Below are 288358 nucleotides of genomic sequence, written 5' to 3' on the forward strand. Positions count from 1 at the left end.
TATTGGATTTTATTATATGTGATAATATAAGCAAAAACTTTTATAGACAAGGAGATTATACAGAAACCATTGTTCATTTTCTTTTAGTTGATTCTAAATACCCTGTAATACTGTCATTCTCTTGAATGGTTTTACATTGTCTAGACAATAAGATTCATTATGACGCCCATCCTGGTTGACTCTTATCTTCTTTTAAAATCCTGTAATGTCTCCAGTGTCTTGGTTTTATTCTTTACTGTTTTGTTAAATTTTATTATAACTGATGATGTAGGCAATTCTTTTTAAGATAGCAAGAGGCAGTATGGTAACCATTGTTGATCACCTTGTATTTTGTTTTTACATTATCTATTATGTCTATCCTTTTGATTTGACTGACTCTGATCTGATATGTCACATTTGGTTTTACTCTCTTCAAAAAAAGTAATAAGAACAGTGGGAGTAATAAAACCCAAAATGTGTAATTATCATTGTACAAAAGAAAGGAAAAGAAAGTGCTCTGAAGAATATAACTACATATATATTTAAGTGTATAACCATATTACTGAGTTTTGTTGGATCATTGAACAAAACTGTTTCCAGTCTCACTGTTTGAAAGTCCACTCTATATGCTTTAATTTTGTAACTTGAACAACTATTTCTAAGATAACAATATGTAATGTATTAACTAGTGATTTCCTACTGTTTATGTTTTCTGAAATTTTGTATAACTTGTATCCTTTTTCTATTTTTTTTTCTTTTTCTCCTTAAATAAAAGAAAAAAAAAGACCTTGCCTGGAGCATGCCTATAATCCCAGCATGCATGAGGCTGAGGAAGAAGGACAGAGTAAGTCAGGAGCCAGCCTGAGCTATATAGCAAGACTTTGTCTCAAAAGCAAACATAGAAGCCCTGCACCCCTCACCTCAGCTCCAGCTGTACAAAGTCTGCTCAAGTCTGGGGTCATTTCTGCAAAAACCATTGACACTCCTGGGAAGAAGCCTAAGGTGTTTTGTAAATTGAAAGGCTTAATAACCACGTATGTTTTTGTTTCTTAGTATTTAAATATTTTAAAACCCACTTGTCTTAACTTACTTTTTAATCATTGAGACAAAATACCTGATGCACCAAGTTGGGAAAGGAAAGGTTTATTTCTTACAGTTTTTGGAGGTTTCAGTCCATACTCAGTTGTCTCCAAGGCAGCGTGGTGGCTGCAAACAGCAAGGCAGAAACCAGCAAAAGAGCAAAACACGCCTTCTTCCTGCCATTAAATCATATCTTGCTCCACCTCTAGGCCAGGGTAGTACTCACACCCCCAATCCAAGGGCTAGACAGTGAACCAATCACAAATGCATAATGCAAACGTATGAGTCCTGGGGGCCATGGACATCAACCATGACCCCACTGAAAACCAGGCGTGGAACCACAGGTTTGTTATCACAGTCCTGAGGAGGCTGAGGCAGGAGGATGGCAAGCTCTTAGCCCCGTTCAGGTAAATTACTGACTCTGCAAGACTCTGTCTCAAAATAAAAAAGGGCTAGGATGCAGCTAAGTGTGAAAGCCCTGGGTTCAATCCCCAATACCACAAAATAAATATATAATATAATAATATAAGGAATATCCATCTGTCCCCTCAAATGGATTCACCGACCAGCAAAGTGCATGCAGTCCCAGCCTCACTTCACCCACTCCCTGTATTTACACACATTTCCCCTTTAGCTAACCCAGCCAAAAGCAGACTTTTCACATCATGCTATCTCATGCTTTAAAATGCCCGTGTCTAGCTGGTCATGGTGGTGCATGCCTGTAATCCCAGCACTCAGGAGGCTGAGACAGGAGGATGGTTTCAAGTTCAGGACCAACCTCAGCTACAAGGCCAGCACTCAAGGTCAGCCTGAACTGCACAGTGATATCTTGTTTCAAAAAGACAAAAAAAAAAAAAATGCCCGTGTCTTCCAGGGACAGGAACACTCTCTGCCGTGATCCCAGCACCACAACCAATCACATCTAAGCAAATGGAAATAAGTGTGACAGCATCTGATATCCAGTCCATATTCCAATTTCCCAAAGGAGGGGACCAAGAGATGGGGGGAGAGGAAGATGGGGAGGGGAGAAAGGGAATAAAAAGAAAGAAGATGAGTTATGCCCATGTACCAACTCCCCATGATGAAGGCAACTACAGACTAATAAATACTAATAAAAGTAAGAGTTTTCAAAAATCTCAGATACGTGATTAGACCTAGATGTGTCAGGAGTAAGGTAATGTGTGTGTGTGTGTGTGTGTGTGTGTGTGTGTGTGTGTGTGTTTCCCCCACAAGGTTCTGTTTCATTCGCAGTACTAGGGATTGAACCTTAGGCCTTCATACCAAGTCACATCCCCAGCCCTTCTTAAATTTTTTCTTTTTCTTTTTGATACAGGGGCATCAAACTCATGACTTCATGCTTGCCAGGCAGGTGTTTACACCACTGAGCTAAATTAAAAATTTTAATTATTTTTTTAATGTTTTAAATATTTTACTTTTTCGTTTTTGTTTTTGTGCCACTATGTAGTCTCACTATGTAATCCAGGCTGACCTCGAACTTGCAGTGATCCTCCTGCCTCAGCCTTATTTTTCATCTTTGAGACAAGGTTTTACTAAGTTGAGAAATTGCCCAGGCTGGACTCGAACCAGTCATTCTTCTGCATCAGCCTCCCAGAGCGTTGGGATCACAGGTATGCACACCATACCTGCCTTCATTTTGTTTTAGATTTAGAGTACAATCAGGTTTAAGCATCTCACTTGACTGTTAAGTCTGTCTAGTTTTCCCTAAAATAGAGCACTCTTTTATTTCCTTCTCACATTCATGATATGAAATCCTTTACAGGGATGCAGAATATCCCACATTCCGGATGAATGCATTTGCAGTCTTCCTGCCTCAGCCTCCTGAGTATCTAGGATTACAGGTGTGAGCCATCAGACTTGTCCCGGGTAACATTTCGACAAGACTAAGCTGGGCTGGGTTCTCCCCTACTCATCTTACCCCAGGAGTCACACATCACACCAACACGTAACTGGCAATTTGAAGCTCATATTCTTGGTTAGAGGTGGTGATTACCAGATGTCTGGATGGGGAAGGCATCTTCCCCTCTGTAATTAATAAATACTTTTTTTAAACAATGTGAGTATTCTATGCCCTGACCACCCTTCACCATTGGCTTTCATACACACTAGCTATTCCTAACTGAATCTTCCATCACATCACAGGTTACAACATGGTGTATTTTTCTAGATCGTATCATTGTTTCTATGCTTATCTGTTAGCACGCTTTGGTGAGGAACAGGTTTCCCCTTTTCCCTCTATCATTTAAGGTTTCACCATGAATTTTTTTCATTTGACTCTTACCACTCCAAAAATTCTTTCACAGCAGGGCACAAGGGGCACTCTTTACATCAGATTTGGCTTGGGAGCTCCTTTGGGCCGGTGCTCACGTCTTTTTGACACACTCCTACTAACCTTGGACCACTTCTGTACTTGTGGCGTAACATGTTATAAACCAACCTCGAGCTTTCCCTGTCACTGTCCTGGAATCAGCATCTCCTCAGGAAGTCCTGGCTCTTCTTGGTAAGAACTGCTACTTAGAAATCAAAATCCAGACCCTGAAATAAATCAAACTCACATGTATAAATACCATATAGTCTCCCTAGTGTAAGAAATAGTAAGAGTACGTAAGAGTTTATGGTAATCATGATTCCCCATGGCATTGTTTTGAAGCCTTATTATGATCACATTTATTAGTTGGAATGGGTTTGTTTGATTTTATTATCTGTGATGGTATGAACAGCTAATTTGAGGGAAACAAGTCATTGTAATAACCAGTACTGATATAATATCATCTTACTCTGAAGTTCTACCATGCTTTTGCTCTTCTGTTTCCATTGGCTCTACCATGCTGTACCTTATTGGAGTTTATTATGTATGATAGTATAAACAAATTTTCCTATGGAAAATGAGATAATATAGTAGCCATTGTTTGTTTTCTGTTATTTGGTTCTGAATACCCTGTAATACTCTCATTCTCTTGAATGTTTTTATACTATTTTGTTATGTTTGATACTATTGTATATGAAGTTATACTCAACTATTTCAAAGAAAGAGACATTGTGGTAGTTACTGTTAATTACGGGTTGTCTTCTGGTGAAATACTGTGTTGCTTACATTGTTCTGTTCTGAAAAAAAAATCCAGGTGCTGGAGTGCTCTCAACTGTTAGTTTTATTTTTTTTAATTTTTTAAATTAATTAATGAATTAATTAATTTTGTCTTTTTGAGACAGAGTCCCGCTAGGCTGTTCAGGCTGGCCTTTAGCTCAGTTTGTAGCCCAGGCTGGTCCCCTGCCTCACCCTCCAAATACTGGGATTACAGGCATGAGCCACCAAGCCCGGCTCTTCAACTGCTGATTTTAAATGAAACTGTGAATCAATAAATTTGGAGCCTCTGCTCTCCAGGCCTGGGATTGCTGTTAAACAATGAAGAAGTGTTAAATAACGCACCGTGAGTCCAAAGAATGGGCACACCCTCATTTTTTTAAAATTTTATTTAAAGAAAGACAAAATAAAATGGAAAATGGGTAGAGATAGTACATACTTTCAAAGAAAAAAAATAAACAGTAATAAGTCACTTGTTGATGTTTACATATTGTCCTCTTACAAATAATTGTTCAAGATCCAAAAGTGGAACATATAAATGGGAATTCAAACAGCGAGACTGCAAATAGTTCTGCTCAACTATCTAATAAAAACTTAGTAATATGGCGATCAATCCTATACACTTCATCCATATCTTCATTTATGTTGAGACCTAACAAAGCTTAGTAGATTAAAATCCTTCTGAACAAAGATTAATAATATTGCTGGATTTCACATCATAACACTCCGGAATCAGCACTGGGTACTGTGGTGCCCCTTTTTTCCTTCAAAGTATTTGTTCATTTCATCACGTGTCATAAGATCAGTTCTCATAAACTGTTTATAGGTTTTACTCAAGCGTAAGTCTTAACATGTATTTCTATCCTTTCTAAGTAGCAGTTCTTACCAAGAAGAGCCAGGGCTTCTTGAGGAGATGCTGATTCCAGGACAGTGACAGGGAAAGCTCGAGGTTGGGAGAAATAGAACAAAGCAGGACAGAACAAAACATATTCCTATAGACACCTAAAACTAAAAAGACATATAAAACTGTTGTACACTCTCATTTTGAGACAAGCTCTATGCAGACGGCTTTGAGAGGCTGAGGGTAAAATCCACTCTGTCACCCGGCCTCCCCAAGGATCTGTCTACACCACTGGAAGGAACTTGACCTTTCTGCACTAGAGTCATAAGACATGTTTGAGAAACCCAAGAAAAAAGGAGAACTTTACCAGTGTTACTTTGATTTCTGAAAACCTGAGGGTGTTTGTTTGTTTGTTTGTTTGTTTGTTTTGAGGCGGAGTTCCACTCTACAGTTCTGGCTGGCCTCAAACTCACTAAGAAGCCCAGACTGACCTCAACTTTCCACTACCCTCTGCCTCCCTGAGTGCTGGGATTACAAGCAGGCACTGTCACACCCCACTTTTCTTTTAAACACTGCTTTATGTTGGCATGGTGCATAAGTGCAATCCCAGCATTCTAGAAGGCTGAGGCAGAGGCATCTCAAGTTTGAGCCCAGACTGGGAAATTTAGCACCTTAGCAAGACCCTGTCTCAAAATTTAAAAAAAAAAAAATATTTTTAAAAGCTTAAAAACAAAAATTGGAGATGTAATTCAATGCCCGGGGCTTTAGTTCAGTCCCCAGTACAAAAACACAAAGAAATTAACTTCTTCTCCTTTATCACTGTAATATCATAGGGAAGCCAGGGATTCTTACTGATCCTTACACTATTTTGTTCTTTTAATAGACTTTTGTTTTATTTTGCTTTTGTCCTGAAAAAAATGTGTTTAAGTAACTTCCTTATATTTTTCTTTATCTTTTGGAGCAGAGTCTGGAAACCAGGACCTCGAGCTTGCTAGGAAACTGCTGTCCTCCTGAGTTCATCCTTAGTCCCTCATTTCTTATCTTAGGGGGACAATAAAGTATTCCTCCTGAAAGTGCTTGGAAATTGTATAGCACTATATCAACGTGGTTACTAAATGAGAACCAGTGAGTGACATTTTTAGACGGGTGGGTGACTCCATCGACAAGAACAGTTTCCGTCCCCAGCTCCTTAGTAAAAGCCTCTAAGGGACTCGGCTTCTCCTTTCAATAGCTGACTTCCCTTTACGGGGCACAGCAGAGATCCGGCCATGAGGAGGCTTCTAGGAGTGGCCTGGATGCAGAGGACACTCAGCCTGGGACGCCCACAGTCTGGTGAGTGACTAATGTACAGTCAGAGCCAAGCAGCGCGAGGAACAGCCTGTGACCATCTAGGGGGGTTTGTGTTTCAAAGCTCACTGCCCAGCAAACTATGGAGGTTTGCTTGCTTGCTAGTTCTCTCCCTGCTTCAAGCCAGTCCACTGTCGGGGGTCCTCTGCCTCCTGCCAACCCACTAGCAGTCCCCACAGCTCCTTTTTTAGACAGCTTTCCAGGGCAGGCCACAAGGAGATTTGCTTTGGGTTTACTCACGGCGTTGGGTCCAACAGAGGCATGAGCCAGGGACAAAAGTCCATCTCCTCCAGGTTCATGGAGAGGGAGAAAGTTTCATTCCAGGGCTCAGGCCAGTGCAGCCAGGGTGGGGGTACAGTTGGGTGAGTCTGCTGGTCTTGATCTTAAAAGCAGGGAAGAGTGGATGATCGCACCATTCTACCGAGATGGTTGCACCCAGCTTCAGTGCAGCCCCATCTAACCGACAGATGCTCAGTCAGCACCTGCCGAGGGCACGTCGACAGGTGAGATGCTCAGAGCCTTGGGGGTCAGCACGTTCTACCCCAGAGACAAGCACTGAAGTCACCACGGTGCCTCCCACTGTGCCAGATGGTGTGACCAGTCTACCCGGGCAGGGTGGGTGGGGAAGGGTGGTGAGGTCAAGCCTTCAGTGAGTCAGAAGACGAGTTCAAGGCCAAGGGGGCAACACAACTTGAGGAAAGAGTACCTCACTCCTACTCTAGCCCTCCCCAGCACTGCATCCTCCGCTCAGCCCAAGTCATGAGGTTGAAAAAGCCATCCCTGCACCCAGAAGTCCTTCCCAGATCAAAACGAGCTGCCCCAAAGGAGACCGGTATTGTGAATGAGCAGTGGTCACAGGAGGACCAGGTTCCCACCTCTGAATCTGTAAATGTTACCTTGCAGGGAAAGTAGGGGCGTGAAGATGTGATAAAACTAGAGTTTGGAGCAGATGTGGTGGTGCACAGCTGTCATCCCAGCACCCGGGAGGCTGACGCAAGAGAACTGTTACAAGTTCAAGACCAGCCTGGGCTACAAAGTGAGCTCAAGGTCAGCCTCAAAAGACAAAAAACAAACAAAAAAAACTAAGGAGTTTGGGATGGTAACTATTTAGATTATCTGGCTGGGTCTTAACTGCAAACGGGTACTCTTATAAGGGAAAGGCATGCACACAGACACAAACACACACATGTGCATGTGCACACGCACACACACACACACACACAGGAAGGCATTGTGAACACAGACCAGAAAGATCTGAAGATACTGCTTTAAAGTTAGATATGGCTGGGCACAGTGGTGTGTACCTGTAAGTTCCTGGAAAGCCCGAATCAGAAGGGTCGTGAGTTCGAGGCCAGCCTCGGTAGTCAGCAGGACTCTGACTTTGGAGAATGGACAGCATTTTAACTGCTTAGCCAGTGGTTTGGGATTGCTGACCCTCTCACTGGGAAGGGATGCATTTCTCAGTAGGCTGAGCAAAACTGGCCGGGCAGCAGCCAGCAAATTATTACCGGTAAAGAAGCCTGGCTCTGCAGCCACTGCCTGAAGCCCCTTCATTTCCCCATCCCCCAAGCTTCTGCAGAAGGTCTACAGTGATGATTTGGTCTCCCAAAGGTCTGGCCTCCACGTGTGACATTTCCTCTGCCTCCAGCTGACTGTCTTCTTTTGTTTCATTCATTCTCTTTTTCTCCCCCTTGTCTTTACTGAATATTAAACCTAAGGTCTTCGAGCTGGGGTTATAACTCAGTGGCACAGCACCTGCTTGGTCAGCGCAAAGGCAAGAGTTTGATTCCCACGACCAAGAAAAGCTATAAACTTATAAGTAAGAAAACCAAGATTTTCATACCAAACAACATTCTCATTCCTTTTTTAAAATTTTTTTTAAAAATTTCTGAGTCAGAATGTCACTGCATTGCTAAGTTATCCAAGCTGGAGTTGAATTCGGGATCCTCTTTCCTCCGTCTCCCATAGCGCTGGAATTACAGCGTGGACCACATGGCCAGCTGCTGGCTTTTTTTCTCTCCTTTCTACTCAGCTTGTCTCACCCCTACTCTCCCACTCCTACTCCAGTTACCTTCTGGGTCCAGCTGAGACATCAGCTCCCCTGGGGGAGTTTTCCTAGTCATCCTCCTGCCATTCTGCCTCCACAGCATTTTGGACAAACCACGACGTCTCTCAGACATCCTGTGCCTGTGCTGTCATGTCCTGGTCATTCCTGCCGCCTGCTATGCTTTGTCCTCCTTGAAGTCATCCCTATCTTTGAACCCAATACCCAGAGATTAGTGGGCATCCAATTACTATAGAAGGGCAGTAGGAAGGAGGAAGAATTCTATTTGTCACTTATTTGTTAGTCATCTGGGGGATCTGGAGAGTTTAGTAACAGTCACTTCAATGCCAGATTTGCTGAAGTCCCCTATATTCACATAGCTTCCTCAAACAGTTTTTGTTTGGGGGGCTCAGCAGTCCTTGGTTCATTTCACAGCAATCTAAACAAGGTAGCTACTAAAATAAGTCGCCTAGCTGAGTGTGGTGGCCCTTTCGTGTCATCCTGGCACTCTGGAAAGCTGAAGTAGGAGGTCACAATTTAGCCCTGGCCACTTTGTGACTTAGTGAAACTCTTGACGCCAGAAGAATACAGGAGGACTGGGATCTAGCTCCGTGCAAAGACCTTAAGTTCAGTCCCTAGTACTACAGAAAAATTTGCCCATCAAAATATTTTAATGGATTTTAAGTAAGTTCCCCATTGCTAGTTCTACTGTGTAGGCACTTTGTGACTGTGGTCAATTTTCTTTAGGTCTTTGAGCTTCAGGAAGTTGCTTAGTAAGTGGCTCCTGTGGATGCCTTTGGGGCCCCTCGCCAATGGCTCGTCCTCCCTCCCTGGGTCTCCTCGAATAGATCAAAGCTGGGAAAGGGACGTAAAAACCTGGAGCACACTGTGCTGCCACCCCGCCCACCTCCTGGGTGGAGAGCTTCCCTGCAGGCCTGGGGCCACTTGGTGCTCACAGCCACTGCATCCCAATCCCCAGATCACATTCCAGGAGATTAGGTAACCACCTCACCTTCCAGCCGTGTCTGTGTATTGGTGTCGCCCATACTCTGGGCCAGAGAGGAGAGAGCCTGAGGAAAGCCTTTTCCATGAGGGAAATGTTCCGCCCACCACGACTGATTTCCAGCTCCTAACAGTGCAACAACTGGTGCTAGGGTGTGCTAGGCTTTTCTTTTTTGGATGGGGGAGCTGGGGATCCAACCTGGGGGTGCTCTACCACTGAGCTACTTTTCCAGTTCCTCTGTCCCCTTTGAAAAAAAAATCTGTTTTTTCAGACAGGATCTCGCTATATAGTTCTAACTGCCTTGAACTTATTCTGTGGCACAAGCTGACCTCTAACTCAAAATCATCCTTCTGCCTCAGCGCCCGAGTGCTGGGATTACAGGCGTGCACCACCATGCCTAGCCCTCTCCTTTAAAATAAAAGTTTTTAAATTTTGACTTTTAAGGTTTATATATTTATTTATTGAGACATTGTCTCACCAAGTAGTTCTGGTTTGTCCTGAACTCTCTATATGGCATAGACTGACCTCCAACTCATGGAGATCCTCCTGTCTCAGCCTCTTGAATAACTTAGGTTGTAGGTGTGTGCCTCTGCACCCTGCTCTAGATATTTTCAGAGCCCTTCAAGGCTCTCAGGAGCTCCCGGACTCCGCTCACAAATTCGCTGCCTCCCTGGCTCCCCTTCCTGCTGCAGCTCTACCAGCTTTTTGGGTGTTCCCTCCTGAGAACACTGCACTTTCTTCCCAGGATCCACAGAACACAAGTGAGCTCCTTGGGAACAAGGACTTTATTTTTGTGTTCTGGCACATAGTGGATGCTCATTAAATAAAAGTCATGAGAATGATTGCATGCATTCAAGGTCACTTGAGAAGTAAAAGTCAGACAGGCACTCATGTCTTGAACTCTGTCTGTGGCCCTCAGGTGGCCTCTAGAAGTGTCTAGAGTGTACAGCTATCACGAGGAGGGTGAAATAGATCTTTAAACATTAGGAATTTATCTGGCATGGTGGCACACACCTATAATCCCAGCACTTGGAAAGCTGAGACAGGAGGATCACTGGTTTAAGCCTAACCTGGGCAACACAGCAATTTGGTGAAACTGACTCAAAATAAAAAAGGGCTAGGGCTGTAGCTCAGTACCTGAGTTTGATCCCTAGTACTGCAAAGTAATAATAAAACTTACTTTTTTTTCTTTTAGACAAAGATGTTTCTCCAATTTTCTCATGCTGAAAGTGTAAACTGCCTTCCTTCGTCTCCATAACTCATGTGAACTCACCTTTGCCAGAGAAATAGGCTGCCTCCTCCTTGAGGAACACAGACAGGCCAGGAGGTTGAGGTTCATTTCCACAAGGGGAAGAGGGAGCTGAGAAGGGCAGGGTGCCAAAAAATCCCTTTTTTCATCTTATTGTATTTTTCCTCTCTTTTTCTTGCAATAAAAGCCCTTGCACACCCTAATAAGGGAAAATGGAGATTTGACGAAATCGAGGGCCCTCCGTCTCTTTCGGAGCTAGCTTTGAATAATTATCTATCTACCACAATTGCTAGCACTGCAGGTGTGCGTCACCACACCGCCTTTTCCTTTCTCACCAAGAATTATCTACTAAGCACATGGGAAGCGGAAAGCAGAGCCATCCTGAACCACGGTGATACAGCCACAGCACCTCCGATGAGAGACAACTCCTTCGTGCTGTTGGTGGGAATGGAAATTGGTATAACTTCAGTGGGAAATAATTCTCTTTGCAGAAAGAAAGAGATCTGGAGAGAAGAGAGAGGGGAGAAAGAAATTCTGCTTTTTTTTTTTTTCCTTTTGGCGTATCCAGGATTGGACCCAGGGCCTTTACACTGAGCTGTATCCCCAGCCCTTTAATTCTTACCTTTTATTTTTGAAACAGAGTCTCTCTAACTTTATGAGGGTCTCTCATCAATTTGTCCAGGATGGGTTTGAACTTGCAAACCTGACACCTCAGCGTCCCAGAGTGCCGGGATTCCAGTTGAACCCCCACCTCCTGAATTACCTTCTAAGATGAAAATGAACCAGCAGTTCTGTCCCTAGGGACAATCTTTGGAGTAACTCTTTGCACGTGTTCAGCCAGAGGCCTGTGCATAAAGTTTGCTACAGTGCAATTATAGAAGCAAAACCTTGGAAGTAACTCAGGCATGCATTAGCAGGAAAGTTGACCCCCGGACACCTAATACACCAATGAGCTTCCCGATATTCAGCAGTGTGGATAGATCTTGCAAAAAAATAGTGGCTCCCCAAAGACTGCAAACATTGTTGTATACTTCTATGATATTAAGTACATCTGAAACATTTAGGCATATTTTTAGGACAACTTTTGGATTCAGTAAAGTTATATAAAAGGAAAAACCAGAGTTCAGGAGCATGAGGTACTGCATGAGGTCCCCGGGTTCTGAGGGGCAGGGGTGGGCCAGAGGTTCCCCTGGATGCGTCCAGGTTATTATCGAGATCCTAACCTTGGTTTTAGGTGAAGAATTTGTGGTGCTTGCTGTATTCCTAAGAATGAACTAATGATACGTAAACAAAATATGATTCATCTAATTCTGTGGCCCTGGGTCTAACGAAACAAAGAAATGTACAAATATCAAGGAACTATGCAGACAAATGGTACATCCAGAAAACTCTGCAGCCAACAGGATGCTTGCTCCTTTTGTATCCATCCATGATTCATTTAATTATCACAAAAACTCTATGAGGTAAGTATCAGTTCCATTTTAAAGATGAGGAAACAAATCATTTGGCCTTCTTTTCCAAACCTGTAATCCAACCCTGGAATGAAACTTGCCTTAAAGCATGAGTGAACACTTTTTGGGGTGGTTTTTGAGATAAAGAGCGGGACAGGAAGTGGGTGGGAGAGATGGTAACTGACACTTTTTTGAGACAAGATCAAGATGTGACAGGGATTCTCCTACCTCAGCCTCCCAAGTGCTGGGACTACCTACCAGCCTGCGCCTGCATGTTATCTTTTGTTCTGCAAATAAAAAAGGTGTGTGAGAATCTCCCCTCCTCTTAAAGTTTTACCAGGCATGTATTATTTTGTGGAAAATCAGTGTCAGAGTCCCTGGGGCGGTGGCTTTGGGAAGAGGCCTAGAGGAAGACTGCGGCATATGGATGATAGTGAGTCTCCTACAAAAAGATTCCAAATTAGAGATGTTTGGGGTTTTGCTCAGAAACAAGGAACAAAATAAGCAGGTAATAGGAATAGCTTCCTTTCCCCTTTCTTTTGCATTTGAGAGAAATACATAATTTTTTTTCATAATGTGAGAAAAAATAACAGTGAGGTTTCTGTTGATTTGGGCACTGATGCTTCAAATATGCTTTCAGTCCTGGCCTTTCCTGCAGGGCAAGTTGGTTTCACAGGTTAAGGAGCGGAGGCTGATCAAGCACCTGCTCCCTGCAGACTCTGTAGCATCCAGCACTGCGCTGGTCGTAGGAGCAAACGCGACCGTGAAACAGCAGCCAGTCAACAGGCCTTAGACTTGGTCTAGTTGTGCTTAGGGGCAGCGGAGGACTGACAGGTCCTTGGAAGGCCACCTCTTCCACCCATGGCTAATGTCACTCCATTTCCCCTTGGCTTCCTTTCACTGAATTACGCTCTTCTAAAACACCTGAATCGAGATGTAGTGGTGCACACCTGTAATCCCAGCACTTCGGAGGCTGAGGCAGGAGGATTGTTGTGAGTTTGAGGCCAGCCTGGGCTACGAAGTGAGCTCAAGGCCAACCTGAACTGCATAGTGAGACCTTGTCTCAAAAAGACAAAAAACACCAAAAACGAAAACTAAACTGAGCGTTAAATCACTCCAGTTCATGGAACCAGCAAAGGTGCCTGTGCACACCTGTGATCCCAGCACTCAGAAGGCTGAGGCAGGAGGATTTCAGTAAATTCAAGGCCAGCCTGCATGTTGCAAGACCCTGAACCTAAAAGAAATAAAGTAGAGAGGATAATATTATTACATAAGAGGACAAGAAGAACTGTAAGGCTGGGCAGTAGGGGGCATGAATATGATAAAAACGTATCATGTGTACTGAAACATTTCCCTTAAAGCGTGTGAGACTAGGAGGATGGGGGGTTGATTACGGTATCTTCTGAGGCAGCGTCTTGCTAAGTCACTAAGTTGACCAGGCTGGGGTTGAACTTGTGATTGTCCTGCCTCAGCCTCCAGGAGTACTGGGGTTTAGGATTTGCACTTCCACATGGAGCAGTTCTGTGCTTTTTAGAGCTTAAAAACATTTTTTTTTTCCAAATCTGTTTCTCACAAAAAGTCTCACATAACGCGGTCAAGACGTGAAGCTAACTTAGTACTATACCTGCTCTGAAAGAGGAAGAGAGGATCTCACACTTTACCCGCCAGCTTACCTCTGGCTGGGTGACCCCACCCCGAGGGCTTCCTGAGTTCACAGTCCTGGGGATCACCAGCCTAAGCAGAGTCCTACATTTTGCAGGTGAGGGGACTTTGGGGCAGAGACTTGCAGCCTGGACTTCAAACTCTTCTGGTTGTAAAGAATCCCCTTGAAGTCTAGGACCCGAAACCATTTACAGAGGCTCGAAAGCCCCCCTTTCACCAGGCAAGGCAACACCCCAACCCTCAGAACCAGAAACGCAGCAGCTTGACTTCCTGTTCTCAATGTCACCACTTGACCTTTTCTCCAGGACCTCAAGAAGAAGAAAAACACGCAGCGTGCCCCTCAGAAGTGACAAGGACAGTCAGCTGGGCACCCTGTGGCCACTGCAGCTGTACCAGCTACCCAGGAAGCAGCGGGGCAACACCTGGATCTAAACAGCGCTCACACGGACAAAGAACCGCGTGGTCCAGGGCACAGGAAGGAGCGTTGCCTTCCCAGTCAGTGTTGATGTGTCAGCTCCTCTGTCGTTGTGCAAGGCCCTGCCTCCTCCCCCCACCCCACTGCTGCAAGGTTCACTGCCAGCTGAAGAGTCCTCCTTCTCCCTTTGTAATAGAACAATACAGATGTGGGTAAGGCGTCTCCTGGCTTTGCAGAGGCAATACAATCCAAGCGCAATGCACCTTAACCACCAGCCCTCTCCCTCAACCCTGTGCAGAACAAATGGCAGCCATGCCAACTAAGACAAGTGCTGGCACCAAGCTGAAGGAGGGCAAGGAGCAGTGGGTTTATGTTAAAATGCCCCAGACCAAACCGTTTGTGTCTAAGATGCATGGCCTTCCATAGTGCTTTTCCCAGGCTACCTGAAACTATTTTTATCCGCATCACTAACTCTATTGCAAGTCTGCCTAGAGGCAAGGAGAAGACAATTAATTCAGTCTTTCTGAAGAAACGCAGCTCCAGCAGTTCTGAGCCAAGGGGAACTGGAGGAGTCTACCGCTGTTTTTTTTTTCCTGGTGGTGGTGGTACTGGGGATCAAATCCACAGGGGCTTTGCCACTGAGCTATGTCCCCATTTTGTTTTGAGACAGGGTCTTACTAAATCACTTAATTTCTCAAGTCTTGATTTGAAGTTGGAGTCTTCCTGCCTCAGCTCACCCTCCTCTCCCAAGTCTTGGGATTATGTACAGCTACCATCAACTGTCTTGTTTTTTGTTTGTTTGAGACAGAGTCTCATTATGTTGTTCAGGCTGGCTGTGAACTCTTGATGACCAATCATCCTGCCTCAGCCTCTGCAGCCTCTGCAGGGCTGGGATTATAAGCTGTGCCACCACACCGAGCTTCTTCAGCTATTTTAAAGGTCACTGTCCTCTCTGTCACCCTAACAATGACAGGAAGTGTTTGGTCAAATGTTAACAGTTCAGCTGTCAGCTCCGCCATTTACTAGTCTTGGGACCTTGGACAAGAGGATTGATCTCTGCTTTAATGTCTTTGCTAATAATTAAACAGCAATGCCTATCACACAGCCTTATTAAGGACCTAGATGATTCCCTGTGTAAGCAGAGTACCAGCACTCAGTGCTGAGCACGGTGCTCTTATTATGTATAGCACTTGTGTATGCATCATTCTTTCTTGGTGAGGATCCTGAGCACTTAATTTTCACACGAGATTCTTGAAAACAATTTGGGATTGTGGTAATGTCCAGTGTGCTTTACTGAGCACATCCCAAGGAGATTAGATACCAGGTATGGGTTACCCAGCCCCATGCCCTGGGACACATTCTGCAAGGTCTCCTCTGCTCTGTAAAATGTACCACTGGTCCCACCCAGGAAGTACGCACTATCCCTCCTCCTCCACACAGCAGCAGGCAGAATTATGCACAGCGGTGCTGAGCCTCCAGCTGTCTTTATCTTCCCGCTTCCGAAGGCTGCTGGATATTTTGTAGAAAACCAACCGGGTATGGGTGTGGAGCTCAGGAATTTAAGCTGTATCATTTCCCATGAACAAACTCTAGATGCCTTATAAAGCAACATCATGAAGCTACTCATGAGGAGCTGTCTGTTCTGGAGAAGCCCGCAGGTGTAAGGCTCCATCCCAACGCCTGGGGGTCCCTGGGCAGAAGTAAGGAGTCTCAAGGCATGGCGGTGGGGGAAGCTCCAGCTCTGCCCTTCCCAGCTGTCTTCCTCAGGAGTGTCTGAGCGTTTTCTCTCCATAAAACTGAGATAATAAAGGCAGACATCCCATAAGGCATTGTACATTTCAGTTCATTCGCCCATTTGCTTACCACAAGCCCAGGAAATGTCAGGTTGTATTATTACCCACAAGAAGGCAGGCCGCTAGGGTTTATCCTGCACCTCTTTCTTTACACCCAGTAGCCCTGCCCCTGACTGAAGGTGATGATGGGTCCACACTTGCTCACACTTGGTTCGGGGTGTGATGCACGGGGCACGGAAGTCATGACTTTTGACCCTCTTGAAGGTGGTAGACGTTTTGTCTGACCATTTCAATTAGGGTTCCTGTGCAGGGTGATCCAGTCTTTCTTTGAATTCATTTATTTATTCACACATGAAAATCAGCCCATTCCATTTCCAATCCCTTATAATTAGGGTCCTTTCTCTGTTCTTTTCCTCTTTTCCTTCCTAGGTTTTCTTCTTCTCCTCCTTTCCACCCCAGTCCTCTCTTCTCTCAGATCCTGACGGTTCCCAGAATCTGAGATCCCACTGATTCCAGAGGTCCAGTCGCTGGTCACGGTTATGCAGGGATGTGGTGGGTCTTCCGCGTAGACCCTTGACCTCCACTGGTGGTGACGACGCTGGGCCTTCTGATCCATTAATACCATCATCCCTCACTGCACCGGATTCCCACTGTTAAACCCGGTAAGAATTGGGGTGAAAGGGGCTGTCTGAGTCTCGAGGCCCGCTTAGGCCGACATGCATGCCAAGGAGAGGGCCTGGGCGCTGCAGTGACCCTGGGGAACCCGAGTACACAGGCAGCCTTCCCGGGGTGCGTCGCTCCGCCTCCCAGCCGCCAGCCCCAGGCTCGAACCCGGCCCCAGCCGCCTGGGACAGCGCTGTGTCTTTAAGAAAGGGGCGGGCCCCGGGTACAGGCACAGCAGGGCCAGCCCACAAGGCTCCTTTTCCTTTTTGATCCATTCAAAAATTACTCATTGCAAATTCCCGAACTGCTCGGGGAGGCGAAGGCAGGGCCGGAGGAGCGGGGACTGCTGCGGGCGCGGCGCCGGAGGCGGCTGGTGGCGGCCGATCGCGCGGAAGCGGCCGGCGGACGCCAGGCTCGGGTGGCCTCACCAGGAAGCGCCGGAGTCCGGACCCGGGAGGCTCGCAGCGCCCGCCGCCCCCCCCCCCCGATCCCCGAGCCGCGCTGCGCCCCGAGCCCTGGGCGATGGCCGGGTGCTGAGCCGCGGCTCGGACGGCGCAGCCCCTCGGCATGGCCGCGCGCGAGGAGCTGTACAGCAAAGTCACCCCGCGGAGGAGCCGCCAGCAGCGCCCCGGCACCATCAAGCATGGCTCGGCGCTGGACGTGCTGCTCTCCATGGGGTTCCCCAGGGCCCGCGCGTGAGTGACCCCCGGCTTCGCCCCGGCTCGCCTCCCGCGCCCCGCCGCCCGCGCCCCGCAGGGGCCCGAGGCGCGCGCTCGCCGGCGGCCCCGACTCCTCTCCGCGCGCGGGCGCCGGGCCGGGGCTTGCTTTGGGATCCTTTGGTAAAGTGGGGGGGGGGGTGCGCTGCGGCCCGGGTTCGAGTCCGGGGCCCGCGGGTGCAGCTCAGCGGTCCCCTGCGCGGAGCCCGGGAGGCGGGGCGCTCGGAGCCTGGGGCACCCCTCCCCGGGACGCGCGCTGCGGGGTGCTGGGGGAGGGCGAGGGGCTGCGGGCTGGGACCCGGGCCCCTACTGCAGCAGCTCCCGCCCCGGGCTCCGGCTCCCTCCGGGTGGCGGGCGCGGGCGCGGGGGTGCTGCTGCGCGCTCCCTGATGGGGAGGAGGGGACGGAGAAGCGACTCCTCCGGCGCCCCGGCTTCTCGTCAGTGGTGACGGCGGCGTAGAAATCTGGGGGCGCCTGAAAGTAAGGAAGGGGAGCTGTCGTCCGTCCTCCTTCCTCCCGGAGGGTGGACGGCGCCAGGGCAGAGAGCGCAGGTGGCTGTGGGGCAGCCCGCTGGGAGGAGGCCTGGTGGCCAGCGCCGGGTGGCGCCGGCGGCCGGGCCCTCTCCTCCGCTTAACCCCTGACGCGCAGGTCTCCCAGGCAGGGACACGAGGCCTGGCATCCGGGACGGTGCTGCTCCTTTAAGTCACATCGTCACCTGGGAAAGAAAGCGGGGCAAACTTTTATCAGAACGCGCCGAATAAATGAAACTGCTTTCTGTTTGCCTCTTTTCGGATGGTAACGTTAGGTCTCGGTTAATCTTACTCATTCTTTACTTCCCAACTGGATTCACCTCGTCCCCCAGGAAGGCTCTTGAATGTGTCATTCTCCCCAGTCTGCTGGGACGCGTTAAAGCTGTGTGGACCACATTTGGGGGAAAGGCCACAAGGCCAGCAGGAGGTTTCTGCTCCCTGCTGACTTCTGAACTGGGAGCTCCGGGTCTGGTCACCAGAATCCTGGGGAGTTGTGGAGCTTCCCCTGGGCTGTGTCAGTAAAGATGACTGCGTGCTTAGCTCCCAAGATCTTCAGGTAGCCTGTGGAAACGCTGTGGTTCGAATGATCCCAGGCATCTCTGCCTTTTCTAAAGAGAGGCAGGCGATAAGGACTGAGTTGTCTAAGTCAAGGAAGAAGTAGCCGTTCCCGTTCCAGATTGGTGGGCTTTCCGGGAAGATCTTTGCCTGCATGGAGTCCCGGGGCCTTGCCCCCGGTCCTGGCAGCTTGGTGCCTGCTCTCAGTTAGGCTTGCTCAGCTCTCAAAGTCTTATACTAGGCAGCCTTCATGGAGGCTTTGCAACTGTCTCTGTCCTGCGCTGTTTGTTCCTCATTTTATTTTCCTGGCACCTTACTGAAGAAGATCCTGCCTGCCTATTTATGAATTGAAAATGTGAGGTTTAGACAGGTTATTTAATTTACTTAAGGTCCCAATAGTGAGCGTGGAAGCTGGGATTGTGTCTGCACGGCCAGACCTCTCCCCTAAGGCCAGGATGTCCTTGGTTCAGTGTGGGTCAAACTCTCAGAGCAGACCCCAGCACAAAGGGGCAGTCCCACAGTCAGCTACTACATGTTTCCCTTCGCTGCTGTAACAAAGGGTTATAGACCAGGTCGCTTAAATCAGCAGAAGTTTATTTTCACAGTTCTGGAGACCAGAAATCTACACTCTAACTCGGGGCACAAATGCAGGTGGCAGCCTGGCCTTGCTCCCTCTGGAGCTCCCATGAGAATCCCTTTCCGACTCTGGCTCATGGCCACCTCTTTCCAGTCTCTGCCTTTATCGTCATTTGTCTCCTCTTCGTCCCTGCCCTGTCTCCCTCTGCATGTCTCACAGAAGGGTGCCTGGAGTCTCTGTGAAGTTCAGGCTGGCCTTGAGCTCACCATAGTCCAGGCTGGCTTTGAATTCTAGATGGTTCTCCTCCTGCCTCAGCCTCTGGAGTGCTGGGATGACAGCCATGCATCACCACAGCTGACTCCAGTGCTTTATTTTTAAACTGATACATAAAACATACAAATTATGCATGCTTATTAACAATATTGGTGATTGAATTTAGGGCTTTACCACTGAGCTACTTCCTCAGCTTTTTTTTTTTTTTTTAAGGCAGGGTCTTGCTAAGTTGCCCAGGAGTCCTCCTGCCTCGGTCGGGCTCCTAGAGTGCTAGAAATACAGGTGTGCACAGCATGATGACTCACTTATCATTTCTTTATGGAGAAAAATGTCATAATCTTTCCTTCTAGCTTTTGGAAATGTACTGTACACTACCGGAATCCATAGTCACACCCCTGTGAAACAGCACACTAGAACTCTTTGCTCCTCACTCTAACTCGGCATCCATTGATCCCCACCCTTTCCCCATCCTTTCCTTGTGTCTGCTCTCTAGGAAGCTTTGGGTAACCACCATTCTATTCCCAACTTCTAGGAGATCACCTTTTTTAGATTCTCCAAGTGAGCGAGATCATGTGATACTTTTCTTTCTGTTCCTGGATTATTCTGCTTAGCACAGTAATCTCTTTTTCTATCCAGGTTGTCGAAAATGTCAGCATTTCATTCTTGTTTATGGCTGAATAGTATTCTGTTGTGAATAGAAGTGTATGTGTGTGCTGGGCACAGAAGTGCATGCCTATAGTTCAAGCCACTCAGAAGGTTTGAACTTGTGACCAGCCAGGGCAATTTTTGAAGATCTTGTCTCCAAATCAGTTAAAAAAAAAAAAAAAGTTAGCCATTAGCTCAGAGTAGAGCATTTGCTTAACACATGCAAGGTCTTAGGTTCAATCTCCAGGTCTGTAAAAAAAAATAGAGAAAAAGAGTATATATGACATGATAGCACTTTGGGTCCACTCTTCCTTTTTTGGGGGGTGCTAGAGATTGAACCCAGAACTATTCCACCACAGAGCTAAAGCCCTAACCCCTTTCAGAATTCTCATTTCAACTTCCAAGTGGAACTTGAAGTTGTGATCCTCCTGCCTCAGCCACCCTCAGAGGTGGGATCATAGGTGTGGGCCACTGTGCCTGGCTATGAAGTCTCATCTCATAGGGAACAGTCACAGGTTCTAGGGACTAAGATGTGGCCATCTTTTGGGGAGGCATCATTTAACTCATTGTAGGTACTGTGATTATTCCTAATGTGGCCTCTTTCTGCAGAAAAGGCCTGGGTAGAGGGAGCAGAGTTTCCTGTTTTTTAGTGTGCGTGCGTGCGTGCGTGTGTGTGTGTGTTTGTGTGTGTGTGGTATGTGTGTGGCAGGAACTGAATCCAGAACTCCACACTGAGCCACATCCTCAGGGCTTTTTAATGTTTTGAAAGAGCATATCCCTAAGTTGCTGAGGCTGGCTTCAAACTCGGGATCCTACTGCCTCCGGCTCCTGAGTGGCTGATATTACTACCCACCATGCTGCCTGGCTGGGTTTCCTGCTGTTCTTAAATTCTGCTCGAAAGGGTGAGAAGCTCTTGACAGTCACTTGGTCTAGCCTGACTCCTGGTGAAGGCTAGACCCTTCTCTGCCTCCATGCTGGAAGCTGTTGTGGTTGGCCTTCATCTTACTAACATAGCTTGGGTCAGGATAAAGCAAGGCCATCTGAGGTTCCAGAGAGCAGACTTTCACACTGTTGTGGGTTTCTTTTGTTCTTGAGACAGTCTACTATACACAGTAGCTCAGGCTGGCCTTGAACTCACTGTGATCCTCCTGCCTCAGCCTCCCAAGAGCTGGGATTGGTTATCAGCATTGTGGAGAACTGAGGAGAAAGACAGCAGAATGCCAGGCTGTGCTGATGAGAAACTTCTTCATGCAGCCTTAAACTGGGAGGGCGGAACAAGATGAGAAACCCACGCCAGGAAAGAGTGATGGCATCGCTGGGGCCTGGGAAGAAATAATTGTGACCCTTTGGTAGGAATGAGACTGCTGCCCCGAGCAGGACCTTCTGAGACACTGATAGCAGCCACCAGGGACAGCCCGGGTGTCAGCGGGTGTGGTGTCAGGCAGCAGCAAAAAGGGACACTTTCGCCCCAGCCTGGCTGGGCTGCCAGAGGACAGGGCTGCGAGACCAGAACCCCTTCCGACCTATGCTGTCCCAGGGCCTTGGGAAACCACTGTGCCCTGTCCGTGCTGCATGCTTGCTGAGTGCATGCTTGCTAAAATCTCCACAGAGCTGTAAGCTGGGACAGCGGGGCCAGACACCAGCAGGGTGACCTGCAGGCTCCTCTCTCTGCAGCTCCTTATACCTCCGGAGCTGGGCTGGTCTTTCTCTTCCACGTGAGCTTCCGGCCCGCACAGAGCTGCAGAAAAGCCTGCACGTGGGGAAGGGTGGAGAAGCCGCAGCTTCACGGGTGCACTTGTGTGAGTGGCAAGGGAAGCGGGTGACAGGGCCGCGGCAGGAAGGAAATCTTCAAGGGGACAAAATGGCCTGTCCCTTCCTTTTCTTTCTGTGTCCCTTAGCGCTTCCCCTTTCCGAAAGCTCTAAAAATAAAACTCCAGCTTCCTCAAGGCTGGAGAGGGTGGGAAGTGGGGCGGAGCGCTCTGCAAGAAGACCTCTGCCAGGGCGGAGCAGAGTGGCACGGTGCTCCGGAAGGCAGGACAGGATCCCCGGCATGACTGGCTTCGTGTCAGGGCAAGTGTCCCCCTCGGTGGCTTCTGTGGCCTCGCTTCTGTATCTCGGGGCCAACCACGGGCCTTTAAGTAAGTGACTACATAACTGAACCTAGGAGTCTGCTGATACAACCCTGGCCTGCGTTTTGTTTTTATTTTTTGAGGCCAACTGGGCTTGAACTTCCTTTGTTGGCGCCAAATGGGTTGCATATCCTAATGGTGGAGAGATAATAATAATAATAGGCCGGGGGGAGGGTTGTAGCTCAGTGCTTGCCTAGCATGTGGGAGGCCCTGGGTTCCATCCCCAGGGCTGCACTGTACAAATAAACAGAAATGAAATAATCTTGGGAGGAGGCCTGGGAGGGGTCAGAGACCGACGCTGCAGCTCAGCTTTGACTGTTATTTGAAACTTTTAACCCCTCTTCCTCATTTCCATGATGGGCCTCTGCGCTGGGCAGTATGTGTCCTGTGAACCCAGGAGGCTTTGCCAGTGCGGCGGAAAGACCCGGAACATTAGCCCTGTGTTCTGGACGCTGGGTATTAGGGGCTGTGGGGTTTCCTGGAAGCAAGTGAGAGGTGGTGAAGGTTTCTGGGAGGATCCAAACGTACTACTGTATTGGATTGTCTTCTTTTTTTTATTCCTGCTGAGACTATCTGAACAATATCGAGTTAAAGAAGAAGACCGTGGCAGAAGGACGGGGCGGGAATGTGCACCTTGGCCTTAGTTTTGGGCAGGAAATGGTGTTAGCTGCACCCCATCGTAGGAAGATAAAGGCAATGCAAACCTGGTGTAGATTGAGAAGCAACTCTCAGTGCTCCTAGATTAAAGGTTCTTTCATTCATTTGGCTTCTTGCAGTTTATCTGTTGGTTGCCGTTGAATCCTCTCAAAGCCTTGGCCAACCGGGCATCTCTGGACAGGTCGCTGGCTCTTGCCTGCTTTCCGTGCCTGCTTTCCCAGGAGTCTTGGGCAGAAAGAGGAGACAAATGGGGACCTCCTGGAGCCAAAGCATTCCTGTCAGTGGGCCAGCAAGGAAGCCTCTGGTACCTGCTGCATCTGTGCTCCCACGAGGCACTCCCGGACATTTGTGGGTAGTTATGTGGTGTAGCATTTGCTGTCACATGTGTTCACTGTCCCTCATGTTCCAAATGGCAGTCCCGTGAGGCAGAGCACACAGTACACACATTGTATGAAAGGTGAGGAGACCTGAAGCTCAGAGGAGCTCCCAGACTTCCCCACCGTCACAGAGTTGGTATGGGCGACCCTGTGGCCCTAACTGCAACTCAAGGCAAGTTTCTAGGCTACACAGGGGTGCTGGCTTATACACAAGGACCTTGGCGGGCTTTCTGTTGCAATTTATTGTGGTACAATTTATGTACAATAAACCTGCTTAATGATTGCATGGTTGTCATGGTGCATGCCTGTAATCCCAGAGGGGGATTGCAAGTTCAACCCAGGCTACTGACTTAGAGAGACCCTGTCTCAAAAAGAAATAAAGAACTAGAGATATAGTTCAGTATGAAGGCCCTGGGTTCAGTCTCCATCCAGTACTGGGGGTGGGGAGGAGTGTTGTATTTGAACAAATAAATGTACCTGCATGATCTATAGTGAGACACAGCACATCTATAGAAGTTTATTTTTGGAGTGGGTATCAAACTCAGGACCTCACACTTGCCAGGCAGGTGCTTATGCTGATGAGCCAAATCCCCAGCATTTTTTTTTTAATGTCCCTTTCCAGTCAGTCCCCTCTCTAACACTCGCCCTGGGAGCCTCATTATAGATAAGTATGCATTTTCTAGGCTGGCATATAGATGGAATCGGAGGATATACACACTTGCACCTGGCTGCTTTTCTTTAACATAGTATTTTTGTTCCATAATCTGCATGTATCAGTAGTTTGTCTATTTTGATTGACCTTGAGATATCTGAATGTGCTGTGCTGGTGGCATAATTATAACCCCTTAGCACGGCCTCTATGACAATTCCCTGTTATGCCCTAATTTCTAATAATACCTTACGTTTTTAGACCACTCTAGAGATGACAAAGCAGATTCATATACATAATCACTGTCAGGTTTCAGAATGACAGTTTGACGAGGACACGGGTTCCGAAGATTATGTGCGTAGACATTGAAGAACATCCTGCCTAGCTGCTTGCCTGCTTACTTTCTTCCTTCCTTCCTGTCCCTTTCTTCTGTCTCTGCGCCTCCCCCTCCCCTTCCCTTCCCTCTCCATCAGCACTGGGGGTTGAAGCCAGGGCCTTTGCACGGAGCTGTAGCCCCAGCCCTCCTTAAGATGCCCCTGTTGGGCTTGGCCTCCCGAGCTGCTGGGAGAGTAGGCATGCACCACCATACTATGCTGGCAGAATATTCTGCCTCACTGACTCTACCCCTGGTTTTTGTCACGACCTTGCCCTCATCCTCAGCCTTCTCTAATTCCAGCTGCCTTTCTTAAGCTGGAAGCTTTTTCCTTTTCAGAGAGGCTGCGAACCTAGGGAGCTCTGTGTCTCTTTGCAGGCTGCTCAGTGGCATGGTCTTCAACTATCCCAGCGAGCAACTGCACAGGAGGGCTGTCCTTACATGGACAGCCTCTGCCCCTGTGTCTCCCATCCTGGTGCACAGAAGTTTGAACACTGTGGAAGCTGCCCAGGGGGCCTGGTTTTGAGTGTTAGCTCTGCCCTTTACCCAGCTGGGTGAGCTGGGTCAAGTTGCTAAACACACCAAGCTTCAATTTTCATGTCTCTAAATTTTCTTTTATTTTTTTTAGACAAGATGTTGCTCTGTTGACCAGGCTGGTTATGAACTCCTGGTTCAAGGGATCCTCATGCGTCATCCTCCTGTGTACCTGGGGCTACCCCACCAGCATGCGTCACCATAGCTGGCTGTCTTTAGAGTTCTAACAGGGACAAAGTCTTGTCTTAAAGGATGGTTGTGAGGTTAACGGCCACTTGAGGCGAACGACTGGAGAGGCGGGAATGGGTATGACTCCACTGCCCCTCAGCTGGTGATGTGATTCGGCGGTCCCTCAGTTGCCCTCTTTGGGGCCAACGCCCGCGAATGCTTTTTCCCTCAGTTCTGCACTCTGCTCCTGTGTGCCTCTGTCTCTCCAAAGGCCCTTGAGCAGGTGCCAGGCCCAAGCAGAAGCAGACCCAGAGCAGAGCCAGCATTGCCCAAGCCACTGACTTTAATAAATGGCCAGGCTTAGGGACTCAAAGGCTACCATATGGCTGTCTTCTGACTACTCTCCAATGGAATCAGACTGGAGGCTTGGGAATTGAGAGAAAGAGACAGACAGAGAGACAGACACATAGACAGAGACACATTCAAGAAGAGATCCTCTCTGCCCTGTGCCGGGCATAGCCCCAAGCAAGACAAAGAATCAGTGCCAGGAGGACAGTGCCTGTGGTCCTCATCTGGTCTGAAAGCCCTGGCTTCTTGGCTGGAATATTCTCCCAGGGACACTGCGTATTTGCCCAAAAGCTTCTGGAAGAATCTGAATGTTATGGCTTGTGTCTAGATGTCCCCCCAAAACCTCATTTAGTCACAGGAGTGGTTTTTTTAGTGGTGGCTGTATCTAGAGTGTGTGGTGATGGGATTGATTCAGGGTACACTGCTAGGATCAAGGGTTCTGCGATTAAGGATGTGAGTGCTCCCCGCCCTAACTCGCTGGATAGAAAGAACTGTGGTCATCTCTTGCTTGTTTTGCTATCTTCTGCCCACGATGAACTGTTTCTCCTTTGCAATGCTCGTGTCCCATGCCTCTTTGTTTTGGAGCCAGCCGAGTATGGACTGAAACCTCTGCAAACTGTAAGACAAATAAACCTTCCCTCCTTTAACTTTGGGCATCAGATATTTTTGTCTCAGCAACAAGAACAGCAACTGAGACAGTGGTTGAGCACAGAGAGTCACAATGACCCTCTCAGGGGCTCTGGTATATGAGCTCATACATATGCGAGTATATCTTCTTCCATCTTGGCCACCTCCCCTTTTCCTTGTGACCTTATACACAGGCTCCTCATCATCTCTCTATAAGGGTGAGGAGTATGGTGCAGTGTATGAACTTTTACCATGGGCACGTCATCCTGCTACATTCTGAGCAGGATGTCAAGTGTCACCAGCTGGCACTCTGAAGACAGCTGCTTGCTGTAGCTGGCTGTGAATCTTCCCTGTGGCCCTCTGAGGAGCAGCCATAAGTTTTCTAACCCTTACAGAATGTTAAGGCTTCGGACTTTGCGGTCTGAAGGCTCTGCACTCTGCCACACTCTGATGGTTGTGCAAGATGAACGCTAGCTAGGTTTCCCTTTCAGCCGCTGGATCTGCACTCTGACTCTTTGGGCTGTTTGGGCGCACACCCCCTCCTTTTCCTTCCTAAGCCTCAGTGATCCCAACTGTAAAGTAGGTTGAAGTCAACACTCTCTACAATCTTGTGCAGCCACCACGGTGACTGCAGACTGAGCTGGTGAGTGGTTTTAAACAGAAGAATATTGTCAGTGCTTCACGGTTGCTTTTCTGTTCCACTGGGCTTTTTGCCTGTGTCTTTGTTTTGCTTTCCATGGTGCTTTATTGTCAGATTCTTCTCTTCTTCCTTTAAAGAAAACTCTCCAAGACTTTATATTCTGGAGAGTAAATAACCAGAAAGAAAAAGATAGGAGGCAGTTACAGCGGTGGGGAGTCTTCAAACTACATGCATTAGGATAATTTTCAAATTGGTACATAATGGGTTTTCTTTCAAAATATAACCAAAGTGCTGGTAAGTAAGAGGCAAAGTTGGAACCTTGAGTCCAACATGTCAGGTAAATACATTTGCTCATGGACACCTTCTTAATTAAAAGGACCTCTTCCCTCTGTGGAGCCACCCAGTGTTTGTGGAACACTTCCTGTCATGTTCCCTGGCCCCTGTGGAAGTGTAAACACCATTGTAGATAAACCAACCCTGGCAGTGAGCTGTCCAGGTCCAAGGCTCTTCCTCCACGGAGGGAAAGCTGAGAAACACCAGCAGGGAAGCTCGCAGCAACCCAGAAAATGCCAAGACGAAGCTGCTGAAGGCACAGATCGCCAGAGGCAGCCCAGGGTGCTGGTTTCTTTCAGGGTTTGTTGGAGGTTCCTACTCTGTAAGCCAGATAGCAGAGTTCTTTAGCATCCTATTTTGGTGTTGAGTGCACCCCATTCACAAATATTTACACATTGGCTCTGTAAATATTTATTCCTTCGGCCTGGTGGGCAGCTTTGTGAGAGTAGGCAAGGAAGGCTGCTCTTGTGCAGTCTACATAACCACAAACGAATGCACACTGAACCTTGCGGGTTCCTGGAGTCCCAGCCAGTGCCATCGGCAATGTCTGTCCCTAACCCACTTCTGGCACTCACTGCCTGCAAGCTCATTCTTTCTCTGTTGCCCCATGAGATTTTACCTGTCGTGGAGATCTAGTTCTTTGCTTTGCTTTGATTTGCTTTCCACTGGCCACTTTTCTCTTGTCTCATCTCATCTACTGCAAGCCGCATTAAGCTTCCCAGACAAAGAGATGGCCCCTGCATTACCTCTGACAACCCAAAGTGAGCTGCCCAAAATCCTTAGGCTCCTTCTTCCAGAGAAGTTCAGTATGCAATGCCACTTTTCTTTTTTAAGTATGTAAGGACCTCACTGCAAATTCACAGGCAACTTTTGTGGGTTGATATAAAGGAAAAGGGAGCACAAAACCAGTTAGATATAGTCTCTGCCTTGGGGAGCTACAATCTAGTATGGACATAGCAAATTCTGACCAAGTGTATCACTGTACTACAAGAGACAGAAGACGATCTTTGTGAGGATGAAGGATGTGACAAGGCGGGGAGTGGTAAATTAAATGTGAGCTGCAAATGTGACGGGAGCAGTGCTTTCCTTGAGTTTGAGAGGAATGTGTTTGGGAATGCCAGGTCAAATGACTTAGTAGTATATGCTGATTAATCTGAAATTCAGATTTCCGAATGTCCCTGTACATGGTAGATTTGTGTTTACTGTATTAACTATGGTCTTTGGCCTGAAACACGGCAAGTACAGTCGTAGAAGTTGGACTGACCACTGCTGCTGAGGAATTTGCAGGCTGTTATGTTTTACTAGTCATGAAGTATATGGAGCCTCAAGTAAAACAAATCTGCCTTCAATAATGACTGTTGTAGAGATGGATTTGAACCCAAAGTGACCAAACAAGAATCAGCAGCAATGCTAGGTGTCAGCCCTACTCCAATAAAGGAAACAGTAGAGAGGGTCATTGATGAATTGTGTTCTTAAATCATCTATGCAAGGAGGGTCCTCTTGTATAGCCACCCAAATCAGTGAAACTAAACATTACTAGGAGGTCAAGCTAAAGCATAAAGTAAATATGTGACAAATTTTAAGCTCCTATTAGCTTATGTACATGAGTACTAACTTTTTATAATAAAATGCCTCAGAGGTACAATTTCTAAAAATGAAAAAGAAACTTCAAAATGCCCCAAATCTGAAACTTTGATCACTAGCATGATGCTACAAATGGAAAAATCCTACATCTGACTCCTTGGGACAGGTTAAAAACTTAGGCCTAGTCAACACATGGAATACCTTATCTGCAGGATGAATTTTGTGTTTCAACTTAGGTCCTCTCTCTAAATACATTCATTATATAGACATGCAAATATTCCAAAATCCATAAAACTACTTCTGGTCCAAAGCATTTTTGGATAAAGGACACTTTATTACATCTACAGGTGTATGACATTGCTTAGAAAAGACCTCTAATGGTAGAATCTCAGGAATGTACAGCTAAAATCAGCAGTAGTTAGCTCAGTAGTTGGGAAGACAGGTTCATGCCATCTCAGGCTCCCTCTTTTTAAATGCAGATAAAATGAGAACAGCAAAGAAAGTGACCAACAGCTAGTCTGTGACAGAACAAAAGCGGAGGCCCAGTATTGACCACAATTTCTTTTTTTCCATGTTGTATTACTTCCCTGAGTTTAGCATCCAAGAAATAGATTTGTATCAGACCATGGCCCTGTTTACGGTGGACCTGGGCTGATTTATTGTCTGGAAAACCCATCCCTAATTGTTCTCTGTCTTTTCCTTTTCTTCTCTCCCTTTCTCAGTCACTCATCCACCAAGGGAAGAACAAGTTACAGTCAGTGATGGGAGAAAGAAAATTGGTTTTCAGGATGAAAAAGCCAGATTCAAGTCCTGGTTCTTACACTTTCTGAGGATGTAGTTTGAGCGTTATTTCTCTATAGGTTGGATGAATTAAAATGAGACGATGGATATGAGATTTTTAAAAATACAACAAATAATACATGTGTAATGGATAATATTAGTAGTTATCAGCAGTGGGCCGTGGCACTTTGGGGCTCCCCTAGAGGGTTCTGTATGGTGCCCAGTGGCCCTCACTAAGCTCTGCAGTTTCAGCCTCCTCACCCAGGACGGGTGAGGGCTTGCAGGGCCGTTGGAGAAGCCTGTTCACCAAACCTTCTGGAAGCTTAAATTTTCACTTCATCTCTTTTGGGAAGTAGGGACAGGAGTCCTCAGGAGCTAGCAAGCTTTGGTGAAATATGAGAGGTTTTGTGAATGTAGCAAAAATGGCCAGAGGCACGTGTGAGTTTTCTACTGGTGTTTAACAGATTATCCAAATTCATGACATAAAAAAGTTCAAACATTATGTTACAATTTGGGAATCAAAAATTTAACATGAATATCATAGGCTAATGTCCAGGCTTCAACAGAGTTGTGTCATCTGTGAGCACTAGCACAGACTCTGTTTCCTTGAATTTTCTGGTGCTTGAAGTCTGCCTGCATTCTTTGGCTAGTGGCCCCTTTCCTCCACCTTTGGAGCACGTTGCTCTGATCCTTGCCTCTATCATTACATCTCCTCTCTGTCTGATGCCTGCCTCACTCTTTCCTTTACTAGAATCCTTGTGATTGTATCTCCCCAGATCAAGAACCTGAGCTCAATCATATCTGCATACCCCTTCTGCCATATAGGACAATGTGCTCAGTGGGAATGAACATTTGGACAGCTTCTGGAGGCCATTATTCTGCAAACCGTAGCACATATTTGTAAACACTTGGTCTATGTCTCTCCCTAGTCTGTGACATTTCTTAAAGAGTCCTCCTGCTTAGGAAGACAATCACCTCATTTACCTTTCTCAGCATGAATGCCTTTGCTTTCTCCGCCTCACCCCTACCGTGCACAGCTCAAACACCTAACCTGTGCATTCCCTTCACGGCCTGCATGCCTACTAGACAGTATGTTAAACACTGGACATGTACTTTTTTTGTGTATCCCTTGTAACAGTCCCATGAAATATGAACAGCCTTATTTAACAGGTGAGAAAACTGAAGGACAAGAAATTTTAACATGCCCAACTTAGATCACACAGCAAGTTAGTAGTGGATGCAGGCTGCAGACCCCAGGCAGTCTTCTTCCAGAGTCTGGGTTCTGAACCTGCACCCACTCTCTAGACATGCAGCTAGTGTTCAGTGAAGTTTGATGATAACAGAAAGAACGTAACTTGAGATGCACAGAAATGATAGGCTATCCTTAGTTTACACCAAACTGGGGTCAAGAAGGTGATCTGATTTGCGCCTTGATCTGGCTTGATTTTAGACCCTTCCCCCCGACTGTGTATGGTTGCCTGCTTAGTGGTGTGGTGTGTTCTGCAGCAGTGTCATTTCCCATTCTGGGAGCATGTGATTCTATGTAGTGTCTCAGGGTGTGTGTGTCTATGTGGGCACCACCCATCAAAGCTCCCAACTATGGGAAGACAGTCATGGGGTTGTACTTGGAAGTCAGAGATCACTAGGTCCCTGGTTCTTATTCCAGCTTTCACTCACTGCCGGAGGTGAACTACCCTGGTAGAGGCTTCTATTCTGTGGCCTCAAAAAGGGGTTCCTTTAGCAGAATGTATAAAAGTTTGTCTGGCATGTGACTTTGTGGTCATTTGTATGCTCAAATTCCGTCTCCTCCTCAGGCAGGTTACAAAGCCTTTCTAAGCCTCCTCTATCTGATACATAAAATTGTTCAAAGGAACCCACAACATAATGCCCATAAAAATGGTCAGCTTGGTGTGTAAGTGCCTGATCACTGGCAGATCAGGTGGAGAAGATGATGATCTTTGGATTCCATTTTTGGTGAGTGCAGCGGAAACTCTGACTGTAAGTTAATAACCCTTCCAAGTCTTTGGCAAGAGTTTTTTTAAATTCCTTGCCAAATTCTTGAAGATCTAGGCCTGAGGATAATTAAACAGTGCTTACTTGATCTGATAGTCAGTCTGGGGAGGGGCCCGGAGATGAGGGGAGCTGGTTGAGGAATGTGGAATGGCTTGATTTCTCAGCGCCCAGCAGGAGCTACACCAGCGCTGCCTCTGCCTGGTCCCCTAAGTGCACAGAGCTGTTGTTGTCTGTATCAAGAAGAATCTGTGACAATGGCAAAAAGCCCTGTGGGAGCCAGCTTGTAGGTAAGTCTTAAAAATCAACTGATCCATCAAGATGAGCTTCCTGGAGCCCTGCAGCAGCTTTGATGCATCAGCACTAAAGAGAATGTGTGACATTCTTATCTGCTGCAGATGTGAGATCACAGGCTCACTGTGGAAGGCCGAAAGAGGGGAGACAGCCGCGTCCCCTTGCACTCTGACTGCTTCAGGCACTGCCACCCTCTTCGACATCACCTCATCCGTCAAGCCTTGGCAGGAGGTGCTGAGTGTGGCTGTCTCTTTCTGGCCTGCAGCTGCCAGCCCTGCTGACTGGTGGAGCAGGAGATGGGCGTGTGCGAGAGGAGGAGCTGGGCAGCAATAAAACTGCTTTCGCAAGATGGCCTGTGTCAGCCCCGAGTGGTAAAGACTTCCGAGTGGCTGGCTCCCGGAGGACCCTGAGTAAACAGAGAGGGTTGCTTTTTTGCTAGGCAGCTGGCTCTAAGGATGTGGAGGATGAAATCTCTGCATGCGAAGTTTGCTTTGCTTTTTGTTTGGTTTTTACACATTTTTGCTTTCTATCTTCTGCAGTCTGGGCAACTAACCCCTGCTTTTCTGAGTTGTCCTGGGAAACAGTCATGTGGGTCTGTGTATGTTTGGCTGGGGAGATATTGGAGATGTTGAAGAAGGGCAGAAGAAGGGTCCAGTTAATTCAACAAAAATTTACCAAGTGATGGCCATGCCAGATCCCCAGGAATGTGCTAAATTCTGGAGTTACAAAGAGGACTCAAACCCTGAGACTGATCACAGGGAGGTACCAGCCTTTGGGGAAGACAAAGTCAGGTGGATGATTGTCACACAGTGAGATCAAAGAGGATGGAGTGGATCTCCCCTTTAATATTTGAATGGCTGTCTTGAGTAAAGGGGATACTTATTTTGCGAACTTCAGCGGGCGGGTATATCTGCTGGAGGCAGAATCAGATTTCAGTTCACAAGGAAAAGCAGCTTGGAGACCAGCAGTCCAGTGACACGGCTCTGCTGCCTCCTGTGTTCTCGCTTGGGTTGCAGCCCAATGTGACTGAGCTTCCCAGCACCCTTCCCAGAACTCCAGAGCTCAGCTTTGGAGTCAGGAGCATGGCCAAGTGTCTGGGGACCCAGCTGAGCCAGCGTGGGGTCTGAGACCCGCAAGAAGACGCAATGATGTCTGACAGTGTCCTTTAAAGATATTCTTCTTCCACGTGCATGAATCCTGGGGCTGGTTAGGACTGGATTATCCATCCACATGCGGCTGGAGGAATGTGTGGGGGTGAAGCTCTGGGAACCAGTGATGACTTCAGGAGAGGCAGCATTTGCCCGTCGGACAGTTGGACAGGTCCTTGTCACTGTGTTCCAGGCTCTGGCTGAGCCCCGGACGCCAGGGCTGGTGGGTGGAGGGAGACTGAGTGAGACCAGCATTTCGGGGTGGGGTGCGGGATGAGTACAGGCTCATTGAGACAGCAGTGGAAAAGATGGCAAGCGATTCCTGGGTAACCGAGCCAGGGCACAGCAGCCACCCAAAGGAGGAAGAAAAGGAACTGTCAAGCTGGAGAAAAGAGGAATGCAGGCCCTTGAGGCTCCAAGGATGGCTTTGAATTTGTAATAAGTCAGAGCTGACATTTTCACCACTAAGAGGAATAGCTGTAGGTCCGTCTCTAGCTCTGTACAATAGAAATCCAGAAGGGTGGCAGTCCTTCTTTGTGTCACTGCGATGTCTGAGGATATGGAGAATGTATACCGTGTCAGTTTTTTGTTTTGCTTTGCTTTGTTTTGTTTTTGTTAAGGAGCCCAACGCTATGTCGTTGTTTGGTCTTGTTGGCTCTGGGATTGTTTTTCTATAGAGGGACTTTTCTTCTTTCAAAGGGAAAAATCGCATTTAAGAAGGCTGGATTCTGTGTCTTCAGCCGACTCAGTGTACGCTGCCCTCTTTACACTAGAGAGGACTATCATTTTAGAGCTGCATATCAAGGGCTCAGGTTGTCTGCTAGTAATTTCCTGCTGGTAAGGTTTTGTTTTTCAACACATTTATTCAGTGTGTACTGTACTCGGATTAAAAGAAACAAATGCAAATAAAGAAGCACCTTTGCTGCACTGGCGCTCCTAATCTGGTAGGAAAAACAAAAAAAAAAAAATGGGAGCAAAGAAAGAAAGAGTAAAAATATATGGAGAAACGAACAGGCAGGTATGTTGTATTCACCAGGTACCCAGACTGCAGGAATCGTACAGGAGCTAGTGAACAGTAACTTCCTGGGGGCCTTTCGTTCCTCCAAAGAGCAGCTAGGGAATTTTATGTGAGGTCCCCAAAGGTGTAGGAGGTAAATGCTATTCAATCCATCTTTTCTGTGTGTGGTGCTGGGCCTGAGCCCAGGGCCTTGTGCATGCTGAGCATCCCAGGCTACGTCCCCAGCCCCATTTAAATGTCTTATGTGACAGTCACTATCGTTTAGCACTTGACACACTCTGCCCCTCCTGCCCTTCACTGCAAACATAGGCAGTTAGGGTGAAAAAAACCATTATCCATTTACAAATCAGGAAAAGGGGCTTCCAAAGGCTATCACACAGGCACCACGAATTAGGCCCAACATTGGTTCCTTATCCAAGTTTTCCTGACTCGGAAGTCCTTTTCTGCAGACCTAGACCTGGGGCACCTGGGGTACCTTGGTTTCTCCTTCACAAGTTTATTTTTATTCCGTGATCACAGCTTTAAACTCACAGACTGAGCTCCAGCACCCCAACTGGCAAATAAACGTTCCCGGTAAGGCAGCCAGCTGCCGTTTCCTGTGTTTAGAGACCGCATAGCTGGGAAGCGTTTGAAGAGTTGTGCCGAGCGTTGTCTCCTCTTTGTGTGAAAGTGTGGATGGTGCTTCAGAGAAAGAGGAAGGCACCTCGATGCTCAGTGTTCGGTGTGGTTCCTCTTTGCTGGGAATCTGTCCTGGCATTGGTTCTCCCCGGGCTGAGCTCAGAGCCTTTGTTCTGTGTGTTCAGAGGCCATGTGGTCTGTGAAATTGATGGACTGTGAGGTCAGAGTTCTAGCACCAGCCCGGCGCTGCTTTGGCTTTGACCGTGGGGTGAGACAGTTTATGTCTGTCTCCGTCATCTGTGAGATTTACTTCTCCAGAGTGGCAAGGCACCCCTCTGACCAGGCAAGCACAGTGTAGGTCCTTACAGAGATAAGACAGGGTAGGTCCTGGCCCCACTCCTCCCTCGGATGGAAAAAAAGGCAGACGTGTAATGGTGGTCAGGTACCCTGCTGAAGGGGGAGGGGCGTTTCCCCCCACTTTTCAAATGACCATCTTGGGACAGCAAGGAATTTGGAACTTCTTAAAGAATTAGAGACAGACAACGAGAGCATGCATTTTTTTTTTTTTTTTTTTGTGGGCCTGTTATATGTTACTGTATATTTCTCAATCCTGAGAAAAGTCACAAGTAGTATTTCCATTATACAAATGAGAAAAGCAGGACAATTTGGAAGCAACTCACTAACTGAGCTTGGATTCTTGTGGCTTTAGAGTCCTCTGCTTTTCCCCTTAACCCCCGCAGCTCTTTGAATATTTCATTGTTTTTTAAACATTTAGTTAGTGTTTTTTGAGACAGGCTGGTCTTGAACTCACTTAACAGCCTACGTGGTCATGAACTTGCAGTGGTCTTCCTGCCTCGGCCTCCCGAGTACAGGGATTACAGGTTTGCACAAACACATCCCACTCGAAGATTTCATTTTAGTGTTAAAATAATCACATTTTAAATTTCCTTGCTATTGGATTGCTTTCCTTTTCTTTTTCTGAGACTCCCTTCTGGATTCTGGAGGGCAGTCCGCCCTCAGGGGTCCATCACAGGTTGGCTGACCCCGTGCCGCTCCAGCCCCTCTGCCCCCTTCCACCCCTTCCCCCAGACCCTCGGGGCAGCTTAGCTACCTTTGACATATCAGAGGCCCGCTTTTTCAGCACCTCCAATTGCTAATCAGTAAATATCTTCTTTCTGGCTGTATTTTTTTTTTTTCCTTAGGTGACATCTTGTCCATCGTTTTCAAACAATTCTCTCTTTGGAGACAGCTTCTCAGGCCACACCATCCGAGTCTCACACCTCTGCCTACCTCTCTCCATTCCCCTCTGCAGACAGAAGGTCTGCGCTTGTACCCGTGAGACCGGGCACCGTCCAGTGTCCTGGGTGCTCTCCAGGCAAAAGCATGGACCAGAGATCGCATTGTCACAGCTGGCCGACAGAAGTTTCCGGGACTAGGCTGCAACTCCTGAGTGATGTCTTAGAGATTTTTTTAATCTTCCTAGTATTTTACATGGTGCCTAGTACATAGTAAGCACCAACATGGCTCATTCATCATCCTGCTAACTTTTTTTAATGTTTATTACTCTTGTGCGCTGTACGAGGGAGACAATGGGAAGCCAAACTCTGCTTGCCTCTATGTTCATGAATTGAGGAAAAATTTCTTTCCTTTCTTTCTTTCTTTTTTTTTTTTTAACACAGTGCTAGGGTTTGAACCCAAGCCAAGAGCTCGCCCACTGAGTTACACGCCCAACCCTTAACAAAGTGTTGTTGGAGGAAATTGAAACAGATTCGTGTACCTGTGAAAGAAGGCCACTATCTTGGTCAGCTTGGGCTGCTAAAAAAAAATACCGCAGACGGAGGGCTTAATCAACAGCACACTATTTTCTAACGGTTGTGCAGACTGGAAAGTCTGAGATCAGCGTGTGACCGGCTTGTGCTTTCTTCCTGCCTCACAGATTGTCTGCCTCTCACTGTGTCTTCAGATGGAGGGTGCAGGGGCAAGCTCTGGTCACTTCTTTTTGTGTGTATGTGTGCGTGTGTGTGTGTGTGTGTGTGTGTGTGTGTGTGTGTTTTGGTATGAAGGATCGAACTCACAACCTCAGGCTTTCACAGGCAAGTGCTTGTGCCACTGAGCTAAATCCTCGGCCGCTCTGGCCTTTTCTTATGAGAGTACAGCACTAACCCTACCATGAGGACCCATCCCTCACTCATCTCACCGTCCAGACATAATTACCACCCAAAGGCCCTCTCCCCAAATGCCACTGCATTGCCATGACTTTGCAGGGGACACATTTCAGTTCAGTCCATACCTGCCGTCGGTGACCTAGGGAATACTTACATGCATTTAGTGGTGGGAATTTGAAGTCAGGAGGTAGAGACGTGGAGAGGTAGGGAGAAGGCCACATCGAACAAGGGGGCATAGGTCGGTGCCCTCTGTGGCTTCCTCCACACGCACTGTCTCGGGCCTGCCCTAGGCCTCTCACTAGCTGCAGGCGACCGGGGACACCTTGCTCTTACCAACTGGCCTTCTCTCCACACTGGCTGCACTCAGCTTGCATTTGCCTGGCTGACCTGCATTCCTCCGGACCCAGGTGACCATGAGGAAATGGAAACCACCGCAGCAGGAGGGAAGTGCTCAGCTCTGGGGAGTGGAGGTGGTGAAGGCGAAATCTGCTTCCCAGGTCCTTCTCACTGTCGGCTTCTCAGGACCTCTCTGTGTTCCGTGACTCACGACACGGTGATGGTTCTGCCGTCACCCGCTTGCAGGACTTGCTGTCTCTCAGGAATGGGCTGACCCCTGGACTCTGGAGTCACCTCCAAGTCCTGGCCAACAGTGGAAGGAGCTGCTGTTCGCAAACTCTGAGCTTCAGGGTTAAGGCCGATTAACCTAGTGTTAGAAGTGTAGTGGGATGGATTCCTCCATCAGGCAGGGCCGAGAGTATCCACTTCTGAGCGGTGGCAGGGCCTGGGGAAAAGAAACCACACGCCGAGATACAAAGTGTGGTTTCTATTCCTGGCATTTCGCTGGATTTGCTGGGAGATGCTGGACAATTCATTTGTTCCATGCCAAAGATTATACATTATCCCCCCATGGTATCCGAAAACTGTACTTGGTGATGAGCATGTGGGAACAAAGGCACCTCTGCATCTTACCCACACAGTTCAAGTGGTGAAGAGGGGCATACGAGACCTCAGGAGAGGCTGCTTAACCCATCTTGGGGACTCCAGGAAAGCTCCTTTCAAAGGGTCTGCCTTGGGAGCCGGGCTTGAAGAAGAGAAGAGGAGAGTCGGATGTGCCAGGGGTGGAAGGGTGGGCTGAAGAGGGGACGCCAAGTGGGGAGTCAGTATGCATAGGCCCAGTGGACAAGAAATCTGCACACAAGGGGGTATGTTTTTGGGGTGTGTACAGAGATGCATGGTGAGCAGCGAAGTGGGGAGACAATGGGGAACGAAGCCCCGCTGCCTCTGTGTTCATGAATTGAAAAAAGATTTCTTTCCTTTTCTTTAACAGTGTTAGGGTTTGAACCCAAGCCAAGAACACGTGCATTGAACTACACCCCCAACCCTTAACAAAGTGTTGTTTGAGGAAATTGAAACAAATTCATGTATCTGTGAAAAAAGGCCACTATCTTGGTCAGCTTGGGCTGCTAAAACAAAATACCACAGACGGAGGGCTTAGACGTTGTACTAAGGAGGCTTATTTATTTTGAAGGCTCTCTTTAGTCACCAAAGGATGCTGAGCAAGTTCATGGTATAACCACAGTCTGAGGTGCCCAGACTTGCCACTAAAGTAAGGTCCTCAGAGCAGCAGCGTGGGTGCCCGTACCGCCAAGGAGCTTGTGAGGAATTCGGAGTCTCATCTGCCTCCCGAATTTACTACATTAGAATTATCATTAATAAGCTCACTAGGTTGCCATGTATAGTGGCAACCACCTTTGTGTTAGAGTATTCTGGCACGATAGGAAAGCAAAAGTACAAAATGAACAGGTTTATTGAGTTGAGGGTGTGGAAAGGAGCACACAACCCATGGTGGCTGGGCTGTCTCCTTCGACCAGATACAGAGAGGCAGAGGGTTCTATGATCTCTGATTGAAGTGGCACATGGGGAGGACATTGATGATGTGTGAGGAACCGATTGGAATTCTCTGTGCGTGCAAACAGGAAAGGGAGTTGCAATTTGGGCTGGAGAAGAAGCAGGAAGTGGTAAGGGTTTCCGCTTTGGCCTTCCGCCACCTTAGACCACCGCCATAATTGTACAGTAACTTATACTAGGGCAAAAACCTTTCACTTTGTATCTGATGGTTCCTCACCAATGGATTCAGCCAACTGTGGACCAGAAATACTTGGTGGGGGGGCTTTTTTCTTCTCATTGTTTCCTAATCCAGAAATACAGCAGCTACTGACATCCATGTACATTGCATTATGTATTATAAGTAACAGAGATGATTTACAGTATCAGGGAGGATGTGTGTGGGCCATATGCAAGTATTAAAGCTACTTTATATCAGCACCTGTGGATTTTGATATCCTAGAACCTCCCCAGATATCAAGGGACAGCTAACTGTACATTAAAGTTTGAGACACTTTGGTCTTTAGTAAGGGTTAGCAAACTTTGCACAAAACCAGAGAAAAATATTTTAGGCTCTGTTGACCAGGTGGTCTCTGTGACGGGTAGCCAGCCCTGCTGTTGTAAATTAAAAGCAGAAGATGTGCACACAATGAGCGTGGCTGTGTTCCAGGGGAAGGCTATTTATAGACACTGCAGCTGAGTTATGATTTTCTTGTTGTTTTGAGACAACATCTTCCTTCCCAGCCCAGGCTGGCCTCGAACTTGTGGCTGTCTTCCGCCCTCAGCCTCCTGAGTGATGGGATTATAGGTGAGCACCATCACTCTTGGCTTAAAGTAGATTTCATGTGAGTTTTATGTCTGACCAACTTTTATGGTTCCTTTGATTTTGAAAAATCATTTAAGCCATTCTTAGCTCCTAGGTTGCTCAAAAGTGGGTGGTGGGATGGACTGGGACATGGACCACCCTTGATCTATAGGTTCCAGACCCTCAGCTTCTGAGTAATCCCTCTAGACCTATGTGCTTCAGCAAGTTACTGTGAAAAACACATGAGCTGGGTGCACACTCGGGCAAGCTTGTATTTTTCAGATGAGAAAATGGTAGCATAGAATGGGAACATGACTTGCTTGAAGTGATAGTTTGTTCCTGGTTGAGACTCAAAACAGACTTGTGGGATAGCAAGCAAGTTCTCTGTTCCACTCCCTGTAGAGCTGATTTGCAGGAAGCACGGCAGTTCTGTCCATCTCCGCCTGAACAAGAGTGGTAAAGGCAAACTCACTTCATTCCTGATCCTTTACATACGGTTAATTAAGGTTGGTGTGTGTGCACGCGTGTGTGTCAAAGTCGCTGTCAGTGCTGTGAATGGCTTGTTCTGGGAAAACATATCATGCCGTGTAGGACCCAAGGCATTTCAACACTTGAAACGAGCTATTAAAATTCTTTTACTTAGACAAATAAAAACTTAGGGAATGTGTTATTCCCACAGAAAATAAAACCTGGCTAGCAGTTATTTAATTTATGTCTTATTTATTTATTTTTAAACCTAAGGGAATTTTAAAAATAAAAACAAAACAAAACAAAAAAACCCTTAAGGTTGAGGGTTTGACTCAGTGGAAAAGCAACTGCCTGATATGCATGTGGCCCGGGATTCAATCCTGGTTTGTAGTAATCAATGAATTGTTCGTTAATTTAAAAGTATAAGAAAATGAATCGAATGTTCCATTTATTTTCTTACCCAAAAGTATAGAATGCCCCATCGATTCTTCTCACAGCATAATCCAAGACATTGTAGACTTGAAAAAATTCACCAAACATTCTCCACCCTCCATAAGTACGGATTCCCCCACTACCAGCCCTTTTTCCTCTTGTTCTAGCTCAACTCCCCAAAGAGAAATGTTTGCTTGAGGTGGATTTCACCTATTTGTACTTCTGTTTTGCTTTTCTGCACAGAGAAACAATCATGCAATTCAAGATATAAGTTTCCGGATGAGCCAAAGTGAATAATCCACTCTGAAAACACATGTGCAAGCAGGTCCCCACCTATAAACCCCCTGCAGATGCACGTGGGCCTTGGGAACCCCTCGTCGGGGTGTCCCATCTCTTGTTTTTCCACTGTGGCACTGGGATAGTGCGCTGCCTGTTGACGTTAGAGACCCAGATGCTTGTGCATCCTGCTGCGTGTGCACAGCATCCAGTCTCACGCATGCGCACGCCTTCTTTCTTGCTTGCTTGACTTGTATAGGGTTTGGAAAAAACCTGCTTCTACATGGAGGCAGGGAGGTGCCTGTGAGGTTAAAGTGCCCTTACAGAGCAGGCTTGAAGAGGCCACCCTTCAGTTGATGTCACAACAGCTCACCCAGCCGGGCATCGGCAATCCAGGGTGCTCTGCCTCTTGGCTGAGCAAGCCCACGTGTAGAGCCCGGCAGCGGCAGCTGATTCATCCCTGCCACCCGGGGTGGTCTGGCTGTCAGCGAGAGATCCGACCAGCGCCTCCTCTCCATTCTCCCTGCCTTGTCAAAAGAGCGACCACACGCGAGTCATCTGTCCGTATCAAGCCTCTCAGGAAGCTCAGGCCTTAGTAGCAAGAATGGTGGAGTGCAAAGTCTCCTTCTGAGTAGGACCTGCTGAGTCACTCTGAAGCCTGGAACAAATTGCTCCTTCCTAAATAATTAATTATAACACTTTTCATTTATTTAGCAGTTGCCTGTATGTTTGGTGCCCTGGAGATGCTATTCGGAATCCAGTCTCTGTTGCTGGCTCTCACTGCCTCTCCTCTTCGGCTCCGCATTTTTGTCCTGCTCCCAAAGCAGGTCTGACAGAGACGGTAGTAGTGTTCTCATTTTATAGATGACAAGATAGGGGTCAGAGAAGTTCTCTTGTCCTAGTGGAGGGGCAAGGAGTGAATCCAGACTTCCATCTCCAAATGCCATATTCTTTCCAGTGCCCTTTTCCTGAGCTTTATTTACTTTTTTCATGTGAAACCTTGAGAATCACTTTTCTCCATATCCTTTGATTCCCAGAGATTGACTTGCACATCGCTTTCAGACCTTCGGCCTCTTTAACCAGCACCTCAGGGACCTGCTTGCTCTGCTCTGGCAGATCTAGGGGAACAACCCAGCCCTAGGCTGCCTGCAGCCTGCCTGACCCTCCAACGGGGATCTGCGTCACGCTCAACCTTGTCATAGCCTGCTCTGTAGAATTCACCAAAGTTACCCTGCAGAGATTTAGAAACTTACTAAACTATTGCTGGGTATGATGGTGCATGCCTGTGATAGCAGCTACTCCGGAGGCTGAGGCAGGAGGATCGTGAGTTCCACACTAGCTTGGACAACTTAGTAAGACCCTTTCTCAAAATAAAAACTAATAAGGGCTGGGGATATAGCTTGGTTTGAGGCCCTGGATTCATTCCCCAGTACCAAAAACAAGCAAACAAACCAAGCAAAATTGATTTTATAAACTACTTACTTTTAAAAATGTAATGGAAAATTCCAAACATACAGTGATAGTGAGAATAGTACGATTCATGCCTGATTTATTTCCTCCTTACCACCCTCCTCCCCACCTACTCTAACACCTTCCTCCAGATTGTTTTGAATTAAATCTGAGACATCATTGCATTTGCAGACATTCTAGTATGTTTCTCTAGAAAATTAGAGCTCATTTAAAAATACAACCTCAAGATGATTATTATTACTTAACGTTGTCAAGTATGTATCTAGCCAGTGTTCACACACTCTCAGTTGCCTTATAATTTCAAAAAAATTTGTGTGTGTGTGAACTGCATTTTAAATGTCTATATTTGAGATGGATGGTTGTGTCTCTCAGTGTAGTTAGCCTTCCCCTCAACCGGTTCTTATATTTTATTTGCAATTTTTTTGTTGATAACTGCTGTAACTAGGGTGTGCAAGGGAATAGATTTAATACAGGATTTTAATACAGATTTAATACATAATTTGTAGGGTAATTTTATAATATTCACCCCAAGAGTCAAATGTAGAGTGCATATGTGTTCACACATTAGAGACCCAAAGAATCTGGCTGAGGGTCTGGATCTCATGGCAGTGTCCAGCGGAAGGCCTAGATGCAAAGACAATGTCCTCTATGACTCCACCTGGAGGCCTAGAGCCCACAGCAATGTCTCATGCAAGTCTGTAGCAAGGATCTGCACTGGGAAGGCCCTAAGGTCAGTGGTGGAAGCTAGAAAGTCTATGCCAGTGGGATGAAAGATCAGTGTCAGCCGCTAAGGGATCTGCATTGGACCCAGAAAGTGATTCTCAAGGTAAAGATCAGAGATCCCATAAAGAGGACCACAGCCATCCTCAGCAATAGTAAGGACCCGAGCTCCTGTGACAGTGAGCACAGTGGAGTTCACATCGGGAAAACCAGTACAACAAGCTTCTCCAGAACACCAACAGCACACCATCTTCCCCTCCAGTTCTCTTTTCATGCTGTTGGCAACAATCCTCAGGTGAACCTTACTGACTGAGTTAGAGTGGGCGTTACACGCTGACAATTAGTTAATCTACCACAATAACCAGGTCTCGCTGATTTTCCATCATCTGATATGTGCCGATTGCAGCCCCCGAGTCATGGAACATCAATTTCCTATAGTGCTTATAAGTGAGTAGTCAGATCAAGTGGAAACTAACAACTTTTAGTGTAGATTTGACATTGATCACAATCTCAACTGATCAGGAACTCTTGATAAGACATCAGACATAGCACACATCCTTGTAGGAGAAATGGAAAATTCACCAAAAAGCAGGCCGAGAGTATGCTTTAGAGTGTGTGTTCGCACTCAACCTGTTTAGTAAATTGGCTAGCAATACAAGATTGACCAATGACTCAAAGAATAAGCATGTATTGAGTACCTAATATGTTACTTGGTGGTGTTGGGGGTTTGAAATCAAAGAAGGCTTACTCCTGGCTTGGGGATGCTTAGCCTCTATTGAAGAACAAACCAGTAGATCAGGGGCGGAGATCTATTGTGAAAATGCTGTACACAGGGATTCACAGATGCGAAGGATACTCGAAAGATGGTGCCCTCACTCACTGGCACAGGTCAGGCTTCTTGGAGGAAGAGACATTTTATGAAGGGTGCAGTATCAACAGTTTTAGAACTGATTGTAATTAGTGCAAAGCTCTCTGCCTTTGCAGAAGTGGAGAGGAACTCAAAGTGATATAATCTTATATTCATTTTTTAAGATTTTTTTTTAAGACAGGGTCTGCCTGAGCCAAAGAAAGATTTTCAATAAGGATTCCAAGCAGAGGCTAGAAATCTCCACATAACTGGACAATCATTTGCCTAGAACGTCCATTCCTTTTACATTTCTGGTTCATCATGTGTCCCAGATCTGAAACTACATTTCTTGTCCTGGTGAGGAGGAAACAGTATCTTTTTTAAAACTGATTCTGAGTCTTCTCATTGGTCTAACACCAGGCTTGTAGCCAAGTTTTAAGTCCAGCCCTAGAATTAAAAAATAGAAGTGAAGGGGCTGGGGATTTAGCTCAGCGGCATAAGCACCTGCCTTGCAAGCAGGCGGTCGTGAGTTCGATCCCCGGTACCGGTAAAAAAAAAAAAAAAGAAAGAAAGAAAGAAAAATACAAAAAATAGAAGTGAAAGTCCCACCAAGGATGGACAACATAACCTTGTTTTAATTCTAATTTATTTACTTCCTTTTCCCTGTTCTCCATCCACACCCTAACGATGCAGCCTCCTGAGAGCAAGGACCTTGCCCGTTTCCTCCACCACTCAGATTTTGCTGCCCAAAAGTGTGCCACAGAGCAAGAACTGTGCAGCGAATCAACGCAGTCATCTTTGTCCATTCCCTGTCCTTCCTACCTCACGTGGGTTTCCTTCTGGAAGTTTCCATAGGGCAGTGTGTGTGTCAGGGTGCTAGACCTGGGTGTGCTTTGTGTTTGGAACCTTTGGGGGCCCACGTGTTCGTGCATCGGAAGCTTGGTCTCCAGCACAGTGATGTTAAGAGGTCATGGGACCTTCAGGAGGTAGTGTCCAGTGGAAGGTCCCTAGGGCACCGGGGTTGTAAGGGGTTAAGGTTGTTCTCATTGGACCTGAGTTGTTAGAAGAACAAGTGAAATCCCCTGTCTGCTCTGTGGCTTCTTGTCTAGTGATGTCATCTTTTATATCTGCACATGCTCCTGCCGCACTGGCGCCAGCTGCCAGGAGGTGGTGTACATAAGAGGATGCCCTGTTGGTGCTTTCTGTTTAGACCGAAGTCTCCAAATAAGCTAGTAAGTAAATCTTTTCTCTTTCTCTCTCTCTCTCTCTCTCTCTCTCTCTCTCTCTCTCTCTCTCTCTCTTTCTCTCTCTCTCTCTCTCTCTCTCTCTCTCTGAGACAGGGTCTCACTATGTAGTTTAGGCTAGACTCAAACTCATAACCCTCAGTCCCTAACCTCTTGAGTGCTGGAATTATAAGTGTACACAACCATGCCCTCTTTTCTAAGTAGCCTGCCTCAGATGTTTTATTATAGCAATGAAAAACTGACTAGTACACCCATTTTTTGGCAGCAGTGGGTTGATTTATTACAGTTATAATCAGACAGATCCCTACGATAATAACAATACCCCTTGTGTTTTTGATTACCACAGTTGACAAAACCTTTCCATTCCTAAGGTCTTAGTTGAACTTCGCATTAGCTTATTAGAGTGAAATCAAAACAGATATTGCTATCACTGTTGATCAAGCTGGAAAGCAAGGCTCACAGAGGGTCATGAGTTGCACAAGGTAACAGTGAGGCAGGAACAAAGCGGGCACTGAGACCACCACACACTAGAGCTTCCTCTTTCCTGTTTGCATGGAAAATTAAGATCAAAAAGGAGGTGGGTTCATCCCAGCTCAGTTGGAAAGCGCTCTGCAGAATTCCAGCCCCGGCCTCCGCCTTAAGTGGTCTGGCCTCCCTTGGGGAACAGAGTGTTTGGTGTTGCCTGAGCGCTCAGCAGAAAAATCTGCCAGGCAAATCCAAGAGGATCCCAGGGAGGTGGACTTGTTCTCTGGTAAGCTGAGTTAGGATAGGGAAGAGAAGAACTGAAGGAAAGTTTTCCCTGAAGGAAAAACTAGCACGCGTGGCCGGAAGTGCAAACAGCAGGCTCAGGTCCAGCTCTTTGGGGAGGGCGCCCGATGCTGGGCTCAGTCAGTTCTCCAGTGACACGGGAATGCTGTTGGCTGTGAAGGAGCGGATTTACAGATAGGTGGAAATGGCAGGGAGATGGCCTCCAATGTTAAGGAAACAGCCATAAAGCATGCTTGGGGCCGAATCTGTGCAGGGCGAGCAAGACTCTGGGCCACAGTGTACACGCTGTGTACAGAACAGGCCCGCAGCGGTGGGAATGGGTCTCTTCTCCATCCTGCCACCCACGCCTGAGTTAAGTAACCCGCCCTGCCTCTACTTCTCCCTTCCCTAGTTCCCGCTTCTCCCTCCACGCTCACGTGCCACCTGCTCTGAGACAAATCACCCAATCTCTGAGTCCTATTGCTTCTGTGTAACAGGAGACCATTTCTGTTTTTTTACGACCTGCCGAGAGGTGGGGTGAAACAAACATGAATCACTGTAGTTTATCATAAGCCACACTGAGGATAGATGGTTTGACGCCATCACCTTAGATACTTTAGAAATGTCTAATAAATACACTAAGTTCATTTTCAGATACGCAATAAAAGGTGGTAGATAGTTTGTCATCTTTTGGGGGGTCCTGCTTGATTGCTATTCAGCAGTGATGACTGATGCAGTCCTTGCCTCTTGATGCCAAACTGTCACTTGAGGTCACCCCTCACAGGGCTGGGCTTCTCAGGGGAGCTTTTGTGCAGAAGGAAGGTTGCAGAGCAAAGAAGGGAGGAGAGCAGCCGTGGAAAGCCGCCTGCCACCAGAGGCTGGGTGAGGAGGAGTCTCTCACTGTTCTGTGTTTATATGCAATTTGTTTCCTCTTTCAACTGCTTCTTTAGACTCGGTTCACAAACTAGAAAGCTAAGAATTTTCCCAGCGTCACTCAGTCAGTAGATGAGACCAGTGTGATACTGAGGTGCTTGTGGCTCCCCACACTCTTCCCCTACACTCAGTATCTAACCACTTTAGTAGTTCCCTGGTGCGCCGGCGTCTCCAAGCTGAATGTGCCAAGTTATGAAGCCGACTCCAGCTCTCTGGTCTCATTTAATTGCCTGGTGTAAACAATTAATAATGATGCATATTCATGAGTCTTATTTCATAGATGGTATGTTTGCCGGCTTATCACTATAACAAAATACCTGAGACAGTCAGCTGATAAAGAGAGAAAGGTTGTTTGGCTGATGATTTCCGACATGTCAGTGCATGATCCCTTAGCTATGTTGCTTTGCACCCCTGGTGGCATAGTACAACACAGTAGAGGCCATGTGCAGAGTAAGATGCTCACCTCACGGTGCCTGGGAAACTGGCAGAAGGGGGCCACAGTCCTAATATTCCCTTTAAAGGCACCATCCTGATGACCTAACTTCCTCCCACTAGCCTGAGTACTCAGAGGTTCCATTGCCTCACAATAGTGCCCATCTGCCATCAAGCCTTTAGCCTCTGGGGGACATTTCAGATCTGTGCTATACTAGGCGGTCTCACGTCGGATGTTATGCCTGTCTTCTGAAGAGCACAGACGTCTGGACCATAGCATGACAGGGCCACCTCACACAATTACCCATCTGCCTGTGAGAAAGTCTGCCTCTGTCACTCATGAGCTCTTGCTCTGGGTACAAGGTTAGCAGCTGAGGAGCCTCTGGTTCTGCCTGGGAGGTCAGCTTTGTAGACCCAAATGCATTAGAGCTGTCCCTGTGAGATCCAGATACCAGGAAGGCAAGGTGGTCTTCATGATTTCAGATGGGCCTTTAAGCAGCTCCACAACTTAAAAGCAGGGTGTGATTATTCTGAAAATTTTGGAAAAAATAGAAAAACAGAAGTTTGCAAGCACTACATTTTATATATATATATATATATATATATATATATATATATAAAATTATATATGGATTAAACAAAGTTGGGGTTATTTCTTAGCAATTTGTTAATACTTTTTCTATGTCATGTTATCCTCCTAACATGATTTCTTATGCACTTCTAGTATGCCATTATATGATAACACTTAATCGGCTCCTTATTTTTGGAAATATGGGCCATTTTATTGAGAGCAATATACTTACACATAAATTCCTGTGTCCAGAACAGCAGAATAGGATTAAAATACTTAGTGTCTTTTTCATTAAATGGAGACATAATATCCACCCCAAAGTCCTGGGAGGAGGATTTCAGATAATAATTCATACAAAGTACTTAGCACAGTACTCTGCACACAGCCAGCTCTGTATAAATGAAAGCTATTTCTATTAGCTTCTTTTACGTCTGATTTTTTTTTTATTTTCATGGTACTAGGGATTGAACCCAGATCTTTGCATAGGTGAAGTGTTCTACCAATGAACTATATCACTGGCATCTATCTATCTATCTATTACTTATTTATTGGCAGGGTCTTACTAAGTTGCCCAGGCTGGCTTTCAACTTGCAGTTACCCTACCCTGGCCTCCATGGTAGCTGGGATTCTAGTTGTGTGCCGCCATGCCTGACTTGTCTGATCATTTTCTCATGTGAGCTACTGAGAAGCAGAGTGACATTCTCATGGCCTGTGAAGGGCATGTGGTTTGTATGTATCAGCCTATCTGAAGGTCAAGTGAAACAGGAAGCTGCAGTGCTGTATCAGCTCGACCATCACTTATGCCTGCTAGATAAGGCAGCCACAGACCTAGAGGCGGGAAGCTCTGCTGTTGTCCTGAGCATCCCCAGGCAAGACCTTCCCAGGTCCAAATCTATTGCATCCCAGGCCCAGCAGCTGCTGAAGGTCACGTCCATATATTCCAAGAGCCAGGGAGAGACATAAACCTCCTCCTCTCTCCAAAATGCATGCCTTTCCCCCCGAGTCACATCTCTGTGCCTTGATGATGGCTGAGGGTAGTGTGCTGGGCTCCGTGTAGTCGTGGCTGCTGCTGGGAGAGGCTCGCCATGAGTGTAACACCTGGCAAGGTCATCTTGCTGTCTGCTATGTGCAACTACGATCACAGGACTCTAGAACTGGAAGGCAGCTCCACAGTCTCTGGCCTGAGGGATCTGAGCTGATCCCTCCTTTCTGTGAAAAGCTGAAGCTGAGCACATTTAAACGATTTAGCCAAAACCATAAATTATGAAGTGGCAAAGCCAGAACTGAACCCCAGGTCTTCCAGTTTCCCCCCCTGCAGGATTTCTCCCCCTGAACCAGGCTCATGGCCAGCAGAGGAAAGGTCACGGTTAACTTGTTGTTCAGATATATTTGCCTGTCTTTCTCCAAAATGAGGTGTTTCTCCTGTGAGGTTCATCAGTGGAAAAACAAAACCACATGGGTTCGTGTTCTGCCCTGGGCCTCTGCTGGGATTTTCCTGCAGAGCATTCTGGAAACATCATCAAGAGGGCCTGGGAGTGTGGCCCAGAGATGGAATGCTTGCTTAGCATGCACAAGGTCCCAGGTTCACACCTCAGCCTCAGCAAGACCCCAAGAAGGAAAGGAAGAAGAAGAAGCAGAAAGAAACCTTTACAAGATGGCTCTAGTTTCTCTTCTCGCCTTCCAAATTTCCTACTAGTGTTTAAAGCTGGGTTTGTACAGTAGTGTTGCTCTTCTAGACAGAAACTTGGACAGTCAAGGAAGCAGCATTTTTCTTACTTCCTTGGGTGCAGACTGGAGGAAGCTGGCCTTTGTTTCCACGCATGCTTTCAACACAGAGCTGAGAGTGAAGGAAGGGCAGCTGTGACTCCTTCCTCTCACAGGCCGCCCAGCCGGAACAGGCACGCCAGGATTCCTTCTCCCCTGGGTGCTGCTAGGCTCTCACAGAGCCCCGTAGTCAATTTAAGGCTCACAATCTTTATGTAAAAAGTGCTTTTACTCTGCTTTTAAAGACACCAGTTCATCTGCCATGGCTATAACCGCCCACCACTTGCAGGAAAATCCCCACTTGTCACATTGTGGATATTTTATAAATGAAAGTGATTTCTGGAATCCATGCGAAGTGAGCCTTGATTTGCCTTCTATGACTGAAGGCAGAGTTTGATATTGCCAGATGCCACATGGCTTAAGCGAGTCCATGATGGCCATTTGTAACTCTGGGAACAGTTTGCTTGGTGACTTAATTGTGTTCTCAGTGGGTGCAGTCAATCGAGGTATGTTGGTGTGTAATCAGGACACCTGCTGAGACAGGAGGATTCAAAGTTCAAGCCTAGTCACAAATTTAGTGACTGACAGATTCCACCTCAAGGGGAAAAAAATAGAAAGGACAGGGACTTGGTGTGAAGGTTCTGGGCTCAAGCCGGGTCACATCACATTACATCTCCCTCCCTCTCTCTCTCACACACACACACGCACACACACTGTACAATCAGTGCTACTCATATGTCTAAGACTTGGCTTCTCATCCTGAAGGAGGCCAGCAGATCAGACAGCAAAGGTCACAGAATAGGCCAGGAGGTGGGTAAGTATCCCAGGGATTTTCAAGGCCTGACCAAGGTCTTGTGATGTAACCCGTGTAACTTTGGCCTCACACCGTAATGTCCCTAAGCCCAGCTTGCCTCACCAGCACACTGACATCCGTAGTGCCGCCTTTCTTACAAAAGTTGGGGCAATTCAATGAGAAAATCTTCCCAGTACCCAGCAGATTCGACACTATAAATGTTAGCAACCAGTTTAATAGTTTTGTATTTTTACTGACCTCAATGCTAGGGGCTTTTGGAACTGATAAAATACGAAAAATATTTTCCTACTAAACATTTTCTTCCTGTAGTTTTCCTTTAGGCAATATTTGCTGGTTATTCACTGTGGTGCCCGGTACTCTCTAGACCTTGGAACACAAAAGAATATGTTCATCATAGTGTACTAAATCACAGCAACATAGATGAAGAGGACTGTGCTGATACGGGGTGAACCTTACAATAAAAATGATGAGAAAGTGAGGTGGCTTGGAAAATGAGCCCAAAAGGCTTCTCATCAGGAACATGGATGGGAGTTTGCATTTGGTCAAGGACATTTCCATAGAGATACAGAGTGTCCAACACTAAGAGAAGGGAAATACAGTAAGGCAGGGAGATAGCCAGAGGTACTTGCTCTCAACGTACATTCACGGAGTGGGAGCAAATGCCAGATACTGGTTCAGAGATGGAACTTTTCCTACCCTTGAGAAGCTTAGGGCCTGGGAGGAAGACAAAGGACAAATCGACTCACAGTTACCATGTGGTGAATGCTACAATCAAGGCACAAATGTTACAGGGACACTAGCATAGATCATTATTCTGGACGCAGAGTCATAAGGGGAAACCAGCAAGGGTAAAAGACACAACCCGAGAGTTGGAGAAATTAACCAGTTGCAAGATGGGGACTGAGAGAAAAGAGAAATACTTCATAGAGCGCACACAGGCAAGGAGGGGTGAGTGAGCAGGGTCATATGGGGGGAAGCAAGCCCGTAAGGGCAACTCGCAGGAAGAATGATCAGGCTGTGCTATGCATCCATCATTCGTGATGTCCTTGGATCTAAGGGTTGCAGGGTGGCCTGATCCGTAGGTGGACGAGGGAGCGCACTTGGTGTTCAGTGGAACACCAGTCTGACTTGGGTGACATGCAGAGGTGACATCAGGAAAAGAGTGAATCCCATAATGAATGATCATTCCTTTTCCAATTCTGACTATAAAACAGAGAGACTCTCACTTCAGAACTAGTGCCTCTACAGCTAATAGTTTTTCATCTCTCATTTTATCAAAAAGTGGTTGGTTTTAGGCTCAGAAGCCTGGCAGGCATGAGGATGTGCCAATAATTTTTATTTGAGTTTTCATTTGCAGGGTTTTTTGGTTTTATTTTCATAAACATAGAACTTGGTGCTTAGCGTATATTTACAGTGGGGCAGCCTCAGGCATGCTAGTCACAGCTGGTCTTTAAAACCCAAAACCTTACATTTATTCCTCGTGTCCACCCCTACTATCACTCGGTACAAGGATGCTTGGAAGGAGCTGGAAGCTGTGGCACTATCTGATGGGGCCCTGTAAGAATGGCTGAGTTTCTAGTCCAGAGCTAGTAGGCTGCTGAACGCGTGTTCCCAGGAGCCCCTCTGCAAACACAGAGTCCTCCCCGCTTTGGTTTGATAATGTTCCAGTGACTCCTGGGGATGGCTCTCTGGATCCTGCGTGGTCACTCCATTATTAAAGAGAAGGCAGGCTGAGGGGGTGGTCACTGATAAGTGCCAGATCCTACCATCATTTCAGGAGCTTCTTGAAATTATTAGCTTCTTTCCTCTTCTGTTTATTACTTTTATTCACTGTTCCCCAGCATTTGTGCATGTTGTGCTTTACAATCCCGGTAGTCCATTGCAATGATAAGCTGTTCGGACCCCCACTTACACTGTGCCTTACTCTTTGGAGGTCTGATGATGCTTGGAAAAGACAACAGAATAACGTGCAGGATTTTTGCATCAGCTCATTGTTCCTGCATCTCAGCCATTTTTTAAAAAATTTTATTTCATTTTATTGTTATTATTATTATTTTAGTTAGGTCTTTCCTTGAAAAGAAATTTCCAGTATTCCTTTAGAGAAGAGGATCATAGTGTAGAGCCATCGATGGGGTACCAAGTCACTAAAAATACACAAATGTTTTAGCTAAAGACCAGAATTTGAGGAAGTTCTGTGTTTGTCCAAGTTGCTGCCCAGCTTCTGGGGCCAGAGGTGGTGACATAGCCACGTGGGAGGAGCCTTTTAGGTGACCGTGGGGGCTCAAGTTTCCCATCTGTGCAAATACACAGAAAGCAGCCCAACTTTAGAGAGGCCCGATCCTATTAACAGACATTTCTTTTTATCTTGTTTTTACATCAGTAGCAGCATGATTTCTGTTCAGAACAAGCGTGGGTGGGGGTTCCTCCTGCCCTGCCCTATGCTAGCTGTTAAAACAGGAGAGTGGTTTATTGTTGTTTTTGAAGCAAAGATCAGGCCATCAGAAGTTGGAGCCTCCAGTGGGTCACTGGAGTAATTTGTTCATAGCAAAGAAAAACAAGCCCTGCTCTTTTAGGGGCTACATTAACAACTCACATTATAGTCATTCGATTTTGAAGATTAGAGTTTGGGGAAAGTTTGAAGTTTTGTTTGATTGCTAAAGAGCTTTCAGAATCGCTCCCAAAACATTTCCATCACATTTGCAAACTGAAATTGTCGGACTTTTCAAATCAAATACTAAGAATAGTAGCATGAAATGGACCACTCATTGCATTTTCCGATCCACAAAGTACTTTTACAGAATATTTTTCCCATGTGACAGATGAGAAAACTGAAGCTCAGGAACATTAAGAAGATTGTGACCAAAGTCATTTGTTTTGTGGCTCGGGTAGAAGAGGGCTAGAATTCAAACTCAGGCCCACTGCCTCCCAGTGCTGGCCCCTCCCTGTCTTCCCTCGCCCTGGTTCCTGTCTTGTTCAAGATGAGTTGTTCATTTGCCACCTCCAGACACAACCCTTCCAAGCTTTGATAGGTAATGTTCAGGCAGGCAGTGCAGCCGTGTAACATGTTTAGCAGTGCAGCCACTGGCTGCCCCACAAATGCATCTGCTTACATCTTAGAGAGAGAACGAAGGGTGAAGATGTGATTTATTGAGTGAGCAGCTCCTGGGCTGGAAGCTTCAGGATCTTTCTGTACGCATCCCTTAACCACCACACTGCCTCTGGAGACACATTTTCTCATCCACTGCCAGATGAGGCCCCCGGAGTTTGGGGACACAAGGCAGCCTCTCTGACATGGCATGTTGAGCGAGTGGTGGAGCCTGAATCTGAATCTGGCTTTGTCTGATTCCAGAGCTAGCTCAGTCCAAACCCCCACACTGTACTGAGCAGACCAGAATGACAGGATGGCTGCTCCGTCCATGTCAGGGCAAAGGCAGCGCTGGGTTTCAGCAGCAAGTGGGTGCTCTTGTGGGTGTACCTAGCCAACCCATCTCTTAGAGTTAGGTAAGAGACAGGGGTTTATGAGACTAGAGAAAAATAGAAGAGCACAACACTAAAGTAGAGAAAGATGCTGGGTATGGTGGTGCATGCCTGTAATCCCAGCACTTTGGGAGGCTGAGGCAGGGGCATCTCAGATTCAAACCCAGCCTGGGAAACTTAGTAATTTAGTGAGTTCTGGTGTCAAAATAAGTAATCATGATCATCATCATAATCAAAGGGCTGAGGATGTAACTCAGTGCAAAGGCCCTGGGTTCAATCCACAATGCTAACAACAACCAAAAAAAGTAGAGAAAAGGGTACACACGTTGCTTAGTGGAAGTTGCACTCACAGTCTGGGAGAGCGGGTGTTAAATGCAGGCACCACCCAGCCTCAGGTGCCAGAGCTGAGCAGAGGGGTTTAACATGGAGAGCCTTGTTTCCTCTTTGGTTTAGGCCCCAAGTTACAGTGGCAAGTACATTTTTCCAGTTCATTTTTGCTTTGTTTTGTTTTTTGGTACTGGAGTTTGAACTCATGACCTCGTAATTGCCAGGCTGGAGCTTATATTGCTGAGCTAAATCTCCAGCCCTTGCAAGAATATTTTTTAAACAGTTCTTCCATTTTTCAACTTAAAGTTTCACATCCTCATCTCATACTCGGAAGATACTTCTGATCCTGTGTTAACAGTTGGGAAGGTAATGTGGAGAGGAAAGGTACCACTGTCAGGTGAGAGATCAGGTCACCGGGGTAAGCAGTAAGTCACCCCAGACGCTGCTCTGTGACAGGGGCAAGCTCTGCACAGCTGTGTGTGCTCAGAACTCTGGCAGACCTTGGGCCACAGTTACTCAGACATGTTTCATAAAAAGAACACTAGTGCTGTGGGTTATAGCTTCTGTTTTGTATTAAAAATTCTCAGCACCCAACATTTTAATCCCATCAAGCCCATGGGCTGATGCTGATTTGCATATTGTGTGATCTGGCTCCATCTGCTTTGAATTTTATGGCTTTGGCCAAGAGCATTCACAGACCTAGTTGTTTCTTGGGAGGGTCCCAGTATGTTATTGATTGATTTTTGGATATCAAAGAAAAAGACAGTGGGAAATGTCCTAATTGGATCTTTTTATTTTGCAATGCCCGAAGTCCCCCAGGGTAATTAACATGAAGTGGAAATTGTTAAATATTCCAGTCTACAAGGCCGTGATAGCATGGAAATAATAAAATGAACTCATTAATGAAAACGAGGCGTTTGCAGCAGCAAGTCCTGCTGGTCAGTCTTCTCCAGCCTCTTTTCCTGTCGTACTCAGTAGCCAGCACCCGTGGGCTTTTCAGAAAGGAGCTTGGTGCTCCTCTGAGTCTTGAGCTCCATGGTAGTCAGAGGTCTGCCCAGGGTCGAAGGTCCTTATTTGCGTGGACACACAACATTGCAATGAAAAGCATCCCTCACCAACCACTGCTTCTCACAAGGAGCTAGAGGTGTTTGGGGGTAAAAGAGATGGGAGGTGGGGAACAGGACCACTCTTCATTTTGCCTTTCCCCTCGCATGTCTTTGCCTTGGTCTGAAGACTTCTGACAACTTTTGTTCAGGGCGAACGTTCTTGCTCCTCTGGACTCCTGGGGCAACTGTTGGTCTCCCCTTTTTTGAGCTGCTGCATTGCTGTGCCTTAATCTTGGCTCCCAGTGGAAACTACTCTTTCCGTGGAAGAAAACGTGTCCTTTACATTTCTGGGTCTATTAGTCCTAATACTATCGCATATGCTTCACAAAGAAAAAGGATTATTAAGCCACCCACCAGGAAGAATGGCATTTGTTCCTTGGCGAATGGCATCATTTGTTTTAGTAACAAATCTAAATCCAAGAAGTCATGTTCAAGGAAACATTTCACCCAAAATACTAATGACATCAGCGTGGAAAGCAGTGTAAGAGTCTAAAATAGAGATCTTTAAAAAGTGCTAAAGGAAGGCAGAGAATGTCACCACATAAAGTAGAATATAGCACTGTCCCCAAGATGCACAGAGATCCCTGGCCTTCATCATTCAAGGTCACCTTGGAGACTCCAGAGGACCCCGGAGATTCCAGAAACCAAAAATATATTTGGGGTTTGGGGAAGCAGACAAAGCATTAAACAGGAAGAAATCTCAGGAGATACTGAGGGGCAAAATAAAGATTGACCTCATTCTTTTTGGAATTAAGCGAAGGCGCAGAATTGCTATAAAATTTACCACAATCCTGAGGTTACATTCGCTGATTGCGTGTTTGTTTGGGTATTCACTCATTCTCCAAATACACTGCGTGCTGCCGCAGGTACTGTGTTGGCTTCACTTCTGGGGTGTTCTCTTCCCTTAGTCCCCCAAGCTTTGCCCATGGCCGGTGCTGTGTAAGTACTTATTGAGTGAGGTTGGTCGTAGTTATACCTCCTACATCTATGAAATTTCTCTTTCCTTTTCTAAACAAATAGCAGACAAATGATGTTCACCCCCTTGAAATACATGAGAAAAATTTGCCTGACTGAAAGTCACTTTAGGTTTAGGAACACAGGTGATTTATTGATTTCAAAAACAAGGTTCGGTCATGCCTTAATGGACACTTTTAGACACTGAGGACAGAAGAGTTTAATGCTCAAGGATTTAACAAAAAGTTCTTGGCATAAACATGACATCGTATTTTGTGGTTCTTTTGAGCCCCTTGTTGAAGACAAACATCACATCCCAGCTCCTGCGACACAGGAAATAACTGAGGTTCCAAAAGAAAGAAAATGGTGACTGGATATGGGTTTGGTGGTTGGTAGAAAAACACATTTTTCTAGGGAACAAAAGAGATTAATAATGACCCTGGAAATTTCCACTGGGAACTCAGCGTCCTGGGAATGTCCCCTATGGGCTCTGGAATGGTTGTCCCTTCTTAGTGTCCTGTGAAAATCTCTCGTCTCAGGGGCCACTGTCCCCTTATTGAACTTGTAAACCGACCTGACATGTACAAAGGGCCTGTGACATGTGCAGGCCTCATAGAGAGCAACACAATGTTTACCAACAGCAGAAAGCACTTTGTCAGATGTGTAAGAATTTAATGAAACCAGAGCTAGTTGACCGTTTATTAATGGGCCAAGTCCTCAGCCTACAGTTGAGTGGTGTAACGTGTTGTCATAGGGGGCATCTGAATCGCAACCTCCTTTGAGAAGGAGTCTGGGGGGACACGTTTCTCTGCTTTGAAAGCACCTTTTGGCTCTTTAGTTGGTTGAAGAAGTCCATGTGAAATGTCGCACAGACCAGGAATGAGAACGGTCAGTTTCCAGAGCACCAGGCACAGGGGCCTGAAGGGTGTTGTGAGAGAATCCCCATGTCTAGGGCTGTGAGATACTCAGTGTGGCTGTGGGTGGGAACAGGTAACAATCTTATGTTTTATTTTGGGAGTTAGAAGAAGAAAAGAGAAGGCCACCACTCCCCCACCCCAAACAAAAACAAAAACCAAAAAAACCCTCATGGTTAAAGAAGGGTTTGTTTTAGGGCTTCTTTTACCTATGGAAGGGCGCAGATATGAGCCTGGCCAAAATTACACATTTGGGCCAGATCACACCAGCGGCTGTTCTGCAGAGACAAAGACTGCTCTCATCCGTGCCGCCCAGACCCAGGAGCCCACAGGACACTCTCCACCAGCAGTGCCGTCCCTTGGCATAGCATGGGATGTCTCAAGATGTTGGAGCAAAGCCTGCTTCCTAAGCCCAGTGAGGGAGACTGTAGTTGAACAGCTAGCTGCCTGTGACTCCTGGGCTCCTTCACCAGGGACCTTGAATCCCACTGACCGTATGAGGCGTCCCCCACCAAGGACCTCCTTGTGTGGTTAATAGGGAGGATGTAGCCTCGGGAGTAGGCAAATGGCCAAAGAAAATGATTGCAGATGAATTCTTTTCCGACTGTCCCATCTTTGTCACCCAACTCAGCCCCAGGACTTTGTCTTGCCTTTGTTCTGCCTAACTCAGTCCTCAGAGACTGGTTTTCTGGCTTTGTGAGGAAAGCATTTGGCCAGCTTTGAATCCTGCATTCCCAGAGGTGGCATTAATCTCCACAGGTCACACTGAGGCACTGGGACACACATTTGCTGGCTATGTCCAGATCTCAGGTCATCTAATGTCCTCATGGCCATTCCTCAGGGGTCAAGATATTCAGGAAATGAATTCCATCTTTGTTTGCCAAAGCTTGAGTTCTCAATGCAACCCCAAGGCTTAGGACTTCAGAAAGTGTAGATTGTTTAAAAGAATCCATTTCCTTCTAGAACTTAGTTCTGAGAACCCTCCCCTCAGCCACGCTCTTTTTGAGGGATCCTTAATGTGAGTGAGTACTGAGAAGGGAGTTAGGGGTCTTGTTTGTGCATCTGGCTGGCTGTGAGAAGGTTCTGGAGAAGAAGCTTTAACAGCTCATCTTGTTAGGGTACAGGGTGTACATTCTGCATTTACTTAGGTAGCTGGACACATGAGTCCCCAAGGATGTTACTGATCCTTGTACCTGAGGACGGAGTGGGGAAAGGGCTTGAGGAGACCTTCTGAATAGTGAGGTTTAGGCTTGGGAAGCCCCTGATGTTGGAATCCAAAAAGAAGTGGAAAGTTGTCAGAAAAATTATGTAGATGATGGTTATAGAAAATCTTGCTTAAAGGAGCTTCAAGAAATCACATACATGTATACAAAAATAATAACTTACCGCTGGATTCATACACTTAAAAGGGAAGAGAGGTTGGAGAATTTCAGATGCACCTCTCTGTAGGGTGTCTCAGTGCACACCAGGCAGAGGACACCATCATTCTAAATGAGAGAACATCGTTTGCCTCTGCCTAAACCAATCTGCACCAATGTGCTGTATTCTTCAATCATGACTTCAATCTTAAAGTCTGCCACGCATGTCCTTACTCTGCCATCAAATGAGAAAAGCAAAAAAAAAAAAAAAAAAAAAATACTGATAGCCAAGTGTGGTGAGATATGCTTGAATCCCAGTACTCTGGGATGCTAAGGCAGGAGGATCACAAATTCAAACTCAGCCTGGACAACTTTCTCAAATTAAAAAAAATTTTTAAATAAACAAAAATGTACTGGTCCCAAATTGCAAGATCATCTTTCTTGCTCTTTATTTCTGAGATTGCATCTTTCCTACCTTTTAGGTATTTAAATGTCTTTAGTAGACTGGTAGTGATCATTGGTACTGGGAATTTCAGATTCTTGCTAGAGAAAGTTAAAAGTTTACAAATCCATATGATCTACTCCTAACCTCCTGCTTCCTGTTTCCAAAGTGTATCACTCCATGAGATCCAAATAACTGGGACCAACTGATCTGTGCACTCCTGTGAGCCCTCAGTAGCAATGAACAGCTAAGGTCACGGAGGAATTGAAGATGCATGGTGTGATATGCATGGGTGATGGTGATGGTGGAGTTCCTCTTTGGCCATCTTTTCCTTGAACATTAGATTTCACTAGTAAAGAAGCACTGTGTCCTTGTCTGAAAACTGGGCTCTGATTCTGACACTGCCCTCAAAGCTACTTTGGAGACTCAGCTTTCTATCTGGAAGAAAGTGATTGAGAGGGAAAAATCTCAAAAGCTCTTAGCATCCTGTGCAGGAAGGAGGGGAGACAGAGGGGACCTCAGAGCTGAGATACTGACTGGTCTCCAGGGAGTCTCGCTAAATCCTTTTGAACTTTCTTTTTTGTTTGGTTTTTGTAACTAGGGGTTGGGAGGGTGCTGAAGATTGGATCCAGGGCATGGCTCATAGTAAGCATGTACTCTTCCACTGGGCTGACCTCCGCAGCTACCTTTTTATTAATTCACTCTTCCCACAATTTGATTTCCAAATAGCATCATTCATTTTGGGGAACTCTAAGCCTATGTTAGGGTTTATGTGTTGATAGTATCTTAGTGGTGGCAAGTATCCATTCTGAGATTTAGTTTTCCTTATGAGCTCAATGTTTCTGATAATCGTTCTGTCACAGTTGTTGAGGAAACAAGAAGAGAAAATATATGTAATACATCGAACTCAGGGCATAGAAGTATTCAGCATGAGGCCATGTCTCATCATTCGTCTTTATGCCAGGGTCATTCTCGTGATCACCCACGACTCAGCCAACTTAAGCATGATAAACTCATTCATGCTGTAGATTTAGAGACTCAAAACTCTTCTCCTCCGGTTCCCAGCCCCATCTTTATGTCTACTTTGTAAAGAGACTGGAGAGAAAACAATCCCTATACATACGGCTCAGGAAGGATTTGGTAATGTTGGTTAACTTTCTATCACTGTAACAAATACCCAAGAAGATCAAATTGGAGGGAAAAAAGATTTATTTTGGCTCAGAATCTCATTTAGCCCATGGTCGCTTGGCTTCATTGCTTCTCCATCCATGGTGAAGCAGGACATCATGGCAGGAATCACGTGGTGAAGGAAAGTGGTTTACTTCAATGCAGACAGGACAGAGAGAGAAAGAGGCCAAAGACAAGATACTGTCCCCAAGGACACACCCCAAAGGTCTCACTCCCTTTAACCAATCCCTGCCTCCTCTGTTTTCATCACGTCCTGATGGCTCATCGGGTTATGGACACATTATGCACTAATCCACTCCATTATCCAGTCACTTCCGTTAAAGCCCGACCTCTAAACATGGCTGCTCTAGGGACAAAGTCTTACGTACACAAACCTTTGCAGAACATTCTAGAACAGAATCATAATGGTAATGGTGGGATTTGAGGAGATTTGGGAGATGAGGAGAAGTGTTATCACGTTTAGTTCAGCTCCATAGAAACCAGCCAAGTGTATTGTGTAATAAGTGAGCTTTGTCTAGTAAATCACAAGGGGAAGGAAAATGTGTGGGTGTTGAGGGTGATTAGGAATTCAATGTGTGTGTCCCGCTGCCTTGACTCCCATCCTGAAAAGGATGAAACCAGCTGCTGGTTAACTTGTTTCAGGTGTAGGCTTACCATCAGCAGAAATGTCTCAAGTCATCCAGGGATCCCACATCCTGTGTGGGATTGTCCGGGTCAGTGCTTTTGCAACTGGGGAATTTCAGTCCCCATCTAGCTGTCTCTTCTGGAGATGAGAAAGAGATTACCATTCCATCTCAGAAACCAGAGCTCTATGCTGGTTTTGTTGTTCTATTCCTTGGCTTATTCATTCATTCATTCCTTTATACGGGATTGAAACCACTGGATTTAAGGTAATGGACAGTAAACGACATGGCTTAGCTTCTGGGTCCCACAACAGAGGAAGATAAGGCCCACAAAAGCAAAGTTTGAAGCCACAAGGGAAAGCATTTGAGAGGAGGGGGCAGAGCAAGTCCCAGAGGATGCTAGTCTAGTCCTTAGGGAGATGGTAGAGCTACCCTTATTTGCTTACTTATCATGTGGTGTCCTCTGCATATATTATCTCCCTCTGCACCACAGTTATGTTCTAAGGCAGGTTCTAGAAAAGGACTCAGAGACCGTACTGCATGTCCCCACTCTGAAAAGTAGTGGAGTTAGAATCCAGATCCCCATCCACCTGGTCACAATATCCCCACCCTCTGCCACCAGAAACATGCGGTTTTAAGCTGCCCTTCAGTGGCAGGTGAGCCTGACAAGGCCAAACGTGGGAAAAGATGTCAAAGCAGAAGTGATAGTGGGGTGGAAACTGCTTGGGTGGGGCCTGCTGGGGAGCATTGAAGGGATAGAATTGGGGGGCTATGGGAGCAGGGGAAACATGTCCTGTGAATCACTTCCCTGGCGCTTTTTCACTTAATAGATGAGGAGAAAACTCCTAGGTGTGTAGGCTTTGGTGCAGGGTAGGCCATGAGGTGTCATGAGAGTTAGACATATGATCTGCATTTTCAGGGACAGTTTTTATTTGAAAATCATCCATTTCATTGACAACCCACAGGCTTAGCAAACTTCAGAAGATAAGGTCACCAGTAAAATTGTGGGCTTGGGAAGCATGGAAGCCCTGTTGCCTGAGGACTGTTCAAAGAGAGCTTCACAGAAAGACAGGGATCCCCTTGGCCAGTTCCCCTAAAGGTAGCCCCTTTAAACTTTCCGGCAAAGACGCATCTCAACCATGTAGCCCTGGCTCCCAAATCTCTGCAGAAGACAGTTTTGGAGGAGTCACATTCTCTATCGGACCCCCAAAATTCTTAAGCATTTTAGACTTAAAGAAGAGAGCAGAGGCAGTTGGACCACATTTAAAAATCTGTCTTCTTCCTTTTCTTTCTTTCCTTTGTCCCTAGTGAGGTGACATGATCACAAGTCATCAGTGGCAAAGTGGCCACCCCAGGGTCCTAGGAAGCTGGAAACGCTAGCTGAGCTCTACTCTGCAAGCCAGGATGGGGAGCTGGCCAATAGGTCTGAATAGAAGGAAAGAAAGATCCAACACTGCAACACTTAAGTGCCTCTGAAGGGCACGTCCTGGGGGTGGTGCCACCTGTGTGTCTTGAGTGTGCAGTCCTGGTACTCCAGCCTAACTTTGGTTTCATTACTGCCTCTGTACAGTGGGCACAGATGCATGTGGGAAAAGAACTCATGTTTCCTAATAGAACTAACATCCTGTGCTTAACATTGGCAAATCACCTGCTGTCCTTGGGTCTTCATTTTTCCATCTCTAAAATGGGAATACTAATCCTGCCTTTGATCTTTCCTGGACCACATATACCCCCTCCCATAAAGGTGCTGATAGATCAAAGGAATAAAAGCAGAGAATGTTAAGGCTGAGAGGAACACCAGGGTTCATTTTGCCCAACCCTCTACCTTTAGCCAGGTCCTCTACTAAACCAATAATACCTAGCTAGACGAGAGGATGTGCCAGGCTGCAAGCTGCACAGACCACCATGTAGGGGAACATGCAGCTTCCCCTTGGATGGAAGCCAGGTTGGAAGCTATCTTGCAGTTTTTCAGATTCTTTTTATTTTTTCTTCTTCATTGCTGTTCATCATGAAGTAATTCAGGCTCATGGAGGGGGGGGATGTCTCTGGAAATGAGGGAATGATTTGCAGCATGTGTTCCTTCCTTTTTAATTGAATCTGTTCTTCTCAGATAGCAAGCGCTTGTGCCAAAGTCAGCAGTGGAATTCAGCTGTGTACACTCAGAGGGAGCTGGGAGACCAATGTATGTGCGCTGTACGGATGCAGATTGCACAGACACCGGATGGCTGACCTGTCCTCCGAGTCCTCCAGAGGCGGGGCCTATGTGGACTTCTAGGATGTGGAGGTGGGGGGTCGGTTGACTTGCATAGGGAGCTGTGGGGGCAGATAGGAGCCCAGGGTAAGCTTGGACACCTCCTCCAGGGAGCATGGGGAGTCGCCTGAAGGGGGCTTTCTCAGAAGCCTGAAGGACCCTCAGGCTGTCCTGCTTCCTCCTTCCTGCTTCCAGGGACCTTGGGCACTACCAAGGTCTAGTTAGGTCTTTTCTCTCACATTCTCCAGCTTTGCTGAGTACCAGGAAGGCTACCAAGGGAGGACTGGTGTTTTCCTATCCTGGCCAGAAAGTGCCCAGACAACCCTGTCTAGAAGTGCTGGGGACAGGGAGAAGACTCAGTGAGCTTCACAGTTGACTTTCATCTCATTATGTTTTTTTAAAAAAATATTGAAACACACAAAACTCCAGTTGCTTAAATGCATCTTTTTAAAGGCAGGTACACTGCCTGGAGTGGCGGGATTTACTCTGGCGTGAGAGAACAGTGGTGCTTCTGAGGCAAGCCCCCGAAAGTGGCTGGATACTCATCTGGCCCCTCGGAGGACCTGCCTCTGAGCTTTCAGCCTTCCCTGGACAGAGGGACTCACCATTTTCCAGCCTCTAATCATGGTCTTCGTGCCCCACGTCCAGATAAAGCAGCTTAGGATTGATTCCTCATTTGCAGACAGGAGAGTGGAGGTTCTAAATGGAAACCAGACTCTGCTTAGGGCCCACAGACACTCAGAGCAGTGCCACGGGGGAGCCCTTAGGGCAGGACTGGGTGCCACCCCGTGGAGGAGGGAAGGTGTGTCAGCGATGGCTATGGCTTTGTCTGTGAAGCCCCTGGAAAGGACAGTGGAAGGCCGTGCAAGGAATGTCGTAGATTATCCTCTGAGCAGTGTCTGTGTCGTGTCCAAGGAAATAAGATTTTTGTCAGCATTTTTTTGAGGGCCAGTCCCAAATTCTTAGTTTTCAAAAAAATCATAGTATTTTGTTTTGTAGACCTTAACAGTTTATTTCTCCTAGTCATCCTCATATATGGGTACATTTCAGAATAACCTTAAAAAAATATAGTTGTTCAGCTTAAAAAAAAATAGTTGTTCAGGGGGCAGTACTGAAGGTTCTAACCCAGCACTTCCTGGGGAACCTGAGAATGTGTGTTTTCCTGAGCCTCCCTGGTAATTCAAGTACATGAACAGTTCCAGCCTTCCCTCAGAGGCTGAGTCCTGTGTTGGAAACCATCTCTGGCTAAGCTAAGCAAAGAAACACTTTAGGGAGCTCACAGAACTGACTGGAGCCTTGTTATGGCTGTGTCTAGATGTCCCCCCAAAGCCTCATGGGGTTGTAGGTGGGACTTTTACAGAAGTGGCTGGATCTAAAGTGCGTGATGCTGATTTGATTCATGGTGCACTGGTAGGATCAAGAGCACTAGGATTAAGGGCGTGAGTGCCACCCGCCCTGCGTAACCTGGATGACACATAAGGGACAGAAAGGCTGTGATCCGCTCTTTGCTTTGCCTCCTTCTGCTTGCCATGAACTATTTCTCCTCTGTGATGGCTGTCTGCCATGCCACCCTGCCTCAGAGCTGGCTGTTTACGGACTGCAATAAACCTTTCCTCTTTAACTTTGGGTGTTGGATAACTGTCTCAGCAAGGAGTGAAAAGTAACTAAGACAAGCATGGATGGCAAGACTTTGAAACAAGTGGAAATGAAGGACACTGCAGCCCACACTGGCACCCCTTCCGCACCTGTGGTCACATCCTTAAGATTCCACATCCTTACAGGGGCGGTTGGTTGGCTCAGTCCAGGTTGCGTGCCTGGGCTTTGTCTGCCAGGAAGTGTCAGGAAAACATCTTGCTGCCTCAGTGGGCACTCCTCCAGTGCACTCTGGGGTTGTGGAACATCCTCACCCACAGTCTCCCAATCCTGGAGAGCACAAACAACAGTTGCTCTCTACAGTGTTTCCACCAGGTGTTCATCAAGACCGTGCTCTAACTCCTCCCTTGTTAGGGAGCTCACCACCTTACACGGCAGCCCGTTGTCTCTTTTTGGAAATTCTTCACATGAAACTAAATCTGCCATCCTAAAATTGCTACTGGTTGCCCCTTAAAACTCAAGACTCTTTCAAAATTGCAAATAACAAATGCCTCCCCGGCAAGCACAAGGATGTGAGTTGGATCCCTGGTACAAAAATTTCCCAAATAAATGCACTTGTGGAACATTTGAGAAAATTCTCCGATCCTTCTCTTTAGCCTGTACTTTGAAATCTGAACCAATCAAAAAGGCAGATCCCTTCCTCTGGGAATTGGCAGAGGCAAAGTGATAAAGTGGAGAGAGGCCAAATCGTGGCTCTGAATCTTGGCTGTGCTACTAATCAGTTGTGCGACTTTTGACACATTGCTTAATAACTTGTGACCATCCATAAATGTAGAGATGCTCTTGTGAGTGGGAACTAAACCTCAACACTTTGCAAAGGCCTTCCCCTTTCCCTCTTTGCTTACAGTGAAGCAGGGTCAGCTGAGAACAGGGAGGCAGGGCAGGGTAGTGATTAAAGACAGGGATTTCAGGCAAACCTAGGTCCCATCTGCTGTCAGCATAAGCTCGTGTAACCTTTGCTCAGGTGTAGCACCCGCATCCCACAACTGTTCTAAATATGAAGTGAGTTACACGTTCAAGCCTTGCACAGTGCTTGGCACAGAAGTAATGCTCAAGCAAGGTTATTCTTGGTACTCACTGCTGCCTGGGGGCAGGACTTACAGTCTGAATAGCTGCCGTCAAAGGAGGTGGCTGGCTCCCTGAGAGCTCCCCATAGCACTACTGTTAGTCTCCAGTGAGGCTGGAGATATGCCACTTTACTGTGCTTCTACAGAGATCACCTGGAAAGCTCCAGACTCAGGACCTCAGAGACTGGTGTGGCCTCAGCAGCGCGCTCATCTTTCAGGACAGGGCTGAAGCTGCATGACAGAAAGTGCTGGAAAAAAGAATGAGAAAGTCCTTAGTAAGGACTGCGTCTCTTCTCCATGCTCTCCTCTCCACACCCATCTGTTTCTCCTTCCTGCCTTCGAGGCACACATTCCTCTTTTCCTTCTTTCAAAATGGAATAATTACAAAACCCACATCCTAAGGTCCAGCAGAAGCTTATACTGGAGTCTCAGAACACAGCATAGGGCCTCCTCGCCATTGCCAGTTCTATGAACCACAGAGAGGTCTTTAGCCTCCTTGGTGACCCCAGAGACTGGGACCCTTTGCTGACAGAGGAAGCTTTCCTCTCCCAAAACCAGCTGGTCATGGAGGTTGACCCCTTGAATTTTACTCAAAATTACATTTTCCTCTCTTGAAAGTGCTCCAGAAATTGGGAGGAGTCAAGTGCTCCTGTCCTCCTCCTCCCTACTCCAGGACCGTCCGGTTAGCAGTGGAGGCTGCAGAGAGGGAGTGGGGGGAGAACTTTCTATTCCTCCTGTGTTGTCCCACTGTAGGGGCCGAAAAGCGGTGGTGGCGGCAAGCTGAGACTGGTGAGAACCCTACAGGAGCAGGAATCATGGGACGGGAACAGGGCCTTTGACGTCCTGCATGGGGAAACCTCTGTCCACTCAGTGGTTGGGGCATCAGATGATTTTTCTGAGATCATTTGGCTTCTAGAATCCTTGCTCAGAGCTTTCAGTCTAGACTGCTTGATGGAAGGCTTGAGTTGCAATCTTGGACTTGCTCCATCCTGGACAGATAAATACTACCCACTTAGAAAAATTGCTGTGTGGGGCGGGGGGGGGGGGTGTTTCTGGTCAAGTCTTCCAAGTCATGAACATCAGAGAAGTTTGCTAGAAAAAGGAAAGAAGGGAAATCCCCTCTTCTCTGCAGTGGAGGATCCTGAGCACAGCCACCCTGGTCTTGCTCTCTGTAGATCATAAAAGAACTCATAGACTACAGCCTCAGCTCCCCATCTCCCTCCCACCCCACAAATGTCATAATTGAGAACCTAACCTTCCCCAGTACAGCTGAGTTCTAAGCAGAACAGGCTGACCAGGGCTTGGCCAGCAGCTATGAGCCAGGGCTACTCTTAGAGGAGCCCCTTCCCATGGGGTTCCTCAGAGCTGCCGCTGGGCCAAGGCTTGACTGCTCCACGTGGCAGATACCATCTCCTCTAGGTCTCATGGAAGTCCACACGTGAGTCAGGCATGGTAGTGCACATCTGTAACCCACCGCTCTTGGAGGCTGAGGCAGGAGGATCGTGAGTTCCAGCCCAACTTGAGCAATTTACCAATGTAGGAAGAGCCTGTCTCAGAATTAAAAAGTAAAACAGGCTGGGGAGGTAGCCTGATGTGAAGGCTCAGAGTTTAGTCCCTAGGACCACAGGAAAGAAATAAAGGAAAGGCCCCAAGTACGGCAGACACCTTGGAGTCTCATCTAAGAAAAGGAGACCCAGGGACAGTGGGATTCTCTGCTCCTGTTCTGTCTGATCCCTGTCCCAGGAGCTGCCATGACTGATGGACACTAAGCGTGCCAGATCCCCCTCTCCGCCCCTGGGGAAGGGGTCCTACCCTTCAGTCCTATCAGTACACAGAAAGAGATTTCCTAGCAGCAGGAAGGGTGGGGGAGGAGTGTCCTTGCCACGCCAAGGCCACCTGGACCCTGTGGTCTTCACCACCTGCATCAGGCAAGGCTACAGCTGCAGACCAGTGAAGGAGAAATGCAAGCAGTAAGCTCACACGTTTACATGGCAGTCACCCTCCGTGGGCACAGGGGCGGGGTGGGGACCCAGTGGCTATAATTAGCTCCTTGGGTTCCCCATGTTCAGTGTGGGGGAAACAGGCCCTGGAGGGTGTGCAGTTTCCACTGCGGTACTCCGTGATGTCATCGCAGGTGCTTTCTGGCTGACCAGAGCTGCTTCCGTTCTCCAGGAACTGTGTTGACTGTTGGTGGCAGTTCTGCGACTCTGGGAAGTCGCAGGGCGGTCTGACCAAGCATCAGAAAGGACTTCCTGTTTGCTTCCCCTGCTCTCTATGCTGACACGGGGCAGTGCTTGCATGGTGAGAAGGAACTCAGCTGTGAGCCACTTTCCCATCTGACTTTTAAACATATGCAAGAAAGGAGGCGTGGATATATTTTCTTTCAGGTTCAAAATGATTCCCATCAAGTTTTTCTTGTTCCCCGATGACCTAACACGAAACCCTAAAGCTGCATATTCTTGGCAGGGCCCTGAGACAGTATTGTGGCATCGGTGTTTAGGGCTGGGAAAGCCGAGGTGTCCAGAGCCCTGGGTTTAATCCCAGCTCCGCCATGGGTAGGTCTATCACCTTGCACAAGTCACTAACCTTGGAGGACCAGCCTTCTGATCTGTAAAATGTGATTGCTTACCCACTCACTGAGGGTCTGCTGCAGCAGTAATAGTAATTTCTAGATGAGCAGCAGTGGTAGGCCATTGCCATGCCAGTAGTATGCTGGCAGAGTTGTGTGGGTTTGTTTTTGCAGTGCTGAGTATTGAAGCCAGAGTCTTGTTCATGCTAGATAAATACTGTACCACTGAGCCACCCCTAAAGCTGTCAAATAAATAGTTTTGATAACAATAAAAGGCAAATAGAAGGACAGATAAAAAGCCAGCTCAGATCATGTATGGTTTGTGGATGAATGGAGGATAAGGTAGAATCAGCCTCTTTCTACTCCAGTCTGACAAATCCTCGTGGTGATCTGGGCAATAGAAATAGAAAACAACACTAACTGTGTACCATGCACTGTTATAGAATTAAGAATAAGTCTAATCCTCATTACAAATAAATTGGTGGATATTTTTACAACTTCCCATTTTACAGATACATTAACTAACCCTGGGGCTGAAAGTAACCTACCTAAAATGGTACAGCTAATAACAGAGAGCCAGATATTTAATTTCCCTCTCTGAGCTTCAGCTTCCTTAGCAGTGGGTTGGTTCAGATACTCACTAAGGTCCACGAATGCCCCATATTCTAGAACTATGCTCAATTTACTAGGATTTTTTCTGGCTTATGTGAAATTTTGAGAATTAATATTAATGCAACCAGTGACAAAAAAGAAATGGTTTAAGAAACGCAAAATGACCTGAAACTGTAAAGTCCTACATTGTCTCTTTTACTATTCTCTCTTCCATTTTCCACTTCTCCCTCCGGAGAGGAGACACTTCTTAGTACATCTTAGGCACACGTCAGAATCAGGCATCTGTCCCCTTGCATGAGCTGGGCAGCCTTCAGCTAAGTCGCAGCATTTGCTAGATCATCGCAGCTGTTTCTCCCCTTGCAAAACCTGAAGTGTTATTACATTCTTTAACAATAAAACTTCTCACTATAGCATTGTCTGTAATGGAGGCTCTTTCTATTTTTTATTTCCTTCTCTCTTGAACTTTTTCAGTGAGGCTTTCATCACGCCTCTCACCAAAAGAGTTGCCCTACCCATGGTCAATCCATCTTCCGTGATCATTAGCATTTGATTTAGGTGATCGTACCTGCTCCCTGTGGCTTCGAGGTGTCTCGTCTCTCTGGGTCCTCCATTCTCCTCATCTCCTCCCTGTAAATCTTGGAGACCCCAGGCTGAAGCCACATAACCCTTCTCTTCTGTCTAAGCTCACTCCCATGACCAGCTCATCCGCACTCTTGGCTTTAAACAGCATCCACGTGCCCACAGCTCCTGCACCGACATGCCGGCACGGTCCTCTCTCCTTTCCTGGATTCTGTAGTCAACAGCTCTCTGGATGTTGCACAGGCGTCTCAAACATAGCTCATCCCACAATCTCGCTTTTCTTCCTTTCATCCCAACAGCAAGTCAGTGGTGTCCTTGCCTCATCAAAATAGCCAGAGATCGTTTCAAAACCTGAGGCAGGTGGGATCCCTCCGATGCTCAGAAAGTTCTAGCAGTTTTCCTACTACGAAGTAAAATCTGAGGTCTTTGAGTCCCTACTAGTATGCGTCTGCTGTCTCTGTGGACCTCAATTCTTACCTCTCTCCTTGCTCATCCAGTTGAAGCCACTGAGCCTCTGCCTTGGTGCTCGTTGGTCCCTCTGCCAGGAGTAAATATCCACATAGACACCCACTTGGCTGCGCTCTCCAGATTCACGCATTAGCTTATCTGATCATTCTGTGTAAAACAGGAATCTCATTTCCCCTGACTTTTTCTTTTCCAAAACACTCATTGTAAGATGAATAAATTCCACCGTCTCCTATTAAGTACAAACTACAAGAGGCAAAGAGCTTCATGAATTTCATATAATCCCCCAAACTGGCACAATATCTGATAATGGTCAATGTTCAATTAATATTTGTTCAAAGGATGAATGACTGTACACTCCAGCTTTCAAATGACTAGCCAATTTCTTGATGGAATTTTGCTAACTCAGAGTAAGTGAATCTTCTGCACAATTAAAGTGCAACGTGGGAATGTGGTGATCAGCATACATTTACTTTGCATATGTTAGCTTTTGCCGTGCCAGGATCTCAGTGCTAGCTCAAAGCTTGCTGGACTTGCCTTCAAGTTCTTGATCCCCAAAAGCCCCTAAAGGATGCTTGTTGGAACACCATCCCTCTTGAAAGTCTTTAATCCAGACTGCCTGTTCTGCTGACATTCTCAGATGCATTATCTAAAGTTATTTCCAGTGGTGAGTGGGAGGGAAGTGGCAGCTACATTTCTTACTTGTGGTTTGGAAAAGCCTTCCAGGATTTCTTTCCTCTTTACCCCTGTCTGTTTGCTTACTTGTAACCCTTCTTTGCAAGTCGTCTAACATAGCCTCTTAGACTCAGTAGCTCATCTGCAAGAAGTGCATTTATCTGCTGCTGAGTGAAGCGTAGGAACATACTTCTTCCTTTTGGGGGGCTTTTTCTTAGGTTCCTTTTCCTTGAAGTGTTAAAGAATGGTATTCATAGATTATACCATTTAACGGATGAACAGCTGCACAGACTTTCCATTCTTAGGAGAATGCTCTTTTCTGCAATGCAATGCATTCATCTTTGCACTTTTAAAAATTAAAAGTATTACATTGTACTGTGTGGCCTTTCCGAGTGCCCTGTAGAGCTTTACAGCTGTTTCTATCTTTGATGCACTGAACATTTCCTGGAGCGGACAAGCTGTGTCCACTTGTTGCTGAAAACGAAGGGGCTGGGAAGGTAGTGAGTAGCTGAAGCCTGTCACCCGCTGGTGGTCCCATCAGATGCAGAGCTCAGCACGCCTGCTCTCACTTCCTGGCCTTGCAGGACTCTCACAAGCATTTTGCTTCCCCTAATGATTGGTAGACATCGCTGTGTCTGTCCCCTACAACCCGGGATTCCAAGGACCAGTCTCAAATGCTTTGTGATTGTCTTTTGCCGAGCAGTCCGTTCCTAACTTATATCTTGCTTCTGCCAGATTCAGAGACAGAGGGTAAATGTTAGTATGTTTCTGTGTTTTGAGGCAGTTCTTTCTCTAGAGTGTGTAGTAGTGGAAGGAGCCACGTGTACATCCATGGAAAGCTGTCCTCCAAATCGGTAGGGAACTGGGTAACTTATCTGTAATGAAGTCACATCCCTTACAAATTCTTCATTTATGAGTCAGGCAGCAATAGCGCTCAGGTGTAGTATTTTTGTCACCACATAATTATAATTATACCTTCTTTTTATATCACTTTAGAATGATGGCTGTACTGCTCGACAGGATGGCACATGTCTATAATCCTAGCATTTGGAAGGCTGAGGCAAGAAGATAGCAAATTCAAAGTCAGCCTAGGCTACATAACATCGCAAAAAATAAATAGAAATAAATTTAAAGATTACTATGCTTCAGAAGTGTCCAGGAAACTTCTACAAATATGATCCCTGGGCCCATCCTTGGGCAATTCTAATTCAGTAAGCTTAAGAAGGACCCAGAAATCTATAATTAAAAAAGAAATTTTTTTGTTATTTATGACAGTTAACCAAGCTTGGAAACCACTTTTTCAATTACAAAACACTTTGTCTCTAGAATTGTATTTATTCCTCACAGGAGGAAGCAATTAACTTCCTTTGCTGATGCGCCTCACACACCACGGTAAATAACTTAGTCTCTAAGTTAGGGAGCAGCAAAGCCAGGTCTCCCTCTTAGAGCCTGTCTCTAACCCTAGTTCTGGTTCCCCCTGGAGACTCACTCTCCCTCTCTCCATACCTAGGGGTGTTGGTACTTTCTCATATCTTGAATCTAGCAGAAGCAAGATATAAGTTAGGAATGGACTGCTGGGCAAAAGACAATCACAAATCAGCCAGAGGCCAAATGCAAACCCTTCTTGTCTCTGAGAGCCTCTCCCAGCCATGTGGAGAAGACAGTGTCCAAGAGGCCTCCAGGAAGGCATCCGAAACAGCCACTCGATCAGTTATCTGGACCATCAAGCATCAATGAGAGGCAGGCATGGCCTCCCCCTGGAGGAGGTGCAGGGTTCAGCTTCTCCCTGGTGGGCCAGGGCAGGGACTGCAGACAAGCTTTGTCCCAAACAGATGATTCAGCCAGCTTTCAGGGAAGCACTCCGAAGAGGGTAGAGCAGAAAGCCCTAGCCCCGGGCATGGAGCGCCAGTGGTAAATCTTCCCTCTTTCCATATGCATTGAGGTTTTGGAGCTGGATCATCAGAAGAAACCTCAACGTCTCAAGTTACATTGCAACAGGAAGGATGCAGGGTGGCCTTGGGGGTGGCTCTGGGAAACTTGGAGTAGATTTTCTGGGGCTTCTGGATGATTCTTTTGTTCTACCCAGGCTACTGTCAGGGAGAGCCATCAGGGCTTGGAGGGCTTATTGGGACCAGGAGTTGGGGGGGTGGTTCTTAGACCAGATTACTAGTGTGGCTGCTATTTGGGAATTTTAGACATCGGTACTTGGAGGATCTGTTTGTCTTAGTGATAGGCGTTTGATTTGTAGTTATTTTGTTTACTTATAGATATTATTACATTACTACACAGTGTTTAAAAACTTGGACTCTAGAGGCAGGCTACCTGGATTCAAAGACTGGCTCTGCTACTTAATAGTTTTGGAATTTATGTCACTGCCTGTGCTGTAAGGTGCCACTGCTTCCTAGTGATTTGACAAGGAGCCAATGAATTATGGGTGAAACACTGAGAACAGGGCAGAAGCTCAGCCTAAGTGCTAATGTTCACTACTGCTTGGCAGGCATCCAGTGCTGCCTCTGCCACTGTGACACAAAGGTAGCAACCAGGACTTTAATCACGTGGAGCACAGCTGGAAACAGACCATTGCCATGCAAAGCTGCAGTGTGCCAGGGAGACCCACTGTGACAGAGGAGCACTGAGCACAGACAGAGGGCTGGCCATGCATCACAGAGGGCCAGGGCTGCCTAAGCTGGCTTCCTGAACGAGGCGGTGCCATTTGATCCGACATCATCCATAGGAAAGCAGCAGATGGAGAAAGAGGCATTCAAGGGAGAGGCCACAGCAACACAGGACCACACAGGCGTGATCGTTCTGTCTTGTGCAGGACACAACATAAAGCGGAGAATCTGATGTCTGAAAGGGAGTTGAGAGGTGGGATACTAAAGATAGTGTCATCATAGGAACTATCATTGTCCAGGGACTTAGACTTAAACAGGGTGCGGACTTGAGACTTGTTCGTTTGCAGAACTGAGGATTTAACCCAGGACTTTTGCACTGAGACTCACCCACTGTCCTTTTTTATTTTATTTTATTTTTATTTTATTTTTTTATTTTGACAGTATCACACTAAGTTGCCCAGATTGTACTAAAACTTGCAATCCTCCTCCCTCATCTTCCCAAAGTCCAGCATTGTAAGTGTGTGCCACCACACTTGACTCATGATTAATAAAAAGTCACTGTGGTTGCTGTCAGGAGCGTAACGCCATAAAAGAGAAGAGGAAACAATTGTAGCTGATAACTTGAGTCTGTGGCCCTGGTTAAATGTGACTGTAGGTTGTCCACTGAGAACTCAGCACCAGTCGTGGTGGGACCTAAGGGTCTGGGGAAGCCGAATCTTGCCGTGGCATTCGGGGTGACAATGAGAGCTCCCTCAAATGACCAGATCCTCAATTCTGGGGGTGCAAGGGTAATTAAATGCTGCCTCTCTACATTCCATCTGTGGGTAGTGTAGGAGCCTCTCTACTCCATTTTTCAAATGCTGCCTTCTTAGAAAAATGGGCATTGGAAGAATATTTTTGCGTTTAATTTGATGACATAATATGGAATATTTCCAACATATCTTATGGAAAAAGTCCTACACTGATAGACAAAAGTGTCCTCCTATCCCCATGCTTATCCACGCTATCAAACCCAACCCTGCCACAAGAAACCACTCTCACTAGCTTCTTGTGTATACTTCCAGCATTCCTTTGTGCAAATACAGATTAACTATGACCCCTTATATAAGCATTGGCATTTTTGCAAACGTGTTAACAACCTCTTTGAAAAATGAAAATTACACTCATAAAGAATTTCTAACTATGTAGTCCAGTTACTACTTGTATGGTGAAATAAAGGAAATCAAAACCTTTGCCATGGCTTGGCCTCCCTGTTCTGTAAAAGGGACAGAATTCTTCTGTCTTCCTTGATTTCCACACGGGAAGCACGGGTAATTGCACATTTGTACACTGATTTGAGTTTTCGGAAGGAAGGAATTTTCAGAGTGGTGCCGACTTGGTGATTTCCTAGCCAAATATTTCCCTCTTGTTCACTGGTCCCTGGACTTATTTTTAAAAGAAGAATTTAGACTGCTAATTGTTAACAAGTTGTTGGGTTATTTTCCTCCCCTCCAGCTCTTCCTCTCGTCCTCTGAGCTTTAATTGGCCGCTCAGGTCCCTGCCAGGGCCATGTGTATCTCATTTTAAGCTGCATCCTGCCGGAGAGTCCTGCTGCAAACATGTGCCCGCCAGGAGGGCTTCCCCCAATATCTGTGCAAAGCCATTCATTCACTCATTCACTTATTCCGCCACATGCGCAGAGCCACATGGAAGCTTCAGGCTCCAGTGTGCAGCAGTGAGCTAGTGCTGGCTGTAATTAGCAGACTCCCTCTGATCATAAAGACATCGTGTCTTTGCTTACTGTGGAGAATTTCCTGCATTCTCCAAGGGTCACTGGAGAGGCTCGGAGGAAGGAAGGGAGGAAGGAAGTTATGCATGAAACAGAGGAGGGGTAGACTAGATGATCTTCAAATTCCTTCAGTTCTAAAATTACACTTTGGTAACATCTTCTTCAGGGACTCGTCCGCAGGAAGAGATTAAGCACAATAACTCATGAGGCACCATAGGTACCCACTAAGCCGTTGTGCACCGGAAGCTCTGTGAGGCTTCCAGGATGCGTGATCGGAAGGAAAAGACAGTGATGCTATTGTCCTGGAAACTGCAGGACCTGGTTAATGTTTTGGGAGGGGAGCAGGTTCTGTTTTATTGAAAAGCTTCCTGGTAGCCTTCTCTCCAGGCAGTGTGTTTATCTTTGTCTTTAGGTAGTGGCAAAAGGCCATTGTGAGATGCAGCTTGGCAATAAAGAGCTTTATTGTGGGCCAGGATTCAAAGCCTGGCCAGTTTTTGTGGACTCGAATCCTTACCTGACCCAAGGTCCCAAAGAGACTTTGAGTGGTCATTCATTCCTCTCTGTACTTCCCTGTCGCTTTAGCCCATGCTGTGGCAGATCTATGCGGTTGTCCTAGGGCAATGTGTGCTGCGTGTTCAGAAGGATGTGGAGTCACAGGGTTAAAGCAAGGAACAAGGAGCAGTCCGCATCATCCCCACGAGCTCCCTCCAGGGAACATGAACCTTGGAAAGATTCTGGGGGCTAGTTAGGAGACAGTCACAGACTCCCCTTTGTAAATCGGTACAGACACCTTCCTGTTACCTCTCCCCACTTTTCACTAGGACCAGTTTTTTTTTACGGTGCTACTCTGGAGTGGTTGGGGAGATGAGGAGTCAGGATTCACACTGAGGAACAGGAAACCCATGGACTGGGACCACCAGCACCATGTCTTTACCTGAAATCCGCACTGTTGAGACCCACAACCACGTCTTACACTCTAGAGAACTTTCTATCTGCACCACAGCTGCCTGATATTGGTTAGCCTTTCCTGGAGATGTTGTGACCTCAAGACTAGCTCTGTGTCTGGCACATCGTGGACAACATTTATGAGAACTGACTCTATGCTTCATACGGTGATGAAATTTGGTGGCTCCAAAATTAAAGGCAGTCTCTCTACATAAATCATTTGTAAGGAGTGAGAGGCATCTGTGGACTCCCAATGCCCAGCACAGGGGCAGAAAGCTATTTAGTGGCTTTTGAACTTAGAGTCATAAACTGTCAGAGCTGGACGTCTTAGGGGTCACTGAGTCCCACCCTCTCACTACAGAACTGAAGAATGTGGCTGGTGAGAGACTTGCTTAAGGCCACTCCATCAAACGAGGACAGAGAGTGTTCAGTCTGCAATTCCTGCTCCAGGCTCTTTGTGTCACCCCATGCTGGGCCCCATGTTGGGCCTTTAAGTAGAAAGATCAAATCGTGAAGGGTAGAAGCAGTACCAGAAAGACCAGGAGCCACTTTCATGGCAAGTCTGCTGTGGCTCAGTGACCTAAATCCTTCGAGGGCTGGGAAGGTCTGTGCCGTGGTTCTCAGACTTGCAGTGCAGAGTGAGCTACTGACAGCAGTGGAGGCCCAGCGGTCTGCACCTCCCACTGGGACTGTGTTTGCAAGAGACAGAGCTTCCAGAAGCTAAAACTTCTTCGCCTCTGACCTGCGACTCTGCTCACATCTAGGATGCAGTAGACGGGAGGCCCTGGTGAAGCTTTCCCATACCGCTCAGATCAGGCTAGCCCTTGTTTGATCCTCATTCCGACTAAAAATTTGTATTTTATTTATTTATTTTGTCTTTTGGAGACAAGGTTTAACGATGCAATTTAGGCTGGCCTTCAACTCACTTTGGAGCCAGGCTGGCCTCAAACTCAGCAATCCTGCTCCAGCCACCCATGTATTGGGATTGTAAGCACGCATTAACACATCTGGCAAAAACTTTTTTTCTTTTTTAAAAAGAAATCAAACAGGCCAGGCATGGTGGTGTGTGTCTGTAATCCCAGCACTTGGGAGGTTGAGGAAAGAGGATCGTTGCATGTTCGAGATCAGCTTGAGCTACAAAGTAAGCTCAGGACCCTGCACTGCACACGGAGACCCCAGAAGTAATTATGTTAGAAAATACACATTATCAGTCGAAGACGCACACTGATGTCTTGGTTGTTTTAAAATATTCCGGAAAGGAAACATATCATTTTAAGTGTTTTGGGATGAGGTGGCTGAGATTTGCTTAGAGTGTTCCTGAAAACATTTGAAGACTACATGAGCAATTCGATAAAATATTAATTGTAATTATTGATGCTGGGTGGTGGGTACAAGGAGTTTATTGTCTTGCACCATTTTTATGTAAGTGTGGAAAATTCCAGAAGGTTGAAGAGATAGGCCCTGAATGTCTCCCCTTGCCTTTGACAGCTACTGGAAACCCTTTCAGGGTGGAGACTGGGCCACTGGGGCTAGCAGGAGGACAGGGCTGCTGAGGCCCCACTGTCACAGGCTGGAGCCCAGTGATTGTGGAGGGCATGTGTGAGGTCTAGAAGGTTCTGTGTGAGCATGTTTGTTCAGGGCCCTGGATGACGTCCCCTAGCAGCCTGTATCCCATCGCTGGAAGGTCAGCAGTAGCCAGATGATCTCATGCCACCCCTGGTGTTTTTCATTCACGTCACTGTCCCACCTGTGTTGCAGGCCAATCTCTCTCGACACCCAGACATGCCTGCCCTAAGCCAGCCCCCCACATGTAGCTGGTTTCTCACTGTTGCCCACACTGTGTGCAATGGCACATCAGAGCTCATCTATTGTGATACGAATGTCACAGAGCACCCTCTGTCCACCTGTGTGTGTCCCTGTGGCCTTCCCCTCCTTTGTGGTGCGGCTATCATTACATCTACCCCTCGCTGTTCTGCAGGAGACCACAGTCAGCCGTGACCTCCACAGTGGAAGAAGTCTACTGTGGCTAGTTCCTAGTTCAGTTGACCTTTTTATTCCCACACTAAAGGTTCTGGTACCCAGCTCTGCACTTAGGCTACTGCGTTCCTTTCTCGTCTTCCTGGGGTCTTACCTTTCAAGTACACAGTGAAGAGTCCTCGTTCATTTTTTTTTCAGGCGGGGTTGCTGTGTTACCCAGGCTGCCTTTGAACTCCCAGGCTTTGGCAATTCTTCTGTCTTAGCCTCCCAAGTAGCTGGGACTACAGCCCTGTGCCCTCCTGCCTGGCTTAATGGAGAGTCCTTAGTTCCAAGGACATATGTCTATCTGCATGCCCTGGACATTAGATACCCAAATAACTAGGAATCTGCTTTCCCAAACAGTAACCCCACCCCTAAAATAACTAAGGAGCAGCCACTGTAGGAGTGTGGAGTGTGGACAGACTTGTGACACGCTCGCTGAGTGTCCATATACATACATGAGGCCTTACCACGCACCCAAAGGAACCTGGGGTGCACATAGCAGGTGGGCAGACCACACAGGCAGAGAGAGAGGTCAGGGGCTTAATGCTGCTGGCTCTTCCCGATGTTGCTTCTGGCACTGAAAGCCAAAGAGGCTGAGCGTTCTTACCAAGCCATTCTGAAGGTGGAGGCTGAGACATATTTCATTCACCAGGTGGTTCGCTTGATGATTGCTTTTAACCACTGAGATACAGGGCAGTGGTAGTGAACCTGTGGCACGTACGCCACAGCGGGCTGTTTGTATTGCTGAAAGTTCTAGAAGTCTCCCTCTCGCTGATAAAGAGTGTGTGGGGCTACCTGCACACTCCTGCTCAGGCCCCGTACATTTTAGGGATTCTCTTTTCTACCTGAGACTTAGGAATCTTGTTCTAGGCTAGACATCGCCTCTCCGTAGGAAAGGCTTGTGTTCTCCCATGGTATTTCCTGCAGCTTATGAAATACAACGTGTAAAGTCCTGTCGTAACACCGCTTGTTTCCTGTGTTTATAGTGAGGTGAAGTCATGGTTTGTCTTTCCATCTTCCCGGCAAGACCAGTTACATAAGCTCACAGGCTCCGATAAGCCAGCCTCGCATGAGGGACACTGGTGTGCACCAGGAGCTTCACCATGACGGATTCCTCGGAAACTTCCTGTGCTCTCCAGAACGTTCTGGCACAGGACTGGACTCTGTTCAATACATACTCACTGTAATAGCCAAAAAGTTGAACTGGTTTTTTTTTAAGTTATGTTTCCACAAAGTGACTCCTGCTGTTCGAATAGTGACAGAATCCCACCTCTCTTCCTCCTTCCAGGGACATGTTTTAATCTCTCAGTGAGATGCATTGAAATTCCTGGCGGCAGCCGACACACACCTGTAATCCCAACACTCTGGGCGGCTGAGGCAGGAGAAATGCAGGTTCACTCTGGGCAATCCATCGACTTAGTGAGACCCTGTCTCAAAATTTAAAAATGAATAAAAGGCACTGAGAATGTAGCTCAGTGCAAAGGCTCTAGTTCAATTCCTGGTATTACCAAAAAGAGAAAAACACAAGAAACACATTCTTTTATTATTATGGTACCTTCATCAACATGCACACAATAATCCAACAGAATGGTTTTGAAGATCTTTTGGAGTCTGAGAGCAAAAGTTATGTGCCTGGGCTTGATTTCTTCAAAGACCCAAAGCTCCCGTGATAAATAGAAGAGGCAAAAAGAGTGACCTTAGGGGGTGAAGACCAAGGGAGGTGAACACAGAGGTGGCTTCATGCTCAGCAAAAAAGTGTGCTCCTCCTTGGCAGATTAACCTCACAACTTCCCGTTTGCTCCATCTCAAACCCCAATTAAATTTTAATTCAGATGCTAAGTGCTCTCTTTCAGCTCCATTATTTCTGGAGCTCTCCCTGGTGCCTAGTTTAATAAATGCTTCAGGGAAGGATGTCTGGCAGCGACTGGATGAGAGTATTGACTTTGGGAAGGGAGCCTTAACATCAACAAGGACGTCAATGCTAAGTCACTAGAAACAAATCCCTGCCATCCAGCGTGCTTGTTTATGTGGTGTCAGTACCTTGCACCTGAGTTCGGCCTCTGTCCAGGTTTTCCCTTGGCAAGTCCTGCAGCTCAGTGCATTCGCTTGGCATCTCAATGGACGTTGACAGACAAAATCGACTTCCCACCATCCTCCTCCATTTGGAAGTACGTTCATTCCTCCATTAATTCCACAAACTCAGATTGAATAGTCCTGGAGTCCGGGCCTTCCAAGCACTCATGAATGTGTCCACAGATTAGACTAGTAATGACTGACTATGGGATACAAGAATTAGAAATAGGACTGTGCATTCAGAAGTGATATCTTGCTGCCTACGAGAACTGGATAAGTTACTTTAGACAGGTGACATTTGATACGGATCTTTAGTGAATCACAGGAGAAGGGACAGCTGAATTGGACAGTGGAAATACATCTTTCTCAATATTTGTACTTTAAAAGCTTTAGATTTACATGAGCATGGAGAGAGGGCCGGTGGCCTGGCAGTCAGCTGGAGCTTTGTCAACAGCTACAGGGAAGAGAGAAAATTGCAAAGGACTCGTTATGACTGGGCAAGAAGAAGGTGATTTTCTTGGGTAGATGGGGGTTTCAAAGGGAGAGAAACAGGCTCCATCGCTGTCCCGCTGTGCTCTGACCTGAACTTGTTCTGTCTTGGCAATGATCACAGATTTACTAGTCATTGATGGCTTCCAGTGTGCCCCCGGGGTGGGAACCAGTTGCTCAGAAAGGTCTGTAGGGACAGTTTTTAGCACACTGTTCATCTGTCTCAGCTCAGCATCCCGGAGACGTAGCTTGCTTCATATTCAAAACTCTCTGCTACCACAGCCTTGATTCACCTCTTGAAATAACTCCTCATCACTGGATGAGTATTTTAAGATGTAGTTTTCATCAAGAAGCTTCTATCAAAGCAATTCCCGTAGAGGGAATAATCATTCCCTCTCATCAGACACGCTTGTCTTAGAGAATTAGGATGGGTTCAGTTCTCACTTTTTTAGCCCTGTCATAAATAAACAAACAAACAAAATAAAATCCTCTGAGATAAATGATCTCCATCTGTGTCACAAAATTACCCTCTGCATTTTCAAATCTCTCTCTTTTGGGTCAGCATTTCTCGTTATGGTTTTCCTTTTCCTAGTTTTTTGGGTTTTTCTAACTTCCTGTTTCTTAGCAAACTTTATCTAAACTCATTTTGTTTTAAGTCATTCAAGATTGAACTTTTACCCTTTTTTGGAGGCCAAGATTTTTTTCTGTACCTTTTTATTCACTGTAAACACTAAGGTCACAGTTATTTCAAATCTTTTGACAACCATCAATTATGTACACTTAAAAGGTTGGACACATTACCAGCAAAATGACATTGGAGCAGTCACATGGATAATAGACAGTAGCCCATATATCTTTGTTTGTTTATTTGTCCTCGGAATGTATTATTTTTAGCACACTAAACTGCTCCATTTGCAAATAGTTTGCATATGATAAATGCACACCAAAAATAACAGTGGATAGCTCAGCAACATGTGGAGAGCAGAAAATCTGTACAGTGTATCTCTTCCTTAACAAGAATAGCTTGTCACAAAGAGACAGGCTGAACGTACAATCTGCCAGTTAAGGGAGGAAATGAAAAGCTACACAGAAGAGCTGATCCATCAACGTCACTCTACAGACTTAGACTTCATTGCTTTAGTTGTTCAACATTTATTGAGCCTCTAAGACATGATAAGTGCCAGAGATTCAAGAAAGCGAAAGACGTTGTCCTGTCTTCTATGAAACCAGTTAAGGAAAATGAACCTGACAAACAGACCTGAGGGTCTCTGATAGGAGCAGCTAATTCTACTGTATTTCAGAGAGGAATATGTGATATTGATACAGAAAAGCACAGATGAGGAAGGGAAAGCTCAGGATTGGGGAAATATAGACTTGTGGGGAAATGACGGGGTCCAGCACACCCAAATGGGCTCGGGCACCATCAATGAGCACATTGAATACCATGCGAAAGGGACTTTAGCCTGAAGATCATAAGAAGTCCTTAAAGATGCAGTAGAAGTAATGTGATTAAATCTAAGTTCAACAATAATAACTGATAGCAATGTGGACAGAATGTAAGAGGGAAGGAAAGACGGGAACCGGAGCAGAGCTGCCAGACGAAAGATGGAGATATTCCGGTGCCAGGCAGTGGGGCACCTGTGGGGCAGAGGGGTGTGGCTCAGTTCTCCACTTAGAACACTTAGTGCCCTGTAGAGGAATGGCGTGAAGCTGATGAGGTCAAGAACACTGTCTAAGTTCTGGTTATTTCACCACCGCAGCCATCAGGTACAAACATCTGCTGACTCTCAGTGTCTATCTCCATAAGAAATGTGCAATTCATCCCTAGCGAGTTTTCAGAATACAACCTCATGCTACAACCCAGTGCTGTTCGGTCTGAGGTTTTTGTCATGTGCAAGATCTGGACTCTCTCCTCTTTAATCCAATAAGCACCACTAGCTTCATCCTGGAAGACAACGCATGTGAAATGAAGAGCTGATCTTTTAAGATAATGGAGGAGAAAGACAGATAAACACTGAACACGCAGGCAGAATGGAAACACAAGGACCACGGACTGTCAAAGGCTAGAGAGAACCCAGGGAGGTTTCACAATGAAGTACTTGAGTGAGGCTGTTCCGTGCCAGTGCCCCATTCTAGCTTGGCACTGAAAATAAGTCTCATTGGTACACACAATGAGGATGAAGGTGAAAGTTAAGCAAGTAACTAATTGTAAGCATAGTGGATGCTGGGGAAGAGACGCACGGGGATCCTGAGACAGCCTAACTGGGAAATTAATGTGAAGACTCAGAACGCAGCCGAGGAGATTTAAGCTGAGCCAGGTAAAGTGGGTAGAGGAAGAGTGTTCCTAAAGAGAGGACTGCACGGTCACTTGTTCAGTGTAAGGAAAGTGGCCTGTTCAAGAAACGGAAAGAGAGCTAATGTAGTTGGAGGACACAGAAAAGGGGGAGTAGCTACAGAAGTGCAGGGGGAGCCAGAAAGTAGATGATACAGACATGTTAGCCATGTCAGAGCTCCGGAGGTTTATTCTGGGGGAAAGAGAGAGCTCCACTGTGTATGCAGCAGGAAAGGGTGTGGTCATTGCCTAGCTGGGGAACAAATTGAAAAGGACAAAACTGAGAGCCGGGACCTGTCAGGAAACATTGGGACCATCAGTGAGAGGTGAGCGTGGATCAGCACAGAGACAACAGAACCTTGTCTGGGAAACTGAGGTGCAGTGTGGACAGGGCTTGGTGCATGATAGATGTAAGGGAAGGGAAGGATGGACCCAGGTTTTACCTTGATGGATGGCATGCCATCAACCAGGACAATCAGGAGAGAGAGCACTTGGGAGGGAAAAGGACAAGTGTAGGTCTTGTACTGTGAGGTATATAGTGCAAGCAAAATACTTAGGTGGAGATGTCCAGTAAGGAGCAGGTGATGGAAACCTAATGTCTGAGAGAAAGAAACTCCACAGGACGTAAATATGGAGATGTCGTCAGGGCACGGAAAGAAAGATGGACAAGTGCCTGGGAATGCCAGCAATTAAGGGGCCTGTGGAGAAGGTGTGTGTCTCAGTGGAATCGGAGAAGGAACAGTTAGCAGACGAAAATTCAAAACACACAAGGGCAGGGCAAAGTGGAGCGCCAAGGACCGTCATACGGAGAGGTGCTGCTGGGAGGTTAGGGGAGCGTTCAGTGACACTCTGTGCTCCTCAGGTAGAGGGGTGCTCTGAATTCTGCATTTTACCCAGTGATCTTCAGCTATTTAGTATTTTATGCTGTGACATCTATAAGTCAGGATGATTTTACCGTATGCAGATCAGCATCTAAACACTCAGTAAGTGTTAACCAATGTTATCCAGTGACTGCTGGGGAGTTTAGGGGAGGCAGTGTCAGTGAAGTGTTGGATTGGAGTCATTTAGCCCGAGGGAAAAGGAGGCTGAGGATTTGGGTGAGCGATTATGTGCCAAGGAGAAATTCTCAGGAAGGAAGAGAGAAGATACAAAAGAATGTTCTCAGTGGGAATAAAGCAAAATGTCACCAAAGGACAGGAAGGGCCAAGGGGCCTTAGATGTGAGATTACGCTGACCAGCAAGGGCCACGGCAAGTGTACTGGTCTGAAAGAGGAAAACCTAAAGTAGGAGATGCACGTCACAAGAATGTGACATTAGAGCCGGGCGTGGTGGTGCACGCCTGTAATCCTGGCCCTCAGGAGGCTGAGGCTGGAGGATCCTGCAAATTGAGGCTAGCCTGGGCTACAAAATGAGTTCAAAGCCAACCAGCCTGTGCTGCATAGTGAAACTGTCTCAAAAAGACCAAGAAAAAAGGAAGAAGAACAAAGCTATATGGCTCAGTGCAAAGACCCTGAGTTCAGTCCCCTAAAACATATGTACACAAAGCCATTTGGCCCAGCTGGGATCACGCACCTGTCAAAATTCAATTTCGCCATCATAAAATGGGCGTGATGTGTTTATCCCTGAGATTAAATTTTACATGAGTACCCTTTCCTTTTCCCCTCCCCTCTACTCTCCTCTGATCTTCAAGACATATAAATGGTTTCCTAATTTGCCTATATTAAGGGAACACAACAATCTGTCTTTCAAAAACTTTCCTTTCCGTCAGATGTGATGATATACATTTGTAATCCCCAGCAATTGGAAGGCTGAAGCAGGAGGATCACAGTGAGTTTGAGGCCAGCCTGGGCTACAGAGCAAGTAGAGACTAGGCTGAACTTCATAGTAAGACTCTATCTCCAAAAACAAATGCTCATGGAAAAAAATTTTCCTTTTAAACACAGAAGTAAATTTTCATCTCTGCTCAGTCCCTGATTTGGTAAATGGACATAGCTTATCCTCCATGTGCCATATTGACTTCATTCTAAAGGTTTTTGTATTTGGGGCTGGGAGTCCTCCTCCCTTACAAAATTGTCACATTCTCATTAAACTCTTAAGGCATTTGCTTGCAAAAAAGATAGTACATCTTTCCTGGAGAGGTAGCATAATCCTAAAGCTGTTCCCCTAATGTCTTCTCTCATGCTGTCTGCCATGATAGCCGATTTGATTAAATTCATTTCCGCCCCAGAAACATGGTATCTGAGAAAGCTGTAAGGAGAGTTATATTTCTGTAAAGCCATATGCTCCATACATTCTGACATTTGCACAGATGCTGCTCGATTCCTTTTTGTTTTATTCCTTTGATAAATATTTATTGAGTGTCTGCTGGGTGCCTGGCATCTTTGGGGCACAGAGAAATGGTATTCCGTTCTGCACTCTGAGTGTTCCCGTACATAGTGACAGAGCAGGTCCTCAAAGACACAATTTTAGTAAATTGCAGTTGGTTTGGATAGGAGCTATCACTTGACTTTAAAGTGGGTTTGGAGGTCAGAAGAAAATTCAGTAAATCTTTCATGTGAACCGAATCTTGGGGTATGAATTGGATTCTGTCACAAGAGGAAAAGGCAGTGGGCCTTCCTGACATATCTCCTGATGAGACAACGTGTACTTCACAGAGAACAGCTGGCTCCGGAGAAGGGTGCATAGTTCGCTGACCCAGGATTAGGGTTCAGGCAGCTGTTCACTAAGGGAGCTCAGCAGTCTCTTCCTGGGATGCCCATGTTTACCACAGTCTGCCGATGCCCCAGTCCCTTGTATCAAGTGGTAGCCTTAGCAAATAACCTCCCACTTAGTAAAACTCCTCTTTGGGTCATGTATATTTCCTAAAGCAATGTCAAAGCAACATAAATAACTGTGATATTCTTGGGAATAATGAGAAGGAAGAAGTTTACAGGTGTTCCATGTGGATGCAGTTTTTTCAAATGTTTCTCATCTGCATGTGGCTGAGGGAGGTGCCGAAGTGAACCCACGGATACAGAGCTCCACTGCACCACCATATGCAATGCTGAGTACTTTGCAGCTTAGTTCTCTGTATTTCTAAAACATCTACTAAAAATTAGGGCGACTATTATTCTCAATTTACACGGGATGTAACTGAGGCTTAGAGAGGCAGAATAGCTTGCCTTGGTCATACAGTGACAAGCTAGGGCTTGAATATATGATGCCTTTTTCTCCACAATGTGTGCTTGAAACCCACCCTAACTCGGCCAGCAGCACAGATCTGAGGAGGGGGAGAGGAGGAGGGGGAGGATGGGGGAGGAGGAGGAGCAAGTTACCAGCAGGTAAATTGAGGCCAACTTCAAGTGTACAGGATAAGATGGAGTTGGTGTAGACAAATGTCTTTGTTTATTTTTTATAAATTTTTCTTTTCTTTTTTGTGTTTTTGTGTTTGTTTTGCATTGTTTTTGAGACACAGTCTCACTATTTAGTTCAGAATGGCTTTGAACTCACCACGTAGCCTACGCTGGCATCAAACTTACGGAGATCCTCCTGCATCAGCATCACAAGTGATGGGATTACAGGCACATGCCATTATGCCTAGGCATATTTTTATAAAAAATTTATTGAACCTTTTTTATAGTTTGCTGAAGTCCTACATAAGTGGGAGATAGTTAATGTATAAATAAGGGAGGGATGATTGGTAATTTAACACTTTAAAAAATTGTTCTTAAAAAATTTGATTCTTGCTGACTTCAAAATCATCTTTACATATAAATAAATTTCAGTCATCAAAATAAACCCCAATAATGTAACAACAAAATTATTGCCTCTTTTCATGTTAAAAAGAGATAAACTTTATTTTCCATTTAAAAAGGAAGGACTTCAAGTGCTGGAGAAGTGATGGAGGCTGCTAGGGGTGGTAGGAAGCATTAACACACACTTAGGTGGCAGTAGGGTCCTGGTGACAGCTGCCTGGGAACTTTTGGCAGTTTTTGGCAGGGGCTAAGGAGCTAGAAGCCTTTGGGGAAGCTGCTTGTCTGGGCTCTGTTGTCCCAGTGACACAGAATGTATGGCATAGGGATGGCATATGGAGAGAAATATTTGAACTCCCAACCTGCTAGATGTCGAAACACCAAGTACATCTTCTCTATAAACAAGGAATAAATTCTACAAACAATGGAGGAAGAATTTATGGAGAGAAAGCAAGCTTTTACCTAAGAGGGTCAGAGCGGCCCCTGAAAGTAGATTGCCAGCCTCAGCTTCTCAAGGGTGTTTTATTGAGCAAAACCATGAGGTGAGGGGTTCAGAGTGGGACAGAGCTACAGTGTGCTAATAAGATCACAAGTGTAGTCACTCAGGTAGACTGAAGTCATAAGGTGGGTGTGAGATGGGGCAAAATCATGGAGAACAAGTAACATTACACAGCCCAGGTCACTTCTCACAGTCCGGGGTGCATCACCAGTTTGATATTAATCCTGTATTTAAAGATTTGGGGGGATCGTTTTGTTTTAACATTGTCTTAAAAAAAGTAAGAACTTCAGGCTGGCTTTAACCTAGCTAAGGTCTAGAGTCGTGGTGTGATTCTGACTTCGGCAGGGATTAACACAGAATAAAATATATTCAGTTCACATAGCATGGTTTCATGTTCTGTTTTCTCTGCAAGAACAAATTGTAAAATTTCTCAACTCAATTCTAGTGCAAATATATTCATGAAGTGTTTTGGAAAAAAAAAAACCTAAATGAAAAAATATACAATTGCCGACAACAGCACTCTTGTGCTGGATATGTACCGATAAATGGACTTTGGATGCTTGTCAGAATTCGGCTGTGGTCACATCTAGAGGTCGCATCTGCTTCATTTCAAAGTCCTCACTGTAAACTCCACGTCAGTTCATGGGGTGGTTTTCTGACCTCCCACCCCGCGGGACCTGCGGAAGTCACTGGATAGTGTGAATTTAAAATCTTCAGTTGGCAATGAATTGCAAAGCTGGGGATTCTTACCAGAAAGGCTCAGACCCACAGCAAGGAGTCCAGCCACGCCTTCCTCTTCTTCCCTCCTGTGAGGCCCCAGAACCTTGAACTCTTTGAACGTGGGTGAGCAGGCTGGCCCCTGGGCCACTTTTGGGATCTGCAGCCCTGTTTCTCCCACCCATTCTCCCTCCCATAGTCCACTCCGGGACATTTTGCTGACTGATGGAAGCACCCTTGAGCACCCAATTTATGCAGACCAGCTCCCCCCACCGCAGAGGACTCTGTTCCCTTCTCTGCCTCTGTCCAGAAGTCGGGCCACCTCTACCTCACCAGAGTTGGGGATTGAGTCTCGCTGGTGGAGCAGCGTCCTGAGGACATACCCCACCCCCAGCAAAACCTGCAGTGGCCACTGGTCCTCTGGGCCCCAAGGTCATCCTGGGCATCTATTTCCTGCTGCAGACCAATGTGAGACTCCATGGTCAGTGTCTGCTTTGGGGAGCCTTCTATTCTGGAAGGGTCTGTCAGAGAGACTTTTAAGGAAAGGGTGGGACTTGCAGAAAAGAGAAGCAAAAACAGCCAAGGAGAAGAACAAGAAAGTCCCTAAGTGGAGGAGTCTCTGGTTTGGGACCTGCAGATCTCCAAGAAAGGAAATTCCAGGGTTTCCCCTGAGGCCAGCCCATCCCTTTTCCTGTGACCTCTGGTGTCCACTTTACAGTCTTGGCTGCTCAACAGGAGAGCCCTGGAAGGAAGAGGCCCCTGAAAGAGATCACACTTGGGCAGTGGAAGTGCCTGCTTAGCAGAAAGTTCGATCAGGTCTCAGTTTTTCAGGCCCTCTTGTTTCCGTCCAGCACCTACAGGATGTCACTAGACCTCTAGGCAGAGGACACCACCACCCCCCGCTCCAGAAACCCCTAGAGGGGAGCACAGCACAGCCTCAGAGTGTGAAGGCCTGAGCCTTTCACAAGCGCGTTGCTCAGGGAAAAGCTTTGAGATTTTATTTTTTGTTTTTGTTTCTTTGGGTTTTTTTGTGTCGAATTTTGGTTTGTTTTGTGTTGTTGTTTTGGTGGTACTACCCAGTACAATGAGCTACATCTCCATCCCCATTTATTTTTTAGTGATCTTGCTAAGTAACTAAAGTGCCCAGGCTGTGAACTTGTGATCCTCCTGCCTCAGTCTCTCCAGAGTGCTGGGATTACATGGAGTACACAGTCATATGTGGCTTGGGAAGGAGTCTTCAAGCATAGGAGGGTGAGGGAAACAGAGGCTGGCGGGGGGAGAGAGCCAGAGAGAGAGAAAGAGAGAGACAGAACTTCTAGAACTGTCACTTACCTCTAGAAATGTCATCCTACTGGGCTTCCCCTCAGTCTCTGTCTGTAGGTTGTAGAAATCAGTTCTGAGCCACCTTGGACAATTAAGTATGCAGAGATGTCAGACCTCTTACCTCTTGAACTCTAGCCAGGTCAGATCTACCTTGAGTGTGTGGTGGGGGTGTGCGCGCGTGTGTACAGTGTTGTGTGTGCACTGAGGGTGAGCTGGGCCTTCCCAGGCTGTGCTGGAGCCTCCTGGCAGCGCTGTTCTCTTTTAAGTCCTCCGTCCTCTCTGTCCTCCATCGGTCTTGCTCTGGCTGCGCTGGTGCAAATGTCTGGCGGTCCTAGGTGTACCCTGAGTTCAGAATGGGGCTGGGACACACGGACAGTGACCGTCTTGAAAGTAGAGGGTTGGGCTACCCCAGTCTGTCTCTGGAACCCTTGAACAAGTAGCAGCCTCTTCACTTTTAGCTTCATCATCTGTAAAATGGGACCACTACCCTCATAGTCATGTCTCAAGTATCAGAGGAGAGGATGGTGATGAAGAAGCTTTGCAAACACAGAGATGTGGCTGCTAGAAAGCAGATCCCTGGTTTCCTGTGTTTTAGAGTGGGGGTGGGGCAGAACAGGAAACAGATCCTTCCCATTGCAGAGGAGCAGGGCCAAGTGGCCCCTCTGGTTAGTCCGGAGGGCTCTTGGAGGAGCAGTGAGGGAGGGGGGCAGTGGCAGACGGGAAATGTCCCCTCCTTCCTCCTGGACAGTCCCTGGCTGATCTGGGTGACTGCACAGGACAGGCTTTCCAGAGCCTCCCCAGTCAGGGCTGATCCTCCTGGGATCTGGGCCAAATTGGGGCCTCATGAGGTCCAGCTTTGCAGCCTGCAAAGGAGACACAGTGCCAGCAAGGTGTCCCTTAGAGCCCGGCCATGCACCTGGCCCTTTTCAGCAGCTCGAGACTCACCAGCACCAGCTTCCCTCCCAGCACCTCCCCTCCCCTTCCAGGCTTCCTGTTTTGAAACCAGCGATAAATGGAAAATGTGCTGCTGTTCTGACGGGTGAGGCTGAGTGTGAGAACGTGTGGGCTTGTGCTTTGTGAGTGACTGTGCGCACGCATGGATGTGCACACGCACGTGAGGGTTTGCGTGTGTGATGGCATGTGTCTACATACATGTGCAAGTGTGTACTGTATCTGCATATTGTGTGTGTGCCTGTGTGTGCCTGAGTGTGTGTTGTATGAATACCAGGCACATGTTATGTGCATTTAAGTACTGGGGTTGGCTGCATACAAGTATGATCACGCATGTGACTGCATGGGGCTGTACTGTATATTTGAGCCTTCCCGTATGTCTAGCTGTGTGTGCTTGTATATTGTGACTGTGGTCATGTGTGCCTCTGTCCAAGAGTGCTTGTAAGTGTGGAATCAAGTGCATGTGGCTGTGCCGTGTGGTCATGTGCACCCTTGTATTGTGTGTGCAACCACATGTGTATCACTGTGTAATTCTGTGTGGCTGTTTGTGAGCGTAAGTGTGCACAGCCTGGAGAAGGGCACCTGAGGCCAAGGGCTTGTCCCACAGGGCAGCTGACCTGGCTGGGGAGGGGTTAGGGTTAGGGCCCTGGCTGCCCTGTGGCACACAGAAGGAGCTGGGGTGGGTGTCTGCCACCTGGGCAGAGGCTGATGTGGCTCTTCCTGTTGGCCCTCAAAGGCTCCCTCTCAATTGGATGAAAGTCTTTGACTCCCAAGCTTTGAAATAGAGATAATTTCTTGCAGCTCCAAAAAACGGCATCCTGGGGAACAGATGACAGAAAAGAGCAGGCCCCGAGCTTCCTGACTGCAGGCCCGGCGGTGCTGCTGTGCGGCTGGTGTATCTCTCTCCCCCAGGACCCAGCTCGCAGGCGGCTGAATCCGGCGCACTCATTCAGCAGGACTCTGCAGGAGCTGGCTGTGTGCCGGGACTGTGGAAGCCACTGGGATTTGGCAAGGATCATAAAGAGTCTTTGACACCAGGTAGTCTGCAGTATGCTGTGGGGGACAGTCACAGTCCCACACGGAGAGTGAAAGTGTGCCAGGTGCTGTTGCTTTTGGATGAAAGAACGGATTTCTTTGAAAGCTCTTTCTGTAGACTTTTAGGTGAGACTGGCTTTTTCTGGTGATCAGTAGCGAGAAAACCATTATCAAAATACCTTTTCTTCATTTACAAAGATAATATTACTCACTCACAGTTTTAGAAACGAAAGTTTCCCCTTACTGAGAAAATCTCCTCGTAAGCCTTTTCTCCACCCACCCCTTCGATCCCTGGCTTTGTTGCCTCGAGAAGCTTCACTCCCCCACATCACCTGCTGTTCCTTCTCCACGCCAGCCTGGATGGCAAAATTCCACTCATCCTCAAGGCCCAGCTCAAGTCCTGCCTCCTCGTCTTGGTGGCCCACATCTGCACCTGCAATGCTCAGGAGAGTGGGGACCACAGCCTCAGCATAACGTGTGCCGTACTTGTTTTCTGCCTTAGTGGACCTCCTTGGAAGCTAAGTCAGGGCTATTGTGCTACATTTTCTAGAGTCTAGCACAAGGCTTTGATCTTCTTTGACTCTCAGCAGTAGTGGGCTGGATAGATGATGGTTAGATGGATGGATGGATGGATGGATGGATGGATGGATGGATGGATAGATGGATGGACAGATGATGCATGGATGGACGGATGGACGGATGGATGGATGGATGGACAGATGATGCATGAATGGATGGATGGACGGATGGACAGATGGATGGATGGATGGATGGATGGATGGATAGATGGATGTACAGATGGATGCATGGATGGATGGATGGATGGATGGACAGATGGATGCATGGATGGATGGATGGATGGATGGATGGACAGGTGGATGGATGGATGGATGGATGGATGGATGGATGGATGGATGGACAGGCGAGTGAATGGATGGATGGATGGATGCATGCATGCATGGATGGATGGACAGATGGATGCATGCATGGATGGATGGGTGGATGGATGGATGGATGGATGGATGGATGGATGGATGGATGGTTAAGAGAATGTCCCTTTGCTCACCTTTATGGAATGAATGAAAGATACACATTAAAGAGGTAGCAGGATGACATAAAGGATGAAATTTTAACAGTGACTAGTGATGAGTTGGGACTGCTTTTGCCTCTCTGTAAATGATCTGGAAAAGACAACTTCAGAGTGACACTTGTGCATCTGTGGGTGACACAGTATCTTTCGATGGTGAAGTTCAACCCCACTGTGGTAGGCGGGGGAGGATTTCCTAAGATGTGAGTGGGCAGAGACATGGAAGGCAGCTTCAGTGTAAGGCAGAAGCTGTCTGAGGTGTAAGATGGTGCCTGTCGGTGATTCACTTTGGCAGGAAAGAGCAAAGACCTGGGAGCCAATGCACCGAGCACCCACTAGGTTCTGAGCTTTGCCCTCAGGACTTGCTCCCCTGGAATGTCTGAGCTTCTGATGGAGGAGAAACATTCCAACAGAGTGGGGAAGGAGGATGCTGAAGGAGATGATTGGAGACATGATGGGCAAGAACTTATGGAATAATGCTGTGAAAGGCTGTGAGACCTCAGAAGGCAGCTACCCGCTCGTGGAGGTGGGACGGAGGGAGAGGGTTCGCTGTATCACACTATCTCATGCATCTTCGGGGCATTGATGGTGTTATCCCCTGAGTACTTTCCTCCAAGGACTTCCCAGTCTGTTGGGGAACACAGATAAGCAAAATGTGGGAGGGGTCAGAGGGAAGATTTGTGATTTAAAAAAGAAATTTTGGAGGTTTTCTGCTAAGAAAGTAAAATCTTAGCCTTAAAGTGATGCTTTAATTTCATTTCATGAAACAGAAAAGCAAGGTGTGGATGGTACTAGCAGGAAGAGCAGAGTGAGCCCGGCAGAGGGATTGGGCAACTGTAGGGGCGTCTGTGGCTGAAGCTGATCACATGTTGGGGAGACAGCAGGAGAGGTAGCCAGGGATTCAGGAACCCTCTGGAGGACTTTTCAGCAAGGCAGTTGCACCATTGAGGCTAGTATTTTAGGAAGATTCTTTTGGCTTCTGTGGGGATAGTGTTAATGTAAGATAACTATGCTCTAAAAGAAATAAGAAAATAGCTATTTCTGAGGCAAATATGAGTACCTGTGAACATGGATCCAAGCTACCCTGCCTGACATGTTCCAACATGGAATAGGTTACATGAAATTTATAGTAATCAAACAAGAGAAAGTCACCAACCAAGACATTATTAAATATACTACTGGATGCATTAGGTAATCAAGTTACAGGAAAGCAGAGGAATACATAGGTTTTAGATGGTTCTATTGTTTTGTAGTATTGGGGACTGACCGCAGGGCCTTTGCACTGAGCTACATCTTCAGTCCTTTTATTATTTTTTGAGAGACAGGGTCTACTAAGTTTCCTGGGCTGGCCATGAACTTCCTGTCCTCCTTCCTCAGTCTCTCAGAGTGCTGGACTGACAAGAGTGTGCCACCCACAACTGGCTCCAAGGGTTTTATCTATGAGTCATGAGGATATTAGGTCAGATACTGAGGTTGATAATCAACGGCTATTACAAGGAGCTAAAGATAACCCACATGCCTTTTGCTTCTGATCTCTGACATCCCATCTCTCCACAAATGTGATGCCCTGGGCAGCCAAGTTCAAACAGACTGGAGGTTCTTGAGTATAGATGTAGCTTCTTAGGGAGAACTTCAGTCAACAATAAACTGGAAATTGGAGAATGAAAGGGAGGGTGAAGCTGGCAGTCAAAAGAACCGATAAAATCATCCAAGCAAGAGTGTATGCACTGGGAATATGAGGAATGAGTGTACGGGACCTGCAGCATTATCCAGTGAGGTTGGGAGTCGTCTTTCTCACTGAATACTGAACACCCTGAGAGGAGCACCCTGAGCTCAGTACTGATGAGCAACACCAGACGGGAGAGGAGAAAAGTGCCCCGAGCTCTGGGTCCTGAACTGAGCTCCAGCCCTCCCCACCCCTACTAGGACTGCTTCGAGAATTCAGTGAGGTAACCCGCTTTGTAAAGCTCTTCATGACAGCAAGCTGAGCACCTGCAGTGACCCAGGGTGGTTTAGGCACCTGCACATCATCAGATAAAAGCCAAAGCTGGAGACCTCCAGAGATGGGCACTGGGGGACCATAGGGTTGGGAAGTTTTCTTCACGGAGACACCAGGAGAGTATTAGAGGGGTTCAACTTGGAAAGGGCAAAGGGATGTTGCCTATGTGGAATGGGACAAATCAGACTGCCTGGGTCCAAATCCTACATGCACAACTTAAGATCCATACATTATGGCCCTGGGCAAGCTACTTCCTCTACACCTCAGTTTCCTTATTTGTATAAGAGGGTTGACACTAATGTGCTGGTTGTGGTGAGTTTAGGTGGTGTAGTGGTGGCCTAATGGTTGCAAGGATTAGATGCTACAGTGCCGTAAAAGAGCACAAGATTTAAAATGAACACTTAATGAGCTATGAGATCATTCACTAGAAAGAAGATCTGCACACTCAATTCCCTGTCCTGCAAACCTGGGACTACTTTGTATTTGAAGAAATATATGCTGGCAAATAAAAAGTACAGCAGCCTCACACAGTGGCTTGAAACTGACGGACTCTATCTTTCCATTGAGATGGCAGCTCGGACTTGCAGTGCCAGCTGCTTGCAAGGCTGCAGCAGAAAGATTGCAAGTTCAAAGCCGGTCTGGGCAATGTAGTGAGACTCTGTCTCAGATATACATAGCTAAATGAATAAAATGGGCTGGGAGTGTAGTCAGTGCTAGAGCGCTCGCCTCTAGGCTAGAGAGAGGCTCTGGGTTAGATCCACAGTGTGGAAAAAGATAAATCACCCCCCAAAGTCTAACACGGGCCATTCCAGGCTCATCCTGCAAACAAGCAGGAGGCTGGAGATGAGTAGCAGCTGCAGTTTCTGCCATTGTTTTAACTTATTTTTGTGGAAATAATCGAACATTCACAAAAGCAGAGAGGGGAGAATAATGAGGCCTGGGTATCATTTTCCAGCTTCTGTAATGATCAGCACGTGGCCCATCTTGCTTCCCGCCAGCCCCCCACTTTGGAGGGGGCACTCATTAACCCAGCTCCTGCAAGCAGCCACCCAGATCTGCTCCACATTTGCTCTTAGTGAAAACTGAGAGTGGCCTGTTATGTATCATTTCACCTCCGTTTGGCTTTTTCACTGGGCTAAATAAGCTAAGTCTATGCAAGTTATTATCATCAAGCATTTCTTGACATTTTTATCTTTTTGAGTATTCTCTGAATACTTCCTTTTCCTCTCCACCCACAGATTTTGATCCCGGGGCGGGGGGGGGGGGATAAAAAGAACCACGTGAAATGTCAATCCAAGAATAACAGTGACACGAGGCTAAATGCAAGGCCCAGTATCGTATCCCCACCCAGGGAGGTGCTCTAAGCAGCCCCAAATCATGTTCTGGTCCCTGGATCTCTTTCCTGCACCAGGGCATAATAAGGATTTGCCACTTAGCGAGACTCTGGGCCATCGGTGAGGAAGAGGAGGGAAGGGGAACCCTGGACTTCGGCTGTGTTCACAGGAAGACAGTCTTCATGCCTAACACAGTCTGCACTTGCCTACCCCCCTTATACATGGCACTGTGTTTATTGTCACTGAGAGAGGAAGAGCCTTCTGCTAACACATCGGAAAGTGCTCAGGTCATATCCCTTGTGGCTTTCTCTGTCTCCAGCAACCCTCCCCTGAGATACAGCTGAATCATGTACCGTGTGTCTCTAGCTGCTGTGAGGCTGGCAGCCTGGATTGCAGTTATTGCAAATGACTAATCTCCAAACTGAATTCCCGAACGGAACTGCTTCTATGGATGCCATAATTACATGTAGCAGATGATTATTATGCATTTGCTGTCTGCAAAGCACCTCATGTATTGGGAACACTTGCTCAAAGCCTGGGAAATAATTACAACAGCTTGCATTTGCATTTTGCTTTACATTTTAAATCTAGACTATTAATGGAGAGGTTTTGATTTCCTTGCAAAGACTGAGCCCACTGAACTACATCCACAACCACCCCCCACCCCGTTTTTAAATTTTGAAGCAGAGTCTTGCTAAATTGCTCAGGCTAGACTTTAATTTTGCAATTTTTCTGTCCTAGACTCCTGGATAACTGCACTTACAGGCATGTGGTATTGTGGCCAGCTAAGTTTTGCTGAGTATCTGTGTGCACCAGATGCAAAATTTCTAAGCAGCACTGTGTGTTTTGCCATCCTCTGTTGTCAGACAAGAAACTGAGGTAGGCTGTGGTTAGCAGATTGTCCAAGGGCAGCGCATATCTAGTGAGTACTCAAGTGAGGTCCTTTGGTTTGATTACTCCACTGATAGGCTTGTAAGTTAACCATCATTAGCCTATTTCTACAAATGAGATGCCTAAGGAGGGTTTCCTTTAAATAGCACTCAGTAAAGAGCAGAGCCAAGGCTCAAAGTGAAATCCTCTGGCCCCATATTCAGTGTGTTTATTAGTATGACCCTGTCCCGCAGTTAGGGCTCCCGGGGCTAACTCAGGCTCGCCAGGGCCTGATGTCCCTTGCTGAAATGGGTCCCTTTCTTCTTTCCTTCTGGCATATTCCTCAGGCTGGTTGGCAGAGCAAAGTACTTTCTACACTCACAGGTACAGTGTACCCTCATCTGTATCCATAGAATGTTCTTTGCTTTTGATCTAAATCTTCTCTTAGCCCAAGTTATCTGTGCTACAGGCACTTGGTTAATGATAGCACCATTCCCAAGATAAGTGGTCAAACCCACTCATCTTAATCCTTTTTTAAAAATACTGTCTCATTGTATAGCCCAGGCTGGCCTTGAACTCCTGATCCTCTTGCCTCAGTACCACTGAAGTGCCGCAACTACAGACCTGCACCACCATGCTCAGCTTCCATCCATGCTTTTAGAGAAAAAGCAAAAGGATTCTTCCTCAAGGATGCCTTTGAAATGCTGCTGGAGGAGATGAGGCTGCATCCTTTGCCGAATCCTGCCCCTGATGGCCATCTAGGTTCTGTATTTGCAGTGTCCACTCTCAAAGAGTCCTACAATTCACCCTGAGGGCTTCATGAGAGCTACATGAATTGCTTGCATTTTCAGAGCTCGGTCCAAGTTCTTCCTGTGTTGTCTTAGGGGATCTGGGGACAAGTCACTTATACACAGTCCCTGTGCCCCACCAATAAGATTCAGTGCTCACCCGCTTGTCATCCTCTTCGGAAGGTTGGAGAAACATAGCTGTGCGCTTTCATATCTCAGGGAGTAAAGGACAAAAACTCCTTTTATCACCAGTGTCACGGATGAAGACACATAAGCAGGGACAGTGTGATGACTGAGGCAGAGCTGAACACACATCAGTATTTTAGTGCCCGGCAAGGGGATAAGTACCTGCAGGTAAACCGAAGAGCTGTACAAGGAGCCAGGGTTTGAGCTACGCTGCGCACAGAGCTTCCTGCCTCTCACTGACTGGGAAAACCGCCTCATCTTCCTCAGTGCTTGGCCAAGGCCAAAGAGCTTTAAGTTACACGCGGCAGCATCATTGCATTGTAATCCTAGGAATTAGGAATTATGTCACTCTGGATGAGGAAGCTGGGTCCCCAGAAAGTGGAGTCCCCGGTTCCCTTGCTGTGAGGAGCAGCTCCCCTCTGCACTCAGCACAGCCCTGGGGCCTGAGAAGCAGTGAGAGGTGTCCAGTTGCGCTCTGAGCCTCCAGCCTCAGTCCATGAGCTCATTCCAGACGGAGGCCGGTTTTGTCTGGTCTGGGAGATGCTGGCAGCCTGCTCTCTGTTGGCTTTCAGGCCACCAACAAAGCCCACCTCCTGGCTCCAGCGTGCCCTATAATTAGGTGTTTGATTGGGCGATCTGTTTACACTTGGCCAGAGCTGTTGTGCTGGCTGAGGCCTCACATGGGCAGTGGTGCTGGGCTCCAGTGCTGCCCTCTTTGGGAAGATGGTGTTCACTAGCAAGAGGAAGAAGTCTAGGTGGCACAGCCAAGCCTTCTACAGTGGATGGGAAGCCTGGGCACGGCTTTGTGGGTGACCTAGGCTGATAATCTGTTCCCTGTTTCTCTGGAATGCCATTTTCAATAAACACCACCACCACTCCATCTTAGACCCATCAGCCTTAGACCCATCACCCCAGTGAGTGAAGCCTTTAGATGAGGTCGCATTATCAGTTCCACTTACAGGACGAACCCACCCTACTCCATCCTTAGGTTCCTATAAGGTACTGTCTTAGTTTATTTTCTTTTGCTGTAACAGAAAACTGGAGACCAGATCATTTATGGGGAAGAGAGATATATTTAATTCATAGTTCTGGAGGCTGGGACTCCCAGGAGAATGGTACCAGCATCTGCTCAACATCTGGTGAGGATCTTGTGGTGCATCACGCATGGGAGAGGGTACCACATAGTGAGACAGAGTAAGCCTGCCAGCTTGAGGATCTGTTCGCCTTCTCATAAAGTCACTAATGCCATCACAGGAGCTCTATGCTCATGACCTCCTCTAGTTTTAATCACCTTCCAAAGACCTTGTGTCTAAATACCATTGGCATAAGGATTTGGAGATTAAGTTTCCAACATATGGACTTGGGCAGAGCATAGTCAAACCATAGCAAGCACCAAGCACTGCCCAAGAACAAGTCCTCTCTTTGAGTGTTGTCCAACATTGTGTGGGAGATAAGACACACAGCACAGAGACCAAACCTAGATGGGAGAACATGTTCTTACATTCAAAGAAAGACGAGGCTGAGAACCCCAGGGGTACTGAGGCTGGGAGTACAGAGGGTAAACTCAAGGGGATGGGTGCAATCTGGGGAGGTGGAAGGAGGAAAGGTATGTTGGAGCACAGAGCAGGAATACGGTTCCTTACTGCAGGAAAAGCTACTTGGTCATCACAAAAGAGGAGCTTCCTCATCATGTGGGGCATGTGACAGTGTTAGGTCTGAGCAAGAGGCTGGTCCTGAGCTCAGAAGCAGGAAGGAGGCATTTCACTCCCTGAGGTACAAAGGCACGGGTAAGAGAGGTGCTGTGTCCCAGGAGGTGGCTAAGCAAGGATGCCACGACAGGAAAATGGTGGGAAGAGGTAGCAAAGTATGCTCAGAGACTGCGGCAGTGGCACTTCAGAGCAACTTGAAGGCAAGGTCAGAAACACAGGCATCCAGTCCTCGGTAGTTTCCCAACTGCTTTCTGTTATGTTACCTCATGTGATTCATACAACTTCCTTGAGGGTAGTGGAGAGCAGAATTTCCCACTCTGCAGCTGACAAGACTGAGACTCAAAGAAACATAATTGATTCACTTCTGTTTCCCCTTCAGATTGGAATCTGCTCTAGAGCCTTCTGTGGGTCTTCTCTGACCCAGCTGTGTAGCACTTGCAGTATATTTGACTGACTCTTCTTTTATTATTTTATTTTTGCATCTCCTTTATCATCTAGCTTAAGGAAGTACCAGCGGAGGCTCAAAACCTCAGATAATGAATACTAGAACAAGGCTGAGCTGCCGGGGATTTAGCTCAGTGGCTCAAGTGTTTGCCTGCCTGGTAAACGCAGGGTCGTGAGTTTGATCTCTGGTACCACCAACAAAAAAAAAAAAAAAAAAAAAGGCTGAGTTTCTTGGGAGAAATCTGCTGTGTAGTTTTGTGTGTGTGTGTTTGTGTGTGTGCATGTGTGCGTGTGCATGCATGTGCACTATGAGAGGAACCATAGCCTTCACACTGAGCTACATCCTCAGCTCCTCTACCACTTTTTGAGACAGAGGATTGCTAAGCTATTTAGCTGCCTAAACTAGGCTCAAACTTGTGTCCCTCCTGCTTCAGGTCCTCAGAGTGCCGGATTGCAGGCATCTACCACTATACCTGAATTCGTTCTGAATATATTTGCTACTACAGTATTCTCTGTCCTATCTGACCTGCCTAGCCGTGAATTCAATAAATGCTCTCAACAAATCAAATGCCAATTATATGCTACCCATTACATCAGATCCTCGGTGAGGCCAACCTCCCTGCCCTTGTGAAATTCACATTCTAGTACGGCACTATCCGCCCAAACTTTCTGCCATGCTGGGAATCTGTGCCATCAAGGGCGGTTTCCATCACCTGGAATGTGGCCAGTATGATAAGGAAATGAATTTTTAGTTTTATTTAACTTGTGGCCTACAATTAGTATGCTGTCTGACACCGTTGTCATGCAATGGCTTTACAGGTCATAGTGATGGGAACTCCAAAGGCCACGCTGCATTGCTGAGCAGACAAGCTACAACAGGAATACGTTTTCTCCTGGGAACAATCAAAGAGGCTTTTCTGACATATCAGTGTCTTTCTAAAAGGAAAGATGGGCCTTTTAGCCTTCTCTCTTCTCTTCCAGCAGATTGTCATTTTGAGCTAAAACTGGCATCTCATTTTCCTTTACTTTGTTTTGTGGTACTGAGTTTGGAACCCAGGACTCCGCACATGCTAAGGGGCCCTCTAACACTGAGCTGCATCCCCAACATTTGACCTGGCTATTTTTAAGTTGTTGTTGTTGTTGTTGTGGTGGTGGTGGTGGTAGTTTTGTGTGGCTCATTTTTTGAGACCGAGTCTTGCAATGTCCTTGAGGCTGACCTTGACCTCATGTAGCCCAGGCTGGCCTCCAACTCACAGCGATCCTCCTCTCTCAGCCTCCAGAGTGCTGGGATTACACTGTGTGCCACAGTGCCAGCCTGAACTTTTGGAGGACTAAATTTGCCATCAAGGCACGTAAACATGGGTCTGTCAGACCCACATTATTTTATGAGTTTTGCTGTAGTAAACAATGAGTAGTTACCAAGAAAAAAATCACAAAATAAATTGTGATGTTCTTAATATTTATCACTTATAAAAAACCATCAAAATTTTCAACATTGACTGGTTTTTGGTGTACAAAGTCTAAAAAAGAACATCTGAAATAAATTTCTATGAGAATTACAATGAAAATACCTATAGCATTCTACAAAAAAAATATCATTTACTAAAGTTACCACACCTAAGGCAGTCTGCACACTGCATGCTCCACAAAGAAATGTTGTTAAATTCTTAATAGATAGACATCAACATTTTCACATCAGCAGTGTACTTGCTTATAAAACCTGAAAGGTAGCATCAGAAATAAATTCCTGTACGAACTACAATGAAAATACCAGTAGAACTCTACACAGAAATAAAGTTTGCTTCAACTGTCACACCCAAGGCAGTCTTCACACATGACAATGCCATGTTCCATGCATTCATCTCGCTTACACTGACAGCACGTGTGCTTAGCTTTCCTTTCCTATGTGGCAATCTTGTCACCTCTCTTCCTGTTTTGTCAGGAGCTCCCTACTGTGTTGTACAACATGCACCTTAGCAGGGAAATAAGATGTCAATAAAATATCAAATATGTAATGAGTGCTTAGAATAAACATCCATATTTTCATATCAGCTGTTTACTTGCTTACAAAACCTAAAAGATAACATGAAGAAAGAAAATCCTGTGAACTCAATGTAAACACAAGCAACAGTTTACCATAGAAATAAGCTCAGCTTCAACCATCGCATGCAAGCAGTCTTCACACATGACAACTGCGTGTTCCATACACAAGCATGGTTCACACTGATAGCGCGTATGTTTCGTTTCCCTGTACTTTCTTGTAGGATACAGTTGACATCTTTTTGTTTTCCTGTCATCATAGTAGGTCTTTGTGATGCTGCACCTGCTTGTCCCGCTCACCAGCATGCTCCACAGTTTTGTTTTGGTTTTTTTGCATAGTTCCTTGAGCAGAAACATTTTGTTTTTCCTCTATTGTAAACGATCTCTTACAAGCTCCAGTTCCAGTCCTCTAAGAGAACTTCTCCATGATATTTCGCACTTGTTATTTCCTTTGTAAACTATCAAACTATCCCATACTTGTCTAGGATCAAGTAAAACACAACCACTGGCCATTGTTTTGTGTTTCAAGTGACACAGATGCTGTATAAGTCATCACCCACACCTCCTCCACCTCACATTTGTTGTTGAAAGTTTCCATCTCAGGCTTCTGTTTTGTCGAAGTTTCCCTATGAATATTTCCATCATGGCAAAATGTCGACATCAGCAGGACCAGTTCATCTTTGCCATATATGAAGCCATTACTATATCTTTCTAAAATCCAAAGATCGTACTATACAGTTCTCTGTGTTGAAATTGCAACATTTCATTTGGAGTTCTGCTTTGTTTCTGTGTGCAGTTCTTGAGCCGGTCAATTTGTGCTCTTGGGCTGGGGATTTAGCTCAGTGGCATAAGTGCCTGATTTGCAAGCAGGCAGTCATGAGTTCGATCCCCGGTACCGATTAAAAAAAAAAAAAAAAAAAGAAAAAGAATTTGTGCTCTTTAGCAAATGTAGTATCAACTAGAAACCAGTAATCCAATTGTAAATGTCACATTCTGATTAGTTTGGGAGACAGCAGCAGCAAGTCTCTTCACAAAACTGTTCGATCTTTGACTGTATGAATAAGGACTGGATTCCAGGATAAATGTCTAAATGGGGAACATAATAAGTTTTTACATCTATAAGGACATAAATTCTTTTTTTTTTTTTTTTTTTTTTTTTTGGTATCAGGGTTCGAACTCATGACCTTGAGCTTTCGAGGCAGGCGCTTATGCTGCTGAGCTAAATCCCTGGCCCAAGGGCATAGATTCTTATGCGTATTCTAGCACATCACCTTTCCCTAAGTCTCTTACATCCTTGGAATTGCTATGAGAAATCTGTGCCAGGTACAGCAGACCTGTGAATGCTTCCAGTTTAGCTAGGGAGGTGTCATAATAAACACATTTTTGAATATGGCTTTTGGTGCATACAGAACATTTTACTTGCATTTGAGCCTGTGTGTACTTCACAGCATCTTGTGGCATTTTGTCTCTTACAGTTTCCAACACTGAATGGTGGTGCCGGCGTTCCGTCCAATACATTTCATCCTGCCAAAATCCTCACTATATTTTGAGAACTAGTTCTAACATTGGATCGTTCCATTTGGTTGTGTGGCCATTTCATATTTCTGCTAGTCAAATATGTACTCATACTGCTGTTTTCTTTATCATCTGAATCAAGGAAGTCTGCATTCCCTGTGTCTATATCAGCCAATTCTTGCTCCATTTCCTTGTCATGGGAACTCTGACTCCCATGACCAGTGTATAAAAGTCAGCATCAGCAGCATCACCATCACCATCACCATCATCATCACCGTCGTCATCCGCCCCCACCACTCTTCGGTGATAAAAACATGTATTTTACCATAATGGGTCATCTTCATCCATGCATGAGTAACCTGGTGATTCACTTTTGACCTCCTCCAAAACTTACAAATTTGGTTTCTCATGTGCCATTGTACTGAATTGAGCTACTTCTACCAGAAAAATCAAAAGAAAACTTTTTTTTTCTTTTTAAACAAATGCTGGAGTGATGTGGGTCTGTTGCACCCCTGTGATGCTCTGGTAAACATTCAAAATCAGCCCAAGCATAAGGTGGGTATAAACCGCTTCTTGCCACTTTTGCCAATGTGTATGTTCCTTGCCATTCATCATACCAAGTGAATAAAGACATAGATTGATGCCTGTGTCCCCTCAGGGAAAGGTACTGAGACGCACAGCTGGCTACTATAACACTGAAGTACACATTTGCTGGACACAATTTTACTCCCCTCTTAAAGGAAAGTGGTGATCAATTGGGGGAGGGGCCAGGGTGTGGCATGAGAGTGCCCATCCTGCAGGAAAGGCTTTGCCAGTGTGCTCCAGAAAATCCCCAGCCTAAATGAAATGGTTCTGCAGAGAAAGGGGTGCCCCGTTCTCCCAAAGCACAGCATAGCGATGCCCAGCCTCACAGTGGGTATCTCCCCCCCCAAGGCTTTATCAGGAAAGGAGAAAGTGATGCTGGGGAAGATCATCAGGGCCTTCCTCTGAACTGGGGACAGAAGTCCACTTGGGCTCTGTCAACTCAGGCTCAGAGTCATATATTTATATGTATATATGAGTACATATATATATATATATATATATTCATATATATATGAATGAGAATTTTTAAAAAACCAATAAAAATGATACAGAATTTCAAAACAAGGTGATAAGAAATTAACAATGTTTATTGAATTACACATTGTTATCTTCAAAACAATGCTCAGATTACCAGGTATAGGCATGCAACATTGATCAAATAATATAAACACTAATTGTTCCTTTCAGTGAACGAATAGAATCAGTAGTACGATTATCTTAGCTATCTTGTGAGTGTATATATATTTTTTCCTTCCTTATTTTCTCCTTTTCCCCCATCCCTGTTGTTCTTTCTTTTGAGCAATTTCTTTTCCTTTCACAATATCTATTTGACTAGATTCATATTTATGTGTAGAATAATACAAAATGCAAAGCAGTTCTGTAAATCTCATGGCCAGAGATGAGCTGGTAAAGCTTGCAGGTTATTAGAGTCTGCCTGCTTCTAGTACTCACTGGTTAATTGGGTCATCTTGTTTCCTGGGGCTTAAGCTCAGCACTGCATTTCCATATCCAAATGTCACAGGGTTCCCTCTCGCTTTCTTCAGGGAGGGAACCAGCCACTGAGCAGGTCATGAAAGAAAAAGATGCCAACTCACTAGGACAGAAGGAATCAAGCCCATGGGAAGCAGAAGCAGCAACATGTGTTGCCTCTCAGAAATCAAGGCTGACCACATCCCGGGACCACTCTGGAATGTAGCAATAAGAATGAACTGTGTGGGAAATTCTCCAGAGCTTCTGGCCTTGAAACCTATGGAGAGCCACCTAGAGCTGAGTCAGGTCATCTTGGTTCTCCAGGATGGTGGGGGACCAGGACCCTGTAATTATAGCCCAGGGCTAGATTGGTTTCTTCTGCAGGCATACTTGTAAGATGGAGCTTCACCCTACCTCTTCTCTGTACCTACTTCCTAGTCTTTATAATGGGCTCAGAGCTCTGCCAGGAGGATTCAGTAAGATATGGTTGCATGAACAGATGGCCTAGCACAGGGCCGGCTGCACACACACACACAAACACATGTATAGCCCTTCCTCCTTCGGCTTTCCTGTCTCCCAGGGACCGTGGAGATCGAACGTGGCTAACACAGATCCCAAGGGCCCTTCCTTGGTGGGTAGCCTGTGGGTTTCTGCGTGCCGTGAGTTTTATTTCCACCCACAGCAGGAGGAAGCTGGGCTCTTTCCTTACCCAGACCCTCCTCCCCCTGGCTCTCCGTTGATTGTCAATGTCTTGTTTCGGAAGAACAGGCCACTTCTGTCTACCTGCAGCCTACTGTCCCTTCACACCCCCGACAGGTCCAGCTGACGGCAAAGGTTGTGGTGCCCCGGTGTGGAGGGCTGTGGTAGGGCATAGGGGCTGGGGGGCAGCGACACAGGGGAAGTTAGTGGAGGAAATGCGACCCCAGGCAGAAGAACTAAGCTCAGAAGGAGAAGCCATCCATGCCCTTTCCCTGACCACACTGTAGAGCCAAAAGCAAGCCACAACTTTTCCCTTCGTTGCTCCTCAGCAGATTAGCACTTGCCTAGAATCTCAGGTTTTAGCTAAACTGAACATGACGACACATGCCTATAATCCCAGCACTCTGGGAGGCTGAAGCAGGAAGATGCAAGTTTATGTTAGCTTGGACAATTTAGTAACTAATTCAGACTCTGCCTCAAAGTAAAAAATAAGAAGGGCTGGGATGTAGTTCAGTGCAAAGGCCCTGGGTTCACTCCCTAATTCTCAGGCAGGGTAGAGAGTAAGGTTAAAGTAGACCAGAAGGAAATTCAGCACCACAGACTAAGCAGAAAAGGCAGAGATATCACACAGTAATGTGCAAAGAGCCAGGCAAGGGAGTTGGAGACATGGCTTCCTGTCCTTGTCACATCTCGGTTCCTCATTTGAAACATGAGAGGACTAAGGGGTCTCAGTATCCCGGCCTGAAGTTTCATGAGTATTTTATCCTAAATAGCCTATCTTAACACTTATGCTATTGTCCGATTTTATGAATCATTGTGTACACACCGGCACTTCCTCGCCCAGGTGCACCCACTTTCAGGGGCGCTGGTGCTGTACTGGGCTCTTGTAGATGTCTCAGGCTGGATGCCTCCCTCCATTCATATGCTGAAGTCCTAACTTGTGCTGTGATGGGACCAGATGGTGGAGCCTTTGGGAAGCAATGCAGACGGAGGGGTGGGGTCCTCCTGAGTGGGATGGGTGCCTTACGTAAGAGCCTTGAGAGAGCTCCTTGGCTGTCTTTCCACCACTCGAGGACACAAGGAGATGTTAGCAGTCTGCAACCTACAAGAGGGCTTCACCAGACCCTGCCGTGCTGGCAGCCTCATCTAGAACTCCCAGCCTCTAGCCCTGTGAAAAATACATTTCCACTGTCGGTAAGCCATCTCACTAGGGTATGTCATCGTATCTGTTAAATCTGAATGACACAAGCTATGTCACATTTAGACAAATGGGCTGTTTTCTGCATCTGTACTATAAAATCGATAGCTGCCTTCTGAGCTCTGTTTCCTGCCCTCCCAAAGCTCTGAAGGAGGAGAGTTCATGAGGTAGAAAGGCACTAAGCCCTTCGGAGCCCAATGGAAAGACAAGACATTGAGGAACTCAGCCTCTCCTCTGCACGAAGCTTCAGCAAAGCATTAGTGTGTTGATTGCACATGGAGCTCAAGGTGCCTGAGTACCTGTCCTCCGGAAACTGAGGCCCCAAAGGACGCAGCAATGGGCTCTGTAACTGACCAGGAGACAAACCACTGCTTGGAGAATTCAGGTTCCCTCTCATTTCCTGACAGGTTTGATAAGGGCCCACTTATAAATATTCCCATTAAAGGGAACTGGTACCTCATTTCAGGAAATTGAGCCTGATCGCTTTTAGTAAGTTAGTAGGGCTAGAACAGTGGGTAGAATTTCTTGAGATTTTAGCTGTAGAAGAAGCCTCCAAAGCTTCTGCCCAAAGCTAGTTGTCCGTGACTTCCATCCAGGAGGATTCTTGGAGTCAGGAAAGTTGTAGAAGGTAGTTAGTGTTGGGGACGGGGCACCCAGAGGCTGTAGAACACGGGGTCCCAGGTTCTCAGCCAGTTCCTCCTTACCCCTTCCACATAAAGATGATAATGGGCGTCATCAGCCTCTGTTTACCTATGCTGGAACTGGGCCTAGAAGAGGCACGTCTGTCTCACTGTGGGGCCCAAGTCCTAAGCTCTCTACTCCTGCCTCTTAGGGCACCAGCCAATAACTCTTGGCCTAAAATGAGTTCTAAGCTTGACTGATTGATGATCAGTTGATTGCAGTGTTAGAGATTGAATCCAGCCCTCTACACATTAGACACTGAGCTACATCTCCAGCCCCTAAATGAAGTGTGTATGAGAGTGTAAGAGATGCTCTCCTGATAAACCAATCACAGCAGCAGTTGGTGCTGGAATTCACTGACTGTCTGCTGCAGTAAATGCCTGATTCTCCTTAGGGCTGAGTTTGGTCACGTTGGCTCATGCCACAGATCACTCTCCATTCCTTTCTGGTCTGTTTTCCCTGCCTGAAATGCTGTATTTGTCTTCTATTACTCTGTGCTAGAAACTTATGGCTCAAAACACACCCATGTGATCCTTCACAGTATCTCCCAGCCAGGAATCGAGCCACGGCTTGTCTGTGGTCTCTGCTTAGTCTCACATGATTCCCATCCAGGTATTAGCTATTAGCTGGGCTGTTTCCCCATGAAAATCTCACTAGTGCCTACTCCTAGTCCATCGAGCGGTGGCAGAGTTCATTGCCTTCCAGGTGTATGCATGAGGGACCAGCTTCTTGCTGGATGTTGACTGGGAGCCACTGTCAGGTCCTAGAAGCCACAAAAGCCTACCACAGTTCTCCATAGGCAGTTCTTCAAGGCCAGCAGGCAAGCGAGTCGCTTAGAGTCTTACATTGACATCCTGTTGCAACCACGGCAGCCCGGTGCCACTGTCTTTATCGCATTCTGTTGGACAAAAGTCATGGTGTCACCTCCACTCAAGAAGATGGGGTTATACAAAGGGGTGAACACAAGAAGGCTTGATTACCAGGGTGTTACCTTGTCACACTTGGGTGCATATATTTTTAACCTGTTTATGAAGGTCACATTTTAAAAAATGTATTACCTACTGCTATGTGCTGTATATAGTGCCAGCTGTTAGCTACAAAGAAAATAAGAAATGGTCTCTGCTTTAAGTACATCACAGTCCATTGTTGAGGACAGATCATCTTAATACAATTTGGATATTTCTGGTGTACAGCCAGGTCCATCGTGATGTGGGAGTTTAGATCAGGAAGCGGCAGCTTCTTGGGGGAAGGAAATCCAAAGGGAATGTTTGAGGATAGACAGGAACCAGGTCGGTAACTGAGGGTAGAGTTCACCTTACAGGGAAAGGGGGCAAAAGGAGAAAGGTTCTGGGTGGAAACAAGAGCCATGAGCAGAGTAAGGGCGAAGCCGTGGAGGGCTAGTGCATACACAGCTTTGGGGAAGGTGGTCTTTAAAAATAGGAAGGGGTGCTTCTAACAGCAGATGTCTAAGCCAATCTGCTTTGCTCTGAGTCCCCTCACCACCCATACCTAACACTCTAGGTATAGAAATCATAAAGGCAAACAAGTCATGCATAACTCTGCTGGTTGTCGCTTCCCACTACGTACTCCAAGGCTGTCCTCCTCTTCTGATAGTGTCCTAATCACCTTCTCATCGCTGGTACAAAATACCTGAGATCCTCAGTGTGAAGGAGGAGAGTTTTATTTTGAACTGTAAGATGTTGTAATCCTTGCATGGTCAGTGGCATGGTGGAAGGACCTGGCATGGGAGAAAGCTGCTCATTCTGTGGCAGCCAGGAAGCAGAGTAAGAAGAGCTGGGGAGGGAGGACACCCAGCCAGCCACGCTCCCCGTGACGCAACCTGTCTCTTTGGGCTGGACTTTGCCTCCTAAGAGCAAGTCAGCTAACCTCCCCCTTATGCCAGTCACCTTCCGATGCCCCACCTTTGAGTGCATGAGGCTTTGAGGGGGCCTCAGCCAGAAACCATAGAGGTAGCCTGGGTTTGGTCTCCATGGATATCTGTGACATACATGGCCAGTCGAGTGGCATTTGACTCTACAGGCGTTTTGGCTATGGCAGTATCTGCTCTGGTAGGTGTCAGCTCTGAAGTAGAAGTGGATGGCTTCCTGTCAGTGGCCTCTTCCTTCTCCCTTCTCCTTTGAGGCCTGCCCAAAACTCCCATAGTATTTACTCATCCTCCTGATAGGGAAGTCTCAGTTTAATTCTTCAAATCGAACTCACTTTTGCTTGCGTACAGTCTGTATGGTGTATGAAATGGAAGTGGTGATACCCACCCCAAGAAATCGGTTTAAGTATTAGATGACACCTGTAAATTGCACAGCACATAATAGTTCCTTCATTAACATGAGATCCTCCTCCTTTATCAGTTGAAACATCTTGCAAGGACCTCCTGTTGAGTCAGGGCCAAGTTCCCCTGCGTGTTCATTCATAGCCATTCTCATAGTGTCTGGAAATAAAACCTGCCTCAAGGTGTGTTTGTCAGAGGAACATCTCACTGAATTAATTAATGAATGGATGACCAGTCCAGTGCCCGATTCCCATCCAGCTGCCTAACCACCACCACCTCACCTCCAATCTCGGGAGGCCACTGGGCCTGGTGGTTGGAACACACAAGAAGGTGTGGGCTCTTTTTCTGAGCTGTGCAACCAACCAAGTTACAGACTCTTTCTAAGCCTCACTTTGCCCCTCCAGTTTAATTGGGTACCTGCCCCAGAGGTTGAAGGAGGAATGAATGAGACTGTATCTATTCCAAATGTTGAGTAGATGGAAAAGACTTAGGAGAAGCCTGCAGGAGGGTGGGCACGGTTCTGTCTGGTCTCCGGGCTTTTTCCTGACCCACCAATACTGTGAATCAGAGCCTCAGCTGAAACCATTTCAGGAGGACTAGAAATCATCTGCATTTGAGTATTTTTAGCCGGTTCTAGTGGCTTAGAGAGTGAGGGGGCAGGAATGGGAGGAAGAAAGAAATTAGTCTCTGTTGTCATCTGTAACCTGAAATGACTCCTCGACTCCTCGGTCTCTGGGGGGGGAGCAAGGCACAGTGAGGTGGGGGCTGCGTCTTCTCTGTTTTCAGCCCCATTTGCCAGCTGGGACAGTGAAGGTTAAGCTAACGTAACTAAGCCTCTCTGGGCCTTACCCCCCCCCCCATACCCAGCTGCTCCTCAGGCCTCTGGACGAGGTTGGAGCAGGGCTTGAGGGGGAGCAGGGTTTGAGGGGGGGCAGGGTTTGAGGGGGGGCAGGGTTTGAGGGGGAGCAGGGCTCGTACACCTTTGCGCTACACGGTGAGCTATGCTGGACAAGGCCATTCACCTCTCTGCCGCCTCTTTTTCCCTCTTCTGTGAAATTAAAATAACCATGATGCTCTACAGCTCGAGGGCTGTTAAGATTCACAAGAGCAATTACATAATGTCTTTTGCACAGCTTGACATTCCCATGGTGCTGGTGTGATATGTGTTCACAAGTGACTGTCCCCTCTTCCTGCCTCTGCTGCCTCCTCATTTGTTGATTCTTTACCTTTGTCCCCTTTGATGCACCACACAGCTCTTCCCCATGGGGGTTGCCAACCTTGAGCCATGTCTGGGGGTTCACCACAGCTCTTGCATTAACCTCCCTCCTTCCACAGGGCCCCCAGGAACATGATCTCTTTTATTTGATGGACACCTTTGCTCCAAAACAAGGTGGCTGTCCTCTGTGAGGTTGCAGTCATTCTGTCCTGGCAGGGGGCCTGTTTTCCATGACACTTGATAAAATCTATTGGATTGACAAGGAGTTGGACAGATGACTTCAGTGTGAAACTGAACAGAGAAGCTAGTTACAGGACAAATCCACAGTTGGCATAGGAAGGCCTGTACAAATGTTAAGATTTGAGAGAGAATATAGAGTTAAAAATATGAATTATGTCCATATTTAGTGAGCACCTACTATGGGCAGACTATGCTGACTTTATTCTGGGATCACCGTGCCTCTCCCTGGTTTGCTGGTGTCTTTGGGAAAAGAGAGGCAGCTTCTCACCCAGTCTGTCAGACCACAAAACTACCTCGACATGTATGACAGGTTGAATTTTGATACCCATATCCTGTTCCCTTGGGAGACATTCAGGTGGCCAATGATGTTTCTACCCTGCAGAGCGGAGAAGAAAAGCCTCACAGAGGGTGCTAGTGACAGGACCCGAGGTCTTAAAGGAGAAAGGCATCCTTGGCCACCTGGGTGCCTTCACCAGGCAAACACACTCTCCATAGGCAGCTTGGGTGACTGGGGGTGGGGGGCATTGTTTTCCCCTTGTCCCTCGCTGCTCACAGCTTCTCAATGACTCTTCACCTTCTTCCTGAGTCACTCTGACCCTCCTGCTGGCTCCTGACCATCTGTATCACCTGTCCTCCTCTCCGGTGGACCTCCTCTGCACCTATTGCCAGCTGGTCTCTGCCCTGTGCCCTTGCTTATGTCCTTACCTTATCTGGAACTCTTCTTCCCCAGCCTTAAGCCCACCCTGCCTTTCCAGATGGCCTTAGATAGTGTTAGAAGAGAGGATCACAGACTTAAGTGTCCTGTCCAGAATTATTTCTATTAGCATGGAACTTACACTTTTTCAGGAAAAAATTCTATGAAGACTGACTGAGTTTACATACATGGGCATATGAGCAAGTGTTAATTTTGTTAACTGCCTACCACATGCTAGACATTTGGGCTGGCTCTCCAAGCATGTTATCTGATATTAATCATACCCTGCAGGGATGGTATAGTTAGCCCCATTTAAGAGACTGGGAAAATGAGTCTTAGGATAATTAACTTGCCCACAGTCCTGCAGCTCAAAGGAGTTTGCCTTTCAAGAACACAGCAAACACTCCCACTCACGCTTTCTGTGAAAAAGCGCACTGAGCTTGCAGGGAGGAAAGGCATTGTCCAGGTCCTGGAGCAACTTAGAGCAGAGGCAGAGAGAAACGCATTTTATTATGTCACCACTCGCAGTCTGGTGGCTGGTTTCCCAATTACAAACTGCTGCCTCTCTATAGCAGAGGCCAGAGCTCCAGCCCCTTCTTAGCAAGAACAAAACAAGGGCTCCTCAATAGGCTCCTGAGACCTGCCACATAAAGCCATCAGGGAACCTACACAGCACTTTCCCTGCTAACCACCTCCTGAGGAGGGCAGCTTAAGAGACCCTTCATGGGCTGGGAGAAGGACTTCTTGATGGGGGCCTGGCAGGGGGGGTCACAGGTCGGAATCCTTCCTTCACTTAGAAGGTCTGCTTAAGCCCCCAAATAGCTCAGCACTATTTCCCACCTTCCCTAAATGTCTTTATGGAGCGCATTTTTCTCCCTGCTGGCCGGCCTTGGGGGTAGCGGCCCCATCAGCCTACTAGCCCATTGATTGTTAGATGTACACTCACAAACAGGCCAAGCAGCTGAAAGCAGAGGCCATTAACCCCGCTAACTGAAAAGGTTCACCGCTAGGAGACTGATTCCGAAGCTGGGTCTTCGGGATCAATATATCTTTCTCCATTAGGTTCATTTCCTCGGAAGGAAGTGGGTAAAGCCATTAGGGTTGATGGCTATTGACAGACGTCCCCACTGCCCGCCCGCACCCTCACGGGGAGAAAGAAGGCTGAGGGGTAAGGGCCAAGACTTTGGACATATGATTGTTAAATGGAACCACTCTGGCTCTTGGCAAGGCTGTTTTCCTGGCCTGGGTGACAAAAAGTACTCGGAATTCACTGTGGGCTAGAGTCAATTGTTGCTTTATATAGGAAAGAGTGATGAACTCTACCAGGTACAGAGCCCGAGTTTGAAAGAGTCTGAAGACGGGGAAGACCTTTCTGATACCAAGACACATTTTCTTGTCTTCTTCTCTTAGCATGTTTAAGAAGAGGAAAGATGCCCTCCAAGGTCAGTATCTAAGTACAGCCTTGCCTGGCCATTAGGAGGGATGGCAGGATAGGCTCCAGAGTCTTTTCAGTCAAGGGATCACTGCTGTCATGTAAGGTTTCCTCCTCCCCTTCCTCTTCCTCTTCATCATCCGCATCCTTCTCCTCCTTCTCCTTCTCTTCCTCTCTTCTTCTTCCTCTTTCTCTTCTTTATTCTTATTTTTCTTCCTCCTCCTCCTCCTCTCCCACATAAGGTGTCACTATGCAGCTCACGGTGGCTTTGAACACACTATTCAGCCCAGGTTGGCCTCAAACTCGCAGCCGTCTTCCTGCCCCAGCCTCTCGAGTGGTGGCAGGATTACACGCGTGTACCAGTATGCCAGGCCTAGGGTTGCTTTTGACAACCTCAAAATACTTTATCCAGGTCACGTCTTTATTAGCTTCCCTATGGGCTTCTTCATGACCTCTTTGAAGATGAATACACTAAAACACCAAATTAAAAAATGACATTCTTTGAGGAAAGCCAGCTGAATACCGATGTCCGGCAGGGACCTGCTAGAGGAACTCTACTTGGCCAGAGCCTGCTTTTACTTCAGCTGATTTACCACTGCTTTCTCTCCTTGGTTTATGTGGCTCTTAGCTCATGCACAAATTCTCTTACAATTATTTGGCCTCTGCCTATCAGTTAAATGTGAGACTGAGTCTGTGGCCACTGGGAGCTGAGCATGACCATGTCAGACACTGAAGTCTTGATGAGGAGGCAGGAAGAGGAGAGGATTTGCAGTGTGGGAAGTTGGGACTTACTGTAAGTGTTTCCCTCTCTGGTGGTTCGAGTACCTACAATGATGCTAGCTCTGTGTGGTACCCTCATCTGCCCAACCTCATAGCCAGTAGCTCTGCAAAGGAGGACGCACCGTCCCTGGCACCACCCTGAACCGTGCGTAGAAAAGAAAGAACCTTGCTGATCAGTTTGGGGTGCAGCTGAAACTTCATCAAAGGAAAAGGTAGAATCTAAGAGGAATGGGATGGAGCAAAAGTCAGTTCTGTGAAGGAGAAGTTGGAGCAACTTCTTTTTACATTATAAAAGGCCTTTTTCATGTCTAGACTTGCTTCTCCAGTGATCAGTGTGGAAGATTAGTGGAAAGCCTAAGCTAATGTCATTGACACACATGCGGGGCACAGATGCAAAGACAGATCAACACTAACGATCTCCAGCCCCCACTCTTCTGCTGCCAAGAGTCCCCAGCCCAACACGGAAGGCAGCACAGGACTCTGGAGCAGGTCTTCACGACCACGCATTGCATTGGGAGGCCCGGGTTTCCAGTGGGAGAGAACTGAGAGTCTCTTCCAGACGACCGAATAGGACACCAGCTGAGACACTTCTCTAGGGGCTTGACTTGGTGCTTTCATGCTGAGGAGAGGGGGTGCCTTGACAAGAGAGTCAAGGATGCCAGCCCATCCAGTCTCCCTTTGGGGTGGAGGGAAGAAAAGGGACAGCTGGGATGCTTGTCAAGGCCCTGATTCCAAGCTAAAATCCACAATGTGAAACACTCCAAAATCAGAAACTAACTGCCTTTCTTTTTCTTTCTTTCTGTCTGTCTGTCTGACTTTCTTTCTTTCTGTTTTGCAATGCTGGGTATGGCATTGCACATGCTAGGCAAGCACTCTACCAATGAGCTTGCCTAATCCCTGCTGTTTGTTTGTTTGTTTGTTTGTTTGTTTTGAGACAAGGTCTCTGAATTGCCCAGGCTGACTTCACACCTGCAGTCCTTCTACCTCAGCCACTCTAGTAGCTGGGATCACAACTACTGGGTCTCATGTAAACTTTTGAAGGCATAACATGTAACTCAAAATCTTCAGGCTTGGAAACAGTCTAGATTTCAGGTTTTCGGAGCAGGGATGTGCAGCCTGTTACTGAATCCAGGTCTGTGTGCTTGGCCCTTGAAAAGGCCCCTGTGAATGGAAGACGAGTCATTGGAGCAAGGTGGGTTCAGTAGTCCAGCAAGACCCGGAGACGGTAGACGAACATCGTGAAAGGGCTTTGTAACTTAACATGGTGTTAAATATCTCTTATCTTGGGGAGAAAATGGATGATGAAACCTGGTCGCTGGTCATCTGTAGATCTGCACCAGTCTTGAAGAAAGGAAGAAATTAATGAAGTTCCTGGCAAATCAACTTTGTGCTACTAGTTTAACTGATTACTAAGGGCTGCGTGCTCAGAGAGGCATAGGCTTTTTCTAGACAAAGATACCAGCAACTTTAAGTGCAAATACGAACAAGGAACATCTTTGCAACAGGGGAGATGATGTGTTCGGTGGGAGTTGAGTTCTGCCTAGAAGAGAATGTATAGCAGACTAGACAAGTCTGATTACTTTAACAGCTGCTACCTGATATGGACCCTATTCTCCCCATCCTTTGAGTGGTTGTATTTTTCACGTGTAGATTGTGGATAAGTTACTTGGAAGGTATTACGCTTAGGAACTCACATGTTTAAGCCCTGAGTCCCATAGTCTGCTTCTGGGCTGGAACTGTGGCATTAATGTCTCAATCCATTCTGCTTCTTATAAAGTAACCCCACTCCTATGCACATCACCAAACTAGGTATCATCTTCTACTCAGCTTAAATGGACACAGGATCATTTCCACATGAGATTGTCCTCACTAGTCAAAAGCCGTCATGAAGTGCTGGCCTGTTCTGCTGGGGATATAGCCCCAACTGTCAACTAGAAGAGGAAGCAGGGGGATAGAGATGAGATACAATACTGTGCATTTTAATTGCCTCCCCCAGCCCTTCCCACAATGATCCTCTTGACAGTTGTTCATGGCCAGACAAAACTGTAAGTCTAGAGGAGCCCAGATTTCTAGCCACCTTTGACAGTACTCATTTTTCAACAAATTAGGAAGTCTCCTTACCTCATTGCTTTATTACTTGATAGATGCTACGGCAATGTTCCAAACCCCAGCATCCTTATTAAACCACATAGCGCAGAAGGACCAAGAATGAGATTTCCAGATCTCTTACGGCATCAGAACTCATCTGAAAGCCCCAAAGAGGAGACACAGGGAGAGGAAGTGCTGTGGAGGCAGGTAGCCTAACTTGAGTCAGGTTGCAGATCTAGGGGCCTTGGAGTGCTGGGTGAATGGCGGTGGACCTGCATCACTGGTCACGTGACCTTGAGCCTCAGTTTTTGTCAGCTGGATAAAAGTGACCATCAGGCTAGAAGCCTTATGAGTAGTTTTTGTTACCTCAAACAATTGCATGCATCCCTTCAGGGGGCAATTGTTCCTTCCACAAATCCTGAGCTGCCTGCAGCCCATTGGCACATGCCTTCACAGAGAAGATTCAGAAACAGCTGACTAGACATCAGCTCCAAGTGTGGACTCCAGGCACACACAGAACCCTCCCCCTCCACAACTAAGGGGGCTCCAGTGTGAGGCCCCAGTGTGGAGAAGCCATAGGAGCGCCTGGGGTACGAAGCCCCCTTGTTGGGATTAGGATGCTGAATCCAGCAGTTTCGGGGCACTGCGTGATATATTTAAAAAGCAGAATTAAGCATCTGACCCACGCAGAATCCACAGCTGCTCCACCCAGTAGTGCTTGCCTATCCACAGCCTCTCTGTCCTTGGCTTCAGTTACCGGAGACCAATCGTGGTCCGAAATATTTAATGGAAAAATTCTAAAAATAAAATAATTGGCAGGTAATAATAGCTTTTTATCACAATATATTGCAATTTCACATTTTATGATTATTTTTTATTAATCTCCTTCTGTGTCTAATTCATAAATTAAACTTCATAGGTGTGGGCAAATATGTGTAGGAAAAACGTGATACCTACAGGCTTCGGCCATTCTAGGCATTCACTGGGGGTCTTGGAGCCCTTCCTATGGAGGAAGGGGATAACTGTGTCCTTCTTCCCCTGGTTCATGAATTTGAACCAAACTTCCAGTGCCCACCCCTGGGTTGGCGCAGCCCCAGAGGCAGCAAAGCAGCCGGCCTGTCAGGGGAGGAAAGCTCCTAATACTACTGGGCTTATAGTTTGTGCCGAAGGTGTGTTCTGGGCCTGATCCATGCAGGCCTTCTTCAGCTGTTACTGGCTTCTCTGTCCTGATTTTTCTCTGCCTAGAGAAATGGATCCTTGGAGTGACACTGCTTGTCCTCGTCAGCCCCAGGCATGATGCTGAGCTGCCACATCCTATGAAGATGTTTCTCATTCAGTGGGCTGAGCTTCAGACAGCACAATAAAGGCCTCGAATATTTCTACCCAAGACTGCTTCCCACCAAAAACATTATTTTTGAATATACCCTAACAGGATTCCTCAATTTTCCTACATGGCACTGGCGGCCTCTTTGGATGGCTGGATTCTCTGGCCAGAGAAATTAGGCACTGAGTTCTACCTAAGCCCGCCCATCACCTAGTTTGGTGAAACCGTTAAACTGATTTTGATGGAAGAGAATGAGTCATCTGGCTAAGTAGGCCATTTTCAAATGAAATTAAAAGTGTCGGGTGTGAAAAATTTAAAAACATGTGCCCTGGAGGTGGAGAAGATTTTCAAAACTCCCAAAGTTAGTATTAAATGTTTCCAAAATTTGAGGTAGTCCTGGCCGTGGAGGAAAAGCTATAATTTAATTCTGATGTCTGTGGAGACCAATGCACTTGAGGGTACCTGTCGATGTCGCTCCTGGCCGGCAGGAAGGACACACGACAAAGTCTGGCAGTGGACAACCTTTTCTTTTATTTTCCTTCTCCGTACAGCCTGCCCTGGGATCACTCCCAGCCGAAGCCTCCTTTGGTCCGCTCCCCGCGGCTCCTTCTGGGCTTCTACTTCCGGGCTTCTTCTTCCCCCCCAGGGGTGGCACCAGTATATATACGGATACAGTGTCCAATCATGTTAAAGTGAGCAAGGCAAGCTGATTGGCTAACATCATCAGTTGCCAGGCAGACTATATTGTTGAGCGGGTTGCTTACGCGGTAAGCAGGAAACTAACGTGCTCGATGGGAGGGGTAATCTACCTCAGGCTTTACTCTTTACTACAGGCCTCACGTCCGCCAAGTGAGGCGACCGGGCTCAGGGCTGCGGCTCCCAACATCTCCCCCTTTTTTATTTTTTATGAATGTGCGCATCGTAGCCCTTCCTGGACTGGGTGCAGAGGCTTATGCCCTATGCGTAGGCCCACCGTAGGTCCTTGGCTTAGACCCTGGTCGGCCGTCCCATGGTCTGCCAAGGCCCTGAGGCCCTCGTCCTTTTTCTAGGGCCAGGCACAAACTGGACGGAACCTGGATGCACACAAGCTTGCACTCATTTCCTCTCCGTAAAGAAATCCCCTCGGAGAGAAATTTAGACCTGGGCAGCATCTAACAGTCCAGCGGCTTACGTGCAGGATGGGGTAGGGCCTGGCTTAGGTTGAGTCGCACCGGGGGAGTACGCTCTTACCCGTCATTGACTCTCCTACCCAGCTATGTCATAATTTTTTAGAGGAGGAGTGTGGGAAGCTCACCGTCCCTAGACTCGGTCGTAGGCTAGGCGAGCGAGCCATGCATATGCCTAAGGATCTTCTTGTCCATTTCGGGCTACCGCTATTTCTATTCATCTTGTTGGTTGGTCTGTGATGGATCTCCGGTAGGGCAGGTCTGATCTTCAGTCGAGGGCTTTGTCGCCCGTGTCAGTCTCTCCAGTACCCACAGTGGTTCTCGTCCCGATTCCTGTGGGAAAACACAAACCGCGCCTCGGTTCCAGCTAATTACCGGATCCGGGCCCATCCATTGTCCTGTCAGGACATCTTTCTACTTCACCCACCCTTTATGGTTGGGGGAAGGGTTGCAGTGCTCCACGGCTGGGGAGCAATTATCATTATTTAAATTTAAAAAATTGTGTGTGAATAGTGCCATGGATAATCGTGCCTTTGGGGCCAGGCCTTGGCCTACTCCCCCTTTTTGTTTTTGTAAAATTTCTTTGAGGCTTCTATGAGCCCTCTCAATGATTCCTTGACCTTGGGGATTGTATGGGATACCATGTTTTAATTGAACCTCCATCATTTTGCAGAACTCATTGAAGGCTTTGCCTATATAGGCTGGTCCATTATCAGTTTTTAATATTTTTGGTTTGCCCCATGCGGCCCAAGCCGCCAGGCAATGATTGATCACATTAGACACTTTTTCACCTGTTTCTGCTGTTGCGAATATGACGTGAGAACAGGTGTCTGTGGAAACATGAACATATTTAAGAGTCCCAAACTCCTGTATATGTGTGATGTCCATCTGCCAAACATCACCAGGGATCAAACCTCGAGGGTTTACTCCCATCGGTATGGCAGGTTTGTATGTGGCACAGGAGTCACATAGTCGCACGATATCTCATGCATCTGCTCTGGAAACATGGAAATGGTTTGCTAGTGTCCTGGCATTGACATGAAACTTGTCATGGAAGGCACGGGCTCGCTCGATTGGTGTTAGTAAGGTAAAAATCCATAACGGGCGAGTGGCAGTATCAGCAGCCGCATTCCCCTGTGCCATGGGCCCTGGCAGGGATGTATGTGCTCTTATGTGGGTGGTGAAGACCTTATGGTGTCTGTTCTGAAGCAATGTCTGGATAGACAGGAACAGCCCAGCCACTGTGGAAGTGGATCTAATTAAACCGGCAGTCTCAAGCACTTGCATAGCATTGACCACATACCTAGAATCGGAGACAATATTAATGGCTTCTGAGAACCGTTCAAGAATCATTTTAACGATCTGCAGTTCCACCACCTGAGGCTGATCAGGTTCAAATTGTATGGTAACCGGGGGCTTGCCTAGGATCACATAGGCGCCTATCCCCGTCTTGGAGCCATCTGTGTATATTGTAGTTGCTGGGACTAATGGCTCAGAGGCAGTAACCTTTGGAAAAATTATAGGGTGCTGAGTGACAAATGACAAGATAGGGTCTTTAGGGTATTGATTGTTTATATCCCCATGGAAAACACATCTCAAAATGGCCCATGTATCTATGCAGGCAGCCAGGGTCTTGATCTGGCTGGCGGTATAGGGTACTCGGATGGCTTGTGGTCCTGAGCCAAAATGTTGGACAGCTCTATCATGCGCTTCAAGGGCCAATGAAGCGACTGCCTCCGGGTAATGCTCTATGACTTTTGCAGGTGAGACCTTAGGGTGTATCCACAGTAATGGTCCTTTCTGCCAAATCACCGCTGTGGGCTGTAGACTAGTCTGTAGCAAACAGACATCAAAGGGTCGCCCTGGTTCAATTCTGTGTAAGGTAGCCCCACCTAAGGCTTTTTTCACTCTCTGTAAGGCAGCTCTTGCCTCAGGAGTGAGCCTCCTGTGGGAGGCTATATCTGGGTCTCCCTTTAGAAGGTCGAACAGGGGTTTGAGATCTGAATTTGGTATATGTAAATATGGCCTAATCCAATTAATGTCTCCCAATAGCTTTTGCATGTCATTTAGGGTCCTAACGCCATCCGTCCTAATGGTGACCTTCTGTGGAGAGACTAGCATAGGGGAGATTTTTGCGCCTAAGTAGGTCACCATTTCTCCTCCCTGAATCTTGTCGGGGGCAACATGCAGATTAGCTTGTCTCAGGGCCTCGACCAACTGGCCGAGCATATTATTTAGCATGTCTGGGTCCCTGCCGCTGAGTAAAAGGTCGTCCATGTAATGCACACATCTTATCTTGGGAAAGGATTTCCGTAGGGGGGCCAGTAGGGAATCAAGGTAAATCTGACACATAGTGGGACTGTTGGCCATACCTTGGGGCAGCGTTATCCACTCGTATCTGAGATCAGGGCTTTCTTGGTTAATGGTGGGTAAAGTAAAGGCGAACCTATGAGTGTCCTCTGGATGCAGGGGGATTGAGAAGAAACAGTCTCTAAGATCTATAACATAAACTGGCCAGGACTGAGGGATGGCTGAGAGAGCTGGCAGCCCCCTCTGGACCGCCCCCAGGGACTGCATCTGCGCGTTGACCGCCCTTAGATCATGGAGCAGCCTCCATTTGCCAGACTTTTTCTTAATTATAAAAATGGGGGTGTTCCATGGGGAGGTTGACGGCTTAATGTGTCCTAATCTAAGTTGTGTACTGACTATTTCTGACAAGGCTAATAGCTTCTCCTTAGGCAGGGGCCACTGAGGTACCCAAACCGGATCATTTGACCTCCAGGTGATTTTGATCGAAGTGGGTAGGAGAGCTTCTTCAGCGGCCCCTAAGAAAAACCCAGCCCTTGCCTACCTTTTTTGTTCTCTACTGGTATTGGGGATGTCCGACCCTGTAGGGCATTGCCCAAGCCTTTGCCGGGGGTATATCCCTGGTTCCTGAGTATATCCTTAGCCTGGGGGGAGCAGTTTGACGTAAGCGTGACATCCATCTGAGTGAGGATGTCCCTTCCCCATAGAGACACTGGCAACTGCAACACAAATGGTTGGAAATGGCCCTGATGACCCTCCTCATCACACCAGAGCAGGGTTGAAGCACTAACCTGAGGAGCTGACACCATCCCCAGGCCCTGCAGCGTGTTATCTGCAGTGTTGGTGGGCCAGTTGGAGGGCCAATCCTTTCTAGAGATAATGGAACGGTCAGCTCCTGTGTCTAGGAGCCCTGTTATATTCTTGCCATTGACCTTAAGTGAGAGCATGGGCCTTTTATCAAGTATTATATGGAGTCCCTCGAAGACTTCCCCTGAGGAACCGAAACCTTGACTTTCTCTAATTTTCTGCTTTGAGAGAAATCTCCTGTGGAGACTGGGGAGCAGCAAGAGCTGCGCTATCTTGTCTCCTTTATTGATTACCATAGTACCCACAAGAGATTGAACCATAATTTTAATGTGTCCTGTGTAGTCTGAGTCTATGACCCCCGGGACTACTATGAGACCCCGAAGGGCCGTGGAGGATCTCCCGATCACCAGACCCACGGAATTTTCGGGTAACGGTCCCTTAAAGGTGGTTTCAACCACTTGAACACCCATATCAGGCACTAATATAAGTCTGGAGGCGACACTGAGGTCCACACCTGCTGACCCAGGGGTGGCCCTTGTTGAAGGCTGCCATCCTGAGCTGTCCTGTCTCTGGGGCGGGGGCCCGCCTGTGAAGGGGGCCCCCTCTGGCCGTTTTTTGGCCCTCTAGCATCTCGTCCACAAATACGGTTGCCCTGAGCATCAAAGACCGACCTACACTCCTCAGCTTTGTGTGATCCCCTCTTGCATCGCCCACAAACATATGGTTCTTCATTCCTAGGGCGAGGCCTAGCATCTGCATTGTTTGGGCAATGACGTTTAATGTGTCCTGGCTCCCCGCAGGCAAAACACCCTTTAGCCTTACATTCCCCTTCTAACCCGCGAGGTCCCTTCTGCTGTACAGCCGCGGCCAGGAGAGCAGCCACTCCCGAGTTGGAGAGCGGCCCCCCTATCTCTCTACATATCCTAATCCAGGCGTTGAGGTCCTTGTTCTTATGAGGAGCTATCGCTGCCTTGCACTCCTTTGTACATTGCTCAAAAATCAGCTGCCTTACCAGCGGTCGAGCCACTCCCGGATCAGAAAATATCTTATCGGCAGCATCTTGCATTCGGGCCACAAAGTCAACAAATGGCTCTGTGGTACCCTGAATTATTTTTGAAAGACACAAGGAGGCTGTTCCGGCACCACTTACCTGCTTCCAGGCGCGGAGCCCTATGGCATTGATTTGTTCATAGACAGCGCCGGGGAACTGAGTCTGATCATCAGCGTGCCGACCTTCTCCCATAAGCATTTCCTTGTTCCACCCCCGGTTTCCCCGACTGGCGTTTCTCTCAGCCTGCTCTGCAGAGAACTCTGCGTACCAGGCTCGCCAATCCAGGTAACTACCCGAGGGCAGACACGCCTTTGCCAGCTGAATCCAGTCCGCGGGGGTGAGGGGCCCAGAAGACAGGTTCTCCAGCATGGCAATGGTGTAAGGCGCAGTCGGCCCAAAGGTTGTAACTGCATTTTTAAGTTCTCTAATCTGCTTTATCTCAAAAGGCTCCCATGCATTACGTCCCTGGCCCATAGCTACTTGTACAGGAAATATCCCGTAGGGGCCACTATCTATCCCAGGTGGTGGATGTACCTCATGAGACAAACGTCCCCCCTGCCATAGCCGCCTGTAAAAATACCGACCCGCCGGCGGCGGAGCATAAGACGGCGGCCATGATTGGGCGGAAAATGGGGGCCCGTGCATCACTTCCTGTTCTGGCGAAGGGGAAGGGAGCTCCCGGGCGGCCGCCTCGCGGCGAGGGATCGCCTCCGGGAACAGCCCCCAAGGTGGGGCGGAAGGCTTCGCCTCCCTCTCGCGCCGGGGAGCGCTCAGGAGCTCTCTACCCCTCCGCAGACCAAGTTGAGCGGAGCGCAATTCACGGCGCAACGCTGGGAAAGAACCCTGCGACTCCTTATCGAGCGACTTAGGCTCCTGACAGCTGGTCTCTTTGGCCTCCTTGCCATTCAACTTTCCCTCGTCCTCGGAGTCAGACGACTCCGAGGCTAGAGCCCCGTCCTTCTCCTTAGCATCTTTGTTCCCCTTGACAGGCCCCTCTCGGGAGCCCCCCGACTGGGCCTGCTCAAATACCCTGCGTACTTTTGTAAGCTCTTGAGAGCTTTCTCCACAACCACCCTCGCTCTTAGTGTTGCTACCTAGCATGTTTCCCATCTTTTAATATGTTACTCACCTCGTGAGGCCCAAGGAATCCGCCACTTACGCGTGAGCCTGAGGGGAGTCTAAAAGCCCTGTAGGTGCGCGCCACCCAGAGCCCAGGCTTATCCCCAACTCACCTGTCTCGCAGCTCTGTACTGGAGCGTTGTCCGCTGTCACGTCTCGGGGGTGATCAGTCCCCGTGCGGGCCTCCAAATGTCGATGTTGCTCCTGGCCGGCAGGAAGGACACACGACAAAGTCTGGCAGTGGACAACCTTTTCTTTTATTTTCCTTCTCCGTACAGCCTGCCCTGGGATCACTCCCAGCCGAAGCCTCCTTTGGTCCGCTCCCCGCGGCTCCTTCTGGGCTTCTACTTCCGGGCTTCTTCTTCCCCCCCAGGGGTGGCACCAGTATATATACGGATACAGTGTCCAATCATGTTAAAGTGAGCAAGGCAAGCTGATTGGCTAACATCATCAGTTGCCAGGCAGACTATATTGTTGAGCGGGTTGCTTACGCGGTAAGCAGGAAACTAACGTGCTCGATGGGAGGGGTAATCTACCTCAGGCTTTACTCTTTACTACAGGCCTCACGTCCGCCAAGTGAGGCGACCGGGCTCGGGGCTGCGGCTCCCAACAGGTACCTGGTCTCGTTTGTTCTGTTTTCTCATCCTGTGGTCACTGAGAACCAATGCATAGAACAAGGGGTGTGCATGAGGCCATGAGCTTGCATCCACCGGTCATCCAGAGCCGAGGACAATCTAACTTTAGATATGGGTCAGCACCTCTGACACAAAAATCCAAGATTTTTGAGCACAACGATGCTTTTTATTTTCAAACATGTAGAATTTTAGATATCTTTTGATGAGGGATGCTTAACTAGTAAAGTCTATGCAAACATTCTAAAACTTGAAAAACTACAAAATCTAAAACATATCTGGCCTTAAGAGTTTTGGATAAGGGAGGTTCTACTTGAAGCTGGACGCCAGGTGAGTGCGCCTGTAATCGCAGCTATTCCAGAGGCTGAGGCAGGAGAATCATGAGTTTGAGGACAGCCTGTGCAACTTAGCTAGACCTTGTCTCCAAAATTTAAAAATAGAAAAGATCTGTAGGTACAGCTTAGTGGCAAAATACCACTGGGTTAACTCCTGGCACTAACATATGAGAGTCTGTTTGTCTCTCCTGGTGTACATAATGTCTGGTTTTTTACTGCTGGGTTCAGATACCTGTGGTCTAACAGTGAGAAGGCGTTCTTCTGAGACTTAGAGTAGACCTTGGGGTCTGCACTAATATCCCCAAGTCAGGGCATCTCAAGTGGGTTTGTTCATTTGCTTTTTGAAATAGGGTCTCACTGTGTGGTTCAGATTGACCTTGAACTCACTATGTAGCCCAAGCTGGCTTTGAACTTGTGGTGATCCTCCTGGCTCAGCCTCCTGAGTGCTGTGATTACAGGGGTGCACCGCCACACCATGCATTTTGAGTATTTATTAACCTTGTTGAGTAAAGCAGGAGTGGGACATACTCCTTGGACAGGAAATAGAAACTCAGTGATGGCCCAAAACAAATGCCTAGATTGCAAACAGAAAGAGATAAGGAATCCTCAGAGAGTCCAGGGCATGTGTCTAATAAGCTGGTCTGTCCATGGCCTTTGGTCAGCCGTAGCTTGCAGCAGCCCCTGAACTCACTCTCCACGCCACCCCTTGCCCAAGTGCATTTCTGCCCCGGTCCTCTCCTTCAGGGAGGTCGCCACCATCCGCATAAACATTCACGTGGAAACACGGACTCAGCCTCCAAGCTCCACTCAGCCAGCAACGCAAACATCATTCCCGATGTGCCCGCTTTTGTGGTACCCTCCTGCTGTGCTGTCGAGGCTTCCCCGTGGTCTCCCAGCACACTGCTGTACCACCCTGGGGTGTGTCCCTCAGGACACATGAGACCCCAAGACCCTGCTATGATAACCAACTCTCCTTCAATCCCTTGTTCGTGTCATCCTGGCCGCTTCAGGTGCCCTTCTCTCTAGCTGGTTCTAAGTCAGTCCTTACCCACCGATCCACACACCCTGGGGACTGAATCCAGGGCCTTCACACTGAGCTACAGCCTCCAACACTTTAAAAAATTTTTGTTTTCTTTAAACAATATTGTTAAGGCCATAAACTGCCAAGCTTAAGCTTGAATTTGCAATCCCCCAGCCTTGGCTTCCCAGAGTGCTGGCATCACAGGTATGTGCCATCACGCCTGGCCTCTGACTCAGTGTTAAGGGCCAGATCTAACACTGTTTCTTCAAGGACTGATTCTAAAACTTTCTCAGGTGACAGCACCTTTTTGTCTCAATACTTTTTACATAAAACTTGTGGGCCAACACAAATACCTAATCATTTTGTTTATTTAGTAGTTATAGCCAAAAACCTTAATAAGCATTTATGTGTTAACGACTTAGGAACCACTTGAAAAAATAATACATATACATTGAAAGAAAACTGTCATTTTTACTTCTTTCTTAAAACATCGTCACTACTTAACTAGCAAGGTATGTGTGTCTGTCAGGCCCTCCACTGTTGCTCAAACCAGTACCATCCTCCTTTCCTGTTCCACATTGGTTTTTGTTGGATATTTGCTTAAGTATATCAGTTACAAAACCCTAGCTACAGACAGATAGGCCATCAAGAGAAACCTTACCACAAACAATGAAAACGTAACTACCTTAGACACTTACCTGGTACCCAATGGAAGATTAGTATTACTGCGTTTCCCTCAAAAATTTTAATAGCCCATGGCACCTCTTTGAGTTTGCCATGATATGCTGACCTAGTGTAGATGGAAGCACAATTTGAAAGCATAGGCACTGCCTTGCAGAGTTAGGTGTCCCCCTCTGAGCTCCCTGAGCACCTCGATGTCTCTGGCTGGCATTCCCTAGAGTAGAGCTGGGCTGACTCGGGGGGCAGTGTCAGTGCCTCAGGGAGCCCCGGATAACTGGTGTGATGTGACCCTGGGAATTGCCTTGCCTGACACTGACCAGGAGGCTCAAAGCCTGCAGCTCCGAGGACAGTGAGAGTCCTGCCAGAGCTGCGGTGGCGCCAGCCTGAATTAGCCAAGAGAACCCAAAGCTGTCTCCCTGAAAGGTGCCCCACAATCAGAAAGTGACATTTCACAGTCATTTCTTGGTTCTCATTTGATTTTCGAGTAAAAGGGAAGATAGAGAATGAAAGGAAGGAAAAAGGAAGGCAGGGGAAGGGAAAGGAGGAAGGAAGGAAGGAAGGAAGGAAGGTAGGAAGGAAGGAAGGAAGGAAGGAGGAAAAAGCAGAGGAAAGGATGGAGGAAGGATGTCACTTGTCTCAGGCAAACTAGCAGGAAGGGGCTGCGTCCTTTCCAGACCTTCCGAGGTGTGAGGGCGTCTTCAGCGCTGGGGCCAGGCCACCCTCAAGTTCAGGCATCACCGGACTGAGGGCAGGCGGCAGGGGAATCCCAGCAGAGAGTAGCAGGGCCGTCTGTGGCACGCTGGCCCCTCCCCTTGTGGCTAATTTGTGTAGCTCTCGCCTGGTTGTTTTGATCTGCCATCATTTGTGTGCTGTTTGTGCTGTTCTGTCCTATCCTTGGTTGGTATGAGTTAGTGGACATTTTTTTTTTCATACAGTGCAACAAACGAACCCTAGACAAAATGAACCCTTTGCAAGATTAGGACCTGGATCAGAAGTCAAGTTTGTGACTCCACACAATGGAGCTTCAGTAATCCACACACGTTAGCAGTTCTAGTCAAGAAAGTCACACTGACGTCTGTCAGCGCTGGAATCGATGGCAACGCCACTGGCCTCTCTGCTCCCAGGGCCTCCTCTGTCTGCTCCAGTTCTCAGGTGGCCTCTGAAATAAGCCTCTGCCAACTTCTGAGTCACACCGAGAGTAACAGATGGCGGGCTGGGCCTGAGGCTCAGGGTCCGCCCCACTCTCCCACTGGTTCCTGGCTCTGGCCCCGGGGGGTGTGCTGTGGAGGTGGCGCTGCACGGCATCAACCTTCCTTCCACGAGAGGAGGACGAGCCTCCAGCCTCCTGCTCCTGCTTCCGTGTTCGGTCTGTTCTGTGGGCAGAGCTCTGGCAACAAACTTAGCCTACGTGGTGGCCAGCCTGGCAGTGGGCAGAGAGGCTGTGGACCTGCCTGTCGTGGGCGACTGGCGAGGGGAAGGGATTTTCCTTCTCTTACCACATCCTCCTGAGGGAATTCTGCTCCTGTTTCAGATTGATAACCTACTTTCTGGGAAAGGGGAGAACTTCTACTACATTGCTTCCAGAAAGTTCTTTCTGGCAGCTAACTTGAGCCCCAATGCTGACTCTCTCTAGACAGGGTGTATTGAATGCGATAACCTTCCACAAAATAGACTTCTCTTCTTCAGAAAGAAAGAATTTGCATTTCCTTAGCCTTTTCTCTCAGCCTTTATCACACCCAACCCTTTAATTATCTCCCTCAATTTTTTTGTTGAACCCCCTCCAAAATGTGCCTTTTGAGTTACAGAGACCATAACTTAATTAGATCTTTCCTTTCCAGAGGATTCTCCTGGTTCCTCAGAAGAAATAAATTAAGTTTCACTTAGACATATTTCATGGGGGGCGGGCATAAGAGAAAGAAACAAAACGCTTTATATGAATAGCACATTGGCCTTACCACAAATGAGTTTTTCCCTTCCTAGTTGTGTTTGAAACAATGGTCCTTTTCCAGTGATATCCTCTAACACACCACGTTTGGTGTGCTTTTGTGGGTACAGTTTCTCCCCTGATGAAAGCGGGTGCCCGGCCTCTGCCTGGTGAGCAAGGTGTGGGGCGAGTGTGGTCTCTGCTTCTGGCCTTTCCTGTAGCCACCTTCCACCGAGGGACCCTTAAACAGGGCCGTGTTTCACCACGCTGTTCTCTTCGGCTGCGCAGCTGTCTTTGGGAATCTGTGCTCAGACTTTCACAGGGAAGAAAAAGGTGTTTGACTTGACTTTCCGCTGGGGGAACAGAGGAGACAGTCAGGCCCTCTCCCGGCCATCACCTTCGCCAGGCTGAGTTTCCCTTTGTGTACAAAGACGTTAGACCCGCCCGGGATCTCTGAGATCCCTTCCTCCTTACCCTGGGTGTTCACAGCACCAGTGTCTCTGATTGCTCTGCAGAGAGACAGCAAGAGGGAAGAGCGTTCGGTTCTGTAGCCAAACAGGACAGAGAGCAGTTTAATTTGGATTCCTTGCTTTCTCTTCTCCTTATCAAGGAAGCTGAATTAGTGCAGGATAAGGGTGAACGATGGGTGAGTGATGGCTTATTGGTCGCCTAGGATGTGTCAGGCACTGTCCAGGGGCTCCTGTGTACATCAGCTGATTTCATCTTTACATCTTGCTTGAAGTAGGTGCCCTGAGGTCTACACAGCCACCACACAACTCCACCACCCCCCTGAGACTCCCCGGAAATGTCCCTGCTGCAGGGCTGCCTCCCCTGCCCGAGACCAAGCTAGATCCCCTGCCCGGTGTCATCGTGGCTTCCTGTGCTTTTCCAACATTGCACTTGCCACTGGTATCAAATTAAATAATTAGCTGTATGATGGATGTTTTTGTGAGCCTGTGTGACTGAAGTCTTCACGAGGCTCATGCAAGGACAGTAGAAGTCTTGTTCCTTAGTGCAGCCCTAGGACTTAGTATAGCACTGACAAGTAAACGATTGCAATGCTGGGTAATTACTGAGTTAGTGTAAACACAAGTGCATGCATGAATGGAAGGATGGGCGAATAGAAAATTAAATATGAGCCCCAACTCTGGCTGTGCGAGACAGCCCTAAAGCTTTAGAAGAGTAAGCTTAAGAGCCTCGTTGCCATGGATCCCCAGGGAGGCCCCCCCATCCTTAGCACAGCTTCGAGGTGTTTCTCCAGGCATGGGGATCGCAGCATGGCTTCAGCCATCCTCTTGTATCCAGAGCAGCTCATGCCCCAAAAGATCTGTAAAATGGGTGGAGACGATGTATCCAGCCTGAGGCTGCCGGTAGTGGTGGTGGTGGCGGCTGCAGTGGTTGAAGAGGGGAAATAGAGGCAGCGATGTTCCCATCCCGCCAGGGGGCTGCAAAGGAAAATCCACTCCACAGGGGATCTCGGTCAATATGATGGGGGGGGGGCGAAAAGGGAGGAGGAGAAATCAAGCCATGATAATATTTAGGGAAGTAACACTAACATTCTAACGTGGAAACTGCTGAAAATAGGCTGCATGGGTTGCCAGGCTCCATGCAAATCCGAGGCTAATTTCTTGGACATTATTGACAAGTCCTCCCCTCCACGCGCCTTGCTGTGACCCTTGGCGAAGGCCCGCTGCAGGTGGCGGAGAGAGCCGAGCGCAGCCTCCGATGCCGCCTCTCGCACGCCCAGCGCTTGCTGCTGCAGTGGGAAAAGCTGAAAGGAGGCTAAAAATACTAACAATAATTTCTTCTTCCAGACAAAAGGCCTTGGCATCCACCGGAGGAAGAAGCGTTCAGGCGGCATGTGACTGGTTGGTATGAAATAAATAAATTGAGAAAATAGCATATAATTAACTGAGTGCATGGGGATGGTGGGGCCGCGCAGGCTCTCTCTGACGGGCCTTCCTGGGAGGAGATGAGTGAAGGCCAGAGACAAAGCCATTTATCAAGCCAATTGCCTCAGCTGCCCCGACCCCAGGGGGTACTTGTCCTTGGAGCTGTTTAGAGACATTCAAAGTCATTTTCAGATAGACCTTCTCTGAATACTTCCCTCCCTCCAGTCTCTTAAAGGTCCACTTTAAGCTGGTACCATGGCAAAAACCCACATCCAGCACTATGGGAGGCTGGGGCAGGAGGAATGCAAATTCAAGTCCTCCCTCCCCCCAAGTTCAAGCCCAACTTACGCAACCTAGCAAGACCCTGGCTCAAAATTGAAAATAAATAAATCAGTCAATCAAGGTTGGGACAGTTTGGTGTAAAGGTTCTGGGTTTGATTCCCAGTACCTGCATCACCATCCCCTCAAAATTCACTGCAAGTATATGGATGCTGGGCAAATCCATTTAGAAAAGGATCCCACATTCCTTCCAGGCACCTGTGCCTAGGGGATCCCACAGTGTCCTTGGGGCGTCTTTTTTCTTTGTGGGTGCTTGGGCCTCTTCCTAGGCTGAACGGAGAGGCTGGATGCATGGAGACAGTTCTGCAGGATGGGGAAAGGCTGTGGAGTTAAGCCAAGAATGCTTCCTGGAGAGCAGCTGCAGGGTTTTTAGGGAGCTGTAGGATGAGGTGGCGATAGGAGATGCAGGAGAACAGAAGTGGGTACGTCTGAGCGTTGGTTACGAGGCGAGAACCACAAATGGCAGTTTTCCACAGCACAGATGAGCACCTTCCCTGTGCAGTGCCCCAGCAGGGACCACGTGGAGGGTGGGTCTGTCTCTGTCTGCCCTTCCTTCCTTCCATTATTCCCCAGCGAGGCTTCTCAGGCTCTCGTCTCTCTTCCAGGCTGTTTTCCCATGTGGGGGACCCCTTCCTGGATGACCCCCTGCCCAGGGAGTACGTCCTCTACCTCCGCCCCACTGGCCCCTTAGCGCAGAAGCTGTCCGACTTCTGGCAGCAGTCGAAGCAGATCTGCGGGAAGAACAAGGCTCACAACATCTTCCCCCACATCACCCTCTGCCAGTTCTTCATGGTGAGTTCTGGCCCCTGCGCCCCGCAGCCTGTCTCCCAGTGGCCCTGTTGGCCCCTTCGGACCTGGAGGAAGAGCGGGGCACCGGAAGACCATGGTAGTCAGGGGTCAGAGCGGGTCTCTCCCCAGCTCCTCTTGCCTTTGTCACTGCAGAGGCCCAGCAGCACCTGGGCCCAGTGGACATCACGAAGGCTGTGCTCCTCCCACTCGAGGGACGCGCCTGACCCTCTGTGGCTGGTGCACTGGTCTGCAGCTGGAGCAGCCACCACGGTGCCTTCAGCCTTGTCATTGTCTCCCTCTCCACTCTTCCAGGGGAAGCAGCGAAGCCAGAGACAGCAGGGAATAGACGGTCGGTTGTTTGGGTCTCAGTGCTGGCCGTGGGGTTTTCCGCTGGAGCTTCCTGGAGAAAGTGAACCTATCTGTCACTTGCCACTGCTGTAGTCCATCATCGTAGCCATGAGAAGATGATTTATATGGGCACATGGCTGTGAGGATGAGGCAGGAGGATCCCAAATTCAGGCTCCGCCCAGGCAATGGAGTGATTTACTGAGATCCTGTTTCAAAATACAAGAGTGCTGGGAGTGTAGCTCAGTGTGAAGGCACTGGGCCCAATACAGGACTAATAGGAGGAAGGAGGGAAGGAAGGAGGGAGGGAAGGAAGGAAGGAAGGAAGGAAGGAAGGAAGGAAGGAAGGAAGGAAGGAAAATCATTTAGCAACCAAATTAAATCCAGTCCTTGCAATATGTTAAAGAAATGCATCTGTATAGCTTCCCCTGGAAATAAAGAACAATTGACTTAGCACCTATCTTTTATTTTTTTTTTATTTAAAGAAAAGGAAACAAAAAAATACAGGGAGATAAAAAAAAAGAGTAGAAATAATACAAAATTACAGAAAAATAAACGGTAAGAAATCGTTGTTGGTAAGTTACATATTGTCATCTTAGAAATAGCTGTTCAGGTTACAAAACTAAAGTATTTAAAATGACATTCAAAAAGTGACACTGCAAACAGTTCTTAGCACCTATCTTTAAGACAAGTAGAATGGTAGCATTTTAAGCCTGTGTCTGTGTGTGTGTGTGTGTGTGTGTGTGTGTGGTACCAGGATCTGAACCCAGGGCCTTCACAGTGAGCCACACCTTCAGACCTTTTTTACTTTTTAATTTTGAGACAGCTGCTTGCTCAATTGCCCAACCTGGCCTACACATGTGGTCCTCCTGCCTCGGTCTGCCCAACTGCTAGAACTGACCGGCGTGCATCGCTGTACCCTTCAGGACAAATCTTTTAAAAAGAGATTTTGCTTTTCTTCACCCCCACCTGCCGCCAGCCTCCTCTCTCTCTCTCTCTCTCTCTCTCTCTCTCTCTCTCTCTCTCTCTCTCATGAAAAACGTGTTCCTAACACCTTCTTTTTTGCATTCACTTTGAAAACTAAAGTGCTTATCGCTTCCTCTTAGTCACGCACGCTCTTTCTCAAAAGCACCGAGCATTCAGAGACGCTCGTTTTCCCTTCAATGCACTGCAGAGGGAGGAGGGTGACATCACGGCCGTGCGCTTCGTTCTTCCAGGTCTGGGGGTGGATGTGCAGACACCTCGGGTGTCTAAAGGGAACTGAAAAGGTACACGTTCTGCTAAGCGGTGGAAAACACAAACAGTTTATCCTGTACTCTCTCATCGGATTCCTCTTTGCTTTTCTTTCGGTTTCGGTTTTTGAGCAAACAAAATTTATTTTATTTTATGCAGTTCGGGCTGGTCTTTAGCTCACTTTGTAGCCCAGGCTGGTCTCAAACTCGCACCGATCCTCCTGAATGCTGGAATTACAGGTGTGAGCCACCACCACGGCTCAGAAAATTTATTTTTTTTAAAAAATTACATGTATTTATGATGGTCTGATATATGTGTACATCGTGGAGTGGTTAAATCAAGCTAGTTAGTATATGTGTCACCGTGTATTCACGGTGTATTCACCGTGTATTCACGGAACATTTACTGTGATGAGAACATTTAAAATCTATTCTTTTAACGTTTGTTTTCCCAGTGCTGGGGATCAAACCCAAGGGCTTCTTCACGCTAGATGAGTGCTTGACTACTGAGCTGTATCCTGGACCCTAAAATCTACTGTCTCAGCAGTGTTCAGTCATATATCGCCCTGTTATTACTGTAATCAGCCTGCTGCACAATAGCTCTCTGGAATTTATTTCTTCTGTCTAACTGAAATTTTCGACCCAGCCCAACCCTCATTCTTGCTGTCTGCTAAACGAGCCCTGCATGGCGGTGGGCTCAGCCAGGGAAGAAGAGAAGGGGTTGAACCTTCGCCGCTCAGTCGCTCAGTTCGCCAGGTGGAGACTGTGTTTGGGTAGTGGGGAGCCCCGTTCTTCTCCAGCCTGATCCAGCAGGCAGGAGCCCCGGTTTCAGCCCCCAGGCCCCAGGGGAGGCAAGCACATCCAGCGTTAAGGGGCAGCAGACTCCAGTGCCCTGAGTGACGTCCACTCCTCCCTTCTCCCCCACCCCACCAGTGTGAGGACAGCAAGGTGGATGCCCTGGGGGAGGCCCTGCAGACCACCGTCAGCCGCTGGAAGTGTAAGTTCTCGGCACCGCTGCCCCTGGAGCTCTACACCTCCTCCAACTTCATCGGCCTCTTCGTGAAGGAGGACAGCGCTGAGGTCCTCAAGAAATTCGCTGCGGACTTCGCTGCTGAGGCTGCATCCAAAACGGGTGAGCGCGCGCAGAGCCCGGCCTCGGGCCTGGATGGCGGAGCTGGGAAGGATTGGGGGTAAGCAAAGGTAGGCGGGAGCTGGGAACCAAGAAAAGAAGGACCAGAGTCTGAATATCCCCTTGGGGGCTCCACCCGGGTGACCCATCCACCTCCCCTGGGCTCCACATCTCCCAGGCTCTGCCGCCTCCCAGATTCACCGCTGGGGACCAAGCCTTCCCTCCACACGTGGCCTCTGTGTTCACATCCTGACGGTTCACAGCCCAGCCGTGACAGCCGTATGGGAGTAGGCTGGAGGCGGAGGGCAGAAGGCACTGCCAAAGTGGATGCACAGGGCAAGAATCCCCAAGTCCCTTCGCTACCTTGCTGTCCCACCAGCTTCCTGGAGAGACCGTCCCTGCTTCCTCCTCAGACCCGGCTGAGGTGCCCGGTGGCAGCCAGCACTGAACTACAGATGTGCTCTGCAGCACCATCCTGTTTCACCCTGGTTGGAAACAGGGAACCTGCCTTGCTTCCCCCACCTTCCCCATAGCAGTGTTTATTGGACTCTTGATGTTTACTCCGTTCCAATTTGTAGTAAATCATGAGAAAACCCACTGAGCCAATACCCTTCAATTTGCTGGAGCCCCTTAGAGAGACCTAAATCCTCAAAAGTCTGCCCAAAACTGTAACCTCATGCTCGGTCTCCAGCTCTGTCCCTGACAGCTCTTGGTTCAAGCCAACCAAGATGTCCACATCAGGGTTAGCTCACACGCATGCTCGGGATGTGAGTGGACTGGAGGGAGGCGTTTGCAGGGCTCAGCTGTGTGGCCCCAGGGGCAAATGGGCTCCTAGGGCTGGGTGACTGCCTCACTTGACAGCACAGACAGACAGTCTGGGAGCAGGGGCCCTCTGTTATGCCCTCCAAGTGGAGTCACACTCAGATGGTAGTTTTGTGGACACTAAGTACGTGTTTATGGAAAACAGTGCCATGAAGAAGCAAGTAAGAGCTCACCTGCCAATCTCAGCACTCTGGGAAGCTGAAGCAAGTTCAGTGCCAGCCTCGACAGCTTCATGACTTTGGGAGACTAAGACTCAAATCAAAACATAAGATAAGGCTGGGAATGCAGCTCAGTGTAGGGTCTGGGACTCAGTCCCCAGAACTGGAGAAAAGGACAGAAAGAAGAAAAGAAATCGAGGCAGTTAGGAAGCCAGACTCGGGCACTCTGGAAAGGGCGCCAAGGAGGGTGAGGCGGGTGTGGGTGTCTGCAGGGGAGACCGGAGCTGGGCAGAGGCGATCAGGAAGGTGGCGAAGGGCCTCTCCAGGGCTGCAGGGATAGGGAAGCGGGGCGAGCTTGGGCTGCACAGTCGGCCAAGTGTTGGATGCAAAGCTGGAGGAGACACCACGCTTGCCAACCCCACACTTTATGGGGTTCACAGAGGGAGGGAGCCGAGCAAAGTCATGCATTTGCTCCGGAGTCTGTTAACTTTCAGCTGTATCTCAGCTGCACTGTTATTTGCTGCGGTTTCAGTACCAATCTGGACCTGCTTGCTCTGTGTTCCTCCGAACCAGAAAAACCTCAAATAGACCCCAGGAGCCAGCAAGAGTGAGATCAGACACCACTGCAGGATCCCAGCGCATCTCTGCTCTCAGACGGAGCTCTGGGCCCTTAAAACACTTTGTGGGAGCTCTCTGTGTTCAAGCGTGTGGCTCCCTTATGTCTACATGGGGCAGAGCACCCTGAGTCTGCTCCCTTTCGTGAGGCACCCTCTCTCCCAGGGACCTGATTTGGGATTCTGGCTTCAGTACAGCCTGCTATTTCACCCAGACTGAATTATTTCAGAGAAAGAGCGTACAAAGAGCCAAATCAATTCCCGTTCTTAGACAAGCAGATGGCTTTTTTTTCTTCCCTTTCCACAGTAGCTATTGACACAACCACTAAATCCCCACAAGAACCAAAACTATTGATGTAGACACAAAACCCAAGTCCTTCACAAATCAGAAAAGCAGGTCTCAGCCAGGAGTGCGGCGGATTCTTAGAGTGCTTATGGAAGGAGAGGCAGTCGGGCCCCTGGATTTCCGTGTGGGAATGGGGACAGCCAGGCCCTCTCCAAGAATCTGCTGTGCCTCTCCAAGAACGCGTGGGACTTGGGATCTCTGCCTGTGTGACGCCTCCTGGTGGTGATTTGGGGAACTGCATGGCCGGGCTAGTTGTAGCTGGTTCCGTCTCTTAACACCTAAGATCCAAAACACATCATCATGTCTTGTCCTAGAACTTCTGCCTTGGTAGTCCAGTTATTGGCACACTGCGGTTCCTTCTATCAGTAGATTGGGTGTCATTCTCTGTTCTGGGTAGTTTAAAGGGGCTCCCGTATGTGTCTTCATCTATTCAACAACTACTGAAATCCTATGTGATGTCTGAGCAGAGATACATTATAGACAAGGATAAAATGCCTGGTCTCATGCTGCTCCCTCCACAGAGATAACAGAAAAATTACTTGAAACTCTAGGACCCAACTTCTTGTTCCAGCTTAGCTTGGCCACCTACTCTATGTGACAGGACCAAGTGACTTAACTGCTGGAATGCCTTGCTTTCGTCTAATTGTTATAAGGAGCAGTGCAAAGCAGAGACCAGCCTAGACCACCAGACTTGTATAAAGGCAACGTGGCGTGGAATTTATTGTGCCTGGGTGCAGGCAGACAGAGGACAAAAAGGCCGTCTGCAGGGAGCAAAGAGACGCAGGTTTTTTTATAGGGCTTGAAAGAAAGTAAGAAACACTAGGCAGGAAGACGCGAGCAAACACAGTGGTCAAAGATCTCCGGATGTTTCATGCCTCCGTGGGTCAAGTCCTCAAGGTGTGCGATGTGAAAGCCCGGGTGTTGTTAGCTATAATCTGTGTTCCACCTTATCTCTTTTAAGACATCCTGAGTTTGCCAAGGACACTGGCATTGAGCAGGAAACAATATCTCTGTGGGCAGACAGGTTGGGTATTGGGAGAGTGAAGCCTTACGGTCCTATCTTCTTCATTAATCTGGCTTGAATAATAGATGATTTTCCCTTGCTTGAAGTATAAACAAGAAATAAAAGCCATTCCCTCATATGAGTAGATTTCTTTTGCTTTTAGGGTGGCTTGTAACCTGCACACTTTATTTTGTTTATTTAACAGTACACCTAACATGCCCAAGGGACGGAACTCAGGACCTTGTGCCTAGTAGGCAATTGCTTTTCCTAGGAGCTACCCCCTCAGTTCACAGTCTGAAGGCGTTATCATCCGGGGTGCTTTCACCCCTAGCCCTGAACACTTAGCAATGCTTGAAATCATTTTGGGGTCTTATACTCTAGTGATGCTTTGACAAGTGTGGGGTAAATGGCTAGGGGAGAAACCAGCTCTGCAGAGCAGACTTGGGCTGAGTAAAGAGAAAAAGAGAATAAAAGCAAAAGTAATAGTTCACACCGTGTCTGAGAAGCGCCATGCAGACTTAGGCACGATAACAGCTTTCTGTGACGGCCGCTCTTCTTCTGTGCCATCCACATCTCCTAGGAGCTCCCGAGAAGTCCTGCATATGGGTCCTCATGTTGTCCTGGCATCTGGTACTTGACAGATCCCACCCATTTCCTCAGTCAGCGTTGCCACAGCCTCTGCCTTTATCACTACTGGCACCTCGTTACTAGGGCCAGGGATGTTGCTAAGCATCCTACGTGTAATGCACAAGGAAGCCCCTTACCACAAATAGCTTTCCATTCAAGATGCAGTTTGCAAGCCTTGCTGTAACTTTGAAGACATTCTATTTTCCCATTGTGTTCCTCCATCAGACTCACCCAGAAGCTAAAAAACTTGATCCCTAAAGGAAGGCAACTCAGCTGTGGGAATCATGCAGCTATAAAACATGCTATTTCTATAGAAACTATCTCATCCTTTTAAGTCTTGGTTTCTTCATCTGAATGGTGGAGCCAGTGATGATCAACTGGGATTATCACGAGAAGGAGCCACCCCAAGAGGATTATCCCTCTGCCAATCTATCATGCTTGTACAAAAGCCATTTTTTATTTTAAAGAAAAATAATAAAACAAAATTTCAAGCAACATAATAAGAGGATACCAATGGTTAGTGAATGGTGTATTATCTTTACATTACTCAGAGTACAAGATATTGACATTTCATTGTTCAAACAATATTAGCACAAACCTTTCTTTTCAATGAACTGAGAGAAATTAGTAGTATCACTATCTTAAGTATTATATAGTTTTTCCTTCCTTTTCTCATTTCCCATCCCAGTTTCTCTTTCCTTTTGAAGCTGCTTCCCACACGATCTTCCATATGGGTTTTACTTACTGGATGGTGGGGTGACTCAGGGTCTGTGAGCCACTTCCCTTGTTTCTGCTGCTATGAAAGAGAAAGACCGCTTTTGTCTAATTAAGGCTCTCCTTCCTTTGTCATTTAGGGAGCAGAAATGATCAGGGCACGTTTCTGTGCTGGTTCTTACCTCCCCACCGTTACTGTGATCACCACACTCTGATCACAGACCTTTTCTGCCTCTTTCCAGAAGTACACGTGGAACCTCATAAGAAGCAGCTGCATGTTACTCTGGCTTATCACTTCCAAGCCAGCCACCTACCCACGCTGGAGAAACTAGCCCAGAACATCGATGTCAAACTAGGGTGCGACTGGGTGGCCACCATATTCTCTCGGGATATCCGATTCGCGAACCACGAGGTAATGTCTCACTGCAATTCATGATGCTGTCAAGTGCAGATAGGGATGTGATCAGAAGCAGGAGTGCACTTTGTTGCTGGCAGATGCACCAATGGGGAGCAGCAAAGCAAGCACCTGCTCAGGGTTTTGTCCAGGTTCTGTTAACTCCCTGGGAAGCTTTGAGCATGCATCCTTCTCACTGTACCCCAAAGGGTTCATTTAGGTAATGTCCCCATGATTCTGTGTGCCCTGCCAACCGTGGAGGGATGTAGAAATAAAATGGGGAACAGATAGAAAATATGCTTGGAAAGAATGTAACATTATATTAGTTATTGGTGTTTATAGCAAGCATCATTCCGACCGTAGGTGAGTTAAGGAATATATAAATACAAAAAATGGTGAAGGCATAATGAAGAGCTTGAATTTTCAACTGTGGCCCTGTCCTCAAAGAGCAGGTCAGATGAATAAGACTGTGAAAAGAAAACTCAGCCCAGTCCTTGTGAAGGTTTGGTGCATCCCGCTGAGAAGCGTGGGTGGGCAGCTGAATCTGGTTGCAGGCAGACAGATGGGGAAGCTCCGAGCATCCTTCTTTTGAGGGAATCCACATTGCTTTGCAGTCAAGCATGAAAGACTGACTGATGCTGGAAGAGTGATATGGTCCCTTGTGTCCTCAAAGACAGCCTGAGACAGAGGAAGTGGCTGGTCCAAAAACAAGCAAGTAAGGATCAGAGGTAAAGCCTGAGCCTAAGTATTTTGATCAGTAAAGATCAACACATCTAAGAAAAGACGTAAAATCCCATACAGCTGCCCTTCTCTGTTGGTGATGTCCCTTTCTGGGCTCTCCATTATGCAAGTTAATCACAGTCTGAAGGTAATAAATGAATAATCCCAGAAATAAACTCCTGAGCCTCCCCTGCCATGTTTTAAATAATTTTTAATATAGCATAGTGTTATAGTTGTTCTATTTCATGATTAGTTACCGTTGTTGGTCTCTTACTGTTCATAATCTACAGCTGGCTACTGTCCAAGATTTCAGGCACCCACAAGGGATCTCCCAATGAGTCCCTTGTGGATAAGGCAAACCACTGTAGAGGAAGAATTTTTCTTCAGATTTAACTGCATTTATTCAACAAAATTTACAATTGTTTTCCCAATTTTTTTGGTAGTAAAAGACCTGAGGTTTTTTTGTTAGGTTATACAACCTTTAAAAAACAACAAAAAAACAAATCTTCTATTTTAGGCTTTTTTTTTCTAACATGAAAGAGAGATGGAATCTCAGGCTTTAGACCAAGCAACTCTTGTCCTGGAGTGTTAGGAAGAACCAACCCAGGAACCAAATCTTGAGGGTTAGAAGTGGCGCCTGTGAGGGAGGTGCAGCTTTGCAGCTTTGCAGATGACAATCTTATAGCCTCCTTTTGAGCCATTTGATACAGGCTTCTGAAAAGACAGGTTAAGCGGACTGGGGCTGAATTTAAGAGTTCTAGAGTCTCCTTGGGTGACTTGGGATAAGGCTAAAGATGAGGCTGAGCACTTTCTGGGGTGAAGATGAAAGATGTCAATGATTGCCTGCAGATGGGCTCTGGAAAGTCACCTTTCTGAGAGAAGACACCCTGCAGTGGAATTTTACAAGGCACATCCTCCAATCAGTGCTGCCCTCCACTTAACTCAGAGGGTGATTGCTTTCTACCTGACCCACATTCTGCTCAATTGGCATGGAAAGGCAGCAAGCGCTCATGAATTCTTTTCTAAAAATAACGTGGCCTCTTTTATCTCTTATTTGTAAAAGCTCATTTATTACTGTTCTTCTGACACAGCGCTCCTTGGCCCCTTTAGACCAAAGACCCTGCCTCTGAGGGCTTCCCATTTTCCAGGAGCCTTTCTGCAGAACAAGAGCTATCCCCTTCCTCCTTCCCACCCTTTCCCCAGGAAGTGGGCATGATGGACTGCCAGTGAGGAGGCAGAGGCCCAGAAGAGGAGATTGACTCAGACAAGGGTGCTCGGGACGTGGAAAACTTCAAGAGTCTTAGTTGCTACAGGCTTGCAGATGCCTGTTTGTCCTGGCAAAGTCTCTTCCACATTAGTGGTGACTCTGGACCATGCTGCTTCTGTGTACCAAGCAATAGAAATCTAGAGGAAGGATAGAGTTCTACAAAAAGCACACGTGTAGGAGTCTGGCATCCCTGGCTTCAAATCCCGACTCCTTCACGTTAGCAGTGATTAGATTCACTTTAATAACTGGACTCTTCAGTCCTTAATGCTCTCAGCATAAGGCGGTGGTAGCGTTTTACTACACTGTGGCACAGACTAAATAAAAGGTTGCACAGCAAGGCCTTTGCTGTGTTAGTCAGCTTTCCATTGCTGTGATAAAATGTCTTGGACTTGTTTGTGGCTTATGGTTTCGAAAGTTTCAGTCCATGGCCAGCTGGTCCCACAGCTGTGGTCCTGAGATGAGAGGGGACATCATGGTGGAGGGACACGGGGAACAAAGCTGCTCATCTCATGGGAAGCAGAGACCAAAGGAAACAGCCAGAGAGGAAATAACTGGATGTGACCCCGGAGATCACATCTGTACAACCCACTGCTTCACGTAGACCTCACCTTCTGTTTCCACCATCTCCCAGGAGTGTCATCAAATTACAGTTGCATGCATGGATTAATCCACTTGATGAGATTAGAGTCCTCAGTATCCATCACTCCCCAAAGCCCGTCAGCTGGCAACCAGGCCTTTAACGTATGAGTTTGGGGAGACGGTTCAAATCCAAACCACAGCAGCCCGTAATGTAACGCCTACCACTGGGCGGTTTTAACAGAAAAATTACTGCAGTGAATCTCACTGTGTCAAAGAATAAAAGGATTTCAAGGGTAACGTGGTTCAGTTTATTATCACATAAGATTCCGCCTGCCCATCAGTTAGCAAACTCTGAGGTGAAGAAGGAAAACACACCTGAGACAGACTTGTACCCTTTCACTGTTTTTTTTTCTTTTCTCCTTAAATAAAAAAAAAGAATTCTTACAAGCAGATGCTAATCATAAAACCGAAACAGCAGTGGTATACAGTATGAAGTAGGCACTGTGTCCTGATGCCCATCACTTCGGCTGAGTTTTTGTAACTGCCTTTGGGGAGTGGGAAAGAGCAGGAGGATCTGAGTCCCAGTTAATATTTTATTTCATTTGTAAAGTTTTTGATGCTGGGATGGAACCCAGAGTCTCCAACATCCTAAGCACATATTCTATCGACAGCCCCACAGTGATAAGTTTAGATTTCCCGCAGTGCTCGGTTTTTATAGTGTTCATCCAATAAGTCAAAGCTCCTTATTGTCCAATTATTCTGTCTTAGGATAGACTGTCTCCAAACTTTGCTGTGCGTTGATAAATCCTTGAGGTAAAATACTGACCCTCTAGTGCTGGGTGTGGTGGCACAGGCTTATGATCCCAACATCTCAGAGGCTGAGGCAAGAGGATTGCTGTGAGTTCGAGACCAGCCTGAACTACAGAGTGAGACCCTGTCTGATTAAAAAAAAAAAAGAATTTTGAACTCTAAAATGAGTTCTCTGGGCTGCTTGGAACTGTTTAGAGGGGAGACAGTATAAGCTGAGATTGCTCTAACCTATCCCAGGAGCAGGAGTTTAGACTTGTTCACTGATTCAGCCTCGCTCCACCCTGTTCCAGGAAAAGGAATGTTGCCCTCTCATATCACCACTTCCCCAGCTTTGAGAGTTAAGCAAGTTTTTTGTGGACTTGTTTTTTCCTTAAAAAAAAAAAAAAAAAATGAGCCCTGCAGAAATGTCCCTGGTTAGTTGGAAAAGCAGCTTGTATATCTGTGAGGCACAGGAGCAGGAGAATGGAGGGGATCCGAACAGGCAGGTTCAGAGCTGAAGGACGCTGCAGGCAGAACCAGGAAAGAAACTAGCACCTCGTGTAGCAATCCGGCGCTCACCTGAGCTCTGTGCCTGGCTGACCTCGTCCCCGAGCTAAACCACATTTTCTGGCTCCTTTCATTGCCTTGTTCAGCAGGTGCACTGGTGGCCCTCTGACGCCGTCCGATGGGCTCACTCCTGGCTGGGGGGCAGGGTCGGCAGCCAGGATGGCATCACACTTCAGCAGAAGTGAGTTCGACCCCCGTGTGCAGGCTCTGTCCCAAGGCAGGGGCTCACACTGTCTCATCTAACTTTTGTAGTCCAGATGTTATTTCATGGATTAAAAAAAAAAGGTAAATATCCAATGATCAGAACCAGACTATTTAGCCGATTCACAGTTTTGGGACAGTAGAAAAGGCTAGGAAAAATATCCTCCATATTGATGTCCCTTGCCAAACAAATAGGATAGGAAATATCTTACTTACTATTGAGGTCTTCTGCTGCTAATTAAAAAAATAGGAAAATAAATTTTTTCTAAAATATATTTAGGCCAATATGCCTATATACACCAGGAAGACAGATTCTCGAAAGTAGAATAAATCAGCCAAGTGGCATGGCCTTATGTTAGCCTCAGGGGCTTTTCTGAGCTCAGAGAAGGAAGGCGTGATCGCCACCTGCCCTGAGATGAAGGCTAGTTATGCAGAGACACATGCGCCATCATCTGTGAAGGACAGTTTTCTTCCAGGCCTTTGTTAAAACTGAGGCTTTAAAGAAATTCCTCATTTAAACAGCTGAGATATAGAGAATGGGGATTCTTTCATTCCCAAACCTACCCAGTTTCCATGAGCTGCAGCCACCACAGGCAGGCAGGGCAAAATCCAGTAAGGCAGCAGTTGACTCGAGAGCCTTTCAGCTTTCAGGCAGTTTGTGAAATGCATCTCTGAATCCTGAGGGGAAGTGAGAAAGAACCATCCAGGAGCACCAGGGTCATACCCACAAAACCCCAACGAGAAAAGAAACACTTTCTGATAGGCACCCAGATCTACTCAGGGCCTGGCGACCCCACCCACCCCCACCTGGTGCTGTGTACCAGCTTTACAGATTCTCACCCTCGAGGCAGTCGAGAATGGGTGGGCTCACACAGCCTCTCTTGCTTTTTCAGACGCTGCAAGTGATCTACCCCTACACCCCGCAGAATGATGATGAGCTAGAGCTGGTCCCGGGGGACTTCATCTTCATGTCTCCCATGGAGCAGACCAGCACCAGCGAAGGCTGGATCTATGGCACCTCCCTCACCACTGGCTGCTCAGGGCTCCTGCCCGAGAACTACATCACCAAGGCTGACGAGTGCAGCACCTGGATCTTCCACGGGTAAGGAGGCTCCAACCTCAGCCTCCCACTGCTGGAAGCACATTGCTATGGCAGACTTCCGCAGGTGGTGAGGAAGTGGACTCAGTCCTGGACCACAGGGCAGCTGTGACAGGAAGCGGAGCCAAGGGGAGGAGGCTGACTCCAGGCAGGGAAAAGACAGTAATGCACCATGCTGCTCACTGTGCTGTCACCCTGCCTGATCAGAGAAAAATCTAAAGTAATCTCTCTGGCTGACAGTGGTAACTTCTCAGGGCTGGGTCTTCATGCTTCAGGTGCTGGGTCTTCACTGCTTCATGGCCTCAGTTCAGCTAGATTGACTCCAACAGCAACCAGGCAGATTACTACTGTGGCAGACAAACAAACAGCGTGGATTGCTAGGCTCAGGGCCCCCAACTACACCCCACTGGCGAGGCCACCTTGAGCAGGTCCTCACTTGGCACACACGTGCTGAGTCACCAGGGACTGGACCTGAGCCAACAGACAGCTACCAGAACTGCCCAGGGGTGTGCTACCCCACTCTTTCCAGCGACAGCTTTCCACCTGTCCCTCACTACTGCTTGGTTCCCAGTCCATAAGGGTGCGACTGTCAGAGTGGTCTGTGTTGCTGGGCCAGCTCTGTTGTGATAGATCCAAATAAGAACAAGAGCATCTCTTCTTTCTCAATGCCAGCATCCCAGAGCCAGCCCTTCCCTGGCATGGGCAGGGACCCAGCCAGGATAGGCGTGCTGGTTAGTTTTTCCTCCCTCTTGTTTCTGTCATGTGGCAAAATGCCTGAGAGGCAGAATCTCGGGCAGCAGTTGCAGGGGGGCTAATATCCTTATCAGTACCATGAAAGAGAAGTGAGAAGGGCGGTTTCTGCTAGGGTTCTGCCTAGAGTGGAAACGAAAAGAAAGCCCCTTCCCTGGTGAGCAGCAAGCAGACAAACCAGGAACTCAAAGCTGGAAGGAGCATTTTCCTCCTCAGTAACTGGACGCTCACCGCTCCCCTGTCCTATCTCACAGCCATCCCCGTGAAGGTCCACCACAAGTCCACAAGTGCTTTTTCAGAAATGGTCGTGAAAAATCAAAGTGAAGACGCTGAATTTCCAACATCACTATTTTATCTGTAGAGTAAGAAATAGAGCCAAATGCAGTCACATGATAACGCACGCTGTTTCGGGGAGTGATAGAAAGACAGAAGTCCACTAAGGTCACACCGCTGTGTGACATGGCACCCAGTGGGGCTGAGTGCCCTCTGGTGCCGCAGAAGGATGAAATCAACCACTAACACGTTTCTCAGAACGCGTGCACATTGCTAAGTGACAGCCGCTGTTCGTGTGAGTAACCGAGAGCTGAGAGCTGATTGGTCACAGGAAGCCCAGCCCCGAGCTATGCTGCCTCACCACGGGCTCTAGACGAGAGTAGAGAATGCATAAAAAGCCCTGATGCCCCGAGTAAGATCCCCCCATCTATACCACCTGTCCCTGAATTAGAGCTCAGGCAGAGACCTAGCTGAGCCTAAGTGACTTCAGTCAGCAGGGTGCACGGTCCATGTGCCATCTCCTTTTACTTTGAGGGGTTACCAGTGATGTTGTTTCTAAGGAATCACATTTAAAATCCAACTACTGGCATCAACAGCCAATGCTGCTAGAGTAGGGAAATATTAGCATCAAACAACAGGACATTCCCACCAAGAATCTGAATTTTAGCCAGGTGTGGTAGCACATGTCTCTGATCCCAGCACTCGGGAGGCTGAGGCAGGAAGACCACAGTGAGTTCGAAGCCAACTGGGCTGCACTGTTAGTTCAAGGCTAGCCTGAACTACAAAGAGAGAGCTCGTCTGGGAAAAAAAAATTGAATTTTAACCAATAATCTTGGAGTCAAAGCCCAGCTCTCCCGTTTACCAGCTGTGTGGCCAGGTTATACCACCTCCCTGGGCTGCTTCGTTCACCATAATATGGAGGTGATTATTGCACTTATCTCCTAGGGCTTAGCTTTACTGGCTGTGTGTCAGATGTACAGTAGCACTGGATACTCAGTTACCATTAGCATTTGGGGCACTCTTTTTTTCTATCTTGTATTTACCAGTTCTCATTCCCATGCTTATCAAATCAAATGTCTCTTCCCCAAACTACCCTCTGTTTGAACCAACCTGGAAACGTCTCAAGGAGACAGTGTCCTGCTCCACTGTGAGACCACCTTTCTCCTGTCCTGACCAGTGACAGGCCAGAGTGATGGAGCCCAGAAGCTATGTTCTGGCCAGACTGACTTGGTGGGAACATGCAGAGGAGACTTGGCCCAGGGCCCTGCATGCCTTTTGCAGCCCTGTGCCTCTCTGTCCTCTGGGTGCCTCGTGCTGTCCCCTGGACTGTCCTCCCTGCTTCAGAGTGCCCCTGGGTATTTGGCAGCTGATGGAACTCCACTGTGTCCCGTGAAGTGGGGGGACTGCCCTTCAGGCCTGCCACGGGCTTACTGTGTTGTAGGAAGGAGCCAGCATGTCCAAAGGGCTTGAGTGCTGGTGCCAGCCTGGCTTCCTCCCCACCCTGCTCTCAGCATAGGGCACCCTCTTTTGTCTTCCGGGAACACACACACCCCCGCGATGTCTCAGAGGGAACTGGGTCCTTTGATTCCAATGACAGGAGAAGAGGAGGCTGATGTTCTCTTTGCCAAATGAGCTGAAACAGGAAGAGAAGCGATCCTACCAGTGTCTTCCCAGCTGTAATAAAAAAAACTGGAGACACATCCAAGCAGGCTGTCAGCCCAATTCCAGAGAGCCAGGCACTTCCGGGCCCTGAAGCCTTGATGAACCAGACAGGAAAACTGAATTTTCTGTAACTCCGCTGTTCCAGAGGGTGTCAGTGTAAAAATAAAGGAAAACTGCTGGTCTGTTAGACTGCATGAATGGCAGTCAGTTCATGGGCTACGCTTACGAAGATTTGTGCGTAGAAACTTGCCTTCGGCTGCACAATAGACTTCCTGACGCAGCTGTGCTATTCTGTCGGCCCCTGGTCGCACCCCTCATCTCTGAACCGCCCACTGTAAAGGAGCCGTTTCCAGGCAGGAGTAGTGTTTAAAGGTTCTAATATGCACAGAGCTGAAAATCAGTTTGTCGGGGTATAAGGCCTCTGAGAACTTGGCTTATTAATACAATGAGTTTATCATTCGTCATTTAAAAAGAAAAAAGAGGTAAAGGAGACTTCTGACAGCAAAGAGGATTCATAAGTATTAAAATCACACAATTCTCTGAAAAGAAAATCTGCTGCAAACCAGTTAGCTTAATGTTCTTGGGAGATATAAAAAGTTATTTTCAAAAATAAAATTCTACCCAGCAAGGTAGCGCACTCCTGTAGTCCCAGCACTTGTGGAGGTTGAGGCAGAAGGACCACGAGTTCAAGGTCAACCTGGACTCCACAGTGAGATCCGGTCTCAAAAAATCAAAACAAGCTGGGCGTGGCAGTTGCAACCAGGAGCCAACAGTGGAACACAGCTCAGTGAGAACCACGAGCAACGTGATAGAAAGAGCTAAACAAAAATCCTTCTCATTCTTCTCATCACATGGAAATTACCACAGAAAGATGAAAAGCAAAGGAATTGTTTATTTCATTGGAACCATAAAAAATCGCTGAAAACAATGGTACAAAATTGACACTGTATTACTCTTTAACATGTCTGTGATGTCAACCCTGCCTGTGACATCCTACTAAGCACAAAATCAGTGAATCCCATCCTGGCCCAGAGGAATAAAAGCGTCTGTTCTCAGTATAGAGTCCACTTACTTCTCATTATTAGCCGCATCCATGTAAAACAAGACATTCTTCCTCAGGGCGGGTGTGCTCTGCTCGGTTCCCTTGGGCTCTGTGCTCCCCAGAGCGTGTCTCCTGCTTATTTCCATTGGCATGAAATGAGGGTGACTCCTGGCCAAAGCAGTTACCATCTCCTTCATCTTCCTCTGCAGTTCTTACTCCATTTTAAACACGGCATCATCCAACTCGCTTCCATTTGGTGACGGAGTGTTAGAGAGGCGGCACTATGACGACCAGGGACTCGGGGAGACGACACCTCTTACTATCATCTGCCAGCCCATGCAGGTAAGAGTGATGACTGCAGTCACATCCTCACGTCTAATTATGACACGCTGAGCCCCGATTTGCAAGCGTCAGCATTGCTCTTACAACCAGCAGAGGGTCTCTAACCTGTTGAGGATACAGCACAGAAAATAATAGAAAGTTTACTTCAAGGCCAGAGAGAATCAAGTGAGTGGTGCTAATAATGACCACCAGCATTTGCATCCGAGCTAGGAAGAAAGGTCGTGTTGCAGAGGAAGGAGCTTTTTCTCTCTCAAGGAGGAATAATGCCCATGGTTGTAACTGCTTTGTGTTCTGCGGATTAAAGACAATACTAAAATAAGGCTCCTAGTACATGGTGAGTGTGTGATATGTGTTACCTCTTCCAAGAGAGGTCAGGGGAGAGAGGAGAGAGCAGCAGCTGTTGAGCGGTGTGGACAGAGGCAAGGTGAAAGTTCGAGCATGGTGAGGATGGAGAGAGTGGAGCACTGGCTGGAACCAGGGTGTGCATCAGGGAAGGGTAAGAAAGAAGGTGGGAAAGTCCTTTCCACAACGCACACATTAACCTTGTCAGAGCATCTAGAAGCTAATGGAAGTGCTGCCTGGAAGCGCCAGGAAGCTGGAAAGGAAGAGCTACTACTGTCAGGAAGAAGCAGGAACATCTGTAGTTTCCACCAGCAGTTCTAGGAACCAGAAGCATGCGGACATGTCTCTGGGTGGCCTCACCTGCTGTCCTCTGAGACCATTTCGGAGATCATGAACACCTATGCAGCTAGACAGCACAGCCCACATCGTGATCAGAGTAGACAAACAGGCTTCACAGCTGGAGCAGATAGCACTAAACACCAAAGAGCTATTGGCGTCATGATTATTCTCTTTCCGTAGGACCAAAAAGGTCCTTAGGTCACCACGACGGCATTTCGGAAATAAGACAGACCCATTTATGATGGTAGAAGTGCTTGGCCCCTCAAGAAGCTAGTGAAGCGTGCTTTTGGGAGAGAAGCAGTCCCACCAAGGGACGACCTTAATGGCTAGTTTTTATCTCCAAGTCGTTACTCACTTGGCCTTTGTGTTTTAGCAGTGAGAAAACGCTGCCCCTTCTGGGAGCAATAGCAACAATAATACCACTTTCAATGCCCCCCCACTTCCCCGCTTTGTTTTTTGTAGTACTAGAAATTGAGCCCAGGATTTAGCCCTGGTGCAAGCTAGATCCACAGTCCATTCTCATTTATATCTTGAGACAAGGTCTCACTGAGGTGCCCAAGCTGGCCTTGAACTTGCAATCTTCCTGCCTCAGATTCCTGAGTAGCCAAGGTTACAGGAGTGCACCAGTGAATCTGGCTCATAACCCTTCTTATTTGACAACATACCTTCAGTTTATCTCATTTGAGCATAGGAATAATTTGTGAGGTCTGTAGCATGGGTCTTAAAATCCTTATTTATACAAACAGCCAACTGAAAGCCAAGATTCTCAGGAACTTAAAGCCACACCTTGGCAAAACTCAGCGTCATGTCTACAAAGCCCTATGCTTCCTTGGGATTCACTTTTTTTCCTCTGCAGCCTCTGAGAGTCAACAGCCAGCCCGGACCTCAGAAGCGGTGCCTCTTCGTGTGTCGGCATGGAGAAAGGATGGATGTTGTCTTTGGGAAGTACTGGCTGTCTCAGTGCTTTGATGCCAAAGGTGAATGCTGTCAGCCCCCTTGTCCATGTCTGTGGTTCCTTCCAGTGTCCCACAAGCAGCCACAGTCAGAAAATACTAAGTGGAAATTTTCAGAAACAATTCATAAATGTTAAAGGCATTTCATCTTGCGTAATGTGATAAAATAGCCCACCGTCCCACTCCAGCCTAGGTGAATCATCTTCTTCCAGAGTATCCACACTGTGTATGCCACCCACCCGCTAATCACCTACAATCCATCTTGGTTATCAGTTCCACTGTCACCATAGCACAGTGCTTATGTTCAAGTGACCCTTATACAATAGCCTAATGTCATTCACCTCACTGCACAGATATTACATCCTTCCACATCATTTCAAGAAGGGTGTGCACAGTACAATAGTATATTTTATGAGAGACTACATTTACACCAGTATATTGTTATTATTGTTATCTTATTATACATCCCTCACTGTGCCTAATTGGTGAATTAAATTCTACCTTAATTATGCTTGTGTAGAAAAAACACATATATGTACATGTTCAATCATGATATCTGATTTCAAGCATCCACTTGGTCATCCTGGAACCTACCTTCTGCATGTAAGAGGAACTGACATACCAACCATGGCCTCTAGGGGTCATAGACAAGCTATATTTACCCACCTGGAGTCATTTATGAGTGTGAATACTATTAGAAAATGCCTGTAACCTGTTAAATCCTTCCTGATTGTCTTGGATCTTAGGGAAGAGCTAAATACTCTTGTCCCCACTGTACAAACTGAGGCAGAAGAGACCAAAGAAATGTCTGGCCCTTGGTCATGCAAGAAAGTCAATCTCAGGGACATGTCATGATTCCATGGCCAGAATTCCCTCTCTTAAATCACCCTGGCTCCTCTGGTTCCCTTTTCATTTGAGGGACCAAATTATAACATTGGTGTCACAAAATGCCACCTGGTTTAGCATGTCTGGTGGTTATTTCACTTAGAAACTGTCCCTTGTCACTTGTATTGGCAGAGCAGAAAAGTAGATTCCATACCAGTCTCCTGAATAAAAGTGTCAGATTCAATATTTTACATCCAATTCAATATTCTGCAGCCAATTCAGTTTAGTCCTTCAGTAAGGAAGGAAGGGGTTTCAAGGTCAACAAGGAAAATCCCCAGAACAAGAAACTCACGCAGCCTCTGTCAACCTTTCTTCCAGGCCGCTACATACGCACCAACCTGAACATGCCTCACAGCTTACCTCAGCGGAGCGGCGGCTTCCTGGATTATGAGAAGGATGCTCCTATCACGGTGTTCGGGTGCATGCAGGCAAGACTAGTGGGTACGTGTCCCAGAGACACAACGGCGTTTCCTCGCTCCTGCTTCAAAAAGACTGGTGCCAAGTGTGTGTCAGGACACTTCATTGTTTTCCAACAGTGATTGATCGATGTAGTTCTTCCGTTTAAAAGGGATCTGTTATATAACCATTAGATTCTGGACACTGGCTCAGTTTCCTAAATGAACACAATGTGGTCCTTGCTCAGTTCATGATAGGGAAGGTCACGCATGATTTACTTATACACTGGAGTAGCAGACAGGTCAGCTTCTGACCATAGCCCCTGCAACACAGCCCTAAGAAGAGAGCCAGGGTGAGGAGGAAGGAGCCCAGGATTTACAGAGGCCAGATAACGCTCGCAGACGCTCAGTTTTGCAGCCCTGGTCCATATCACCCATGCAGAGATGATTCCTTGTGCTGCCCAGCCATCTCACAGATACTTACTGATCACTTACTTTGTGCAGAGCTAGAATCAAGGGCCCCAGTGTAAGTTTTTGAGAAACAAACTTATAAGTGGATAAGTAACTGACTATATGGTACACTGAATAATACAACTATGGACAGAATATTATGGGATCCCAAAATCCCATAAGGAAAGAAAAAGACCTATATGAGGAGAAGAGAGGCAAGTTGGGAGCATGAAGAAGAGGAAGAAAAGGCAGTTCTTAGGAGAAAAAAATGTAAACAAATCATAGAAGTAAAAATTAGCATCAAGTTGGCAGCGAAAACAACAGGTCTTGTTTCTAAAGCGTAAATAGTGAGAGCAGGCAAGGGATAGACTGGCCAGATGCATAAAGACAAGTTCACAAAAGATTGTGGCCACTAGGCTGGGGATTTAGCTCAGTGGCATAAGCGCCTGCCTGGCAAACGTGAGGACATGAGTTCGATCCCCGGTACCAAAAAAAAGATTGTGGCCACCATATTAAAGTTGGTTTACCTGGCAGAGAAAATAAGTGGATTCCATGAGGTGAACATTAAAGCATCAGACGTTGAGGTTTATCTCTGGCATCCAATAGGACCAGTTGAGATTTTGTTTAACACAGAATGAAATTAAAGCAAGGTCTAATTTTTCCCTTCCTCACCCTAGAGAGATTAGAACACCATCCTGTTTCTAGGTTTTCCGTAAGAAGACATTTTGCCACTGGAGTCACCAAGGAAAAGTGAGAACAGTAGGAAGGGGTCCGGGGTTGGCCTCATCTACTGGCGCTCTGGTGAGGGGATTTGTTGGAGACGAGGCTGACCCTGTGGATCTATGTGGACCCGCACTCGGAGAGAGGGTCACTGGGTCTACTTGGAAACACTGTGGGTCGAGCTGGGTCCAGGTAAATCTAGCAGGCTGACTGTCCTTGGTTTTCTTGGCAGGTGAAGCCTTGTTAGAAAGTAGCACCATCATCGATCACGTCTATTGCTCCCCATCCCTCCGCTGCGTTCAGACCGCACACAACATCTTAAAAGGTAAGATTCTCGGGTTGACAAAAGCCCGTTAGCCCCTCATCTCGAGACACCTGACTTCTCATAGGGTTGTCGGGTGTTCGCCAGTGGAAAGCTCTGAATCTGGACTTGTGAGCAAAGAATCTTTCAGAAGAATACTGATCTTGCTCAGATCGCAAATTCATGCTCTGACAGCATACATCAGACAAAAAAAGAAGTACACTTATAATGTTTTTCCTGAGAATTGAAAGCTCTCTTGAATGAACTATAGGTGTGCAAAACACTTAGAGCTTATAGGACAGTGATCCTTTCTTTGTACTTAAATAATCAAATAGTTTTCCACCCAGCTTTAATCTATCATGTGCCGGTTGTTTACAGCCTCAGTGGTGCTGCTGGGGGTCTCAAATCTTGATCGTTCTTGTTTGTTTAGTTAATAAGAAAGACTTTAAGAGCACCATTTCTATAAAGATACCTGTCTTTCACCCTAAAATCCATACAATTTTGCAGTACAAAGATCTCCCTTCTCATTTCGTTGGGAAAAAACTTGGGGGGACAAGACTTGAATGAGACAACAGAAGAGGCAGAAACAGACAAGCCAGTAAAAAGTTATACACTATAGAGGAGTCTTCTATTCTTTTACCTTAAGTAAACCTTCTTTTCCCTACAGCAGCATTTTTGTATTAAGTTTGCACAGAGAAACTGGACTAAATGCAGTACAGAGAAAACTAAACTAATATCAAAGGACAGTTCATATGCTGAGAGTAATCACAATCCAATAAAACACAGGACTTGTGCACTGGTCCATAAAACATTAGGTTTCTGGATAGATAAAGTAAATCGTTTATATGCTATTTAAATATAATTTAACTGTGGGACAGCTGTGGAGGTGGAGACTAGCTGTTACAGTCAGGAATTGCAAGGAGAAGAAGAAAGTACAGGACACATAATTTATAGTATTATTTATAATGGTTACTCAAGGAGTTAAATACAGAAAAAGTGCAGGAAATCTTTCCACATACTAAGAATCTAGCTGAGGGCCTGGATCCCACAGCAATGACCCGCATGGGTCCAGCTGAAGACTTAGAGCCCATGACAGCGCCTCCCACGAGTCCATCTGGAAACTTAGAGCCCACAACAATGACTCTTGTGAAAATCTGTTTCACAGATCTGTGCTGGAAAGACCTAAAGATTAGTGGTGGAAGCTAGAAAGTCTATGCCAGCAGTGTGAAGAATCTGTGCCAGTTAACGGTTCTGCCCTAGAGCCAGGAAGTAATGCTCAGCATAAGGACCTGAGCTCCCCTAAAAATGAGCCGCAGCCATTCTCAGCAGCAGTAAGGTCCTGAGCCCCTCTGACAATGAGAACAGCCAAGTTCATTATCCGAGAAGAAGCTCCACAAGCTCCTCCAGGAGAATTCATGGCAACAGGAGCACCAACAGCACCAAACAACAGTCCTCAGTGGGGCCCTCTACACTCAGCACCACGCTGATTCAGTTCAGCTGGTGTTTAAGTTGACCATCAGTTTTTAATGTGCCACACTAGCTAAATTTTTTGGTAAGACAGACACGGAATTTACATTAGAAAGAAACATAATCATCACAAAATTGAATAAACTACCGATGACTCATGGGGTTTTCTTCCTTAAATCAGACATAACTTAAAGCTAGCATTCATTCCAAAATTGTAGCCAGAGTATTAAACTCATGCGTTGGCAAAATGCAAAAATTATAAGTTGTCCAAATCCACATGCCTCCCACTTTCTTTCAGCTATATAGAATATCTAGTAGGAAAAAGAATAACTGACTTAAATTTTTAGAGTAGTTTGGCCCATAATTTATTCCCTTTTTTTTTTTTTTTACTTCCTTTATCTTCATTTTATTTTATTTTACCCCTAAGGTTTACAACAAGAGAACCACTTAAAGATTCGCGTGGAGCCTGGCTTATTTGAGTGGACAAAGTGGGTTGCTGGGAACACATTACCTGCATGGATACCTCCATCAGAGTTAGCTGCAGCCAGCCTGAGTGTTGATACAACCTACAGGTAACCCCTGAAACTGCTGCTCCCCAGGACCGATGGGAAAACACTTTCCACATTGTCCTTGCACCAGCCTAATCAAGCAGACGAAGGGACAGCCAGCCTGCCTAGGAACTTGTCAGTCATGGTGAATGTCAAACTATGAATTCTGAAGCCAAACAAAAAAAGCCAATATGCCTTTGAATTACCATTAGTGTGACTTACACTTCCCACTGCAACCCGCTCCTGAGTTGGATTTTCTGACTTTATGAGGTCTGTTTCAGTCCATTTTGCATTCAGAGAACACAGATCAGCTAAGGATAATGTAGATCAGAGCTTGGGAGAGGAGGGAGGCCATAAGATCTTACCTTCAATTTTCACTTTTAGTTTCCTAAAGCATTTGTGGTTCTCCAGCCTCTGCTCATGTACTATGGCCATAATCCTGGAATGCTAAAAAGCTACTTTGTAAAAATTTTTGTGGTGTTCCAGGAGAAAGTTCATAAGTCTGATTTGTTCACACTCTGAAAACGTGAATCTTCTATAATACACTTGTGAATCTTACACAGTGCACTCGCAAAAGTTCACAATTTGAATATTCATAAGTTCAGGATTTACCGTATGTTTTGTGTTCAAAATAAGAAAGAAAAGCCTGTTGGAAATTTTATAACCTCACAAATCAGATGGACTGAACACCTGCTTTTAAAACTGATCCTCACAGTTCATTGTGCCTAAAGCTTCTGGGAGATATCAGATGATCAAATAAAGAGATCTAATTGCTTCCTGTTAGCTATGTGACTAGGACCAGCAGTGACCAATGTCCAATAAAAATAACCAAACTGCTTAGTCAGGCTGTGAATGACAGGTCATCGTGATACCATAAAGGTGGCCTTTATTTCTGCCCATGGCAACCCAACCTCCAGATAGTAGAAATCCTGTGACTCTCCCCTCTCTAGGGCACTAGATAGACAGATATAGGGGGACTCTGAAAAGGTCTTGAAATGAAGATTTAGAATGACATTAGTTGCTTTGTCTCAGGATCCAGATGTTTTAATTTCTTTTGTTTGTTTTTATGTTCCAGACCTCACATTCCAGTCAGCAAATTAGTGGTTTCAGAGTCCTATGACACTTATATCAGTAGAAGCTTCCAAGTAACAAAAGAGATAATAAGTGAGTGTAAAGGTAAAGGTAAGTGACACTGGTTTGCCTTTTCTTTTTCCTTTAGGTGGTGTTGTACTGAACTGTGTATAAAATGTGTAGTCATTTATGCATCGTGCTTAATAATAGGCTATTCAAGGCGTTGGAATCTGCTCTAAGAGACTTCCGTAATAAGCAAAAAATATATTTCCAAACTATCTTCTAGTTTCACATTGAATTTACAACATTCTCAAAAAGTTTTATAACATTCTCTGAGTACCTAAAATGTTAGGCATTCGGGGCAACACACGAGATTAGCTACTATACAAAACACTATCATAGATTCTGTGTTGTACCTAGACCTCCAACATGTCATGGAGATCACTCTGTTATATGTTATGGAGATGTCCCTATTATAATTCTAGAGTCTAGAATAACACTGCTTGCCTATAATTGATCCAAAATCATGGATTCCACACACAAACCCGTCTACACAAACACATCCTACTACCCCAGTTGCCACCAACTCAGAGCAATGCTGTATAAGGTTCAAGTCCTTCTGCTACTGTGGTTGTTCAAAATTGAGTTCAAACATTTAGTGATATGTAGGACTGACTGCTCAGCGTAATTAGATTAGGTTAGTATATTTATGTGCATGGAGCAGAGACTGGGATTATATGCAAGAAAATATTACCATTGGGCAACAGTGGACAGATGGCTCCCATCCCCAGCCATCAATCTAAGCTGCTCACTGTCCTGAAGACACTCAGCAGGGACTCTTGGCCAGGTTCCCAGAAATCACCATTCTGCGGTGGTAACAGCTAAGCCCGAAGCAGAAGGGCTGGCACGGGGAGCACTTTAAACGCAGGACAGTTCTGCATGTCGACTGAGCTGCTTAGAACTGTGGGTCTCACACAAATTCAGCCTTTTAAGCCCGAAAGAGATCTGAATAAGATGCACAGATTATACCCCTGTCCACTTCCTGGTTTTCATAGTGTACTGTAAATTATAAAAGATGTTCCCACTGTGAATCTATGTACCTTTTTTTTCATCATTTTTCCCTTCTAAATTTTTTTCCCAAGGCTAAGGATTGAAACCTTACGTGCTAGGCAAGCACACTACCACTGAACTACATCCTTTCCCTTTTAAAAAATGTTTTCACTGACACATGCTAACTGCACATAGTAATGGGGAACAGTGTGATATTTCAGTGTCTATAAAGTAGTTATTATCTGCTCAGGGTAATTAGCTTTTCCCTTTCCATAAACGTTTATCATTTCTTTGTGTTGGGTATAGTTATTTTAAGATAAAATCTTTGTTTTTAATAGGCTGCTTTAATGATATGGAAGAATTTGTACAGCATTGCTTGGACAACTTGTCTTCTTTGTGATAATGCTAGTCCCTGAACACATAGCTTTCAGCACAGTATTTGCTAAACTGACACCTGCCTTTCCAGAAACAGTCTACCCATTCCTTGCTTCCGTCCCCAGGAAATAACATTCTGATTGTGGCCCATGCATCTTCCCTTGAAGCATGTACCTGCCAGCTTCAGGGCCTGTCACCTCAGAACTCCAAGGACTTTGTGCAAATGGTCCGAAAGGTAATTGATTTTGCATTTGGGCGGTCCCTGATGCTTGACGGTTTAATAATAGTTCTGTGATTGGCTGTTAACTAATTTTTCTGAAGCACAAATTTACACTGAGCCAAAGGATTCATTTTCACTTAACCAAGATGTACAGAATGGTACTTTGTGTAAGGCACTTTCTTAGGCCTTGTATAAAAGGAAAAGAAATGTTAGCACTATTCCAGCTTGTAAGAGCTAAAATTTAGGAAACAGCTTAAAATAAGGGACCTTGGAAAAGAGGAACAAACAAGACCAAAAGCTTAGCTAGAGAACGAGTCCTAACAGGTAGGCCAGGCAGGAGAGGCAAGGAATTACAGTGATCCATGTCCCATTAAAAGGCAAACTTAGGAACAAGGTAGCAAGAGAGAATCCCAGAACCCCAGCAGACTGGCTCCTACTTTTGTTGTCTGGTGTTTTTATTTTGTTTTGTTTCTTTGTGCCCCTTAAGAGCTTTTCCGGTCAGCTACCTCCCACACATCCCCTTCCCTTCCAGGAAGGCTGCTACTTTCTTTCTCCATCACCAGAGCACCCTGTTCAAACCCTTTCTCATTTGTAAAAAGTTTACTTACACATCTGTCTTTCCCAGTAACCTGTAAACTGCTGGAGAGCAGGGATTTCTATCTGGTTTGTGGGTGTCCCTTGGACACCTAACAGGAAAGTAAGTTTTGAAATTATCAAGTTAAAAAGAAAAAAAAGAATTTGTGAAATTATCAAAGACACCGCTTCTGCTTTGAACATCACAGATAGGTAGGTACCATGCACTTCCTGAGAAAAGATAGAGCAAATATAAAACAAAGTTTTTTTAAAATAAGTAACCTTTCCCAGTGTGCCCATGTGTCGTTTCAGAAAGATCTCAGGTGCCTTTTTAAACTGACATGCAATCAGGGATTGACTCCTGTGTCCTCAGCTTTACAATGGACCCCACTGATCTGAGGAGTTGTTTGCTGAGGTTTCAGTTACCCTGGCCAGCTTACACCCCAAAATACAGGATGCTCTACAATAAGAGAAAAGGGGAGACCACATTCACATTGCTTTTATTACAGTGACCACAGTCACACAGTTTTCACTAAAACATACTCTTATTTATTTCACTTATTATTATTGTTAGTCTTTTCTGTACCTAATTTATAAGTTAAACTTTATCATAGATATATATTTATAAGGAACAAAACTATATAGGGTTCAAAACTGTCTGAGGTTTCGGATATTCACCAGGGATCTTGGAACACACCCACACATGGATAAGGGGCAGCTGTATAATTGCCCCTTATAATTTTGTTCTCTTTTTTCCCACCCTACTAAGCAGCAAAAAAAAAAAAAAATACTTATAATTGGATGCTCACTTTTAATAGATCCTTTTGATGAATCCTCCTGCAATACTGTCTTAGTTACTTTTCGCTGAGATAAAATATCCAGCACCCATGAATTAAATGAGGAAATGTTTATTTAACTCACAGTTTGTAGATGTTTCAGTCCATAATTGGCTGGCTCCAAGGCAGGGTGGCTTCACAGAGAAATATCACAGAGGAGAACCAGTTCATGGCAAGCAAAGGACAGCAAAAGCAAGCAAGGGAAGACCACATTTCTTTTTATCCCTTATATTTTATACAGTCTACCTAACATGGTAGTTCTCATACCCTTAAACCTAGTGCTTGTGAGCCTAGCACTGCACCATAAATCAATTCCAGCATCACACACTGGAGATCCAGCCACCTCTGAAAAAGCCCTGTCTATAACTGCATGAGGCTTAAGGGGACATCTAAACACAAGCCATACAAATACTCTTTCACCAGTGTATCAGTTCTATCCATTTTATGTTGTTTATTGGCTTTTGAAGGCGATGCATTTCTGCAAGGCTCCTATTAATTCTTGTTTCACTGAGGCCACCTGAATATCCTTGTGTCCAGGGTGCAAAGTTAAGGTATTAACATTCTGTGTTCTGTTTCCCCTTGCTCTCTGCTCTTGCTTCAGATCCCCTACCTAGGCTTTTGTTCCTGTGAAGAATTAGGCGAAACTGGAATATGGCAGCTAACAGACCCACCCATCCTTCCCCTTACCCATGGACCCACTGGGGGCTTCAACTGGAGAGAAACATTGCTGCAGGAGTAAGCCTGTGAGGGGCGAGAGGAATTAGTCTTTTGGAGAAGAATCTTTTGGGCGTTCAGTAACTGCGGAAAACTCTGCATTGCATTCTAAATGGACAGCTCGATTAACACACTTCCTTTCATGCTTAAGTGACAAGACTGCATAAATAAGCAAAAGACATGATTCAGGGAGAGAAAAATCCATCCTGGTTAACAAGGCTTTGGAGAATTGACTTCCTAAACCTGCGCCTGCTACAGCAGAGGCCCATCCTCATCCTCGTTCGGGCTATGCATGGCTAAGGAGCTTCACGCGTCCCCACTGGAGCTGTGCCCCCTCTCAGGAGGGATGCAGGAAGGAGTGTGTCCCGAATCCAGTCTGGGGATGGAACATTCTGTTGAACTCCATTTTCAATTTAGCCGAGCTGAGAAATCCTGCTAAGGTTCCTACATAGACTTGTCCTTAGGTTGCACCTCAAATTCTACCCTCGGTAAACTCCAGACACCCCCTTAAGGAGTCCAGTGTTTGCCCTGGTACTTCCTCATTTTCTCCCAGAATGGGGGCCTTCCTGCTTCTGTCTGTGAAATAGGGAGAGAAAGCACTTCTGCTTTCCAGAATACTTTTAGATCCTCATGAGGAAGATAAGGTAAATGTGAGTCGTAGTCAAGGATAGGCGTGGAGAACTTGCAAAATATAAAGTGCATTGGGATTATGTGTGTCACAGCCTGATGAGCCGCAGCACTTCTGAGTCGCCAAGATTTGCTTGTCTCTGCCCCTAGACTCTGACAGGGTTAACTAGCTGAGGAGGTTGACATGTTGAAAGCATATGTGTTCAGCATATTATTTGAATCAGCAAGAAGCTCATTCTGTGCAATGTGGACATCTTGACAAACCATGCCAAGGGCCAGGTTGTGATGCCCTCCCAGCACCTACCAACCAAACAGAATGTCCAGAGATGCCCCAGTTGCACCAGAGATATACAATGAAGTCAGGGAACTAACTTAACTGGTGACAGTCACAAGTGCACTGCTACTTGTGCTGTCTCCTTTCTGTTTGTCTTTCTATGATAATTTAAAATCGATAGGAGGTAAGGCTACTTGAGGAAAGCTGGACTGGTTTCTCATTATGGCTACTTCCTGTATGTAGAGGGAGTTTATTTAAAAGAAAAATAAATGACAATCAAGCCAAAACACCAGTTATCAATGTCTATTTAATCGTGTGAGTAGCTGACTAGTAGAGCCACAGACAGTGGTCTGGTATGATATAGTTCGCCATGTAGAATGTGTGTACGCAATAAAATCCCAACCATTTAAAGGGAGCATTAGTGTTAGACAAATCTATCTATGCTGTAGCGACCTTAAATAAGTTTTAAAACTCAGACGTATGCTTTATAAAAACTGACCTATGCTTGTATTTGAAATTGAAATTTGATGACTGCTGGAAAAAGGAAGAAGTGAAAGGTGATTTGCTATTTATGTTAGTAAAAGGATTATGGCTGCATTTTTTAAAGACACCTAGAGAAATATGCTATGAAATTTCTAATTGGAGAAACGAATCGTGGTTTCTCCTAGCATCGCACAAGTATTGCTTCAGTTTCTGACCATAGAAATAACCCTGTGCTGACACATTTCTGTTTTAACCTTAAACTATCTGGGAGGGAAATATTCCCACTAAAGTTCTTAAAACTCACATTTCAGCTAAGTTAATGAACTTAATGTCCCTGCCACTCATTCTACTGGTATTGGTAAGGAAGTGATCCACTGTTTAATCCTATCTATAATGTTTATAGGCTCACCACAGATTCTCATGGGCTTTGAATGCTCAGAATAATACTTGAATGCTTCATTTCAGATTTCCTTGAAACCGTTAAGAGTATGTTCTGGACAGTGTCCGTACTTTTATAAAATACAAATGAAAATGTGTCACCTTTTCCATTTCTCTTCTGGATGTTCCATGTTGTCCTGAGAATTAGTTTGACAGACTGGGCTTCATTCCATTGTCTTTAGTCCAGTATCAATATAGCCTTCGGCAACTGCCTGCAAGAGCCAAAGGAATCATGGGTCTGAAACATTTCAGAATAATTTAGGTGGAAAACCCTGAGTACAAGAAAAATTTTATTCCTCTGCTGTAATTAACTAGATTGGTTATCAAAACAGCTGAGTGGCCTGAATTCACACTAAAATTTTATTTCAGACTTATCTACTTAAAAAATTAAAGTTGGACTGCAACCAACAAATTCTTTATAAATCATGTTGAATCTATGTATAATAAAAGAGACAGCTATATTACCAAACTTCAAATTCATATGAAAATTCTAAGTTGACATTACAACCTGAAGTGGAGGCTCATTCTTTGTGATCAGAGGCTGATGCTTATTAAAACCTATGATATGTGGAGGAGGAATAGAAAAGGAAAGAAGAAAGCATTGCCAGAAAAGAAGAATCAAATGATTTCTCATTCAAAGAACTGTTTTTTAAGTTAGAAAGCTATCTGAAATAAATTAGTGGAAATGAAATTAGCTAATGGGCTTAAGCTGGTATTGCAAATCTCAAATAGTTTGCTGCTTCTACAAGAAGGCCACTTTAGTGTGCAAAGGCCCTAGTACTCTCTGTTAGGTAGAACTTTGTTTTCTGTGATTTTAAAGTGCCACGTGGATTCCTCGCAGACTAGAAAAATCGGCATGTTTTAATGCATCTGCTGAGGGTTTCATTTTCCAGGTTCTCTTCCCCATCACTTACTGGGTACCAAGAGCCTCCCTGATAGGAGGTAGCAGTGGAATTGACAGTGTTTCTCAGATTCAAAGAATCTGAATGGCTGATTAAATGGCTATCTGATGGCTGGAAAGGGGGGTATTTTTCACCCTGTAGTGCAAGGCTTGGAGTAGTTTCTACTTTTTATTTTAATTATACTTTAACCAAAGAATTATTTTAAAGTAATCTTATATTTGAAAGATGATTTTGCAAAAAAAAAAAATTAAAATGCCTTCTGGAGTATCAGTTTAATAAATCATTGTTGATCATTTGCTTGTCAGCAGTGTTGGGGACATGTCTAGGCTGTCCTCCAGTTGTGTGTAGCGTTGCCCTAGACGTTTCTTTTCCACTCAACTAACTGTATTCGTATTGAAATGAAGTCTCTTATTTCAATTACCTAGTATCATTGAGAACTGATTGAACAGCCACGAAAAGAGAAGTTCCTATCTGTCGCCTTTGTAGAAAGGCTTCCCGGTGCGGTTACCTAGGCACTCCCCACGCCAGTGTTTAAATCTGAAAGCAGTGATGAATTGCTCTTTTGAATTTACCCTGAGTTGTGCATGTGGTGGAATACAGATGAGCCTCTGCTGAATTTGCACAGGCTTCAGCACAGTCAGCTGTACAAAATTGGCACCAAGACGTTAGATGAGGAGGCTCAGGAGATTTGCATAATCCAGCACACACATGTGAGAAAGAAGAGGCGATGGCCTGAGGAGGTGGCTGTGCTGGAGGGACAGAACTGGTGGAGGAGGGCGAGGGACAGACGGGGAAGAGCAATTTAACATCAATCTGGGTTAATGTTAACTTCACAGAGGTGACGGGAGTATTTTGTTAGGTGATGGCTTTTACATATTTTAAATTTAGGATTAAAATTGAGTTTGCTTCTCTTTTGTACTTCAACCTATTCAATTTTCCTAAGAAAGTGACTAGCTATAATGAAAATTTTAGGGGAGAGGTAGAAAAGATTGCCTCTAAATGCAGTGGAAATAACTTGATTTTTAAATATGTGTAATACTAGGTTCGGTGTATGTAGACTTACAATTATAGTGATGAGTAGTCAAACAATATACAATCAGTTATTACAAATATTTTACCCAGTATTACTTAGCTGCTGTAACTTGCAAAAATCGGAATTTTGCAGCTGTTCAGCTATTCGTGAACTCTATACAGGATACATATGTAAATCGAAAAATGCGTCATGGTTCTGTTGTTGATTGCCAGTAAGATGGGAACCCCATCCCAAAGCTTTTTGATTATGCACAGATCATCCTAAACTGCTATGTGGGGGAGGCATATGGCTTCTCATTTATAAGACTATTGTATTATTTTTTTCTATGTGATTTTGGTGTATTTATTTGAAAAATAGTTTGTATTTACTAAAAAGAAAACCACACCTGTCTGTATCGTCAGATTCCTTGTACATTTTGTGTGCCATCTGTGCTTTTCTGGCAGACAGCTCGTCCCTCCTGATTCAGCTATGACACCATTGTAACCAACCTGGTCCATTCCAGACCCATCACCACTGAAATGGTTCATAGATGATTTAATAAAGAGAAACTGAGTCCTCAGGTGGTCCAGAGCAATCGCATGTTAAATCCCGAATGGTGTCTACTGCATATTCCCAGATGTCAACTCTAGTCATTTTGATCTTGGGAGAGTCCATTAAAAGTGTGGTTCTTCTCTCAGTGGACCTGAGAGGTGCTCACTGCTAACAGAAGGCGGAGAGCACACAGCAACTGTGTGGGTCTCAGTCTCTTCTGGTCAGTCTCTGAGTCATCCAGACCGGAAAGATGAACACCCACCTATGACTGACAAAGCAAGTTCTGAAGTACTTTCATTTTTTCCCATATGCAAACAGTTTGGGACACAAAATAACTTTCTATCTGTAACCAGCACCACAAAATGGAACTTTTTCTTTAGAGACAAGTGACTTCTCCAAACCTCTGCAAGCACAGGACATAAACTGTCACCCCCACCTTTCTCAGCCATTGTCAGTCAGTCAGTCAATGATAAAAGGGCTCAGTGTTAAGGCCCTAGCTTCAGTCCTTAGTACCATCAAAAGGGTTTTTTTTTTTTTCCACAGTATTCCAAGGCACCACATTTTGGGATAGCATATTCTGAACCCCACAAGAGTCTTTATTACTCACCAATACCTACTTCAAGGAACTGCAGCAGACCCACTCCATAGAGCAAGAATTTGTGGAAGAGGGAGTGAATCCACCTCAAACTTCATTCTACAGTCTCATACTACTACAACCCGTAGAACCCATTTTCAGAGTAATTAGATGTTCTGCTAATAAGACTTAAACATAGGCCTTGAATGCAGATTTGTGCCCAGGACATGAACACAGAGTTTCATTGGCCCACCGTCCACTCCCTGCCTTGGCAGGGCTGGCTTCCTGAGGAACCATGGCAGCAGATGCTGGAATCTCACAAAAGGCCGGGCTATGTTTAGCCTCCTGGCTGGTTCTCAGCTGCTCTCTGCTTGACAGATTCCCAAACTCATTTGCCCTTTTGTGATGTGTGCAAAGGCTGCCCGCACATCCAGAGAAAATCAATCAGTGTACTTTGGATTTGTTTAAGCTTAAATCAGCAAAATGTGGCGGTGGTGTTTTGAAAGTTGGTTGAGGTCCAGGAAAAAAAATAATCTTCCTCCTGACCACATAGACTATTTCGTTTTTTGCCAGAAATACACATGTGAAACCCAGATGGCCTGCTCCAGGCCATGGAAAGATGCCACGGTGTATTTAGTGTGCCGTTTGGTATTGTATTTGGGGGGCAGTCCTGAGGGTCTGTGTGTCACCTAGAAGAATGTCATACCGTCCTAAGAATAATATTCAATCAAACAGTTGCGCTGGGGTTAGCTACTCAAAGGATGCCCTTAACTCATGCCCTTTGTCTAATAGGCATCATAATGATAGTATGAATACTACTATGAAATATCTAATACTATGCATTAATGATGATAAAATACTACCCGCTAGCACATAAATAATTTTTTTGCTAAGGAGGAAATCAGATCCCACCTGGAGCCACCCCACTCTTCTATGGGGAATTTCTGGGATGAGGAATAAACACCACATCATTCGGATGGAGATGACACCACTCTGCTCCCTGGAAGTGAGTTTCTGTAGTAAGAGGGGAAACATAAGGGTGAATTTGTTGGTTGAATTTTGTGGTTTGCTTTAATATCACATATTGCCCACCTTTAATATCACTTTATAATTTAAAAAAGTTTTTCACTTGATCCTTGTAACAATCTTATAGGGTAAAAGGTCGGGTATCATTAACTCATCGCATGAAGGAAACTAAAATATCGAGGTCATGAACTCACTCATGGTTCTCTAATATTTGCTGGTTGCTATGTTCCAGGCGGGGTGAGAGGCTGCAGCTAGAATGGGGAAGAAGAAAGGTCGGTGTCCGCTCCACAGACAAGGAGATGGATAATAAGGACATGAACAAGATCATTACGGGCTCTCAGGGATGCTAGTTAGGAAACAAACTTTGCAGTGTGTGGTAGGGGATACTGTCTTGGGACGGTCACACAACCAGTCCCTGAACAGGTGGCCATTAAGCACAGTAAGGAGCTGTGCAAGGACAGCCCATGGAAGCTGTTTGAGTGCAGACGCCCCACGATGGAAGGATCTGGCTGGGTTAGAATAGAAGAGCCTGAGCGCTAACAGTGACCATGCCTGAAAGAGGAAGAAACAAGCCAGGCAGGTGGGTGCACCCATAGACACAGGGTGACACAGAACAGGGGTCGGTAAGTTACCACCATGGCCAGAACCTCACCTGTAAACACAGTTCAAGCCTGGCTCTGTGTACCGTGCAAGCTAAGAAGGCTGCTTACAAATTTAAATACTTGGGGGGAAAAAACCCAGCGTATTATTTCATGGTTTATGATAATTATACAAAATTTGAGCTCCACTATCTACAAAGTTTTATTGGAATATAATTTCATTCATTCACTGACACAGTGCCCGTGGCTATTTCCAGTAACAAAAGCAGTGTTAAGTAGTAAAATTTCTTTCCCTGTGATACAGGGATTGAAACCTGGGCCTTCAACTGAGCTTCCACCCTAGCCATTTTTATTAGTTAATTAATTAATTTTGAAATAGGACCTCACTAAATCACTCAGTTGTCCAGCTCAAACTTACAGTCTTCCTTGCTCACTCTTAGCCTCCTAGATACTGGGCTAGGATCACAGCTGTGCACCACCAAGTTTGGCTAACAAGTATTTTTAGTATTTATTGGTTGGACCTTTACAGAAAGAACTTACTGATCGCTAAAGCAGATTCAGGTGAAACACCAGGGTTTTATTCTAAATCTGTAGCATCTGGCACAAAAACTAGCTTACCTGGCAAATCAAATTCAGGGATCGGGAAGTGTCCAGGGACTGGCAGAATATCAGGCAGCATCTGATAAGCACATGTATTTATCAGGCGCAAATGCACTTTGTGGGTGTCAACTTTAATCTTCAGGACAATTCTGTTCAGTGGACGCTGTCACTCTATTTTATGAAGGAGAAATCTGTCCTCGTAAAAGTCAATAACTTGGCCACAGCCATATAATTAAAAAGTGTTGAACCTGACTTTTCACCATTCCAGCTTAGTTTCAGAGCCTAGAGAATAGCTTAAAATGCTTTCAAAGAAATGCTCATGGGGCCGGGGAGTTAGCTCAGCGGCATAAGCTCCTGCCTGGCAAGCATGAGGTCGTGAGTTCGATCCCCGCTACCAAAAAAAAGAAAGAAATGTTCATGAAAATAAAGCAGAAGCCTAAAGTACCAGCAGATGCTTGGATTTTCACAACACGGATGAGACCCAGTGACTTTCCTCTAATCCCCTCGGGTACAGGGAAGGATGGTCACCCATCCCACAAAGCTCTGTGAGCTGGGCCTTGACAATCAACCCTGCTGTTGAGGTGAATTCCTTCTGAAATCAACTCCAGAGTGGCGCTGGCTCTAGCACGTCCCATTTGATCTGCTTACACCAAGTACTCGCCCCTTCTAAAGTCCAGAGTCACAAGGCTGACTTCTAGGCAGAAGAAGTCTAAGAGCAAATGCTGAGTTGTTCCTCCTGTTGTCCAAACTACCGTGGTTCCTGCAGTGTAGCCCTGGCCACCTAGATCTGTGGACGTAACTAGGTTCTTTTATGTAACACACGCAGATGCTTCAGCTACTGGATTCTACTCAAACTTCCCAGGGGCTAGTGGCAAAGTGACAAGCCAGGCCCTGTGCATCTCCCACACCCATGCTCAACCCACCAAGCTTTGTGGCTGCTGGGAAACTTTGTTTGAACCAATAACTAATTTCAAAGCTTGCTGGCCTGGCTTAGACACTCCATGCTGCACCAGCGCTCAGAGAATCCCACCCCAGGTATGAATTACAGCAGCATCTGCCAGGAAATGAGATAAGTCCACCTCTTTCCCTGGTCTCGGGAAAGGCCATGATACCCCACAAGAGTCATGAAAGGTCAAGAAGACAGTGTAGGGCTGTCTTGTAATTGCAATAAAAACTCCACCAGCTTCTACACATGGGAAACCCCCTGTTTATTTTGACCCCTATTGTAGTCTGTCGCTTGCCCAGTGAATGCCTCCCCACACACACGGTGGTGATGATGGGAAAGAGAGATGTTTATATTTCTAAAACCTGTCCTTTAACTGTTAGTAATATTATTTCTGTTAGTAGTATTATTCCTGTTAGTAATGAAACAGTATAAAGATCTCCTGAAACAGGAATCAAATAGCAAATTAGTGTCAGTTAAAGGGGAGCAATATATGCAGCCCCCCATTTTCCTGCCTTATTGCTCTCTTTCTTCCTCCTATTTGCCCCAAAGCAGGGTATACAGTTACTAAGGTGATTTCCTCCCTTTTCAGTCAAAGACAAAAATGGAATTTTGGAGAAAATTTTAGATCTTTATTAGCCAGGAGAAGGCACCAGAGGACTCTACAACAAGCTTCAGTTTCCCACAAATTTGCCATCCCTAAAGACTCGAGATCCTTTCTCTCTGGGTTACCACTGCTCTAAAACTCCACTGATCCTTGTTTAAAATGCTGAGCAGGACAGAATTCTAAACCACCCCTTTCAGAACTATTTGTTCCTGATGTATCTTTGTTGCATATACGAAACACACATGAGGTTGTTTGGTTTTTTCCCTACTTTTTCAGTATTGGAGGTCCCAGCTAAGAACTGAGAAAGGTAGAAGGAACAGCTTTCTCTCTCCTCCTCCATTGTGAGGTTCCTTCCTACAAGGTGGTCAGGAGACACGTTTGCATTGGAAAAGAAGCAGGTCACACCCTGGCACTGCACTCCAGCCTTGGCTTTTCTCTGTTTCCCTGGGCAGCCACAGGCGGCTGCCCTGAACACACTGTGGGCTGCAGGCTGAGCGTGGGTTGGTGAGAGAGCAGGAAAACCTATGCAAACCACAAAATGTGACGCCCACCAGCCGACCTCACAGCATTTCCCCAGGGGCAGTTTCTCACCTCTGAGTCTGCTGGACAACGCAACTGTGGTCAAGGTTTTCAGCCAGCAGAGCATCATATCTGTAGGTGGATCAGGTACACTCACCATGGCCCAAAGCACAGTTTAGAGAATGATACTCTTTGCTGCTTGGATAAGATGGACTTGGCTTTCAGGCTTCAGAAGGAAAGTGAGTATGGGCATCTTCAAATGGTCAGTCAATCACTCTTTTACATATTCACTTGACAAAATGAAGTAAAGTCTATCCCTTGGCCCACTTAATGAGAATAAAATGAATCAAACTTTATTTGGGCATCATCTCCCTCACCAGATGATCTTTTCATCAAGTAGCAAAGAATTCATAAAAAAAATGAACTGAACAGACATTTCTCAAAAGAAATGTGAAAGGCCAAGCATATAAAAAAAGTTTCACATCTTTAGCCATCAAAGCTACAGTGAGATGTCCTCTCACTCTTTTTGTGATTCCGTTTCACCCAATCAGAATAGCTGCCATCGAGAACACACACAAAAAAAAATAAACGCTGGGGAGGATGAGAAAGAAGGGACATTTCAATGCAGCCAGTAAGGAAGGTAAATTAGTATTGCCACTTGGAAGTCAGTATGGAGGGTATTCAGAATACTAAAAGTTTTTAAATACTAAGAATAGAATGATCACATGACCCACCGATGCCACTCTTTAGTGTACTGTAGAGATACTGTACATGCCTACCCATATTTATTGAGGTACCATTCACAGTAGCCAAGACACCAGAGCAGCCTAGGTGTCCACTGACAGATAAACGCCTAAATGCACAATGGGTATTATTCAGCCATAAAGAATAGTAGAGTTACATCGTTAGCAGGCATAGGCTTGGAACTGAGATCATCAAGCTAAACAGCAGAAGGCAGACTGAGACACATGTTGCATGTTTTCCCTACAATGTGAGATATAAAAAAGATTTAAAAAGAGATGACAAGAAAGCAAAAGGGAGACTATCAGATAAAAGGAAGGGCTAGGCACGGTGGCGCATGCCTATAATCCTAGCACTATGGGAAACTGTTCAAGTCCAGTCTGGGCAACTTGGTGACTTAGCAAAACACTGTCTCAGAAAGAAATAAAAGAAAAGAAGGAAGAAGAAAAGAAAGAAAGAGAGGCAGGAGAAAGAGAGAGAAAGAAAGAAAAAGAAAAAACAGGACTGGGGATGGAGCTCAGTGGCAGAGTGCTTGCCTGACATTCACAAAGCCCTGCATTCAATCCCCAGTACCACAAAAAGAAGAAAAAAAGGAAGAGAGAGAAAGAAAGAAAGAAAGAAAGAAAGAAAGAAAGAAAGAAAGAAAGAAAGAAAGAAAGTGACCAGGAACAAGGGCTGTGGCTCAGTGTGATGTACCCAGGCTCAATCTGCAATACAGCAAAGGAACAAAAAGAGAAGAAAGGGAAGAAAAAAAGTGTCATAAAAGAGGGCAATAGACATGGATACAATCAAATACATCACTGTACATCACTTACATGTATGAAAATAATGAAACTCACAATTTTGTAAAAGTGATATACACTTATATATTGAAAAAAGAAAACGGCATCTTTGAGGAAAAAAAAACCTCAAGGGATTTATGTTCCACCTCAAATCCTGTCTTAGAGAGGTGAATGCTAGATGGGAAAATAAGTGGAGAGATGGATGGATGGATGGATGATGGATGGATGGATGGATGGATGGATGGAAGAGTGGATGGATGGATGGAAGAGTGGATGGATGGATGGATGGATGGAAGAGTGGATGGATGGATGGATGGATGGATGGATGGATGGATGGATGGAAGAGTGGATGGATGGATGGATAGATGGATGGATGGATGGAAGAATGGATGGATGGGTGGATGGATAGATGGATAGATGGATGGATGAATGGATGGATAGGTAGATGAATATGCAGGTTCCAAATATAAGTAAATGAATGCATTTGGCCCCTGATAACCATCAAAAGTTGTTTCCAGAGTTATAAATATAAAATACTCACAAAGGGTGGATAGAATTTTCCTAATTATAATTACCTGAGAAGGTAGAGGAGTAAAAATAGGTGTGACATCACCACACAGGAAGGTGTTCTCGGGCTTCCCACACTTTCTCCCCACATGCGCACTCGTTGACCTCCTAGCACTGCCCACTTGTGGTCACTAACACATCACTCACACTTCTCCACAGTCAAGTTGACACTGTGGTCCCCAAAATGTTCCATCGGGAGGTGTTTGGGGGGCAGCCAACCCGGAGGAAGCTCCCAGAGCAGATGGAGGCGTTGACACGTGTGGTCACAGGGCCCCTGCCTCTGCCTCCTTCAAAAGAAACGACTCTCCTGCACTTATTTCAGAAGTGAGAGGAAATCGCCAGCGTCACAGCAGCAGGGCACAACATGTGGTGGCAAGTTCTCAGCTTACTGTCTTGGTTCCCCGTACAAGGTAAGGACTTTAATGTTTGTATCGCTCAGCTGACTTAATATTTTGCCAAAAGTCCTAATCAGTCGGTCAACTGCACTCATGCTGGACTACGATGAAAGACCGGTCAGTCAACTGCTAATTCTTTTAAAACCACGCTCAAGTCACAAAATTCTTTTTTGTTTTTTGCTTTTTGGTACCGGGGATAGAATTCACACGCTTATGCCCCTGAGCTAAACCCCCAGCCCTAAATCACACAACTCTTACTCAGTTGCTAAAGAGCATGGCAAGGTGGGATCTGTGGGTGTGTCTGTGGGATCTGTGTTACGGAAAAGTGGCACAAGTGTGGAAGACTGTTTTTTAAGACAGTACCAGCTGAGAGCATCGGTTATGGATTTTAAAATTTCTTCCTTGCTGTATAAGATTTAACCAAATAACATAATTTCTCTGACATTCGGTTTCTGCTTCTCTAAATGAAGATGATAATACTGTTCGATCTATCACATTCCCGGGATTATTATAAGGATCCAATTTAAAAGCGAAAGCACTTTAAAAATGGCAAAGGGCCACGTAACCTGTGTTCAAGTCAGAGATGGGCCAAGTGAAAAACCATGCTTATTTTACAAAAGTCAGCTTTATTTACATTTTCCTCTGATTTGGTTTCTTAAAGTTTAACTCGAGTATGCTATTATGAAAATGAAAGGAAGACACATTTACCTTTTAAACTCAGGTTAAATTATACTTACCCAAAAGGGGGAATAAGGTAATATGAGATGGCCCTTGGTGCCCCTGGGTCTCTGATGGTGCCTGGTCTCACAAAAAGAAGCCACTTATGAACCAATGCTTGGTACCTGTATATTTTCTTGTCTCCAAATACTGAATCTGTGGTTCTGTTTTATGAAACAACCTCTTCTTCTAAATTTGCAGTGATTATAGAGTGGTAACTGAAGGATGGCCTTTTAAAAAATGAGATTTCCTATTTTACATAGTATTTCAATTCCCTATTTTATGCACTTCAATTAGTACCCTCCTTTTTGGCCCCTGTGCCCTGAGGCACTTAATAAGGATTGCATTTTGGTAATGAATAATATTAGTTTTTCAGTGAGTGGTTTAAAGAATAGTCATTCAGAAGGAGTACATTTAGACAGCTAAAATGAAAGTGATTTCAAGTATTCCAAAGTTTAAAGCCTTTAACTGACCTTGATTTTTTTTCAGGCTTTAATTTTTTGCCTCATGAAACATATAGAAGTAAGCTTTTAAAATAACAGGAGAAATTGAATGTTAAGATAAACCTAAGACAAGCTGGGCATGGTGGCACACAACTGTAATCCCAGCACTCCAAAAGCTGAGGAAGGAGGATCACTGTGAGTTCAGGGACAAATACACAGGGAGATCCTGTCTCAAAAAAAAAAAAAAAATCAAAAACCCCTAAAATAAATCTTCTAGAACATGCTATTAAAATACTGCCTATAAAAAAAGGGAAAATATGTATTGTCATGCAGAGTGCAGGGCACATCCTGTGGATTACAGTTAATCCTAGCAAAAATGCTGGGATAGGCATTGATATCCCCAATTTAAAGATGAGGTCAAAAGAAATGAGATAACCTGCCCCTACTTCACAGCCAGTAACTACCAATCTGTGAAACATGATAAATACATTATCTTATGAAACTTTTGATTAGCATGTGTGTGTAGACACTGGGTTGGGATAGAATATGTGCTCTTAATGTGAACCAAATGCTTGAAAGGAGCATCACAGGTGTCAGGAGGACCACAGGTCTGAGGTCTGCCGGGGCATCTTAGCGTGATCCTGTTTCAAAATACAAATTTAAAGGGTTGAGGATATAGTGCAGTGGAAGGGTACTTACTTAGCTTAGGTTTAACTCCCAGTACTGTCACAAAAAGAAAAGAAAAAAGAATTTGCAAGATTTTGACTTACACAGTTGGAAGATTCAGCACTGGAAATACCAATTTGAAAGCTCCTCCAGAGCCCTCCCTTGCCCCAGGCACCTCGGCGTCCTAGATCTGAACACGGGTGCCCCCACGTAGCTAGATATGTCAGCCCCATCAGAGTTCCAAACAGGGAAGAAATCTACCATGCTGCTTTCTTGTCAGCAAAAAGGCAGCATATCATCCATTTTGGCAATGCTATAAATTATCAAGTGATTTTTAAAAATTAAATGAAGCACTATAATTGCTTCTACCATGAGATTTCTAAGGTTGCCGAGAATTTGTGGCAAGGAAAGTCATAACCTCAGAGTCTTCCGTCTTTTTCCAGGCCATTCCTGGAATAATCTCTGCGACAGATAAAATGTAGTGAGACGAAATAACTTCTCAGAATTTTCTTCCATTTACTTACCTGTGGTTCAGAATGTCAAACTCTCCAGATTTCCAGCCCCGGGTTCTAGTTACTTGGTGGAAAGTAGGATGCAGGCAGCATTGAGGAAAGCTGCATAGATTCGTCCTTTTGTTGTTCAGACAGCTTCTTTAAAGTGACCCTGGAGGTAATTTACTCTTGAAACGGTTTATTTGTTTTCACATCTATAGCTTTCTCTATTGACTTTCGCTACAAATAATAAAGTCTCATTCTCTAACGTTCTGAATTGAAACGTACTTTTGCTTAATATTTCATAACAGTCATGTAAATAGGATTCTGGTTTAAGAATTAACTCTATGTGTTTTTTTTTGTTTTTTTGTTTTTTTTTTTTTTTGTCTTTTTCCTTTTTATCGGTACCGGGGAGGATCGAACTCACAACTGCCTGCTTGCAAGACAGGCGCTTATGCCGCTGAGCTAAATCCCCAGTCCCAACTCTATGTGTTTTTGACTTTAACTTAGTTCTAGTCACTCTTTTCAATATAATAATTATAGAGCAAAACTAGCATTATGTTAAAATATTTGTTTCTAAAGATATACATTTATTCATTTTACTCATTAATTCAGTAATATCAAATATTATTCTGCATTAACCATTGCAAAATAAATGAATGACAACCTTTTCCATGAAGAGCTTATAGGTAGCTACAAAATAATGTGTTAAGTGATGTAGCCAAATTTCATTCAGTGTTTCTGGGTCTCTAGAGGAGTGGGTAGGTCGTGGGGGAGAGCTGGCTAGGGTGGAGGTCCAGTTGGGAAATGGTGAATGAAAAGATACAACATAAATTGAGCCTTCGAGTTGAGTCTCAGAGGTGCTAAAGAAAGGCATTCTAGAGCAAGAGACCAGTGCAGCAAAGGCAAAGAATCTTTAGAGTCTGGAACTTTCTGGACTCAGTGAGTGACCATTTGCATGGAGTAGGGTCAGTGGATAATGCAGGGGAGAACATGGGAGCAAAGCCATTGGGAATTTTGGCCTGATCTCTGCAGGAAACGGGAGTCATGGGAAATATTTTAATGGAGGAAGAGATACGATCCAATGTGTGTCTTTAAAGTGTGGTTCGAGTAGCAGATAAAAATGATGACTAAGAGGAAGGAGAGCACAGAAGGCAACTTTGCGGTGGTCCAGGAAAGAAACGATGGAGGTCTCAACTTAAGCAGCAGCGGTAGTGGGGTAAAAGGGACAAGTTCATTAAAAAGATGTTTGAGAGAGGCAAGGGTGTGCAGTAACTGTCATAATCTAGTATTCACTGGCTGGTGGAGAATTAATTTGTATAAAGGAACATTGGAATGGAGTAGGTAGTCTATCTTTGTTGGATCTGGGAGGGTACCAGGGATAGGAAAAAGAATTTCACTTGGACATGTCGAGTTTGAGCTCCTTTGTATAGATTTAGTCTGCCTGAATTTTAATTATGTTAATACAAGGATTGGGATATTTAGACAGCAAAACAAAAGAATGCCTTATTCCTTTTTTGATTCTATCCTAATGCTCTATTATACAGGTAAAAAGCACACTCAATTCCCAAACTCTTGGGAAAGACTAGGGGCTCTTTTTTTGTTAGGAGTGTTTTTTTGAGATGGTTCAGCCTGACCTTAAACTCACTGTGAAGCCCAGGCTGGCCTTGAACTCACAGGGATTCTCCTGCCTCAGCCTCTCAATGCTGAGATTAAAGGTATATCCCACCATACTCGGCTTCAAAAGACCAAGGAGTCTTCAGAATGTGCTGGTTTTATGTGCATATGTTTCAGTAGATGGCTGTGACTGCTCCTTACCTTTTGCTTGACATTTTGTCACTTATGAAGCCATCTACTGATAGTACAATTAGTTAATTCATGGGCTGAGGCACAGAGATGATGGTGAAGGCCATGCATTCTATTTCTGTATATCGTCTTTCTGATAATGACATTTTGATCTAGGAAGGATCCCACACATGGGGATGATCCCTTATCATTATACAGCCTAAATAGTAGTAAGCTTTACCTCCTACAGTAGTGCCGTCTCCTATGATGTATTTGTTAGGATGTGTCCATGTTAAGCACTGCACAACTGTGTAAACCAGTCACAATCTAGAACCCCAGGCTCAAATAAAAGTTTCATCACACATGGCCATATAGAGCTGGGCACTTCCAGTGGCAGAGGTAGAAACAGAGATGAGAAGCTGATAATTTGCTCAGTCAACCTTACCGATCAATAGGTGACCTCTGGGAGGGACACCCAGTCATCCATTGTTGAGCTAAGTGTGGAGCCGTGTAGGGTTAAGGTAGAACCACTGAAGGTGACTTAGAACGAGGAAGTAGTCACATGGTGCTGAGGGCTACATAAAAAAGGCCAGAGGTGAAGAAACACAGCTTTAGGGTTTAGAAGGGAGGAAGTGGTGAGCAAAAATACCTCACACCTCATCCTCCTAGCAACAAAGGTGAAAGTTTGACTCCAGACTTACATGAAAGAACCCCAAAGGGCAAATCCCAACTTAGTTTCCAATGGCAATGACAGGATGCTAAGAAACTTTTCCTTAAAAGATGAGGCATCAAGCCTTGGGTAGAGCACCCTTGTCTTGCACTCGGTCACAAGACCACTGCTCGCTGCACTGCGCAGAATTTTTAAGGCCTCCAACTGAAGCAAAGCTTAGGGGCCTGTGGCTTCTCACTGGGGCTATTCTTCCTTTCTACAATGATTTCCTGTTGCTAAACCAAACACGGGGTCTACCAGAGAAGACTGTGACATAAGCCAACCTACAAAGACACAAAGCGAGCCTTGCAGCTAGAAGGAGAGGAAACAGCCAACTAATATTCTATGCCTCAACCACATTCATGTCCACATGCAACTCGGCCAGCTACAGCTGTCACTCTGGACAGCAGCCCGATAATAAAGCCGTAACTGCAAGAGCAAATGCTAATCTTTGGATATACTGTACTTTAGCCTATGCTAAAAACACGCACGACATTTCACCATAATTTTTAAGATGTTGTAAGAGTCAAATGACTCCATTTAACTCATCAGCATGCACCCTAAGAGAAAGACACGTTACACCCACATGTACACACACGTTTTTAAATGGAAGTCATTCATTTCCAGACAGGCTGAAGATAATCTCACTACTTCCGTCTTTATCAAATGCAAACTTTCTTCTACATTATCATTATACTAAAGAACACTGAAAAACTCCTAAGTGCCGACTTCTAACGCCAAAGGATGAAATTAGGGCACTATTTTTTATTGTATGATTGATTTTCTTCCAGTAACTTCTCCCACATTCCTCACTATTGTTATTATAACAAAAGGGGAAAGATATCAGTGCCACCAGGAAACCTGGCATTAAACTGTTCCTTTTCACATTCACACTGTAAAAGTTTCTGTAAGAAATGAATTTTAGAGAAATATAAAATGTGCTCATAAAAATACAAGAACTAGAGAGAAAAACAGAATCACCACAATGCATCGCTCAGTAGCTCCAGATCTAAACATTGGCTTGGAAGCTGTTTAACCTCGAATTTCCTCATCTGTGAACTGGGAACAACAATGCCCTCTTTATTAGGTTTAGGTCTCAGTAAGCGGGCTTGCTGTTTGCCATGGTTTGTGGTTGTTAGGTTTGAAACACTTTTCAACCATCTAAGTAGATTTGCCAACTAAGTTAGCTAGAGACTAGATGGAGCAGTCTGAAGTGCATGAAGACAGAATAGAACAAGGTCGGACTTTGGTAGCACAAAGGACAGATTGATGAGGAGAACTCAGGAACAGAGGACGAGAGGGATGAGCGGCCAGTGAGTTAGGAGGGAAACAGAGAAACTGAGACCTTAGAGACCGTGTAAGAGCGCCGTCCTAGGGAGCAGGAAGTGGTCAGTTACAGCAAACGTATACCATACGCTGACTAAGATGAAGTCAGAGAGTGGAACGTTGGCTTTGCAGATGAGAAGGCCTCTAGCAAACAAGAAAAGAGCAAATTTCAGTGGGGAAACGGGTTATGCAAGCCGATAAGGAAAGGAAAGGGAAGTGAACAAACATAGATAAACCTTTAGAATAATGTTTCAATAAAAGAGGGAAATAGTAGTTAGGAATGTGCCATCTGGTTTCATGTTTGCTTCTCAGTGTGGGAGAAACAGCAGTCCATACATGTGTGTGCTAAGAGAATGATATCACTAAGAGGGAAAAAGGTTAACTAGAGCCGAGACGGGGCAACACAGGAGAGAAATCCTTGGGTAAATGGAGAGAGACTGAGTTGTTGCCTAAGTGGATTCACAGGGGCAGATACCACTTTTCCCCCTAAACAGGGCTTAACTGGAAAGTAAACCCAGTATGATTTTTTAGAATACTTGTAATATAAGTCTTACCCCAAAATTAGCACCAATAAAGATCATCAGGCAAATAGGTGCATTATGTATGTTCATTGCAACACACGATGGACATATTGAATTACAAAATAATAATATATAATTAAATATAAATAAAAAGATTCTTGAAATTAAAACAAAATAAATGATTATTTATTTGCAAACACCCAAGCAGGTGCCTTTGGATAAGAGGTAAATGCCCACGTAAACAGATGAACTTGAGACCTATTTCTAAGTGGCCAATCAGAGTGCAGATGACTAATACGCACAATTGATAATGGATGGATGTGGTCATATCTAATGTGAATCTTCATAATTCACAACATCGCATATTGTAACTGCATAGAGCAGGCTCTGTGGGCAAGAAATGCTCACTTAAGGAGAGCTCTGTTGCTGGACCTGGGAGATTGGGGCCAAAGGTTTTGTAGGAAATCGAGTCCCCAAAAATTCAGGCTGGAATTCGGAGTTTGGAGAGCTAGTTACAATGGTTCAGAAGAAGATGACATCACTGTATTTGAATAAATGTAGATTTTTGTACATAAAAAAAAAGTAGGACATCTTCTAAAAATAAGCCCTTTTGTGTCTTTTGGAGCAAAAATTAATATAAAACCAAGTCTTATTTGGGGAGAAATACAGTAATCTACAGGGCTACACTGCAGATGGATTATATAGAGTCTAAAAGCAAGTACACTTGATTTGGTGGGAGAGTGGGGAGTGACTGCTTTTCTGAGCAGCGCACTTTTTAAAGCAGCATTAATACACACATCTCCAAATAAGTTAATATTGCAATAGCCAACAATTTACACAATGGAAAGAGAAGGGACTGAGCATTTCATCATTTCATTATTTCAGAGTTCTAATCTCTCTGTCTGTCTCTGCTCTTTCTCTCTGACTCTCTGTGTTTCTCTGTCTCTTTCTCTCTCTGTCTCTCTCTGTCTCTCCCTGTCTCTCTCTGCCTCTCTCCCTCTCTCTGTCTCTCTCTGTCTCTGTCTCTCTCTCTCTGTGTCTCTGTCTCTCTCTCTGTCTCTCTCTCTCTGTCTCTGTCTCTCTGTCTCTCTCTCTGTCTCTGTCTCTCTGTCTCTCTCTCTGTCTCTGTCTCTCTGTCTCTCTCTGTCTCTCTCTCTCTCTCTCTCTCTCTCTCTCTCTGTCTGTCTGTCTCTCTCTCTCTCTCTCTCTCTCTCTCTCTCTCTCTCTCTCTCTCTCTCTCTTTCTCTCTTTCTTCCCAGGAACTGACTGGTATGATTAACACCACCACTGCTACCTAAGTTCTAAAAAAAAATTTGTTATCACTATGATGATTCTCAAAATCCTTAATTCTCCTTAAACTCTTTCAGTTACAACAAGCTCATTGTCTCTGTAATTGCTTCTTCTTTTAATGTCTGCAAGCACTTTAGAATGCTTAATAAGAAATCAGCCTGAGACACGTGGGAAGGAGGTCTCTAACAAAGGGCTTCGAGCTACAAGGCTTTGTCTTTTGACACTGAACCTTTCAATTTTTCTTTTTAAAGCAAGAGTCAGCTCAGCTTTTCCACTTCTTATTGAACACTACTGACAAATAATAGAATTATTATGCACTAAGTACTAGTCAAGCTTCTTTACATGTTATTTAATCTTTACAACAGCTCTATGAGATGAATACTTTTTCCCCTGTTTTTATGATAAAAAAAAAAAAAAAGCCAAGACATGATTTTCCCAATTTCATGTTGTTAGTGGCCGAGCCAGGATTCCTAACAAGGGAACTTGGCTTAAGTGTGTGTGTTTCAATCATGGCACCATGCTGCCACTTGTGCTAAGGGCACACAGGTAAGTATAACACAGCTCCCCTCTGTAACAAGTCCAGATGATGCCAAGCCTGGGGGAAGGATGACAGAAAAGATAATTCAGAGCTGAAACGTTTTCAGAACACTTGAACTCTTAGCCCACAGTGACCACTAAGACTGACTCAGGGAGGACTTTGGTCCAAAGAGAAATGCACCCAACAGGGACAAGGTGACATGCTGTAACCACAAGTTCGTTGAGGAAGAGCAGAGTACTTTTGTGATCACCAGGGCAGCGTGAGCCTGGTGAGAGTGGAACACTGGGGTCAGTAGAAAGAAGGTGTCCCCGGGGTCTGTGGTGGGGTGAGTAGCTGTCCCCTATGCTCTGGCCAGTTTGGAGGGCATCAGGGCCTCTTTTCTCAGGCACAGAATAACATTTTTGGAAAAACAAATTGCAGTATGTTCAGGTGTGGTAGATGGAAACAGGTGAGGAATGAGGATGAACCAGAGGCACGGATTCTTGATTGCCTGAATACTACGAAAAAGACAGCACACTTAGTTCTTTTAGCTTCCGAGGACAGAAAGAACCAAGATCCAAATGTCAAAGTCAGGAAATGATGAGTTTGGGCTGCTCCTTGGCGTTGCCACCTGCCCATGCTGTCTGAAGACACAGATGATGTCATGACCAGTGTGGTGCACTGTTGTTTTCTGAAAGTATTTTAACATGAGACTGGCTCTTGTCCTCAGGTCCCCTGTGATCCTTGCGAAGTCAGGAGGTTCCCTCACCTCACCCCCCATATCCGGGAGCATTGTCAGAGCTCTGAATATGAATCCTTCATTACATTACAACTGTGCTCATGGACATGAAGAATCTGAGCTCTCGGGCCAGGCCGTGAGGACAGTCCACAGGTGGTCCTCCCTCCAGGGATTCTGATGTAATCAGTAATGGGTACAACCCGGGTACCAGAGCTTTCAAAAACTCCCCAGGCGACTGTGATGTATTTCCAAGGGTGAGGACCACTGTCCGCTTCACATGGGTGTCACACAGACACATGAACACGGACCAAACAGCCTCCCACAGTTTTATTACCAAGAAAAAAGCCCTAGAAGAAATTCCATTGTTATTTCAAAGCAGCTCTATTAATATTATTCATATTACTCGCTCCGGGGTGATTTTGTAAATGAGAGTATTTCCAAATGGCCAAACCAAAGCCAAATTCTGGCCTTAGGCCTCAGTATTTTTGTTTTTGTTCTTCTAATGCAGATCTCCTTTCTTTTTATTTACTTATTTATTTGGGGGCTGGGGATAGAACCGAGGGCCTCTCCAGCTCCACAAATCTCTCAAACCTTTATTGACTCATTGTTCAATACAGCATGGGCTGATGATGGGTATTTTTTCCATTAGAACTCAGGCAAGTTGCTTTCCCATGAAAGTCTACATGAATATGGCCCAATAATTCTGGGTATTAGTGCTGGAAGCTAGATGGAAATTAATGATCTAGGGATGGAGCACACCAGAAAAGCTGCACCAGTTCATTCCCAGAGCTCTTCAACTCATGCTAATAGTTAAAATTTGTCATGAGTTGATGACAAATGACTCTCTCTCTTTCTCTGTCTCTCTGTCCCTGTCTCTCTCTGTCTCTCTCTGTCTCTGTGTCTCTCTGTCTCTCCCTGTCTCTGTCTCTCTCTCTGTCTCTCTGTCTCTGTCTGTCTGTCTCTCTCTCTCTCTCTCTCTCTTTGTTTTGGAGGGGAATTAAGGTAAATCAGTACATGTTACACTAATGACTCATAACTTACAAACCTGTAGCATTTTGTTTATGAAAATGTTTCGTTCCTTCATTGATAAGAGCCATCTTGCCATCAAGGGAATAACTGCTTTCAATTTAAAATCAGCAGAAATACCAAAAGGTATACATGTGCCAAACCAACAGTAAAGCCAGTTTATTTTTCCCTCATTGTCTTGGGCAGCTGCTTAGAAACAATTGCTTGTCTTTCCCTTGGGCTGTGGTCTAACATTCCAGACTCTCTTATTTGCCTGGAGGGGGCGCTGCTGTGCACTGTTGAACTGGAGGTCTTCGCACGCATGCAGCCCTAGGGGACAGAAACTCTGACCCGGGAGTCCACCTACTCTTGGTGAGCAGCAGCTCCATACTCAGGACAGCACGGCGGATTATAACTTTGCATTGCTGTTTTGATTTTAGTTTGTGTTTTCTCAGAGGTACTGGGATGGAGCCTGGAGCCTCAGGCATGCCAAGCAAGTGCTGTACCCCTGAGTTGGTCCCCCAGCCCCAACAGTTTTGCATGGACTCCTGGGTACATGCTTGAAGGGACAAGTTACCTGTTTGATAACCTGAAGTCCTAAAGCTTAAGTTGTCTGGAGTCTCATCACTTACGTAAATGAGGATTTTGAAGTCTGCAGCTCGGGACTTCAGGGCCCAGTGACCTCCGCGACCTCAGTGACCTTGTGCCTCTATTTCCTCATCTGCTAAGTGAGCGAAATGACCCTTCCTGCGGGCTCAGTTTGAATATTAAATCTGAGCACGATAGGTCTGGACCATGCCTGACACACAACCAGCAGATGCCCCAATAACAGCTGTTTAATGTTCCCTTTCTCCCTAGTAAGATCTGTATTCAGTCCTAGGCGAATGTGCTCCCTTTGGTGAGGGGTCTTACTGTTCTCACACACGGTGTGCCCTCTCCTCCCATGTTTTCTGGTATTGCATGTATTCTGACTTCTGTAAGAAATATGCAGTGGGTGTCTGATGACGGAATGAGACCACACAAAGAACAAATCCCTGCCCTGAGGGAGGCACAGCTCAGCCCACCAGCCTGACCAGCCGTTCTCTTCCTCCCTAGACACCCTCCTGACTAACCTCACGGAAACTGTCACCGTGGAGGAAGGCCACACACTGACCCTCGAGTGTGCCACTTCCCCGGGGAAGACCGCCTCCCTCCAGTGGCTGGCACCCTCTGGCTTCACCATGTTTTTAAATGGGCATCCCGGTAAGTGACTGCACCAAGGAAAAACAATCACCACCAGACCTCACGCTAAGAGATTTTCCAGCAGGCAGGTTGAGGGTCAGAAACTGCATGAATCACCCAAGCGGTGGGCTCAGCCCGCCTCCTCCCCAGGAGACTCACACCTCTGCAGGCTGTGATGTGACACCCAGGGGCAGGAAGTCTGAAATGGAAACCCCACCAGAGCGGTTGTTGAGGGGGCTCAGATTACAAAGCACATTTCCATGTCCCCAGCCACCCCCTTGTCACTTTCTGACTCTCAGTGATCGTGAAACACCCACAGCAGGATGACAGACAGGGCTTGGGGGCTGCCTTGGGGGCCCTGTCCCCTCACACGGCCAATGCTGTCACAGCTTCTTAGCTTTATGCCTGTTCCAAAGCTCTTTCCACAAGACTCTCCTTCCCCTGTTGGTTTTAACACAAAACCAAGGTTTAGAGAAGTACTAGAAATGGACAGAGTGCATGACTCTGAGAACAGGGATCACACCCATATTCACAGGCATCCAGCACACGAGAACTCAACACCTCAGACAGAAGCTCACGCAACCCTGGACTTCGGGCAAGATTTTACTCACTCCTTCCCTTCATAAACAGACCACTTTTTATTTTCACCTAACATTCTTATCTACCAAATACTTTTAAAAGCCTCTGTAAAAGCAGAGATTATTGAAAATTTGATGTCCTCTGAAAACATTAAATATCAGTATACATATAAAAACTCCTTACGTTCTTTTATGCAAAATCCACTACTAATGCTAAAGTCTAGGAGAATAAGGAGGTACTAATTGTAGGGGCTGGAGATTTAGCTCAGCGGCATAAGTGCCTGCCCTGTAAGCAGGCAGTTGTGAGTTCGATCCCTGGTACCGATAAAAAAGGAAAAGGACAAAAAAAATTAAAAAAAAAAAAGAAAGTTTCAGTGAGATGAACTTGGAGTAGAGGTCATTCTGTAAAACGATGCTGTTTGCTATCGGGTTTTGGTTTTCTTTGGGGAGGAGGAGGAAAGGACAGAGATTCCGAGGTGTCTGCAGCCAGAGAGCCTGATCTGTCTCAGTGATTGGGCACTTTGGGTGATCCTTTCCTCCAGTGGGTAATGCCCTCGATTTTGGCAATGTCTGGAGAGTTTTGTTGTTCTCAGTAAGGGAAGAGGGAGGAGTTTCTGGTGTCTAGTGGCTAAGGACAGGGATGCTGAAAAATGGTACAATGCAGTCGGCCTTCAGGACAAGGAATTATTGATTCCAAATCAATAAAGCAGAAGGTGAGGACTCCAGAATTCTAGTTAATGTACTGCCCGTTCCAGGACAGACTCATTGCTCTGGATTAGGGACAACTTTGTTAGCAGCTGTTCAAGGTTCAACTTGTTCATATTATAAATCTTAATTTTAAAAACACCTCATTTGTGGAGCCTCTGATTTGCTAAGGGAGCTTTGATTTCAGGTGGGATTTCAAGGTCAACAACCAACCAAAAGAACATTTTGGAGTGTCTCCCCACCCCCAACTCCTTTCCTGGCCTCTCCTCTCCTCTCCTCTGCTCTCCTCTCCTCTCCTCTCCTCTATTCTCTTCCCTTTCCGTTGGTCCAGTACTCGGAAAGAGTAAGTCATAATCTTTGGGAATCTTCAAATAATAATGAGCATTCTAAAATTATAAATAAAAAGCACTCAGCTAATGCATTTATCAGTGAGTGCATTTATCTTCTATCCTTGACACTTATATGACACAGCAAATCAGACCAGTGAGGTAAGTCGTAGTAGGGCACTTTTCATTTTAAAAAGTTATCCGAAATCCTCCTGTAGCCTGAATCTTTCTCCAGTATAACATTTTTATTCTCCTACAAGCACAATGCAATTTGTTTATTTCACAGATGGCACTAAAAAATATTTCATTTCTTAATTTTCTAAGCTACTCAGAAAGGCATTCAATGGGTGACAAGAATTTGGAAGGCAGCTGAACAGAAGACATGGCGCTTGTTCCTCTAAAGTATAAAAATCAAAAATGAATGATCAATTTGTATTCATCTGATTCCTTTCCGCATAACAGCTCTTTCTTCTTTGTACAGCTTTAAAAGACTCCAGATACCAACTTCTTCACCACTCAGCCACGCAGCTGTCCATCCAAGTGGCCAATGTCACCGTCCAGGATGAAGGCGTGTACAAGTGTTTACAGTACGGCAACTCGGTGAGCACCAAGGAAGTGAGAGTGATTGTGCTAGGTAGGTACCCAGCAAGTGATTTTAAACTTGACATTTTAGTTTTAAAATGGTACCCATACTAAGGTATTTCTGGGGGCATCTCTGCCACCTTTCACTTAGACAAAACAAGAGGACATCTTGAGTGGCAAACTGTAGATTAAATTGTGAGCGTGTGTATTTTTGGCATTGATTAAATTTTTTCTGGAAAATGAAAAGAAAATAGAAGAATGTTGGATAAGCCCTGACTATATATGCCAGGCACTGTCACAGGCCAAAGATGATTTAGGCACAATTTGTGCCTGAGACTCTGCACACCAGAAGAAGGCAAGACATGTATGTAAATAAAGGAGAACCACGTGATGCCACAGCCTAAGATAGGCTGAATCCAGATACAGCTGCACTGGAGTCAGTTGGATGATTGGCTCATATCCTGTGCCAAATGGTTCTTCTCTTCTGCTTGAGGAGGATCAGCATGACGGCCTGGATGATGAGCCTGACACCTCCCTGAACACCTGGCACTTTCTCAGATCAGTGGATGGGCAGTTGTTTGCAGTATGTCTCATCAGTGTTGCAGTTTTGGTTCTGGTGGCAGAGGAGATCAATTAAGGATACTGATTTTTATTGATCTCTCAATAGTATAATCCCATATATCACACAAATGAATTTTGCGGACTGCGGACTTCTCTTGTTGAGTTATATGGTTTGGCACCTGTCCTGAAGGATGCCATGGTGGGACAGTAACAGAAGACTGGCTCTCTGAAGGCTTTGGGGACCAAAGTGATTCAGCTCAAGGGTTGTCTTCTCCCTGGCTGAGTGTCACCACCAATGCCATCCATGCTCGGGCTCGCTGTGTGCCCTTCTGGGCTCTTACAATGCCCTGTGAATACCTCTACCTTTGCACTCAATGTGGGTCCCCCACTCTTTTTTCTTTTGCAATGCTGGATATGGAATCAGAGCTTTGCATACGCTAAGCACACACATTCATCAGGATCCACACCTCCAGTCACAACCTGTGATCTTTCAGTTACCACGAGGGAGTGAGGCTGCCACCAGACTCCAGCTCCTGGAGTGGCCCTATCTTTTCCATCTTCATGTTGCCAGCATGTAACACATTTAGTTCTCGCTTGGAACTAAAAAGTGCCTTTACGATGTCTCTGTAACATTATACGGTAGACAAGTTAAATACATGTGGAAGAGCTGAGTTCAGAGCCAAAATGGAAGTAGGGTGGGAGAAATGAGCAAGCCAGAGTACAAAGTATTTCCCAAGACAGAAACAAAGAAAAGGACCAATGAGACCCACAACTTTGGCATCAGGGAACAAAAGTAACCACCTGACTTTGAGATGAGTCACGAGCTCAGGAAAGTTTAGAGTTGTAAAAGCCAACGCATTAGCCAACTCCTTCATGCCACAGGTGAGGGAAAACAACCTGGTGTACCAAGAAGCTGGGGGATTTACCAAAGTTACCACCAGCTGGTGATGGAGGGAGGGACTAGAATTCAGAGCTCTCCCTGACCTTCTGTTCTACCAACCAAATACAGCCATGTGTCATATGTGATAGCTATTCTGCAAGGATGCTTTTGGGAACTTTTAGGAACTAATCACATCTTGAGTAACAAACATTCTAACAACAGCCAAAGTACATTTGCAAACACACAAAAGCCCTTTAACAGGACTGGAGTCTGGGAAATGTCAAATGAAAAATGTGCCTATTAATTAGTCTATACCTTAAAGCAATCCCTACAGATTCTTAGCTCTGTACTTCACTGAGATGTGTAGACCAACTCAGCTCAAAAAAATCAATTTTCTCCTAGCAACTCCTGTCAAGCCAACCCTGGAGGCTTCAGTTATCAGAAGACCTAACGGAAAAGAACATGTTGTACTTAGATGCTCTGCCCAGAGAAGCAAGCCCCCTCCGAGGATAACCTGGCTACTGGGGACCAACATGGAGATCTATAGTGAGTTCTGTTTTCCTCCCTGATTAGATTTCCTAGGGATTGTAAATGTTCTGGCGCCCTCTGGTGGCTGCTGATGCCAAAAGACAGTGGGCACTAATTTAGTCTTATTCCTGAAAATTATCCTTGTTCATTGTTGAGAGGTTGATCGTTGATAACATTGGTTTTGCTTAAAACCAGATTAGAATCTTTGCAATGGCTTCTTAAAATTTGACAAGTTTCTTAAAATAAGAGATATAACATAGCTATGATCCCTGAATGTAAAATTGCTTCTCAGGCATAAAATTAAAAGTTCATTTAATATAACGAATATACCGACACTCCTAGATTTACTATGGTGTTACAACCCAACAAACTCAACGCAGGTTAAAAATATTTTAAGTCAAAAAATGCATTTAATACATCTGACCTGCCAAACATCAATTAGTTTAGTCTAACCATAAATCTGCTCTTAACACTTATGTTTACCTCTTGAATTTGATCCACAGTATCAAAAAAAATTTTATGTTTACCTATGATTGAAATCGATTACCTCCTGTAAAACCTATTTTATAATACAACATTAATATCTCCTGTGACTTACTGGGTACTGTACTGGGAATGAATGACAGAAGCTTGTACAGGTACGCTCCCATTCACACAAGCTGAAAATCATTCAGTCAGGCCATCGTAAGTCAGAAAATATGTGTATCAGAAAAGATACGATCCCCCCTCCATAGTGTAGTACCATGTACTGCACTGTGATAATAACAGATGAAAAATACTATGAAAGAACATAAACTTTGAGACTTTAATCAAAGGATAATAGTTGTGACATTTGGGAACTACCTGTGCAGCAGTCTGACATTTCAACAGACTTCACATTTTCGATCTGTGTAATCACACGTCATTAAAAGCCGCAAGCAGTCCTACTCCATTGATAAAACTGAGAGCCAAATGGAATTCTAGAAACAAAAAGCCTTGAACCTAGATCCGATTCTCAGGCCAGTAGCAATTCTGCTTCATATACGGCTTCTTTTTGAATTTTCCTTATTTACACAACTTGAGTCAGCTCAGGTGTCTTTGCGTTTCATAGCAACATCAAACTGTGTGTCTTGTGTGATCGCTAGGAATGCTGACTTGAGTTATCAGTGGGGAATGATCCGTAGAAACCTATGCATTCCTGTTTACCTGCTTGCCTTTGCACCTACAGCCACAGCACACAAGGGTGTTGGCTGAGGCTAGAAACCTAATTATATTTGTCTTAAAGTCAAAGTATTAGTCTCTAATAGAACCAAACCCATCCATACCCACAATTTTTTGTTTATATCTCTTTAAATTGCTACATAGGTGAAACCCACCATAAGTTCGAAACAGACGGGAAAAAATGTAATACCACCAGCATGCTAATCGTGCATTCATTCAGCAAAAACTCGACTGTGGGCTGCGTCCTACGACACCAGGGCCTGCAAGGGAGCAAATTCGTTGTGCCCTTCCAGTTTGAAGATTTGGGTAAGAAGAACCCATGATTTCTTCGATCATTTTAATTTACCTTTATGTTGCTCCATCAAAAAATTAGGTGGAGCAGGCAAAGTCCTTTAGGGCAGGGTGACAGTCAGGGAAGCTCCCCTAATTGATAACACACACCTGCAATAACTGAAATTTCCCTAGCTGGGAACAAGATAGCAAATGATCCAGTGTTCGGAAGAATCCCAGTTGGGCATAAGGCCTGGCAGAGTACCTGGTGCAAATTATGCCATTCTCTTTTTTGATAATGACAGCGAGCATGACTTGACTGCAAATAGTTTTATTGTAGTTGTGTTTTCAAAGAAATCATCTGAAGCTTACCCATATTTGACCCAAAAAGAAACATTAACTGCAAATATATGAGCTTCCAAAAAAATCAGTTGATGTTCTTATATAAAAATAAAAACTCTCATAGTTATAATTTGACAGGATTCCTCTACAGACTTATTTTGCTGTGAAGTTTCCCCAAAGGTCCCAGAAAAAATTTAAAAGCTGTAAATAACTCTCTGAGCCAAGGGGTATCCTGTAAGAGACCTGAATCACAAGGTTGCAATTTGTAGAACTCTGAACTTGCATTCATTTATAAGGTACTTCCAAGTATAAAAAGAGATTGTGGACTTGAGGGAATCACTTTAATAAAAGAAAAAAAGGCAGATAGTGGTGCATTTGCGGAAAAATTTCTTTCACCAGATGAAATAACTGGCAAGGGAAGGAATTTGTGAAAGGCAGATTCGTGTAGGAGAACCTTACTAGAGAAGGCTGTCAAACGGCCAGCTGGGGTTCATAGGCCCCCGAACACTGCGAGCTCTCCCTGCAGACCTCCACACCAAAGCAGAAGCAGATTATGGAGAAAGCTGCAGCAGGAGACTCACAACCCGCAGCCCAGGCTGTACTGTAACCCTCCACACGGTTCCACCTCAGGATGATTCACCCCCAACCCACACCTCCGCCTCCGCCCGAGGAAGTAGGTCACAGGGCATGTGGTGGGGGCCTGACCACCCCTGCAAAGGCCCTCGAGTTCCTCAACGAGAGAACTGGAACTGTTGGAGAAAAAACTGCATTTTGATATTTTTGCAGTAGATCAAGCCAACTTCAAACTTATCTTTAAGACCATATTTCTATATGACTCAAAATCATTTCTGTAAATATTTCTGCTCATAGGCTAAGGTGACTCTTATTTGTGAGCTCAGTATTAACTGTCTAGCAGCCACTGTCAGAGCTCCACCAAGAATCCCTGGAGGAACGAAGGTGTCCGTTATTGGTGGCTTCCATGTGTCTATTTTTTTTTTTTTTTTTTTTTTGGCTTGGCAAGCTGCTTTGTTTGGTATTCAGATACCACAAGTATCTTGCTCATCCAATCAGTTAAGAAAATGCCCGGCTGGGCATTTTACTGTACAGTTGCAAGTAAGATCTCCTGTAATTCCATCTCTACCCTCTCGGTGGGGTAGGAACCCGGGAAGATGCAGGAGGTGCCAGGAGGCTGTCTAGGAGGGCACAATGCTGGCAGGGAACAGAACAGCAGAAATAGACGCGACTCTCTTCAGACTTACTTAAATCTTTTTTTAGTATTCCAAATGAATAATATGCATTTACTGTTATGGTTGGGATTTTTAAAATGTTGAATGATAGTTCTCAAACTTCTTGATGTCAGCATGCCTCTTACTCTTAAAACAACTAGGGACCCCTGAAAATTTGTACTTGCCTGAGTTATAGCTGCCAAAATGTACCTATCAGAAATTAAAACTGAAACATTTAAAATATATATTTATTCACTATTTAAGCTACTACAGGTTAAACAGAAGGCATTCTTTTGAAAAAATACATAACTGTACTTTGTAACACTCCCCAAAAATAGTGAGAAAAATGGCATCATTTTACATCCTGAAAATCTCTTTTTTGCATCTAGTTTTTTCCAATATGTTCTCTTGCTTGAAATATACATAAAAATAATTCAACTTCATGCAAATATACAGTTGGAAAATGGAAGTGCTGGTTTGCACTTATGTGTGCATGGATGTGTGTGTACGTACATACGTAGTGCTGAGGATGGACCCCGGCCTCACGTGTGCTGGGCACGTGCTCTGCTACCGGCTACCATACACCCCTAGCCCAGGAAAGAGTATTTAATAGAATTTTCTGGATAATTATGAGCATTCTTTGATTGCACACCAAAACTCAACGAGAAGTAGTTTTCCTTTCTTTATTATTTTTCCATACTAAGAACTGAAACCAGGGCCTTCACACTGAGCCACATCTCCAGCCTTTTAAATTGTGTAACAGGATTTTAAAGTCACTAAACTGCCCCTGCTGGGCTTGAACTTGCAAGTCCCTTCCTTAGCTTTTCAGAGTGCTGGGATTGCGGGTGTGTGCCACCATGCCCAGCAAGAGGCAGCTTCATAAAGGTTGGTTGTTACATGGATCCCGGAACCATAGAAATGAATGTTTCATATTCTGATATTAAAATCCATTGAGCCAGCTTAAACTTTGCAAGGAGCTCTTCGAAACACTGTAACTTGGCCATGTGGAAAATACTGAGTTATGCAGATATTTCAAAGGCTGACACGTTTTAATATCAAAACCACATTAGTTAACATCACTGATCTCATCAGAAGTCTTCAGGTATTTACAGGCTGCTGTATTCACAGTGGGAGACACAGGCTGTCCTGAATTTTAGCTTGAAATATGGTTAGTACAACCGAGCAGCAACAGTTTAATACTGTAATTTAACTCTCACTAATTTAAATTGAAATGTAGTTACTGGATGCTTCATTGAATAGCAGAAGTCTGTACTACTCTGGCCAACAACATCCAGTCTAAATAAGTTTTTTAATAGTTATTTAGCAGCCTGTTAATTAAAAGGATAACATCAGTTTTAAATGTAAATAGTTTATAGCTATATATGTGTGTATATATTTATAGTTTGTACGTAAACATCAAATTACCTGAATTCGCGCTATGTAAATACCATTTAGAAGACTTTGATCATTAGTACAGATTCTATTCTTTGTGCCCCCAGAATTTCCCTTATTAGCTGCTTCTTATAATCACTTCCAACATTTCCATTTGATTAGCCTGCAAGCGTTTTTTTCTTTGCCAATGGTCCTCCTTTTCCTTCAACTTTCTTGGCGCCCTGGTGATTGCAGGGCTTATTTTAGTCTTCCGTCTGTCCAGTAGCCCACTTCATCCACGGTTTTGAATTCCATGGTTTCAGTTTACCGTGTTCCATCAAGAAGGCCGGGCACAGTACAGGAAGCTAGTTAGAGACAGGTGACATTCATATAACTTTACTACAACGTATCATTATAATTCGATTTTTAACTTGCTATTGTGAATCTCTTACTGTGTTTAATTTACAAATTAACTTCAGTAGCCAGGCAGGATGGCACACGCCTGTCATCCTAGCACTTGGGAAGCTGAGGCAGGAGGATCACTGCAAGTTCGAGAACAGCCTGGGCTACACAGTAAGCCCAGGACCAGCCTGAACTGCATAGCAAGACCCTGTCTCAAAAAATGAACAAAGAAACAAACAAACAAAAGTATCTTCATCATAAGTATGCAGGTATAAGAAAAAGCACAGCATATTTAAGGTTATACTCACCACAGTTTGAAGCATCCATGAGAGTTTCAAACATCTGCCTCACGGATAAGGGAGGATGACTGGACTACCATTTCTCTAATGTTTTCCTAATAATTTGTCTTCCTTTCCTCAAACCAATACATGCAATACAGGCACTTACACATTTTTAAAAACTTTTAGCATGGTATATTGCATGTGTGGAAATATCACAGTGAAACCTATTCATTTTTTAAATTAATATGAATCAATAATTATAATAAAATGTTTTATTGATAAATCACATTTGCAAAATAGAGAGAATTCTTTGATTAAAGAAACACTGACAAGTACTCACAGATTTTACAGCTACAAGACACCTATCACATGTCTATAAACTGACAGCCACAGTCACATCATGCGTGCTGGTTGCAGGCCAGTTCAGATGCTGTTGAAATAGACCCTGAGGTGACCCTCTGGAAACATTCCTAAGCATTTTGTTTATATTGTAAAATAGCGTGTAGTAAGCACTATGCTTCATAAATAGGTAGTGCACTAAAAATTCTATGAATGAATTTATCAATGCTCACAGAAACTTGAGATAAATGCTGTTGATATCTCCAGTTCATAGATAAGGAGGTAACAAAATATTAGGTAAATTAAACATCTTGACCAACTCACTCAGGAGCAAACAATCAGCAGCCCTGGAGTTCAGCTCACGCTGAGGCTGACTCCAGAGCCACCTAATTGGTAAACAGGAAGACGGAGATGTGGATGGGTGGACAGGCCGGGGGGTGAGAAGAAAGATGTGTGCAGATAGAGAAAATCCTCTGCCTACTACCACCAAGTGCCCCACCTCGCAGCGTCCACATGCTGCACTTTGAAGCCAGGCAGGTCAGCAGATGGGCAGTCAGCAGGGGACAGATTCGAAAACCAGAGCGAGAGGCACAGCACACACAGCTCTGAGGTTTCTGCACAATCTCCACGAGCAGGTAGCAGCCAAATACGTTCTGTTTACTGAGCACAATGTGGGTGAAACTGCTCTCTGTAGTTGCGGAATTTTGTTTCTCCTCCTTCCTAGTTACCGAGCAAGAAACAGTTTCAGACGCTCCGGAGCAAAGCACTCGCTCTTCTCCAGACCCTCAGCAGCCCACGAGTATTGGTAAGTGTCGGGATCACTGAGACTTTAACGGAGAAACCATGCGCGCTCGGAAAGATTCCATTTCTAATGTTATCTTCAGAATTTTTTAATTTTAAATTTTGGTAAGACCATTCAAGATCCCTCCAGTTGGCACCAGCTCTATGGTATCTTGGAACAGAATAGCTAATGGATGGGATCCAGGGCAGCATAATGTCAGCTCAGTGTCGTTCTGCTTGAGATACGTGCATTTGCACACACACGTACACAGCGCAAGCACACAGGCACACACACACATATGGTGATGGTGACTCTTGAATTGCCTTTGTGCCAAAGCACAAAATTGAATTCCTTTCCAAGGAAGCTTGCTCTCTGTTTTCTCATCTAGAACGGAACACACACAAAATAAAGACTTGATATCAGCCATCCAGGAAGTAGAAACTGGGAATTTAATGTCACCGAATATCAAAATCACGTTTTTGAGGGCAGGTCATTTACTTAGTGGTTGAGGACTTGGACCATTGTCGATAATAGGATTAAAGTATAAGAAGAATTGAGAAAATCTGGCTTATAATTCCAGCTTTTTAGATAGTGAAGTCCAGTATCTTATATTTAATTTAACTTTGTATTTTATCTAGCACATTATCTGACAATAACAGGTGCTCAGAATGTGCTGAATGAGCGGACGGATGAATGAATGAATGAATGAATTTATTTTGGTGTTTTGAGCAAAATAGCCTGACCCAGGAAGACATAAATTTCTATGTGTTCTCTTTCTGTTCTATGTAGTATCTCATAATAATTTTATTTGGTAGGATAAGTGCTTTCAGATCATTATCATGTTGATAGTTCTGAGTGTCAGATCACATTTTTAAAGATGTGTATCCCGAATAATATTTAAAAGTAAATGTTTGGGCTTTTAGAAAACACTAATAAATACAATGTGTCCATACAATTTTTGAAGGGCTATGGAAATTGAAAATATTATGAAGTGGAACAGACACACCGCTTGCTTTAATAATCCAATATTTTAAAACGTGTTTAGAATCGGGTTGTCTTTGAATTGGCTTACACCACTCCTGAGCAACTCAATTTTCTGCTCTGAGTTTTCATATACAGCATAGGATTTAAGAAATATGGTTTCTAAAATTCCTTTTAGCTTTCAATTTCTGCAATTTTATTACTGTTCATAACACCCATTTTGGGCAGAAAAATGGGAGGTTTTATTGCCCTCGGGATCCACATGGCAGCGCTGTGCAATGATCTAAAAAGAGACTCGAGGAGAAAAAAGGGGAATCAGGAAGAAGACAGGCAGCGGATTTGAAAAAGCCTCCTCTTCTTTTCATGGTTTGTCTTCTTTAAAGCACACTGCGTCTACTCCTACAGGAGAGCAGTGAGGAATTTAGGCGACAACTGAGACCTCGTTTCAGAATAAGTGGAAGGCTGTAGGCTCCTATGTAAGCCTGGAACCCTACTCCTAGGTGTTGAACAGTGTCTTTAGGCACCCTGAAGGTCTTCTCCCCAGTAGTCCTGACTCATCAAGAAAGCATGAAATAATAGTTTTAATTTGGAGTTCTGGTGGTAGAAAAAAATCCTTAGTGTCAGCATTGTCTCTGTTGTGTATTGGGTGGAGGACTTTAATTAATTTATTAATTGCTTGAAACTTCTGTTTTCTCAGAGCTGTGGGAAGAAAAAACAGATCCCCAGTGCTCAGTTTAGGGCCCCACACCTAGTAAGTGTTCACTAAGTGTTTGCCTTATAAAAAAGAAAACGAGGCAAAGGCAGACTGAGCATTTGCAGCACCTTTTGCAAGAAATCAGAGGTTCAAAGTGAAAGAAGCCAGATGCAGAAAAATAAGGGCTGCAAGATCTGTTTCATGTGCAGAGGCTGAAAGCCTGATCCAAACGTAGAAGGGAGTAGAATGGGAACTACTAGAGGCGAAGAAGGGCAGGGGATGAGGACAGAGAGGCCAGGTAACAGGTACCAAAACCTAGCAAGACAGGACGAACCACTTCCGGTGTTCTGCAGCACCGTGGGATCACCGTGACTGATCATAACATAGTACACATTTTATGAAGAATGGGAAACAGGAACCAAGAATTGTTAACATGACACGGAGATGGAGATGATAAAGAGAGATAATGCCCTGATTTGATCTTTATGTGCTGTATGTACATTACATTGTATCCCTTAACGATCCCTTACTATGTGCTAATTTAAAAGAGAAAATGGTAATTAAAATTAGGCCGGCCTCTCTCTCTCTCTCTCTCTTTCTCTCTATGAAGGTGAGCCTGGCCATGAGCTCACTAGGTAGCCCATGCTGGTCTCAAATTCACATCAATCTTCCTGCTTCAGTCTCCTGAGTGCTGAAATTATAGGCATGTGCCACCATACCTGGATTCATTGCTCCTTTTAAATGTTCTTTTTGGCTTCCACAGCTGCTCTGGGAAGACTATGTGTGTATATTATAGTCTTGGTCCATGTTGCACACTACAACAGAATATCACAGACTAAGTTATTTACAACAAACAGAAGTTTACTGGCTTACAGCTTTGGAGGCTGGGAAGTCCAGTATTCAGAGACCACATCTAGCAAAGAGAGAGCAGGAGAGAGGATAAACAGACAAACCCTGTCAACCCTGTCACTTGGTACGGAGCCCACACTGCCTTAACCCTTTCATGAAGGTGGACCGCAAACTACTTCATGTGGCAATGAAACATCAGCATGAGTTATGGAGGAGACATTCAAAATACATGTTACATCTATGAACCATATATGCATGAAATGAGCATATATCATCTCTCATTTTTTCCACCTTAGTTTCAATAATGGAAAATTCCAGTATACCAGAGGTTAACAAGGAAGAAAAAGAACAAACCATTCAAGACTCTGATTTGGCCAGTGGTAAGTGTCACCGCTGCATTAAGAAGAAACAATTGACATTTTAACCTCTTAATGGATAGATCCAGTAGCATTTTCCAGTTCTCATTTTTCTTGACCTCTTTGCTTTGTGACATAATAATATAACTACTCCCTTGTCCCTTCTGGACCTGTTGCCTCCTGCATTACTTGACCCACTTTGACTGGTTCTGTTCTTTTCCTAGCCACTGTTTCTCTATCCATCTGCTAACACCACTTCCTCCTCTGGTGTGTGTGTGTGTGCATGTGCGTGTGCGTGTGCGTGTGCGTGTGTGTGTGTGTGTGTGTGTGTTGCTGAGTGTGGAACCCTAGGCGAGTGCTCACTGTACAAATCCCCAACCCTTGATTGCTGGCTGGGTTAATGGACATTGGCAAAGTAATGTTTCATAGGATCAAAATTCTAGGTTTAGGAAGACTGTTAAGCGCTTGTCTAGTATTTCTCCAAATTCCTTTACATTAGCCACACTTAACCTTGCTGAGATAAATGAATTTTCATATTATTTGCATAGTTTTCTAAACTCTTTAACACTCTCTCTTGCTACCTCACTTAATTTTTATTAAGGAAAATTAAGTCGATATTTGCATGCTTCCTCTAGAAATTAGTTCTTCTGCAATATAACATTAGTTAAAATACTTTTCAGGTCATCTTTCAGAATCCTTTGCGTTCGGAGGATGAGTGCTGTGAGCTTTTTCCCCTCCAGGAAATACTGTGTGTGTCCCTAGTGAGGAAGAAACCCAAACTCCCTAAATCCCTTTGTTTTCCTTACAGACGCAAGTCCTCGGTATATGGGGCTGGCAAGGAAAAAGAGTGGCATCCTGCTGCTCACACTTGTGTCCTTCCTCATCTTTGTCCTCTTCATCATTGTCCAGCTCTTCATCATGAAACTGCGGAAGGCACACGTGGTCTGGAAGAAGGGTGAGTGGGGCAGAGCCCCAGGAAGGCTGGAGATGCTGCAGGAAGTGGCTGGACAGAGAGGGAATTCTGTCTCTGCAAGCTTGGTGTTAGGTGCTGCATAAGCTAGCGGACCGTCCCTGTCAGGCAAACAACTATTTTCTAGAAACCAAGAGCTGTGACTCTGCAGGGCCTATATGAAACAGCCCCCAGGAACTGGCATTAAATTATGGACACTTCCGTCCACAAAAAGATGCAAAATGGAGAGCCAGTTCTCTCATTCACTCAGTAAGTATTTGGTGGAGTGCCCACTACATGCCAGGCACTGTTCCAGGTACGAGGGACACATCTGTCATGAGACAGAGCAGGTCCTTGCTCTCAAAAAGTTCGTATTCAGTTGCGGACAAAGGTTGAGCATAAGAGACTGTTTGGGACCATTCCTACTTTTCAAGGGCCATCATATCTTTTCACTCAACCATGGTATCTTAGTAATTTTTCCCTGAGCATTCTAATTTAAAACCACCATTAGAAACAGAAGTTATTGCGCTAGCATAGAAGATGCTATTAAAGTGCATTAGACACAACACATATTGGAGCGGGAAGGAACTTCAAGAGTTATTCAGAATGTATCTACTGTATTCATCCTATAACCAGACGCCACAATTAAATCCACTCTTTAACTCCAAGGTGTTAGCTAGCCCTGTGCTATGAAACACAGCCCCAAGTTAGTTACTGAGCAGGGCATATCTGACCAGTCCTTCTGGTATGAGCTGTAAGCACAAAATACACACCCAGCTTGGAAGATGCATGCCATACACACAAACGTGCATGAGAATATACCTAATAAAAATATCTCAGGGTGCCAGTTAAGTAAAATACATTATTACACTGATTTCCATTTACTTTGTAAATGTAGCTACTAGAATTTGTGTGTGTACACACGCTGGCGATTGAACCCAGGATCTTAAACATGCTAAGCAGACACCCTACCACTCAGCCACACCCCCTGCCACAGAGTATTTTAAATTACACATGTGGTGCACATTAAGATGCTGCTGGACAGTGATAATTGAGCCACCTAAGGCTAGGACACTTCCGGAAACAGAGAATTCCTGATATCTAAAGGCAAAACACAGCTTGGAGCAGCTTTTAATAGTGTCAGCCTGGCTAGTTTCCTGTCCGTGAAGACAAGGCTCCTGTCAGCGTAGACAACCAGTTGTACTAATGTTCTCATCATGGATAAACCTGGAGACAGGGTCTGATTTTTCAGTTGTGCTCATCTGCACAACAGGCAAACATCATAGTATTTTTTCTTTTTCTTTTTTTTTTTTTTTTTTTTTTTTTTTTGGCTTTTTCGTTTTTATCGGTACCGGGGATCGAACTCACAACTGCCTGCTTTCAAGGCAGGTGCTTATGCCGCTGAGCTAAACCTCCAGCCCCCAACAAACATCATAGTATTGTTCCAAAGTCTTTGGAGGCTATTTCAATTTCCCCTTCCTGTAAGATAGTCCTTGCTTCTCTTCTGCTTCCATTTCCCGTCCACGGATCCTACTGTGCCTTGACAGTCCCTGTGGGGATCCTAGTAATATGCCGAGTTCTCGGAGAGAGGAGGCAGAGGTGGGGCTGACCAGCTGTCACTCTGTAGCAGAGGTCTTATTCAGACTTACTTTTCTACATGCAGGTGACATCTGTGGCATCAGACATTGGTAACTTTATCTTCTTTTCTTTCAGAAAATGAAATTTCAGAAAACACCCTAGAAAGCTACAGATCAAGGTCAAATAATGAAGAAACATCTTCCCAAGAGAAAAATAGCCAAAGTAAGTCAACTGTGTGACTTGAGATTTGAAAACTGACATTCATTGATCAGCTGCCTCTGAGAAGAGGGAAAAACAATCGAAGTTTGATTTTTAGAACTAGAAGTCAATTTTTAAGTCATAAAATTCAAGGCTGCTCAGCTTTAAAAACAATCACTAGTTAAATTCAGGTAGTGGAAGCCCTTCTGCAGTCTGCTGTCACACATGGGGACAGTGTGTGCCCTGCCTGTGCCCCAGAGCATGCCACACACATGTTTATGAGATGCATTCCTCACACCTGTACTTTTTGATGTTTTGATTTAACTACTACAATATTACTGCAGGTGGAATTGGATTTACTCTGTATCCCTGGATCCTAGCACCTGGCTTGGCACAAATGTAGTGCTGGGCTGGGCATCATGGTGCATGCCTGTAATCCAGCACTCAGGAGGCTGAGGCAAGAGGATTGCTACAAGTTCAAGGCCAGCCTGGGTTGCATAGTTAGTTCAAGAGCACTTTGGATTACATAACAAGACCCTGGTTCCAAAAGCAGTTTTTAAAACCCCTCAAACAAACAAATGGAAAACTTGAAAAATTTGTGTTGATTAAATGAATACCAGCTTTAATCTTTCAGGTCTTTTGGATGGCCTTGTGGTCATCCAAAGATGAAAAGGAATGTCAAGAAAATGAAAAAAATCTAAATAAGAAGGGACAGTGTGTGTGCATGCATGTGTGTGTGTGTTCACGCGCGCGTGTGTGTGTGTGCTCACCATGAAGGTCCAGTAGGCAGAAGTTAGGTCTATAAAAAAAATAATAATACTTTTTATGCTTCCCAACCATTTCTGCTCCCTGCACAAATTATTCTCCCTGCCAGGAGATGCAAGATATGCAGCCAACTCTGCAGCTTGGTTCTATTGGTTTGATTGAGATTTTGTAGGAAGCTGGTCTTTTATAAACCTCTGCTTTTTATTTTGTTTTGTTTTGATCTACTGAAGTGAAATGCAGAGAGAGTAGGTGTGCTTGTGGAAGAGCGTGTGACAGTGAACTGGCTGTGTGAACGCTGAGGAGGGAGGGAAGTGGGTTGTAAACTAGTTTGTGTGGCTGCAGACTGAAGGAGAAGGATCTCAGTACCTGTGTCAGCAGGGCTGCTTCATGCACTGTCCCCAGCCTCTGTGTACACAGAAGCACAGACTTTGAAGAGTCTATTCTTCCCCACGCTATTTTTCCCATAAACCTTCTTGTTTATCATATGTGATTTTGGATGAAGGCAGCACATATGTTATTTTGTGGCAGAAATGCTTGTATATTTTATACCAGGTTCATTAGTATGTTGTTTATATAACAAGGCTTTTAGAAATTAGGGTATAATGCATTCAGACATTTACTTGCATTAAAAATGTTTAGGTTAGATTCTATACAGTGTTAACATACAGATCTCTAAAATATGATGTCTAAGCAAAGGTGTCTAAGCCATGTTGTTGGAGAGAAATATTCACCTCTCACATGCTTTTCTTCCAGCTTCCCACTCGAAGCGTTGCATGGACTACATTGCAAGGTTGTATTCGGGAGCAAAAACAAAGAAGGAGGCTGTGCAACCTTCACAATCGAAAGAAAAGGGCACTCACGTCCCGGAGAGCATTGTGTAGCATGCCCTGTGACAGAAGACAGGATTTCAGAGCCACCGCGGCAAGAAGAGCGTCTGTGGGACAGAGAAAATTACTGTGACATGAAAATATCATCTGAGTGCAATGCATGATGATGTCCTCTGAACCAGGGCAAAAACATGAGGGCCAAACCACGGACAGAAGGTTCCTAGTTAAAAGAACGAAAGAAAAAAAGAACCTATTACGCCTGACACTACTTCAGAGCAGAAGGATTCCACTAAGCCTTGTGGATCGGGGTCAGTGTGACCAACTAACATCTTACCTTGAAGGGAATGAAAATTTTTAGGTACCGGGCTTTAGTGGAACTATATAAAACAATTTTTTTAGAAGAAGATCTTTCCTTCTGGTCATAAAATAAAGAATCTTAGGATGAAAAGGACCTAAACGAAATCTCCAGTCCTAGGAGGTTGCTTTCAAGATGGGTATTAAGAAGAGGCAACCAGTCCATGGGCATTCGAGAGGACCCGTGTGTGTGTCACAGTGACTGAGTCAGACAGACACGAAGGCCCCAAGCTCTGCTCCTAGGACACAAGGAGAGAGCTCGGAGTCCCGAGTGTCAGACTTCCTTAAGCTTTCTTGCTATATCACATGTGCTGACTTGATAGACAGCGTGTTTTAACCCAGTCATTCCATAACAAGGCATGTCTGCAAGCCTACCCAACAGACTTGATGAATGGTTTTTTAAATTCCTCAGTAAAGAGTATTTGTTTTTTCTAGCAATTGTGGTCCAAGTGGTACTACCTACTTTCATACGCAAAAAGTGACATGTGACATCTTTTTCTTTCTATCAGTGTATTTAAATGACAGCAAATGCTGCCATTATGTAGAAATCTTCTCAGTGTTAGGATCTGAATAAACCAGCTCTAAAATAATGCATACACATATCATGATCTTGTAATTTGTTACAAGAGTCTTACCCTGCTGGGGTTTTCTTCCTCTTGATAATGTTTTTAGCAACCAGAAAACTGTACAAATGTGTAAAGGTGGTCTGCTCTGCCTTCCTCTGAGAGGAAGCTGTCATGATGCTCATCCCCTCCCCCCCCCCAGGCGCATTAGCGCGGCTTTCCTGCAAACTAGGACATTCTCCCCTCTGTGACTACATGCAAGTATCAAAATCAGGAGATCAGCATTATTTCACTGCCAGTAATACTCCTCAGGTGCAGATGCTGTTCAAGTTTTTCCAATCTTCCCTGTTGTCGCAAAGGTCCCAGTTCAGAATCACATTTTTTTTGCCTCATTCAGTTTAGAACAGTTCCTCAAAGTTGTCCTTACTTTCATGAACAGCATGTTTTTGCATGACACAGGTTAATTATTTTTTTGGACCACCTGAACATAGTCCACCTCCCACCTCTGCACCATCCCCATCTTTTCAAGATGTCCTCCTCTTCCTGCTTAGGCTCAGCTCCCGTCCCCACCCACTGCATGTCTCACTCAAGTGTGAGCTCAGACCCCAGCATGAGATGGTCTTGCTGTGTGTGCACACATGTGCATGCATATCACACACACACACACTGCCACATGCTTCTCACCTCTTCAAGCCCATACCACGTGCTGGGCACACACCCACTGAGGCACACTGCCTCTTCACCAGCTCCCAGGGTGTTCATGACTTTGCTACAAACACCACCCAGGATGCCTGCTCTGCTGTACTATCAGGGCCCTGGCCTAGATCCCCAGTCTTCCAAAAGAGTGTATAGTAAAGGCTTAAATAAATGGGATAAGTGGTATGATTTTAGGGCTCCAGGAGGATCAAACCTTCTTGCAGAGTTCTTGACTCTGTGGCTAAGACGAGGGTTGAGACAAAGAGCTTCTCTGGGTGGCCCGTATTTATTACATCTTTAAACAAAGAGAGGGGATACTGAGGAAACCGCTGGGAAATGAGCAGGACCTTGGGAGTCAGATCAAAGACTTCTCCGAGTAGTAAATTATGTCAGTTTAGGAGAACTGTCTTACGTCCATGATGACGTTTATGGTAGGAGTGAGACAGCAGGAGTGAGATGCCCACAGCTGCAGTCTCAGTTTGCTTAATTGATGTTTGAGCCAAGGTGTCTGCAGCTATGGCCTTATCTTGCCCTTTGATGCATCTCTGGCCTCACAGGCCACTACAGACCTCAGCCAGGACCAGTGATTCATAGAGGTTCACTTACTGTGAATCAGCTCCCATTGCCAGGCAAGGGGCCAAGGCCTAGGACAGACTCACAGATAAACCTAGAAAGCCAATTAGGAACATTTAAATCCTGCTCAGAGCTGCTTCATAGTTGTCTCCAACACTGTACCTGGCTTAAGGACTTTAAGATTAAATGAGTTGGCAAAGGAAGAGAACAGAAAGACTTGAGAGAAAGGGAATGAGCCAGACATCCTGTTTTCCAAGAGCCTTGATGACTAAAGGCATCAGGATTAGCCTGTTATTTACAGTTTATATCGTAGTGACTCTGAGTCAGAACTAATTCACCAACCCATCGGTATTCTGCAAACAATAGAGAGGGAGGAACATTTTCCCTGGAGATATGCTGCTTTTCCTGGTTGATTAAATCCTGATGCTGTGTTGACTGACTCTGAGTTTATGTTTGCAAATGATGTTAACTGTGACTGGTCTCTCATCTCCAATTCCTTCTTTCAAGAGGCCAAACGAAAATGTCAACATTTCAGTAGCATGCAGGGTGGAGGGAAGCACGTGTGTCCTCAGAATTGTCAGAATTGCCTCAGAGGAAATCCTACAACAGGATCCCCAAGTTTGTGCCAATGATCTCAGGAGACTTATGGTGAAATTTTGAAATCTGCAGTTTTCAAAACCTTCCTGAGTGATTCCAACAGGTTGGACAAACTTGATGGAGAAAAAAAAACTCGAAGGATGAATGAGTTATCTGTGCTGTGTTCAAAGTGACCAACATCTCCTGGTGAAGAATGTGTTCTTAGTGGCCAGGAGGCAAAAGACCTTATGTGTCGTCTAGCCCTACCTGGCATAGAACTGCATCCCAATACACAGGCCAAACACCTTCTGTGGTTAAAGAACATCTAACTTGCACAGTCTTAGCCCTCAGTCATTTCTCAATTTATATTTGGCAAATAGCACAGCGAGGAAAGGAAAAAGCAAAACAACATCTGTTAGAGGACCTACTATGAGCCAGGCACTTTTTATGGGTTTTCTAAAGTAACCATCATGGGGCTGGAGATTTAGCTCAGTGGCATAAGCGCCTGCCTGGCAAACATGAGGTTGTGAGTTTGATCCCCAGTACCAAAAAAAAAAAAAAAAAAAAAAAGAAATACTAAACCATCATAACAATCTTGCACCGTATGTCTTATAGAACATACTTGAGGCATAAGAGGTATTTGAAACTGTCAAAATGACTGAGAAGAGTGAACAACTAAGGGTGGAGCCCAGAGTCTGATCCAGGCTCCCAGGCTCTGTGCCTTTTACCATCATATTAAGATGACTCCAGAAGAACATTTAAGATGGAAGGAGACGGAGAGGAGCTGACCTCAATACCTTTCATTTTCCCCAGAAGACTGACGGTTTGGGCTACATCAACCACCTTCCAGTTTGAAAATCTGAAGCACAGCAGGGAGCAGGGAGCACCTGGGGCCATGGATGCTTGGACCAACCGCGTCCCCCAAGTAGGGCCACAGCTCTGCTTAGGCCAATCCCTCCGTCTCCACTTCTGTGATCTACCTGCTTCCTTTACCTCATCAGGCACAAGAAAACACTGCGCTATCTCCTGCAGCTCCCCCAAAGCTTTGAATGGTTTACTCATTAGATCTCCCCAGTTTGAGTGTATCATCTGTACTGTGCAGAGACCAGAAATAATAAAATAGCTATTTTTTTAATAAAACAAAACAGAGCAGAACAAAACAGATTAAAGTAAAACAACACAAATAACACAGGACTTCAAAACAGGACAACAGGAAAGCAACAGTGGCTACCATAATGTTTCTTGTTCTCTTCGAAATAGTTGTGCATACCTTCACACACAATAAATTAATACAAAGCAAAATGGCATAAAGGCAATCAAAACAAAAGAATGAGAGCCTTACGAGTCTTCAAAACTAGACAATAGGAAATCAATAATGGCCACCATAATGTCTCTTGTTTTCCTCAAAAGAGCTGTCCATAACTTCACATATACTGAAATCAAATAATTGAAAACAGACTAAAACCAATCAAAACCAAGACTAAAAGCATTATTAGACTTCAAAACAGAATGATAGGAAATCAGCAGAGGCTACCGTGATGCCTTGTTTTCTTCAAAGTAGCTGTTCACACCATCACACATACTAAAATCAATTCTTGTAAACTCTTTAGGTGAAGTTCTAGGCCTATATAAGCCTATGCATGTACATCTATCCTTTCTATATTAGAGGGAAAAACAAAACAAAGTATAAGAAAAACAAGAAACAAGAGTCAAGTAAATAATTATATCAAACAGCCCAAAACAGTAACAGTGTAGGCTTTCAAAATAAGGTGGTAGGAACATGACTTATTTTGTTGTTTTGCATAGCTCTCTTTGAAAGTCTTACTCCAAGTACTCACATAGTCATGTGAAATTGATCAGATCCTACAGATATCATCTGTTTTGTTCCAACAACTAATAGAATTAGTAGTACAGTCATCTCAGTAATCTTAAGTGTATATATACAAATTTATAGCTTTTTTGTCTCTTCCTTCTTTTCCCTATGTGAGTTATTTTTTCCTCTCTGAGCAGTTCCTTATCCTTTCAGAATATTTGTTGAAGATTTTGTATCTTGTTTACTCTTTCAGTTTCTTACACCAGGAAGACAATATGGTATTTACACGTGAGTTTGATTTATTTCACTTGTGAGTATGATCTCATCACATCCATTTACCCATAAAAGCCTCCATTGTGATCCTCCTTTATAGCTGAGTAGTACTCCATTATATAAAAATACCACATCCTTTTTATCCATTCCTCAGTTGATGGGCATTTGGGTTGTTTCCAATATTCAGCTTCAAATAGCTATATTTATAGGCTTCTTTCATTTCAACAAATCTTCATCTAGTTTTATAGGTAATCACAGAATATTAGAATTGGGACATATCTTAGAGTTAGTGTTAAGCATTTCTTAAAATGCATTTTGACTAAGCTCCTATAAATATTAATAGATATTTGATAGGAGGAAGAAGTTTTTTGAGGTCAAATAAGTTTTAAAATGTTGACTACTGTTATCTCTTCCTAGAAGTGCTGTATGTTAGCATGGTATAGCTCTGAGCAGTTATCTCATAAAGAAATTTGTTTAGTTTTGTTTAATCCAGAACTGTTCAAACTTAACCATTTGCAATTTTCTTCAGTATCTGCAGTATATTGATTTCAGGACCTCCCCTTCCTTCTCCAGGAGACCAAAATCTGTGGGTTTTCAAGTCCCTTGTATGAAATCTATTATACTTGCATACATCCCATGCATATGCTCCTATATTCTTTAAATCAACTCTAGATTACTTATAGGACAAAATACAACATAAATGCTATGCAAATGGTTGTTATACTTTACTGGTTAGAGAACAATGACAAGCAAAATATCTATACATGATTTTTTCCCAAATATTTCCCATCTGGGGCTGGTTGAATCATGGATGTGGAAACCATGGATACAGGAGACCAACAATACAGCAGTTCACAATAGCTGTCACCCAATAACATTTGCCAATTTCTCTCTCCTTTCCAGGGGATCTGGGACTTTGCTCTAGTGTCCTCCCCACATCGTGTAGCCGTGGGCATGAGGGGAGCAAGACTTGTCCCCTGCCCAAAGAGAAGCCTGGTTGCTTGACTCAGTCATGGGAGTCCCACTCACCTAGCCAGGGGTCAGCTGAAACACAGCACATAAATCAAGGCTGGCCATTGAGACGTGATTGGAAGTTCGCAGTGGAATTCTAGGAAAAAATATTTTGTTAGGGATAAAAACAGACATTCAGAATCAAAGCTACCTCCTTCCCCCAAAGTGTTGTCCTAACTGCAGATGATGCCTAGAACTTTGTTTGTCTCGCCAGAAATCCGAGCTGCTGTGCTGAGGATGCCAAAGATAAAAGACAGTGAATTTGACCCCTTGGTGACTGTGCCAAGCTGCTGAATATTTCAGAATTTCTTAAATAAGATAAAGAGTCTGTATTTTTTTTCCCGGACAAGTGCATTGGGTTTGCGATGACTTTGAACTCCCGCTTTCAAACTGTAGAGCAGTTGTTTTATAAAAAAAAATGATTATTTGGGGGCTGAGGATTTAGCTCAGTGGCATAAGCACCTGCCTTGCAAGCAGGCGGTCGTGAGTTTGATCCCCGGTACTGATAAAAAAAAAATGATTATTTGAGGACACATTTCAAGAAACAGAGGTCTGGAGCAGTTCTTCTGTTTTATAGACAGGAAGAGGTTAAATCGGTCATCAGAGGTCACATAACTAACGAGTGTAACAGTTTAGACTAGAGCCATGGTCCCCCGGCTCATAGAGAGACTGAAGCGGGATCCTGCCTCTCACATGCATGCAAATCCCTGAGAGCGCATTTAATACCCAATTCTTGCTCACTGCAAGTTAGAGCCAAAGAGCAACTGATAAATCCTTATTAAAGATCCTTTTAATAAAAATGAACTGAAAAAGAGGCTTACTTTGTCACATAACTAAAAATCAAAGAAAACAATCACTCCCAAAATGTCCTCATTCCCAGCATCAACTGTATCTCCCATCACTAGGTGACAGTGAGAGAAGAGATGTTGTCACCTATAGGCTAAGCTTCCAGAAGTAGGGAGGCTCTGTGTGGAAGAATGGGGACTGAATCGCTGGTCATTATGAGTCCTCTAATTTAACCCAACAACCTGATCTCCCATTGCTTCCCTCAGCTGTAGTCATGGTAATTTGCTACACTTATAATGGGATTTTGATCTAGATGAGATGCAGTTCCATTTTTACAATCTTTTATAATCTTGCCCCTTCTGAGGGAGAGGCTCTCTTCCTTCCTGTAATGCATTCAGAGGAAATTTGTCAAGATGATGGTTATTTATTCTGGACCTGCTGAAATGACCTTTCCTACTCTATGTCTTGTTTTTAAATAGAAGCAAACCAAAAGTAATGCAACAAAAACTTCTTATATTCTCCTGGAATGCCTCACAGCATATATATGACTATATATATATATATATATATATATATATATATATATAATATAAAACTATATATATATATATATATATATATAATCATATATATATATATGTGTGTGTCTTACCTAATTCCAGGGAGGTCTAACGTCTAACTTTGGAGGAAAACCTACATTGACTTTTGAAAAAAAAATAATTCTGCCAGCTCTTTACAGCTCCATGAAGCAACAGGTCACAGTTTTTAATTAATATAGGAAATTTTTAAATTTAATTTCAGACTTGAGAAACAAAGAAAAATGTGTCCTTACAGAAAAAAAATTGGAACCCTGTGACCTTAAATGTGGTGTGACCGAGTTAAGCAGCCTTGATAATCCAGATCAAATTCTCAGCTTCAAATATCCCCCTTGCAAGAGATCAGAATAAAACAAACAAACAAATAATATGCTATTTACACTATGTTTTGCTTTCCCTTGACTCTTTACTCCCAAATTGTGGTAGTTGGTTTTAGTCATAGAACAATTTCTTACAGTTTTTTGTTTATTAAATAAGGGTAGCAACATACACCATGAAGGATTAGTACCAGGATTAAATGAGATAAGGAAATACAGACCTAGTATTTTAAATATATAATGAGTACACAACAAATAGGAGGGGAGTTTTGTTTTGTTTTGCTTTTAGATTCACTGTTTCTCCTGGACTAGTCTGAGACAGTAGTCTCTAGGATACTGGGTGTATTTCCTGAGATCATCGTGATATGTGGATATGCCAAATTTTAACTCCAAAACTAGTGCATGAAGAACACTACTCTTACATACTTTCCAGGTTCAATGTCACAAGCATTTTTACAAACTTTATTATATCATTTCATAATAATCTGAATAGCACACTATTTCCTTTCACTGTTGATGTTATAAAATAAAAACATTGTATATAATGACAGTGACATCTCAGATAAGTAGGAAAAGATGCAGTTTTATTAACTGCATTAGCCATACATAAAAAGATAACGCTGAAACTTCTGTCCACGTAATAAATCAAAAGATGCAAGATTTAAAGGCATAAAATGAAATCATAGAACTACAAGAAAGCAAGTTAATACATTTCATATCCTGGCAGTGAGATAAACTCACCTAACAATGACTGAAAATTCATAGTAAGAAGAGAGAAATAACTGATAAAACTGACTACATAAACAGATGACTTTTCATAGCAAAAAATAATGATCAACTGAAAAATATTTACAACATAAATCATGAAATGCTAAGTCTCTAATATACAAAAAGTTTCTTAAAATCAAAACAAAAAAAACTGGGCATAACGGCATGTAAGTCCCAACATTCTAGAGCCTGAGGTAGTTGTGTCAAGCTAGGCTACATTATCAGACACTATCTCAAAACAAACAAAATATTGAGAATGGAAAATCAATATCACTCCACAGAAAAGGACAAGGAAAAAGTAAGGCTAATTGCTCTGAAAGAAATGAATAAATACTTGTAGGAAAACAAATAAAAAATTATAACTACAGTAAAATACTACTCTCTGATCATACAGCATGCTTTGCCAACAAACTTACCAGAAAAGCAGCCCCCTAGAGCCACAGATTTAGCTCAGTGGCACAAGAACTTGCCTGGCAAGCACAAGGTCATGAGTTCAATCCCTGGTACCAAATTTTAAAAAAAGAAGCACTCTCATGTTTTTGGTGCTGATAGGAATGTAAAACAGCAGGACCTCTGTGTAGAGGAATTTGTCAACATCTAGCAGACGTACATCAGCACTTATTTTTGATCCAGCAATTCCACTATTAAGAACTGATCCTAAAGGTAAAATATAATCCAACATATTCTCAGGACTGTCCATGCCAGCACCATCTACAATAACTTGAGTGTCTATCAATAGGAACCTGTCTGGTCACAGTGTGGAGCAATAGTCAGCTGTGAAAAGGAAGGCTAAAGAAATTCAGTTATGTGTCTGTAGAATGAGCTGTAGAATATATTTGATGAGTGAAATACTTAAGAGTATTTGAATACTTATTTGATGAGTGAGTACTTAAGAAAGTATACATTAAATTTCCTTTATCTTAAGAGATCGATGAGTTATAAATATATACCTATTGAGCTATACTTCGTTCGCTTGTGTTTTGGTACCGGGGATCGAACTCATGAGCTTGCACTTGCCAGGCAGGCACTTATGCCACTGAGCTAAATCCCCAGCCTTGAGCTCTATTTGTAAAATGGAATTGTAACTAAAGGCTAACAAAAAGGAACTGTGTGAAAAGGACGGGGATGGAAGGTGGAGCTCTCTAAGGGCAGCTGGCGCTAACGGCCCCGGAGGCCCCCTAAGATCATGTAAGGACTGCCACTGGCCACAGATGAGACAATCTGAGCATTACAGAGAGTAAAGACTGTAACACAGCAAATACATTAAAACTTTAGGGGTTCATAATAGTACAATTCATCAAGCACCTGCAACAGGTTAAACAAATCAAAACTTGTAGATTCACATCCTTTTAAAACATTGATTGTTTTTAGAGATTTCTCAGATGCCAACTCTTAGCAGAAATTTGAAACATCATTAAAGCAAGCGTGGAATAAAAAACAGCTCTGAGCACATAGTGTTCGGCATCCCCTGCTGCTACACTTCAGATAAGTGTACTGAGAGGCCCATGTGTGAGGGGTTCAACAACAAACCCCACGACACCACTGAGAGGTGGTGGAACCTTTAGGAGGTGCAGCCTAGCATGGGAAAATGAGGTCACTGGGGTGTGCGCCCTTGAAGGCAATGCTGAGCCCTGGCCTCTTTAGTTACTTCCCAGTTACCCCAGGTGAACAAGCCTCTTCCCCCACACATGCTAATCATTAGGTATGATGCTGACACAGGCCCAAGTGAACAGGGCCAACTAACCAGGAACTGAAAGGTCTAAAACTATAAGCCGAAATAAAACTTTCCTCCTTAAAAGTGACTTAGCTTGGACATTCGTCACCTTGACAGAAAATCATTGGGGAATGCAAGCCAACCCCAATGCAAGAAACACCACTCCACACTGACGAGGACGACTGCACTGGAAGAGACAGACAGTAACAGGTTTCAGGAAGAGTATGGAGTAATAGCAACCTTCAGATTGCTAAGGAAAATGTCAAATGGTTCAACCACTTTGGAAAGCAGCCCAACCGTTCTCCAAAGAGCTAACCAGACTTAGCTTATGCTCACCAGTTCTGCTCCTACGTGTACACACAAGAGCAATGAAAACACACATTTACAAAGATGTATACAGGGTTATTCATGGAAGCATTATTCATAATAACCCGAAGATGAAAAACCAGAAGTCCATCAGGTGACAAATGGCTAAGTGAAACACGTTATATACATCCAGCAAAAAGTTACTTGGTAGGAAAAAGGAAGGCAGTGTTGATTCATGCCACAACGTGGATGAACATTGAAAGCATCATGCTAGTGAGAGAAGACACGCATGCCTAACACATCTTATATGGCTCCATTTATACAGAATGCCCAGAACAGGCACAGCCAGAGAAACAAACATACCCTAGCGGTGCCAAGGGCTGAGGGAAGTCAGGAATGAGGGGTGATGGAAATAGGTTTCGGAGGAGAAAGGGGTCTGGAATTAGCAGTGACAGTTGCACACCTTTGTGAATGTACTAAAATCTGCTGAGTTGCACACTTTAGAAGGGTGAATTGTGTGACATCTGAGTAATACTCAATAAAGCCGTTTCTGTCTTCTTCAGTACTGGGAATGAAAGTCAGGGTCTCCTCTGAACCATATACAACGCTAGTCATTGTTCTCTGGGAGCTTGTAACACGTAAGATGACAGAAACATATAGATAATTTCAATTCAGTGTTTTACAAGCAAATATATAACACTAGGAGCTTGCACTTGGGTGCTTTGGAACCACAGACCAAGGGCCACCAGCCTAGCACAGAGCTTGTCATTCCCAGCATCACTGACACTTTTCGCCGTATCCTGTCATTGTGGGCGATCCTACACACCGCAGGATGCTAAGAAGCAGCCTTGGCCCTAGCACATTAGATGGTACCCCACAACGCTGTGACAGTGAGAAGCATCTCCAGAAACTGTCAGCTGACTCTAGAGTGCAAAACTGCCTCAGGTAGAGAACCACCCTAATGAAAGCTTCTTGGGGACAGTTCAGGGAGGCTGTCCCAAAATTCTTTCTGGAAGACATGACACTAAGCTAGGTCGACTCAACTAAGCACCTGAGGAGGAGGCAAAAGCAAAAGGGAGATGTGGATGGAGTCTGCTACCTGAGTCTGAGTAACAGCATAGAAGAGTGAACTAGAGTAGGCAGCTGAATTCACGGGTAGACTGCAGGGCGGGGAGGAGAAAAACCAGCTCAGTATTGCGAACCGATGTACTTTGATCGTTATTGACTTGTTTCTCTCATCTTTCTTTGTATTTTACCTATTTCAGGGTCAGGTTGACGGCTGAATTCTGAACAGGTAATATATGCAAAAGTACTGCTCAAGTCCTGTGAAGTACTATTCACGTGCATATTACCTATTGCCACAACATCAGCTGGGAACTTTCTAGATTTTGTTCGTTTGCACTGTATAATCTTCAAGAATTCTAAAGAACCGGCTATTATTGCCCTGCTTGTCTCTCAGCTTCACACTCTGATTAATCCGAGCTTGAACCATGACAGCAAATCTCGCTTCTCTGCCAGTTGGTTCCTTGTTGGGTCCGCCAGTAGGGGGCAATAGAGGGACATGACAAGTCTGGAGAAGAGAAAGGTATTAGTGGGCTTTCCATTCCCCTCAAGGTCAATTGGACAATATTTCTTCATCCCAAGCAGCTCAGTTTGTTTTGGTAACAGCAACTGATTCCAGTTTTCCTTGTAGTCCCAGAGCCAGCTTCATTAGACCTTGTTGAGAACATAGCACCTACAAGTGTGGGCGCTCAACCTACTCTAAGGCCTAGAACCCTGTTCTGGGAGTCCCCGAGCTGAGCAGCACAGTGTTCATAACTCCAGGTTCACTGGGGATCACCATATTAAGCAAAATAAGCCAGACTCAAAAAGGCAAGTATCTCAAGTTTCCCCTAATACGTGGAATACAAGAGGGGAAACAAAGATATCATGAAAATAGAAGGGAAGCTATAAATAAGAGGATGTGGGCTGGGAGCAGGGGCTAAAGGAAGGTTAATAGCCCCGGGGAATGGATACAATCAAAATATATATGAACATGCCAGGCTGGGGATTTAGCTCGGTGGCATAAGAGCCTGCCTGGCAAGCGCGAGGTCATGGATTTGATCCCTGGTACCGCTAAAAAAAAAAATGCCACAATGAAACCTAGTATTTTGTGCAATTAGGTTATACTAATAATAAATAAAAATAAGTCCAGGTTCATGCCTGTTTCTCTCCAGACACGCAAGTGGAAGCTGCTTCCTGCATTTACTTCGCCCGTGATAGCCATGTTCCCATCACCTTTTCAATGAATGTATATTCACATTTTCGTTAAAATAACTGGCTGTTTCTGTCTCCTGGTGGATGCTGACTGTGTCCATCATGTCAGATAACACTCAACAGTCACAGAGGGAAGAGTGACAGCACACTCAGAACATGCCTTGTTCTGCATACGACTAGTACTGACTGGATGGGCAGACTCCGGAATCATTTAGGGACCACTAACTTTTTGGGGGAAAAAATGTTTTTGAATGATACAGAAAGCACTTTGATGAATCTGAAGAAGTACGACTGGGGTCAGCAAATTCAAACAATTCTACAAGGATCCTACGGACTGACATGTTCTGGAAACTGCTTTACAGAATAAGTTCTTCTGCTTACGGTTTGTTTGCATATTTGCAGTCGCTAGAATGACAAATTGTTTGCTATGCTGGACAGAATAACACCAATGCTTTCAGCCATTTTGCTTTTATTTCTTCAAAGAACATCTAGATCCTACTGTGCACACAGAAGACAAGGTCCATGTTGTCAAAAAATTTTTCAATCTAAACTCTAGGAAAAATACAAATATAAAAGTGAAAGAACTGGCTGGAAAAGGCATTTTCCAACGTTTCCTTTCACTAATAAGGCACTTAGTATGAAAGCACCCTTGCCTCTTTGAAGGCAGTTATTCAAAAGTGCTTGTGGTTTTAATGCCATTTTCATGTGAATATAATTTCAACACTTCCTTTATTCTTCTTGAAACCTTTTTTGACAGTAAAAAATTCTACACATACATAAATGTACATCCAAGTGAATTATTATATCTAAATAAACACCATTAGGGATTAAGGTCGGAAACTACCATCTCAAAGGCACTCTTCCCGATAGCCCAAATCCTATCTGGCAGATCTAATCACAATCCTATTTTTATAGGAATTCCTATATGGCTCTTTTTTCGCCCCCATGATGTTCTCGACTAAATAAATGTGCATGTATAAACATAATACAGTTTAATGTGGCTTGTCTTTAATTTTTATACGCAAAAGCATCTTTCGGATTTGTTATTATTTCATACTCCATTTCTGAGATGTCGCCACGTTGTTTCACATAGCTGGGTTTCATTCCTCTTCACTGCTACGTAATTCACAAGTCTATTTAAAAAAAATACTACAAATTGATGAACGGTTTTCTCCAGTCTTGATGAATGGAAAAGTACTATCTCTGGGTTCATTATCACAGATGCCCAGGACACAGTCTCGGTACCACGTGAAGATTCTTTGTGCTCTTATCCTCCAAACTCATAGCACTTCAAACTTTCAACCTAATCTGTGCCTATCTGGTGGCATCCAGGCGGGTTTAACTTTAATGAATGAATTGCACTTTTCCTAGAAACGACAGCAGATGTCCCTGTCTCTCCCGCCCCAGGTCTCCTTCCCGGGTCTGTGAGCAGCCAGGACCCTGCCTGCCTTCCCTCCGCTCCCTGTTAACTGCTCCCCTTTCCCCCGGAGCTGCAGGCGTTCCCCGCGCACCCTGCAGGCTGCTTTCCGCCCCTTCCCCCTGGGCCCAGCCCGGCCCCTTCCCGGCCGCCGTCCGGGCTCCGCGTCGCCGCCGTCTCCAGGCAGCGCGGGCGTCCGCGTGGGGCCCCGAGCGGCCCGAGGGAGCCGGCGGCGACGACGGCGACGGCGGCGGGGCGCAGCGCGAGGACCCGGGTCGCGGCGGCGGCCGAGCGGCGCGGGGCAGGTGACTGGCGGCGGCTGGGCGGACGACGCGCCCGGGGAGCGGAGGGGAGAGCCGAGCCGGGCCGGGCCGGGCCGGACGGGGCGAGGGCGGCGGGAAACCGCCCGGGCGAGCGGGCTCGGGACGGGCGCGAGAGAGCGGCGGGATCGGGCGGAGCGACCCTGCTGACCCGCCGGCGCGGCGCGGCCCTCGGAGACAGGCCCAGGGCAAAGCCCGGCGACCCTCATGGCAGCGCCCGGCGTCCCAGCCCGCGACAGCTGCTTCCCGGCCACGCGCCGCGGGGAGCGCCCGCGGGCTCGCGGTCCGCCGGCTGCAGCGCATGCGTCCGTCCCGGCCTGCGTCTGCGCCGAGCGGGTTCCGAGGGGTCCCGGTGGAGCCGGCCTTTTGTCAGTCCCCCGTTGCCATTGGATATGACCTTGCCTTGATAGTTTATTTAGCAGGAGACTGATCATCCTGGCGGGATCAGAAACGTTAGTGGCACAGTGGTTTTTCCACTGCGTGGTCTTAGAGAACCACATTCATTCAATTTAAAATACCCATTGTCTGATTGATTCAAACTGTCAGCTTTTCCTTCTCTGGTCGCAGGCTTCTAGCTCTAAAATCAGGCCTCCACAGAAACTGCTGTTTTTGTGGAAATGATTATCTTTTCATATGCTCCCATAATATTTCATTATTTTGTTAACAACAAAATTTAAATTTCTATGGTCATTGTTTCCTTTAGGAAAATAAGAGAAATTAAATGAACTGAATTATTTTAAGAAAGAGCAGTTCTAAATAAATTAAACTACATTTTGTTTTCTTTTTTCTTTTTTCTCTTTTCTCATGCTGGGGATTGAACCTAGGGCCTCACGAATGCCTGACCACTGAACAACATTGCCTGCTCCACACAGATTATCTTAATCTTGTTCTTCAAGATCTCCAACACAATGTCCTTAACTTTTATAGCAAAACCAGGGTTTATACAAATTTATAGCTTAAATACTAGTATTTGCTGGACTTACTGCTTTTCAAAAATCCACTAAAGAACTAGTCAGTCTGCTTATCAGTATTAAAATAGTGCAGCAGAATGTAATGTGTACTTTTAAAATTAGAGACTTTCTATTCTATAACAAACCAGTCTGTAAAAGTAGGCAATGATATGTTAGTCTACCAACAGGAGGACTTTGGAGTTAAATAGGAAATCATTTCATGTGTATTTCAAGATGAATGTTACCTTTGTCTGCTGTTTGCTAAGGTGCTTTCCTCTAAGGAGTTGGCAGTTGTTTTTGCAAACCTTAGCAACAAGTTCAACACAAGCAAGCCTAAGAATAGGAATAAGGTTATGTTACTTAATTAAAATTAGAATTTGTCGAAAGGATATGAGCAAGGCAATAAAACAAACTTCATAGTAATCTCTAATGGTAAAAGTCTCTGTTATATGGCTTGCAAAAAGAAAATAAAATTGGCATAAAGGCAATGAGGTAGAAGATAAACCAAAACAGAAATGCTGGCTAGAGATGAAAGGAAGTACAATTGAAAACATTACCTGCTTTCAATCCTATATGAACTCAAAGCACCCTTTCCAGAAACCGCCTCATGGGTTACTGTAGCAGTCCTTTGAGACGCTGAAGATTCACTTGGAGTCTTATTCTTGGGCAAGTAGGACTCCAGTTAACTCCTAGCTGTGTTTCAGTCTCCCACCCACCTGTCCTTCCCCAGAACAGCGTCCCTTCCAGGTAGGTAATTATCCAACCTCTGCTTTGAGTTGCTCAGTGGCAGGATCTTTTGTTAGACAATTTTGTTAATAACATGTTGTTGCAGCTTTTGTTACTTAATAATGAGTTGAGGTCAGTGGCTATATAATGTCCACCTGAATTATAAATTCTTCTCTAGTGTCACTCTGGGTATCAAAAAGTCTCTTCCAAAGGATGTGGCCGATCAAATAGATCTGCAAACAAAACGACTTTTCCGTTTACAGTTCCTACTGTGGAAACCATACTCTTCTCTACTTTCTTTACTTTCTAAAACTAAGACAGACAGATAATTAATTGATTGATAGATGCTTTTGAAATAAAACGTTAAAGTACTGTCCATAATTAACTGTTTGACTTTGTCCCAGGTCGTATTTAACAAGCCCTTGGAAGCTGGAAATAAGAATCTGATTTCAAGCAGCCATTTGATTTCCTCAAGAAAATTGCATTTGATGAGTTGGGTTGTTGATGAGCTCTAAATCAGATGTATTTCTGTGGAATAAAAGATGATCATTTTTGCAGCAGACTTTGCTCGTACTCACAAACGAATGCATACAAAAGCCTTCAAATAATAAGGTTCTGTCACTCATTGACATTTTTGATAAACATTACCATTAAGCAGATTTCAAGAGTCATAGAATAATCTAAATATAATTTTTTTAGGTAATGCTTTTGTGAGCCACAACTTAAAATATCAACTGACTATTTCCATCAACAAAAGTGCCCCCTGTTAATTTTTGAATTGCTCAAAATGAGCAATAGTCAACTAATTCCCAAGCTCTCCGTTCATTCTCCTGTCCATCGTACCAACTTAAGTGTTCAGTCCTCTGATCCACCTTTTAAGGAAAACTTAAATCTGATTTCAAAAGACTCCTTGGAGTCAGATTCAGAAAGCCTCGCTCATGAGAATAAGTCCCAGTCCGAACTTGACCAAATCCAGGACAAAGATATGGAGCCAGACAGCTTAGAGGAAGAAAGCCCTGCACAGGAGAACCTGAGTGAAACAGAAGACGAAGCAGAGGAAACAGCAGCTCAGATGGCCCAGGAGGAAGACCCCTCTGCTCAGGACGGTAGTGAGAATCCCAGGTAAGAAACTGGCTTGTGTAAGGTAGATACAATTAAATAATCAATGGCGCCATTCCAAGTAACAGTTAAGGTCAGGCTTCCTTCTGAGTGCCGTGTAATAATGCATGAGGCAGTTCCCCCAAGAGGGAACAACAGACTAACTCTTTGCTTTTTGTCACTTGTATTTCTTTTTTAATTGAAAAATGCAATAGACACTAATAATGGCATTTGCATTTCTTGTATTCCTGATTTCCTGTATGTATTCCAAGGGTCTTCACTGCTATCTCCTCACCTTGGAGAAACCCTAGAAAGCTAGAAAAGTACACAACTTGGAGTCTTGTGGTCTCAGTTCTATACTGCTGTTTAGTGTAGAACTTGGAATAAATCACTTAGTTTGTGGGTCACTTTTTCTCCTTTGTTAAATGACCTGCTTATCTCATAGGATTGCTGTGAATGTCAGTAAAATATAACTAATTGGGGATAGCTACTGCCTGGCCCCTTCCTTTGGTGGTCTTCCTCCCAGGACCTGTATAAACCTATACAGATGCAATCTAATAATAAGTATTTATGGAACTTAACCTTATGCTGTGAACTACCAAAAAGTGAGGAAATATAAAATCATGTGGCATTATCACTGCATTTCAGTGAGGTACTATATGACATGGGAGAGTCCAGAAGAAGTTAAAGCCATGAAGATAATTTTTAATGTGGGGAAAACATGCACAGCATATGAAGCAGACTGCTTGGGTTCAAATGCTGATTCTGCTGCTTACCAGCTGTATGACTTTGGCTCATTTTATCAATAAAATGATATTGTAATAATGTTGTCTTACAGATATGTGTGTGTGTGTGTGTATATATATATATATATATATATATATATATATATATATATATAATTAGGAGTCAAATGTATGAAGGAATGGAAAGGCCTAGAATTTAAGCAAGGTTTTGAAGACAAGGAGATTTGGATAACAGCAGAATTAGAGGGACGTGTTTATGGTGTATCTAGGAGGCCAGCTAGACTGCAGAGGCTTTGTTCTAAGTGTAGGGAAAATTGAGTAGGGACCTGATCAAAGGGGCTTTCAGTATGGAAGACAGATTCATAGGCTATTGAATGTCATCACACTATGCCACGTAACCCAGAAGACCTGTCCTAGAGACACAGTCACAGCCAGGATTCTTGCGGGAGCCAGCACTGAAGTCCAGTCCTGAGTCTTACTCTCCCTTTCTTCTTCTTTTTCTCCCTTTCAGTGGGAATGCAAAGTTAAATGAAAATGTGCACACCTTAGAGAATCTCAAGGTACAGCAGAAATGTAAGCATTGATCCTGAGGTGCTGAGGCCAGAGGAGGGGTGCACATGGCTTCAACAGGATGGACACCCTTCGTAGGAATGGATAAGGCCAGCCAGGAAGAGAAAATACAGTTTTTGAGGGAGAGCAATGAAAGGAAGCAGTGTTTACCGAAGTTATTCTGCAAGTGGGAGCATTTTCAGCTCAAAGAGTGAGCCAGTCAGCCAGGAGATCTCTAGATGGTAATGGCTGGGGCTGTGTAATATCTATCATTTCTGAAGGCCTGTTTGTAGTATCCAAGGTTTTCACTGTAATCCTGTAGGACGGTGCTGCTTCCCCCATTTTTCCCATACAAAAACTCAGGTTAGCTGAGTAACTTGTCACAGGCCGTCTGCGGGCACTTGTTGTTAATGCCAGCCGTGTGTGTGTGTGTGTGTGTGTGTGTGTGTGTGTAGGGCACTTGTTATTAATGCCAGCCGTGTGTGTGTGTGTGTGTGTGTGTGTGTGTGTGTGGTGCTGGAGATGGAACACAGGGTCTTATGCATGCTAGGCAAGCCGATCACCACAGAGCTACATCCTCAGCTCAACTGTTTTAATTATGAAAGAAGTCTCCAGAATAATACAAGGTGAGAGGTAACCTTGGTATCTATAGTTGTTTTGGTTTGTGTGTTGCTGTGTTTTGTGCGTGTACGTATATGGGTGTGTGTGTGTGTGTGTGTGTGGTACTGAGGACTGAACCCAAAGCCTTCACACTGAGCTAGTCCCCAACCCCTTTCTATTCTATTCTATTTGAAGCAGGGTCTCGCTAAATTGCTAAGCACACAGGCTTGGCTGGAACTTGCAGTCCTCCCGCCCTAGCCTCCCAGGGTGCTAGGGTTACAGATGCGTGCTACATGCCTTGCTGTTTCAAATTTTTAAAGTCGTAAAATACTGCAGATATAGTTTCCTTGTACCCTTTCTCAAACCCATTCACCTGTTTTCTTCCTCAGCGTCAACCAAAAATACAGTACACTTATGTGGGTCTGCGTCTTTTTTCTCAATCTTTTATTTCTTTTTTTTACTATTAATCTATAATTAGTACAGATAGATTCCTGTTTTGTTCAGTCAACATTATGTTTTTGCTATTTTACCGTTATATTTTCTAATTTTCCAACGTGAAGTCAGGGCAATCACTCTTGACGTTTGTGTAAGGTCTATTATGTGAACATATGGTGCCCTGAATATTTAGATTGTTTCCTGTTCTGCTTAGTTCACACAGCCAATCCTCTGTGCACATGCTTGTATGTGTCTTTGGGTTCATGTGCAAGAGTATATTCAGGGTTTATGTTTCTAGAAACGGAATTGCTGGTGCAGAGAATAGTGAACATCAACTAACCCACAGGGCATTTGAGTTTAACGTGCTCACAATTTTATTGTTTTAACTTTTGCCAATCTGGAAGGTTGTAAAATCCTATCTTTTTACAGAATTAATCACTTTTCCTTAATGACTTGTGAATGTGTTTTTAGCCAAAGGAGATCTGGATAATTTCACAAAATATCATGAGTGTGGAAGGTTTTTCTGTATTTTTAATTGAAGGTTTACCTGCTGCCACATAGTATTGCAGTATCTACAGATGCTGTGATATAATTTTCCAGTCACTCCTAGGTAGACATTGGGATGTTCCAAATTGTTGGTATTTTAAACAGTGCTTTAATTGAAGTATGTATAAAACAATTTGAGGAGTTTTTAGAAATGCTAATAGCAAAGCCATTGCTATGCTAAAGGCTTTATGATATAATGTCATTTAATTCTTCTGACAGTCCCATCGTGGACACTGTAATGGTCCCACCTTGAAGGCTGCAGATGAGGCTTCTAGAGGTTGTATTATTACCCTTCCTTGCAACTAGTGAGCACGGGACCAGAAAGCTCAGGCAGCCTCACTCCGTGCTCTCAACCATGTTTTGCCCTGGCTGTAACTAAGAGATTCATAGTTTCCTAAGTCATAAGTGAGTCCTTTTGTCTGCATTTTAAGGTGAAGATAACAAGGCAGGAATCCAATAAGTGATCTCATTTCCTCAATGTTTGAGTTTTTCTTCCTTTTGTTCAATTCCGAGAGATCTGATTTGATCCTGTTCTTTACCACAGAGCAATTTACTAGTTAATGTAATTCAAGTAATAATACTTATAAAAATCAAAATTATAGATTGATTTTTGTTCCTCTGAGTCAGGGATCCTTAATTAATGGTATTTTACTTGCCTTTTAATTGTTGAAAAATAGACTATAAACCATAGGGCAGGGTTAGAAGAGAGTATTATGAACCTAGTGGTTGTTAGTGTGTGGTACTTTACGCATAGAAGGGCAAGTTCCATATTACAAAAGTGGGGATTTGGCCAAATTGTGCCTAAAAATGTTATTCAGGTGTGGTTTAGTTATTGGGCCCTTTCTCTGCTTCTTGTAAGTTTTATAAACTTCTCCCAGGTGTATTATTGCTCAGATCTGAGAAGTGATAAGCCATCATATGGACAAGTAAATTGATCTCAGACTCTCAGTGCAGACTTCAGTAGGCTTTCATGTCTGCAAAGCAGATGGCATTCTGGGAATTGTAGTTCAAAAGCTTTGTTGAAGCATTGCCTAAAATCAAGGTAAATCTTTCTTCTTGCTTTTATAAGCAATAATTTTAAAAGCTGCCTGACAAGTCACTTAGCTTGACTCTTGTGTTTTGATGTTGCTAGAACTGCCTCAAAGCAATTACTTCCATGTGTCTCACCAAAGTCAAGCCATAGTTTGGTGTATATAGATTAGAGAAAACCTTTTATTTTGCAGAAATTGGAGCAGTATTGACTGTAGTGAATGAGTCAAGAGTGGAGAGCAGATTTTTATGTGACAGTGCTTAAACCCCACTCCCAAACAAGCCTCATGACTCTCATCTCTTATGAAGAAAGGGATCAATGTAATGCCTAGAGCATTAGAAATAACCTCTTCAGTCCTGGAGCCTCTGAAGAATTTTTTTTTAGCTTTTTTTTTTTAATTGAGAAAGCAGCAATTTAGTGTCCTGTATATCTGTTAGTAAGGTCTTATAGGAATTCTTATATCAGTACCATTCTTTGCTTTAGCAGCCTATCACATTTATCCTTTCAAAAGCCTCTTAGATATGCTTTATTTACTTTTTTACTCACTTTTTTAAACAGTTGTAGGAATTGGACCCAGGGCTTTATACATGTGGCATGTTACAGCCTCAGGCTCAAGGCATTGTATCCCCATTTTTTGGATAAGGCTCTAAGATTTGTGTTAATGTAAGGAATTGCTAAGAGGTAGAGCCACACATTGAACTGAGCCCTTTCCTTACTCCAAAGTTTGATCCCCTAATTATGACTATCCAACAAGATAATCAAATGCTAATCTGATAAATGATTATTCCATTTACTATCTAGTAAAAATTAAAACAATTCCAGAATGGACTAACCTGAGGCCAAGTGACTATGTGTGTAAAATTACAATGTTTAATAAAATAATAAAACATTTAGAGAATTTAAAGAATTGATTGTATTTTATCCCGGGATATGTCAGAGTGGCCTTTATTCCCCAGCATCTCCTCTGAGAAGCAGACATGCTTCCCTTTATTTAATGAGCTTTGTGGACATCTCTGTCTCTCATCACCTGGGGACAACACTGACCACAGAAAGGCTGTAACCTATCTGAGAAACCACCTTGTGGTAGCAATTCATGGGAGATAGTGGTGTACAATGAGGAATTATTTGAAAAATGGAACATTCAGCATTGTCAGAAAGTACAAAGAGACTTGGAAATAACAATCTGCATGTTTAGTGTGGCATATACCTTCTTTTCCCAAATCCTTTAAAGTGTGTTATTTCTGATTAATAATAATGAATCAAGCTGGGTGTAGTAGTGTACTCCTGTAATCCCAGCACTCAGGAGGCTGAGGCAGAAAAATCATTTGCAAGTTCCAGACCAGCTTGCGCTACAAAGTGAGCCCCACGCCAGTCTAAACTGCATAGCGAGACCATCTCCAAAAAAACAAAAGAATCAATAAAAAGTAACGATTTCTAGGGCCTCCTGAGCAGTGCTGGGTAACCGAAACACATGCTGGTAGGAAAAGGAAGGCGGAGTGAAGACCAAAACTCAGGATTTTTATCTTTCCCCGATTTTCTCAGACTATTTTGGGGGCACTTTGAAGATGCTTAAGTTCAGGCTAGACCGCTGTCCTTCACGGGTGTTGCAGAGATTTTTTTGGCACTGGTTGGGAGAGTCTGGCAACATTCATGTTGTTGATTTCTATTGTATTTTATTAGGTAGATTTTTCAATTTAAAGCCATTGATTGGCCAACCTCTTCAAATACTTTGTGCAATCCACCATGTTCCAGCAGTTTTCACACCGTGTTTGGGGAATACCACTGGTGTTTTAGCCGTTTACTGCAAATCAGTAGAAATAGTCACACCAGAGAAGTTATTTTTTGTTGTGTTAGTGCCTTCTGTTTAGTGTTCATCCATTTACTCACAAACTGTGTCTCAGTTAAACCCTGATGCGGTCCTCAGAGCAGGCATGGTGCCATCTTAACAGCTGAGCAGCCATGGAGGGAGGTAGGAGTGTGCATAGGCATGAATTGTGTCCATTAAACACAGAGTCCCCGCCAGAAGTGCACGAGCCATGGTGACTCCCGGGGTTTGTGGCCCCCAGGGATGGCCACTAGATCCTCTTCTCCTTCCTATCAAATCTGGGATGCTTTGTGCTGTTAAGATAAGCAAATAGTTTGAAACCTCACGAAGTGTAATTTATATTTATGTCACCTACCGTCCAGTAAATTTATCAGAGGATCACAAAGATTGTAAACAAGTTACTAAAAAGACAGTTTAACGTATGACCTTTAGGTCTTCATTTGGTCCTACTCCCTGACAGGTTTCAGAATATAGGAAACTTTGGTGTAATTGTTGAGTGTGTTGAATTTATTCGTTATATAATGAGATTATTTATTATATCTCATTATTATATAATGAGATTATTTCTCAGCACTTTGCATTTCAGAGTTTTGCATGACAGGTCCAATCCAATTAATAAAATAACAGGTTTCTAGAACACCAAAGGCCCTGAGCAGTCCGCCTGTTCTCCAGTTGTGCAAGGGAGGAAGCCAAGATCTAGAGACAAAGGAGACTTGCTGAAGTTTTCTCAGCTGGTCAGTGGCAAAATCTGGACAACACAGGTACCCACATTGCTTCTTCCATGATGTCATAGTAAATACCAATGTTGTTAGTCTGACTTTAAAATACAAGAATTTCTGTCTAAAGGAAGTACAAGCACCTAGAAATTTTCTAAATCAAGGTTTTTGCTGCTTAGCCATTGCTTTTAAAAAATGAAAGAGATCTAAGCCTCCCCTGGAAAACGTATGACATTATCATTGCAACTGTCACTGAATAAGGATTCTGTATCAAAATACTGTGTCCTATCGCCTTTCCGTTTTGAAGATACAGGATGAGTTCATTAATCTTAATGGAAGAACAAGATTTTATGTAACATATCCTCTTTAGGTAATCTATTTTCATTTGCTTTACAGGTTGCCCTTGAGTCATAATTGGTACTAATAAGAATTTAGAGCAAATTTTTATTTATTTTGCAACCACAAATCTGTTCTTTAAAAAAAGATTTTTGTTAGAGTTATTCAAATTATATAATTACTGAAAACCAAATTTACTAAATAACAGTTGCTTTAGAATATTTCCATAGACCATCTTTGGCTTTCCATTCGTAAACCATCTTTTTTTTTTTTTTTTTTTTTGTTAAAGGTGTATACTCTTTTATTAAAGTAAGTACCTTTGAAAAAAAAGTAGAGCAAAATAAGTACATTTGTTAAATGGTTAACTGAAGTATTCTGAGTTGCAAATAACCTCCATGAAGCATTTCAGTATGTTTATGAAACTGTTTTATGTGTATTTCACATTTGCAAAACTAGGCCTGGGAATGTAGCTTTATATAGTGCTTGCCCAGTATGTAAAAGCCCTGGGTTGGATCTCTGGCACCACAACAAGACAAAAAACTTACATACAGTGCGAATTACATTCCAGAAGCGAATTTTTAATCTTTTGGATTTATTTCATTCTGCTTACTTAAAAGCCATAAATAGGGTTAAGATGAGCACAGCATTCAGAAATCCTTGGAAACAACTGTGAGTTTTATAGTTCCTTAAAGAAGCATTAAAAACTTTACACTTAAACAAAAATTAAATTTGTGCTCATATGCATAAAAGATTTAATGGCATATAAATTGGGAATAATTGTTCTGTTTAAAAGGATTAAATTAAACCTAAATCAATAATTACATGTGCAATTTCAATTTAACTGCCTACTTAAAATAAAGTGGCAAATAAATAACAGCTAAATGATTAATAGCAATGCTTTTATTCACCTCCTCAACAGGCAAAATGGCCAGTTATTGAATATTTTAGGGTGAGTGCAAAGGATGTTAATTGTACTAGAAACACGCTCTAATTTTAGTAATTTCTTGATTGAATACAAAGCTGAATATGAGACTCTTCATTAAGTGGAAATTTGATTTTACTTTGTTTGAAGTTATCACTGTGAGTACTCAGATATAGTCCATTAAAGCCAGCAACTATCCTGGCGTGTGGATGTGAGACTGCCCCACCCCCTTCCCTTCGGCATCCGTTTCTAACCCAGCCCTCTGAAGAGGAGACCTGGCATCTGTTGTCTGAACAGGAACAAAAGAGTTGTGTACTCATTGTCTGTGTAACCTTTCTATCAAATCAGGAGGAAAAGAGGTGCATGTTTTGTGTGCGGATGATTACGGATGAAAGGGTACTTCACACTCATTTTATCCCAGCGTGTTGACCTGGACCACAAAAGACAATTGAGCTTCTCAGTACACAAGCTCGGTACAATGGGGTTCTTTAGTATCATGTTCTGTTTCAACCATTAGATTTGTTTCCGTGAAGCATTACAGCTTTCTACACTCATGATTTTGCAAAGCACAACCTCCCATTTGTTTTGACATGTTTTTCACCTAGAAAGGGAGAAGGAGGTGATTTAAGTTATTTGTTGCAGGTGTAAATGGTGCAGCATAATTAATACTTGCACACAGGCGACATTTTCAGACTACCCTTGTATAGACATTTTTAGAGTTTTTCTTCAAACAGTTGGTTCAGAATGTTTTTCACAGTCAAGCAATTCATCTCCACACATTGTGCATTTTCTAGGTTCTTTGTAAAATGTAAGTGTTCTGTGGCATGTGATACTGCTTATAAAGCCTGGTTTCAAGAAAGGAAATCTGCTGTGAGAAGCTATGGCTTTTTTAGATCTAAAATAGTTAAATTCTCTCACTTTTACCTTCCTCATTATCTTTCAGTGGTTGTTAAAATATTGCATTGTGTGAAAACAGACATTTCTTGATCCCATTTCCTAAATTATGATTCACACATTCTCTGTAGTGCCTAAGTCGTAACTAAAGACTAGTTCTTAGAGATGTCAAATCTGTCAGGCCACCTGGGTATGACTTAGAGCATCACAAGGCACCTCCATGCCCTGGAAATAACTTAAGCCCTGGGGAGCAATGACTCCCTCGAGTCCATCAGCGGGAAGCACAGTACATCACAACAGTGTTATGTCATGGTGACTGAGCATAACACACAGCAGGTACAGGTGACAGAGCTCATTGACACATACTTGCATGGCTCTTTTTTTCTTTTAATCAGTACCAGGGATCGAACTCAAGCTGCACACTTGCAAGGCAAGTGCTTATGCTGCTGAACTAAATCCCCAGCCTGCATTGCTAGCTCTTAACAAGTCCGTACTCTCAGTTTGGCATTCAATGACTTGCCCACGTTTACACAGTAACTGGTAGCACCAGGTATTGCATGCAAGCTTCTTAATTGTAGGGCCCTTGGCCTTAAACATTTTGCTCAGGACCACAACCCTTTATGTCATAATTCAGAAAAACAGGGCACCATAGATGTTACATATGACTAAAGAAAGTCTGTAGCCATGAGTATAGATGTTGTGCCATTATTGGTTAATACTGGTTAAACTCAATGGTCAGAGTGCCCGAGCTTTCTTGGTATAACTGAAGAGACAGAAACCAGGGCGTCCTGTTTCTCCAGTCATTGAACACTACTTTTTATGTAGCTTTCCATCCCTATGACAAAATAATCGAAATAAACAACTTGTAAGGAAGAAAGATACGTTTTGGTTCACAGTTTCAGGGTGTCCATTCATAGTCACTTGGCCCCTTGCTTTGGGCCTGTGGCAGCGTAGTATATCATGGTGGGAGCTCATGATAGAAAAAGAACACTCCCTTGTAGCAGCTGGGAAACAAGAAGAAAAAGGGGCCAGGGTTCCAGTATTCCCTTCAGATGTATGCCCCAGCTCATTAATGCTTTCCACTACCTCCCAAAGGTTCACGTAGCTCCCAGTAGTGTTTCAGGCTGAGAATCAAGCCTTTAATACATAGGCTCTTGGGAGACATTTCATATCCAAACTCTTGCCCCTACTTACTTAAAAGACAATGGGCCATACTGAATTTTTGATTCTTTTCTGAGTGTATTATAGGATCATAGAAGAATGAAATTGGAACGGATTTTGAGATATCATCTAGCAATTGAATCTGAAAATAAGTCAATATATTTTCTGTGGTGAATGAAGTTATATCCTGTGTATTCTTCCTTCCATTCAGTTTTGCAATGCTGTTGGTTGAAGTCAGGACCTACTGCATGCCAAGCAAGTGCTCTACCATTGAGCTATAGCTCCAGCCCTGTCCTACTATTTTAGATATCTGTAACGTCTTGTATTTCTTTTACACATCTATCTCACTAGCTAATCATGACAGTGCATGAAGAAAGCCTGGCCTTCTCACAGGAGGCTTAGATCCATCAGTGTGATTGTCGCGTTCACCGTTGTATCTTCTATTTCTAGTATTCTGCCTATACAAAAGGAGGTACCCACTGCCTATCTGTTGACTGACTGAATGGGTCTCTAACTCACCTAAGGCAGGTGCTTTGACACGCTTTCTGCATGACCTCCTGTGGGAACAGCTGTGTGGCACAGTGAAACCTGTCGGGCCAGCTTCCAGAGCAGACTGCCAGGAGCCCGTATCCTGGCTCTTCCACTGGCAGCTCAGTGACATTGGAAAACTTTCCTAACCTGTCTGAACCTTTTTGTTAGATGGAGATAGTAATAGAACAGTATTCCCTCAAAGTTGTTCTAAGAAAAAAAGAGAAGATTCACTGCAAGCCTTCCTTAGATCAGCATACAGTGATTCATGCTGTCCTTCCATGTTACACCCCAGCAGAGTGGCAGAACAGTGCATCCTAGGGTTGGCACCGTAGAAAGTAGCCAGCCCAGCTCTAAGTTGTATAAATAAAGGGTTGCCTGTTCTAAACCCTCCCCCAAAGACTTTGTAGGGTGTGTAGATAAACCCTTCCAGAAACTCACCCCTCTGTCCAAAAATGTTTACTGAGTCTTCCCTTACTAATTAAACACGTGGGTTAATTTTTTTAGTATGACTCTTTCAGAGAGCTTACAGAGTCATTCAAGATCTGATCACTGTTCCAGGCACAATGGTAGACACCTGTAATCCCAGGTCTCTTAGAGACCAAGACAGGAGGACTGCAAGTTCAGGCCAAGCCTGGGCAATTTAGTGACTTGGTGAGACCCTGTATCTCAAAATACAAACTAATAATGTAAAGAAAGGCAAGCAGTGGGAATGTAGCTCAGTGTCAAGACCTTGGTTTGATGCCCCCATGCAAAAAAAAAAAAAATCTGACCTCTGCTCAGCTTTGATCTCTGTTCCTCAGCCTTCCCCCTTCTCAACCCTCAATTTTATCCCTAAAGAATTTGCTCTTGCAGAGTACCACATTCTGCCTCCCTCCCATTCCATCCCATTCCTCCCTTCCATTCCATTCCATTCCATTCCATTCCATTCCATGCTGTTACCTTGGCCTGGCATGCACTTCTTTAACCTAAGGCTCAGCAATGCCGTTGTTTCCTGTGGAACGCTCCCCCCAGCTTTGCTCCAGGAATAATGTCCCTCCTGAGACCAGATGCCCTTCGTCAGAGCAGGCACCACCACAAACTGTACCTTGCTTGTTTCCCCGTCTGAACCCCCGGCAGGCTGTGGGCCCAACACTGCCATTCACCGCTGTATTCCCCGGGCTCAGTAAGTTCCCGGTAACTTGTCACAGCAGCGAGGGAGCCAGCAAATGAAGAATAAAGTTCAGGTTTTCCTTTCAGTAGACTGTGGATATGAGCAAACACATTTCTTCATTAATTTACTTTAAGATAGTAATTGGGTTTTCTTTTCCACCTGAACAATCACAACCGAACCTATGTCTCACCCTGCATAAGATAAACCCAAAAATCATTCCCTAATTTGGTCTACTGTCAAAAACTCCAGCATATGTAGATTTTAACTTATTACTATGGTTTAAAAATAAAAACATCTGATGCTTTTTGGTTGATTATTTTTAGAGATGCATTTATTCATTTTATTCATTTTAGAAGGGCTTATTTACCCTGTATGACTAGGGTATGATGCAGTATACTAGGGCAGAGGTTAGGGAAGGCAGATAACCCACGGTGCCTGCTACCCAGAACCCTATCTAGGTGAGGAGACAGGAGGACCATCACGAAAAGTGAAGTGAGCACAAATACAGAGCACTTTGAGATACGCTGCCTCATCCTGATCCTTAGTATTATGCAATCGTGAGAAATAAGCAAAACAAATATAATTTATCCCTATATGTGAATGGGAGACTGACATCATTTAACAGCTGGCACACAGCAGTGCAGACTCAGAACTTGAGCCTAGGTGTTGCAGTTCAAGTCTAGAGTATGCCCTACTGGGCAACACATGTCCCATGTACACATCCAGTGACACTTGAGAGCCAAGTGAAAGGCCAGGCTGAGAGATGCTGTTACTGCACAGCAAGAGAGAAATGTCCCCATCACAACGCAAAGGCGCGTCATCCTGCAGTGCGCAGGGCACAATGGGACGCAGTTTGTCATCCCGTTTCCCGATAAATGAACTGTTCACATTCAGGTATTTTCCTAGAGGACGTTACATCCCATCTCTTGTTGGAAAAGGAATAGCACACTATTTCAGAAAGTTTCCCACCTTAATATGCACACTGAAAAAATTTTAAAATATGACAGTTTAACAAGGCATGAGAGTTTAGGCTTTTTCTCCAGGTTTTTTATTTTTTGTTTTTTTGCTTTACATCAATCAAAGAAATCTAGGTCCATATTAAGAAAACTAAATTAGTAATAGGGAGGGCCATTAGTTTGTTTACCCAGCATAAAATTATGTCCTCTGTAAACGGGAATATCAAATAGCATAAAAAGCCTGCGTGATTTACATTTCTTTTTGATTAGAGGATTGCATCCACCGTACTCAAGGAAGGAAAATCTCTCCCATTTAGTTTTTGAAGATGAAAGAGGTCATTAAATATGCCATATTACCAGCATTTTTTTCCTCTTTTGGTTAAAACTAGGAGGTGCTTTTCAAATTGAGGTTGCCATGGGGAAAGGGAGGACTTTATTTGGGGTCGTCCACATGGATTGTGGACGAGTTCGTGTTCCCGGGGCAGAGCGATATGCTTAGCGTTTTATTCAAACACGGCCGGCCCACAGTGTCAAGTGCATGCTGAGGTGCGCTGAATTTTGTGTGTATAAATCCAATAACCAAGGGATTGTGGACCTTTAGTGAGCCTCAGTCTGATTCTAAGCCTTGGAAATCTTTCAGTAGGAATTATAAAATCAACAAAGACAAAAATGAAGTAAAAAGCAAGATTACAAAAAAGAAGGATGACCCTATATAAGTATTCAGCTACAATAAAACCTGACTTTACTCCTAAAAGTTGCAGGCTGAGGCAAATGTTCTGTATGCAACAGTTTATAGTTCCCTTCCTGGAAAAGTAGCCAAATCCGCATAGTACCAGCAAGAGTGTGAATTACAGTTTTATCTTTACCAGCTGAAATGCTGGATTATTGTTGGTGGTATAACTAACAGCATTCTTTGAGCCTCTATGATTCATTGATTTAATGTGATAGGTATGTGCTTTTGTTTTCTGACATTTAGAATTTAACTGTATTTTGATGAACTTAGGTAACTAAGATCTTGTTGTCTTTGTATGTAGTGTGTGGGTCTACCATGAGCCCCAGACGTATCTTTAACCTATAGACAGTAAAAGAGAAATCCGAGGAGAGTAAGATTGGTTTTAAATAAATGACCAACTGAATGCAGTGAATGAATTTATTTTGATTAAGGACTTGCCATTTTATTTCTGCTTTGGCCAGTCAACAACTTATAAAAGACAAATATTCAGACCTCCGATACGATCCAAACTGGAAAAATAAAAAAGAGGACATGCAGTTGTTGGTTGTGGAAACCTTGCCGGGGTCTGCAGACAGCTCTTCAGACAGTCTGTCCTTGGCGCCACTCTACCCTTCCAAGGAGAATTCGATGGAGCTCTCAGAGAGAAAAGACAAAGAGAAGAAGAGTCCTCAGAGCGCATCCTCCTTAATGGGAAGTGAATTTTTAAGCCCAAACTATGAGCCTGGAGCCCAGGTCAGCGAATCATTTTCAGAGCCCAGTGACAGTGACCAGGAGGAGAAGTCAAGCAACCTCTCTCAGTACCTGAAGAGTTCGAGTTCACACAACGAGGTGTTCCTCCCACGATCACGTGGCCCTCGGAGAAGGAAGTCTAAACAATATTTTGTGGAAAAAAATAAGCTTACGTTGGGATTTCCAGCTCCTAAAACAGACTCTTATCTTCAACTGCACAATAAAAAAAGGGGGGAAAGTCATCTAGAACAGGTACGTAGTGGCTGCTTACAAATCTCTTCCTAAACACTAACCTAGAATTGTGTGTTTGAAATGTCCCTTTTGAGGGGATAATGTTATTTTAGTCAGCTGTCTGGGTAAAACAAGCCCTGCCATATTACATTCGTATGTTTCTCCTTCTCAGTGAGTGAGGGGAATTATTCCCAAATTCTTAAGGGTAAAATAAAAGCAATCAGTGGCTTAAACAGTACTATAATTGCTATAATTCATATATATATATATATCCAGATACATCCTACTTAAGGAATACTAGAACTTTTAAAACTGTGTGATCTGGTAGATGAAAAAAAAATGGACTGAGCATTTGGTTCTTGGGTTAATGGCCTTTGTTTCTATTATAGCATTGGATGTCAACACTGTAATGTCCTAACACATTGGAAATCACATGACATGCTCATATCAATAATCAAAGCTCATATACAGAGGTAATTCTCAACTCCATCTGTGTCCATGTTGGGTCATTTAACAAGGAGGACAGGGAAATGATAGGCCATTTTGCTTTTTAATTCTGCAGATGACTGTCATCGTACTAGCCGCACTGATAATCAGCATAGATTGATTGCCTTTATTGCCCCATTAATGACATGATTGAACTTCAGTCTTTCCATCTAGTAAACCAGAAAAGGAATTTCCATCTTTTTCTCATACGATTGTTTTGAAGGTAAATTGTGTTACAAATGTATTCAAAGCCTGCTGAAACTAGTAAGTAGACCTAATCCTATTTCGTGGGCGCATGTAAAGATACTGTCAGCCCGCCATGTACTGGATGTGTCCTGGAAGCAAGGAAAGTATGTGGTTGGATCATTCAGCCCACCACCATTATTAAAAATGCTTGAAAATTCTCACCTGTTCATTTTCAGTTATGCAAATGTTACTGTGGTAAATGCGAATGCACTTACATCTATTCTGTATCTCAATTGATATTATTTAAAGTGCTTTGGCCTATTCTAACCTGAGTATTTTCTGATGGAACAGCATAGAAGAGACAGATGAACATTTAGGATTTTTCTGAACAAACTGGGGTTTTGGTCAGTACTCAGGATTGCACCCAGGGCCTTTGTCCTGAGTTACATTCCCAGACCTTTTTATTTTTATTTTTTGAGGCAACGTCACTAAATCACTAAGTTATCCAGGCTGGGCTCAAACTTGCTGTCCTCCTCCTGGGTTTGAATATGCAGTCCTCTAGATAAGTGGAATGCTGGGATTACAGACACAAAACCATTTTACAGAATTGGAGGAGCGTGTGATAGTTTTGCCTTTGTAATTGATAATAATACGATACCGGGGATCGAACTCAGGACTGCCAGCTTGCAAGGCAGGTACTTATGCTGCTGAGCTAAATCCCCAGCCCCAACTGATAATAATACGAAGAAGTGTGTGCAGCAGATTTAGCTGAATTGTCAAAAACAATACTGCTAAACCTAAGCATTTTGCAACATTTTAAGTCCAGTTTTAGTTGTTATGTACTTTTTGGTTTCATACACATGAGAAATTTTGAATTTTGCTTGATTATTCATTTAAATATAAATTAACTGAATAGTCCAATATCTGTGAAAAATTCTGTAACTAGTAATTCATCCCAGACTCAGACAGTATTTTTCATTATTTTAAAAAAGTGTCCCTGGAAGAAGCTGATCTAGAAGAAGGGGCAGAGTTGTATTTCCTAGAGTTGTATTTCCAAGAATAAAAGGGAAAAAAGTTATTATAAACTTCTTTATTGCTGATTTCTGAATTGCTAATTTGTTAGTAGTTGTAAGTTAGCTTAATGGACACTGTTGGGGTAAAGTGACTGCCAGTGACTTCATGACTGACCATCTCTTAGTAATGCCCCAGAAGAACTTTTAATCTTTTCAGGTTTGTTCACTGTTTAAATTCTTAAATCTTTCCCCTACTTTCTGTACGTCAATGCTGATTGCTGATTGCAGTCAAAAGTGCTTTTTTACCATATATTTCCTTCTTTTTTTTGGTACAGGGGATCAGACTCATGTCCCTGTGCTTGCTAGGCAGGCACTTATACCACTGAGCTAAATCCCCAGCCCCTTCCTTCTTTTTTAAAAAGACTATAAAAGAGTGTGAGCTAACAGTGACATAATGATATGTATAATTTATTTTATTGAATTATAGTCAGTAGCACAAAATATGTGTTCCTTTTGAATCATTATTCGTATATACATGTGTTCAGATCTCTAATGCTGATATCAATGATATATTCCCTCTAGGCAGGAAATGTAGTTTATACTTACATTTTAATCTTCCTAGTAACTAGCCTAATATACTGTAAGGCCTGACTAAAGAGATGGGAAATGAAAATGTATTTCTTCCACCACCCCTAAGCTTTATTCTCTTTAAATGACTTGTGGGGAAAATGGCATTTTTGGAACAGTGGTTTACAATAGCAAATGGATATTAGAACCAGCTAAGAAAAGTGACCTTTGGCTGCATCTAGATCAATGTAAATCTCTAGGTGAGATTCTCCACATCAGAATTTTTGTTTAAGCTCCACATATAATTGCACTGAGAAGCCAAGTTTCAGAACCATTGTTCCAGACTAAAGCAGTGGTTCTCAGTCTTGGCTTGACTAGGGATCACTAGAGGACTATACTGATTACTTGGCTGAAGCCCTGAAATTCTGACTTAATTCATTTAAGCATGAGTATTTGCCAACCCTCCCTACATAGCTGTAGTGTTTAGCCAAGATTGAGAACACTGATGTAGCTCATCAGCTCTCAGATGTGAGCATGTGTCAGGTTCCTCGGGAAGGCTTATTAAAACAGATTGTTGCTGTCACATAGGAATGTCACTGAGGGGGACAGCAGTTAAATCTATCAAAATAGCTAGTGGAGAGGATTTTGACTTTTCCTGAACAGCTTGACACTACTGAAAGGTCATGAAACGTGTAGAGGTGGAGCCCATGGGCATTCTTCTGGTCCTGACCTGCCCCTTCCTCCTTATCTCCTTTGCTTCCCGACTACCCTGAGGTGAGCAGCTCCAATCCACCGTGATGTGCTGCTTCCCACAGGCCCAGAAAACCCCAGGACCAATCGGTCATGGACTGAAGCTTCCAAAGCTGATCCAACATGAGTTCATCCTCTGTATAAGTTGATCATCTCAGGTATTTTGTGATAGTAAAAGAAAGTTGACTAACACAGTTCCCAACACATTATAGTTTTATCACAATTTCATATTGTATCCCATATATATCTATAACTACTCTGCACCAATTAAAAAATTTTAAATGTATTTAATAAGACAGATTGGGCTGGGGATGTAGCTCAGCGGCACAAACACCTGCCTGGCAAGTGCAAGGTCCTGAGTTCAACTCCCAATACCCCCCACTATTAAATCAATAAATTAAATAAATAAACAAATAAAAAGACTGATTGCTGGCTGCAGCCTCCCAGTTTCTTACTCAGTAGGTATAGACAGTAGTGGTGAACTTGCAGCACCGATGTTTTCACAGCTATAACATAGTTGAGGTAATTTCTGGTCAGAGGTGAAACGGCAGAGTTGTCATGTTTGAAGGCTATAGGATTTTTTAAAAAATTTGAATATGTACTTTCTCCTTGTAATTTACTTGAAAGAGATGACAAATATCATGCAACTAGGAACATTAAGTGGTTAAATGACATCTTTTGGTAATGCTAGTGAATAAATGCCAGTTACCTTTTCACAGTCAGAAAACACAACATCAATTTTTAATACATCATTTTGTGACAACCACCAGCGTCTAGCTGAACCTGACAAGGTCTAGAGGAAGTGCATTGTATTGGAGAAAGTTTCAAAATATGTCTCATCCAATATATATGTCATCTGGGGTTTTCAAAATGAAAGTTGACAAGGTGATTACTAAGTTCAAATAAAATAGAGGTAAGCTCAATAAAGAAAGCTCTCGAAATTAGGGGTAATGAAAGAAGCTAGCACTACTAAGTAATGTATCATAAAGCCTCAATAATTAACTACTAGGATAATATTAATACATATATAGACACCAAAACGGAACAGAAGAGTCAAATTGCATATGAAAATATATTATGTAATACTATGACTATAAAGGCAGTAGGCAGCATATCAAATGAGTGAAAAAATGATGGACTATTTAAAAATAACAAGTAGAGACCTCTCAGGAAAAATCAAGTTGTATCCATATCTCATGTAAGATAAATTCCAAGTGAATCAAATACTTAATTTCTTAAAATTAAACCACAAAAATAGTAGAAAAAACATGAGACTCCTTTCTTAAATCTTTGTAATTGTTTTGAAAGATTGATAATTTTATATTTTACATGAAGCTCTTCATGCATAAAATTTTACATATAGTATAAAATTGTATAAATGTTTATGGCTTTATCAGAAACCTTCTACCAGAAAAACAATAGCAAGGTCAACATATAAAGAACCAATTAGGAAAAATATTACTATTTAACATGACAGATTAATTAGTATCACTAATATATAAATATGTCCTTAAAATTGGTAAGTAAAAAACCAAAATTCCAATAGGAGGATACAAAGAGATAAGAATAGGCAAGTGTGTGGCTAGACGGGTGTGTAAACAGGCAAGTGTAAGCAGGTGTGTATGGTGTTAAAACATGAGAAGACACTCACCTTCAGTGATTAGAAAAGAAACGCACATTCTGTTTTGAGGGTCAGTTTTTCTTCCTGTGATTCTAAAAGTTTGATGAACATATAGCAAAAAAGTACAGTCAAGCTGATAAGAGAACAAATCAATATGACCAGTATAGAAGACCACTCGTTTATTTCTAATTAAAATACAAATATAGTCCTTGCAGCTGGGTTGGTTGAGGCTGCCACTTGCAAGGTGTACGAGTTTGAGCAGGTTACTGACCCTCCAGGCCTCACTTCCTCAGCTGTAAGATGGGATAATAATGATAATACTTTCTTCATAGGATTATTAAAAAGATTAAATGAATAACATATTTAGAGTGCTTAAATTAGCACCTGGCTCATAGCAAATGCTGTGTAAGGTTTTACAATTAGTAATTTGGTCCAACGTATTCCATTCCTAGGAATTTATTGTAGATATAGATGTGCAATTTTGAAGTCACCCCTGTATAAAATAATTTATTTTAGCCTTATTTGCAATAACAAGGCACTGAAAGACACTCAGGTGTCGCTTGGGGAGTAGTTAAGTTATGGTACTATCGTGCAATTAGACTACATTTCTTCTGTTTTTTTAAAAACTGAGGACACTTTCCATGAACTTTTCTGGACAACTTGACAGGAAAGTAAAGGCATAGAACAACATATGGCATATTTTAAAAGTGAAAAGAATAAAAACACACCTTGACTGCTTGGTATGTTAAAAACTCTTAGAATACAACATAGTTAATTTGGGGGTGAGGAGAAGGCGCAGGAGCAGCGTTCAGTCTCTAACCGTTCGTATCTCTTATTTTTTAACCATCCGTATCTACTAACTTTTTAAAAATCAGATTGAAAATAACGATAAACGGGAAGAGGCATTTGCAAGATGCATAATCCATGTCTCGCAGTAACCTAAAGAGCCTCCCATCTCCGACTGCAGGGTGTTACCTGATCTGCATTTTTTGCTTACACATAATGGCTCAGGGGAACCAATGATCCTTTACATTCATTTGTTCCACGGTCTTTTTTTTTTTTAACCATTTTTCATAAATCTGCTGATTGTCCATCAAAATGCATTTCGAACCCGTGGCAGAATCTTAAGCACATGACGTGTAGTGCAGAGCGTGAACGTGAAAACTGGCTCACACTAGAGGGCAGCTGAGCATCACCTAGAGGCAGAAACTGCTTCTTAATATTCAGGGCCAGCTTCTGTTCATGATTCATTCAGGAGCCAGAAGGATTTGTCTGAAGCTCATTAGTGTTTGAGTCAGTTTATGATCTACCATTAAAGGAAGCTGTGTTTTGAAAAATGAACTTCCCTTCTTATCTGGATTCTAAAGTGACTTTGAAGATGAAGTGAAATGTAGTATTAGTTCAGAAGAGAAGCAAGTGCTTTCTGCGTGTTATTTGGCTCTTTCCTAGTAATCTCTTCGAAATTAGAGATGTTTTACAAATGTAAATATAGAAAGGTAATTCAGTAGTCTGTAGTCTTCAAGACCATATAAAGCCATAAATAGAATCTGTTATTTAGATCCACTATCCACTCTACGTGGTGCAATTGTGACACGTTTGTGGCAGTCAACAAATATTTACTGAGCACCAACTATGTGCTAAGTTCTTTTTCAGTGCTAGTGATGTAAACGACTTGCAGAGCTCCTTACACAAGCTTACACTCGAGTCGTGTGATACACACAGGAAACATGTAACAGAATAATTTCGGGTGCTGATCCGTATCTTCAGAGAGGCCCAATAAACTTCTGTGAAGTAATGAAGGGGAGGATAACTGGGTGGTTGGGCTGAGTGCTGTGGAGAAGCACATTTTTCCATGGAGATGGCCTTTGAGTTGAGATGTGAAGAGATAAGAAACCGACAGCATGCACGATCTGGGGAGATGCTTCAGTTGGCCCTGCCTCAGTGGCAGCATTCTTGCCTGGAGGCAGCACAATTCTGTGGGAGAAAAGACAGAACCAAAGCAGAAATACTATTTAGGGACAATCATGGACCAGATACTAGCTTAACTCTTCAGTGTAACGCTTACTACTGATTGGAACAGGTAACACTTTAAACCTGATCTTCCTGATCTGTTGCAGGGTCAACAGACTTGGAAGTCTAAAGAACTTTTACAAAGCTCCTGGCACGTGGCAGACCCTCAGGAAAGGGAATCTGTTATTGCCACTTGGTACCCCTTAAGGGAAAGGAATCCACTCAGGGAACGGGCTCTTCTGAACAGGGTACAGCGTCTCAGAATAAAAGGGTGTAACTTCAGATAGAATAGGACAAAATGGGGCTGTCTTCAAAGGGAGTAGAGTAGGCTCGTCTTCCACTATAGCCGTCCTGTCTCCTGAGGGCCCCACTGTCCTGGGGATTATAAAGTAATTTTATGTTCACTAATGATTGTTTAGATACTGTTTCACATATCCCTACTGCATGGCAAGGCACTTATAACTAACTTTGGGCCTTATCACAGTATTTAGTAATTTGGCTTTTCAAAACTTTCCCTCTTCAATTCTGTTTTCTCCTCTGCCTTACACTGGCCTTCTTGCATAGAAATGTGATGATATCAAGATGCTGCTTGATGTGACTCTTCGTTATCTTTAAGACAAAAAGCAAATCCTGGAGTAGTAAGCAGGCCCTGAACACCTGGCCCTACCTACCCCTACCTACCCCTCTAGCCTCACCCTTCACCGTCATCCTGTTGTGTACTGGGCACCAAGCCGTCCTCTGGGAGCCCCACTTCCCGGACTGGCATTGGCTCACGGCCCTCCTCTGTTCATGTTCGAGGCCCCCTCTTCCCTGGCTTGTTGGCTTGGGAAAAACTTACCGCTGCCTAAGTCACTGTCTCGTCACTGGGACAAGTTATCTGACATGGTTTAAAGAAGGAAAGGTTTATTCTGATTCAGTTTGAAGAGTCATCCGTCCATATTCAGCTAGCTCCAAAGCAAGAAGGGCATGATGGGAGGGTCTGGCATAGGCAGTCTGCTCATGTGACATCCAGGAAGCAGCAGCGAGAGGGGAGGAGCTGTGACCCACCTCCAATCGGCCTCGCCTCCAAGTACATGAGAATGACTTCTGGGGACATACTAGATCTAAACCAAAACACCCTCCTTTGGAGGTGCAGCTTTGTGAAGATTTCTGAGCATCCTCCCTCTTACTGCCTCTCTCACCGCTGAACATCTGTCATGGAACCCACTACCCATGCTGCAATTTTTCTGGTGTGTCTGTGTGTCTTTCCATGAGTGTGAGCTCCTTACAGTCATGAGGTGATTGTGTCTGGGTCCCCAGAGTCTGGCATACAGTAAGCACAAGCTAAATATTTGAGGAAGAATTGTAACTTTTTAAATACTTTTTCTTTGGTTCAAAATCTTACTGTTTTTAAAATGAAAAAGAAGATTGACATGAATTTGTACTGGGTAATTATACGGTAGAAAATGAAGTCAAAAGACCTGAATGGAGCCCCATTATTATTATTAAAGCATTTATCATCTTTGGCATATCAAAATATTGTGCTGAGCCCTATGTTTCCTCATTTAAAGTGCTTTGTACCGCAGATGCAAGGTTACTGGGATGAGGCTGGGCATGATGGTACACACTGTAGACCCAGCCCCTGGGAGGCTGAACCCAAAGATCATCCCGAGTCTGAGCCCAGTCTGAGCTCCATAGGGAGACCCGGTTTCAAAAAAAAAAAAATTACTGAAATCATCAAATGAGATACTGTATTTTATAGTCATATAGCCTTACATAAATATGTTCATAAATATATTTATTATTGAATAATTTGAATTAATAGTATTCTACTAGATAATTTTACTGTTTGGTTGCCCTTCTTTTCCATTGTTTTGAATACAGTGGGAACCATAGTTTGTCCATAAGATTATGTTTTATCTTTATTTAAGTTATGAACAACCCTTTATAATTGCATTTGGGGAGAAACAGAATTGTTAATAATGGAAACTCTTCAATGTGGTAGTGCTTTTCAGTTTCCCCTCTCCTATTATACTTGTAACAACTGTTCTTCTCCAGGGCCGGAACTCTGTAGATGTTCATTGATTGATAGTTGATTGATAGATGTCCTATTTTGCCCTTTGCTACTGCCATAAGAGCACTTACTTAGGACAGTATAATTTCAATTCAACTTTATGGCTTTTTCAATATAAGATTTCTTAAGACAGCTTTCTTGTATGTGCTGTTCAGCACTTAGTTGCTCAAACTACCAATTTGTATGATCTGCAGAGTGACACTTCATTAATTCCACATTATTGAGGGATTCATAAAAAGAAAACTTCCCATGTAATAAAAACATGCCCTTTTGAAGTCAGAAATTTAACATAATTAATCACTTGTAAGGGTTAATCATTTTTAAGCTTCCAAAATTATACCTAGCATACTTGATAATTCTGTTGCATTTTTCTGTAGCAGAGTTAGAGGCTGTGGCAATGTGCGTGATTCTTTGCCTCGTTACTAAATGACACGGAATGCACAAATGTGCTGTTGAGTGTAGTCCAGTGGGAAGCAGACACATAAATAATCAGAACCAAGTGAGAACCGCTATACAGGGTGAGCATACCAAATCCAAAAACTCAAAATCGGCAGTGCTCCAAAATCCAAAGCTTTTTGAGCACTGACAAGGTATCACAAGCCGAAATTTTCACACCTGGACTCACCTGATTGGTCACAGTCAAAAGGCAGATACACTACAAATAGCACACAAAATTGTCTTTAGGCTATGTGTGTAAGGTGTATGGGAAACTGGATTTTAGACTCAAGTCTCTTCTCCACAGTATCTCATTATGTATGTGCAGATATCCCATAACCCCCCCCCAAATCCAAAACATATGGTCCACGCATTTTGAACAAGGGCTTCCTAACCAGCATTAGCAACATGTAAGATCCTAGGAGAACCCCAAAGAAAAAGTACGTAAGTCTGTTCAGGAGTACCACAGGGGGCTTCCAGGAAAGGCAATCATGGATCTGAAGTATTTGGTTTGTTGGTCAGTTGGTTTGTTTTGTTTGTTTATTTTTTTGTACTGGGAATACAAGAATTGGACTGGAAATTAAACTCAGAACCTTTGCACTCAGTTACACCCCCAGTCCTCTTAACATCTTTTTATTTCGAGTTAGGATCTTGCAGAGTTGCTAAGTCACCTAGGCTGGGCTCAAGCTTGCTGTTTTTCTAGCTTGGCCTTTGAGGATGCTGGGGTTAAGGCGTGTGTCACCATGCTTGGCTGGAACTGATTCTCTAAGGAGAAGTGGAAGCTGACTGTGGGGGTGGCAGACAGGTACGGAAGCAAAGAGCAAATGCAGTGGCCTGAACTGGCAGAGAAGTGCTGAAGGGGAGGTCTGCAGTGAAAGCCAGAAACTGCCTCAGGTCAGGAATTGGGGACTGACCAGCGAATCGGGTGTACTGCTTGAAGCCAATCAGAAAAGTGAGTACTACATACCTTAACTATTTGGTTTTCACTTACAATGTATGAGTATACATTGATTTGCCATTTTCGTTACTGAAGGGCCAAGGGCCTTTCTACCAACACTGATTCTGTTGCTTTTTTTTTTTTTTTTTTTTTTTTTTTTTTGGCAGCAGTTTAAGAACATCTGTGATTTCCAATTTTGATTTTTCAAAAGCAAAGTACAAATTTTTTGAAACAATCTAAGAGTAGAACTTCTCTGGCATATATATTTCCCCTAATCTTTTAATTTAGCTTTATCCACTTTTTTGTTTATTTGCTTTTGTTTTGTTTTGTTTCTGTCCCTACATGTTATTTTGCCATTTGTTTGTATTGGGTCATTCGAGATTATTTAACCTATTTTTCATGAATATCAAACTTTTGTGTTCACACTCAGATTTCTCTAGATCATCTAATCTTTAAATAAATTTCCTTAGTTTCACAGGTACAGTAAGAATTAGACAGGTCTAGGAATAAGTGCACAAGACTCAGCTCACCTAGTGGCAGCAGAAGGTCCAGGACTTCCTAGAGAGCCTACCAGCCACAAGCATTCTGAATGGACACAGGTGGGCTGTCTCCAAGAAGGACCAGAGAGCGTCCCCAGTCCCAAGCTCTGGTTTAGGCGACAGGTCCACCCTGCCGTAACTGTGTGTGAGTAGGTTATGCAGGCGGGCATCGAGCATCCAGGGTGGAGAAAGGTGCCTTTGTATAAAAACAGCCCTTGTAGGTCATTTAACAGCAGATGCTGCTAAAGTCCCCTGCAGCAGCAGCAACCTGGGAGTTTATTAGCAATCCTTGCCCCGCCTGAATCAGAGATGCATGAGCGAGGCCCTGAAATGTGTTTTTAAACAAGCTTTCTGTGTGTTCTGATGCATCTCAGAATGTATCTGTGCTGAAAAGTTGGACTTGCCTCTAACTGATACACAAGCCACTGAAGCATTTTAATAAGGGACCCATTTGAGTATAGTATGTGAAATTTGGGCTTTTCTTTAAATCTCTATCTTGGCCATCCAGAAGTCACACATACTTATTCTTAGTTTGTTCCAGAGAGTTCAACTTTCTGGATAAGTAACCTTGATGTAGGCTACATGAGCTACTCCTAAAAATCTCTTTTGCATTCTTGAACTGGCCAGTTACTTCATTCATCCAACGTTTATTTATTTAGACCCTGTGATGTATCAAGCATTGTCCTAGATGGTTGGGATACATTACACAAACAGAACAAGACAACAATCCCTGCCTTTGGGAGACTGACTTTATAGAGAAATGGACATCAGACGGAATAACTAAAGGTTAGAAGGAAGTAAAGAGAGAAATGAAACAGAGGTAGGAGTGGTAAGGATTGCTGAGGGGGGTTACATCTTCACGTAGATCATGAGCCAAGGGCTTCTGAGGAGCAAGGAGCAGGTGAAAGAGGATGCCACTCAGATGTCTGGAGAAAAAAATCCCCGAAAGAGAGGAGAAATGAAGAATTCAGAGGCCCTGGGGCCCACCCCGGGAGCAAGAGGAAGGTGAAAGTTAAGGTCCTGCTTTCTTCTTTATCTTAGTGACATTTGTTTGCCTGAGTTTAATATAAAATCACAAATCCAGTAAAATAAGTAGATTACAAGGAATGATTGAAAAATACAATTTTAAAGCTGGGTGTGGTGGCACACACCATCGTCCCAGCACTCTGGAGGCTGAGACAGGAGGACTGTTGCAAGTTGGTGGCCAGCCTGGGCTACACAGTGAGCTCAAGGCCAGCCTGGACTGCATAGCAAGACCCTGTCTCAAAAGAAAAGAGAAAGAGAAAAACACAATTTTAAAAATGTATTATAATAAAATGCATGTTGTCCCTCGTCCCCCTTGCTCCCACACACTTAGCCCATTGTCCTTACCACTTCCTAAGCAGTTCTAGAAGTCCTCTTTTATGGGTGTGTTAGAGGTGTGAACAAAAATGTGAAAGGGCTGCTGAGGTCACCCAGGGTGTGCAAAGCTAGTCTTTTTTTTTTTTTAATTTTATTTTGAAAGTGGTAAAATACAACAGAACAAGACAGAATAAAGCCACCTAAGATCGTACAGTGAAATTGGTACAGAACTTCACAGCAGGTTACCGGGATAACAGTAATAGGTATCACAGTATATTTTGTTATCTTTATAATAGTTGTTCTTTCAATCACGTATATCAAAATGAGATGAAATACAGAACATTATAGAACTTATCAAAACAGAATATTGAATAGAGCAGTACCATTAATTAGAATAGAACAAAACAGTAATAAAAATATTTGCCTTCAAAGAGATGGTAGAAGGAAATCCCCCTTATTTGCTTTGGTCAGCCTCCCAGGAGACGCTCAGATTTCTGGTTCCCATTTGCTAATGGGGGCGGGGCAGGAGAAAGGGGATAGGGGAAGTGGGATGTTTGACTCTAGGCCGTGCATCAGTAGGTTCACTATTGACAAAGCTAGTCTTACAGAAACACTATGGTGCGCTGTACACTGCCCCACAGACCTAGCTTTGAACCAAAAGCACACAACCATAATGTGTCCTCAGCCTCCTTATCTCCCAGGTCTGGAATGACGAATGGTAAATGTTTTGAATTGATTTAGGAAATCAAGGCAACAGTAACAGAGCAACTGTAGAGCTAATGAAAGAGAACTTCCGGAACCACTTCAGACATAGCAAGAATGGTGGGCTAAGAGGGTAGCAACAGGGTGTGAGTGATAAGGTGTCTTTCACTGTTATTTATATATACAGATTTCTTTAGCTTAAACCCACGCTGGATATTCATACTTCATATAATTGTCCCCTGGTATCACTAGGACAGTGGGTTCAGGAAACCCTGTGGATACCAAAACCCAAGGATAATAAAGTCCCTTACGTAAATGTCACAGTATCTACATCAGATCCTATGTACAACCTCCTACATACTTTAAATCAGCTCTACATTACTTATGTAATACAGAGTAATTCTATGTACATGGTTACTGTATTATTAGGGAGCCATGACAAGAAAATCTGTACATATTCAGTATAAGACAAATGATTTTTCAAATATTTTCAATCCATGGTTTGAATCCTTGGATGAGAACTTGTGTTCACAAAGGATAGAGTGTAAGTATTCTCTGGAAGTGGGAAGTTCAGTGAGCGCTGTGGGGTGCACTTGTAGTTCACTCATCAGCTAAGCATCCAGGTACCAAATAGCAGGGACATTCAGAGGCACCAGGGAGTTGAGGTAGGCTATACCCCAGAGCTGCAGGATGCATAAGCCCTACACATTGTGATACCATTTTGTATTTGGGATTGTTTGTGTTTGGTACCAGGGATCAAACTCATGACTTCATACTTTCCAGGCAGGCACTTAATGCCATTGAGCTAAATCCCCACCCTGTGTCCCTGTTTTGTCCAACCTGCATGGGATTTGCAGTCCAGAAGGGAAATCAAACATAAGTAGCTGGGTGGTACTTGTTTCAAAAGGGAAAGTGCATTACACCAAGCCTTGATCACAGGCGCTTCTGTCTCCCAGCCTCCACTTGAGAGAGAACCAGAAGACTTCCAGAGGAAGTTACATGTCAGCCAAGACCAGAACTGTAAGTAGGATGGGTTAGAGCACTGCAAGTGGAGAGGGACTTCCAGGCAAAGAGTGGCCTCTCCGTAGTCCCCGTGATAAAGGAGCCCGAGGCCCATCAGTACAGCTGAAAGGCACCAGAGGAGGAAAAGGCGAGGAGCTGAGGCTGAAGTAAATGGGAGCCAGGGCCATTGACAGGGCAATTTCAAGGCTGAAGCCTTGAAAATTAAGGAGCATCAAGAGGTTAGGTAGTGCTTTTAATTAGACTGATGATTCACTGGGGTGGATGGGGTATTCAGAAACTCCTGTATCTTACAGAAAATTGTAAAAAAAAAACAGTATATCCAAATTTTTCATCAAGTTTTCATTGAGCACAACTGCCAAATACATTCTGAAATGTTCTTGTTCTGTAGAAATAGAAAAAGTAGCTAACATCAGCCAAAATAGTTCTGTGGCTTTTCTAAATAGTCTTCAATAATTAAAACCAATGTGCTAGGTATTAGTGAGGCAGTTGACAGTGATCTCACACCCCTAGCATCTTGCTGGCCTCATGTGGATCGGACAGTAGCAGTGCCCACATTTGCAGGTATGAACTGTTCCACAGCAAATTGTATTAGGACAGAGAACAAAAACACTTCACATCACTCATCAGTAGAGTGAGTAAAGACAGCCGCTCTGAGTCCTTGGACTGCCCAAAGAAAGGGATGTGTTGGAGTGGCAGTAACCGAATATTACATTAAAAAAAACAAGGCCCTTTGCTTAATCTGGACATGCCCTAGCTGTCGGTACAATACGGCCAAGGAATGAGTGTAACAAAGGACTTCGCAAATTCATACGGGCTCTCTACAACGTGAAAACAGAGTCAGGAGGGAAATCCAAATATAAAGAAAAGTGGGGTAAAACCCCCGGTGACTGCAGAACTTAGCAGGCTGCTGACACGTTTCCATGTGTCTGTGCGGGTGCACTAGTTCACAGACAGCACTGAGCAAAGCACCAACGTTGCTTTCTGCAGTGCTGTCTGATTCCGTAAGAACCTGATGAGTTTCTTTGAGAGAAGTAGCGGCCCAGTCTAGCTCAGCTGTACTCAATCTGAGTTGCTTTCCTCCCCACAAACCCTCACTTCAAAGCAAGGAACATAATGTACAATTTTTTAATGGCTCTAGACCCAGGCACTCAGACTCTCTGCTCTGCGCCTTACCTCAGTGTAAACACCTAATCAAGACTGCCTGAGCTCCAACAATAGCAGCCAAATGCAATTGGAGAACCACAAGCCTTTGAAGTCCTCCCTGCACAGGGCCGGTTTTCTACTCGGGGATAATGACATGCCGAGATTGCTGTCTTTGTTGTATCTTTTCAGTAGAGAAGCAATTATAGGCCCCAATTTAACAGAATAGACATTACACAGCTTATGATGCTCAAAATGCAATTTCATTTGATCATTTTCTCGATTTGATTGGTATTAATAGAATGGCTCACCAAAAAAAAAGAAAGAAATAGCTGGCAGAGGTTGTGTCCCATCCCACTTTCAAAGAGATAATGTAGAAGTATGCTTCGCTTGCCCAGCAAGCGTCACCAGGGTGATCCAGCCACCAAGTTCCACCCAAACAGCCTGTGGGCGAAATACTGTACAGCTTTCATTTTCTTGGAAAGGAAGCATTAGACAGTGCATTTTTAATTTGTAAACTTTTCATCAGAACTATATGAAACATCCCTTCGTTATCAGGGGGAAAATTAATACTACCAGTGATAAACTGAATTAACTACCTCAAGTGCCCTTTATTTCTTAAGCATAAAAGTCCAGGGAATCTACATCCTAAGGAATAAGCAATTGAAGCCTTTGCAACGACACTGGCAAACATGGGAAAACCTAATGTGTTCGTAATCTTCAGGTGTTTCTGGAACCAGCGCTATAAGAGGGGCCAAGATGAGAATGGTTCCTGGCCTTGAGCAGCAGCATTTAAAAGTCAGATGTCCTGTGTGGCGAAGCTTTCCATTTGCAGAGGAGGGTAAAGCCTTCAAAACCTGGAGATTACCTCCACTTGCAATCGGAAGCCCCTGACCAAATGGGACGTTGTTTTGCTTTAGCAGTGAGAATTCAAGCAGAAACTTTCACTTTCCCCACTTGCAGATCAGTGTTTAGGTTTTCCAACTTCGTCACCAGGTACCCGTTTATTTCAGTGTGTGTGTTTACAGCAGTTACAGTAGTAGTTTACAGCAGCTATGGTTATTAAGGTACAGGCAGAGTTACACTCCAAATAGGACAAACATGGCATTGTGTCTTTTGTGCCGCGGAAGCTACGGTGATGAAGAGAGAGGTTATCTTCATTGTCAGCTATTTACCTATCACTACTTAATACATTCCGTTACCTCTTTCTGAATTAAATTGTGAGATTACACAAAGTAACTTGCAGTGGGAGAATTTGAACACAAGCATGACCAGTTCCAGGCCCGTGTTTGTTCCAGACTTATGCCTGGCCACTTCTCACACCGTAGAGTTCCACAGAGGAAATTCCACAAAACAAATGTAAAGTCTTACGACTGAATTTAAAAATCAACTCCATCCATTCAGAAAGATTTAACAAGAGGGTGCCACCCGGGGGCCCAGGAACAGTACCGCATCACAGAAAGAAAGCCCTAACCCAGGTCCTCTGCAAGAGCAGGCGTAAGAGGGACTCCTGGTTCAGATGCTGCCGGAACAGGATGCACCCATTCTGTGTTATTCCGGAGAGGGAAGGACAGTAAATATGAGAAAGTGTCTTTCCATCCGTACAGGAAGGGCTTTCTGGCAGCTAAGTGCGTGCTGATGGAGCGCAGTGCTCATCATGCATGAAACAGGGGTCTTTTTTTCTCTTCCCAAGGCATGGCAGGTCCATGCCCCAGTACTGACAGGTGCGTCGTGACCCTCAGGATGCAGGCATGCATCTGGCAGAGGGCAGGTGAGTGTCCAGCAGGGCTAGTGTGGCTATCCAGCTTCTCTTCCAACATCACAACTAGGTACGTTTGCTCCTGCAGGGCCTCCAGATGGCTAGAATGTCATGTAGCACAGAGACTGACAATCCTGATTTAAAACAGCCAATGAGGGCTGGGGATTTAGCTCAGTGGCATAAGCACCAGCCTTGCAAGCACGTGGTTGTGAGTTTGATCCCTGGTACCAATAAATAAATAAAATAAAATAAAACAGCCAATGAGTGGCCACTCAGTGCATAGTTTGAAGTCCTCAATCCTGCCTGTCTTCACCAGTGGTCCTCAAAGCTGGCTTGCAGGATAGACCCACCTGGAGAACATCCCCCCACACTTTAAAAAATAATATATGGGGAACTTTAAAAAATACTAATATTTTTAAATTTAAAAGACTGCTCTCAGTGTGATTTAGTGGGCTTAGGCTGGGATTAAAGAATTAGTAGTTTTTACTAATTTCTCTGAGTTCATTGAAAAGAAACATTTGTGCTAATATTGTTTGGACAATTAAATGCAGACATCTCATACTCTGAATAATTAAAGAGAACAATATGCAATATATTAACCATTTTTACCCTCTAATTATCATGTTTTGAAATTTTATTTTTTAAAATAATTTTGTTTTATTCTTTAAAACAAAAGAAATGGTATTTTTAAAAAACTTCCTAAATTTTTCCTAATATCTAGGCGTCAGAGTCACTGATCTGTATCATTCAGATTCACGGAGTACCAAAACTACAAAGTCTTTTTTTTTTTTTTTTCTAAACTACAAATTTTGCAGGTTTAGGATATTCCTAGATTAGCAAAATAGTTACACATGCAGGCTCTGTAGTTAGCCTGCTTGGCTCTTCTTACGACCATCTTTGCACCGAAGTTTTGATTTTTTTTTTTTTAATTTGCAAGAAGGAGATAATGACAGTATGGATGTCGTGAGGTTGTTACAGGGAGTACCACGTGATGTGGGTTTTATGCCGAGGGCTTGGGACAGCGGCCGCTATTTCATGAGCATTCTGTATACACACATAGACCTTGTTACTTCTGTGCCGTTGCCATCCTAAAGACATCTTGACTCACAGTGAGCAATAATGCAAAAGTGACCGCCCATACTTTCAGTTAAAATGGCTTTGTTATCAAATAGGCTCTGTTGGATGATCTTGCCTCACTGTAGGCTAATGTCAGAATTCTGAGCACTTTTAAGATCAGCCAGGCTAAACTCTGCTGTTGCGTAAGCTAGTTGTATTATTACGTGCATTTTCAACTTAAGATGGGTTTTTAAAAAGTTAATTTTATTGGCATTCTTTTCATATACATAGTGATCACACTCATCCTGGGGAATCTGTACCCATTCATAGTATATCTTGACTATATTTTTTCCCGTCCCCTCCCCTCTCTTCAACCCTTCTTTCTCTCCTTATTTACAAAAACTGTTTCCATGTTTTTCCTTCTATTTTTTTCTTTTTCCCTTCCCGCCCTTCTCCCTCTTCCCTCCTTGTCCTCCTTCCTATGTGAACATTTTTTTCCTGTTTTCCAAAATCTATCATCCATTTTGATCCTTATTTACATTTTCTGTTTCTCACACAAGAAAAACAACACAATATTTAAACCTCTGTATCTGATTTGTTTCACTTAAAAGTATGGTCTCAAGGTGCGCCCACTTACATAAAGATGTCTCAGGCTTTTACAATGGGCTTTTCAGGCCATAACCCCAACATACCTCAAAGGGCGTCATCTTACAGTGTTATTTCATGATTTTTCTGTGGACATCACCAAATGTTGCTTGCAGCAGCTCGCATCAGATAACTTTTAAAATTGAGTTCCCCTAAAAAAAAAAAAATGGGCTGGGGATTTAGCTCGGTGGCATAAGCGCCTGCCTTGCAAGCCTGTGGTCGTGAGTTCGATCCCTGGTACCAGTAAAAATACAAAAAAAAAAAAAAAAATTAGGTCCCTGAGTACATATAAGGTCCTCAAAACAGGCAGATCCAACTTGCAGCCCTGAACAGCTAGTAATGTGGCCCCTCAAGTTTATGTGGCTCTCAGCTGTAGTTTTTTATTAGTTGATTGTGTGGAGCTTGAGCTGACACTGAGTGGGTGACTGTGCAACACTGTGTAGGGGGGGTCACAGTGCAACACTGCTGTGCCTTCTGCAGTCACTGTAGCCGAGATGGCGTACCGGATGTCACATGTGCTTGTGTGACTTGTGAGTGTAATGCAGTGACTGTCAGTAAGAGTATTTCAGCTTACTTATAGGAGTGTGTGTCTCAGAAGACAGGGGTTTATCGTTACCAAGCAGGCATGTAAGTTCTAATTATCAAACTTGGGCTTATTGTGTTATTTCATAAACATTTTAGTAAGTTAAAATCTCAAAGTTTTGTTACTTGCATAAATTAACTTTATATTTTATATGCAGCCAAGACAATTCCTCTTCGCTCGGTTTGACCCAGACAAGCCAAAAGGTTGGATACTCGTGATCCAAAGTAAGGGGAGTTTGATCTCAGAGCACCATTTCTGCCATCGCATCTCCAAGGGGAGAGAGTGTTTATTCTAACTTTTCTTTGGAGCGATCCAGGTCCGTGAGGACTGAAGAAAGGAATTTTAAAATTAACTAAAAATAAAACCTAGCCCTGCAGGTTTCTGGAGGGCTTTCTAGAGTGCACAGACCTAAGCCACATGATACTAGACTAAAATGAATCAGGTTGACATGGTTTATATGCTTTACCCTCTTAGATCATCTACCCCATCAGAGGAGCTGGCAGGACATCTGCTCAGAATGCCAGCGAGACTGAAAACGCTGCCACCAACCCCAAGGACCAATGGCATCAGAGAGCACAGCAGCTAAAGGTTACTTCCTAGGTTGCATGTTGAGTGTGCTTCAAGTGATACTGTTAAATATGCGTGATGTTTGTTACTGAGTTCTGGTCACTTAAGAGCTTATTTTGATGTCTGAAAATAGTCACTCATCACCCTGCGAGGAAGACTGGTCATTCCCTGCTCAGCCTGCCAACCCCACCAGTTTTTCCAAAAGTTCTATTTCCTAGAACAACATCTTCATATCGCATTTTAAACATAAAGTTAACACCTCTCACAAAAAGAAGGAGTGGGAAATGTGTAAACTGAGAACAGGAAAAAGACAGGGAAGGATCCAGGGAGGAGAGACAAAGTCAGAGACAGACTTGTGATGAACTACCCAGAGAGTCATTCTGTGTGTTTTAAGAAGCAGTCTCAGCAAAGGGAGGGAACGCCTACTTTTTTTGTCCCTTCTCAGGCACCACCCTCTGTAGAAAGGTCTCTGAGCCTCTCCTGCCACTCAGGGCCAATCCTATTTGCCATGTGCCTTTCACTGCTGACCATGTTTCTTTTTGACCTGCTATATCAGCAGTTCCTTCCAGGTTAGGATTGTGTTTTCCTGTACATCCCTTGCTACCCAAGGCTCGTGCCCAGTAAATAGTCACTGACTGGTTAAAGAAACGTTTAGGTTATGAGTGCATCTCAAAGTGAAAATAGCCCTCATTTGAAATTTCTTTTTCTTTTTTCTTGACCCTGGTATCTAACCCAGGGCTTCGCACATCCTAGGCAGATTCTCTACCACTGAGCTATATCCCAGCCCTTTTCATTTTATTTTGAGACAGGGGCTGAGTTGCCCAGACTGGGCTTGAACTTGTGATCCTCCTGCTTCAGACTCCTGAGTAACTGGGGTTACAAGTATACACCACTACCCTGGGCCAAAAGGTTTTTTGTTCTTGTTTTTTTGAAAGATGACTTTCAAATAATCCACAGGTCCCTCAATAAAACAACAAATGACTCGCACTACTAAGAATGTATCTTTATGTGAAATCAAAAACAATTCCCACAGCACCTATTCTAAGCCCTAGAGAGTTAGTGGTTGGCGCAAAAAATATGATTAAAAAAAACAAAATGTTTTTTTTAGATCTTCAAAAAGTAAAACTTGAAAGATTGTTTAATGGTCCCTGTGTTCTAGACATTCAGACCTTTACGAAGAATGTGATTATATAATTATTCCAATGTGATAATGTTAAACTTGATACAAAAGTCAAGGAGACTAACAGATTACTTAATTCTGCCCTAAGAAGACAGAGGACAGTCCTTTGAAATAAGAGTATCTGAGATGACTCTGGAAGGAAGAAGGACAGGAAGCTGGGCAGGTTAGGTAGGGGCCAGATTCTCAGGTTTTAGGATAATCAAAAAAATTTAGTACCGGAGGTTTAGCTCAGCCACATAAACGCCTGAGCAAGTGCAAGGTCATGAGTTAGATCCCTGGTACCAAAAAAAAAAAAAAAAAAAAAAAAAAAGCAGGCTTTTATTCTGTGGATAAAAACCACTAGCAAGTCCTGAGCACACAACTTCGGTGCTCAGTGACGCAATCAGACTTGCATGTTTGAAATATCTCTGGTCTGAGGGCTGGACTGGAGGAGATTAAGGTAAGAGGGACCGTAAATTGATTTCTGCTGCAATTTCTCTGAGGCAGGCAGGAGAACTGGAACGGTGGCAAATTGGGATATGTTGTCATCTTTTCAGTGCGGCAGGTGGATTTGACCACCGGGCCAGCCTTTAGGTCGGGATAGCACCTGGCCCCCAGCACTGTGTAGAGATGGTTAGGGAATGGAAGGAGCAGATCTGCTTAGACAGGAGGTAAGAGTTGGGTCAGTAGAACCAATGCCACTGAAGAAAAAAGAAAACTTCTTCTCCCTGGGAAAGAAAGGAGAAGAATTTGCGGACAGGAAGGGGCCTGATTTTGAGGCTGGAGAAGGAGGAATGTGTGATCAGGTCATAGAACAGATGCCAGAGTTAGCTATGTCCCTTTGTACCATGAACCCTTCCTTCCTCGTGGGTTGAAGCTGTGGGCACTGCTGAGATGACTCAAGGGTTACAGGGTGTGGGAGAAGCACGAGGACCAAGAGCTCCGCCCTGCATGCAGAGGCCCACTGAGAGATGGGAAGAGGAGGCCAGTGCACCCCGTCCAGGCAAGGTGCTTGGCTCTGAGTTGACAGAGAAGTAGAGCAGAACCAGAGAATGGATCCAGTGAGAGTAGCTTTTGCTTTTTTCAGAGAAGCCATTTTATGTGCTGGAAACAATGAGAAACCAGAGATAGAATGAGGCAAGAACACAATGGGGCTGTGGTGTAGCTCAGTGGTAGAGCACTTGCCTGACCAGCGCAGGGGCCTGTGCCACAAAAGAATTGGAAATCGATGATCACTACTTCGTATATGAGAGCCTGGTACTTGCTTAAAATCATTACTTCAAACCAAGTAACCTTACTCCTCGCATAGGTCTCACTGTCCAGGATCATTCTGTGCTGTCCTGAGTTCCTCACAGTCATTGACGCCCCATTCCCAGTGGGGCGCCCACAGTGAACACAGCCCGGCGCAAGTGCCAGGAGATGGAGGGGAGCATGCTCCAGCCACACGACATCCTTCCCAGCCCTCATACTCTGTTTGGGCTGCTGTAACAAAAGCCGTAGACTGGGCAGCTTACATACGACACAAATTGATTTCTCACTGCTCTGGAGACTGGAAAGTCCCAAGTCCAGAACTGCCAGGTTCCGTGTGCAGGAAGGTGCAGTGATGGCACCTTTGCAGCGTGTGCTCAGGAGGTGAGAAGGGATGGCAGAGCTGCCGCGGACCTCTTCTCCGAAAACATGGACTCTGTGTATTCCGGGGGCTCTGCCCTTGTGACCTGCTCGTCTCCCATAAGTGCATCTTTTAAAACTATCACCCTGGGGTTTAGGATTTTTCATATAAAGCGGGAAGACACATTCCAGTCGTTCCACCAGGTGAGGTGTATACTGTCAGGAGAAAAACAAAAAGTTCCCCAACTCAGTACACATTTAAAAAGAAATAAAACCCCATTCTTGCCACTCTAAAATAACTCTTGAGCTCCTAGATGAAGAAAAGGTGATGACAATACGAAAGCCATGTAGGTAGGACCTCTCACTAGTACCATCAGGTCCTTGAAATCCGTCCATACTGGCAATCTTCCCAAAGAGCTGTGAATCTATCTGGTTTTGCTTCAAACACTATCATTTGATCTATCTTCTGTTCATGTGAACAGAATTCCTCCTTTCCAGTAGGGAAAATTAAAACCAGTTGGTGTCTGCCCAAAATTTTCATATTATCAGATGGGATTTGTAACCAAAGTTCGAAGGAATTGTATGTTATCGTCACTAAAAGCGCCAGGAAACAGATCACAGCAGAAGCCCCTCTACCTCAGGCTGACCCTGGAGACCAGACACAAACCTCAGGACTTGGAGGTTGAGTCAGGCAGCCAGAGAGGCCTTTGTGTAAGCTCAGATGAGCCTTCCGGTTAGAAGCAGAGCTTGCCTTTTCCTTCCACCTGTACCCTGTAAGCAGGTGATTTGTAAGACAGAAACAGTGAGACAGCGCTGTGCACAGACCTGGGGGCAGACCTCCCGGGGCGGCACAGTAACGAGTGCGCTCTAATGACTAAGGACCGCTCTTACCAAGAAATTGTCATCCAGCGTTTGGCGTCAAGATTTTCCAGTGTTAACATTTCACATATGACACGAAAACCTACTGCCATTAAGCAGTTATTCTGAGTGCGGGCAGGATGTACCGATCGCCAGTGTTGGTAACAAAGGAGCCCAGCGAGAGAGCAGGATGCAACAGAGGATTTCAGCGTTGATGGAGATTAAGTAGCCTGAGAATGGCTTTGTATGTTAACTTCAGGGGGCTTGGGTCTTGCCACCTAAAGAGTGACACCTGATGCCTCCATTGTAGGGTAATAAATCTTCAGTAAACCACAGATCTCAAGTAGGCTGCTCGGAAGGTGAGAGAAATCACATCAAACCCATAAATGTCTTCCTTTCTGGGAGCTGAAATACCATTTCTGGCACTTAAATTTATGTGAATAGCAGATTTAACACTTGACACAATTGAAGTTGGTAAAATGGTGAGTCCTTGGCCTCGTTGATAAAGCACCCTGTGAAGAGGGCTATTGTGATCGGAGTTGTCAGCCACGGAGGTAACAGCCAACTAAAATCAAGGGCTAACTCGGGGTTACAGACCTGGTACCTGGGGCAAGAAATCGGATTGTGGTGTTATCGTTGTTGGTTTTATTTTTGTTTTGATGGTAATGCAGAGAGAAAACTGGGACAGCTGTATTCAGAAGTAGAAAGTTCTTAGTCATTTGTTTCTCTAGAGAGTTAAAGGCTGAACAAATACTGAAAACAGTAACATTGTCAGTATGACATTTATAGATCACGGACAGCAGTGACAGCCGTGAAAAGAGCCTTCACATCTTTAGGATTGTGAAATAGCAATTTCTTTGGGATCCTTTGCAAGAAAGGGTTCTCTTGGGGTTATCTATCTTCAGAATCATCTTGCCTACATGTCCCCCGCACAGCACAGTATATTGCACGACAGAAAGAATGCTTTTATCTGGATGCAGAAAAATGTTTTCTTTTCTTTGGAGCCCTGCCGGTAAAAATTGGAAGTCTATAGGAATTAATTAGAGCATAGTCAATCCTCCAAAAGCTTAAATTCCAAAGAGAACATAACTATACACTTCAAATTTAAAGTCATTCTTACTTAAAAATTTGATATCACAATATTATATATGACTTTCAAATTTAATCTGAATCCTGTCATTGTAAGTGGTTTCACTAGGAATAGAACGCGGATTATGAGCCATAGGGCTGCATCAGAAAAGTGGAGTAAAAGTTGAATTCGCATCACAGTAATGTGATCATTCTTCCTACTAAGCTGAAATAATTTGAGTGACAACATAATTTTACTCACTCTAACATTTTTTTCCAGTCATCCAGTTGTTCCCTGTTTCAATTAGTGTTGCATAGATACAGTCCATAGAGTTTTTTGAAGATACGTGTGTTCAAAAAGAGAGAATTATGCTGTAGTTATATAACACATTGGTGCCTATGCTCATCTTACCGCTTTCAATAAGCATTTAATCATTCTTTCCCGAGACCTCTTAACCCAGCTAGTTTTTTTTTTCCCAGAGGAATGAGTACTCTATTACTTAGAAAAGATTTCTAAATGGCTATCCCACAATATAGTTACACAGTGTGTCTGTTATATCGGGAGTACATTTTGTTGTTGCTAGTCTTTGTAAAGCATAAAGATGGTTCTGAAATTGAAATCTTTCCCCCCAGATATTTGATTGCCTAAGTACAGGCTATATTAAAAGACAGAAGCAAAACAACCATTGTGGTTTCACAGCTGTCCTATCACAGCTCAGACTCTTAGAATCCCCTGAATGAAATCTAATTTGTTTCATCTGCTGAAGAGGTCATTTCTACCTTCTGACCTATACAAGTAAGCAGAGTTGAGAATCTGAGCTGTGTTTCATATCAAACTTGTATTTGGTCAGCGAAGCAAGTGTCTGGTGTTTTGTGGGTAGGATATTTGAAATATTTATTCAGTTCAAATAAGCTTGCATAGTTTGGTGTAGTTTTTATACTGTCTTTATGTGTATCTTTTTGCAAGTAAAGCTTTTGCTCAACCCCAATTTGGTAATATTCATTGTTATAACTTTAAAGTCAAAGACATGTCCTTAATACAAAGCTCATTTTAAGCTCTCGGTTTCTTTCGAGGCTCATAATCTAAAACTGTCTAGAGAAATTACTCAACTATTCACCCTCCAGAGGTCTGACATAGAAAAAGGACTCTCCGCGCTCTCTCCTATCTGCTTGCAATACTGTGGTCCACTTCCTAAAAGTCTCAGCCCCCACTTCAAAAATACTAAAATTCTTGAAAAGTATCTATCTCCTAACTTTACATTAACCAAAAATATCTTTTTAGAATTACCAGGAACACTGGTCTCAATATGAAGGTAAAAGATCAAGCAATCTTCCAAGACATCAATCCTCTGAGTCAGTAAATGGCCAGCAACCTTCCAGAAGACCAGAGAAGCCCCAAGTTCGGAGGCTGTACAAACACCAGAATGGCATGAAGGCCTTCATGACCAAAGAGCTCATTGTCAGTCAAGGAAACCAGAATAAAACTCCCACACAGCAACGAAACCAAAATCAGCATGGGCCCATTGTGCTTTTGAATGCTTCTAACAATGATTTACAAGACTCTATGAACCAGAAACCCCAAGTAACCTCCAATATCTTTGTCCCACCAAAACAGACTTTTGACAAGGTATTATATAAAAACTCTACCAGGCATCACTCAGTCTTGAATGTTAATAAAGCAAGATCATGCAGAGACGAAGAAGAGAAAAGGCTTTTGTATCAGCAACTACCCATCTGCACTCTTTCTAAGATGGATTTGAACAGCCTTAAAGGCCCTCAGTCTGCTGATGACATAGATGCTCATGCAGGCACCGAAAATAAGAAGCAACCCAAACAGCCTCATGAAGAGACAAAGTATAGGAACATAGAAATGCTATGGTAAGAGTTTCTTATTCTTTAGTGGTTTCTCAGAGGAGAAATAAGAAGCTACTAGAGAAAGATGAGAGTGGGAGAAGGAGGTGGGGGGCCCCTAGGAAAGGGCAGGTGAATCCCACATAGAGGTGGATCCCACATAGAGATTTGTTGGCTGTGACTCCTGGCCAGCACAGAATACTTCCGGTGAATTTTCTTTCCTCTCCCTGCCCTAACTTCTTCCACTGTGGTTGACTAAAACTTGAAAGGAGAGGAGGAGAGGGACTCAATCAAAACAGTTATTCAGAGAAGCAAGTGAGGTTAGAGGAAACCAGTTCTTATTGCCTATACGGTAATGGCTGATCCTAGGAAAATAGTCTGTAATACAGAAGATTCTTTTGTTTTTCCTTTTTTTTTTTTTTTTTTTTTGTAATACAGAAGACTCTGTATGCATAGAAATGTAATATATAAAAATGACCTCAAAATCCCAAAATAGGAAGATGCCTAGGTAAATTATGAAATTTAATATCATGTGAACATCAGGCACAGTGGAACATACCTTCTAAACCCAAAGGCTGAGGCAGGAGGATGACAAGTTCAAAGCCAGCCTAAGCTATATAGTGAGACCCTGTCTCAAAAAATGAAAAAGACCTGTGGATGTAGCTAGAGCACTTGCATAGCAAACACAAGGTTATTTTTAATTTCTCCTTTGTATTTTCTGAATTGTTCAGCTTCTGTACAGTGTAAATGTATTACTTCTGTAGAAAAGGGAATTTCTTTTTAAATCACTTCAGGAGAACTTACCTGATGCTCTTTAATGAAGCATATTTTCTATATACCCGACCTGTACTAACTATAAAGCAAACATGCCGTAGAAAACACACTAGGCACCTTGAACTAATTTGATTTCAAAATAGGTAGATAATTTTGGAATTGATCTCAAGTCATTTAAGTGTGATACTTTATGACACAGAATGTATGTTTAGTAAGATTCAGTTTGTTTCCCAAAACAGGTGTGCTCTTTTTCTCTCTAGCTTCAAAAGGACTGCTTTTAATATTTCTATCATTAAAAATAATACATAGTTTTTGGTAGAAACAGAGATAGAAAATTCCTTTGTTTCTGTTCCTGTTTTTCTTTGCAAAGAACCTCTGTTGTAAATAGTTATGAAATTTTATCAAAAGCACTGTACCAGGGAGCTATATCCCAGCCCTTCTTTTGTGTTTTTGTGACAGGGTTTCACTGTGTAATTCAGGCTGGCCTTGAGCTCAGTTTGTAGCCCAGGCTGGTCTCGGACTCACAGTGATCTCCTGCCTTAGCCTCTTTCCATTAACCCTTTAACATGACAAAACATATTAACGGATTTTCAAGTGTTACACTGTGCTTTTGATCCTATGGTAACCCAACTTGTCATACTGTGTATTGAACACATTGCTTGATTTGATTGCTAACATCTTGTTTCAGATTGCACACGGTAAGATTGACTTGGCATTTTCCTATCTGCCGCTGGCCTTGTCTGCATGTGTTGTCAGGATCGCAGCAGCCTTGTGAAATGAGCGGAAACTGTGCCCTCCTTTTGCATCCTCTGGGAGACTTTATAAACAGCTGGTATTACCTGTTAGTGAAATGTTTGATAGACTCTTCCTGTAAAACTGCTGGGATTCTGGGTGTTTTTGTGTTTGTTTATCTCTTTTGTCTTTGTTTTTGCCGTTGTTATTTGTCGGCAGATTTTGAACTTCCATTTGTTTATTACAATGGTTTCGCCTTTGCAATATTCCTGTTTCTTCTTTAGACCGTCTGATAAATTATAGTTGTTCCCCAAAAGTGTCCGTTTTTGCTAAGTTTTCAAATGTGCTGTTATAAAACTTTGCATGGTTACATAAAATTTTATCTTTAGGTCTTTGTTATATATGTAATCATGTTCATTTCTTTTCCTCTCTGGTTTTTAATTTTTCATCCAAGTCCGACATCACTCTGGCCGTTGGCAGTGCCCTGCCCACTCCCCTGGTGGTCCACGCCACAGTGCTTGCCCATGAGTTGGCATAACGTTGGTATATCACGTTGGTATAATGATGGAAATACTGAACATCACTAAGAGCTTTGATTTTTCTCCCCTTTTCACTCTGGAATTTTTCATAATTCTCAGCCGTGCTTATTTACTGGTGTATTTTGCTGCATCAGCTGTAGATATATATTTTTGGCTTCCTGTTTTGGTAGGTGAAGATTTATTTCCTTACACCTACTTCTCCTCCCTCATCCTTCTCAAACAATAGTTGTCTTAGAACTTTTGATTAGACCAATGTTTGGTATTTTAGTTATTATGCCAGTGTATCTGTGATTCATGGTCTAGCATCGTAGACGCTATGATCATGTGTTTTGTTTTTTTCCAAAATATCACAATTACTCGGGTGTTAGGGGGTTTTGGTCTTTGGGGTTTTGGGGGGTTTGTATTTGCTTACTTTTTTGTGCATGTAACTAATTGTTCCCACACTTTCCAGTGGCTTCTCCTTATATATTTTGCTCAAGAACAAAGTTCTTTCTGCTCTCTCAGAGACAGCCTTCAATTTCTTTACCTCCAGTGCTTGCTACATAGCTCTTTTGAGAATCCCCTGGCTATCCTGATGGGATTCCATTTCTCAGGATCTCACGTCTTCTTTATTTTACCTGGGCACAGTATCCGGTGTTTTCCTCAGATTAGAAACGTGGTACAGTGGCAGAGGACAGTGACGGCAGTCCTCAGAACCCCGTGTCTCCACGTGACCTTCCACACTCCCACTCTGGGGGGCACACGGGCATCCTGCGGAGCCTCCCTTTAGGTCACCATGGAGACGCCGTCCCTTCCCCATCGTGGCCCTCTTGCTTTCCTTACCCCCTTCCCCGTTTCCTCTTATCTTGGCTGAGCATCTTCACGGCCGAGGCAGTAAGTGTTTGGAGACCTCACGTTTGTTTTGCCCTCATCCCTGATGGGTGGCTGGAAGTCTCGGAGAATGCCAGTTTGGAAATCATTTGCCCCTAGAAATGTCTTCTTGCCTCAGTGTCGACGTTGAGAAATGGGAAGCCAGCGTGTCCCTCCTCATTCCAGATTCTTTGTTACGTAACCTGTGTGTTTCATTCTCTGGAAACTGCAGGGTCTCTCTTTTTTCCAGTAAAATGAGAATTGAGAATAATAGGTCTTGGTATTTCACAGATATGCTGGGCCTTTTAACCGGGAAACTCGTGACTTTGAGCTCTAGGAAGATGTCTCGACCCCTGTCTTGGATCATTTCTTCCAGCCGTCTTCTCTGCTTGCTCTTCCTAGAAACCCTTTTTACTCAGATGTGTTCCTCCAGGACTCTGTGTGTGTGTATGTGCATGTGCGTGTGCATGTGTGTGTGTGTGTGTGTGTGTGTGTGTGTGTGTGTGTGTGTGTGTGTGTGTTATGGGGACTGAATCCAGAGCCTTTGCTCTGAGCTACATCTGGCCCTTTTTGTTTTTTATTGTTTGGTTAGTTGGTTGGTTGGTTTTGATTTTGGTTTTTTGATTTGGTTTCACTTGGGATGTTGTGTTGTGCTGTGTGTGTCGTGTTTGAGAGAGGGTCTTGCTAAGTGTCTTAAATTACCCAGGCTGGGCTTGAAATTGGGACCTTTCTGCCTCAGCCCCCCAGAGCACTACAGGACTGTGTTTTCTTATTTTTTGTAAGTTTGTTATACTTTCTGCATTTCTCAATTTAGCTTCCATCCTTTTACAGCTCTTGTGTTCGTTTTGTTTTGCTTTACTGTTTGGTTTGGTTTGGTTTGGTTTGGTTTGGTTTGGTTTGGTTTGGTTTGGTTTGGTTTTAGAGCCACAGTTTCACCGTGTTGTCCAGGCTAGCCCAAATTCCTGTCCTCAAGGAATCATCCTGCTTCGGCCTCCTGAGTAGCTGGTACTGTAGGTGCACAGTAATGTAGCTGGCTCTAAAAATACCTTTTGTAAATGAGTTTTTATTTTCTCACCCAGGGTTCTATCAACATTCATTTATCACATTTGCTTTTTAGTGTCTTTAATTATTTTTTAATGTAGAACAAATTCTTCAACCCCTATATTTCATTGTTTTCAGCCTTTATAAAATCTGTTTCCTCATGATTATTTTTAATTTAAATATTCTTGGCAGGAATACTATATAGGTGATCTAGGGTGTGTGTTTGTGTGCTGTTATTGATATTTTAGTTTGTTTGTTTGTTTGTTTACTTATTCCAGTACAGAGCTACATCCTCAGTCCTTTTTATTTTATTTTGAGACAGGGACTTGTTTGGTTGCCCAGAATGGCTCCAAACTGTGCCCCTATTGCCCAGCTCCCTGAGTGATGGGATTGCAGGTGTGCACCACTCTGCCTGGCATGGTCTGAGCTGTATTGCTTTGTGTCAGGAGGCACCTAATGACAGACCGTCATCCTGCTGGGGATACTAAATGAGATCTCTGGGTTAGGGTGAAGAAGACTCGACCTCTCACCATTGTAAAGATGGGTTTCTTTTTGTGTTTAATATTTAAGACAATTTAAACATTCGATTTCCCAACAACTTTCATGCAATTATTTTAGTGTATAATAGACAGTCCTTCCTTAAATTATTCAGTGGAGATTGCAAAAGGTTGATTTTATAATTCTACCAGTATTTCAACATTTATTACATATGGCAGTCTATTGAAATAGATTTTTTTTTTCTCTTCTTTCTCCTCTCTCTGTCTTGTTTTAGTATCATTGTGGATTTATGGATCTCTATTTTTTTGAGTCAGGATCTTCAAATGTAGTATAGGCTGACCTTAACCTCATATGGATCGCTTTAAAAAAAAAAAAAAAAAAAAAAAAAACACACAGTAGAGCCTATTATCAATTCAGTGTTATGTTCTGATTGTCTTGGGTTCAAGCAGTAGGAGCCCTTTCTTGCTAGCTCCTGTGTCCTTTATACGTAACACTTTTTGTCTTTGAGCACTTTTTGGCTTCTGGCATGACAATATATTCTGGGCTCACCTTTGACTTTCCCTGAATCTATGTGGAAGCAGTCATTTCTCCAGAACAACTGTCTTCCTTTCATGGAATTCAGGAACCAAGATTTGGGAGCTCTATATGGTCACTGTCATGGAAGAATCGTTGCTCTTCACTGCAGTGGTTTTTATGTAATCTGGTATGTTACTGGGGATTTAGCATTTCAAGGGCAACAGTCTTTATTCAGGAATCTTAGTTTCTAATTCTCTGCCTTACATGGGGCCAAGATATCACATACCTTGTGACAGGATTAGGTGCTGAAACTCAAGACCATATATCCAAATGTCCCACAAAGAAAGCCATAGCCTTAACCCGTCCAAAATCTGCTGTGGTTTTAATTTCATTTTGTTTTCCATTCCTGGAAATTCCTTGCCTCTTTTATAAATTCAATCATGCATTTAAAAGATGTTTATTGAGTCTAACATTTAAGGAATTTAGTCGAGAAAAGGTCTTTGACTTTTCAAAAAGGTGAATTTTTTTCTGTTCTGAATGTACTAAGTGCAAAAGAACATTGGAATATCTTAAAACATTTTAACATAAGAAATTAATATATTCATGAAAAGATTACTTAAGGTCATTACTTTGATTCAGGAAATGATAAATATAGAAGGTAATGGTTTGTGAAGACTTGAGGTCTTAGGCTAGAGGTCTTATGTATTCAACTTCAATAACAATTTTTTTTCCCAAAGGAAATTCCACCCTTCCTCATACAGACAGCATCCTAGAGCATCTCCAGACTCACGGCTCACCCAGATCATGGAGCAGCATCAGCAAGCCTTGGTGCAACTGGCCGAGGTACAGCCCAGGGAGGGCTCCTTCTCCACGGTCACACTTCCACCCATCTTGTCCAGGGTGGAAAGTGAGTCCCAACTCAGTTCAGAGAAAAACCACAGAAACCAAATCAAAATTATTCGTAGCAATTCCGAAGGCTATCTGTTTCAATTGGAAAAGGGGAAAAAAGACAGGAAAAGAAGCACCATTAAGGTAATAAAAGCATCATTTTTTTTTTACCAAGTAACTTTTTAATTTTAGCAATACAGATGGACCTTGCTTTTTGTCTCCTTGAACTGGAGCCCTGGAGTAGGGTCCTTACTGAGCTGCTGCCACACTTGGGTATCCCTGGAATTTCTTTCCTCCAGCCTCTGCTACACCTGGGAATTTTCTTCCCTTCTTTTGAAAGCCATTTTTGCCAGGATGCAAGTTTCCACCTCATTTTTAGTTAATCTCAAAGAAGAGTCTACATTTGCAAAGAGGTGATCATCCTCCTTTTATCCTAGTTTAAACACAGCTTCCTCAGAGAAGCTTCCCCAGCCCACCCACTGTCCTGAGCAGAGCCTCCACTACATTCTTTCTAAAAAAGAAGAGCCAGGAGGTGGGGTGAGCGAAAGTGCCTCTGGCTGCTGTATTTCCCCCACATCCTCCTTTGACTCCTCCACACGCAGAGGACTCTTCTGGTAGGTGTGTAAGGTGGGCTTCACCTTACTCAGCTATTGTGGTAAAATCCCAGCACTAGCCAAAATATGAACTTGTCTTTGAAATGCTAGCTGATCTGTATCTACAGTAAGATTGACCATTACTAGCTCCTTCGCACACTTAATCTTTTTATATCCTATGCATTTCTCTACTATCAAAACCAATAAAAAACTCTCAGGAAAGATCACTTGCTTCTAGTGTCAAATAGCATATTACTCTGTATTTCACTGCTGTTGTGAAATACCTGAGGCAGGGTAGGCCTCAGTGTAGCTGTGGTGATTATGTGTGTGTGAGAACGAAAGATTACATCACCAGACAGGAAGACAGCAATTCCAGGTCAGGCTCATTTTTGTAAAAACTGGCTCTCACAAGAAGTAACCCAGGTCCCACCAGAAGAACTACCTTAATTCTTTCCAAGACTTGTACCTCAAAGATACAATGACCTCCCATATCAGAAAGGTCCATGTCTCCTCCCACCATCACCACACCAACCACTGAGACTCCAGCACGTGAACAGACATATGCCACCTATATCTGAACCACAGCAAATACTAAGAAGGCTAGAAAATACATTCTGTCCCAGGTCAGCTTGGAAGCAGCAGGCCTGTGGTGGGCTAGGTTCACTGGGAACAGACTCTGCACGGAGCTTGAAGTGTAGGAGCTTCCTGAGGGCTTCCCTTGGGAACAAAGCCTGTGAGGGAGTCAGAGGCCAGATGTTATGGTCTGTGTCTGGGTGTCCCCGCAAAGCCTCATGCAGCCATAGAGGCAGCTGAATCTTGTGATTGGTTTGTTTTCTGGCACTGGGATTAGCAGTGTGAGTGCCTAATAGCCAGCATACTATATAAGAGAGAGAAGGAGGCATGCTTTGCCCTTTTTACCCTGTTCACCCTGTGGCTGCCATGAACAGCTGCCCCTTAGCCATGCCACCCTGCCTTGGAGCCAGCTGAGTATGGATTGAAACCTCCAAAAACTGTAAGCTAAAAAAACCTTTCCTTCCCTAATTTTGGGCATCAGGTATTTTGTCTCATGAGAAAAGTAATCGAGACACCAGGTGACCAGAGGAAAGAGGTGAGTTGTATGCAGATGCAGCAGAAGCCTCATCTGGGATTCAAGAAGGTTCTGAGTTGGGTGGGCAGTTCAAAGTGTGGGATCCCACCTTTGTCCTTCCCCTATTGTGACCAGCTACTGGAGAATGCCTGCCCTAGGGGAGATTGTGGCTTTGTTCACTGCAGCTCTACTCAACCACAGACAGTTTTTAGGAGAGGACTCAGTTGTCAAGTGTCAGCTGCCAGGGCTCCCAGCAGCTGGGCAAGTGAGCACCTCAGCCCAGAAGGCACCCATTCTAGGTCAGTCTGGGGGCAGTCAAGCAGACTATTCTCCATTCAGTTCATCATATACATTCTGAACTCCTGCTAGGAACTGTAGTACATGCAGGGATGTAAAGATAAATGAACCATGCTGGGTGTGGTGGCACATGCCTGTAATCCCAGCATTTGAGGCTGAGACAGGAGAGTAACTGTGAGTTTGAGACCAACATGGGCTACAAAGTGAGCTCAAGACCAGCCTGAACTGCATAGCGAGACCCTGTCTCAAAAAGACCAAAAAAATTGAGATATATGAACCATGACCCAACCCCCAGAAGAAGATTGGAGCTATATGAAGCTCTAAGATAGACTTGTAGGTGCTTTCAGTATAATGATATGAGCAAAGTAAGTCTCACAGGGGACACAGAGGAACATGGAGGGGTATACAGATCCTGATCTGGGGATCAAACAGGGTTTCAGGAAATATGCCTTAGCTGAGACTTTGAGGATGGTGGAGAAAGAAGAAAAACAAGCATTTCAGACAGGGAAGTGGCTGAAGCCAGGTTCCAGGAGCTGTGACAGCATGGTACATGCCTGGAATGAATGGGTACATCATGCTGCTCTAACTCAAGGTGGGAGGTACAAGATGTGGAGAAGTGTGGGGAAAGAGGGAGGTAAGGGCAAGACTCAAGACCCTGTTCTTATTCAGAGCAGAAAGTGTTGACTGGGCATGATGGCACACGCCTGTAATCCCACGCTGGTAGGCTGAGGCAGGAGAATCCCAAATTTTAGCTCAACCTGGGCAAATTACTGACTTAACAAAACCTTGTCTCAAAACATTAAAAAAGTGTTGGGGTTCTATCGCTGTGTGAAGACCCTAGGGTCAATCCCCAAAATCAGAAGCGGGTGGGCAAAATATCTTTATTCTATACAACAGAAGTAGATCATTGAGGAATTTTTAACACGGTTACTCATATTTTTTAGAAAGTTGCTCTAGCTGTGCTGTGTAGTGCAATTACATAATCTCAGCACTTAAGAGACTAAGGCAACATCCTGCCCCCCCCCCAAAAAAAAAGATGTACCAGGAATTTATAGGATCATGGAATCAACAGACCTTCATCTGATCCTCAGGAAAAAAGGAGGAGGATGTCCTCAAAGAGTAAACGGAGGAGGCATGCCTGCCCCTGGAAGTCTCGTCTGGGAGGCACTCTGTGTGCTCCAGGTTTCTAGCTCATTTCCGTGCACCCCAGTCCCCAGATCTCTGACCTCCTCATCCTAACTGTTCTCCCTCATAGCCTCTACCTTGCTGGGACTCCCCCACCCCCAGCCCAGTGAGAGATGTGATAGGATCCCCAGTTCCGCTGTAAATAAGGAGACATACATTTCTGGAACTGGGTCACTTGTCTTTTGCCACAGAAACCAGTACACAGAAGAGCAGTTCTACACTACTGTTAGTACTGTTCTCAAGTGTTCTATAAATAGGTTTTGTAGACAAGAGTAGGCAGCTGGACATCATATATGGTATACTGTTGTTTCTGCTTGAAAACAGGTTCAGAGCTTTGGAACCAGCGTATGCTCAGTGTGAAGACTGCTCACACCAGACCTTCACACTGCCAGGGCCTAACACACTACTCAGACACAAAGCCTCAGAAGAGAACCTGCCCTGCTAGTTTTGCCATTAGCGTGTTGTGAAAAGTACACACTTTTAAACTCAGTTCTCAGCCAGAAAGATGTACTGGAAATCATGGGCTCAGTCATTTCTAAACCCTAATCTCAGCTTGGTTATCCATTAGCTGTGTGGCTGGGGCAAGTGATTAATTTACCTGGATTTGATGGGAGATTAAATGAGGTATTTAAACCTTAGTTTATTCCCTAACAAAGGATAGCCATCAACTAAATGTTAATTTCTTTTCCTCTTCCTCCTCGTCCTAGTAATTTAAATTCATGTTTTACTGAGAAGAAAATAAAGCAAAGTACCCTGGAGATAGCGTGTGTCACCATAAGTCTAGGTGCCCAAGAGGGAAGGGAAGAGGGAGGAGAATTCCCACCAACTGTCTCTCAAGCTCTTTCCAACTAGGAAAATCCCTCCCTTCCTCTTTCTGTCAGGAATGTCGCAATCCATATGGATCCATTTTCTCAGGCCAGCCTACATCAGACCAGTGCACAGAAGCTCTCTTTGTCCTTTAAGCTATTCCAGAAGCTAAAATGACAGAACCGAGCTATTTGCGCAAGACAGCAGGTAGCTAGGGCACCAGACAGAGGGAATCATTATCCAGGTCATGCCCATTTGCTAGTCACGTCCAATCTTGTGGTTTCCAGGGGAATTGCTCTGAAGCACATTAAAAATTTGAGGATTTGTAAAGGTAATAGGCCCAACCCCCTGCCTCTTCTGGCAGTTCTGTTATGACTGATTTATGAATGCCAGGCATTGTCCATGCCATTAAACAGACATCAGGCAGTCAGAGATTAACATGTACAAGGTGACAAGCAGTATAAAAATACATTTGTGTCACAGCCCAGTACAAAATCTCTGGTTAGGGCTCTCTGCGGCAGCTAACTGTCAAGCGGCAGTAATTAAACTCGTGTTTGTTGTCACAGACAATCTGGGTGTTGCTGCTTGACTGCTTGGAAGAAGAGGTTTATTTGGATTAAATTTAGCAACCACAGAGCAAATTTCCTTCACTTGCTGCTCTGGAGAACTGGAGGCATTGTTCTTAGCCCTGCTTTTCAGTAACTTTCTCACACTTAGGCACCTAAGGAATTTTCTGAATAGCTCTGCAGTGTGTCCCCCACCAGGGTGCAACGTTTCCGAACAAAACAGGTCCTCAGTGGAAGAGTCAATGTCATATTCAGTTCAGGCACACGCTGCCCTAAGTTTACAAAATCACCCATCTGGCTTGAGGAGACTTGTGTGGTTAGTACTAATGGAAACTTTCCATCAGGAGAGTCGTTTGCTGAAGCCAAGTGCGAACCCCAGATCAGAGGGACTGGTCAGGTCCTAATGCCCTGCAGACAGTGCCATAGTCAGTGCTCGTCAGCTCCTGTGTGTTTGTGCAAAGTCAAGAATGGATCTCGTCAGGGATTTGTTGGGTCGGGGCCTTTATTTTCCAACTTGTTGCTCCTGTGTTTGGAGACCTAATGGCACTACCAATGTTGATTATTACATGATTACCATTACATTGACATTGTACTGCCTTGACCTTTTGGCCTTAGAAAAGCCAAGGAAAGGTAAATCAAAGTAAATTCTAAGGATTATTTTACTATAAAGGACTTTTGGAGAGACAGAAAGTAGATTAGTGGTTGCCTAGGGCTGCAAGGGGAGGGCGGGGGATTCTTTTTATGCTGATGAAAATGTTCTAAACCGGATTGTGGTGATGTTTACATAATGCGAGTATACTAAAAGTTACTGAACTGTACAACTTCAAATGAGTGAATTTTGTGGTATGCGAATTCTTTCTGGATAAAGCTGTTTAAAAGACTTTAGGTAGAGAGAGATCAAACAAAACTGCACTGCTAAGAAGCAGCTCAAGATTACTTGCGCCAAACTTCAGCAAATCCAGGATTTTCATTGCCAGTCAGCCAGAACAAACTCCGTTAGGAGCCGCCACTATCCCTTGAGAAATGTTGCTTTGCTGTGGCCCCTCGTCCCGTCAAGGCCCTGTTGGACCGCTTGTGCCTCCTTCATTTTGATGCCCGGTGCCAGAGCCTTGCCTGTGTCGTCCTGTGCTAAGCTAGAAGTTTATTTGAGGTGATAGTAAGAACTGTGGCTGGAGATCAATGAACAATTATCCATGCTTCACAATGTGTCTTTTGTGAATCAGTGGCGTGATTAAAAGTTAAGCTGCTTCAGACAGAGGATGAGATTTCTGGGCACTGGTCATTTCTTTCTCATCATCTTTGGACAAATTGAATTATGACTTGGGGATCAGTGGGGTTTTATTTCCTTCCTTTTCATTATTGGTTTACTCTAGCAAATAAATAGTAATTTAGTGATTACAGAACAATGTCAATGAGCATATGTATGAAAAATAACAAATTTGCAATTATCGAGTGAACTCAGTGAGCTATCTGAGTTCATTCACTCATTAGAAATTACTAAAGGTTTTTAAAATGCGATGGTACCTTGTAATCAAGGCTTGGGCAAAAAGAGCAACTTAATTCTCCCTTGCTAGTAAAAATGCTAATTGATAAACATGTTTATTTGGTCTCAATCATTATATTTCTATGAACTTATCTCAAAGAAATAATTACAGTAACCCACAACAATGTGTATTCCAGGATGTCTTAAATGGTCAATATTTAAAAGAGGACCTAAACAGTTTAACTATAATTAGACAATAGGATGTTAGGCCCGAAAAATCACATTATTTAAAACCTCAGCAAAGTAGATTACAATGATAAATACTTAGTGAAAAATAAAATAATTTTTAGTGTGTGGAAGATTCTGTAGAAGTATAAGCAGGCACACCGCACAGGAAGTGGCTGCCGTGCTTTGCATGATAGTGACTTTTTTGGGAGACACTCTCCAGGCTGTCCTCAAACTCAGAATCCTCCTGTCTCGGCCTCCCAAGTGTGTGCATCCCCATATCCAGCTAACTTCTGTTTTCTTACAGGAGAGATATTATATATAATGATTCGATTTCAGAGGATTTCTTAAACTAGAAATCCTCTGAAATCTCACTTTTTAGAATTATATGTGCTGAAAGACTTTTGATCTGAGTGTTTAACACTGAATGGGGCAAATTCTGTTTACAAAACCATTAATCCTTACAGTAGAGAGCTGAAATTTCAAAACTATGAGTTCAGTTTTCTTTCACACAGCTAATTGTACAGTTTGGCAGTTACAGCGCCAGTGTCTACGCAGCCCCAAATGAGAGCCAAGATGCATGTGTTCCTTTCCTGTCCGTGAGACTGCCCCTCCCACTCTGGGTATCACACCCGCTCAGGGACAGGAAGACAACACGGGGATGGGCCGCGCCAGCCTGCAGAAGACTTTTCCAGAACTCACCCCAATACCATGCAGATGGTCACGCTTACCTCACGGGCCGGAGCTCACTGCTGGGGAGCTCAGGAGAGGACAGCACCCGCCCTCCTCCCTTACGGGGCCTGCATCTGTGGCTTCAACCGTCCCCAGTGAAAAACTGTTTTAAAAACAAGTGCGTCTTTACTAAACACACAAAGCCTTTGTTTTCCTGTCCTCTCCTAAATAATAATACAAAACTGTTTAAATAGCATTGACATTAGGCATTATAAGTAATCTAGAGACAATTCACAGCACACAGGTGGATGCGTGTAGGTTACAGCCGAACACTACACCATTTTGTATGAGGGTTTTAGGACTTGGTATGGTGAGGTGCCCTGGAACCAGGCTCTTACTATTTAAGAAACTACTGTATTTGGCTTTAGAGCCTGGTAGAGGGAGAAGCTAGCTGACATGCTCTGATGAGAGCAGACCCAGCCTTGTAACAGCTGGTGCAATGTGTAACAGCAGTTCACTCTTAGGATTATGGCGACACATGTCATTTTGTCTAACATGAAGTGATCTTTTTTATCTGGACTCTCTGTCAAGTTCTATCTTAGATAAAGGCTCGCTAGATACACTGTCCATATTGAACTTCAAGAAATAATTAAGAGGAGCTTCACTTTGACCTCCACATGCAGGCAGGGAGTGTCACAGAGTTAGCAGAGAGCAGATGCTTCCTCAGCTCTGCCCTTCTCCACCCCATTCTAAGCTTCTCTGTGCCCCAAGGTGATCACTGCCATACAAATCCTCTCTTTGAAATTGTCTTTCCTATCCCTTCCCTCCCAGAAAAAGAAACCAAATTGCTTACTGACTGAAAAGCGAAAGTATTTAGTTTCCTAAGGAGCTTTTAGGAAGTAGCAAGCCTAAACTTCCGTTTGGATGTCAAAAGCTGCAGCAGGGGCTGTCTTCATCTGTCCCATGGCCAGGAGAGCCCTGGGGTTTCCCTGCCTACTGTCGAGCTCAAGCGCCATAATCTGGTCATTAAATTGCCTCTCTGTTGCTCTGGCCTTTTATGTGTGCAGTACTAACAAAGAGGTTAAGTGTAAAACTCTGTGAGCCCTCCACAATATAAAAGAATCATACCCACTGAACAAAAGGAGTTTCTCAGTGGGTCTTGCCAAGACTCTTAAATAGTTGCTTTTCTTTGAGTTTTAGGAATGGAGTATAGTTATTTTTTCCTTAAAATTATCTTTTTATTCCCCAGCAATCAATAGCGGGACTTTCAAGTTGCTACCTAGGTGTGTCTGATGGGCAGTAGTGTAAGTTCACTAGAGGAGTGCGGTCATTTTGAAGCAGCGTGCTTATCTGATGGGCTTACATGGCCTCTTCCAAGGAAATCATATGATGTAGCAAACTGCCCAAAACTGACATCATAGGAACAGCAGCCGTGGTAAAGTGGCACTGTATGTGTTATATTAAAAATAGTAAAAATAGCCAGTCATGATGGCACACACCTGTAACTCTAGCACTCGGGAGGCTGAAGCAAGAGGATCACTGTGAGTCCGAGGCCAATCTGTGTACCTGTGACTTCAAGGCCAGTCTGAACTATATGGTGATAACCTGTCTCACAAAAAAATAGAGTACATTACTAACTTGAAATCTTTATTTCTAATTTCAGGATTTCAGTTCCCTGCACAAATGCAGAAGTCAAAACATGTTAGCTAGTCATCCACACATTACCAGAGACTGCTACCAGTCTCTGCCATCAAGGTGGAAGGACTGGCAGGACCCGCTCCCCTTCTCTGACCGTCTACACGGGTTTCCATTTACCAGCTTCCTTCTTTCCTAATGCAACTGTGGCTGTTTGAGGGGAACGGCCAGGAGCTCTGAAAAGAAACTGTTTCTGTGCTTGTATTTTCAGAGTTCCAAGCTGAAAGGTTATCGAAAACAAGACGTGAGACTGGGAGGCCTGGGACCTGACTTTGAGTCCAGCAGAGGCAAAGTGAGTAAAGAGGGACATGAGCAGTGCTGTCAGGCTGGACAGGTCCATCTGCCCGTCCGCAAAACTGTGTGGAGGTGCTCCCCCACATCAGGCCTGATAGAACGTCCCACACAGAGGAGAGACCCTTAAAACAGCCCTGGAAATAGAGCAGGGGCCCACACGTTCTTTTGACAGTGAAATAAAAAGTATCAGCCAGTGTAGTTTTAGGTTCCACCCTTCGGTTACCTTCGAAGGCCTTCATGGGAAAGCGGCACACGTGTGTGAAAGGGCGCCTCTGTCATGCGGTCACAGGTCTTCCCTGACATTGTCCTGAGTGGCTGCAGAGAAGACACTTAGGTCCGAGTTCCCCAACTCCTGAGAAGTACCTCCACTCTCCTCTCCTCTCCCCCGGAAAGGAGAGTTCCATTTAATGTGTTTTCACCGCAGCTGCACTCGGGCATTAAAAGACAGTACAGTTTAAAGTTGGAAGCAAAAATGAAAATAAATTGGATAAAGGCAACAAAGAAGGGACTGCAGTGATTTGCCCCTGTTAAGGGAGTCTGCTGCAGGGATGTCCCTCAGCACAGAGAGACGAGGGGAACACGGACTTAACCTGGTCTCTGCCGTGACCTTACATGGTGATCCGCTCCTCCTGTGCTGCTGGCATCGTGCAGGGCCCACTAAAAACCAGGGTCGCCTTAAACAGAGCAGAGACAGCGAGCAGAACCTGAGAGTCATGATAACTGTGTTTCTCTGAACAGATGCAAAAGTTAAAACAGCAGAAGGAATATGCAAAACAAGTTAAAGAGTATAACATGAGGACACTCTCCGTTCTATCCAAACCGCAGACCGCAAAACCTGAAACTAAACCAGTCTTTCCTCGGCAGAAGGTAAAAACCCCTCATGCAGGCGCTTTTTAAATCAATTAGAAGGAAATACTTGTTCCTGCCTCCGGGTGTGGAACTTAGGACACATCCTAATAACGGTCCGTCCTGCAGCTGCGGTTGTCCACAGCTCCTGGAGCTGCAGCAAACACACAGTGCTGGGGGAGGAGACTGTTCATCCTCCTAAAGTTCATTATTTCCACATTTGTCTTCCAAGTGCACTGTGTTAAGTTTGCCACACATAAAAAGTCGGTAGGAAAGAGATTTCTCAAAAGAACAATCCTGATTGACTATGAGTTCATTCTCAGTCATGAGACAGGTTTCAAGGAGGTGAGTGTCTTGCTGTTTAATGTTAAAGAAAAGCCCTTCTGCGTTTCTGTCAAGTTCATGCCTTGTGGTCTTTCACAGGGATTGTAACACATGCTTTCCGCTAGCAAAGAAAAATGATTTCAAGAAATACGGAACGTTCTCTCCCCCAGGCCATCCAGCCAAGGGCTGCGGTGTGAGTGCAGCGTGTGCCCAGAGACACAGAGCTCCACGGCGCAGGTCTCTGCTTCCATTGATCTAGACAGTCCCAGGAAGGACAGGAGATCCTTCGGTGCCTTGAGGGATGAGTACTTCGTGTTCCCTCTCACAGACCGTCGTATTTTCTATTTATTGCCTTTTCCCTCAGACCTTGAAGACCTCAATCCTCTTAGTGGAGTTTCCATGGTGCCACTTTTTCTGTTTTTCTCCAGTCCATTATATTTTCCTGAAGCGCTTCAAGGCCACAAATCTATCGCTAGAGGTTCCTATAGATTCCATGTATACACAGTGAGATATTGGGACTTTTTTTTTCCCCTGTGTTTTAGAATTCTTTCCCTTCTGGTACCTAAATATGCCATCAGTAAAGTCTTATTAAAATACAAAAGTGGTACAAAGGAAGATTTAGAAATTATACTAAGTGATCTTTCTCCTCTTCCTCTCTCTCTTTCTCTCTCCATCACTCCCTTGTGTGTGTGGTGCTGCAGATCAAATCTAAGGCGTTGCACATGCTAAGCAGCCATGCTGCACTGAGCTACACCCCCAGCCCTGATGATTTCATTTTATCATGCCTTTAATATCAGTGGGGAAAAGTCTCAAGGTTTCTAATGATGCACTAAAAAATAAAATTCAACCTTTAATACTTCCTAGAGTTCTAAGAGTGTATGAACAAGAACAGTGTACAAAGGAGGCCCAATTTTACCTCACCACAGTGATACCTTTGGTCTCAAAAACTCACATCCTCTTTAGGTAGCAAGTTCTATTAATAACTCCCTAATAGAAGTTTAATTTTAATAAAACTGCAAGGAATTAAGTATGTAAAATGCATTAGAAATCTATTTTTAAATAGGTGGCCAAAATTCAGTTTTACAAAGCGAATATCCAAAGCTAGATGTGTCATTCCCCAAGTCTTTTCCTGCCCATGGTACAGTGTTTAGTGACTAATATATTTGGCTTAAACTAGGGGTTATATTGCTTTGTTTGTAGTTTCTCTCTGATCTCCATTTCTACTCATACTGTAGCAATTAATGTCTCTACTTGTATTGTAAGTAAACATACAGACTTCTTAAATTTAAGGAATCTAGGGCTTGCTTCCTATTTGAAATAAAATTTTATCTCTATGTTTCTAGGCTTTGGAATACGCGAAGACCATCCCCAAACCAAAACAATCAAGTCTGACTGACCAAGCATCAAAGGGGGGAAAAAATCCAACCTATGCTGGCAAAACAGAAAGTTTACCTGAAATCTCCCGGCTAGAGATACTGCAGAGCAGACACGAGAGGGAAAAACAGGCCGTGGCTGCTTTCAAAGTTCTTCACATTGTCTAGACAGCGCTTGGCAGGAGATGAGAAATGCTCCAGGAACTCACGCAGGAAGGAAACTCCCACCAGCCCGCCCGCATTGTGCAGGATGGCCTGGTGCTGCCACTCAAGCGCGAGCACAGGCTCCCAGAGGCACATCAGCTCTGCGCTGCTCTTCACCTTCTAGCAAGAAAAGATCGCCAGTGATTTATTTTCAAATCAATTAGAATTTGCGGCTGATAAATAACTAGACAATAAAACTTTTAATTTTCTATTGGCTCTTTTGACTTAAACTATCTCTGCCCTTCTTTAGCATAACAAGAACCTTGAAGTTACGCAGAAAGAAATAAAAATGAACTCAACGGGACTCATCAGTAAATTCTGAGATAATGTGTCAAAGATATTACTTAAATATCCAAGTTTACCAAAGGATTTGTATGTAAAATTTTTTAAAATGGAAGGCATATGTAGATGTAGCTATGAAAATCTAACAAATCTCAATATCATTCACAATGTCAAAACATTAGTTAAAAATCCCCAGCAAGTCCAGAAATGCCCAAGTTGGACAGCGCTGATTAATGTGCTTTTACTGAAGCCAAGTACATAAAGTTGCTGGGTATCTTACCATCACAAATATCTTAAACTATTGTCAAATGCAAGCTTCCACATAAAAATAATATTAGATAAAACAAAAGTAGTCTACAGTTCCCTACTGAATGTAAATATTGATAAATATTTTATCTTTTGATGCATGTAAAAAATTCCCAGTCTTAAAATAATTACTAAATCTACTTAATTTTTTATTTCCTTGCTTATATTTGGTGGGCATTGCATTTTTAGGTGGACATATCCAAAAATATGTAATTTTATTTATTTATTTATTTATTTTTTACTGGTACCAGGGATGGAACTCATGACCATGCACTTGCAAGGCAGGCGCTTATGCCACTGAACTAAATCTCCCCAGCCCCAAAAATAGTAATTTTAATACCAGCTGAGGGCAGATCTATGTATGCATAGGACATAAGGACTAGCTTTGGAAATTCAAAATTCTATGTCATATAGAGTTTTCATACATAATGATGTGATATAAAAGCTATCTATGGTAACTTTTGAAACTGGAAATAGTTTAGAGTTAAGAGTCTGGGAAAATAGCATATAACTGAAGATTACAAGAAAACTGGCAAATCATGCTTCAGTGGTTTTTGGAAAATAGTACATGAGAAGTTAATGCCAAAAAAATCATAGCCTAAACTGCTTTAAAAGATATTTTTGTCAAAGAGGCTCCTTCAGGGTATATGATGAAGACACTTCTAGAAACATTAATTTTTTTTCCTAAATGACTAAATTTAACCCTAGAAGATCAGAAGGATGCATATTAGAGACATGCCCACAGTTTTATACTTAAAGGAACAGTAAAATTTTAAAATAGTCCATTTCAACCAGAGTAAAAAAAATTTAGAGCATGAAAATAATTTATCTTATTCAAATGCCAACTTTTCAATAGAGGAAAGAGAGGCCAAGAAAGTGAAGGACTCTCAAGTGCCTGCATTCTGTTGAGGGCAATGGGACAGTGGCCAGGTCTCAGTGCCCTGCCTCTCCCAGCGAAAACAGTACCCACACAGCTTCTTTGTCTATAAAAGGCAGTATTCTCGTTTGTCAGTGCAGGCAAGAGCACAGAGTTGCTGTGAGTCTCAAAATGGGTATGAATTTCCTTAAGTTCAATTTTTAGAAAGATGCCCTAATGTATACTTATTATTTATTTACTTAGTTATTTTTGCAGTGCAGGGTATCCAACCCAGCAGTGTGCCTACAAGGCCAGAACTCTACCATGGAGCCCCATCCCCGCGTTTTGAAGCACGTACAGTCTGGCAGATTTTTTTTACCAACATTGATAAAGTTGTAACACCTATTGAAAGCAGCGCACACTTTGCTGCTGACTTTTGATTTGCTCTGTGTCCCCCCACCCTAGAACATTCCCAAACCCTCCCAGCACCATCTTTCCAATCGATAGCCTCCCCTGGACCTGTGGTTAAATCCTTCCAACACTCGTGCACATCCTGCAGGTGAGGTGACTTAGTTGGTGTCAAACTGCTCTTCTGGAAGCTTCTTGCCCCCAAGGCCAGTCTTCACTATCTAACACGAAAGACTACTGAGCATCGGAATTCTTCGCGTGGTACCAAGTGGCATCTGAAGTGACTTTGACTAAAGGAAGAACACATACTGGCTGGAAGTTGGAGGTTGATGTCAGAAAATGGATTTAAATGGCCCTTTAGCCCCATGTTAAGTCACAATCGTCCCAGTCAGCAGAATGTCTCCCTAGGTCAGGAGAGAGACTACTAACAGTAAATGACAAATCTTTTATTGCTCTTTCTTTAAATTGTGCCAATAACAACAATATTGATCTTTTATAAGCCTGAGTGGGCCAGTGATCAATTTTATTACATTTCTATTCCAGATACTCAAGAAACTATAAACAAGCTGGCTGATAAGGAACAAGGAACGGCCAATGCCAGGGGCATACATAATAGGGGAGGGCCTCTATCTGACCAGATGTTGTATACGCCACTGAAAGACATGGTATGATTCTGCCTAATCTCTGTGAGGTGGTACAAATAAAGGTCTTTTGAGGCTCTATTCACTCTTATTAAAGCCTCCTTTCTGCAGTGTTTTTCCATCTTGAGTTTCCAACAAGAGCATCCTCTTAAAGGGAGCTTTTTTTTTTTTTACAAGTAGCTGAATTTAATGACAGCTGTTTTCTTGATATTGTTTTGTATCGTAAAGGAGTCTCTTGGGAGTTATCCAGAATCCAAGTCAAGAAAAGACAATATTGAGGGACAAAATAAAAGGTAAGCCTAGCAAAGGCACTGATGCCTAATGGTTCCAATTGGGGTCTTATTATTGGTTAATGAATCATTGTCAAAACATTGCGGCAAGCAGGAGCGTGCCCAGTGTAGTCTGTAGTGAGAAAATGACTCTCCATCCCGACAGTTATTAACTGGGAGTTGTTTGAAAACACGTCCAGTAATTACAACAACACTGGAGCTAATTGAGAACTTTGAGTTGCTAGCAAATGACCTACAATAGCAGACTAGATCAACTCGGGGGGATTCTTTTCTAATTACTTATTGAAAAGCAGCAGAAGATGAACTGAATTTGGGTGACAGACTTGCAGATATCAGGGCAAGTTCAGCTAATTCCCTCCCAAGATGTGCTCCAAAACATATATTACCAGTAAGAAGAATCTGAACATGGAAAATTCTTAAAGAAAAATCAGGATCGCCCTCCTACATACACCTTTAAAGATTACTTTTATCTGAGTAAGTTTTAAGTAATATGTGTTTTATTAAATCTCAAATATTCATGGGATGACTACAGGGCTTCTCTCCCCTAATCCCATTTTTGTAAACTCTATTTTCAGAAGGTAAAAATGGAAATATGAAAAGATACACAAATCCTTCATTTACCTCCTGTTTTAACAGTGAGTGAAGGATTTAAAATTGTAGCACATAGTGCAACTTTTTAGTTACTGAGGATTCTGTTTATCCACATAGGACTCACTCTCCCTAGATTCTTATCTGACAGATTGACCATATTATCAGATAAATAATATGTTTGTACTATAAAAGTAGCTCAAAGAGAAAACATCCATTCTAATAAAAATTTTTCTTCTTCTTCTTTTTTTTTATCAGTACCGGGGATCGAACTCACGACCATGTGCTTACAAGGCAGGCGCTTATGCCGCTGAGCTAAATCCCCAGCCCAATTTATTTCATTTTTTAAAAAATATGCTGAAATAGGATCCAGAGTAGCTGAAAATCTGATACTCAGAATTATTTCCTTACCCCACTGCCTCCATACTAACACCAGTATTTGTTTCTCTTCACCCTCTAGTTTCAAGCAAAGTCACACATCTTTCCGATAGAGAAACTGAAAAAGCATAAAATACCTCAATTTCCTAAGTAAACATCTGCTTTTGATAGTGGTTTCCATTCACTCATTTATCTCATTCCCTAAATTATTTATCATTCAGAAAAGATTCTAATTTTTCATGCTAGTTACTTAATTTTGGCTCAGTAAAGTAACTGGAAAGTTGGGGCCTTTCCAAAACATTATGAGAACTATACATTGAAAAACGCAGTGAGGCGCAAAATAAATAGATTTTTTGCAGCTCTCTCCAGAAATGCCAGGGCTCTTTGGAAAACATGAAGAGAGGAAAGAAGACTTTGGTGGACAGGGTTTATCTCCCTTGCTGCCTCTCCACTGTTTCTTCATTTCCCCCTTACAGACCTGAGTAATGTAAGTAATTAATTTTCAATAAGCTGGATAAATGGTCTTCTGCTATTAAATAGCTCTAACAGGTTGAGAGCTTGACAATGATGTGAATGTTTCAGGCAAATGTATTTAGTGACGCCTTGGAAATTTCAGCTAAGACTTCAAAAACACCCTTTCACTGGTGTCTATGAATTGGCATCTCATAGACACCAGCCCTGATACTGGGGCTGCCCGCCCAGTTTCTTAGGGTACACTCTGTTGCTGTTAAGGTCCCAAACAATTGCAGCAGATGCTTAAATAGCAAATATACCTGGGGTGCAAATTTGGCACTAGAGGAAGCCACTGTCAGGAATTTTAAACCCAGAAAACATAATCTCTTATCCTTTGGGAAACTGTCTACACAGAGAAAAGTAGAGAGCTCCCCAAATAAAATCAGTGGTGACATCTGTGCTAAATAAGTTCAGTCACATACATATGCTTTCTGTGGGGCCAAATTCCTCTCCCATTTAATCTTGCACTTTGTTTTTGGCATCTAGACATTCATCAAAATACGAATGATGAAGCCCAACTGGCCTCGCCTGATGGCCTCACCCCGTCACCTGGCGGGAAGGTCTTTTCCATCTCCCCTGCCTCCACACAATAGTGGTACTTTGAAGTACTGCAGATGAGGTCCCTAAATTTGTTGTCTCTACTTAAAATTGATAATCTCCTATGTTACAAACCTCAAGCACCTATTTTTAATGAAAGCTTTAGATGAATATCAAAGAACTATTTAGCCATGTCTAATATTTTAATTAGATTATATTCTCAATTTAACCCATTAAATCTCCTTTGATGATCCCCATATTTAGTATTTAGCCCCAGATGCACGAGATAATGAATACTGGACCTTTTGATTTAATGAGAATTTCGGCTCCTCCAGCCTGCACCTCTTTGTATACCTTTTATTTCGCTGGCTATAGAATTCAGTTAATTGAAGGGGTCTCTTACCATCACACATTAAGGAGTATAAATTAGCATCCCCATTCTGATTGGAAAATGCAAGCAGACAGTTTTGCTTTGATCTGAGGATCGAGCTGAACAAGGCAGCAGCCCTCTGAAAATGAGCTGATGGCCTTGTTATCAGGGCAAAATACAGATGCGTCCATGTGTCCCAAAACACTTAATGTCTTAATTGGTCACCTTCCAATTCTGCCTGTGCTGTTTACATCATTCTCTTCAGGAACCTGTGTATGTATGAGTGTGTGTGTGTGTGTGTGTGTGTGTGTGTGTGTGTCTGTCTGTCTGTCTGTCTGCCTATCTTGCTTCCTCTGTTTATCCTGTTTCCTCTCTCCAGTCAGTGAGGTAGCTAGATTTTAAATTAACCTGAATTCAATAAAAGCAAAATATAGCCCCTTCGTAATCCAAGGGGGATTTGTTCTAGGAACCCACAGAGATACAAAACCCACAGATGCTCAATTTCCTTATACAAACAGTGTAGTATTTGCATACAACCTATAGACATCCTCCCTTATACTCTAAATCAGGTTATTTCTAATACCTAACACAATGCAAATGCTACACAAATAGTTGTTACACAGTATTATTCCGGGAATACTAAGAAAAAGCCTGTACATGTTCAGTACTGCTGCAATTTTTTTCAAATATTTTCCATCAGTGGTTAGTTCAATGTGCAGATGCAAAAACCCCCCAAGTACAGAGGGCCAATTATAACATAAACTCCACAATTTGAAATTTTAAGCACATCCTATAGAACCACTCAGGACTTTACACAGACAACAGTGCTTAAGGGTTACTGTGTATTCCAGACCTCTCAACCCAGTTTCCCCCAAGCATGTGGCATTGTGTCATTACTATGTCATTATTATGATCTCTTCTGTGCGTCCTTCCTTTACACAGAGAAAAAAGTAGAGAACACATCAAATAAAACCAGGGGGAATCTAAAAAAAGTAACCTGGGTCTAATAATATATTTTCTCAGTGATAAATTCATCTTCCACTCAATTTTAAACTTTGTTTTTTGCCATCCAGACAGACCATGATCATCAAGATCATTATCATGAGCTCAACTGGCCCTGCTTCCTCTCCCTACCCTATCACCAGGCAGTGAAGTCTTTCTCACTTCCTCTGTCCCAGTGATAATGCAGTTCTCCAGTATCTCACCAAATTTGGTTCATAAAAGAAATATTAAGGTTAAAAAAATAAGTATCACTCAGTATGAAAGCCAAAATAAAATAACTTCAAATTTAAATTATGAGACTTTTGCAAAAAATATAGAAGGTTGAACATGCATTTAATTTCCTTCACAGAACCTCCCTTAAACCACAATAATGAATGTTTTAAATGTATAAACAGGGCGTGGTGATGCTGTAATCCCAGCACTTGAGAAGCTGAGGCAGGAGGATTGTTGCAAGTTCAAAGCAAGCCTGAACTGCATAGCCAGACCCTGTCTCAGAAAGACAAAAAAAAAAAAAAAAATGTATAAACATATAAGAACAGGGAGAACAAAAAGACTGACAACAGAAATTAATAAAAATTTGAAAACCTGAAAGCAGCTGAATAAAATAACAGATTCCCAGAATACTAAATTCTAAATTAGCCAAAGGGAAAGCCAAGAATCAGTCTGACCTTTTATTGAATACCAAATACGCTCTGTAATCAATGTCATCAATTATCTCTGGAAATAGAGGTTAATGGAGAGGAGAGGGGCTAACTGAAGGAAGACTGTACCTTAAAGAGCAGGAAGACCTGTGGGGTCCATCTGCCAATTTCTGGGTACTAAGCCCTGCCCCTCCAGCGCCCTGGAAAAGATGGTCCTGCCCTCTGCAGCCAGCAGAACTGTTTCTATAGCGAGGATTCACTGGCTGCTCCGAGGAATGCAGAGTCATGTGTGTCCAAATACAGAGCTTGCTTGTCCTCTTCTACGTGGCTCCCAACATGTTGGGATTTTATCCCGCAAGCAGGAATTTAGGAAATTCTTCTCTGGGGAATCTGACCAGAGCAAACGGAAAGACCTAAAAATCTCTAACTGAGGAACTCAGTCATGTTATTCCAAAGTCAGAGTCAACAAGCCCCAGCCACATACAATACATCTTGTTTCCTATGAGCTTTTTAGTTTCTTTTTTAAATGTGAACAGATAATCTGTACATATCACATAGAATGCCTTTAAGAGGAAGGAAGATTTATCTAAACACTCTGAGAGGCTGAGGCAGGAGGACTGCAGATTTAAGTCCAGCCTGAGTCACTTAAGGAAGACCCTTTCTTGGGCCAAGGATGTAGTTCACTGGCACAGCGCCTGCCTAGCAAGTATGAGGTCCTGAGTTGGATCCCCAGGAACAGAGAGAGGTGGAGGGGAGGAGGAGAAGGAAGACAAAGAGGGAGAGGAGGAGGAGGAGGAGGAAGAGGAGGAGGAAGAGAGGAAGAAGACAAGAAGAAGAAAGACCCTTTCTTGAAAATCAAGTAAGGTTAAAAAGGAGCTGGAGATATAACTCAGTGTGGACGTGCTGAATCCAATTCCATCCTTACACACACATCAACACATAGACACAGAAGGAGGAGAAACAGACTAAAAGCCAGGAGTTAGAAACAGGGCAGTGGAAATAGGGTAATGGAAATTTATACAGGGAAAATAAGATTTGAAGGTAGCATGGAAGAATTCTCCCAGAAATAATAAAAAAGGCAAAGGAATAGAATATAGGAGAGAAACTGGCATAGTGGCACATGTCTATAATTCCAACACTCAGGAGGAAAGAGGATTCCCATGAATTTGAGGCCAGCCTGAATAGTGAGACCCTATCTCCTAAAAAAAAAAAAAAAAAAAAAAAAAATATATATATATATATATATATATTACAAATTAGAAAATAAATCTAGAAGACACATTCTATCCAAATGATAGAATTTCCATTAAAAAAAATTTTTAAAAAAAGGATAAAAACCATCAAAGAACTAGTTAAAGAAAATTGCCTGGGCTGGGGATTTAGCTCAGCGGCATAAGCACCTGCCTTGTAAGCAGGCAGTCATGAGTTCAGTCCCTGGTACCGATAAAAAGACAAAAACAAACAAACAAAAAAAAAAAAGTCGAAAAAGAAAATTGCCTGTAACTGAAAAAAGTTTTCAAAATGAAAGACCTCTTTAGTATCCAGAACAATAGTTTAAAATAGAGCCAAAGCAAGGGAAATAATCATAAAACATCAGTATATTGTCTACAAAGATAGCACCCTGCCACTAGGGATAAATAAATGAATAAAAACAGGATACAAAGAATCAAGACTCAAAGAACCTTTATGCTTGACAATGGCAATTGAAAGCTTAAAAACATCAGTGGAGGAATGTATTTAAAATTACTCAAAAGTAATAAAAAATAATTTCCATTCTATACTTAGTCAAAATGTTAATTAAGCCATAGGTTGAAATAAAGATTTTTTTCTTCACAAAGATGATCTTACAATATTTACTTTTTAGGCACCATATCTCAAGAAATAGTGTGGACCATGCTCTAGAGAAAATACAGAACAATCCAACAAAGAACAAGATGAAGTAAATAAGAGTAAAATAAAACGAAGGGAACCCCCCAGGATGATAGAACGGAAAGGTGGACTTACACAGAATGCAGATCAAAAAGATCAGAAGGCTTTGGGAGATATCTGTTCTGGAAACAAATACTCGTGTGAGCATCTCGGGAGTGGACTAGAGACCAACAGTGAAGAATGTGACACTGCAGAAGTCAAGCTGAACGCAGGCGTCTTGCGCTCGGGGTGATGATTTGCGGATGACAATGCACAATGTATGACACTGCTGCCCCTGACTGACACGTTTTCAGATTTTGTTTTTCTTTTATTTTCTCATTGAAATAAAATGGATTTGAAAAAAGAGATTATAATGGTCATAAGTACATTATCATTTAGAGATAACAAAGCAAGTATTCATTCCAAAGAAAACTAAAAGTCTTACAGAAAAGGAAAAGTAGTCAATCAACTGGTTTAGCTGAGGTTGCAGGCGTTTGTGTGCATGTGTGTGTGTGCGCATGTTGTGTGTGCATGCGTGTGTGCACGTGTTGTGTGTGCATGTATGTGTGCATGTTGTGTACATGCATGTGTATGCATGACTGTGTGCGTGTGTGTGTGTGATTGCTAATAGAAATCACAGTGTTGGAAGGACAGACGAAAAGGGGACAGAAGGGGAGAAAAAAAATGAAATTTTCATGTTTTTAAACTTACGTCATGAGTGCTAGATAATTACTAAAACAAAAATACCAAAAAGCAGCAGTTCAGTGAAATCATGTAGAAATGAGGAGGTGCATCCCAAAATTATTCACCAAAACGGAAACTGTGGCCTCTGTAGTGAGTAAAATGGGGAAAAGAACAGGCGATGCTCTCTCTAAAAAGAGATATCCAGTGGGCTGGGGATTTAGCTCAGTGGCATAAGCGCCTGCCTGGCAAGCCTGAGGTCATGAGTTCAAGTCCTGGTACCACAAAAAAATAAAATAAAAAAAGAAACAGAAAAATCCTGATGGAGGTACTCGATTCTTTAAACAATGTGTGTGTGTAAATAATGAAGCCCAAATCTTTAAGATAGAGGTTTTTAAAAAAATAAAATAGAGGATTTAAGACCTGAAGGAGAAAAACTAAGGAGAGCAGAGCAAGCACGGAGAGCAGCTGTGTGTGTATTTGTTTGTTTTCAGCTTGTAGATTCCTCCCATTCAGAACTGCTGTAAAGCGGCCACACTTCACCCTCCAGCAGCGCTGCTCACCGCCCATCCCCGCCCTGCCCTGAGGAGGAGTGAGGCCCAGCTGGCCCCTTCCTGGCTGGGATGTTGGCAAGTGCGTTGAATACTCTTATCAACTATCACTGAAGGACAGTAAAGAAAGAATAAATGTTAGAAGTGTTCAGCTCATCACCAAAGATTATATATAGTATTTTCAAATACTTTTACTTATTTTTATCACAAATATTTATTCACAAAGTGGAGGATTTTTGTTTTGTTTTGTTTTTGGATGCTGTTTTAAGTACTGGGGAAAGAACCTCGGGCCTTCATAGTGAACTACATCTTCATACCTTTTTATTTTAATTTTTGCTTTGAGATGGGGTTATTGTAATCCCAAATACTATGTACAGTCACCCAAGTATTGGAATCCTCTTTCTAGTTTTCCTCACAATCCAAAAAGTTATATTTGTAATCCCACTGAGATGGTATTGGAATCCCAGCAAGTTAATTCCAATCTACCACCACCAATGCAACCCACAGTGAGAGTAAAGACATCAAGACATGTTCTAAGTTCAGGGCAGCCACGGGGTCCTAAATCCAACCCCCGTGAGGACATGCGGACAAGGGCCCTGATCCTAGGCCTCTCCAGGGTTTATTACCTTGTAAAGAAAGAGGGTGGCTCAGGGATGAGTGATTGTCCGGATGGCAGGAATTACCTGAGTAACTTGAGCTGGCGGCCAGGTTGGGGGAAAAGCATTTCTGTAAATTGCAGAGATAAAAGATATACAGAGGGATCAGTTCACTTAATCTAATTAAAGGTAGCAACTAAATTGTTTTGGGAGGCTGTTGCTTCGGTTTCTGATATGTAAATTTTTGTGCCCTGCAGTCATAGCCTCTGTCTTGAGGCTCCTACCCAGCTGACATTCCCAGAGCTACCTAACATCCCACTGTGCCCATCTCCTTCACACCCTTTACACGGAGAACACTACCGGAGAAAACAGGACTGTCTGGTGGCTTTAGAGATTACATACCAGCACCTCGGCTCACCTTATTTGCAATGCTTAGAGTCAATTGAAGAGAGAAGGGAGTACCATAGCCAGCTCTCTACACGTCAGTATAATGAAATAAGTCTCTAAATAATCGAAGTTGCAGTAATCACTTTGCATTCAAGGGGAGACACTGGAGTTCTGTACCACAGGGGTCTCACTAGTGGCTTAAGTTGCCTAGGGTTTGAAGTTGCAATTCCCCTGCCTCAGCCTCCCAGAGTTCAGGGATTATAAACCTGTTTCCCCAGCTAGAAATGTCTTTAAAAGCTTCAGAATGCAGCCTAAATCTTGGCTACCCCTTGGCAGATCCAAGACTGCAACCACAGGCAATTCTTTGTCACTTAAGAGATCTTTATGAATTCAAGTGCTAACTTTCCTCCCTTTATGGCATTATGTCTGTCCCTTAGGGGTTAGCAGGACCCTGGGACAGGATGAGACCAGCACAGGCAAGGAGAAAAAGGAAATATTCCTAATAAGACCTGATGAATTCTATTTCACTCAGGGTTTACAAATCCAGGCTTAGCCCAAGCAGGACAATAAACATGAAACAACAAAACAACAAAATGAACTTTTAAAAGTGCTAATGATGGGCCTCAGTAGGAGGCAGCATGTCTCTTGGGTGCTAGGTCCTGAATTAAATCATGAGTACTGAAAGAAAATAAAATTCGGGGCTGGAGATGCAGCTCAGTGGCACAGCACCTGCCTGGCAAGTTCGAGGTCATAAATTCAGTCCCAGGCACAAAAAAAAAAAAAAAAAAAGAATTAAAAAATGTAAAGAAAAATAAAATTCCTTTGGGATATAACAACCCCTTTACAATGGTACGATGAGACATGAACCTTGTAGTAACAGCTGTAGTCCAGTGAAGTTGATGTAGGAAACTTGACCATTGATATGTTTTGTATTACAATTTATTGTCTTCCGATAGCTCTCTTCATCTAAGACCTCACAGTAGGTGCTTTCAATAACTGTCATCCCACCTCTCCTCACCATTCCTAAATGATTTTTTGGTCATTTTCCTCATTTTTTATGCCCACTAAGAGAAATGATGCTATCATTGGTAAAATCAAGGTAAGAATTTATAGCTCTATGCCATCTGCTCCATGGCTTATGATGCCAATTCCAACTGTAGTGTTCTTGTAAAGAGAATGGTTAGAAAAGGCTCACAGAGCACTGTAAATGACATCATGGGGAAATGGGTATCTGATGTACACACTGGGAATTTTGAGAAAGAAAAAAATAAATCAGTAGAAAGCATAGGGTATTATAAGCAGAAAATACAATGGGAAGAAAATGTGAGAGCCGTTTTGAAGTTTTGTCTCATTCCTCAATATTTACTGGAATTATCTTTGACCTCTAGGAATATTAATTCTGTAACTCACCAAACTAATACACTGTATCATAGAACCAGTCAATCTTTTCAACTCTCAGTTGCTTTATCTCTAATTAAGAGAAATTAAGTTTTAAAAAAAACTGCATTAGGGAAATGCCAAAACTTGTTATCCCTTAGAAACCATCTAGGTCAGTCCTACAGGAATATCATCTAAAACCTCCCAGCACATGCTTATGCAACCTTACCTTGAATGAAAATATCACTAAAGACTCAGTATCTCCCAGGGAAGCTCATTTACCTTTCAGATTCCTTAATCAGGCACAAATGTTTCTAAAAGTTGGGAAAAGATTTTACTGATTTGTGTCTATAACATACCAGGCGTGGTGGCACATATCTGTAACCCCAGCATTTGGCAGACCAAGGCAGGAAGACTGCCATGATTTAAAGGCCAGCCTGGGCTACATAGAGAGTTCAAAGCCAGCCTGAACTACATAGCCAAACTCTGTCTCAAACAACAAAAGCAAAACAATTGTCAGGAATGGTGGCACACTTCAGTAATCCCAGCAACTTGAGAGACTGAGGCAGAGGATTCTAAGTTTGAATCTCTTCTGGGCAATTTAGTTAGACCTTATCTCAAAAACTAAAGTAGCTGGAGGTGTAGCCCAGTTTGATCCAAATACTGAAAAAACAATTGTCTTCTAGGCTTAATTCTGCACTATGTATATGACATTGGGAAGATACTATATCTGGGACTCGATTTCTTCCATGTATAAAGTGAAGAGCTTAGACTTTGTCAAATGACCCTTCTAACACTGCCAATTTCTTCTTGACTGTATTTTTGCCCTTCACTTAGTGGAACAACTCTTGTTTTCATTTGAAGTGCTGGAAATTCTTCAATGAATAAGAAATATCTTTTTTTCTCTCTCCTTTCTCTTTCTCTTAATTCTTCTAACTGCTACGAATGTATTTATTTAAATTAGTGTACATGGGCTAAAATCTTAGTGAAATAACTTCAATAGCTTAGAACTCACAGTTCCTTTTCTTACAAAAAGAAAACAAAATACTAGGATCATAATAGTTAAGAAAAAGCATTCAAGATTGGGGGCCTAGCTCAGTGCAAAGTCCCTGGGAAGAAGAAATGGAGGAGAAGCAGCACACCGGGTATCTGGCCTAATCTCCTACTTGTGGAGAAACCCATGAAGAGAATTCTTTGGGTTTTGCATTCTAGCTCCTGCCTAAAGTTTTCTAGTGTAAGTGCTTAGCGTTTTATGGACTTAACATATTCTGTAGTTGGATAGGAGAAACACAAATATTGTTCCTCAATCTGCTTTCCTGAGACCACCTTAACACCTGTAGCATGGCAGAACAGAGACACCCCTGGACCCTACAACCATCCAAATGTAACTATGATATGTAAACTCTACCCCCCTCCCCAAAGCTCTCCTCCTGTAAGCTAAAAAGCCAAGAGTTCTTTGTTATTTCTAAGCATTCTTTGTTATGGACATACCCATAACTACCCAGGTTCCTATGTGCTGAAAAAATTTTATCTTGTCAACATCCTTTTTAAAATGTCATGCCAAAGCGTAATAAAGATATATATAAATATTTCCATTAGCAAATCATTTGTGCATGTATGTTAATCTCGATTCAGGAAGACCAAGGAGTCTCTGCTTTAACTAAATGTGTTTATTGCACGATTCTGTTAGCACCAGAAAGCATCCTGCTAGCTCTGCCTCTCCACATCTTTATCTAATTATGAAATCCATCCACAAGAGCGAGTCCTCGTCTCTTGAAGCAGTGTCACGGATTCTGATCAAGCATTTCCTAGTGCCACTGTCAGCTGACGCTGTGCGGGATGGCTGTGGTGCATTCTGTGTCATGTGGACAGAAATATTACCAGGAGTCCCTCTCTGAGAATCTATGAAGTCCATCAGGGACACAGCATTGGGAACAAACAGGGGAGAATAAATTCGTTATATTTGGGGTGAATTGCCTAACTTGGCTATCTGAAGATGTTTTATATGTACATAATCAGATCTCTCTTTCCGGATCATAACAAGCACAGTTTTGTCAGATCATCACCATCAAGTAAAA

The 288358-nt window shown here is 44.4% G+C and overlaps 3 protein-coding genes across 10 annotated transcripts; all 3 read left to right on the plus strand.

Annotated features, from left to right (window-relative positions):
* The first annotated feature begins 16859 nt into the window (after window positions 1–16859).
* On the plus strand, window positions 16860–162996 carry Ubash3b (ubiquitin associated and SH3 domain containing B). 4 transcript variants are annotated; one of them, XM_063255949.1, is made up of 14 exons: window positions 16860–17322; window positions 129561–129618; window positions 130583–130769; window positions 133277–133475; window positions 137999–138168; window positions 143167–143375; window positions 147309–147441; window positions 148979–149099; window positions 150279–150401; window positions 151758–151850; window positions 153721–153865; window positions 154917–155023; window positions 156463–156572; window positions 158568–162996. In XM_063255949.1, exons 1-14 carry the CDS (start codon window positions 17271–17273, stop codon window positions 158703–158705), a joined length of 1845 nt encoding a protein of 614 aa, XP_063112019.1. In that variant the 5' UTR covers window positions 16860–17270; the 3' UTR covers window positions 158706–162996. The 4 variants fall into 4 exon arrangements, with proteins under 4 accessions (XP_063112019.1, XP_013011051.2, XP_023421961.2 ...); XM_013155597.3 differs by having other exon boundaries at window positions 129561–129614; XM_023566193.2 differs by lacking the exon at window positions 16860–17322 and adding an exon at window positions 21752–22060.
* A 6776-nt stretch (window positions 162997–169772) lies between these two features.
* Crtam (cytotoxic and regulatory T cell molecule) lies at window positions 169773–200268 on the plus strand. 2 transcript variants are annotated; one of them, XM_013155386.3, is made up of 10 exons: window positions 169787–170336; window positions 181626–181772; window positions 183842–183994; window positions 185786–185929; window positions 187256–187417; window positions 192067–192147; window positions 194944–195027; window positions 195812–195958; window positions 197666–197752; window positions 199247–200268. In XM_013155386.3, exons 1-10 carry the CDS (start codon window positions 170291–170293, stop codon window positions 199372–199374), a joined length of 1179 nt encoding a protein of 392 aa, XP_013010840.2. In that variant the 5' UTR covers window positions 169787–170290; the 3' UTR covers window positions 199375–200268. The 2 variants fall into 2 exon arrangements, with proteins under 2 accessions (XP_063112022.1, XP_013010840.2); XM_063255952.1 differs by lacking the exon at window positions 194944–195027 and having other exon boundaries at window positions 169773–170336.
* Window positions 200269–213547: 13279 nt separating this feature from the next.
* On the plus strand, window positions 213548–274177 carry Jhy (junctional cadherin complex regulator). 4 transcript variants are annotated; one of them, XM_063255953.1, is made up of 9 exons: window positions 213548–213644; window positions 215740–216457; window positions 230025–230544; window positions 249844–249957; window positions 255912–256507; window positions 262167–262461; window positions 271139–271219; window positions 271960–272088; window positions 273735–274177. In XM_063255953.1, the coding sequence occupies exons 2-9, from the start codon at window positions 216123–216125 to the stop codon at window positions 273930–273932; spliced, it is 2268 nt and encodes a 755-aa protein (XP_063112023.1). In that variant the 5' UTR covers window positions 213548–213644; window positions 215740–216122; the 3' UTR covers window positions 273933–274177. The 4 variants fall into 4 exon arrangements, 3 of the variants coding, with proteins under 3 accessions (XP_063112023.1, XP_063112025.1, XP_063112024.1); XM_063255955.1 differs by having other exon boundaries at window positions 262167–262272; XM_063255954.1 differs by lacking the exon at window positions 249844–249957.
* The last annotated feature ends 14181 nt before the right edge of the window (window positions 274178–288358 follow it).

This window comes from Cavia porcellus, unplaced genomic scaffold (genome assembly GCF_034190915.1).
Source record: "Cavia porcellus strain 051 isolate PalLab524CR breed Dunkin Hartley unplaced genomic scaffold, mCavPor4.1 scaffold_9, whole genome shotgun sequence".
Lineage (NCBI taxonomy): Eukaryota > Metazoa > Chordata > Mammalia > Rodentia > Caviidae > Cavia > Cavia porcellus.

Bases quoted from the DNA above. Each gene is read 5' to 3' on its own strand.
- Ubash3b (XM_023566193.2), top strand. From the start codon at position 21,784: ATGGCCTGTCCCTTCCTTTTCTTTCTGTGTCCCTTAGCGCTTCCCCTT. The intron at 143,376-147,308 runs GTAAGGAGGCTC...CTTCCTCTGCAG, and splicing joins AGCACCTGGATCTTCCACGG to TTCTTACTCCATTTTAAACA. The intron at 155,024-156,462 runs GTAAGTGACACT...TTCCGTCCCCAG, and splicing joins AAGTGAGTGTAAAGGTAAAG to GAAATAACATTCTGATTGTG.
- Crtam (XM_013155386.3), top strand. From the start codon at position 170,291: ATGTGGTGGCAAGTTCTCAGCTTACTGTCTTGGTTCCCCGTACAAG. The intron at 183,995-185,785 runs GTAGGTACCCAG...ATTTTCTCCTAG, and splicing joins AGTGAGAGTGATTGTGCTAG to CAACTCCTGTCAAGCCAACC. The intron at 195,028-195,811 runs GTAAGTGTCACC...TTTTCCTTACAG, and splicing joins AGACTCTGATTTGGCCAGTG to ACGCAAGTCCTCGGTATATG.
- Jhy (XM_063255953.1), top strand. From the start codon at position 216,123: ATGAGCAATAGTCAACTAATTCCCAAGCTCTCCGTTCATTCTCCTGTC. The intron at 230,545-249,843 runs GTACGTAGTGGC...TTACCCTCTTAG, and splicing joins GGGAAAGTCATCTAGAACAG to ATCATCTACCCCATCAGAGG. The intron at 271,220-271,959 runs GTGAGTAAAGAG...TTCTCTGAACAG, and splicing joins TTGAGTCCAGCAGAGGCAAA to ATGCAAAAGTTAAAACAGCA.